General features: G+C 42.6%; 34 protein-coding genes across 67 annotated transcripts; 18 read left to right on the top strand and 16 right to left on the bottom strand.

Moving 5' to 3' along the window:
• Positions 1–1,367: 1,367 nt before the first annotated feature.
• Positions 1,368–2,705, bottom strand: HLH3B (Helix loop helix protein 3B). Its single transcript, XM_002055482.4, has 2 exons — positions 2,366–2,705; positions 1,368–2,299 (listed from the first exon to the last, which is right to left on the bottom strand). The coding sequence occupies exons 1-2, from the start codon at positions 2,703–2,705 to the stop codon at positions 1,467–1,469; spliced, it is 1,173 nt and encodes a 390-aa protein (XP_002055518.1). The 3' UTR covers positions 1,368–1,466.
• A 199-nt stretch (positions 2,706–2,904) lies between these two features.
• LOC6632203 (uncharacterized) lies at positions 2,905–3,856 on the bottom strand. Its single transcript, XM_002055481.4, has one exon. It carries the CDS (start codon positions 3,695–3,697, stop codon positions 2,912–2,914), a length of 786 nt encoding a protein of 261 aa, XP_002055517.1. The 5' UTR covers positions 3,698–3,856; the 3' UTR covers positions 2,905–2,911.
• A 4,994-nt stretch (positions 3,857–8,850) lies between these two features.
• On the top strand, positions 8,851–9,264 carry LOC116652038 (uncharacterized). The gene has a single exon (XM_032439764.1). It carries the CDS (start codon positions 8,851–8,853, stop codon positions 9,262–9,264), a length of 414 nt encoding a protein of 137 aa, XP_032295655.1.
• A 4,246-nt stretch (positions 9,265–13,510) lies between these two features.
• Positions 13,511–21,591, top strand: LOC6632100 (uncharacterized). Of its 5 annotated transcripts, none has more exons than XM_002055479.4 (9): positions 13,511–13,653; positions 16,962–17,233; positions 17,301–17,458; positions 17,644–17,988; positions 18,079–18,992; positions 19,063–19,240; positions 19,313–19,701; positions 20,208–20,364; positions 20,429–21,591. In XM_002055479.4, exons 2-9 carry the CDS (start codon positions 16,984–16,986, stop codon positions 21,572–21,574), a joined length of 3,537 nt encoding a protein of 1,178 aa, XP_002055515.2. In that variant the 5' UTR covers positions 13,511–13,653; positions 16,962–16,983; the 3' UTR covers positions 21,575–21,591. The 5 variants fall into 5 exon arrangements, with proteins under 5 accessions (XP_002055515.2, XP_032295517.1, XP_032295518.1 ...); XM_032439626.2 differs by having other exon boundaries at positions 19,066–19,240; XM_032439627.2 differs by having other exon boundaries at positions 17,647–17,988.
• A 1,319-nt stretch (positions 21,592–22,910) lies between these two features.
• rho-4 (rhomboid-4) lies at positions 22,911–34,965 on the bottom strand. Its single transcript, XM_002055477.4, has 4 exons — positions 34,358–34,965; positions 23,978–24,339; positions 23,566–23,908; positions 22,911–23,492 (listed from the first exon to the last, which is right to left on the bottom strand). Exons 1-4 carry the CDS (start codon positions 34,604–34,606, stop codon positions 23,184–23,186), a joined length of 1,263 nt encoding a protein of 420 aa, XP_002055513.2. The 5' UTR covers positions 34,607–34,965; the 3' UTR covers positions 22,911–23,183.
• LOC6632099 (uncharacterized) lies at positions 31,418–32,240 on the top strand. The gene is made up of 2 exons (XM_002055478.4): positions 31,418–31,573; positions 31,627–32,240. The coding sequence occupies exon 2, from the start codon at positions 31,670–31,672 to the stop codon at positions 32,138–32,140; it is 471 nt and encodes a 156-aa protein (XP_002055514.1). The 5' UTR covers positions 31,418–31,573; positions 31,627–31,669; the 3' UTR covers positions 32,141–32,240.
• Positions 34,966–35,785: 820 nt separating the features above from the next.
• On the bottom strand, positions 35,786–109,883 carry sdt (stardust). Of its 15 annotated transcripts, XM_032439574.2 has the most exons (18): positions 108,937–109,883; positions 106,472–106,840; positions 95,353–95,535; positions 95,229–95,286; positions 75,719–75,849; positions 67,573–68,952; positions 67,004–67,305; positions 55,454–55,680; positions 55,288–55,379; positions 53,681–55,033; positions 51,152–51,373; positions 40,788–41,037; positions 38,755–40,030; positions 38,491–38,687; positions 38,335–38,376; positions 37,947–38,078; positions 37,677–37,858; positions 35,786–37,390 (listed from the first exon to the last, which is right to left on the bottom strand). In XM_032439574.2, the coding sequence occupies exons 2-18, from the start codon at positions 106,556–106,558 to the stop codon at positions 37,196–37,198; spliced, it is 6,309 nt and encodes a 2,102-aa protein (XP_032295465.1). In that variant the 5' UTR covers positions 106,559–106,840; positions 108,937–109,883; the 3' UTR covers positions 35,786–37,195. The 15 variants fall into 15 exon arrangements, with proteins under 15 accessions (XP_032295465.1, XP_032295473.1, XP_032295468.1 ...); XM_032439582.2 differs by lacking the exon at positions 38,335–38,376 and having other exon boundaries at positions 108,937–109,879; XM_032439577.2 differs by lacking the exon at positions 67,573–68,952 and having other exon boundaries at positions 108,937–109,850.
• An 880-nt stretch (positions 109,884–110,763) lies between these two features.
• Positions 110,764–123,149, top strand: LOC6632095 (mitogen-activated protein kinase kinase kinase). 4 transcript variants are annotated; one of them, XM_032439641.2, is made up of 11 exons: positions 110,764–111,349; positions 111,505–111,901; positions 111,965–112,587; positions 112,644–112,810; positions 112,883–113,058; positions 113,305–113,325; positions 113,635–113,826; positions 113,888–113,999; positions 119,123–119,510; positions 119,598–119,971; positions 120,041–123,149. In XM_032439641.2, the coding sequence occupies exons 2-11, from the start codon at positions 111,626–111,628 to the stop codon at positions 121,042–121,044; spliced, it is 3,333 nt and encodes a 1,110-aa protein (XP_032295532.1). In that variant the 5' UTR covers positions 110,764–111,349; positions 111,505–111,625; the 3' UTR covers positions 121,045–123,149. The 4 variants fall into 4 exon arrangements, with proteins under 4 accessions (XP_032295532.1, XP_032295530.1, XP_032295529.1 ...); XM_032439639.2 differs by lacking the exons at positions 119,123–119,510; positions 119,598–119,971; positions 120,041–123,149 and adding an exon at positions 114,588–117,459 and having other exon boundaries at positions 110,771–111,349; positions 111,488–111,901; XM_032439638.2 differs by lacking the exons at positions 119,123–119,510; positions 119,598–119,971; positions 120,041–123,149 and adding an exon at positions 114,588–117,459 and having other exon boundaries at positions 110,771–111,349.
• A 585-nt stretch (positions 123,150–123,734) lies between these two features.
• Positions 123,735–124,405, top strand: LOC6632093 (nuclear cap-binding protein subunit 2-A). The gene has a single exon (XM_002055472.4). The coding sequence runs from the start codon at positions 123,829–123,831 to the stop codon at positions 124,297–124,299; it is 471 nt and encodes a 156-aa protein (XP_002055508.2). The 5' UTR covers positions 123,735–123,828; the 3' UTR covers positions 124,300–124,405.
• Positions 124,406–124,668: 263 nt separating this feature from the next.
• Positions 124,669–168,016, top strand: cyr (cypher). Of its 2 annotated transcripts, none has more exons than XM_070207477.1 (6): positions 124,669–124,943; positions 161,272–162,085; positions 162,155–162,428; positions 166,551–166,727; positions 167,137–167,281; positions 167,338–168,016. In XM_070207477.1, the coding sequence occupies exons 2-6, from the start codon at positions 161,514–161,516 to the stop codon at positions 167,703–167,705; spliced, it is 1,536 nt and encodes a 511-aa protein (XP_070063578.1). In that variant the 5' UTR covers positions 124,669–124,943; positions 161,272–161,513; the 3' UTR covers positions 167,706–168,016. The 2 variants fall into 2 exon arrangements, with proteins under 2 accessions (XP_070063578.1, XP_002055492.1); XM_002055456.4 differs by lacking the exon at positions 124,669–124,943 and adding an exon at positions 160,196–160,638.
• On the top strand, positions 126,062–127,229 carry LOC6632041 (E3 ubiquitin-protein ligase MARCHF5). Its single transcript, XM_002055471.4, has one exon. It carries the CDS (start codon positions 126,232–126,234, stop codon positions 127,153–127,155), a length of 924 nt encoding a protein of 307 aa, XP_002055507.1. The 5' UTR covers positions 126,062–126,231; the 3' UTR covers positions 127,156–127,229.
• GIIIspla2 (Phospholipase A2 group III) lies at positions 128,901–130,521 on the bottom strand. The gene is made up of 2 exons (XM_002055470.4): positions 129,637–130,521; positions 128,901–129,569 (listed from the first exon to the last, which is right to left on the bottom strand). Exon 1 carries the CDS (start codon positions 130,375–130,377, stop codon positions 129,652–129,654), a length of 726 nt encoding a protein of 241 aa, XP_002055506.2. The 5' UTR covers positions 130,378–130,521; the 3' UTR covers positions 128,901–129,569; positions 129,637–129,651.
• On the top strand, positions 130,601–133,171 carry Traf6 (TNF-receptor-associated factor 6). Its single transcript, XM_032440368.2, has one exon. The coding sequence runs from the start codon at positions 130,928–130,930 to the stop codon at positions 132,368–132,370; it is 1,443 nt and encodes a 480-aa protein (XP_032296259.1). The 5' UTR covers positions 130,601–130,927; the 3' UTR covers positions 132,371–133,171.
• LOC6632038 (zinc finger protein 287) lies at positions 133,563–135,329 on the bottom strand. Its single transcript, XM_002055468.4, has one exon. The coding sequence runs from the start codon at positions 135,206–135,208 to the stop codon at positions 133,664–133,666; it is 1,545 nt and encodes a 514-aa protein (XP_002055504.1). The 5' UTR covers positions 135,209–135,329; the 3' UTR covers positions 133,563–133,663.
• On the top strand, positions 135,719–137,090 carry Gbeta5 (guanine nucleotide-binding protein subunit beta-5). The gene has a single exon (XM_002055467.3). It carries the CDS (start codon positions 135,719–135,721, stop codon positions 136,787–136,789), a length of 1,071 nt encoding a protein of 356 aa, XP_002055503.1. The 3' UTR covers positions 136,790–137,090.
• Positions 137,008–138,892, bottom strand: LOC6632036 (zinc finger protein OZF). The gene is made up of 2 exons (XM_002055466.4): positions 138,228–138,892; positions 137,008–138,170 (listed from the first exon to the last, which is right to left on the bottom strand). Exons 1-2 carry the CDS (start codon positions 138,798–138,800, stop codon positions 137,427–137,429), a joined length of 1,317 nt encoding a protein of 438 aa, XP_002055502.1. The 5' UTR covers positions 138,801–138,892; the 3' UTR covers positions 137,008–137,426.
• On the bottom strand, positions 138,944–139,706 carry LOC6632035 (zinc finger protein 32). Its single transcript, XM_070207512.1, has 2 exons — positions 139,538–139,706; positions 138,944–139,479 (listed from the first exon to the last, which is right to left on the bottom strand). The coding sequence occupies exons 1-2, from the start codon at positions 139,613–139,615 to the stop codon at positions 138,958–138,960; spliced, it is 600 nt and encodes a 199-aa protein (XP_070063613.1). The 5' UTR covers positions 139,616–139,706; the 3' UTR covers positions 138,944–138,957.
• On the bottom strand, positions 139,831–141,647 carry LOC6632034 (gastrula zinc finger protein XlCGF46.1). The gene has a single exon (XM_002055464.4). It carries the CDS (start codon positions 141,518–141,520, stop codon positions 140,066–140,068), a length of 1,455 nt encoding a protein of 484 aa, XP_002055500.1. The 5' UTR covers positions 141,521–141,647; the 3' UTR covers positions 139,831–140,065.
• On the bottom strand, positions 141,879–142,868 carry LOC6632033 (zinc finger protein 675). Its single transcript, XM_002055463.1, has one exon. It carries the CDS (start codon positions 142,866–142,868, stop codon positions 141,879–141,881), a length of 990 nt encoding a protein of 329 aa, XP_002055499.1.
• On the top strand, positions 142,948–144,673 carry alpha-PheRS (phenylalanine--tRNA ligase alpha subunit). Its single transcript, XM_002055462.4, has one exon. It carries the CDS (start codon positions 143,075–143,077, stop codon positions 144,566–144,568), a length of 1,494 nt encoding a protein of 497 aa, XP_002055498.1. The 5' UTR covers positions 142,948–143,074; the 3' UTR covers positions 144,569–144,673.
• LOC6632031 (uncharacterized) lies at positions 144,817–145,938 on the top strand. The gene has a single exon (XM_002055461.4). The coding sequence runs from the start codon at positions 144,817–144,819 to the stop codon at positions 145,849–145,851; it is 1,035 nt and encodes a 344-aa protein (XP_002055497.2). The 3' UTR covers positions 145,852–145,938.
• Smox (Smad on X) lies at positions 146,070–150,655 on the top strand. Of its 5 annotated transcripts, none has more exons than XM_015170925.3 (2): positions 146,070–146,774; positions 147,749–150,655. In XM_015170925.3, exon 2 carries the CDS (start codon positions 148,051–148,053, stop codon positions 149,521–149,523), a length of 1,473 nt encoding a protein of 490 aa, XP_015026411.2. In that variant the 5' UTR covers positions 146,070–146,774; positions 147,749–148,050; the 3' UTR covers positions 149,524–150,655. The 5 variants fall into 5 exon arrangements, with proteins under 5 accessions (XP_015026411.2, XP_015026412.2, XP_015026413.2 ...); XM_015170926.3 differs by having other exon boundaries at positions 146,070–146,352; XM_015170927.3 differs by having other exon boundaries at positions 146,070–146,332.
• LOC6632029 (zinc finger protein 782) lies at positions 150,973–153,423 on the bottom strand. Of its 2 annotated transcripts, none has more exons than XM_015171202.3 (2): positions 152,700–153,423; positions 150,973–152,636 (listed from the first exon to the last, which is right to left on the bottom strand). In XM_015171202.3, the coding sequence occupies exons 1-2, from the start codon at positions 152,892–152,894 to the stop codon at positions 151,860–151,862; spliced, it is 972 nt and encodes a 323-aa protein (XP_015026688.1). In that variant the 5' UTR covers positions 152,895–153,423; the 3' UTR covers positions 150,973–151,859. The 2 variants fall into 2 exon arrangements, with proteins under 2 accessions (XP_015026688.1, XP_002055495.2); XM_002055459.4 differs by having other exon boundaries at positions 150,973–152,642; positions 152,700–153,409.
• On the bottom strand, positions 154,611–157,358 carry LOC6631893 (dynein regulatory complex protein 1 homolog). Its single transcript, XM_002055458.4, has 2 exons — positions 157,101–157,358; positions 154,611–156,986 (listed from the first exon to the last, which is right to left on the bottom strand). The coding sequence occupies exon 2, from the start codon at positions 156,975–156,977 to the stop codon at positions 154,695–154,697; it is 2,283 nt and encodes a 760-aa protein (XP_002055494.1). The 5' UTR covers positions 156,978–156,986; positions 157,101–157,358; the 3' UTR covers positions 154,611–154,694.
• On the bottom strand, positions 157,650–159,909 carry LOC6631892 (zinc finger protein 768). The gene has a single exon (XM_002055457.4). It carries the CDS (start codon positions 159,804–159,806, stop codon positions 157,851–157,853), a length of 1,956 nt encoding a protein of 651 aa, XP_002055493.2. The 5' UTR covers positions 159,807–159,909; the 3' UTR covers positions 157,650–157,850.
• A 133-nt stretch (positions 168,017–168,149) lies between the features above and the next one.
• Positions 168,150–170,210, top strand: LOC6631890 (uncharacterized). The gene is made up of 2 exons (XM_015170928.3): positions 168,150–169,904; positions 169,965–170,210. The coding sequence occupies exons 1-2, from the start codon at positions 168,255–168,257 to the stop codon at positions 170,142–170,144; spliced, it is 1,830 nt and encodes a 609-aa protein (XP_015026414.2). The 5' UTR covers positions 168,150–168,254; the 3' UTR covers positions 170,145–170,210.
• Positions 170,211–170,295: 85 nt separating this feature from the next.
• LOC6631888 (testis-expressed protein 10) lies at positions 170,296–172,965 on the bottom strand. Its single transcript, XM_002055453.4, has one exon. The coding sequence runs from the start codon at positions 172,888–172,890 to the stop codon at positions 170,935–170,937; it is 1,956 nt and encodes a 651-aa protein (XP_002055489.3). The 5' UTR covers positions 172,891–172,965; the 3' UTR covers positions 170,296–170,934.
• A 1,297-nt stretch (positions 172,966–174,262) lies between these two features.
• Positions 174,263–230,102, top strand: ATP8B (ATPase phospholipid transporting 8B). Of its 6 annotated transcripts, none has more exons than XM_032439520.2 (20): positions 174,263–174,931; positions 201,400–201,715; positions 218,275–218,333; positions 219,353–219,565; positions 219,629–220,165; positions 220,219–220,440; positions 220,510–220,758; positions 222,243–222,743; positions 224,062–224,352; positions 224,423–224,596; positions 225,285–225,561; positions 225,628–225,780; positions 225,843–226,029; positions 227,348–227,500; positions 228,004–228,155; positions 228,220–228,443; positions 228,785–229,114; positions 229,178–229,426; positions 229,497–229,613; positions 229,680–230,102. In XM_032439520.2, exons 2-20 carry the CDS (start codon positions 201,679–201,681, stop codon positions 230,028–230,030), a joined length of 4,476 nt encoding a protein of 1,491 aa, XP_032295411.1. In that variant the 5' UTR covers positions 174,263–174,931; positions 201,400–201,678; the 3' UTR covers positions 230,031–230,102. The 6 variants fall into 6 exon arrangements, with proteins under 6 accessions (XP_032295411.1, XP_032295407.1, XP_032295406.1 ...); XM_032439516.2 differs by lacking the exons at positions 174,263–174,931; positions 201,400–201,715 and adding exons at positions 213,042–213,381; positions 217,358–218,173; XM_032439515.2 differs by lacking the exons at positions 174,263–174,931; positions 201,400–201,715 and adding exons at positions 213,042–213,381; positions 217,361–218,173.
• Positions 230,103–236,067: 5,965 nt separating this feature from the next.
• Positions 236,068–237,458, top strand: LOC6631886 (uncharacterized). Its single transcript, XM_070209442.1, has 2 exons — positions 236,068–236,183; positions 236,258–237,458. The coding sequence occupies exons 1-2, from the start codon at positions 236,178–236,180 to the stop codon at positions 237,218–237,220; spliced, it is 969 nt and encodes a 322-aa protein (XP_070065543.1). The 5' UTR covers positions 236,068–236,177; the 3' UTR covers positions 237,221–237,458.
• Positions 237,459–243,708: 6,250 nt separating this feature from the next.
• On the top strand, positions 243,709–244,554 carry LOC6631885 (uncharacterized). Its single transcript, XM_015170933.3, has 3 exons — positions 243,709–243,891; positions 244,021–244,123; positions 244,195–244,554. Exons 1-3 carry the CDS (start codon positions 243,845–243,847, stop codon positions 244,480–244,482), a joined length of 438 nt encoding a protein of 145 aa, XP_015026419.1. The 5' UTR covers positions 243,709–243,844; the 3' UTR covers positions 244,483–244,554.
• A 1,172-nt stretch (positions 244,555–245,726) lies between these two features.
• Positions 245,727–248,165, top strand: LOC6631938 (uncharacterized). The gene is made up of 2 exons (XM_032439971.2): positions 245,727–246,761; positions 246,833–248,165. The coding sequence occupies exons 1-2, from the start codon at positions 246,756–246,758 to the stop codon at positions 247,934–247,936; spliced, it is 1,110 nt and encodes a 369-aa protein (XP_032295862.1). The 5' UTR covers positions 245,727–246,755; the 3' UTR covers positions 247,937–248,165.
• A 657-nt stretch (positions 248,166–248,822) lies between these two features.
• On the bottom strand, positions 248,823–250,160 carry ATPsyndelta (ATP synthase, delta subunit). The gene is made up of 4 exons (XM_002055448.4): positions 250,023–250,160; positions 249,580–249,784; positions 249,297–249,508; positions 248,823–249,233 (listed from the first exon to the last, which is right to left on the bottom strand). The coding sequence occupies exons 2-4, from the start codon at positions 249,776–249,778 to the stop codon at positions 249,171–249,173; spliced, it is 474 nt and encodes a 157-aa protein (XP_002055484.1). The 5' UTR covers positions 249,779–249,784; positions 250,023–250,160; the 3' UTR covers positions 248,823–249,170.
• Positions 250,161–250,280: 120 nt separating this feature from the next.
• Nemp (Nuclear envelope integral membrane protein) lies at positions 250,281–252,963 on the top strand. Of its 2 annotated transcripts, XM_070207296.1 has the most exons (2): positions 250,281–251,624; positions 252,717–252,963. In XM_070207296.1, the coding sequence occupies exons 1-2, from the start codon at positions 250,443–250,445 to the stop codon at positions 252,813–252,815; spliced, it is 1,281 nt and encodes a 426-aa protein (XP_070063397.1). In that variant the 5' UTR covers positions 250,281–250,442; the 3' UTR covers positions 252,816–252,963. The 2 variants fall into 2 exon arrangements, with proteins under 2 accessions (XP_070063397.1, XP_002055483.2); XM_002055447.4 differs by lacking the exon at positions 252,717–252,963 and having other exon boundaries at positions 250,282–252,343.
• Positions 252,964–253,001: 38 nt separating this feature from the next.
• Positions 253,002–254,633, bottom strand: LOC6631935 (uncharacterized). Its single transcript, XM_002055446.4, has 2 exons — positions 254,420–254,633; positions 253,002–254,363 (listed from the first exon to the last, which is right to left on the bottom strand). The coding sequence occupies exons 1-2, from the start codon at positions 254,477–254,479 to the stop codon at positions 254,079–254,081; spliced, it is 345 nt and encodes a 114-aa protein (XP_002055482.2). The 5' UTR covers positions 254,480–254,633; the 3' UTR covers positions 253,002–254,078.
• Between the last annotated feature and the right edge of the window lie 30,080 nt (positions 254,634–284,713).

Genomic DNA, 284,713 nt, shown 5'->3' on the forward strand with positions numbered 1-284,713 from the left:
TTTTTTTGCTCACGTTGCTGCGTCATCCGCTCTTGGCGTCATGCCGCCCATGGTGCTGCTCTCCCTACTGAAGGTTTTATATTTAGTCACTTCTAAGAATCGTAGCGCTTGTTCCTTTATGTAATGCTTCTTGGAGGCACCCACTGGGATGGGATGGAGCACGGGCTTAGGGTCCGCAACGTTTGTCATTTGTGGTCTCATGTTTGCACCATGAGCATGACAAGGACCGTCGCTGGGGCTGCTCCTGTGCTCAGCTTGAGACGGTCGCAGATTTAGATGGCTGCTGGAGATTAAGCAAATAACTCTCTTCTTGATGGCAGTTGATGAACGTATAAACAATAATTAATAGTGTAAAGTGTGTGTAAGACGGCGAACGTTGATGGAGCAGCATCTGATTTGAGCTAGTTTGCTAAGTTGGCCAGGCGGTAAAAGCCGCCCACTGGAGAGTAGCTCAAATATTGAAAATTACAGCTCGTGATGGACCTGCTCTATGAGGAATGGATGTCGATGCTAGCCAGACTCTACGTAGACATAGTCGTATATGCCATCGCCTTAGCTGCTATGCTACGCGCGATATGGATGCGCTTTACCAGATGGTATCACAAGGTTTACGTCTATGTGTCAATATTTTCAATTATTTACAGCTTGTTGCTATACAAGTTCCGACAAACCATCTACAGGCTGCAATTGAGCTATGAGAGAATCTGTGAGCTATACGCATGTGCTTTCCTAATGGCACTGATGATTACCCTCGGTTGCTACTATGCCTGCATGTCCTTTAAGCTGATCCTTGCTCAACATCGAGCCCTGGAGCTGGCAAAGCAGCGCGCTCGAGTTCTCTATGATCTGTACCAGCAATTGCAGGAACTGCAGAAGTACGAGGCACTGGAGAATTACCAGGCGAACGAATATTCCCAGGAGAACGAATATTCCTCGTAGAACGATAATGAATGTTTTTTGGTTTTCATGAAATTATCTAAATAAATTATGTAGATTGTAGAACAATGGCGTTGCATGATGAAATATCTTGGTATCTATATGATATGGTAACTCGTGCTGCAGCTCATCACCAGCAAGACGAGGCTATCCACCATTTCTTGGAAGACTCACAAAATAGCAAACTTCTGCAATATTATAGATGATCTGGGGATGACCCACAGAGGTTCTTGGCCGGCTTCAGTACTTGGCCAACCGATGGAACAGCTCAATTCTGGCAACTGTTCCAACGGGCGGTCTTTAACAAGTTTGCAACCTTGGAGTGAAGGATTAAGTTGGAAAACAGACTGATTGCTATTCTGAATCCTTCGGCCAAGTATTGAAGGTTTTAGGAAATGCCGTAGAAGCACATGACGTGCTCATTTGGTTAATTGTTAATTTAGAATTTAAATATATATTTAACTAATTTACACATGATTCGACTTTCTATGCCCAATTCTATTTTGGTGGTGTTGCTGGTGTCATTTGGCTCATGGCTTGCGTCGCTTACTCTGGCTGTGGGTTGGGTTGTGGCTGAGGTTCGGTTCGCTGTTTGCGGACTCTGTTGTTGACTTAAGGCGCCGCTTGCTGCCTGCTCTACTGGCTGTGGCAGGCTTAAAAGATGCCGCCACGGAGACACCAGCGATTCCGGGCAAGGGTACAATCACGGGCGAGGGCGAGACTGGAGGCACAGGTCCAGGTACGTGGAGTATAAGCGCTGGCGGTGCAGGCGTGCCAGTTGCCGTGCAGATTCTAGGCGGTTCTTCGTAGTTGGTCAACTGGCTGTGCTCCGTTTTGATATGGGCGCCTGGGGCAATCATGAGCAAATCATTGGTGCTAGCCCGCTGTGAGGTATCCCTGTCGAAGCGCTCACACTTGATGTGACGCAGTGCGTCGCCCGCATGGCCATTGGTCATCTGCTTGTCGTTGTTGTTGGGCTCGTCGGAATGGGGCGTCTGCAGTTGCTGCCATTCCAGTACGCCCGACAGCAGCTTGATGTACTTGATGGCCGAGCGCAGAATCTCGTTCTTCGACAGCTTCTTGTCCGGCGGATGTGTGGGCACCAGCTTGCGCAGCTCCGAAAAAGCGCCCGACACGTTCTGCTGGCGCCAGCGCTCGCGCGTGTTGGTGAACACCTTCCGCACACCTCCAGTACCAGCATTGCCAGATACCGCATTGAGCAATCCCAATCCAACACCACCAGCTCCAGCGCCTGGTCCACCAGTTTGGCTGCTGCCGCCGTTGGCCGGCGGCGCCAGATTTCCACTGGCAAAGAGATTCTGGCCACTGGCACTGCGTGGCGAGTTGGACAGGGAGCGATTCGCTTAAGAATTAGACAGAGGAACAAGATATTAATGGCAATCGATTCACGTCTCGCCATGCTGCTTACCGTCCGTTTGGCTGCCGTTGAGCACAATATAGTCACGCAGATCGTCGTCTTCCTCCTCGGTGTCGTTTAGCGAGAAATCCGATAGATCACCGTCTCCATCCGAGATGGACTCCGTCTTGGGCTGTACATAGGGTGTGGCATGACGCAACAGCGCTGGTGGCTGTCGCGTGCTGCCATTGATGTTGCTCTCCTCGCGCCTCCCGCCTCCAACACAGGAAACGCCACCGCCACCGCCGCCGCCTGCTGTGCTGTTAGCCGAGGATGAGGAGCTTGAGTGGCTGTTTGTACTGCGCTCGTCCGCATTATCCGCGCCATTCGAACTGCTTGGAAGCCAGGCCATGCTTGAGCACGTCTGAGCTCGGCAAAATGCGACGACAAAATGATAAGCAGCGCTGGCCCGCAACAGCAGAAATTGACGACAAAGCCACAACCCACCCCAAGAGCATAGATGGGCGGCGCTAGAGAGCAGCTGCAACCCTTAGCAAAGACATACACACATGCAACTGGGCAACGCTTTGCGAGTGGGAGTGCGAGCTAATACGAGGACTAGGGCTTGTCTGGGCTCATTTCCATGAGCGCAGGCAGGCGCACATTGAATATGGGTCTGGGTGCATTCGGCGTAGTAAACGGAATCAAATTCTGCTCCGCATTTGGCGTTGGCAATTGGGACTCTTCCGAGTTGGGAGTGGAAGACTTGGCAGGTTTTGGCTTCTTTACAGTCCGCTCCGCTTCTCGTGGCGGAGCCAGCCGCAATTTCAATTTTGTGGGCAGAGTTGGGGTCACCAAGGGCGGCGCAGGTGTCGTTAGGGTTAGCTGCGTAGCAGGCGATGGATTCATAAAGAACATTTTGTCCCGACGCTCGTGACCCTGGAAATTCATTCGCAGATCCACATTGTATTTGCCATCAAAGACATCGTTCGGCTTGTACATATAAGTTGTGGGCGACATGGTTGGGTCCAGGTAGTCCACCTGCAGCTCCAGCGGAAAGTCAGTGCTTAGCACTTCGGTGATTTCGAAAGGCGACGCATCAGCCACATGCAGACGCAGCGGCAGACGCGGCGACATCCGGAATGTCACCCGCTTCACGTAACGGCCCATGTCCACATCGTCCTGCGCCTTGATGTACACGCACCACGTCGGCTCAAAGACAAACGGCCTAAAGTCGTCGGCCTTCTCTGGCTTGCACCCAAGGATCAGATCCTTTGAAATGACAACGCCGTCCCCAGCGGCGTTATCGCCATCGTCCCTGATTCGTCTCATGGAAGCTGTCCGACAGTAGCTGACGCGCTGGTAGCCATCCACCGGGTACGAATGTAGATTCGTGTAGCTCATTTCATAAATGGGAAGTATATGCTTAGCTTTGCAAAAATAAAGTCGTCACTGTTTGACTCTGTAATTTAAAGTCAGAGAATTTCGGTAAACACGCCACAAGAATTATGAAAATTTTTAAAAAGAACATTAACATATAACTATTCTACTTTCTGTCTACTCAGCCAGCCGAAACTCTGAAACAATAATCCAGCCAACTGGATTCGGTATATCTATATTTATTCGTAGGTGAATTTAACTATGCAGGATCCAATTATTCCCATACATGCACACTTCTTCGATTAAGCTTGTGTGACAAGTGCCTGATTAATTGATGAACTTTCGGAATGCCTTTGATTTCTCGACGCCGTTTCACCCATCAACAAGAATTCAAAATTCTTATCCTTCAAATATATCCTTAAGTCGAGGCTTAGAGTGGCAGCAATTGGTATTAAAATGATTTTTATTTCGGAGCTATTGCAACTATATATACTACATCTTCATCTCGGGACTTCCACCCACGTTCTCAGGACTATGAGATATTTGAAAAAAAAGAAAGAAATATCCCTCTTTATCGCGGTGGCAATTATTTCACGTATACCCTAAATTGTTAATTGTCGATCTTATCGAAATATTTGGAACGGCTGCGCCTTACTTAACCCAAGGATTAAGGTGCTAAAAAAGTTTTCAGCGTCGAGCGTGAAAATTTCAACGCTTCGACCTTTTTCAATTGCATGCAGCGATTTGCGTGCGCGAATATTTTCACGCCCTGGCATTCAACTGCCCTCTGCCCCTGCAGGCCCTCACCCCTGCCCTCGGCAGCAGTGCACTTGCAACCCCGGACGCTAGCGAGAGAACTATGCTCCAATGAGGCAATGGCCAGACGCAGGCGCCGACTAAAATGGGCGGAGCTAGCAACCATCCCCTATACGCCAGTTAACTGGCCCAGCGCACTATTTGGCAGCCGGAGCTGATAGATGGAAGCGTGATTTTTAAATCAAATTCTTTATTGTTATGGACGGACGTTCTCCATCGATGGCGATGCGACACCATATCCAGTTTGAATACCAATTCGCCGCCGGTGATTGCAGACATCCAGCACCGACGCATAGCTATATCTATCTAGCATCATAGCTTGGTCTCTATATATATCTTATTTTTTTTTTTTGAGATTGTGAAAGTGAGCTACAAATAAGATTCGTGTTGTACGTAGAAAACAATGCCCATGGCACCTGAAAAATGTTAATGTTAAAGTGTAACAAAAGATGGCAACGGAATAGAATGGCACTCGCAGGACGAAATTATTTGGATGGAACCCATAAACTTTCGAGATCCATAAATAGCGACTAGCTATGAAATCTTTGGAAAGGCGAGATCTGTACAAACCTAATGTTTTCGGCATTGACGCAATCGAATGTTTATTACTGTCCATACAACAGATATCCACCTATGTTCCACTCTTGCGGGTAAAACGTTGAGATCGTAAACCGAAATTATTCTGAATAAACTAGATCGCTTTTGTTGATTTCTGTGCTCTCGGGCAGAAGGAAACATACAAATAAAACCAAAGTTATATGCAACAGCTCCGCGCGGAGATATGACGTTCCAAAACGACATAATATCTCGGGTAATAGATCCGCGGGGAGATATGACGTTCCAAAACGACATAGCTCCGCGCGGAGATATGACGTTCCAAAACGACATAGCTCCGCGCGGAGATATGACGTTCCAAAACGACATAGCTCCGCGCGGAGATATGACGTTCCAAAACGACATAGCTCCGCGCGGAGATATGACGCTCCAAAACGACATAATATCTCAGGTAATAGATCCGCGGGGAGATATGACGTTCCAAAACGACATAATATCTCGGGTAATAGATCCGCGGGGAGATATGACGTTCCAAAACGACATATCTCCACGCGGAGATATGACGTTCCAAAACGACATAACTCCGCGCGGAGATATGTCGTTCCAAAACGACATAATATCTCGGGTAATAGATCCGCGCGGAGATATGACGTTCCAAAACGACATAGCTCCGCGCGGAGATATGACGTTCCAAAACGACATAATATCTCGGGTAATAGATCCGCGGGGAGATATGACGTTCCAAAACGACATAGCTCCGCGCGGAGATATGACGTTCCAAAACGACATAATATCTCGGGTAATAGATCCGCGGGGAGATATGACGTTCCAAAACGACATAGCTCCGCGCGGAGATATGACGTTCCAAAACGACATAGCTCCGCGCGGAGATATGACGTTCCAACACGAAACAATATCTCGGGTAATAGCTTCGCGCGGAGATATGACGTTCCAAAACGACATAATATCTCGGGTAATAGCTTCGCGCGGAGATATGACGTTCCAAAACGACATAGCTCCGCGCGGAGATATGACGTTCCAACACGACATAGCTCCGCGCGGAGATATGACGTTCCAACACGAAACAATATCTCGGGTAATAGCTTCGCGCGGAGATATGACGTTCCAAAACGACATGATATCTCGGGTAATAGCTCCGCGCGGAGATATGACGTTCCAAAACGACATAATATCTCGGGTAATAGATCCGCGCGGAGATATGACGTTCCAAAACGAAACAATATCTCGGGTAAGAGCTCCGCCCGGAGATATGACGTTCCAACACGACATAATATCTCGGGTAATAGATCCGCGCGGAGATATGACGTTCCAAAACGACATAGCTCCGCGCGGAGATATGACGTTCCAACACGACATAGCTCCGCGCGGAGATATGACGTTCCAACACGAAACAATATCTCGGGTAATAGCTTCGCGCGGAGATATGACGTTCCAAAACGACATGATATCTCGGGTAATAGCTCCGCGCGGAGATATGACGTTCCAAAACGACATAATATCTCGGGTAATAGATCCGCGCGGAGATATGACGTTCCAAAACGAAACAATATCTCGGGTAAGAGCTCCGCCCGGAGATATGACGTTCCAACACGACATAATATCTCGGCTAAGAGCTCCGCGCGGAGATATGACGTTCCAAAACGACATAGCTCCGCGCGGAGATATAACGTTCCAACACGACACAATATCTCGGGTAATAGATCCGCGGGGAGATATGACGTTCCAAAACGACATAGCTCCGCGCGGAGATATGACGTTCCAAAACGACATAATATCTCGGGTAATAGATCCGCGGGGAGATATGACGTTCCAAAACGACATAGCTCCGCGCGGAGATATGACGTTCCAAAACGACATAATATCTCGGGTAATAGATCCGCGGGGAGATATGACGTTCCAAAACGACATAGCTCCGCGCGGAGATATGACGTTCCAAAACGACATAGCTCCGCGCGGAGATATGACGTTCCAACACGAAACAATATCTCGGGTAATAGCTTCGCGCGGAGATATGACGTTCCAAAACGACATAATATCTCGGGTAATAGCTTCGCGCGGAGATATGACGTTCCAAAACGACATAGCTCCGCGCGGAGATATGACGTTCCAACACGACATAGCTCCGCGCGGAGATATGACGTTCCAACACGAAACAATATCTCGGGTAATAGCTTCGCGCGGAGATATGACGTTCCAAAACGACATGATATCTCGGGTAATAGCTCCGCGCGGAGATATGACGTTCCAAAACGACATAATATCTCGGGTAATAGATCCGCGCGGAGATATGACGTTCCAAAACGAAACAATATCTCGGGTAAGAGCTCCGCCCGGAGATATGACGTTCCAACACGACATAATATCTCGGGTAATAGATCCGCGCGGAGATATGACGTTCCAAAACGAAACAATATCTCGGGTAATAGATCCGCGCGGAGATATGACGTTCCAAAACGACATAATATCTCGGGTAATAGATCCGCGCGGAGATATGACGTTCCAAAACGACATAGCTCCGCGCGGAGATATGACGTTCCAAAACGACATAATATCTCGGGTAATAGCTTCGCGCGGAGATATGACGTTCCAACACGAAACAATATCTCGGGTAAGAGCTCCGCGCGGAGATATGACGTTCCAAAACGACATAGCTCCGCGCGGAGATATGACGTTCCAAAACGACATAGCTCCGCGCGGAGATATGACGTTCCAAAACGACATAGCTCCGCGCGTAGATATGACGTTCCAAAACGACATAGCTCCGCGCGGAGATATGACGTTCCAAAACGACATAATATCTCGGGTAATAGCTCCGCGCGGAGATATGACGTTCCAAAACGACATAGCTCCACGCGGAGATATGTCGTTCCAAAACGACATAATATCTCGGGTAATAGATCCGCGGGGAGATATGACGTTCCAAAACGACATAATATCTCGGGTAATAGATCCGCGGGGAGATATGACGTTCCAAAACGACATAATATCTCGGGTAATAGATCCGCGGGGAGATATGACGTTCCAAAACGACATAATATCTCGGGTAATAGCTTCGCGCGGAGATATGACGTTCCAAAACGACATAACATTACAAAATGGTAAGGGGTTAGGTTATATCACGTTTTTTATCAAAATCGAGGTCGGTGCGAAAATCAAAACTTTTTCGATGATTTTTTTTAATATCTTAATCTCAAAACGACAGAACTTCGCGCGGATCTGCCAAGGATCTCATAACATATAAGAGCTATAGACTTGAAATTTTAGATGCGCAGATTGAGTTTGTTTTCGATAATCGATAACTTACTCCGTTTCCAAGCAATCGATAAAAATCGATATCGATATCCTGTTTTTTGGCCAATTTTGGTAAATAAAAACTTGACAGATAGCTTCTAAAATAGAATACATATATGCATTTGATATTGGAAGAAGAGGGTTCAGAGTATCCCCTAGTCGGGAGCTCCCGACTAGAACCTCTTATTGTTTGATTTAAATATGTTGTCAATTATTTAATTTTAGCAAGGAGCTGTTGGTATGTTGGCTACATATGCCGTCGGTTGATAAGTGCGCGCGTTCCAACACATCAACAAAGATGTATATAAACTTATTTCAGGTTGACAGTACGCTCCCAATCTCGAATAGGTAGATTGTATAATACATACATTTTCTTGTGAGTTGCTTATTCGGAAAGCTGATTCAAGCTAGTTCTCTAAGTTGGCCAGGTGATAAAACTCGAAGAGTAGGTTGCTACTCTGTCGTATTGACATTTTAAAATACATTCATTCACAATGGATGTCACATACGATGAATGGAAGCAGATCCTGGCCGGACTCCTCGCTTACGTGCTTGCAGCTATTGTCGCAGTGCCCGATTACCTGCTCAAGTTGTGGCAGAGTTTTCGTAGATTCTATAGTAAGATCTATATCTTTCTAAATGTGTTTTCAATTACCTATGGCATTATGCTATGTAATATCAAAATAAGGATCGAGCAGCTGGCCCTGAGCTACGATCAAATCTGTGCATTGAAATTATGCGCTCTTCTATGGTCCCTGATATTGGCCTTCCTGTGCTACTTCGGCTGTCTGGCGTCTAAGCTCATACTCAACCAGTATCGAGTCCAGGCTCTGGCCAGGCAGCGGTCACGTCAACTCTACAACTTTAATCGCCAGCAGCAGCTAAAGATGCAAAACCGCATGCTGTAGATTCGGCCGTATCATAATGTATAGATCGTGCTTTATTTTAATAAATTTCCCAGTTATCTGGTTAGTGAGAATGTTTTGTTAAATTAATCAATAAAGTTTAACTCAAAAGCTGAAATGTGGTCTCTCAAGATTAAATACTCTTACGGGCATATATCAGATTTTGTTCACTTAGAAAAAAGCTTTGCTCTCTTGCCCGCTTCCGGCAAAATGCAGTTACATATGTATTTAAAGAAACAATGTTTTATTTTGTGCATGGGAAATTGAATGAACTGCAATGATATAAACTGCCGAAGTCTGGACGGAGCTACAGATGAACATTTCTTTTGCATTCATAAATGAAATGAAGAAGAAACTAGCAAGAGTTTAGCTCGTTTTTGTTTGTTTATTGTTTATAATTACGCCACAAGCGCGAAACTCTACTCTGACAAGTTTACGAAGGAGCCTAAGCCTAACTGCTCCTGGAACACGTCGAGCTGACGAGGGTAGGAATGGAGGATTATGAAGCGACATGCAAAATCTGGATGTGAGACGGTCAGTTTAATTTAAGTTAATATAATACACATTTCTATATATATAACTCTGATCTGACTGTGATCAGAACACGGCCCAATCTGTAAGAGCTGGGCAGCTAAAATGTTGAAGCTGCACCCACAAATGTGGAAAAATCAGGAAAAACGGTTGCCTAAAGCTAGTTTTTCTGGCATGTCGAAGGGCCTGCAACTTGATTTCAAGAGGTATTACATTTATCACGTATTTTATACTCTTTGTAAAATCCAATAAAAAATACTTAAAGGTTATATAAACTAATTCCCAATTCTGTCATGTAGAATTCACGTCATGGAGCTCAAAATAGTACGGGTAGATTTAAATTATTATGCACTGGCGGAAAATGGGTGGAAATAGTGATTATTTGACTGGCAAAAAACACATTTCCGTCGGAATATGTAACACATTTGGATGCCAAGCTAAATCATTTTAAAAAGACCGAACTGCGAACCCTTAAGTATAAAGTCTCACAGTTAGCATCAATAATTGAACAAGATCTAGAGAGTTGAAGATTTGAATGTGGGTCCGTCTACTGTCGCGTGTTCAGCTTGATAGTCTCATTATATATTCATAGGCATCTGTAAACAACGAAGCGCCGTATCATAGAAATCAATTCAACTGATTTCAACATGCTCATCAGTTTGGGATTAGACCAGTCACTTACCCACTTGGGCCTGAGAACCCGTGCTTAATCCAGCTCACAGACACCACGTCGCGCCCGAGGCACAGCAATAACAACAATAACAACAACAACAATAACAACAACAACAACAGCCGACGGTCACAACCCTCAAATGGCACCCGCTAAGCGGATTTGAGGCAATCAAATTAAAGTCGCCCCAAGGAGTCAACAGTCAACAGCTTCAGAATCAAAATCAAAATCAAATTAGCAGCAGTTTGGTGGCTAATTTTGTTATCATTCGACTGCAGTTGCATGTGCGTTTGTGTGTGTGTGTGTGTGTGTGTGTGTGTCGGTGGGAGGGGTGTGCCCAGCACGTGTCTCTTGCCGATAAGACACGAAACTCAACAAACAGCAGCCACACGACCACACGTGACCCTGTGACCATAAGCTGGAGCTAAGTCCTGCAAATGCAGCTGCAGCTGCGACGCTGGCGAAAAATCAATGACACTTGCAAAATGGTGACCGGGCACGCCCCCAGTTTGCCCACAGTAGCCACGCCCATCTGCACGAAAGTGAGCAAGTGTTGAGTGCTTGAGCAGTGCGCGATTCACACCCACTCGACCGGCTGCATCGTCAAAAGTAAGTAAGTGTCTGCAATTATTTAATCAATTTCAATTTCGTATCCCAGATCCTTGTTGCTGCTCGAGATAAGGACACAATTGCGGGCTGCGGGCTGCGTTTATATCAAAAGGTTTATGACTTTCCAGGGGGTGCAGACATATTTTTTTACCCTGAACCCATTGAAGATAGCTTAAAATAGTCTTCTTCTACGTCTACTACTCATACGGAATATATACATTTTGGCACAGCATCAACAGCCGAGTCCACCCAACCATATCCGTGTGATATATATGTTTCCATCATGCTGCTAGATGTCAACATAAAACCTAAAACAGCAAGTCTTAAGCATTTATAGGTTCTGCGATGAACGTCTTCATACATACGGCCATACAGGCAGAGGGACATAAGTATGTGCCAAGATCGAGTCGACTGATGAATTTGACCTCGAATATATAGACTGCATGAGGTCAGAGATGCTTCCTGCTGCCTGTTATACACTCTTTGTATTAAAATGGGCTTTGGGCTATAAAATATCGAGATGAATCAAAGAAGATTCAAGTTTAAAGCTCGTCTGTCAATGGGGTTGCACGGCAGCAGCAAGCAATTGGCATGCGCTCTCTCACGTTTCAATCGTTCTACAATCCACGTGTGCCAATTCCCGTGTTGATACCAAAGAGTTTGAAGGTAAGAGTATGAACGCAGAAAAATGTGACGTCGCCCAACCAAAGGCTTTTATTTGAATGCGCGCATACATATGTGTATGTGTATGCGTATGTGTATGCACAAATATATGCTCAAGAGGATAGGTATACATGCTTGCATGCATAGGCTGAAAACATGTACACATGCATACATCATGTGCATGTTTGCATGTGCGAAGAAAGCTCCCACAACGGACAGCTTCCATAAGCGGACACTCTATTAAAGGTTAATGTCGAGTTGGCTTATCTGAGAAAAACCTCTTCCTTTTTAGCAGCACGCTTAAGCTCTCCAAATAAAAAAATAGTCCAGGTACTTATAGACTCATAGACACAAGCCCAAACAGCGCTGATCCTTCCCCCTGCGCCTCACTACTAATTATATTATATAATGAATATTTTTCGATGTTTTAAAATGCTTTATTTTAATTGTGCTATCCAAAACATATTCCTTATCGTTACGAAAGCCTGCGTACCAGGTCTGGTGTATCTAGATCTTAAACTTTCTTAGCTAGCTAAAAAACAACATATCCAGAAATCGGTGCCTATCTAAGTATATTCACGAAATAGGACGAGCTATCGACAAAAAATTACAAACTCGTTTTGCTTAAGAGAATATAAATATCAAACTTAAAGTCTCTAAATAAACTCAGCTCGTCATCTTGACTGAGATTGTGAAGATATTGTTCCTATTTTGGTTATGAAAGTTTTTTATTTAAATTGGGATTATTTTAAGAACAGATTTGGCTATGACAAAGTGAGGTTGAGCTTATTTTGTTCTTCATTCAACAGTCATTACAATTTCATTTAACATTAGCTCAAAAAGGCTGAAAATCAAAATTGATTCACTTGATTCAATTTTTTTCATTTCATATTTGAGGCAAGAATTTGCTTACTTCTATGACTGATTCCACTTGATTCAAGTACGAAGTTCCTAACTCAAAGTACATACTTATATATTATTTACATGCATATTAGCACGCGGCACATTGTTTCGCAGATCCCAAGTTTCAAGTTTTAGAAATTGATTTTTTACCCATTATAATGAAGAAGCTCAAAAAAATGTTTCAAATGAAAATTATTTCGCCATATTGAAACTCATTTTTCGATAAGACTTGGCACACTAACATAGGTGAGTATTGATGGGAATAAGAACGGACTATTACGAGGAGCGGATTAAATGGAGCATACATATGTTTTTTATAAAAATAAAAGACAATATATGCGAATCCTAGCCAGATTTCGCCATCATCAAAAAAAAGAAAGCAAAAAAGTGATGTTTTTATAACTTTGATTTTTTTTTTTCAAATATTTTGTTTGGTTTTTTTATATTTATATTAACATCGCAAATCAAGAAATTATTGAAATCACAAAATTAGACATAAAAATGTCGCAAAAAGAAACGCAAACTGATGCTTTCAAATATCATAAGGTCGCCAAATTAATGCGCTGCTGCAAAAACATTAAAAAAATACTCATGCCCAAAATGTTAAAGCATGAAATCAAAACGCCAAAAAACGCCACTTGGTTACAGAATCGCAATCGTAATTTTCGGTCGCAGTATTCAGTTTACATTTGCCGAATATTGGTGTTTTGCTATATTTTCAATCTGGTCTGACTTTGATGATTTTCATATATTATCGTTTTTTCGATTACAATAACAGCGGATTAACAGCTGTCGCAATGTCATTGCACAGTACACATAACAGCGCCTTAACAGATATTTAACAGAAGTGGCCATTTTGAGTTAACCATTCGATACTAAAGAGGTAATTTATCGTTTAGTGTTTAGCACAATTTCTAGCGAATCGCAGCAGGACGAACGTGTTTTTTTATTTGCAAATTAATTTCAAGATTTTAAGTTGACAGTGTAAAGTGTTCAAATTTTGTGTTCCATAGCAGGTAAGTTGATGTTTTTCATCAGCACACCCAAAATAATATTGTCGTAAATGCGGTGCTGGTTCATTTCGAAGCTAGCGTCAGTCGCACACACAATTACACAGCTATGTTTGTGTGCATACACATGCAGTGACCACGCGCGGATTCGCGAGGTGCCGCTGACAAAATCGAAATAGCAGTTGCAAATGAGCTAGCTAAAATATTCGCTTGACACTTAAAGACTGCCGCCTGCTGGGCACGGTGACCAAGTCGCGGGTTTCAACGTATACTATGTGAGGTTGTCATGCAGTTTTGTTTGCCGGCACCGGCACACGGCCATACACAGCCACAATCACACACACACACACACACATACACGCACGCACGCACACACACACACATCAACACGTAAAAGTGCGTGCCAAATTCAAAAATTTCGGAGTTAGCCCCTTGGCTTCAGCGATTATAATTCTAGTCATAGCTCTTGCAGCGTTTCGCATTTACAAACAAAGTTGTATGAATTGAAATTGACATAAATGTATTTGTTTGTAAATATGTAAGTGCACATATTACACATGCATTAGCTGTGCTCAATTTGCATTTGTGTGCGGCACCCTAGTGTATATACATGTATGTGTGTGTGAACGTGTGAACGAACGATTAAAACCAAACAAAAACAAACGATTCGTGACACAAATCGTTTACGGGAGAATAAAATGTAAGTTTATACGGTGCATGGTTTTGAAAGTTTGTGATGATATTACTAGTTCAGTTTTTTTCCGATCTACAGTAAATGTGCAGCATAAAATTCTACACTTGCCCGTACAGAGAAAGGCCATGAAAAGCTGGTTGCCATTTTAGATTTGTCATTCGCACACGTGCATAAATTGTTACGCACACAACTACATTCCCGATTCTGTGCTCGCCGCGTAAGTTTGTGTCGCAAGTCCAACGAGCCGTTAGCCTTCGTGAAATTTGACGAAGAGTTACAAGAAACGCATGCAGCAAAGACAAAACAAACGTCAGGCTTGACCTTGGTTGCATTAAAGAGCTGTTTGAAGCGTATATATGTACATGTTACATGCATGTGTGTGCGTGCGTATGCTCGCGTGCATGATATATGTATTTGCATATGTATGTATGTACATGTGTGCAAGATAGCACCAGTATATGTATCTAGCTGAGTACAATAGAAGATCTCAAAAGGCTTGCTAGCTTCTTTTTGGTTCTGCTTATGTTTTCAATATAATTTCAACCTTTGGGCTTTCCAGCATGCCTTCGGCATTACTCGGCTCGGTTTTCTGTAGACCACCCGACACCTGGGCGTATGTGTATTTGCGTGTTCGGATTAATTGTTAACCAAAAAAAAAAAAAAACAAGTAAGAGGTTCTAGTCGGGAGCCCCCGACTAGGGGATACCCTGAACCCTCTTCTTCCAACATCAAATGCATTCTATTTTAGAAGCAACATATCATGTTTCGTGACTTTAGCTTTTATTATTTACCAAAATTGTCCAAAAAACAGTATATCGATACCGACTTTTATCGATTTCTTGGAAACGGAGTAAGTTATCGATTATCGGAAACAAACGTCATATCTCCCCGCGGAGCTATTCCCATCATACCACGCGGAGTTATGTCGTTTTGGAACGTCATATCTCCCCGCGGAGCTATTTCCATCCGAGCGGAGGGAGTTATGTCGTTTTGGAACGTCGTATCTCCCCGCGGAGCTATTACCCATCATACCGCGCAGAGTTATGTCGTTTTGGAACGTCATATCTCCCCGCGGAGCTATTTCCATCCGAGCGGAGGGAGTTATGTCGTTTTGGAACGTCATATCTCCCCGCGGAGCTACTACCCATCATACCGCCTGGAGTTATGTCGTTTTGGAACGTCATATCTCCCCGCGGAGCTACTACCCATCATACCGCCTGGAGTTATGTCGTTTTGGAACGTCATATCTCCCCGCGGAGCTACTACCCATCATACCGCCTGGAGTTATGTCGTTTTGGAACGTCATATCTCCCCGCGAAGCTACTACCCATCATACCGCCTGGAGTTATGTCGTTTTGGAACGTCATATCTCCCCGCGGAGCTACTACCCATCATACCGCCTGGAGTTATGTCGTTTTGGAACGTCATATCTCCCCGCGGAGCTGTTATCCATCATACCGCGCAGACAGACAGACTAACATGGCTAGATCGACTCGGCTATTGATGCTGATCAAGAATATATATACTTTATGGGGTCGGAGATGCTTCCTTCTGCCTGTAACATACATTTGGATTTCGCACGAATACAATATACCCTTATACCCATTTTGAATGCGTTCAGGGTATAACATCGAAAAAGTTTCGATTTTCGCACCAACCTCTATTTTCAAAAAAACGTGATGTAACCCGTGATGTAACCCCTTACCATTTTGTTATGTTATGTCGTTTTGGAACGTCATATCTCCGCGCGGAGTTATGTCGTTTTGGTACGTCATATCTCCGCGCGGAGTTATGTCGTTTTGGTACGTCATATCTCCGCGCGGAGTTATGTCGTTTTGGTACGTCATATCTCCGCGCGGAGTTATGTCGTTTTGGAACGTCATATCTCCGCGCGGAGTTATGTCGTTTTGGAACGTCATATCTCCGCGCGGAGTTATGTCGTTTTGGAACGTCATATCTCCGCGCGGAGTTATGTCGTTTTGAAACGTCATATCTCCGCCCGAAGTTATGTCGTTTTGGAACGTCATATCTCGGCACGGAGTTATGTCGTTGTGGAACGTCATATCTCCGCGGGGAGCTATTACCCGAGATATTAAAAAAAATCATTGAAACAGTTTCGATTTTCGCACCGACCTCGATTTTGAAAAAAAAGTGGTATAACCCCTTGCCATTTTGTCGATTTGGGTCAAAATTTTGAATTAAGCATTTATGATAAAAAAAAGGAACTTAAATAGCATTACAGAAAAAAGTCGCAATCACTATGCTGTTAAAATGCGAAGCAGACAGAAATTGTATACAGAAATTCTTAAAGACATACATATGTTCTTGTATAGAGCGAAGCACAAAATAAATAAATGCATAAATAAATGCTTAGATTTTATTAAGTTTAGTCAACGGTCTTTGTTAAACATGAAACCCAAGAATAGCCCGCAAATGAATTAATTAGAAACACTTTAGGTTTTAAGTTATTTAACTTTGGAGAGTATCGCTTGCTGGTTTGCTTTGGGCATGGCTCGCTTTGTTGTTCGTTGCGCAACCCGTATGTGCAGCTCTGCTTGGGTCACGACGGGATCTGTTAACTGCATTTACTTCAATGAGAAGATTCTATTTTTATTTTAAGCTTACGTTTTGACAGGCGCACTATGAGTTCGCCAGACGACGCCTTTGACGGAGCCAACAGCCCCCGTTTAAAGAAGCAGCTGAGGGAATCGTCGAGCCTTAGCAGCTCTAGCGATGATTCTGTGCCTGATAACAACGATGGCTCCAACCATTCGGCCGAGGCAGAAGGCAATGAGCTGAAGACAAATACAATCAACAGGCAGAAATCTGTCGAAAATGACTCTGATATGTCACAGCATAAGGAGCAAGAACAGTTCAATGCCGAGCAGAGTGGTAAATTTTATTTATGATAATTTGCTTGCGACTCATAACCATTCTTAATCCTTGCATCATGTACTAGTTGGAACAGCAGGCAGTCGCAAGACCAAAAGGCGCAAGGCTAAAAGAGCCAAGCTACGCCGTGACTCAAAGGAAGTAGCTTTGATGGGTTGGAGCGGACCCTTTCCTAATCTCTCACCCACCCACAGTCTGGAGAGTAGCTCGGACGTGGATCAGCAGGTAAGTAGGCATTGTCAACGGCCCAAGCACGACACGGGCATGAGCAGCGATGTGACTACAGCTGTTCCAGCTCCGGTGTCAAGACTATCATTGACTTGTTTACATCGACGTGTACTTGTCTTGTTCTCTATCTCTCTATGTATTTTTGTTTGTATGTATGTATGTATATTGTATATTGTATGCAGCAGCTGCCCACTGACCTAAAGGCAATCTGTGCCACTGGGCTGAGCATCTTTCCCAGAGAGGACAAGGAGCAGCGGCCGCCGCTGTCAACATCGTCGTCTTCTGATTCTACTTCCTTCTCGCCAGTTTCCCAACTTAAAACGCCTGCAACAACGACAACAACATGTTTTACACTTACAACAAATTCGACTACTTCAAGTCCAAAGTCTACGCAGACAACCAACAACAACGTCAACAACAACGACACCAATTCAGCCTCAATGTCAATTGCAACAAGTTGTCCTCGTTCAGAACCATCATCAGAGCCAGAATCAGAATCAGAACCACAAGCTGATGTAGCAAAGCAGGTGGAATTTTAGGCTTAGTCTTCGAGACTGGCATTGCTGGGCAACTAACCTATTAATTTGCTTTCTCCCGCTCTATTCCTCTCTACGCAGACAGTCAAGCATTCAAATGAACGACCCTCCAGTGCCGCCGCTGGTATTGATACCGTCGCAAATTTAGACGCTGTTGAGGACTCAAATGCCTCTTTTGGCTCATTGAAAAGCAGAAGCTCGCGAAAGCGTGGCACTTCCAATAGAAGCTCAGCCGACGGACAACAGAATGAATCAAAACGAACCAAGCCAACAGAACAGGATAATAATGGCTGCAGCTTGCGCACTCGATCCAAGTCGTTGCATGATCCGAATCCGGATGTGCCGCCGCGCACCCCACGTGCTCGTAGCATCTGCCCCGCCGCCATGCTCAGTCAAAATGAGCCTGCAGAGCAGACTCCACCCAGCAGTGAAACAAAGACTCCCGCTCGCCGTCGCTCAGTCGCTGCATTTAAGCTGCATCCGACTGATGAATTCTATCGCTTGCCCTTTAAGTACGGCTGGAAACGTGAACTGGTTCTGCGTAGCAGTGCATCCTTATCGCGTCAGCGGGGTGACGTTATATTCATATCGCCAGGAGGCAAGAAGCTGCGCTCCCGCGAGGACATCGTTCCGCTACTGAATGGCGAGTTGACCATCGATCATTTCTGCTTTCAGCGCCAAATGCAGCAGGTCGGCGAGGAGTTCGAGACGGTGCGTCAGGCACAGCCTGCTCCGTTGCGTCGGAAATCCTTAGCTGTCGCCAAGCAGCAGCAACAGTTGACCAACGTGAACAACCAACAACTCCCGCCAGTGCCTGCACCCGTGTCTGGCAAGCGTGTGCCCAAGCCTAAGGTTCCCAAGGGCGCTAGCCCTCCGCCTGAGGGTTGGACTTCCACCATGGCCGTTAAGGGAAATGCTCGCGTGTTGGCAGCTAGCAATGGTAACACCAGCGGCGGACCTGGCTCTGGGTCTGGCAACAGCGCTCGTAAAAGAAGGTAAGCTGCTGCTTTAAATGCTTCAAATATATTTTCTTGTCTTATTTTCTCACCGATTCCCCTGCTTCAGCAGCAACCAGACAAAGCAACCAGCTAAGCCAGCACCAGATCCAACTGTGCAGGCAAATATTCAACCGCAGTCAGGTAAAGGCAAGACGATGATCTGTGTGTATTGCCTAAAGCTAATCAATGAGAAACAGCAGGCCTATCCCGTCGGAACCGCCAGTGTCAACAGCTACATCTGTATGGTGAGTACTCGCACGCCAATTCAGTCCTGTCAGCAAAACTGATCTGCTGCATCTTCATTCTTGCCTATCCAGCAATGTGTTAAACCCAGTAGCAAAGCTGCCAATTTGCAGCAGACAGCTAAAGGACTACCAGCGGAACAGGGACCTACCAACGGCACCAAGAAGCAAGACTCGATTGATGAGAACCTGTGCACTGATGCCAAAGCTTCTGCCAGTGTGGATGCTGACAAAAATATGAATGCAGACGTCGACGCCAATGGCAATGGCAATGGCGGCCTGCTGGAAATTGGTGGAGAGATTGAACTGCCGGGCGCGCTGCCGCCGGACCAGTTGCTGAGCGATGAGGTTCCTGCAAGTCGTGCCGGTAACAAGATCACGCCCAAGCCACTGGAAGTCGTTGTCATTAACGGTCGCAAGGCTCTGGCCATTGCTGGCGAGCCGCCGTGTCCGCGTTTACAAGTGTGAGTCCGCAACGAAGGCAAACAACTTGGGCGCGTACTCATCCGACGCTCAGTCCTCCTCACTTCTGCTCTGTTCAGTTCTTTTGAAGTATAGATAAAAATCACTCAATAGCAATGAATCCTACAATCATTTTGGTTCACATGAAAAAACAGTTGTCTATATAGAAACGGAGAACTCGGCAGAATATTTAAGTGTTTATTGAAAAATAATTTAAAAAAAAAAAAAAAATTCTTTATCTCCCACAGTGTTAGAGATAGGTCTGGTTGATTACTGATGACTTTTAAAGAACGAGCATTAACATTTACATTTACATACATTTTTCGTCAATTCAGGGTCAAATATCAGTTAAAATTATCCGTGTAAGGGGAAGAGGCTTTTTAACGTTTCTGAAAATAGATAGAAATTAGGTGTTTAGTTAACCGAATTAAGGGTCTAAACGTTTGGGTTGAATTCTGCATGTCTACAATTATGAAATTAAATATTATATCCGTCGTCTTCTTTTTAGCTTGCCACGCGAACCGGACCTGGAAATTTATGAAAAATATTTTCTTAAGCGCAACTGCACGGCTAAGGAAAAGCGTCAAAATTTCGTTGAATGCATTTCTGCTGGCAACTTAAGCTGCCAGGTGATGTCGGCTGTTATGAAGACACTGGATTTGCACGTAAGTTTACATAATGCAGCATCATTTACGATCTAACGTAAACTGATTCTCTATGCCCTCGCAGGATCGTGTGCGTATGTCAAACGTATGCAAGACATGGTCGATGATTGCCCGCGACCGTAGCGTGTGGCGCACATTAAAGCTGCGTGACACGCTTATAACAAACTGGTTGTTCCTTTTGCGAGATATGGTGCGTTATCGCACCCGCGAACTGGATATGATGGGGGTCAAAATGACTAATCCCAAAATGCGCCTGGAGGGAGATTTGCGTGTGCTTAAAGCATTGCGCGTTCTGCGCACTGACGCTTGCGAGGCGGAATTTATCCAGTCAGTTATTAAATGTATACCACGTCTGCTGGAGCTGCGCACCACATGCACCAGTCGTGCACTCAGCCTGGCTAGTATGAAGAAGATGTTGGAATTGCGCGTGCTGCGCATTCGCATGATAGAGCCCAAGGCTGGCATCTTTTCGTTGCAGCCGCTGCAAAATTTAGAACAATTGAGGGAGCTAAGTCTACGCGGCATTAACAACATGGCGCAGCTGGAGCTGTTGCAGCTCCAGGGATTGAAACTGCTCGAGACGCTTGTGTTAGGCTCCTGTCGTGGTATGAAGGTTACGACGTTTGGGCAGCAAGTGCTGCCGAGACTGAAGCGTCTTCGCCACCTGCGCCTAGAAAACCACCACAGCAATCGCTCATTTAATATCAACGAGATCATGGAAGGCATCGCCGCCGGCGGCAGTGTAAAACGTGTCGAGCTCATCAATGTCAACGTGGATGCAGAACTTAGCCGTCAGTTGGCAGCTTGTAAATCGGTCCAGGAGCTGCTGCTCATGCCAAACTTCCATAATAATACGGCTTATATGATGTGTTACATCATGCAGGCCATCAATGAAAACAGCGAACAGCTCAATGTATTTCGTCTGGGTCTTACCTACGAACTTCTGAGTGTCACTCGTGCGTTAGCCATGAACCAGGAGAAAGACTGTATTCCGGTTGCACTGCCAATACCAGGCGTGCCTGAAAATGATATACTAAATGAGTCCGATGAGCCAATCGCGTATTTGCCGGTCGATCGCTTGGAATCGATTCTACACCACATGATGCCTCAGGCCTGGCTGACAGTCGCCAAGGTTTCCCAGAGCGAGACAACTAATCTTAAATTCCTTCCGGCTTCACCAAATGACACGTCTGGAATTTCTCATGATTAAATTTGTTTCCATCGCTACCTTATATATTTAATCAATATAGATATATATCTATTTATATATATGTATTGTATATTTATATATATATATATATATATATATAAATATATATATATATTCTATACATAGTATATAATCGTCAGGGTGTAAGAATGAGGGCGAGTACCGTCACGTTTATACCGTAATGCCGCCCGGCTGTTCTTCGAGAGAAAAAAGACTGAGTCTTAATTTCAACATCACAAGCTACACAATACCTTGTAGCTGAAGCCCAGAGTATTTTAAGTTATAGGAGCGTGTACATCACACGATGTACACGATCCATTGTTTTCGTAAAAGAAGCGTTATTTTAACACGTTAAATATATGAAAATACAAAGGAAGACAACACGTTTGTTTTTGTAAAAAATCAAAACGTTTTATTTTAATATAGCATTTAGCATTTAAAAACATACGAATATATCTAAATCTAATACATATTTTTATTACTGGAATTGCGTAATTTACGTGTACATATTTTGTTTTTGTACAAATGAAGAATTGTTAAGATTACGCATTGTAAAACTTTTGTGAAATGCACAACTATTTTAAAATACTTGACAAACATTATCTTTTTAGATTATTTAACCGGGCGTATGGGTATTTTGTATATTGTGCGTAAGTATATTAGTTGTGTACATGGAGAGGTCCTGGCAAAGTAGGCTTTCGCAGTGTGCAGTGTAAATGTTACAAAAATAAATATGTGTATAGAGTAATACAATAATGTGTTATAAATATAAAAAATATATACATATACATATGTTTTTAAGTAACTAGTCATCGTGTCAAATAAGTGACAGCATGAACAACATGTGTGTTATCCTGGCCAATGGGAACGGGCAGGCAGATTTCTGAACCGTTCGACTTTTGGGACTAACAAGTATTAATTGATTGAACGGTGTGAGAAAAATCCAATTTGTGATCAATGTATGTTAGCTTTTTTGGGAGCAAGAGAGCCGTGCCCTTTTAAGCCCTTAGACACAGAGTGTGCCATATATATAGAAATATTTGTATCGAAAAATAAATGATACCTTAGAATTCTAGCATATATAAGTATACTTAGTCGCATAAATGTAGGGTAATGTTTTGGCTAAACAAGTCGAGAGCAAATGCAAGGATAATATGATTGAATTAGTTTGGGTAATGAGTAATAAGAAAATGGATAAATAATTTATCGGCCGCTCCTTCCGACAAACCAAATAAAATGTATATTGCTAAGTGCTGAGCCAACGGGGTCATTCTGATCAGCATGACAAGCTGCCCAGGGAAATGGGCTAAATTAGTTCCGATCGAAAGTATGCTCTTTCTGTTAGCGAAGTGTTATCAAAGGTAATTTGTTGCGGTATATAAATCATAAATTAGGGAGAGTAGGGAGGGGCACAGCAAATGATGCTCAATGTGTGCCACACGCTAAAGATGGTAGAAAAATAGCATAGAATAAAGCCTTAAAATGACACGTGCTCTAGCCAATAGATGGCCAACATCAAGTGCACTTTGGACATGTACATGGACAACCTGAGGCTAAGGCTATGCGCGACTTAAAGCTAATTTGTCATTGGTCGGGATCGCAATGGCGATCAGTTGTATTCGGGTTTGGGAAAGTAGTCGGGCACAAAGATGTGCACAATGATGCCGGTGGTCATGAGCGCAAAGTAGACGAGCACAGCCATCCACCAGAGTATGCGCTCCCAGCGACGCACCTCCAGATTGCGCAGCACGCCAATTCCAACAAGTAGGCCAGCAACGGCCCCAGACAAATGCGCTACGTATCCAATTTGGTCATGTTGATCAGTCAGATGACGGTACACGGATGTGCCCAGATCGGTGAAGCAGAACACAAGGAAGGCAAGCAGCTGCACAATCGCGTACTCCATTTCCGAGTAGTTCTGCAAACAAAGATGGGATTCGAAATGTGAGTTGATACTAAACGTGTTATGCCGAGCTATTATAAGGACTTGCCATGATGATCGTCGCAATGTGTGCTGTAATAAGGGCATATACACCGCCGGAGGCGCCTGCCAAAAAAATTCGTGGACTGGTCAGTGAGGTGCCCATTGATCCGGCCAGTACGCCGGCCAAGTAGACGAGCGCCACACGCCACCAGTGATGCACCAGCTCCAGGGCAATGCCAAGGAAAATCTGTATGATCAGATTCATCATGAGGTGCATAATGCCCACGTGCACAAACATATAGCTGAGAAAACGCCACGACTCGTAGCGCTTGTACGGATTGTAAATGAAGAGCGTCGCCGCTGGTCCGTTGGTGCTCTCGCCCAGGCGCTGGTTGTGGTTCGGATCGTCCCTGTTAGCATAAAGATTTGGCACAAATCAATAAATCAATCAAGCAAATTGGTGTCAACAGGGAACTCACTGAAAGTAGATGACGTCCACCAGAAACATAATGATCTCGATGATCGAGAAGATGACCATGGTCAGCGGCGGCGGGCAGATGGACATTTGTTTCTCGTACGCACCGTCCGGCTCATCGCCCTCCAATGGCTTTGGCGGTGGGACCACATACCGGCAATATCTGGTCAGCATATTGCGTATCATCCACTTGTGGTGCAGCGACATGGTATAGAACTCGTCAAAGTCCAGATGCCCATTGTTGTCCATGTCGCTCCTGTGCAGTATTTGCTCGGCTATGTACGCCGGTATGTCCCGGCAGTAGCCATCCGATATGAGACCCTTCAGCTCGTGTGTGTTGATAAGCCCATCTCTGTCCGAGTCGTGCTGCACGAAAAGGCAATAACAAACTTGTCCATTAATCAAAAGTAATTCAAATGAGTTGCACCTAAGCCTGATCTCTTGTATTTGACCTGATTTTCTCTACAAGTTGAGTTGGTTTTGTCGCAACAGCAAGTACATGTATATATTCTTCATCATTATCAAAGGACTTGTCGATATGGAAATGTGCGTCTCAGTCTAAGTCAGGTCCGGCTTTCTGCTGAAGTCAATTCATCTGCATGTCAGAGCCCACCGGATCGAGCCTTGGGCAGTCGAAAAGAGTATGAAAAGAGTTTTGGAACGTCATATCTCCGCGGGGAGTTATGTCGTTTAGGAACGTCATATTTCCGCGCGGAGTTATGTCGTTTTGGAACGTCATATCTCCGCGCGGAGCTATTACCCGAGATATTATGTCGTTTTGGAACGTCATATCTTCGCGCGGAGTTATGTCGTTTTGGAACGTCATATCTCCGCGGGGAGTTATGTCGTTTTGGAACGTCATATCTCCGCAGGGAGTTATGTCGTTTTGGAACGTCATATCTCCGCGGGGAGTTATGTCGTTTTGGAACGTCATATCTCCGCGCGGAGCTATTACCCGAGATATTATGTCGTTTTGGAACGTCATATCTCCGCGGGGAGTTATGTCGTTTTGGAACGTCATATCTCCGCGGGGAGTTATGTCGTTTTGGAACGTCATATCTCCGCGCGGAGCTATTACCCGAGATATTATGTCGTTTTGGAACGTCATATCTCCGCGGGGAGTTATGTCGTTATGGAACGTCATATCTCCGCGCGGAGTTATGTCGTTTTGGAACGTCATATCTCCGCGCGGAGCTATTACCCGAGATATTATGTCGTTTTGGAACGTCATATCTCCGCGCGGAGTTATGTCGTTTTGGAACGTCATATCTCCGCGGGGAGTTATGTCGTTTTGGAACGTCATATCTCCGCGCGGAGTTATGTCGTTTTGGAACGTCATATCTCCGCGCGGAGTTATGTCGTTTTGGAACGTCATATCTCCGCGCGGAGCTATTACCCGAGATATTATGTCGTTTTGGAACGTCATATCTCCGCGCGGAGTTATGTCGTTTTGGAACGTCATATCTCCGCGCGGAGTTATGTCGTTTTGGAACGTCATATCTCCGCGCGGAGTTATGTCGTTTTGGAACGTCATATCTCCGCGCGGAGCTATTACCCGCGATATTATGTCGTTTTGAAACGTCATATCTCCGCGGGGAGTTATGTCGTTTTGGAACGTCATATCTCCGCGCGGAGCTATTAACCGAGATATTATGTCGTTTTGGAACTCCATATCTCCGCGCGGAGTTATGTCGTTTTGGAACGTCATATCTCCGCGGGGAGTTATGTCGTTTTGGAACGTCATATCTCCGCGCGGAGTTATGTCGTTTTGGAACGTCATATCTCCGCGCGGAGCTATTACCCGAGATATTATGTCGTTTTGGAACGTCATATCTCCGCGCGGAGTTATGTCGTTTTGGAACGTCATATCTCCGCGCGGAGCTATTACCCGAGATATTATGTCGTTTTGGAACGTCATATCTCCGCGGGGAGTTATGTCGTTTTGGAACGTCATTCTCCGCGGGGTGTTATGTCGTTTTGGAACGTCATATCTCCGCGCGGAGCTATTACCCGAGATATTATGTCGTTATGGAACGTCATATCTCCGCGCGGAGCTATTACCCGAGATATTATGTCGTCATATCTCCGCGCGGAGTTATGTCGTTTTGGAACGTCATATTTCCGCGCGGAGCTATTACCCGAGATATTATGTCGTTTTGGAACGTCATATCTCCGCGGGGAGTAATGTCGTTTTGGAACGTCATATCTCCGCGCGGAGCTATTACCCGAGATATTATGTCGTTTTGGAACGTCATATCTCCGCGCGGAGCTATTACCCGAGATATTATGTCGTCATATCTCCGCGCAGAGTTATGTCGTTTTGGAACGTCATATCTCCGCGCGGAGCTATTACCCGAGATATTATGTCGTTTTGGAACGTCATATCTCCCCGCGAAGTTATGTAGTTTTGGAACGTCATATCTCCGCGGGGAGTTATGTCGTTTTGGAACGTCATATCTCCGCGGGGAGTTATGTCGTTTTGGAACGTCATATCTCCGCGCGGAGCTATTACCCGAGATATTATGTCGTTTTGGAACGTCATATCTCCGCGGGGAGTTATGTCGTTTTGGAACGTCATATCTCCGCGCGGAGCTATTACCCGAGATATTATGTCGTTTTGGAACGTCATATCTCCGCGGGGAGTTATGTCGTTTTGGAACGTCATATCTCCGCGGGGAGTTATGGCGTTTTGGAACGTCATATCTCCGCGGGGAGTTATGTCGTTTTGGAACGTCATATCTCCGCGCGGAGCTATTACCCGAGATATTATGTCGTTTTGGAACGTCATATCTCCGCGGGGAGTTATGTCGTTTTGGAACGTCATATCTCCGCGGGGAGTTATGTCGTTTTGGAACGTCATATCTCCGCAGGGAGTTATGTCGTTTTGGAACGTCATATCTCCGCGCGGAGCTATTACCCGAGATATTATGTCGTTTTGGAACTCCATATCTCCGCGGGGAGTATGTCGTTTTGGAACGTCATATCTCCGCGCGGAGCTATTACCCGAGATATTATGTCGTTTTGGAACGTCATATCTCCGCGGGGAGTTATGTCGTTTTGGAACGTCATATTTCCGCGGGGAGTTATGTCATTTGGAACGTCATATCTCCGCGCGGAGTTGTGTCGTTTTGGAACGTCATATCTCCGCGGGGAGTATGTCGTTTTGGAACGTCATATCTCCGCGCGGAGCTATTACCCGAGATATTATGTCGTTTTGGAACGTCATATCTCCGCGCGGAGCTATTACCCGAGATATTATGTCGTTTTGGAACTCCATATCTCCGCGGGGAGTATGTCGTTTTGGAACGTCATATCTCCGCGCGGAGCTATTACCCGAGATATTATGTCGTTTTGGAACGTCATATCTCCGCGGGGAGTTATGTCGTTTTGGAACGTCATATCTCCGCGGGGAGTTATGTCGTTTTGGAACGTCATATCTCCGCGGGGAGTTATGTCGTTTTGGAACGTCATATCTCCGCGGGGAGTTATGTCGTTTTGGAACGTCATATCTCCGCGGGGTGTTATGTCGTTTTGGAACGTCATATCTCCGCGCGGAGCTATTACCCGAGATATTATGTCGTTTTGGAACGTCATATCTCCGCGGGGAGTTATGTCGTTTTGGAACGTCATATCTCCGCGGGGAGTTATGTCGTTTTGGAACGTCATATCTCCGCGCGGAGCTATTACCCGAGATATTATGTCGTTTTGGAACGTCATATCTCCGCGGGGAGTTATGTCGTTTTGGAACGTCATATCTCCGCGCGGAGCTATTACCCGAGATATTATGTCGTCATATCTCCGCGCGGAGTTATGTCGTTTTGGAACGTCATATCTCCGCGCGGAGCTATTACCCGAGATATTATGTCGTTTTGGAACGTCATATCTCCCCGCGAAGTTATGTCGTTTTGGAACGTCATATCTCCGCGCGGAGCTATTACCCGAGATATTATGTCGTCATATCTCCGCGCGGAGTTATGTCGTTTTGGAACGTCATATCTCCGCGCGGAGATATTAACCGAGATATTATGTCGTTTTGAAACGTCATATCTCCGCGGGGAGTTATGTCGTTTTGGAACGTCATATCTCCGCGCGGAGCTATTACCCGAGATATTATGTCGTTTTGGAACGTCATATCTTTCAAAACGTCATATCTCCGCGCGGAGCTATTACCCGAGATATTATGTCGTCATACCTCCGCGCGGAGTTATGTCGTTTTGGAACGTTATATCTCCGCGCGGAGCTATTACCCGAGATATTATGTCGTTTTGGAACGTTATATCTCCGCGGGGAGTTATTTCGTTTTGGAACGTCATATCTCCGCGCGGAGCTATTACCCGAGATATTATGTCGTCATATCTCCGCGCGGAGTTATGTCGTTTTGGAACGTCATATCTCCGCGCGGAGCTATTACCCGAGATATTATGTCGTTTTGGAACGTCATATCTCCCCGCGAAGTTATGTCGTTTTGGAACGTCATATCTCCGCGCGGAGCTATTACCCGAGATATTATGTCGTCATATCTCCGCGCGGAGTTATGTCGTTTTGGAACGTCATATCTCCGCGCGGAGATATTAACCGAGATATTATGTCGTTTTGAAACGTCATATCTCCGCGGGGAGTTATGTCGTTTTGGAACGTCATATCTCCGCGCGGAGCTATTACCCGAGATATTATGTCGTTTTGGAACGTCATATCTTTCAAAACGTCATATCTCCGCGCGGAGCTATTACCCGAGATATTATGTCGTCATACCTCCGCGCGGAGTTATGTCGTTTTGGAACGTTATATCTCCGCGCGGAGCTATTACCCGAGATATTATGTCGTTTTGGAACGTTATATCTCCGCGGGGAGTTATTTCGTTTTGGAACGTCATATCTCCGCGCGGAGCTATTACCCGAGATATTATGTCGTCATATCTCCGCGCGGAGTTATGTCGTTTTGGAACGTCATATCTCCGCGCGGAGCTATTACCCGAGATATTATGTCGTTTTGGAACGTCATATCTCCCCGCGAAGTTATGTCGTTTTGGAACGTCATATCTCCGCGCGGAGCTATTACCCGAGATATTATGTCGTCATATCTCCGCGCGGAGTTATGTCGTTTTGGAACGTCATATCTCCGCGCGGAGCTATTAACCGAGATATTATGTCGTTTTGAAACGTCATATCTCCGCGGGGAGTTATGTCGTTTTGGAACGTCATATCTCCGCGGGGAGTTATGTCGTTTTGGAACGTCATATCTCCGCGGGGAGTTATGTCGTTTTGGAACGTCATATCTCCGCGGGGTGTTATGTCGTTTTGGAACGTCATATCTCCGCGCGGAGTTATGTCGTTTTGGAACGTCATATCTCCGCGCGGAGCTATTACCCGAGATATTATGTCGTTATATCTCCGCGCGAAGTTATGTCGTTTTGGAACGTCATATCTCCGCGCGGAGCTATTACCCGAGATATTATGTCGTTTTGGAACGTTATATCTCCGCGCGGAGCTATTACCCGAGATATTATGTCGTTTTGGAACGTTATATCTCCGCGGGGAGTTATTTCGTTTTGGAACGTCATATCTCCGCGCGGAGCTATTACCCGAGATATTATGTCGTCATATCTCCGCGCGGAGTTATGTCGTTTTGGAACGTCATATCTCCGCGCGGAGCTATTACCCGAGATATTATGTCGTTTTGGAACGTCATATCTCCCCGCGAAGTTATGTCGTTTTGGAACGTCATATCTCCGCGCGGAGCTATTACCCGAGATATTATGTCGTCATATCTCCGCGCGGAGTTATGTCGTTTTGGAACGTCATATCTCCGCGCGGAGCTATTAACCGAGATATTATGTCGTTTTGAAACGTCATATCTCCGCGGGGAGTTATGTCGTTTTGGAACGTCATATCTCCGCGGGGAGTTATGTCGTTTTGGAACGTCATATCTCCGCGGGGAGTTATGTCGTTTTGGAACGTCATATCTCCGCGGGGTGTTATGTCGTTTTGGAACGTCATATCTCCGCGCGGAGTTATGTCGTTTTGGAACGTCATATCTCCGCGCGGAGCTATTACCCGAGATATTATGTCGTTATATCTCCGCGCGAAGTTATGTCGTTTTGGAACGTCATATCTCCGCGCGGAGCTATTACCCGAGATATTATGTCGTTTTGGAACGTTATATCTCCGCGGGGAGTTATTTCGTTTTGGAACGTCATATCTCCGCGGGGAGTTATGTCGTTTTGGAACGTCATATCTCCGCGCGGAGCTATTACCCGAGATATTATGTCGTTTTGGAACGTCATATCTCCGCGGGGAGTTATGTCGTTTTGGAACGTCATATCTCCGCGGGGAGTTATGTCGTTTTGGAACGTCATATCTCCGCGGGGAGTTATGTCGTTTTGGAACGTCATATCTCCGCGGGGAGTTATGTCGTTTTGGAACGTCATATCTCCGCGGGGAGTTATGTCGTTTTGGAACGTCATATCTCCGCGGGGAGTTATGTCGTTTTGGAACGTCATATCGGATATCGATATCGATTGCTTGGAAACGGAGTAAGCTATCGATTATCGGAAATAAACTCGATCTGCGCAGGAACTAGGAGCACCGACATCAACATTTCAAGTCTCTAGCTCTTATAGGTTCTGAGATCCTTGGTTCTGAGATACGGACGGACGGACGGACAGACGGACAAGGCTAGATCGACTCGGCTATTGATGCTGATCAAGAATATATATACTTTATGGGGTCGGAGATGCTTCCTTCTGCCTGTTACATACATTTGGATTTCGCACAAATACAATATACCCCTATACCCATTTTTAATGGGTTCAGGGTATACAAATATTCATACACTTTTTACCTCGGGGTGTCGGGGTATTCCATAATACTCTATCCCATAGTACTGGTTCCGTTCGAATCAAACCGGAAGATAACTCAAGGTTCATTTAGTTTTCATTCAGATCATTTAAAAGTTGTGTGTTTTTTTCCCCATTTTCCCCTTTTCTCGCCTGTGGAAAACTAACAGGTTCTTATTTTGTTTTACCTAGATATATATTTGAGAATTAGTATGAAGTCGATTGGAGTTCATAACCAAAATTAGAAATTCTTTAGTCTTGTGATCCCAAATGAAAGGCTTTTTGCAAAATGAGTGCATAGAGTACATATCGGATAAATGTTCACAATTATCCTTGAAAATGAGTTAAAGTCTTGAAAAGAACTTTGTACTCGGCTTCTTCGGCCAGGATTTGTCAGTTATTCGAAGAATGTGAAACAGATCTCAAATAAATGTTTAATAGGGATCCTTGGAAGTGACCCCAAACTAAACACAACAAATTTCTGATTCCCACGTAGGAAGTTTCCGCGGTTTTTCCACACGGATGGAATTTCGATTCGTTATAAGTGTATTTCACCAAATTTGTAAAACGTTTGATGCGTTGGCCCCGACTCGAGTAGGCGACGTTGGGGTGCTTTGAAGGGGCTCTCGGATGTGTCAGTTTCATCCAGTAATAGTCATTTAAGTTGTACGGCAAACATCTCGGAACAAATAGCAAGACATCACTAGAGCTGAGGCGTGAGCTTTGTGCTTCGTAGGGCCAGCAACAGCATACAAATAATTACAGGTGAGTGCGTGGCCAAACCCAATTAGTCTCTTCCCATCTAATAGCTGCCGTAGTTCTCATAGTTCCGGTTGTACTCTGTGAAGTTGCCATTGCAGAATGACGCACTTGTGGCGGACGAGCAAGAATATGGTGGGCTGGTTGCTGGGCCAGCAGCCGGAGCAGTGCAACTGTGATTGGCCGGATGAGGATGAGGTCGAGGTGCAAGAGTCTTCGGGCGTTGGCACTGTCATAGTCATATATACGGCCCTGGCGGGTCTGTTTATTGGGGCGAACCTCTTGCCCAGCCAGGTTACCCAGAGCCCACCGGCGTTGCGGGACCGAGACATACGCAAGGAGCAACAGCGGCGCCGCAGCAAGCAGCCGCCCAACGATGTCAACAGGCGATCGAGAAGGAAGCAGCCGCTGGACAATTTTTATGATGCGCTGCAGCCGAACGCAGAGGAGGAGGCCCAGTGGCTGAAAAAGAGCGACCGGGCCAAAAAGAGCGCCAAGGATGTCTTCTTCGATGTGCCCAATGAAAACAATGAAGAGGAACATTTCATTGACGTCCATGAAGATAAAGAATAACTCGTAGCCAACACATGCGAACAGGAGCTAACTTTTCCGAAATCGTTTCCCATTTGCAATATCCCAAATTTTAAATAAATGTTAGATCAGCCTGTCTAAAGCTTGGACTAGAACATCTGGTTGCCATAAAGTCCGCAATGCCACATCAAATTGTTGCAACAAACCACCCCCAAATGTGGCCAAAACTAGTCGCAACAAATGCCCACAAATGGCCAGCCCCAAATCGGATCGAATGCATTCCAGTATTTGGTAAATCCGTCAAAAAGCTGCATTCGAATCGAGGCTAAAGCAATTGACAGGCCTCTTGCCCAAAAAGTTTCTACTCTGACAACAATTGGCGAAACAAGAAATAAATTAAGCAAGATGTGTGTTAAAAGTCTGGGGCACGCCCACTGGAGGGCGGCCAAATCTAGAAAATGTATATTTTGCCAAGTTTTAAGGCTTGCGTATAAAAATGTTGCAGCTAGATCAATTAGTTGCCGCAGATCTATTTCGTCTCTTATAGCTCTTTTTTGTTCTTATCGCTTAGTGTTTATGTAGAAAATTACTAAATGCACACACACACACACACAGGCAACAGGTGGATGTATCTAGCCACCTGCAACAAAGCAGGCACAAGCCATAAACTGTTGTGATTGGGCAGTCCAGAGAGTGTGAGAGAGAAGAGGGGGTTGGGGTTTGCATTAGAGAAGAGTTAATAACAAAAATAAGTTACTGAGTCACCAATTGCAGTCGGGCAGATGTTGTACAGTCAGTCCTGTATGTGTGCCTATATGTATATGCATGTGTGTGTGTGTGTAAGGCCATGAAATGTTTGGCGTTTGGGGTTATGCGCCACTTGAAAGAAAAAAGCCTCTGGTCGAGCAAAATTGATAAGATTGCGAAGAAATATTTCGATATATGTAGCTTTGGCTTCTTGCCCACTGCTCAAATGCTCAAAGCGAACAACTTTGGCGAAACACGGAATCTAGACCGTGCTGATAATTATCAGCTAACCCCATACCAGATATACCAGATATTAATAAATGGGCGTTAAGCACGAGCTAGAGCTGCCCAGCAAAAGAAATCTTACGCAAAACTACCAGAAGAAGAATCAACGCAAAACGGGTTAGGGCAAAAAATAAAACAACAACAAATATGATGAAGTGCAATTTGTGTTGTTGTCTCAGTTGCCAGGGGCCAATGAACGAAAGGGGCCGGCGAGCGTAAGACAATGAAGGGGGAAAAGAGAGAGAGAGAGAGAGAGAGAGAGAGAGGGTGGGGGAAACGGGGCTATTTGAATAGAATCCAACTAATAGAATGGAATGCTGTTCAGGAGAAACAACACACAAAGCAAAACAAAAAACGAAAGGTAAGATGATAATGAATAGAAAACAATGCTAAATGCTAAAAATTAAAAAAAAAAAAAAAAAACAAATGCCAATAACAATTTCGTGCGAGTGACTAAGACCAAATCAACTTTTTGACAGCCAAGAACAATATAACAGCAGCAACAGCAACAGCAACAACAACAACAACAACAACAACGACGACGACGACAGAAATCCCCACAAATAAATTCATACACACATGTATGTAGTCACGTTTGTGTGTATGTGCATGTGCATGTGTGCATGTGTATGCATGCATGTATGTACGTATATAACCGGTTGTTTCTCTCTTTACTCGATAAGACATTCGTATTCCCCTCAGTCCGTTTGTTGTTATTGTTGCAGTGTTAAGCAAAAACAAACTGAGAAAGGCACACAAAAAATGTTAACGGTGAAATATGCAAAAGTGTGAAATTGAGTGAATGCTGTGTTTGAAGATGTAGACGTGACATTGATAAGCCCGCCCTTGTCTAAAATGGAATCTGCAAATAACGCGCAGCCGCAGCCGCAGCGGCGACGGCGACGGCAGCGACAGCGACAGTTTGGGGAGCATGCATAAAAATAGAGCGTGAGAGAGTGAGCAATGCAAAAGAAAAACCGCAATTTGATGACTAGAGCGAGCCAGCAGTCGGTTGAGGGCAGGGAGGGGTAACAAATGACGGCGTTGATGATTCACAACTGTTTGACACGCGCAACTCAGTAGAACTTTCACCAAGAGCAAGGGGAACGCGCAAAGACGGGCGTTTCGGATAAAACAAGAATATTCATTCATGCATACGCTCGCATATGCAGCGACACCGGCAGAGCCAGAGAGAGCGTAGATATCTTAGAGAGACATTTGGCTTACCTTGTCGAATATTTCGCGCATTTTTCGGCGATCCTCTGGCTCCTGCACTGAATTGGAGTGATTTAGTGGTATCTCCTCCATATCAATGGTGTCCTGACGCAGCGTTGGCGGCCGCACTGGACGCGATGGCGATCGCCGCTCGGGCGGTATATTAGGATAAAGCCCATTTTCAACATCCCGTTGGTGCTGCTGCTGCAGCTGCTGGGCGGGCGTTTGGCTCTGCTGGCGCGTTACCGATTTTACAGGCATTCTCTCTGTCACTTCGCGGGACAGTGGGGCGGGGGGAAAATTCGTTTGTTTTTTTTTTTTTTTGCCTGTGGCTTGGTTTGTTGTTACTTTCGGGGCTTACAGTGCTATTTCAATGTTAAGGCCAATTTTAACGCGACGATGACACTTAGTAATAACTTGTGCTTCGACTCATGCTTGCGATAAGATTATTAGTTGGCCATAAAAACTGGCAGGCACACACAACCACAGGCAAAATGAAATGCAGTTTGAAATCACACAAACAACAAAAATACTAAAAAAAAATAAAACAAATAGGAGTCAAAGGTACCGCACTAAACGAGCTAAACACGTCCGCACAGCTTGCTCATTCGAAATAGAATGAGAGAGAAAAGGAATGAAAGAGAAGAAATTGAATGAAACACTGTGTAGCTAACGCATATGTTAACTCACAATGCGCTGTTGCGCAAGCTGGTCACACTGCTTATGCAATTCTGTTAACTGGTCAGCATTCTGTTAAATGGTATTGCCACCCTGTCGTCTAAGGCAGCTTCTGGCAGCACCGTTGTGTTTTTGAATTTTGTCTAACGGACTGAAATTTAAATATTGTAGACTTCTTTTGTATTTGTATTTGCTTGCCGCTTTTTATTTATTTATTTGTTACATCCTACAATGCTGGGTAAGCCGTGCCTATTTCCTATTGCATTTTTTCCTTCTAATTTCATCGCATTCTGCTGGCTTGTGGTCTTAATCAACCTCTTGCACCGCACACATGCATACATACAATTTACTAAATTTATAGGTTTATAAATTAGTTTTCATATTTATTTGATTTTTGTTTTAATACGTATAAATAAAAACTTAAACAAATTTACTGCACACACATTTTTATATCTTGCTGACTACTCAAAAAAAAAAATTATTTTAAATATATTTTTGTATTTGTTTTTTGTTTTTGTTTTTTTTTTGTTTTTTGTATTTTTTGTCTGTCGTGTTTTAGAATCTTTCAAGTTTTCAACATTGTGTAACATAGTTTGCTAATTTACTTGACGCCGTTCGTAGCATTTCCTTAATAAAATTGTTGCACTCTCAACAAATTTTTATAAATGTTTATATATTAAATATTCTTGTCTAAAATTTGCAACTATTTCGTTTTAGACTTTTAGTTTTCCTCTTGAGTTTTGCTCTCTGTTTTCGTTCTCGTTTTTGCCATTTACTAATCGCGTTTTAAATAATTAATTACAACATTTATATCGTTTTTTTTTTTGCTTTTGTTTTTTGAAACAGCTACGCGTTGTCTGCTTCTTCCATTTTGTGTTTCCCTTAGCCTAATGCCTAGCTTTCAATAGTTTATTGTTTTTTCTTTTTCTTTTCAATTTTTAGTTTTTTGTTTTTTTTTTGTTTTTTTTTTTACAGTGCCTATTTAAGATGGCTACTCTATTTCATATTGTATTGCATACTATTTATTTGCTTGCTGGCGGAATGTTGCTTATTTTTTGTTTTTATTGCATTTTGGGTGTTTTTTTTTGTTGTTGTTTGTTTTGGATACTCGTATTTCGTATTCGTATTTCTTTCTTCTGTTTTATTTGGCAATGACGTACTGATTCTGTTGTTTCTCCTTCATCGTTTTATTCTTGTTTACAACTCTTCCTGCTTTCGCTGCTCTCACGTAGCTTTTTATTAAAAATTAATCGTATTACTGCATATAATTTATGTGTATATTTATATGTATAATTTATGTATATATTTATATAAAGTAAATAGATTACGTAATTGTAACATTCGCTTGCTTCTGCCCTTGCACTTCCATTGGCTGCTCGCCATCTTCTCTCTCTCTCTCCCTTTCTCTCTGTCTCCATCTCTCTTTCTCTCTCTCTCGCTATTTTGCTTCTTCAACTCTTACGCTACTTTGTTTCAACATTTGCTTTCTCTTAACGGATTGTTTTTGTTCTGTTAAAGGATGGGTGTTCCGAGTTGGAGTTCGATTTCGATATTTAGCGATTTAGAGTACAGACTGGCCAGCGTTACAAAAACTGAAACTCTTTTTATTTTTTTTTTTTACAATTTCAATTCGCCCTTGAAATTAAGGAAGTGCTAAACAAATTCTTATCAAATAATCATAAAAATTGGGTGAAAAAAAAATATTTAAAAAAAAATCAATTTAAAAGTTGAATAACAATTTTTGTGAACATACTTAAGTAAAAGGAAGTTTAAAAAAAAAATTGGAATGCTTGAAATATTAGGAAAAGTTTGTCCACAAACAAACAATTTACATAGATACATTCATAAATAACACGAGTATATGGGAACGGGCTAAGTTCGAGTTAAAAAGTAGGTAAATAGGCAAACTACATATGCAAGTACATATATGCTCAATTATACAAATTGCGGAAGGATGCCCTGTCTCCCGATCCGGTGACAGCAGCTGCTCCATCTCCAAATGGTTGAGTTGAAACGTATTTACAAAGCGGGCGCTGGCTCATCGTCGGTAAGTGGTAAATGGCTCGATGCGGGGCTGAGGCAGGGGCAGGGGCTGTGGCTGGGGCTGGGGCTGTGGCTGGGGCAGGAGATGGTGATGGCGATGAAGATGCGCTGCGTCCGGTTCCGAGGCTATTATGATTCGTCACGATTGTTGTGCACCCACTGGGCCGGCACCCATTGCGGTTCGCGCTCCAGCGAATTGATCTCCGCCAGCAGTTGATGGTAGGCGCGCTCCGTATCATTGTTGATGATGATCATGTCGAACAGATGACCCCAGCGCGCCTCCATGTCCCGCGCGGTTGCGATGATGTCCTTAAGTTCCTCTTCCTGTGCGTAAGAAGAAATTAAGAAAAATCGATTTATCGTATAGCTTTTTCAATAGTAGCAATTATTTCAAATAACGATTAACGATAACGATAACGATAACGATAAGCGACTTGACACACTAAGTAGTAGTAAATCTGTCAAATGTTTGCGACACTCAATCGAAATCTTTGGATATATCGAAATTAGCATGACGCACATTTTGTAAAGCGCCAAATGTCAAACGGAGTTGGCGACAAGGATAAGGACTTTAACGATAACGATAACGATGACGATTTCGATAACGTACCTTAAACGGTTCGCCATTGCGCAGCTTCTTCTGCCGCAGCTTATCGAGGCTTGGCGGCGCCACCAGCACCACATAGGGCTTGAGGTCGGAGGCGCGTAACAGTTTCAAGCTCTGCGGATGCAGGTTCAGCACACAAATCTTGCCACTGGCAACGACTGTGCGAATGGCCTCAAGTGAGGTTCCTGCAAAGAAACATACGAGAATATGGGTAAACAATCAATCAATCAATCGTCCCAGAATGGCTGCCCCTTTTGGGCGTGGCAAACTTACCGTAGTACGCCTTCTCATACTCGCCGTGCTCGACAAAGCGACGCGCCAGAATATCCGCCTCGAAGGCCTGGCGCGTTATGAAGTGATAGTCTACGCCGGGCACCTCACCCTCGCGTCTGGCCCGTGATGTATCTGCATAATTGGAAGAGAGGAGAAGCCATGGAGCAATGGATGAGTTGATGCATCTATTGGAGCACAGTGGGATTGAGGGGGGTATGAGGGGGCTGTGAAAGAAGCCAGCACTGAGAAAAGACGCATCATAAGCATTGGATATTTATTGAATTGATCTCTTCCCAACTGGGAATCATCTTTGCATGCAGCTGATGGACTTTACTCAGTGTAAGGGTATTGCTAGCAATGCGCTGGGAATCAGTTGCGACTGCTTTACCCTTGGCTGCTGGTTTGAGCTTCTCCTCAAGCAAGTAGAAAACTGCGAGAGAGAGAAAGTAAGATAGACAGACAGAGAGAGAGAGAGAGAGAGAGAGAGAGAGAGAGAGAGCGAGCAAACGAGAACAGGGACAGACTAACACGGAACTCTACTTACGTGGCACTGCCGCCGAGAAACGCTCGGAGTCGGCCATCAAGCGCTGGCGCAGCTCATGTCGGCCAATGTTGGGCGGGCCGATGAGGACAATGGGGCGCTTGTGGGTGGCGCGGGGATAGTAGAGCGCCACCTCCTCGTAGGTGAGTATCTCCTCGGGATCCGTTTCGTCTGGCGCCGTTGTTGCGTACAGCGGATAGCTGTAAAGGGATTTGAATATAAACTTGGTTGACTGGTTGGTTCGGCTGCCCTGCCATCACAACTTACCCCGCTTCGGAGCTAGCCTTCTTCTTCTTCTTGCGACCCTTGCGGGCACAGAGAAGCGTAGCGCCCTTGCTGCTGGCACCCTCTTTGCCACGGGAGCGAGCCAGACCCGCTTCCTCGGCAATAGCTAGCTTCATGGTCTCGCGCTGATGCTGGAAGGACTGACTAGGAATGAGGCCGGCTAGCGTTTGATCCTCTTCGCCCTCACGATACGCCTGCCACCAGTTGGGGTCCTCGCGGGAGATCACATGCAGCACATCGCCCTTTTGGAAGCTTATACCCAGCTCCCGGCACGGTATGTACAGATCATCCTCCGGATCGTAATCAAAGTGGGCACGCACGTGCAGCACGGCCGTATCCCGATGCGCCATGCCGCCCACCACATGATGCATGCCCAGACCGCTGCAAAGGCCGCCGCCCGGCGGCGGACTGCCGGCAGGCACAATCAAAAACGTGAGGGTGCCCTGCATGGCACCCAGCAGGGCGCACACCTCGTTCACCGTTTTGCCGCGCAGCTCCTGGCCGTTCACCTCCAGAATCTCGTCGCCCTCGTGCAGCAGTCCGGACTTCTCAGCGGCACCGCCACGCACAATGCGCCCGATGACCACGGCCTCACCCTCGTTGCGAACGGTCGCTCCCAGCGGCTCCGTTGACTTTTCGATCTGTATGATCCGTATGTTGTCGTTCTGATCGTTCAGTGTGCCAAAGCATGCGCTCATGCCCGGCGGCGATTCGCCGCGCACCGCCACAGCCACAGGCAGCGGCATTGCGCCACGCTGCGCCACCGATGAGGCTGGCACCACTGGCGGCAGCACCGCCATGCTTCTGCTGCTGGCCGACACCTTGGCCGCCGGCACGGGACTGCTGTGGCCGCTGAGCGTGGTGGTTGTGACCGTTGGCGTATGCGACGGTGTCGGCATTGTGCCCGTCGGCGAGGGCGTGGCATCCGTGTGGCTGGCAATGCGATCGTGCGCCAGCAGCAGGCCCTCCATCTCGTGGCTGGTCAACAGGTTGCCCAGCTCAATGGCCGCCGCTGTGTTCGACTGCGTCAGCAGCTCCACGATCTCCTTCTGCAGGCCCAGCGCGTTAACGTGCAGCGGTCCCGCCACCCGCGGTCGCCTGCGCTGCAGCACGGCGCTCCTGGCGGCAAGCACATGCGCCACACTGGCGCTGGCCAGGACGTTGTGCGCTGCCGAGACACGGCCCGCTAGCGTGCTTAGCCCGCTCTTCGCCAATTGGCCCTGGAGGCGTGTTAGCGCCGCGATCAGCTCACCGTAGCCTGTAAGAAATATTTGCAATTAGCTGCAGGCATATCCTTAGCTGGACTCTTAAAGCTGTGAAGTGGCTGCAATGGATTGAGGCTTTCTTGGGAATGGTGTGATCTGTTCATCTGGGCAGAGAGTTTGTTCGCCCACCGTCGATCAGGGCTACTTTATTCGGGAGCCCTCTAAGCCCTCCGAGCACAATACACTGTCTCGCTAGCAGAGCCATTCCCTCTCTTTCTTTAGCGACCTACTGGAGTATATTTGGTCTCTTTCTCAAGTGGGGAGCAATCAAAAGGGGTTGGCCCAAGCTACTCAACGCAGATCAGCAGGAACTCCATAAGAGTCATCCTAAATCCTGATATTATAATTGGGAAGCTGTGAAAAACTATTCTATATTTCTACTATGTGTCTATCTACTTGTTCCCTAATCGATCAACATTTCATTCCGAAGCAGCTTCTCGGTTCAGGCTGTGCGTTGAGCCCCAATCAGTCGGCTCAGTCCTTCAGGCAATCAACCCAGAAAGTTGTACACATATTGGTTATTTACTCTTGTCAAAATTTAGCGGCGAGTTTAACCATCTGGCTTGGCACTTCCGAATAAAATGTAATTGCACTTGGTATCCTAAGATACAATATCTTCCGCTCGAATCTTTGAATGTGGCTAAGCATTCCATTGACAATAGGATAGCACTTGACAACTGCATGTCAACTTGACTTGAAGTCTGGTTGTATTGTCTCTGATCCCGATTTGTGCCCTGGCCTTGCACTTACCATCAATGTGCTCCGTTGGCGTGACATCCTCATCCGGCAGATAGGCCTCGTTTTCCACGCCGGCAATTGTTGCTGCCGTGGCTGCTGTTGTTGCTTGCTGTTGCTGTGCCAGCGCCTTGCCAGCTGTGGGCGTGGCAGTTGCCGTGTCCTGGAGCGCCTTCAGTTTGCGTGAGCCGCGCAAACTGTTGCGCAGAAACTCATTCTGCTGGGCGATGCGCTCCTCCTCCTCGCGTCGACGTCGCAGTTGCTCCTGCAATTGCAAAAAGACAGACACGCAGAGAGAAAGGGAGAGAGAGAGAGAGAGAGAGCGGTTAGTTGCGGAAGGTGTAAATTTGAGGCTTCGGTGCGCGTACTTAATCCGCGTTCGCGTCCATTCTGCTAATTGAATTAGCAGACTGACAAAGAGCGCAAACAAAGCTGCCACGAATAAATGCATACCCTGCACTCGGAGGCATTCTATGGAAGTATTCAATTATGTGGTAAATGCATTGCAGTCCGGCAATCTGCCACAAGCCAATGCCTTTCCCGGAAGAAAGCTATGCGCGGCATGCAACAAATCCCTGAAGCGGGGCATGCAACAAGCACATTGGCGAAAGACTGCTTTGACCGGCAAACCAATGAGGGGCTGGGGGAAGGCTTAGTGAAACCTCGCAAGTGCTTGGCTCGGCTCGGATTGGGTCAGTGGGTTGACTAACACTTGCCAAACTGCGCCTACCTGCCTAATGTGCACCAAAGTGGCAACAAGACCTAAAATCCATAACCTTTGAACACCGACCGTGCAGTACAGTACGTCATATCTATTACCCGAGATCTTAAAAAAAATCATCGAAAAGTTTCGATTTTCGCACCGACCTCGATTTTAAAAAAACCGTGATGATTTAGAAGGTCATATCTCCGGGGGGAGTTATGTCGTTTTGGAACGGGGGGGGGGGGGGGGGGGGGGGGGGGGGGGGGGGGGGGGTTATGTCGTTTTGGAACGTCATGTCTCCTCGCGGAGCTATTACCCGAGATATTAAAAAAAATCATCGAAAAGTTTCGATTTTCGCACTGACCTCGATTTTAAAAAAACCGTAATGATTTAGAAGGTCATATCTCCGCGCGGAGTTATGTCGTTTTGGAACGTCATATCTCCGCGCGGAGTTATGTCGTTTTGGAACGTCATATCTCCGCGCGGAGTTATGTCGTTTTGGAACGTCATATCTCCGCGGGAAGTTATGTCGTTTTGGAACGTCATATCTCCGCGGGAAGTTATGTCGTTTTGGAACGTCATATCTCCGGGGGGAGTTATGTCGTTTTGGAACGTCATATCTCCGCGGGAAGTTATGTCGTTTTGGAACGTCATATCTCCGGGGGGAGTTATGTCGTTTTGGAACGTCATATCTCCGCGGGGAGTTATGTCGTTTTGGAACGTCATATCTCCGCGCGGAGTTATGTCGTTTTGGAACGTCATATCTCCGCGGGAAGTTATGTCGTTTTGGAACGTCATATCTCCGCGGGAAGTTATGTCGTTTTGGAACGTCATATCTCCGGGGGGAGTTATGTCGTTTTGGAACGTCATATCTCCGCGGGGAGTTATGTCGTTTTGGAACGTCATATCTCCGCGCGGAGTTATGTCGTTTTGGAACGTCATATCTCCGCGGGGAGTTATGTCGTTTTGGAACGTCATATCTCCGCGCGGAGCTATTACCCGAGATATTAAAAAAAAATCATCGAAAAAGTTTCGATTTTCGCACTGACCTCGATTTTAAAAAAACCGTGATGATTTAGAAGGTCATATCTCCGCGCGGAGTTATGTCGTTTTGGAACGTCATATCTCCGCGCGGAGTTATGTCGTTTTGGAACGTCATATCTCCGCGGGGAGTTATGTCGTTTTGGAACGTCATATCTCCTCGCGGAGCTATTACCCGAGATATTTAAAAAAAAATCTTCGAAAAAGTTTCGTTTTTCGCACCGACCTCGATTTTGAAAAAAACCGTGATGCCATTTTGTCAATTTGGGTTAAAATTTTGAATTAAGCACTTATGATAAAAAAAGGAACTTAAATAGCATTACAGAAAAAAGTCGCAATAACCATGCTGTTAAAATGCGAAGCAGACGCGCATGAATGTGTATTTGTACATGTATAGAGAAATGCTTAAAGATGCTGCTCTATTCAATTGCCCAGTTGCATATAACTTTGGTTTTTTTTAACCGATCTTTATGAAATTTTCTACAGTATATCTTATTGTATCATAGAATATTTGTGTATACTGAAAAAGTCAATTGCATTTAAATTTTGGCTTTAATTGGTTGGCAACAAAAGTTGGGTTATCAACTTGATTTATAGCTCTGGGGTGGTAGCGGAGAGGTGGCGATAGGTATAATATGAAAGATACTTGACAAATATATAATATTTTAGAAGCAACATATCATGTTTCGTGACTCTAGCTTTAATGATTTACCAAAATTGCCCAAAAAACAGGATATTGATATCGATCTTTATCGATTTCTTGGAAACGGAGTAAGTTATCGATTATCGGAAATAAACTCGATCTGCGCAGGAACTAGGAGGACCTATATCTACATTTCAAGTCTCTAGCTCTTATAGGTTCTGAGATCCTTGGTTCTGAGATACGGACGGACGGACGGACAGACGGACATGGCTAGATCGACTCGGCTATTGATGCTGATCAAGAATATATATACTATATGGGGTCGGAGATGCTTCCTTCTGCCTGTTACATACATTTGGATTTTGCACAATTACAATATACCCTTTTACCCATTTTTAATGGGTGCAGGGTATAATGAAGAAGACAAATCACAATAACGATAAATCGCTTGATATTCTCATAAGTAAGCACTATCAGTAGTATGTATGTATGTACATATGTATGTACATATGTATGTATGAAAAAGATAAGTCATTTTAAGCAGCGGCGTGTCAAAGTTGCGTTTTGGGTTCCGCTCTAAACTTGACCAAGAAAGATAACAAAGCTGGCCAAGCACAGCTGGGACCTTGCCGCCGCTTTTCCCACACTTTTATTCTCGGGGGTGTTCGTTCGGTGAAACAAAAAGTAAAAAACAAAAATGGAAAAGAAAAACTTAATTGAATAACAACAGAAAGGCGCTGCAAATACAAAATACATAAAGAAAAAAAAAAAAAAACGAAAACGAAAACAAAAGCCACGCAAAACAAGTAAGAAGTTGCAGTCGGGTATAACCGACGGCGAGATACTCAAGGCACAGTCCAATAACAGCCGAAGAGCCAGCGATTGTTATCGATATACCGGGTATCGGGCACTTATCGATCTTTAAAGAAGCTCATCGATAGACTGCAGACGCTATAGACGTTCGGACGGACAGGACATTCCACAAAACCGGCATACTCTCTTTTGCATTGTGAACAGAGACAAAAGAAGAAAATTTGCTGAACTTGCATAATGTGAATGCAGAGGCGAACGAATGGAAAAGAATAAAAGAGACGAGCAAGAAGCGACAAAATAAGCAAAAATATTCAGACAGCATATGTTCACGAACAGCTGGTCGGACGGAGGAGGGAAGGGTGTGGAATGTGTGTGTGAGCCGGGGTGTGTGCGGGTGCTGGGGAATTCAGTCTGCTCGTTGTAGCATGAGTAAAAAACTATGCGAATCAAATGAAACTGGAAAGGCGACAGCTACAACACGAAATAGCGATGCGTTTAGCATAGAAGCAGGAACTCGAATGGCAGCAGATAAATACATAGACAGAAGCTGGTTGCCAGACAACAATTTGCAGAAGAAGAACAAACAACTATAATTGACATTGGCAAGCTAGAAGTTAACTACACACACACACACACACACACACACACACACACACAATTTGTATTCAATTTAAACTGAAACTGGCTTTGGATTTATTTAGTTGTTTCCACTTTTGATCTGCCGCAATACGCTTCGATCAAACGTAAATCCTACTAAACTTGCGACTCATCAATCGACAACAACAACAACTTAACGTTTCATTCTGGTTGTTGCTGTTGTTGCTGTTGCTGCGGACCATGACATCATCGTTAGCAACATCATGGAGCAACCTGCGCGTCGTCGGGCACAAAATAAATATATTGCAAAAGCGCGTTAAACGAAACTTAAAAATTTATTAACATGCCTACTTTTTTTGTGTTTTGCTTTTGTATTAATTGTTACTCTTGCCGAGCCAAACGGCCGTCTCAACTTTGTCGCAGACTTTGCGACACGTTGAAACATTGGAAAACTGGAGAGTAAAAAGTTCAAGGGCCAAGCAATTGTCTATTTGTTTGTTTGGAAATCAAGCCCAAAACTGAAGAGCGCACAAACTGAAACCACAAATTAATCAAAGCGAGTAAACGAGCGTATTTTGTTAAACCTGATATAAAGTTGTTAAAAAGACTTTGCAATTGATACGCATAATCCAATCCAATTGAACATATCGAGAAAAACCTAATAAGTTAGATGCCGATCAATGCAATGGGCAGAGTATCAAAGTGTCGGCGTGCGCTGGCCAAAGAATTTGTCGGCTATCGCTGGGAAAGCTGTTGTTGTTATTGCTGTGGCTCTTACTGTCGTCGACCAACTGCGGCAGCCAGTTAGCCTAGTTTGCTGTTAACTGGTTGCCGTTTGCAGTTAGCATATATACATATGTAGGTATGTATGTTGATAAAGCCAGCTGGCGATAGCAGCTGAAGGTTGCTGCCATTTAAAGGGAAAACCAACAACAGCAACAGCAATAGCCCGAGTTGGGGCTTTCAAATATTATTTTGGTTGCTGCTGTTGCAGTTGCAATTTCTGTTGCTGCTGCTGCTGCTGCTGCTGCTGCTGCTGCTGCCTGCCACACTTGCCTGTTGTTGTCGCAAACGCATCGAAGAGCGCTGAATTTGTGTGCCCCGACGCAAGGCGGAGGCGCTGCGGTACGGCGTGTTGCTGGCGGATGATCCTTGATGTTGTTGTGGTTGTTCGATTGTCCCTGTTGTGTTCGTATTGCCGTTCATATCACAATATTTGTTAATGTTGTTGTTGTTGCTGTTCGAATTGAAGCATTGCTTGTCGTTTTCCTTTTCAACGAGCATTTGCTGCTGCTGCTGCTGTTCTTTGCTGCTGCTGTTGTTGTTGTTGTTGTTGTTCACAATTTGTTTGTTGTTGTTGTTGCACAACACATTCAACCTGGCAGGCGTTGTTGCTGCTGTTGCTCCTGTTGCCTCAGCTGTCACACGCTGTGGCTGCTGCTGCTGCTGTTGCTGTTCGCCACCAACATCGTTGTACATTCTTATGTGCAATGTGGACAAGAGCATGTTATGGGATTTGATTGTGGTCGATAATATTTGCTTTTTCTATTTTTATTCGTTTGTCAATTGAAGTTGAACATTGTTTATTGTTGTTGTTATTGTGGCTGCATCGCAATGCTGAATTTTATTTAATACATTTGTGCACTGCATCGATCGCTGGCCACGCCCCGGCCCACACACAGCCCTCCACGCGCGTTCACGAGAGCAACTATGCAAATGGCCACGCCCCTCATTGACAGCTGCAGCGCATAAATTTGAATATGAACAAACTTTGGCTCCGTTTGGGTCCGCTTGGCTCCGTTTGGCTCCTCGGCGTTTGTTTAGCACGAAAATGCAGCTTAATGCGCATTTAAATTCAGCTTTTGCTGCTGCTGCTGCTGCTGCTGTTGCAATGAAACTACGGCGGACTGTTTTTTCTTCTTTCTTTATGACACTGCGAGTGGCAAGTCGAAATAAAAAAGCGAAAGCTGCTGCTGCTACAACAACAATAATGGCAATAGTTCTGCATTCTGTGGTCCGGCCAACACACACACACACACACACACATAGACACACGCAACAGCAGCCATCCCGGCAGCAGCAGCAGCAAGCGGCAACAATTTCATAGACTTTCCATTCAACAAGCACTCGCAACGCTCGTGCGATTTACAACTAGTACAAAAAGTTTTTACTTTTCTGCATTAATTTATTTATTTACATATTTTTGTTTTGCTTTCATTCAATTGCTGTTGCTGCTGCTGCTGTTGCTGCTGCTGCTGCTGCTGCTGCTGCCCTTTACGTGCGTCGCGTTGCAAATGAGACGCTGACGTCGCCGGCGCTGCTGTTGCTGCATTTTTTTGTCGACGTTCACAAAATAAAACAAAAAACAAAATACACAAAAATAAAAAAGAAAAAATTACGACGCAAACAAAATTGAAACCAAAATAAAATATGACAAAAAAAAAAAAACCGTTTACGTTTTACTGTTTACTTTGATAATTAATATTTTTTCTTTTCCCCCTGCACACTTTCAATGCAAATTGCGCGCCGTGAGTCAGCGACAAAGACGAACGCGACGCATTCTTTACGCAGTGTCTGCCCGTCCCGTATGGAGCACAGAATTAACTATTCAGACAAGCAGCTGGCCACACTGGCGCACAGTGTTGCCGTGTCCGTGTCCTCTTGGGGCAGTAGCCCCTCCCGTTGGCGTACAGTGTTCGCGTTGGCGTGCAGTGTTGCCGTGTTCCTTTAAATGTTGCTGCTACTCGTTCAGACAACACTTCTTGTTGCTGCAGTTGTTTCAATTGTCGAGTTAGCTCATTTAGAGGCAGCTGCTGCTGCTGCTGCTGCTGCTGCATGTAGGCCGTACGCCCATTGCCCATAAATCCATAAATGACATTGTAAATGTTGTTTTTACGTTTTTTGTAATATTATTTCCATCGTTTGTTTCTCTTTTTTTTTTTTGTATTTTTGCGACGTGCTTTCAGCACAGTTGCTGCCTGCCTGCTGGCCGCGCCTTATTTGCCTAAATTGCCAGCACGATAGCGGGCTCTAACATTGCAATGGCTCTCAAACTGCGCTGCACACACAATTCTCGCAAGCGCAGCGTTTGGCTGTGGCTGGAGGGAGTGGGGGCGTACCGCACAACAATTATTATTTAAGACACACACACACACACGCACAACAACAAAAAATCAAATAATTACATAAAAAAAACGTATTAATTATATGACCGTTCATATATGCAAGTATATATCCAATATACTTGTAGTTCAGAGATCTTATCACCCCCCTAACACACACACACACACACACACACACACACACACACACACACACACACTCGTCTATACACACGCACGTTTGCCCGAAGCGTAAAAGCTGAAAATGCGGCCGATCGCAGAACGCGTAGAAAAACAACTAAAAATGCCAACTGAAAAATCATAACAAATGAGCGGTAAAGCGGCCCCAGCCCCCCTCCCCCCTCCTCATAACCCCTTCCGCAACCGCTGCGCCGACCCCTCCCGCTGACCAAGCAGTGCGCGTTGAGCGCGTGAGCGCAGTGAGCGAAGGCCTTCGTCTGTTTGTGTGTGTGAGTTTCGAGTGCGATTTTAAGTCGGTGTGCATGTGTGTGTGTGTATGTGTGTGTGTGAGTGTGAGTGTGAGCCAAGTTTGCAGCCGTTGCTGTTGCTGTTGCGTTGTCGTTGTAGTTGTTGTCGCTGGCCCAACACAAGCAAAAGGCAGCAGCAACAACAAGAGAGCTCGCAATGTGTGAAACAAAATGCGATGACTTTTGCTGCTTATGTGTGCGTGTGTGTGTGCGTTAATGCTGCTACCACCAACACACACCACACACACACACACACACACACATGCTGTCATCGTTGACAAAAGCAAAAAAAAATAAATATAAATAAATTGTTTAACTAATTTGCGTACTTGGGGCGAAAATGCCGCAAAGCACAAGCCAAAGCAAAGTATTTGACAGCAACGAGAACAAAAACAACAACAACAACAACAACAACAACAACAACAAGTAAAGTAAGCAAATGTTAACAATGGGTCAATGCGTACTGACACAAATATACCCTAGAATTAACGAAAAGCCCCATTTCTCGATTATCTCACTTCCGTTAGACGGGGTAAAGCCAAAAAACGTTTGCATCCGGTTAGTGTGTATTTGATGGGGAGTGCGTGACTAAGGGATACCCTTTACCCTCCCAACATCTCTTTTGCAATCACCAGGGTATAAGGAAAACGTGCAACGGCATGTGCAGACAGAAGAAGTTAGCTGGGTATCTGGCAGTCGTGCACTCTCCTGCTAATCTTCCGGGCGCCACGCTCGACTCTATCTGCTGGAAGACTTGTATTCAGCTCTATGGAAATCAGCTCACCTGCTGATTATCTGCTGGTAAAGTTGAAATTTTAGTTTAGCCCAGCCAGTTAGAATTAGTATGCCAAGCGATTTAAGTTCCAGGGAATACTGGACGTAGACGCGTTCAAATTGTATTATTCAAAGTATTTGAGCTTGAGAATTTTCATAATGAACTGCAGCAAATTGAAGCCAATTCTGGCAACATTCAGCGGCTGCGGATCCCTATTGATCGCAGTCCTTGCTGCCATATCTGGCAGGCTGTGGAAGTTGCTTTGCAAGATATACATATTTTTGATTCTATTCTCAATCACCTTGGGCATTCTGATGTACATTGTTCAACAGCATCTCAAGAAGTATCCCCGGAGTCCCGAGATAGTCCGTGAGCTATACACAAACAATGTCGTGATGGCCCTGATGCTGACCCTACTGTACTATTATTTCTATGAGGGTTATATGCTGATCTATTCTCAGAATCCAGTCGAGCATATTGCCAGACGTCGCTCGCTCTTCTTGTTCTTCTTGTAATCCGGGCGTGCTATCTTTTGGCTTCTTACCAGTTCCAATTTAGTTAAATAAATCAATTTAAGAATTGTGCGATTATTTTATTCCATTCAAGCTTATTTGTTCCACTACGAGCTGATTGTGATGAATAGTCTTAGATTACGACTGGAAAGTGGTCTTGTGGGATCAGCTCAAAGCTGTCAAAATAGTTCATTTCGACCATAAATCAGACTCTCTCTCTCTCTCTCTCGCTCTCTCTCTCTCTCTCTCTCTGTCTCTCTCGCGCCCTTAGCAGTACAGTTTGACTGTTCGCTTGAGTGACTCTTCAAATGTTTGCTTAGCATTTTAATTAATTGCACATTAGGCGCCTTTGCTTTTCCGATTTCTTGAACTTGTTGTTTAGCAAGTGGATTGTGGGTCCCCTTTTGCTGTCAACCACAACTCTCCCTCCCACACACACACACACACACGCACACACGCACACACACAAATCGTTTTTAGCTTGATAGTATAATTAATTCCTGCAAATTTGCTTCGCTCAGCGACTCATGCGCAATGTCTCACCCCTCACCTTTGACTAGTTATTATTTTAGTGGTCTCTGCACATCCTGCCTGTTGCCTTCCGCATTCAGTTCAAAGTGCGGCACCCAGAAAAAGTTGTTGAATTGTTAACTTTTATTGACGCTTGCCCCCTCCATTGCATCTGTGTGCCTTTTCAGGGACCAGGCCTCTGTTGCAGTTGCATTGTCTTTGGCCGGTTAAATTTGTAATAGTTTTCCTGGCCAGTTTAGAAGACTTTTACGATTTACGGTTTGAAATGCACTGGGCCGATTGGTCAATGCCCAGCCGGAGAAGCGCAATAAAATCAGCAGCAGAAGCAAAACCTGAAAGCGGGCGCCGAACCGGAAGCGTTGCCATAGCTGCCGTCAACGGCATTGTCGTCCATTGTCGTAGCCCAAACAAAGGTGCTATCAGAATGCGAAGGGGGCGAATGGTGTGGTGGGGGCGGCAAGGGAAGGTCTGGTCGGTTGAGCGGGTGACAAACCAAAAGAGAGTAAAGAGGTAGCTGCAATGTGCGCGGCGCGGTGTGGCATGCGGAACTGCTGCCACTTGCTGTGCATGTCAATGACGCCATGCACTCAACTGTGACGATGTTCAATTTCTGAATTGCAGGTTATGTGCATAGTTTGACAGCAACTGTAGCTAACAGACACACCGACAACGTGTGTGTGTGTGTGTGTGTGTGTGTGTGTGTGTGTGTGCACACAAAGAATCTTTACATTTTGTGAGGATGTCTGCTATCAGAAATACCTAATGCATAAATCGTTAATGGTCAGTTGCATTGAAGTGTGGTCTCAAGCGAGTTCCCCATCTTTAGATACATATTTCAGTCTTATACACATTGAAAATGCACAAAAACGAATTACCAAAACACAGTTCTATACATTGTGAGGGAAATTGGCTTTAAGAATCTTCGACAAATGTTTTGCTTGGCATCACATAAGTATTTAGCGATAGTTTCGGTTGGTCGCAGCCAAAAATCGAGCTTCGACAGCTACGCATTGGGGTTTGAGAGTCACAGGTTGTGACACACACACATTTTCCATAGCCTAACAGGCAGGCGCAAAGCGAAATTCAGCGAAACTGCATGCGGCATACACACATACATATGTGCATACGCATGCATCTGTATATATTTTAATGGTAACTGGAAAATGCTCACTCACCTGATATTTTCTTATGCTGTCCAGCTGCTCTAATGTCGGCGCCACAATTTGCGCTATTTGCTGCTGCTGCTGCTGTTGTTGTTGGGTGGCAGCACCGCTGCCATTGCCGGGCATGCGACGATCTGGCAACTGTGGCGCGGGTGCGCAGTTAATGAGACGTCCATCCTTCTCAGTACGCAGATGATCACGAGGCGGCGGCAAGGGCTTGGCGTTGCCATTAAGCTGCATTCGATTGTATGTGTGTGTGTGGGACAAAGAGTGAGAGTAGAAGAGCGAGAGAAGGAATAGAGCATATATTGAGAGAACGATTAGTTGAGATTTTAACAGTTTTTTGTTTTGTTTCTGTATGACTATATATATATGCATGCATGTATGTGTTGGTGTGCGATTGTGTGTGTGTGTATGTGTGTGTGGGTGTGTGTGTGTTTCAGTTATGCACGTGTCTTGTTGCTGATGTTATTTTTGTTGCTGCTGTTGCTGCTGTCGCTGTTGTTGTTGTTGTTGGTGTTCTTGTTGTTTATTTAATTGCAATTTGCAGCGAGACTAACGCCCCTCCCCTCCCGATCCCTACGACACTCCAGCAAAATAGCCAACAATCCGTTAACAGCAAGCAACTATGAAGCATGTGTTGCGATTCTGAGGAATATGAATTTGAACAATCTTTTACATTTGCGCTTCTTTGCCTTGTTCTTGTGATTTATTGAGTATTTATAAACGAGTATTTGTTTATGTTCATGCAGTTGGCCTTTGATTCATTCGATTCATTTGCATTGTCGAATCGTTTATTCCGGTTGCGCCCATTGCCCCGCCCTCAACTATTTATCAGCCAACTAAGGCAGAGCCCCAACTAGGGAGAAGACCCTTGTGCAACCCCTTGTAAAATTTATCGCCAACGATTTTTATATAAATTACTCAAGGGTTTGTTTTGTTTTTGCTCTTGGTATATTGCAAAAATACACACACACACACACACACACACACACACACGCACACACACACAGACAAATTAAGCTACAAAGGTGGTTGGGTGGCTTATGGGCGTGGTCTTGGCAGAGCTTAGGATTATGTTGCTAACGAGGGCAGCGCTACATCGTGGCAACCGAGGGAATTAGGCCAGCGTCAGCTGAGACGCAACGTGGCAACAACTGCCAACAAGGGGTTGGGGTCACCCAGGAAGGAATTAAATCAAAAAGCCATAAAAGGGGAAAGGCAGACAGCAAGAGTGGGAGCGACTGGAAGACCATAGCACCATAGCACCATAGCACTAGAGCATGGGGCAAGTGAGAAGCGGCCTACAATTAACAATTGCAACTGCTTTGCCCGAGCTAAAGACCGACAAATTGCAAGGAAAAGCAGAGGAAACCTACTTTGAGTCAGAACACCCTACACAATTTAAGCCTTTGTTACTTTCCTATTCTTTAACTTTGCCTGTTTTACAAGAAACGAATATTTGCAATTAGTGTGACTCTCATTTTGGTTTTGCGCACACGTTAAGGGTATTCCCGGTCGGTTCTGATACAGCTGCTTTGTAACATACAGGGCTGATAAACTATTTGTTGAATTTCCTATTGCTGATTCGGCTCAAAAGCTTACGAGAATCAAGAAAAAACTGAGTCAGTCTTTGGATGCAAAGATTTAAACATATATATAAAGTTGGGACCAACTCTATTAAAGGAAATGCAATTCAATGCTAGCGATTATATGATCCGGGAATAAAGGGTAAAAGCTGTGAACAGAGCATAGCGTATTCGGTTACATGCGACTGCAATAATATGGACTTAAATGAATAGTGGCAACCAGGCTGAATACATTTATAAGAACTGTAGAATTAGTAGAAAGCAAAGCCATAGAAATTGCGAAAAATGTAATAAAAATAATGAAAGTTTTTGCCATGGTCCATATATGTATCTATAAATAATTAAACTGATTAACGGCAATTCTTTGTTTTCTGAATATGACAACGCTATGTGGAAATTGTGAATGGGTTAAAGAAAAAATGTGCGGAAATTGCAGCGGTAAACGTAGCGAGTTGTTGCTGCTGCTGCTGCTGCAGCTGCAGCCAGAGCGAATGTTGCTGCGGTGTGTGGGAAATGCGCCCAGTTGGTGGCAGGCAGCGGAAATGCTGATGAAATGCAAATTGCTGTTGATTTATGTCATAAAATGGCAGCGAATGACGCGAAAAAACGCAGAGAGACCGAGCGGCAGAGAGTGCGAGAGAGGGGTAGAGATAGAGAGAGAGAGAGAGAGAGAGAGCAAGGCTAATCGACTGTTCCACGGGGAAATTGAATGTCGGTCATGTGCGAGGTGTGCAAGGTATATTATATTTTCTTGCCAGCAGCGCTGCGATTGACAAAATACGTGGTCAAACTTAAACTAGGACAGAGCACAGAGAAAGGGTTTTAAAGAGAGTCAGAGAGAGAGAGAGAGAGAGAGAGAGGGCAAGCGGGCAGAGAGTGATAAAATTGAAAAACTAAGTATTTACAGGGTAGAAAGTACAAAGTTGAAATACTATTGTGGTTGTTGGTATACCTCATCGGCAATGCGCTGGGCATCGCCAGCAACAGGAACAGCAGCAGACGCACAGCCAGCGGCAGCAGACGCAGTTGCCACGCCCAGCGAGGAGAAGGTCGTTGCGTTTGAGGAGCTGCCATTCGAGAGCAGCGAGCCGCGCGAGGATAGATGTGCGGGCGGCGGATAACGTGGCGGCGCCTTGACCATCTCAATAAAGCTATCGGGCACATCGACGGGCAGCTCGCGATGCTTTGCTGGAGGTGCTGATGCCGTTGCCGTTGCCGGCAGCAGCAGCGACATGCCTGCCGGGGGCAGTTGCTGCTGACTGCTCGGCTCATAGCCGGGCGGCGCCAGGCTAAGATCATCCGGAACTGTTGAGCTGCTCGTTGTCGATGGAGCGCTGGCTATGTGGCTGCTGTGGCTGCTGCTGCTGACGCTGCTGCTGCTGTGACTGTTGCTGCTGGTGTGCATGGAGCTGTTGCTGCTGCTGCGTGTGCTATTCAGGGAGTTGCTGTTGCTGTTGCTACTGCTGCTAATTCCCGTCAATTTGTTGGGCGTTGCAGCTGTGCTGTTGCTGTTGCTGCTGTTGTTGTTGTTGCTGTTGTTGTTGCTGCTGTTGCTGCTATTGCTGTTGCCGTTGCAATTGCTTGCCGTTTGCTGCTGCTGCTGCTGCTGCTGCTGCTGATGTTGTTGCTGGCGATGCTGCAAATGACGATAGGCAATTGTTTCGAACGATTCGAGCGTCTGTTTGCTCAGCATATCGTCAAAAGTGCTCGACGATGGCGAGCTGGCGCCCTTGCAATAAATCCCATCCACCACGCACAGCAACTCGTCGGCCACGCTGTTGCTGTTGCTGTTGGTGTTGCTGTTGCCGTTGCTGGTGTGATTGTTGCTGTTGCTCACGTCCGGATTGTTGCTGCCAAATGCTGCTTGCAACTTGTAGCTGGGCATTTGTTGTTGCGCTGTTTGAACGCCTGTTGCTGTTGTTGCTGCTGCTGCTGTTGCTGCTGTTGCTGCCAGTTGCTGCGATTGTTGTTGCTGATCCGTTTGTAGATCGTTTTCATAGTTTTCGATTTGTTCCAATTTGGTTTGTTGTTTTTGATTGTACAAATTTTGTGTGGCCACATCGAGTGCAATTGTTGTTGTAGTTGTTGTTGTTTTTGATGAGTGTAGTTGTTGTTGTTGTTGTTGTTGTTGTAGTTGATGATGATGTTGTTGTTGTTCATGTTGATGTGAAGAATGATATGCAACAATTAACAATTTGTTAGCATGATCATTTTTAGTTTTAGTTGTGTTCTTGGTGATGGTGTTGTTGATGGTGTTGGTGTTGTTGGTGATGCTGGTGATTGTTGTGTGGTTGGTGTTGTGTTTCTATGTTTGGTGGTGGTTGGATGGTGCGTGGTGCATGGTACATGTGGACAATGTGGTGCGGTGTAAAGAAAATGCATGAAATGAGCGGTTCAGTAAGCAAGCGTGCATTCGTGTGGTTGTTGTTAGCGACTATTGTTAGTTGTTGTTAGCGGTTAGTTAGTTGTTTGGCTGGCAATGCGCATATGATTGCATCAAGCATTTGTGTTTGGTTCTTTGGGGCTTTGGGTATTTTGTTAAACTGAACTTTTGCTTACCTGCGGCGGACGGGGTGGCGGATATCTGGGTGGCGTCTTATTGCGTGCTATAAACGTATCGGGACAGTCGACGGCCATCTCGCGATGTGGACCTGTACGAGGTAACAAGCGTTGCAATTTAACCATCATCTAATTACAGCTATTCGGCTAGATGATTAGCGCTTACCGTTATCTTGATTCATCGACAGCATGGTCAGCATTTCCTGGTCAATCTCCCTAATATCACTTGAGTGCGTGCGATAATGCTGCTGCTGCTGTTGCTGCTGCTGCTGCTGCTGCTGCTGATGATGATGCAAATGATGATGCTGGCCACTTATGTAATCATCCGGCAGACATGGCTTCAGATCATCGCCATCAATGACCACAATGCTGGAGCCAGAACGGCGACGTGGCCTTGAAAAAAAAAAACAAAAACAAAAAAACATAATCGGGCGTGAAATTAAAAAATGTGTACTTTATTAAATGGAGGCGCAACCGAGCAGGGACTAATTCCAATTGAATTCATTCAGTAGCCAAGTTTATTGTGTCATAGTTGTACACCCAGTTCCAAAATGTGGGAGAAGAAATAAATATCGTTGTTTTACCAAGTCTCAGGCTCAACAATCTAAATACCAAGAAGATTCCAATCGAAATTCCAATAACGTTCTGTACAGTCTGTGCAGCATGGGACCTTTTTATCTGGATACTTAAAGAACAACGCGTATTATTCAGAGAATATTATTGTTTGAGACAAACATTGCACATAGCGCCCGGGCGGGGACAACTACAAGGTAAGCAAACCCACAAGGATTTATTCTACAATGATAACAAAATAGAAACAGTTCGTTTCAGGGAAAAAGACCTTAATGTTTTACAAACATTCCAACTGCCTTCTATGCGTTTGTATAGAATATTTTCTAAGACAGACAAGTCAGCCACACTGCTTGGGTCGTTCTGGGATTCGGGATGTGCTCAAGCTCAAATAAGCTTTTTTTTATATTTTCGGAAGGGAACATGGTAAATATATCGAAAGAAACGATAAGCTTATGGTTTTGTTCTAGCTCTAAAAATATTAAAGAGCACAAGTTACTTGGATCCGATTCGGAGTGGGGGATTTTTAGTTCTAAAGTTCACTCGTTTATTTTCTGGACATAAACGATGAATTCTGTTAAGCTATTCAGTCGTTCATGTTCTTAGTTCAGTTATGCAGTTACGTTTGTACTTTCTATTCAGTTATTTTTCATATTGTCAGTTGCAAAACATGTTATACTTTTTGCTTATTCTATTGTTGATAATAGATACTTGCAAGCTGTAAGATACAACTTAACAAATGAAAAGTGAGCTTAAAATCGCGCCATCTTTTTTGTTTATTAAGAACTGAACCTCTGAAAGGAATGTCTCGTTCATGAACGACTGAACTGCTGAGTTGCATACATCGTTCATGAACGACTGAACGAGTATCAAGAGTGTATCGTTCATGACCGACTGAATAGCTAAGCTAGTGAACTAAATGAACGATTTAGTTCACTAATCACTGCGGAAATTGAGTAGTTCATTTCAATGAACCGTTCAATCGAACTTGGTCTGAACTAAACGACACAACTAAGCATATTTGTTGAATGCTAATTTCGGATGGAATCAAATAGAAAAAGCAATTGAAATTTTGAAAATATATGTGAAGCCAGGGCTTCAGGTGTCTTGCATGTGAAGGCATTTCGATTTGTGAACCAAAACACGGGCATTCTCTATTTGTAAATGCATGTGAAAAATGTTGGATGGATCTATGGATGCAATCTTCGATTTCTGTTCAGCATGCAGTCAATTTTCATTTTCATCTTTGCCACAATGTGAAGAACCAATTTCCTGGTTGCGGTTTAAATTCGGCTTGTTCTCCTGCTCTGCTAGTCGCTAGCTGCATCCAATTGCGAGTCAATCGGGCATCTGACGTTAACACGCGTCTCCGGAGGCACGAATCACGCATCTCACATCACGCAACACGAAGCTGTGGTCCGGCTTCGGTTCATACCTCGGCAGACTTTGGTTTCGCTCGAGAATGTGGCAGACTATTGCTATGCTAGTTATTTCACATCTACCTCACATCCCCAACTTCAATTTGGTTTCTCATGCTGTGCAGGCGAGAAAAATGTTTGACCGAAAATTGGCTGAATATTTGACGGAATTCCCATTGCAATGTTTGATAGGGGAGTAGGATTTGCCTGGCTTTAAGAGCCAGGCACATTTCATGAAATGTGACTGGATCTTTAAAATGTGAATAATGTTTGGTATTACTCCGTTTATGTAATGCACGCTTTTTTGTTTATGCAATTATTTTTATATGGACGAGCGCACTTCGTTTACGGCGCAGGCCACGAAATATACGTAATGTCTCTCTCTGTACTGTTTACTCGTCGTGGCTTGCATACAAAATGGGATGTACATATGTACATATATCTAGGAGACAGTGTGACATATGATATGCACACATAGAGACAACAATTGACAGTGGCAGAAGAAGTTTTCATTATACTATGCTACAAAAAAGTAGATTCTACGAGCATCTACCATCAATTGTCAGAATGTGACCATAGTCTGGGCACAAAATGATTTTCCAGTTAGCTCAGGACCATCTACAGTATTTAATTAGAAGTAATCTAAGAGATATTTTGGTTTAAAGCAGAAAGACTGCCTACAAAATATTGAAAGTAACACAATTTTAATTTCAACTGAGGTTTTTCAACACTACAAGTACGTAAATGTTTGGGCAGTGTTGTAAAATGGTCTGGTAACTTGGTTCGTTTATAATTTTAATTATATACGATCCTAAAGATCGCAATCAATGGTTTTATGATTTTAGTTAAATTATATTAATACATTTTATAGAATATATTATATATATATAATTCTGATCCTTATATTATCTCTTTATATATCTACAGGGTATACAAAAAGAGACCGTTCTCTCGATCTGCCACACATGAAAATCGGACAGGTTATGCCGAAAAGCAAATACTGTTGCACAGTGTTTACATTTGTATGTATTTTTAACAAAAACTCAGTTGTAGATCAAACAAAAGAAAACTTAGAATTAACCAGGAAATTTGTTGTTGATGTTGGCTTAAACTAACATTGAGAAATGCAAGTGTTAGTGCTGCATTTACTCAAACAAATCACAGACAAGCCTTCCACTTCCACTCACCATTGCTTCAGGATGCGCATTTTGCTGCTCGTTGTTGTTGTTGTTGCTGTTGTTGTTGCTGTTGTTGTTGTTGTTGTGCGTTTGATATGCTTGATATGCCCTTATCCTGCACTCTGGCATATTTTAGTTATTTGAAGCGCTGCTTATGCAGGCGCACACATAAAAAAATAAAACACGTTAACAAAAAATGTTGCGATAAATCTGCGCATGCGCGCAATACGAAACGGGCAACAGCTAAACAAAAAACACACACACGCACACACACACACACAGACAGAGAGACTAAAGCAATTGCATTTTCGATTGCATTTATTGTGGCTGTTGCTGTTGTTGTTGTTGTTGCTGTTTATTGACCAAGGTATAAATTACGACAGCAGCAGCAACAACAATCAACTGTAAAAAGTTGTTTGACCAATTTCTCAGCACTTTCGAAAGAAATTTTCGCTGTTGTCGTCGTTCATTGCTTTTACGATTGCTGCCGCTGCTGCTGCTGCTGCTACTGCTACTGCAACAGCAGCCATTGACGTTGCATGTTGACCACACAAACACATACATACACATGTATGCATGCACACACATATCGGTATACGCTCTCACAATCTCACACTTGCACGGACGGACATCGCATAGTTTTAGCCACTTTTTTTTCGCTTGTTCAAACATTTCAATTTTAACAGCAACAAAAGCTTTGTAACATGCTCGATCTGGCAACGCTTTAGTTTACAAAACTGCAGCAGTTACGGTAACTAAGCGAACGATGTACTTAGCAGATAGATAAGAAGCAGAAGTAGCAGAGAAAGATGTAGAACGACTGGAAGAATCAAGAGAGACAGCAAGATTCGCTTTGCTCTTGCTTAGGTTTTTGTTGTTGTTGTTGATGCTTTTGAATTTTAATTACAATTTAATGAGTTTGAAGGGCCCACACACACACACACACGCACACACACACACACACATGCACGCGCAATGGCCAATGCTTTTGTTGTCAATCGACCAAAAGATAACTGCAAATTGCAAAACAAAAAACATTGCCATTAGACATTTGTCATTGTGTGTGTGTGTGTTTTGCCGGTCTGCAAACAGTTACATTTGCTGTTATTATTATTTTGCTGTTCTTGATTCTTGATTGTTGCTTGTTGCTTTTACTGCGCGACGCGACAACAAAACGTTTACCTCTCTCTGCGAACAAAGTCAGCCATAGACTGAAAAACTAAAACTGCGACCGCGACCGCGACCGCGACTGCGACTGCGACTGCGACTGCGAGCTGAGCTGACACAAACGAAACGCTGGCTCAAGCGCAAGCGACTGAGCGTCGCAAGAGAGCTGCGAGCTGAGAGCTGAGAGCGCAGAGCGAAGAGCGGCCAAGCATGTTGTACCTGTCGGCAGCCCGGCGCAAGTGCAGCGCACTCAAAACGAGAAAAGTTTCAAGTATTAAAGGACATGGATACACACACTCACACTCACACACACACACACACACACACACACGCGCGTATATAAGAGGTGCACAAACAATGGGGTTTGGCAAATTACGCTAGCTTCAAGAGGGCACAACAAACAGAGAAGCACAAACGCTGCACAGGAATAGGAATTTCAGCAAAAGCAAAAACAACAACAAGAATAAGAAGAAGAGAAGCAACAGCAACAGCAGAACGAAAAGCAGAACGTGAGGTAAAAGCAATCGAGCAAACGTGCGCTCTGAAGTTGACGCCGACGCCGACGCCAACGCCGGCAGCAAAGGCAGGTACACATGCTCTTGTAAATATCCATGCCTATATATGTATGTACATACATACATGCACACATTCACATGCATGTTGCTTAGCCTGTTAATGCCTGGCAGCATACAAAAGAACAAAAGGTGTGCATGTATGTACATGCACACATACATATACATATAAGCCTGTATGTGTGCCTGTGTGTTCGTGACTCAACAGTCAGCTATGTAAATATGTATGTATGCAGCGACTGCGGCCGTTGCCCAAAAGGAAACACAAGCAGGAACAACAACTGGGGCTGATTGGCGCGCGCAGCTCCAAAGGCAGCTTCATTGCCGAAGCTGCAGCCAGCATTCAAGATGCCCAAAACTGAGCACAAGAAAAAAACACACACACACACATACATATATAGGCGCTCAATTGCAATTGTGTTTGTGTCGTTAGCCTGGGCTAACACAGAGAGAGAGAGAGAGAGACTGCGAGAGGCAAAGAGCTAGCGTGCGAGAGCAAGTAGGCAGCGCCAAACGGACGGCGGTGCAGGTAACAAAAATAATTAACGCATTGCTGGACAGAGTGCCTCTATGCTACAAAATCACACACATTAACATTATCATGGGTGTGTGCATTAATATTATATGTGTCTGTATGTATGTATGCGTATATGTGCGTACATACATGTGTCTATGCTGCTAAATGAATGTCTCCTCGCAGTGTTGCAGATCTATCACAAGCCTAAATAGTAATTAACTGTATGTTCATGCTGCGTACATATTTACAACTTGACATGTTGTTGCATATACTACCTTTTCTGCTACATTTCATCCTTTCATTTGCTACTCTCATATATCACGTACGCTAGCTGGCTGGCCCTTTAAGGTATTAAATCTACTGCGTTTTTTCTATTCGAGACAACAACAAACTACAACAGGTAATATCAAGAACGAGGCAGGGCAAGGGCAACAGCGACAGCAATGGCAAAGCTAAACAAAACAAAGCGCAACAGAATAAATAAAACAAAATAAAAGACAAACCTCTGTCGCCATCGCTGTTCCAGGTACCTTTTAAGCAGAGAAGCATCCTCTAAAGATACAATCAACAACAACAAGGCACACACTTAAGGTGTGTATTTGTGTGTGCGTGTGTGTGTTTGTGTGTGTGTGTGTGGGTATCGTATATCACGTATCCATGTGTGTGCCTGTCGGGCATCATTTAGGCCGCTTTAAGTTGGCTCCCTCAGCAACGAGTGGGACTGCGACTGCGACTGCGACTTCGGCCCAGTTGCCCAGAGTTATTATAACGGATTTATCTCAAGTTGCATGCAGCAATGCACACACGCACACACACACACACAGACACACATTTAATTTTATTTTACATACATTCTTGAAACTTTTTGCGCTTTACTTGTTTGTGCTTTTTATTTAGTTTATTCTTCCACAACTCAAAAGTTCACTCGCTGCTGGCAGCTCTGCAACACTCTTTCACTCTCTCGCTTCAACCTCGCCTCGCTCTCTTTCTGCCTGTTGGGCTGCCCGCTCTATTGCCTTTCTGTTTTACGCTGCCTGCATTCGTTTCATTCGCCTCTGTCGCCCTCTGCCGCGACGTGGGCGTTTGTTGTTTTTGTTGTTGGCGTTGCTAGGCATCACAAAATTCGGCTTATAACGACAGGAAATTAATATTTTAATTACAATGTGCGCTTGTATTTACTTTTGCCTTTTCCTTTTTGATGTTTTAGGGTTTTTTAATTTTTTTTTTTTTTTGCCCAGACTAGCTGGCAACGCTGTACAAATGGGATGCTGGCACCACCGGTAACTCTAATTGATTTTGCCTGGGTCCATGGGAAAGTGACCGATACATTGGCAGCAACAGCAACAGCAGCGGCAGCCACCTTAGCGGTCCTACCCCAACGGTCGCCTCAGGCATCGCCTCAGAAATGCTGCGCCTGCGCGTGCCTGGCATGCCAAACGGCGAATGCCAAGCGGGCCTCGAGACTGTCTGGGGCTGGGCACTAACATGGTCGCCACATGGCTGGCATGCCAGCGGGCCATGCCGCGAGCCCCTTTCAAGCCACAGCCATGGGCCACAGTTGGCTCTCAAAGCATGAGCAAAATTCCAAATTACAGTTGGGCAGGCACAGTTTAAGCGGCACATGTTCATTTTATGTCGCAACAACATTTACACTGTGACAAAAAGCTGCTGCTCGCATTTCGTATTTTGTATTTTGTATTAGGCCTTAAGTTACCATTCAGTTTATTTCCAGCTGGTTTTTATGTCTATTTCAGGCTGAAATTCAAACGATTATTGGAAATGTTTTGCAATAAAAAGTTAAACTAGCAGACATCTCTAAGCCCATATAGTATATATATATATATTCTTGATCTGTATCAAGTATCTGTATCTGTACATATATATGTCTGAATCGGCAGGTTCGGACACCCAGCACCTTATGTAGAACATTTTTCAGCTTTTCAAAATATCTCAACCGTTTCACCAAAAGCTGCGCAATTCTTCTAAAAGATCTGCAAAGCTCTATCAAAAGGTTGTAAAGCTAAAGTCGCAAATAAAATCTATTTGTTTAAATAAATAAGAAAAGTCTTATAATAGTTATAGACAATCTCTAGGCATTTGCGGCACTCTTTTGCATTTGCAAATGTATCTCATAAATTTCGAATTTTGGCTGCATTTTTGTGCATTAAAATCGAGTCATCGAACTGGGAAGGGCTGTTCGCTTGGACCATAAAAACATTTACACACACTCGAGCACAGTTGTGAATGCAAATGGTATTGTTAGTTTTGTGCGGATCAAAATCAAGGTGTTTCCTTGTTATCTAATATGCTAGTGCAACGGCAGCTGTGGATAAGGTTAATGCAATTTACTTTTTGCATGCAACCTTTTAATACTGCTGTTGACTCTCTAATTGATATGCTTGACGCGCCTGAGAAGACACAGCCACAGACAACCAAATCCAAATCCCAAGCCCAAAGACAAATGTCATCAGCATGGTTGGTTGTCATCGGATGTCAATGCCAGGACGGCCCATGCCAGGCCAGGCCAAGCTGTCCGGTTCAGTTAGTACCGGGCTGGGCCATTGCAGTACGACAGTTTTGCCTGCCAAATGCACAGCAGCAGCAATTGCAAACAACAACAGCAACAACTTCGCCAGTCAGCAGTGTTCAGCAGTTCAGCCATTTTATGGCTAAATTTGGCTAAACGGGTTGTCAGTCGAAAAAAAAAACTATTGATTTGCATTTTGACTCCAATCATGGCTATTTGAATTTAACAGTTTGTTGCTATTGCGGATACAAAAGGACGTATGTATGTAGCTAATTGTTAGCTACCTTTAGCTATTTCCAACACTGGATTTAGCTACACTTTTTTTTGAGGCAACAGTTGGCAACACTGGCACTCATAGATAATGCACATTGAAGTGCTTTGTTCGCCTTGCATCAAATTACGTTGTCGTTGTTGCAGTTGTTGCAGTCACAGTCGCAGTTGTTGCTGTTGCTGTTGCTGTTGTTGCTGTCATCTTTGTCATTGTCAGTGTCATTATCGTCTGCAACTGATTAGTCAGCAGGTTTTTCAGGCGTTCGCATTGGGGCATTTATCGTATGCTCCAGACATATGAATGAAACAATAGACATGGCCCAAAGGCATAGAGTTATGCTTAAATATAGATAGATAGAAACAAAGCGAGAGAGAGAGAGATAGAGAGAGAAAGGGGGAAAGAGCAAAGTCTACTGATGATAGTTTAAATCGGCAGGAATAGATTTAGACTTGTTTTGTTGTAGCTTGTTGTTTGCTAGTTATTCAAATAATATTCTGGCATGACCTAGGGCCAATCCATCTTTATATTATATTACAATAAAGAGGTCGCTAAGGTGAAAAATCGTTCTCTCTAGTTTCAACTATACCCTGTACCAGTTGCAACTGCTAATGATAGAGAGAGACAGGTTCAGTTTATCTAGCTTTGTCTATTCGAAACTCTGTTCGCGAACGCGTTGACCTCAAATTTCAGATGTACAAACATTCTCGTTTACCAAATGTGGAAGAAGTAGGCATCTGCGACCACATCAAGCACATATATATATATATATTAAAGATTAGCATCGACTATCGAGAGTTAATTCAATAGTGTCCCTCTGTCTGTCTCTCAGGCATGCAAATCAAAAACAGCATCCAGTATTATGGATGCTTAATTAAGATGGCAATTCGATTTATTAAACTATTCTGTAACAGGCTTTTGATGCCCATAGTTCCCATCGAATCAGAAATAAAACCAAGAAAGAGAGTCGACATATTTTGTAGCCAGATCTTAATCCAATAACAAAGATTTCTCTTTATAAAGATGTTTTTTCGTGTCTCAATCACAGTTCTTAGGATTCGCAAATGGGATATTCATGGGGAGCTGAGATGTGCTTTATGGATAGATACAAAGCTTCAGGTGTGATAAATCGGAGTATAGCTGCGATACCTGACTTGGCCAAACTTAAATTTATCCTTTTGAGCAACAAGTGAAAAAGCTTTCAAGGAAAATCGATTTAAAATTTAAAAATATTCAGCACAGGGTGTGGAAAATAACTCGTTAATTAATAACGAGCATAAAATGAGAGCGCGCGTGGCGTTGAGCCTTAGGTAACGGGCAAAGGGTGTGCGGTTAGTGGGGGTGTGTGTGTGTGTGTGTGTGTGTGTGTGTGTGGGCGGCTGATGGTTCTGGTTTGCGGCTTGCACGGTGTTGGGCACTGGGCGATGTTCGCTGATGGGCGGACTGCAGGCGAAATCACAACAGAGCCAAAGGCAGACAACAGAAGCCTGGACAAGGACACACTCACCACACACACACACACACACAAAAACACACATTTATATATGTATGTATATATATATATATAGAGAGAGAGAGAGACAGATACCTGCAGAGAACACTGCGAAAATTGTGTGAAAAATATGTGCGTTAGCCAAAGGCGAAGCGCGATTGCAAAATGAGTTTGAGAATCAGGGCGAGGTTGAGGACGTAGACGTGGGCGAGGCCGAGGACAAGCCAGCCAGCTGGAAAAACCAGAGAGCCAACCAAGTAAATAAATAAGCAGTCATAAAAACAATGTGCACACACACACACACACACACACACACACACAGACGCAGACATAGACACATGTGCTGCGCTGGGGTATTTCCATGGCGCACATGATTTCCATTCAAAGAGGCAGGACGAGGATGCGAATGCGATTGCAGGAAGTTCCGGAGCTGGCGAAACGGTAATAAATGCTTGGCAAATAGAGAAACAAACAAACAAACAAACAAATAAACAAACAAACACACATACACACGCACAACAAATCGCATGCGGTTGGCAAACACTGAGCCGCACAGTTTGCGAGCAACTGGACTCTGACCAATGACCACATTTGGGAATTTGCACATTTTTTGACACTTTTCAATTAATAGTCTCTAGTTGATTGTCTTAAAATAAAATAACTAATACTATAATCACATTCTAGATATTTGTTAGATAAACAGAAAACAGCAGCAAATGCTTGCTATTTTTTCTTTTTTTTATTTGCAAACGTGACGCTATTAGACTGCTTGGCTTAGTGGCCTGAACTGGCAAACAAGCAGTCGGCGGTTCAATTTTCGATATTTGTTATCAGGCACAAAAAGCAATACCAATAATCTGGACATAACAACCGCATGCTGCATGAAATGGATTGATAACTAATAGATTATGTTTGGGACGTGAGCATGATGAATGTCTCCAGTCTGGACGCGTGGTGGCCATTAGCCGGGATCTGTTTTGCCTGATGTTGGCGCGAATCGGACAAACGATGCCATTTGCAATGTTAGTCGGTCTCTCTATACATATATATATGGCGTTGTGCTGTTGTGTTCTATTCTTATTATGTCAAATGAAGAAATTGATTGAAAAGCAAAGCGCACGCAAAGCACGAAGTGCTTGTTTGAAAATAGAATTTAATATAGTTTCTAGCAAACAAACATAGTTGCTGTCTTAAGCGTAAGACATTTCAAATGATGGCATTCGACAAGCTCGTTTTTCCAGCACGCTCCGAACTGTCCATCATGCACCCTGACGCCTGCTGCGTAGGCAACACATTTTGGTTGTTCAGCTCTGGCACAGTGGCTGCTCAACTGTGCCGACTGTGACGGCGATTCTTTAAATATCGCCTAAATTTATGGTAAACCCAAGGGGCTACGCATATCAGAACCGGCAGCATGACTGGTGTATTGTGCAATTGGTTGCATCAGTTCCTACTTGTTTCTTATACCCTGTACTTATTTCAAATGGGTAAAAGGGCATCATCTCCAAAGTGTTTGCAGCATCAATAGCCAACTCGATCGAGCCATGTCCGTCCCTCCGTACGTCCGTCCGTCCGTCCGTCCGTATGTATGAACGCAGCGATCTCAGAGCCGGAGACTTGACCCTAGCGCCCGCGCAGTACAAGTTTTCGATAACCGATAGCTTGCCCCGTTGCCAAGCAGGCGATAAAAATCGATATCGAAATCCTGTTTTGTTAGCAAATCTCTTATGTTTTAAGAGCTAGATTCACCAAATTTGACTGGAACTAAAATTTTGGTTCACGATTGAATAAAACTAGGTTCAGGTTGAATGAAGCCTAAAATGAATCGAGTTTTAATTATGTTCGAAATCCAGTTTCGGATAGTTAAGTCTTAATCCGCTTACAAAAAAACTAAATACGTGCTGCGATTTATATTTTCCATTACGAGTCATAAGTGTGAGCTAGTTGCAAGGATCGTTGGAACCAGTTTCAAAGAGTTTTAGGTTAGTTTTTTTTTTAGGGACTTACCTCGATTCTTGTCGCAGCAATTGATCACCAAGTAAGAGTTCAGTTCTTCCTTTTGATATGCTACTTGTGGGACTGTGTTGCTGTTGCAGCTGTTGTTGTTGTTGTTGTTGTTGTTGTTGTTGTTGCTGTTGTAGTTGTTGCTGCTGCAGGTCAAAGGCGCCAGCAGTGCTGAGCAACTGTTGCTGGCTGCTGTTGCTGCTAGTTCCAGCTATTGGTGGTGCTGTTGCAGTTGTGTTATATGGCAGGCCGAGGCAATCGTCGGACTGATGCACAATGACGTCATCGTTAAGCGTAGTTAGTAACTAAGAGGGAGACAACGAGAGGGAGAGAGAGAAAGAGAGCGAGAGAGAGAAAGAGAGCGAGAGTGAGACAATATTGTTTGCTAACCTACGTGTTTAATAAAATATAAGTCAAGAAGAAATACTGTCGAAATCAGGCCAAACCAAATGGAACGAAACGAAACGAAATGAAACGATACGAAAGAAACACATGCCACACAATGTTGCTTGTCGCATGTTGCCCGTTGCTGGCAACGACAACAACGAGAACAACAGTTGCTGCCCGCTCACCTCTCGTCTCGGTGGATACAAATTATTCGATATTAGTAGATCACAATTTTTCATAGCGGACGTCCCAATGTTGCTGATGATATTGCTGCTGCTGCTGCTGCTGTTGTTGATGTTGATGTTGATGTTGCCTGATGTGATGCAATTATTGCTATTATTGTTGTTGCTTAAAAGTAAATGCTGCTGCTGCTGGTGCTGGTGCTGCTGCAAGTGGCCAGCAATGTTGCTGCCGTGGCCGTGTTGCTGCAGATCCGCAAACGCCTGTTGCAGCTGTCCGCTGGATATGGCCGTCGAATACTCTGTTTTTGGCGTTGTCGTCCCATGCGCATGTCCGTGTCCATGCATTGGCAATGCAATATCTGCCACTGTCACAATCGTTGTTGCCCCGCCGCCTCCCGCTGCTGCTCCTGCTGCTGCTGCTGCTGCTCCTGCTGCTGCTGCTGCTGTTGTTGCTGCTGCTGCTGTTGCTGCCAGCGGCGATGTTGAAGTTTGCGCATCCACAAAGTGGGCACCGCCAACACCAGCACCAGCACCAGCACCAGCACCAGCAACACCAGCACCAGCAACACCAGCAGCAACAGCAGCAGCACCAGTAACAGCATCGCTGCTCAGCTGCAGCGGCAACGGTCTGGACTGTAACTGCGTCAGCGATTGTCGCTGTTGATGGATCGCCGCAGTTGTTGCCAGCGTGGCGGCTGCAGCGGGCAACGTTGTTGTTGCGGGCAGCGTTGTTGTCGGCAGCTGGGCGTGCTTGTTGTTGTAGCTGATATAGGTGATGCCACAGTAGTTGGCACCATCGACATCATCGTCATCGTCCATGTCGTCATCGTCCACCTCCTCGGCCAGATGCTGCAAACTGGTGGCCAGCAGAGATTTCGCCTGCAGCGGCTTCCCAGCGGCAGCAGCCGCCGCCAATTGTTGCTGCAGCTGCTGCAACTGTTGCTGCTGTGCCTGGCTGGTCTGATAGATGTGCCCCGTGGCGCTGCTGGTCTTGTTACCGCCACCGCCGCCGCCCGCTGCTGGCGGCTGCTTGAGCGCTGCCGCCGCTGCTGCTGCTGTTGCGCCGACAATTGCCGCCGTCGTTGAGCTGCTCGCACTGCGCTCCGCACTAGCAGCAGCTGCTGCTGCTGTGGCCGCTGCAACTGCGGCGCTCACCAGTGCCGCCGAAGGCGCTGCAGTCGGCGTCGACATTGTCGCCGTCGCCGTGGTGGGCACCAGCGAGGGGGCGCTAATGGGCCCGCCGGCGGTGGCCGTTGTCATTGTGGCGCTGCTGCAGGTGATTTGATTGCTGCTAAATGACGTCACATAGATTGGCGTCGAGTCGTTCAGGAAACTCAAGTCCTGTTTTTGGCTGGTGACGGTGCCGCTTTTCGTTTGCTGCAGCTGCGTGTGGCAAGTGGAAGCGACGACAGCAATCGGAATGAGGAGGCGATGAATGGCACGCAGAGTTTGAGGAAAGAAAATGCAGCGAATGAGACCAAAATAGTGGGTAAAATGAGAGAAAGAGAGAGAGAGAGAAAGCGAGAGTGAGAGAGAGAGTGCAAAATAGACAAAGTAAGAGAGAGAGAGAGAGTGAGATCAATTATTGGAAAGACTTATGGTTAATCGTTTAAACGTTTTGTAGAGATTTGCATTGTGTTTATCGATGGATCGATAAATATCGATAACAAATCCAAAACCTCCCTAGCATTGTTTAATCAAAGTGTCAAAAGTCCTATTTTGTTCCGTCTATAGTCAAAATAATAGCTCGACAAATAATTGATGGAATATCCAAACCAATAAATAAGTAAATAAATAAACAAAATATCATTTATGTTCTTCAAATAAGTGATACGAAATCTTCGACGCTTGTTTATATATACTTGATCAGTTTAAGCAGCTTACTCGATATATCATTGCTGAACTTAGATTCTACATGCAGAAACTAGTTGCAAATCAAATTTCCATATTATGAGACTGAGAGACGAAGCAGCCGCACATGTGCATGAGAAAGTGCGAAGTCGGATACAAAATATTTGCTTGGCAACTTGGCGCTCTTAATAATTTGCCACAGATGCTGCGATGGGCTCTTAACTATTTATAGGCTTTAAATATGCTGAAAGGCTCCAGTCGCATATGCAAATCAATCAAATTGCATTAATGTGAAGCCAGTCAAAATAAGCCAAGCGCAAAAATGTCTGGGCCCAAAGTTTGGGTTAGCCCGATATAAATTAAAAATGTATTTATACAGTAAACGCCTGCTATAAAGATTGAGCCTTGAAGAAAAAGCTATTCAACAAGTTTGGGTGCATCTATGGCAGAATTCTGTAATATCAACTGGAAGTGAAACTATTTGGGGTATCCTTTTTGTTAAGTAACAAGCTTTGTTCTATATAATACTGATGTTTATTATACTTTAACTTTAAGTATGAAACTTTAGACCTTTCGTACCTTCGTAAAAAGCAAAGTGAAGCAAAAAAAAAGTCTTAACATTTGTATACGTAAAGTCGAACAGTTCCAGGAAATACTTATTTGGAAACGGAACAGAATGTAACTAGCTTAGGCAATTTCACACTTACGTTTGTGTGCTCTACAATGTTTGCCAGTGTCAAATGTTGGCGAGTGTTTACTGTAGCATTTAGACGCCTTTGTTGGCCATGCGTAGGTGCGCCAGCTTCACTGTCTGGCTACGTGGGCTGCTAACAAAAGGCTGGCTCAGTCGCTGAGTTTGCCGCAGCGGCCGCACCCCGACGCGTTTGCAAGCATAACTGAGCAATTAGATTGAGCCGGCACAGTTGCCGTCAAACTGTATGCCAGTGACAAATTCCCAAGCCAAGCTGGCAATCAAACAAATCTCTGACTCAAACATGTTGTTGTTGCTTTCAATTGCCCAAATAGCATTAGAGCAGCGCTCAATGGCGCTCAGCTCGCTAATCTAATGAGCGTCGGCATCGGCATCGGCATCGGCAACGGCATCGGAATCGCTTCCACTCTCATCTCCCCGCAGCAGCTGCCAGCAACAGGTGGCAGTTGCCCAGCCACGCGGATGCAATTACCAGTACATATATGATTACCAGCCACATATATAAGCCACACAGATATATACATATTGTTTATACATATATAAAAGCGCGTATATAGTTTTATTTATATATATATATATATATATATACATGTATATGTGCCCGTTGGCATCAACAAAATGCTTCACGCTTCGTGCACATTCCACTTGTGCGTTCAATTGCTGCGACTCTCAGACCAATCCATTCATGTGCCCAACCCACAATATTCAAGCCACCTCAGTTAACATTAAATCCCCTACCAGCTGCCATCCTGGTGGGCTCCACCCCGCACGACTACTCGTTGTCATCAACGTCGCCGTTTCATTCATTCATTCATTCAGCTTTTCTTATTTTTTTTTTTTTTTTTCTCTCCTCTCATCCACATTTTATCGGATTATTGACAGTGAAGACGAGCTGGTGGTGGCTTCGCATGCGTCGGGCTCCTCTATCAACCGGTGCGTGTGTGAAGTGGCTGGCTCATCATTTGGCATCAGAGCAGGATTCAGCAACCAGGACCCAGCACCCATCGACCGACACACAGCATCCAGGACCAAGTACTCAGGCACTTGTTCTGTCGATCTGCTCAAAGAGCCTGCACTTAAACACTTATCGCACTTAAAATCATTGGTTTGGTTAGGTTGGGTTGGTATGGGTTCGGTTCGGTTCAGTTGGCCTGGCAATAGCCTATTGACTAGACTTCATTTTGATAGCTTTGGCTACAGTAATCTGTCGCAAAAACCACCGAGCATCCAGCCCACAGCACCAAGAGCCCGAACGCCACTCCAGAAATGGAAGGCAATGTCCCTTGAGGCAAAGCCAACACACAAGTTTCTCTAACGAAAACTGTGAACAGGAGAGGGACTAAATAAGAAGGAAGGAGGAGCATTTACTCTTAGTGATTGATGGATGACTCAACTATTTCGAATGACTGGAGGTTATCTGCCGAATGCGTAATTCGATATATAAATCAATTATTATTCCAACAGTTATGAATTTCTTGCACGAGTTTATTTTTATATTCTGAACCCATTGAAAATGGATAAAAAGGGTATAATGTTTTTGTGCATATGTCTGTAACAGGCAAAGGGAAGCAATTCCGATCCCATAAAGTATATTTATTCGTGATCAGCATCAATAGACGAGTTGATCTAGCCAGGTTCGTCTGTCTGTCTGTCTGTCCGATTGAATTTCTGTATTCTTGTAATCATTCTTCGAATTCTATCAGCGGCATTGCAATTGCGATCGTTTTCTGTGCTGCTATTTTAATTCGTTTTTTTTTTGTTTCTCAATAGCACTCAATTATGGGTGTGGCTGTTGAGTAGAGGTAGGTCTGTTCAAACTCTGCTAAGGGAACTTTTATCTTAAGTTTTCTTAATTACTTCAAACGAGAGCGTAGCGAGAGCTTTATTTGGTGTTTGAAGAAGAAGAGGGTTCAGTGTATTCTCTAGTCCGAAGCACCCAACTAGAACCACTTACTTGTTTTTTTTTTATTAAAAACAATTATAAATGTACTTGTCAAACAAATAACTGTGTTGCAAAAGTTGTTTATTACAATAAAAAGTGTTGTGAAAGTTGTCGTTTGTAAAGCAATTAAGTGTTGCAAGAGCTGTTATTTACAAATCTGTGAAGTTTTGTAGAAATTCTCATTTATAAATGGGTTTAAGTGTTGAGTTAGTTTTTTTTTTTTTGAAAAAAAAAAAAAAATGTTGTATAAGATATCAATTATTAACTTTTTAGTATATTGACTAAGTTGTTATAAATAAAATAATTAAATGTTTTTAAAAATGTCATTTATAGTAAAACAGCCAATTAAAAGCGTTGTAAACGTTTTAATTTTTAAAGCGGTGAAGTTCTGTTAAAGTTTCATTTATAAATCAAATTAAGTGTTGTAAAAGAGGTTATTTGTCAAAACAAGTTGGTATTGTATTAGTTGTTATTTGACAAACAATAAAAGGTATTGCATCGGATGTCATTTTTAAGACAGTTTAGAGTGTTGAATAAGTTGTTATTTATAAAATATTTCACTGTGCTAAAAATTGCCAATTATGTAACATATTCAAATTAAAGTAAAACAACTCTCCTCTTTAAAGCAATCTAATATACAATTACAATTAGTAATAAAGTAATATAGAAATTAAGTAATATAAAAGTTGTCATTAATAAAAAATAATAAGATGTTATTTAAAAAAAGAATTAGATGTTTTACAAGTTGTTATTAAACCAACATTTAACAGTGTTGTGAAAGTTGTGATATATAAGAAACTTGAGTGTTGAAAGATTGAGTGCTGTACAAGCTGTTATTTTACGAAATTAAAAAAGTGCTGTAAAGGTTTTTATTGGAGCTAATAGTGTTGAATAAGTTGTTATTTGTCATGGGATTAAATTTGGCATTTATAACAGAAATGAAAGTGTTGCATTAGTAGTTATTTAATTGAATTTTATTTTTGCATTTTATACGCTCAATATTCCAAAATATATCTGCTTGAAAATATTTGTTAAGCCTTAAATTTTCATTAAGATAAAAAAAATATTCAAATATATAATCATTTATGAAATACTCTTAAGTTTTTACAAATGATTTTGGAACTCTTTGCAAAGTTACGCAATGTGTTATGTATTACTTTAATCTATTGTATATGCTATATATTATATATGCATGTGTTATTAGATGCGAAAGGCATTTGAATGGAAACTGGCAATTAAAAAACAAATCATAGCATTGCAATCGTATGTAACCGACTGCGCCATACTCTGTATAATAATTGCCTCTAAAACTGTAGCCGCAAGTCTAGAAAATATCGATTTGCACAACTTTTTAACACCTTTTGAAAATGAAGTTAATAAGTGCGTTCATGCCAGCAGATGGACGGACTTTGCACAAAATCAATATGCTCGTTTTCACTTTGTAAGATGAGTAAAAAAAAAAACACTTTTCATGCGCAAATTCGCACACAAGCTTCATTTGAGCATTTATTCGCAGCTGTCAGGCGCATGCACACACACAAACAAGCACACCCCCCTAAACACACACACACACACACACACACACACACTAGCTGTGGAACTGAGCTCATTTTCAATTACCCACACAACTCGAGCTTGAGTTGCCGTCATAGTTTTTAAAAATGGTTTAAATAAAGGGTACACCGAGGTCGTGCAAGTGTATGCGACAGGCTTTTAAAGCCATTTCTGAATCCGCCAATCAACCATCAAGAGTTGATCACACTAGAGACAGGAGATCCAGAATATTTCACATTAGAAATGAAAACCCAGCCCGAGCATTACGCTTTGGTATCTGCATACATTTGGGTGTCATGTTCAGATCCCAGAGCAAAATTCCACAAGGATCTGACTATGCATTCCTCGCAGTGTGCGGCTAAAGGAAGTGCGCCTTTGTCTGTGCTACTGCTGCTGTTTTTGTGGATGTCGGCATGAGAGAAAGTTTGAATATTTGCATCGACAGCTGGGCACAGGTTACAGGGTACAGGGTATCTTCAATGCGACTGGCTTGATATTTATGCACATTTTGCAACATTGTTAGTTCTCAGTTCTCAGAGAAATCTATTTGCAACCCAGAAGGTATATCGTCTGAGCAGAGCGTTGGAGCTCAATAAGTATTTGCCAGAAAATACTCTACTATAAAACTCTATATTTTTTTGTTATAATTGATTTCGCTGAAACGGAACTTTCAAAGGCGCAGCGCTGGTTCAAACCGTGAATCGAACCAGCGACAATCACAGACATCATTATGAAGTCTAAGCCAGGTACAGGGTATCTAAGTGGCGGGCACTTGCAACCGGAATATTTGCAGTTATTTTTTTCAGTTACTTTGTGTTTTCCGCCTTCTATTTTTAGTACTTCCTTTTGTTTCACTTTTAGCTTTTATTTTGCTTTTCGTATGACTTTTGCATTTGTATTTGTATTTGTATTTGTTGTTGTTTTGTTTTGTTTTGTGCTCTGTTTGTTGAATTTTTAATTGAATTGGCGACTTTTCCCATCCTTTGCCAGTGCTCCGGACTGCTACAATGGTCAGTCGGAATGCCGCCGGGGCCAAAAGGAGCTGCTCTGCTCGAGCAGGCAGGGTTTCCACCTGGTTTCTTCGATTATACCAAATGCCATTTGTGCGTGCACAAGTGTCTGTGTGTGTGTGTGTGTGTGTGTGTGTGTGTGTGTGTGTGTGTGTGTGTGTGTGTGTGTGCGCTCGTGTGCTATAAAACTGCAGCACAAAATTCAATTCAATTTCAATTTTTTTCGTTAAATCTGTGAGAAAATGTTTGCCCTTTAATGTTGTGGCTCAGCAAAAGCAACTCGATTGCTTTCAATTTCGAATTGGCTATAGAAAATCGTTTTAGATAAGTTGGGGCACGTTCTGGCTAGAGTTGGGTGTCTGTGGGTTACGAGTGGTAATTAGTTGGCTAAGAAGATTGATTGAACAAATCGCAGATTGAATTCCCGGATTGCCCCCGTTAGAGCTATATGGCATTGTAGTTCGATGTCAATAAGTTTGGTTAAAGTACCAAAAGAAGCGAAAAGTTGTCTATAGAAAAACTTAATTTTTGACTAATCAACCCTGTGGCCACTATCTGATATAGTGATTCGATCCGATACTGCCTTTATAGGAAATACGAACATTCGAAGAGTCCAAGGCAGCTGGAAACCGACAAACAAAGTTGGGCATATTATCGCGACTGATCAAGAATCTATATAATTTTCAGGGCCAGATATGTCTGTTTCTATGCAAACAATGCGGTATACAAGTAATATTATAATAATATTGTCGGCAATGATAATTGCTTGAAGATGAAATAGAAATCAAATTAAAACTTTCAACTAGTTATGCAAAATAAAGAAATCACTTAGAGCTTTCAATACAACTCATATTCGAGTTAATAATATATGCTGTATAAACTGTACAAAATTGTAAATTGATAGGAATAGCTTAGAGTAGATAAGTTTAAGAATCGGTATACCATAATGAAGTTCTTAAGACTGTCCGCATACGATTTATTATGTAGTCAAAACATGATAGTCAGTTGCAAATAACCCACAGAACGGTCGGCAATTACCAATATGAGTGTATGCCAGGAAATACTTTGGCTGGAACTTACCTTTTTGGAAAGCTGTGTTATATCCACGGGCGTAACGCGATTCAGGGCCGCCAAGCGCTGCAGACGTTCCCGCGCGTGCTCCTCCACGGCGATGACAAACGCGTCCTGCACGGAGTTGCCAATATCCCACGCTGCTGGAAATAAGTAGACACAGTGAGAGAGAAAGAGAGAGAGAGAGAGTGGGAGAGAGAGAGAGAGAGAGGAAGAAAGAGCATGAGTAAGTGAATAAGAACACGTCGCAAATGATTTATGAGCTAAAAGCTTTGGTGATGCTGCCACTGTCAGGCAACCAAGCCGCCAACCACAAGAGCAGCAGCGGCAACAACATGGTGCGTGCCACAAACAGCGAAAAAGCTCACAAAAAAAAAAAAACAAACATTAAAAACACCCACCCACACACACACACACACACACACACACACACAAGTGCAGTAAAGCCCCAAAATGTGCGACACAATGTCCGCAATTGTAAAGCTTTGTAAAAGAGGATTGCATCCTTTCATTATAATGTAGTATAAATTTAACTGAATGTTTCGCACAATTGTTGGGCTTTCTGAATTCAATTTGCAAAAATGAAAATCGAACTTTTTCGGTTAGACTGAGTTCTGTTTAAATATGCAAAGCCTTGCATTGAACATGTGTAAGCAGGGTATATGGGTTCTGGCATAAATCAGACATATTCTCGATCAGGACGTCCAGCCGAGTGAATCTAGTCATCCGTTCGTCCATTCATCCGGCTGTCTGTGCAGAGAGTACAAAAGCTGGAGACACAAAATGTGAAACATTTCAGCAGGGTGTCTGTTGGTCGGATATGCCCATTGGCGAGTTCTTACTTGTAATTTTTAATTTTGCGAATTTCAGACACAAACGAACTGTCATTAAAGCGGCAAACGATTGTGTTGCAATCACATCAAATTTCAAAGTGTAATTTCGACTTTTATATGCATGTACCTACACCCATGGCCATATTGATAGAAGTGCATATAAATTTGTATGCGAATTCCTGAAATACATATTATTGTCGTGCCTAAATTCAAACATAGTCTTTTTGTACACATGCATATTCATTCATATGTACACGCATGTACATTATCCAGCACATACATGCTCACATCTACGAACATACATACATCGCAAAGATGAGTGTGAATTCGTTTCAGTACAACAATTTTATAGCTAGCTTTTAGTTTTCAGAAATCATTTAATCTGTTGGATTTCAGAGTATAATAAATTGAACTGGTGTACTTATTATTCTGTTCATAGGTGTATGTGATGCACACTTAAACAGAGTCCACTGTGGGCAGAACACCGTGTGAGTGTACGTGTGTGTGTGTGTGTGTGTGTGTAAGTGAGTCAGTGGGTGAGTAGGTGGAGAAACATGTTCATTAATATGGCATTTCCGTCTGACGTTCGCCATAGGCAATATACAATTCGAGCCGAACAAATCGAACAATACAAATTGCTAGACGATAATCTGTAGGTAAATATATATGTATAACATACAGTACATATACTGTCCCCGCACGGAAATACTCGCAAGTCAGCTCAATATTTGTTATATGGCAATCTCATGGGTATGCAAAAGTGGGTGTAAACTGCAATTTCTGGCTGAGCCGGGGAGGGGCCACTGTGAGTGTACTCGCATGATTATCCATTTAATTCACATGCCAGCTGATTGAGTGGAAATGGATATGCATGGCAAAACTGTGGGTGTTACCGCCCTTGGGGAAATCTCTGACGTTTGCGTACTTGAATGCGTAACTCTCGATTTAACCAGCTGGAAAATTAAATATCGCACAAATTTATATACATATATATATGAAACAAGTAAGACTGACCAATTGGGAGATATCCTTTACCAAGACATACCCTCTAACCCACTCTGAGCTGCTTTCACAAACAATCCAGCTTCCCATCAAATGTACTTCTGATTTGCCTTATGCGTCATTTCGTGTAATTGGAATTCCAATCTGAAAACCTTACAACGACAGCCGAGTCGATAAAGACATGTTTGCCTAAATGTCCGTCCGTCCGTATTCACATTTGAATTCGTCGATCTTTTTTCAAGATATCGATAACATGCAAACGATAAGAATCGATAACAATCGAAGCTTGGCAAAATATGTGTTTCTCTTTTTGAACACCTTTTCCCTTCCCTGCAAACTTGTTACCTTTTTCGTCTTTGCTATTTGCTTGTAGGTTTTGTCGGTTGTCCTAATCACAGTTTGATTGATTTGATTTGAGCTTGAAATGTACTCATTTGTGAACGAGTGCTATGCACACATACATGCACATACATATGCACATATGAATGTAACTAGAACACGAATGAAATTAATGAATTTAGAGCAATACCGAGAAGGTTTATCATACTAGATGCACATGTACATAAATATGTACAATTTTATGACAAAGCAATGAAACTCGATAATGTATGTATGCACATGCATTCATGCACATACATATTTACATGCATGTGTATGTACATGTTTGGATGACAATGCTGCTGCAGATATTTAAAGAATAGTTGAGATATTTTAAGGTTAAGTTCATAGCAGCAAAATGAACGAATTTCGAGACTAGAAACAGCTCGGTTCAAACCCAGTTTACAGCCTGGATTTACATACATTCAAAAGCCATGAAAACTTGAGGGGCATAGTATGGGGCTAAGGATACGAGAAGCACAGTCGGAGCTGGAAAATTAAATTTATGCTAAAAAGAAAAGTCGCTGTTTGTCTATTGAAAATCACAATTCGAACCGACACCTGAGTACAAAGGTGGGCTCATGAACCGCACATTAAGGTGTGGCGAGTTGTTTCTTTGAAATCGCGAGTTATAATTATGGATGGATGGATTGGATTGACTTCTTTGTAGACAAACACATGCACATGCACATATGCATGTGCGAGTAAGTAAGGCAAATTGCGAATATGTTGAAATTAGCTGAGATTCTGGCGACAAGCCGCACACAAATTGAACTCCATTAGTTAGGCTGATGATGATGATGATGATGATGATGATGATGATGATGATGATGATGATGATGATGATGATGATGATGATGATAATGATGGCGTTGAGGACGACGCTGATGACATTGGTGATGATAATAAATCAGGAATGCACAGAAACATGGAGCTTTAGCTGTCACTTTTATTGCTTTTCAGCTGCAGCTTGGCACGCCCGAGTGCTCGTATTAGCCCCCGCAGGTCCTCTCAGCTTTCAGCGTATACTCAGCGCAGCCTCGGCTTTAATTTCATTTCGACGCCCTTGCATTTGCCATACCCTGCATGCCAGCAAAATTGAAGCGCCGGCAGTCAAGACTTGTGTCAAAGGACATGACCTACAAACGCTGGAAAGCGCATTCGTGGGCGAGACCCTAGAGTTGGGAATCCAACACGGTCTTTAACTGGAGTCTCAAATACCCAAAGCTAAGTCAAAGAGAGCCTAGAGTTGGGCATAAAGCACGTATTTTAACTGAACTCCTTAATACGCAAAATTAAGTCAGGCAGAGCGAAGAGTTGGGAATCAAACACGGTCTTTGATGAATTAAAGAGAGTATAACCAGGAACGAGCCTTATCGTTTGCCTGGTAACTAGAGACGATCGAGACAGTTTGATTTCTGTGTCCCAAGCAAGACCTTAAAGACATTTGTTTACATCAAAATTAATTTTTAATTATTTTCCATCCATTGAGCTGCTTGCAAATACATAGACTTGACAGTTAGTAAAAACCACGAGCGAAAAATTAACCCCTGATAGGCATAGGGATAGCAAGGACAGACAGGGTATCTAGCTGTTGGCCAGATGTAAGGCAGGCAAGCAAGTGTACGTGTGCTTGTTAGTTTTTTGGGCTGTTGATTGCGCCCAAAAGTGGCTGTCAATGAAGAAGCAGGCGGAAGGCAGGCGTCGACGTCTGCCAGGGAAGGGCCAGAGTCGAGGGCAGTCGCTCAATCTTGAGTCTAGGCTGCGCCCTGTAACTGGGCCGCATATGTATGTATGTATGTATGTATGTATGTGTGTATATTCAACGCGCCACGCCCAACAGCCACCGCCCCACGCCCTACGGGAGCCTCGCCCACGCCGCGGCCACTCGCAATTGCAAATCCAATTAGGCGCCGCTGCGTTGTCAGCGTCGTCGTCATATGTCATTGAACCTCCACAGACGCAGCAGGCGCTGGCAGCCATGCTTTGACTTTTAATCTCATTTGTGTGTGTGTGCGTGTGTGGCATGCCTCTCCGCATGACACGCCTTGTCAGTTGCAAGGCGATTGAGTTCATGTCCATGTCCACGTCGAGTGCGTCGAGGGAGGCGCCGCCTCTGCGTTGCACATGCAACTGTTTAACTTGCCCAGTTAAAACAGTAAACTCTCTGCTCTGTGTCCAGCGTGCCCCATTGGTGCCACGTTATTAACCTTAATTAGCAATTAATGGCGCTGAGGGCCAAATAGATGTTGCGCACATAAATTGGATAGCCCATCGTCATTGTCATCATCATTATCGACTTCAGTATATCGAAGCCAATTGCCAGACAAGTTCTCTCTCCGTGTGTGTGTGTGTGTGTGTGTGTGTGTGTGTGTGTGTGTGTGTGTGTGTGTGCATGCTGGATTTCACACACTTGCCACTGGGGCATCTAATGGGCCAAGCGGAAATCAAAGCGCTGACAGATGCAGCGCTTTAATTGACGCAACGAATCGATAAACAATAAACCAAAGTGCTCTCTAATTGCAAACACAATGAATGAGAAGCAGCAGCAACAACAACAACAACAACAACAACTCGTCCTAACTAGCAACAACAACAGCGCAAATTGTATGCACAACGCTGCTCAAACTGTGCGCATAGGTTGAACAGCCACTGTGAGCAAACATGCTTAAGTATTCAACTTGACGCCTTGTTTAACAAATTTATCCGATATTAATCGAACAAACACGATATGCACGATATATATCCATCTCGATCCTGTCACGTCCGTTCGTTCGGTTTACCATAATCAAGGCAAGTCTGATTCTTTTAAAACTGTTCCAAGTAAATGCTGCAAAACAAATCGAATGATTTCAATTGATAGCTTTAACTTCAAATGAAATTCTGCAAATGTTTAGCCTCATCCTTGAGACACAAATTTCACCCTCTTATCGCGCCTCCATGTCCCAAGATCTTGCGTAGATCGTCTTAACATCTATGTAAAATAAAACTCAGAATAGTTCGGGCAAATCAAAAAAATCGTCTCAAATTTGAAGCGCTGGCCAAAAACTTGACGATTTGTCTTGGAATATAGAATAAGTAGCTAAGTTCTTCAACTGAAGCTAAGCATGCTTTGTGCTTAGTTTTGATAACTTTATCTAGATGAGATTAGATAAGACTGAATTCACAAGATACGAGTTTGAAGATGTCAAAAGATAACTTTGTATTAACATTAGATATAACTGCTTTGCGCGAATCAAGAGTATGTCTAAAATTTTAGCTGAAAGATTCATCTTTTGTATACTCATAAATAACTGTTGAAATAACTTTGGAGCATATCTTGCAGCTCAAAAGAGCCACAAAATGTAGAGCAGCATGAATAAATGTAGAACCTTGCCTCTTGTTGGAAAAACACCTGTTGTAATAGCATGTGCTGCCAGGTACGAGAGCTGCCTCTTGCCAGCTGCATTTAGTTGACTGGGAACTGAGACGCTTATGGGTAATAAGTTATTTGTTTATCTGTTTGTTGAATTTACAATATTTCAATTGAAAATTATTGCTGTATTCGCTGTTGCATGTTGAATTATTTATTTATTTTACTTAATAATGTGTTGGCCTTTAATCAGCTACGGCTTCGATTGTCGCATGCAATTAAAATTTAATTGTAATTAAATAATGATGTGTCGTGTGCTCATTGTAAACACAAGTGGCTCTGTGTGTGTCTGTTGTGTGTGTCTGTTGTGTGTGTGTGTGTGTGTGTACTCTGTATATAATTACTTGTGTTTATTTAACTATATGCCCCACCTGGACAGCACTGGCCAGACATACTCAACGCTTCCCAGTTCCCAGTTCCCAGTTCTAAGTTCTCAGTTTGCCTGCACCTGCTTGGCCCGCATGTCGTATACGTGACATTTGAGCCATGTGTCTGCGCGTCTCAGCCCCATTTGACTGCAGCAGCCCGTTTGGCTGGCGCTTACTCACTAATTGGCCATTAAATAATTAACATCACCGTGCCAACGAATATTATTCTCATACCAACTTTTAAAATGTGATTCGATATCGAATCGTACTCGCATTCCTACAACTTTAATTCAGTTTTATCTCCGAGAGCCCGTTCGTGTTCGTTCATTTTAAAGTCTCAGCCCATATCAAATTTGGTTAAACTAGGCATAATGCCTTTCATAAGCCACATTGTGGCAGAACGCATCTCCGAACCTAGAAAGTATTTATATTCTTGGTCGGAACGACGACTGATGCGATACGAAGGCTTGGGAATCCGCAAAGAAATTTATTATTTGTTATCGATACCATTTTATTATTTCGATTATATCGATGAGCATCGATTTTGACACTTGAGATTTTGGACATAACTCAAAAACTGTTCTATAAAATTGAGGAAAAAAAAAACGAAGCGCTGCTCAATTTCATTGAGATCGGACAATAAACACCGAAGTTAATCACAAACGCACAAATCTCACAGTATGGGACTGTGTATATATGTATATATAGTATATAGATGGAAGCTAGAATGTTGGTAAAGCTAGATCGGCACGTGGTGTAGGGTATCTCCTAGTCTATGGCGATCGGTCCACAAAACGTGTGTGCATGTGTGAAAAGAATTCTGTTTGTTTGCATCAGTTAAGATGCATAAATACTTATAGAGTTTCTCTGACAGGGCAGGGTATTCAGTCTTCGTTTTGGCTTTGATGTGTAAGTTAACTCACTCTCACACTTAACCTTTAAGCGACTCTCTTGCCAGCTCGCAACTAGCATATGCTTGCGTATACTATAATATATACTCTATTACATAATGTGTACATGCATATGTACATACATATGTACATGCATGTATGTGTACTATAGCTAGCTGTGTATGTATGCGAGTATCATTATTTTAACATTCTTTTCTCAGCTTTATAGCCGCGTTGCTGTTCTGTTTCTGATGTTGTTGTTGCTGTTGTTGTTTGTTAGCCATTTTTCAGCATCGCTTTTGTTGCTATTTGTGAAACTCGTTTGGTGCACAAGATTTCGTTTTTATACTCGTACTTTGCTTTATCTGCGGCTCTTCTTATTTCGCTTTGTTTTTTCTCTTGTTTTGCTGTTTCTTCTATATTTTATCTACGTAGCATGTGCGCGGGTTATGTAACCGCAAAATGATGTATCGCATTTCCGAGGCTGCCGTTAGCTGCTGGCTGGCATCTGGAGGGACGGTCTAAGGGTAAAGGTGTGGAGTGGGGGGGAGGGGGGGGGGGCCTGCCCATGACCGGGCCATGAACTTTTGCAGCCGTCTGTTCCTGGGCACCTGCTGCACTCGGAACTCGGACTGGGAACAGTTTGTTTTTTGTTTCAAACTGTTCACGTTTTGCTTTTGTGAACAGCTAATTAAAATATTTGCATATGGATTTGAAGTCATTTTGCGCTGTGCACAAAATATTTGTGAAAGTAACATGGTAATTTGTTATGTTATGCATTGACTTTCGTTTACCATAAGAAAGTCGAAAAATTAGTTTCGTTTTATGTCTCACGTAATCCACATTAAATGCTTGTGTTTTTTTTTTTTTTTTTGTTTTTTTGTCTCTTTCATTTTTTGACAGATTTATTTGTTTTTACTGTGTACGCGTAGATAAGAAATGGCAAACATATAAATCTGGCCTTCCCTCTCTCTCTCTCTTTCGCTCTCTCTCTCTCTCTCTCTCTCTCTCTCTCTCTTTCGCTCTCTCTCTAGAAGTCGCTCCCTCTAGCCCTCTCTACATATGCAGGAATGAAAAGGGGTAGGAAACTAAGCTGCTTTGTCCCTTTAAGGTATGTACATACACATGTACATACACATGTACATATACATGTACATACACATGTACACACATATGTACATATGTTCATACATATTAGAAGGACAGCTTGATCGAACTTTGTGCAGAGTTTAAATTTTGCTCACGTGAAAACTAAAACTTGAACATTTTGGCTATGTCATTTACATTTCTTATAGTTGTGCATCATCAAAAATTTTACTCATTTTATTTCTTCATGTTTACAGCTTACTTCAATGAAGTCTTACTTCATTCATTTTTGGCATCGGATGACAAAATCGATGTGAAAACAATCGATGACTCGATTAATCGAAATCTAGAAACATCGGTAAATCGATTAATGCTGTAAATTTGCTAATTGCTCAAAAATATAAAGACGGCATAACTTCGATACTTCGTATATTGAACACCCTTCCACAATTGTTGTAGCTTATCATTTTGCAGATATGCGGAAATTAACGAAAATGTCTTTTAGAGCAGAACATTATTTTTTTGACGAAACCTCCTTGGCCGACCGATTTTTCCTATATGTACAGATGATGAAAAGATATTGCACATATTTTGGGAGCATGGTAAAATTAACAAATCCCAAGTTTGGTGAACTTCTTCATGGAAGAAATTATATTTCATGGCATATACGATATGCTGGTCCGATTCGGCTGACTCCGATATATGTTAACGCTAGCTGCAATATAAAGACGGAATCATGCACAGCTTCATGACGAGAGCTTTAGACTGAGACGGAAGGATGGACAGACACACATGCGTGACTGAAAAATTAAAATGTACCCATCTTGAGCTAAGCTTCCATTTAAAAATATGTTCAAGGAACCGAATAACGAACCGAGTGTTGGAGTCTGTCTTAAAGCTGAAGAATAAACTTTCGTTTATTAAACCTTTGACCCGAATTTCTTATCCAAGAAATAAGTTCTGACAAAGATCTTTCAGATCTTCTATCTGAAAGCCTGGCCTTTTGGTCACCCTGAACATGTTTTGCTTTTGATAATGTTTTTCGATGAATCTGCTTTCGATACTTTTCAGAATTTGAATAGTTTCAGCCAAAAGCAAACAGAATCAATGAAGCCTTTTTTTTTTGTCTACCTCGCCTTCAATATAACTTTGATCTAAAATCGTAAAATCGTTGTCAGCAAAAAGCAGAGTTGATAAAATTGGCGGCAAAGTGCCAAAAGATTGTGATTTTAAATCTATAAATAATTTAAGTGCCTGATGGGTTAATTAATTGACATTTGAGCACGATGTCAATCTTAATGAAGACCAAAAAAAAATTAATATAAATATAAGTCCTATTTTTACAGCCAAATTGCTTAGCCAAGCGGCGACTGGAAGCCGGCAAAAGTCAAATTTAAATACCTGCGATATATGTCGAAGTACTTGATTTTCGACCGAGACATAGCATTTGCTATGATGTGGCAGATATGTTGGACGAACAGCAAATCCTGGAGCTCTGAATGGAACTGCCATTAATTTATTATTATGAACCGGATTTTAAACCAAACTAACTGCTTCAAAGTCAAGCGGAACCGGAACCGGAACCAACCCAAATTAAAGTCAATCGGGCAATTATAAATAACAAATATGATTTGTATGTTGAAACCAAGACTTAAACGAGAACCTAGGCTCATGAATGTAGGAAACCAGGTGGATAAACTGAGCCTCAGGCCAAACTAGAGATGAGCTCTTGCGGCACGGCCCAACACGAAACACGAAACTGACTTTATTAAGCATCTGAAGACGATCGATAATGTAGAGGTTTGTTACCATAATTATATAATGGGAATCGCATCAGGATCTGCCTTTATCTGCCTTTATAACATATGGATGGAGAGATCGTGCTCATCGTGTTGCTGAGGCTAGCACGAGCTAGCACTAGCTTGGACCTAATCTCATTATTAATTATATTATTATTGATATTGTCATTGTCATTGTGTGTTTATTGTGAATGCAACAATTAATATTATAACGCTTGTTAGTAATATTATTGGATTATATGATTATGAAACTGAATACAATGGATTATGATTATTAAGATTATTATTATTGTCATTGTTATGAATATGATTATTGCTATGAATTTTCATTGGCTGCCTCGGGGGATTTCCTTAACCTACTTTCGTATTGGCCTTAATTTATTCATTTGTCAAAAGCGCATCCTAGCGGCAATCATTTGCATTGTTGTTTTGTTTATTCAACTTGACTAATTGACAGACCTTTGATCAGAAAAACATGTTGACTTCCCCCGATGCTGCCCCAGCTCCTTAACTTTAAACCATATCAATAGCAGTGTGTGTTAACAGATTTGATTGGATGATTTCCCCTCTGCCAGCCAACCCGCCCCATCACACATACACGCACACACACACGCACACTCAAACGTGTGCACACATTTATTACTCATACGCTGGCCAGACTGCCGTGGCGAGTGTCTCTTATCAGTCGCTTATCAGGCAGCAGCACAACGTAAACAAGAAATTGTTTAATTGTTAGCATTGCCATTCGGTCTGCGCCATCACAATAGGGTGCGGGGCACAGGTAATGGGTGTGTGGGAAGGGAATGCGGGAAATGGATAACATGGCAGCTGTTAGCTGATGGACGGTCGCAGTTTTAAATGCCTTCAATATGGCAGCAGAGCAGCCAGAGAAGCCACAGCAGCCAGCGGGAATGTCAGTAGGGAGAGCGAGTGACATAGATGTGGGCAAAGAGGGCGGTAGAGCGGAAAAGGGCAGCCTGTTGTCAGTCAGTCTTTCTGTGTGTCTGTGTGTCTGTGTGTCTGTGTCTGTGTGTGTGTGTTTACCTTTTAAGCACTTTCAACTTTAAATTGAATTCATTTCGAGTTGATGATGACGCCGACCCTGATGATTGTCAGCGTTGTTGGCATTTTCAGTTTCAGCTTGCTTCTACCCGGCCCCCTCCCTCCCCCCATCGCCCACAACCCCTCCTTTCGCCCACCCCATCGCACGTTCTCGTATTCTTTTCTACTTCATTCTCATTTTTTTTTTTCTTTTTTTTTTTTTTACTTGTCATTGTCGTCGTTGTTCTCATTGCTGGTATAGCTGCTGTTATTGCTCAGGTGTGCATTGTCTCACGTTTGTTTATTTATTTGCTCGCTTGATTGCCCCACACTTGGTTTGCTTACTGCTCTTTAGTTATTACTATTATGTCTTTCAATTGCAGTCGCGTCTTGCCAACTCGCTAACCCATCTGCCCCTGGCACCTGGCACCTGGCACCTGGCCTATGCCCACGCATCGTGCCTGTTCCAATTTCAATATCAGCTTCAGGTTGCCGCTCATTTTTCCGTTCGTTCCGTTTTCCAGAATCTGGCTCTGGACACGTCGCCACTTGTGCTGGGCTGGCAACAAGTGGCCGCAACAACAACAAAAGCTAATAAATTGGCTTTTAAAATGATCTGCCCAATATCCAATTATACGAGCAGCGGATTTGTAGCGGTAAAATAAAAAAAAAAAACCAAAAAAAAAAAAAAGGGACTAGCAAAAAAATAATAATAGCCATAAAAAACAAATTAATGGATTGAAGAGAATAGACAATTAAATGTGAACAAAAAACAACTCTAGTCGTAAATGCCAGACTAGGAAATACCCTCAGCACAGCGCCGAGCTGCCATTACAAAAATTCTAGTCTCCCACACACACACACACACACACACACTCATTCACTCGGTGCTTATTGTCCGATCCCCATGAAAAATGTGTTAATTGAAATTCATTTTTTTCGTGCACAAGCAGAACTTTTGCTTAAATTGCAAAGACCTTAGACCTCTGGAGTCGCAGAAGCGTTCTTCTGCCTGTTACATATATTAAAAAAAAATAATAATAATAAAATACTCCTTATTGCACGTTTTCAATGGGCACAGTATAAAAATAGAAACAGCTACAATAACAGTTGGCAAATTAAAACTTAGCTCAACGAATTTCATCAATTTCCCACCAAATATACTCTGTACATCTCGTGCCGATTGTCTTAGAGATAATATAAGTAATTGAAAAGCTTTAAATCTTGTTTGATTTGTGCGCCGAACTATTCCAATTATGCATGCAATTCAAACACGTATATTTCTCATCAAGAAAAATACAATCAAATGCATAATGTGGGCGCATTGATTTTATTATCAATGTAGCTTTTAAATGTAATTTATTAACTTACAAGTTTGGTCATATTTCTAGCTAATACAGCTCTTAAAATATTGCTAGTTAAATAATTTCTTTTTTTTAAATATTTGCAAGAAAATGCAAATAAAGCAAAGCTGTTTGATGCCCTTCAAGGGTTTCTCCTATTTACAGGGTGTTGCAAATGGCGCCAAAACGAGAGAGATAGAGAGAGAGAGAGAAGGCATATAGAGAGTGAGCAGAGAGATAATGCGAGAGAGCCGAGAATGCAACAGCAACTGTTCGAATAAGGCAACTCTGGCAGCAAAGCGTGCAGGTAGAACGGCAACAACAGAGACAACAACAACAACAACAACAGAGACATAAAGTAAAACAAAGAACAAAACAATTTACAAAAGAAAACTAAATAATATAAATAAAAACAGAAAAAAAAAATAAAAACAGAGCCAACATCAAGCCGAAGCAGTTGCGGAAGCACCAAAAGCAACCGCATTGTGCTCGTGTTGTTGAGGGGAGTGCAGGGCAGCAGCAGGTGCCCGAGCCAATCCGAAAAATTCGAATAGATAACGAAGCTATTTAGCCCAAAAGAAACGCACACAAACAATTTATAAACCAATTTATTTATCAAACTCCAGCAGAAGGCACAATTAGATGAAAACTTCGAACTTGGCAAGAAAAAAGCATACATATTTTAAAATCCAACTCATTTTTCCTGTAACCATTTCGAGTACGCTCTAGAAAACTGTTTCCAAAGGAAATTCGTTGCTTTTGTAGGAATATATTCAGTCAGCTTTACAAGTGACTTTGTTCCAAATGTCTCTAACTGAATAACACGTCAAATCGAGCGCTGAGAAGCTTTATCAAATTTCCCCCTACACGTGTGGAATATTGGTGGAATTTGTTTACCATCCGAACAGCTTTAAAGATTTTTTCTATCTCCACGCCAATTAACTTACTAAACTTCATAGACTGACAGAATTTTAGCAATTGTAAGGGCTTGGTTCAAAAGTCCTACACTGTAAAGCTCAAACAAAGCTGATTTACAGGTGACAATCGCTCTGTGTGGCTCAAGTACCCTGATAGACACATTTCTAATACGTTTCCCATATGGCTAGGAGTGTGGGATTCATAACTTTCACCAGTTCAATTATCCCAAGTGAACAACTTAACAAGAAGAGCAAGAAAAGTAAGTCTCTCTCGAGAGTTAACCCTCTCTTAACCCCCTGTAATCCTTAACGAAACACCTTTCGAGACGTACATTCTCATTAATTTAAGATTTTACTGTATCGAAACACACCCGAAACTTTGAAGAGCTTTAAATATATATATAAAAACTACAAATTGTATTTAACAGTATTTCCGCCCATTTTCCACTCTTCCGTGAAATGAAATCAAAGTTCACTTCCGAGTTTGTAAAGATGCGCACATATTGGCAAAACTTTAACTGAGTATCTGAGACGACTTCCTTAAGAATATTGTATTTTACAGAGTTTCGGAAACAATTGACGCAATTGCGACCATTTCGTAAGATAATATCAGTGATATTAATTCGGCTTGACCATATACTTGCAAGCCACATTTGGCCGTATGACACAATAGATCAGCCTTTCTGGAGAAAATCGCACATTTGAAGCTATAAAAATTAAAAGCAGAAAGCAAATCGAAATGAAAGTCGAGTCGAAATGTGAATAGATGATGCAACATACACATGAATTGCACCTGAACGTGTGATTCGCGGAATCAAACACGGTTTCAAGGAATGTGGGCAAACCTGGCCAGAGGCGTGGCCAGCTGGGTGAGTGCCCGGTCAGGAGATTGCGGTATAATAATAAAAGTCCGTTGATGGGTAAGTCAATTGTTGTTGTTGCCGTTGTTACTTTTTGTCGAACAGACTTAGGGTATTATTTAAGCTGAAATGCGCTAACATTAATGCTGAAAAGTCAACGTTGGGGAAAGCAAAAGATAGTGACAGTAGAAAGTCAAAATTGTATTGCTTAAACAACATATCAATCACTTCTTAATAGCTTGAAAAGCTTCAATTAATGTTTTCTCGAATTGTTTAAGACATCAGTTTATTATTTACATTATTCATACGTACCCCAACAACGCCGGGTAATATCAGCCAAACTATTTGTAATACATAAAACACGTAAGCTTGCCAACACGTTTTCCTAAATAACTTCCGTGTTTCTCAGCCCATCTTTAAATGTTCTGCGCAAGACCGTATGTGCCATAGATTAGAACAAAATTGGAATCCGAATTGGCATGGAATCCATATGTATGACAACTTTCGACAGATATATGTACGTGCATACATATACCCTATAAGGCGGGCAATTCTCGTTTTCTGCCTGTTACACAACCAATATACCCCTGTTTAGCTATTTTCTATAGGCACAGGGTATAAGAATTGCAACGTCGAAAATGTGCTAAATATATGATCGAAGTTTAAAATGTGTTTTTTATAAAACGAAAGTATTTATGTGTTTGCTGGATAAATCGACTTACCAAAGGCGCCAGAAAAAGAGAACAAAAATAAAAGTCGGGAGCTCCCGACTAGGGGATACCCTGAACCCCCTGCTTCCAACATCAAATGCATATATATTCTATTTTAGAAGCAACATATCATGTTTCGTGACTCTAGCTTTTATTATTTACCAAAATTGCCCAAAAAACAGGATATCGATATCGATTCTTATCGATTGCTTGGAAACGGAGCAAGTTATCGATTATCGGAAACAAACTCGATATGCGCAGGCACTAGGAGCACCTACATCTAAAATTTCAAGTCTATAGCTCTTACATGTTCTGAGATCCTTGCGTTCTACATACGAACAGACAGAGAGACGAACATGGCTAGATCGACTCGACTATTGATGCTGATCAAGAATATATATACTTTATGGGGTCGGAGATGCTTCCTTCTGCGTGTTACATACATTTGGAAATCCTCTGCTCAAGTTTTGTTTCCTTAGAATTTTTTTTTTTTTTTTTGATAGGAATCGATAATTTCGCTGCAAAGTCAATTTGTGGTAAGGCCGCGCGTACCAGTTCGTTTTTCATTTGTCAAACGTCAAGCGTTTGTCACTTTGAGCTAGTTACTTTGTGCAAATTGCGCTGGTTTTTATAAGTTGCAACATTTTGTTGCACGCATTCGCATTGAGAGCTTATCAGCTGCTGCTGCAGCTGCTGCAGCTGCTGCGACTTTGTGCCAGGACGTTGAGGTCAAGCTTGTGTCTTAGCCAGCTTCTAAGCTGCTTCCCCTGATGCCCCTCTCCTCCCTCCCTCTGATAGACACTCTGCAGCGTATCTGTTGGTGTGTGCCATGCAATTTTATGGCCAACTGAGGCAATGACTTTTACACATCGCAGCACACGGCTGCCCAGCTACACCACCCGTGTGTGTGTGTGTGTGTGTGTGTGTGTGTGTGTGTGTGTGTGTAAGCGCTCAATTGTATCCGACATCAGCGAGCGCGTGTAAATTTCGTAAAGCAACTCACACAATTGACTCGCTGCCAGCAGAGAGCAGAGACGCCAAGAAACTTGCCTTACCGGATTTTGGATGCTGACCCAGCTAGCAGCAAGCCACTCCCCCCCCCCCTCCGCTCCACGCCCCTCACACGCCTACGCTCACACCTGCACGGACCGTGGGCAATAGACAAGAAGTGCTGCTCGCTCTCTCTCTCTCTCTCTCTCGTTCTCTCTCTCTCTCTGTCTGTCTCTCTTCTCCTCGCGCTCTGCTCTTCCCTTGTGCTCTCATCGTCTTCGTCTTTATATTGATTTCGCTTTATACAACAAATTCATGACTTTGGAATGTTAGCGTTTGTCTGTGTGCATGTGTGTGTGTGTGTGTGTGTGTGTGTGTGTGTGTGTGTGTGTGTGTGTGTGTGTGTGTGTGTTAGCAAACAAGTAAGTAATAAGTAACTTCTTTTTCGGCTTAAAGAAGAAAACTGGAAATTCTGGCGCCCATTTTGCTGGATTCTGTGACCCAAAAAAAACAAAATCAAAGGGGACTGAGGAGAATATATCAATATGTGGCTTACACACACACACACACACACACACACACACACACACGCACACACACACATAGAAACATACGGATATGGAGATAAAAATAAGATGAACATAATGTGTCAATGTCGATGTGGCATTATGTTTTCAAGAAGAAGACAAACAAATCAAGAGAAACATTAGAAACGACTGTATCCAAGCGAACAAGTTGCAGGCAAAGCAAAGAAAAGTGCACCTAAAAATAAGTTATAGACTTGTTAAGCCCCATTTACTCTTGATATTCACACATACATGCACACATACATACATATGTATACTGTATGGACTGTTTGTTTTTCTGAGTAAATGGCACAAAAGGAAGTTAGATTTCCTCTTAAACGTAGCGTTTGGAAATTGCAATCAACTTTAGGCATACTCTTAAAGATCTCAATAGTTAAACGATAGCTGGGTTATCTTATGCATAACAGGCTCAACGCACGAATTATATTTAGTTAGATTTCCACGAGCGGAAAATGCGTGGAATTCGGAATAACTCGACAAGGCTGAGCATGGCCAGCTGGCATAATTACTAAACGGCAGCTTTAAAGTCGCATTTAAGCTGTTAAGAAAAAAAAAACTAAATGTAGAACAGCGAGCCAATGCCCGCTGCCATAATTATGGGCATGTCTCGCCAAGGCGTAGAGCCATTGCATAATCGACACCCTCCGGCTTTCACTCGACGGAAAAGCGTTTCAATCAATTAAGCAAAATGGTCGAGTTCGTGGAATCTCGAGACCTGTACGCCACGAGAAGTGCTGTATTAGAAAAAAAGAGATATTTGTGCTGGTCTGGTCGGACTCGGTTCGAGCTTCGCTTTCAAACTGTGGCGGATAGCGGGGAGCGAGGCTGGGACTGGCAACCCGCTGGCGCATTTCACAGAAAGTCTAATAATAGCTGCATTCATAGTTGGTAAACATGGTTTACGGGGAAAAGCAGCTTTGTGCTGCTAAATTAAATGGAAACGAATCGCATATTGCGTGTACGCCAGTTATAATGACTTGAAGACAATTAATATTGAGTCCATAGTGTATCTAAAATGTAAATTTATTTGCTCGATTCACGTATGAACAATGCGTGTGCCAATTCCATTTTGTTGCATGCCAGTTGTGCATTTAAATCGAATGTCAAATATATTTATGTTTCTATTAAATCAATCACAATTCCAATTATCTCTACTTTTTGGACTTACGCCCCATATTTGGAGCAGGGGAAGGGGGTGTGACGCCCCCTAAAATTCTAACATATTTCAGTCGAAAAAGTAAAATGGCATTTAAAACTATGCCCAATTCATGTTTTTGTCGTATTTTATGAATTGTGCATTTTTGTAGTGTTTGATTTTTTTTTTTCATAGTTTCCACACACTTCACACAATAAAACTCGTTTCGTTTTCAGGTTAGTTTCCGAGTTGCCGTTACAAGCAAAGCGCTGGCAGCGCAGCTCAAACTGTAAGCAGCTTTTCTTGCTATATTTTCATTTTAATTGCAGTATTAAATGCTGCTAGTTAAATGCGGCTATCGTTTAGAGTATTATTATTATTACGTTTTTCTTAAATCTTCTATTTTTGTACAGCAACAACAACAACAACAATTTCCAGTCGGATGACTCTGCACTGGACGCCCACCGCCCACCGCCCACTGGCCACTGGCCACTTCCCATTTTCCATTCCATTCCATTCCATACACATTTGCATTTGTTGTTGTTGCCGCCGTTTTCTTTATGCATGGCATTGCTTTGGTTTTCCTTTTTTTAACAGCTGCCTGTGACTTTTTTGCACTCTCGCACAGTTCATGAATAATAAAAATGAAAAAAAAAAATAATATATATATAGATATATATAAAAAATAGATGCATAAAAATTGACAGCTGTGTTAACGGCTTATAACCGACGTCTAAAGTCTGAATCAACATACACACACGCACACACACACACGCGCGCACACGCAGCCACAATTGCCGTTTTGCAGGTAAAACTTTTTGAGTTTCCGAGTGAAGAAATGTCAACAATGCCGGCAAAAAGAAGAGGCAAACAAAAAAAAAAAAAGAAATACAGCTAAAAATGAAAATGTTGCTGTTCTACAAATGTATCTCAGCGCTGCGTGTACTGCATGAATGTTGCCGCCTGCCCTTCGCACCGCACAACAAAAACACAAAAGCACCAAAAAGAGCACGAAAACGCAACGTTGACGTTGACGTCGCTGTCGCCGTCGCCGTCTCTGCTGCTGATTCATGGATCGCGTTTAGCTCAGCTGGCAGCTGTGGCCGACTGACGGCTGACAGGCAAGCGTGCGGGCAGGGGACAGCAAGCTTATGCAGTTTGGCAAGCATTGGTTAACACTTACTTTAGTTAAGCGGCGTCGCTGTAGGCGTCAACTGAGCATAGATACGTTTGAATGTGTGCATAAACAAATCAAATTTGTTACACAAAAAAAAAAAAAAAATTAACAAAAATGAAGAAGCACAAGCACTGAACAGCACAAGCAAAGAAAAAACAAAATGCGCGTTAGAACGAAACGAAATGGCAATGAAACGCTGGCGCTGACGCTGGCGCAGACGCAGCAGCCAAGCAAACGCCCTAAGACCGCAACGCGCGCGCACAGACGTAGACACTAAATATAATATGGGGCGATGGATGGGGAACGTACATGAAAGCCGGCACGACGCAAACTAAACGAAACAAAGTGCAGCACAACGAAAAGAGCAACGCTGTGAACGGTACGACAAACGGCGACTGTTGCCACACAACTGATGCGATTAGTTGGCGCTGCGCAGCGCCAAAGCCGCAGTTGGGCACACAACAGAGCATCGAGCAGCGAGAGCGACAGCCGGAGCGTGAGCGTAAAACGTTTGAAGCTGACCACAAAACGATTGCAAAAACAAAAGCGTCAAAAAGCTGCGCGCGATGCCCGAACTAGCGCTAAGCGCAAGAGAGCATGAGCCGGAGAGAGCGAGATATGGAGTAAGAGCGAACGAACGGAATAAGTTCGACTGGCTGGCCAGAGTACAGTTGAGTGGCCACTGAAGCTTGTATATGAAATCAGCTGACTGCGCGCTTTGAAAGCCATTGCGCTAACAGAATGTCAACGAAATGTTATCAACATTTCAATTGTTCACATTTAACAGAATTTCAAGAACCCCCACTCTTTATGCAGCATTTTTTAAATTTGATCAACAAAATATGTGTCTTCTTCTTGTTACACGAAGCAAAGTATGCTACACAAAAGTTCCCGGAGATTGACTTATCGGATCAGATGCAGTACGTATAACTAATTGCTAAATAAAAAAAATACTTAAATCTAATTCAAAAGAATATTAAATGGAACTTACCCAATCTCGAATCATTTTTCTTGCGCACACGCAAACAAATTGTGCAGGATTTAATGCACTGCAAAAAATAATGTGAAATTAAAGACATTTTTTTTTTTTGAAATCGCAATCATTGGCAACTTACATCGTGTATGTGTCGTATGGCCTCAGTGCGCGATATATTGTCCAGGGTGAGTCCATTGACCTCGAGTATCTCATCGCCCACTTCCAGATTATCGCGATCGGACGGTGAGCCGTATAATTTAATTTTACCCTCCGCATTCTCAACGAGAATGATAACATAACCAGATAGTTCGACAACTTGTTGCTGCAAAGAGAGGGGGAAAGATAGAGAGAGAGAGAGAGAGAAAATGTTGTGAATATCTGTTATTCTAAGAGCATAATTGTATTACGCTTGTTATTGTACGTCTAGAAAATTGTGCTCAAGTTTTCAATGTTGTCGCATAAAGTAATTTGCATAAATGCGGCGGGGACCAGGTGCGGCAGGTGCGCTGTCCAAAACCAAATTAATTATACACAAATGCGGGCAACATTGACTAAACCAACTCAACGCAACTCAACTCAACCCAAGCCAACCCAACCCAACCCAAACCACCCACACCCATCCTTGGGCCTCGCCAGCCGCAGCAGGAGTCGCAATTTCTGCTTACATTTTCCTCGTGTAGGCGTTCAATTTGTCCGTGTGTGGATGCGAGCGGGTGACTTGGCCCATTATTGCTTGGGCTGGCTCGTTATGTTAATTACAACAAATTATGCTTGTGTGGCAACGCGTGCGACTACACAGAGCGAAATAATCAAGTATTATGCGGCCCCGCCCACACAAAACAGAATTTCTCACTAACGTTCAATTTACCAAAGTCAAGGAGTACCTTTTTATTTAAAGTGCGATTTGCTACGAAGTATTTGCTTAATTGAAATGGGTCCTAAAATGTTCTTGGAATAATCCGATTGTTATTGATTTAACTACAATTTCAGCTTGAATCAAAATTTCTTAAAATCTGTAACTAAAATTAAGTACGAAGGCAAACTGCAGAAATTGCAATTGAAATAATGACAAAATAATCTGAACATAAGTATTTCCGAATTTGAGTCAAGTTTTGTCTCAAAAAGTAAGCACAAAGTGCACTCAAAATAGGTATATTCATGCTTAATTCAAGTGTCCTCGTCTTGAATAAAGGAAGACTAATTTAAGTAATTATCAATATCGACAAAATTCGCTGCTCGATTCTAAACTAAGCGAAATGAAACTTTTTGTAAAACATAAATATAGGCAAAAGTAACAAAAGTAAGAAACTTTTGCTCGCTATACGGTTTCGTCTAAGTCCGCTTTTGGCACAAAGTTCTAAGCTCTGGCAGAAAACTTTCGCTGATATTTTCTTTTTAAATATTTTATATTTCTTTCTCTCGTGCTCTCAACTCGAAACTGCGAATAAACGAATATTGTTCAACGAGGCGATTAAATTCATGTTGGCGAGCGAATTTTACTTTTCGCGGAAAAGATTCTAAAACAGGAACAATTACTTCTCTAACTTTTCTACTTTCCTACATTTCGGCTTTCCGTGTAGGATCAACGAAGGAATTTATCCATGCTGGCGCCAGACCCAACCGAAATCACAAATTATTCCAGCATGCGCATTCCAAACATGTATTGATGCATGTATGTACGCATGTATGTATGTACGCATGTATGTATGCATGCATGTGTGCATGTTTGTATGTATGTATGTATGCATGCATGTACGCATGTATGTATGCACGCATGTATGCATGTGTCTGTGTGCGTCTATGTAAGCATGTACAAGCTGTACATACATACGCATGTATGCATGCATGTATGTAGGTGTTTATAGGCTTTTACTGGCGACTTCTGTACATAGATTAATGTATGTGCAAAATCAGTGAACGAGCCGTTTCATATTTGAATATTTTGATTTAGGCCTTGCATATAAAGATTTTACAAATCTTCATTTAAGATTTTGCATGTCTTTGTTTGAGCTAGCACGACTCTGCTCTAAAAGGCTTGCTTGTAAAAGTCAGAACAACTTGAACTTCAAAATTTAGTTTCAAAAGCAAAACAAAAAATATTAAAATAAGAAATTATTCTTTGTTTTTTAATATATATTAGACCAAATTAATTTTTTGCAATTCTTTGCAGACATTTTCGTACTAATTTAACGTATTTACCGAGTTGAATTAGTTTCATGATTCTTTTCCTTTCTTGTATTCAGATTTCTTAGATTTAGCTTAAACATTTTCTTTTTCTCAATTTCATTAATTCAATGTAAGAAGACACGGAAAGTATGGGAAATCGATTAGTTTTACATTGTTTCTCATCATATATAAAAAACCCTATAACAATTACCTGAAATAGAAACGATCGGTCGAAAATAAAGTTGTTGCATGAAATACTTTTTTGTTCATCAAGATATCTTTGCCCAACCAGGCATCTACTAAGTACTAGACCAACTATGCTGTTTATATATGAGCAAGTCCTTTAGAGATGGCACTATTTCATTTCTATCAAATGACAACAGAAGCGGCATGCCAAAGATATCCTTTGAAACTAAGTTCCGAGCTAGTCGGACAAATCCTTTGCAACCTTTCGAAACCAATCGAATGACTCGCTTGACTTGTTCTTGGAAAATCGTTAATTGTAAACTTTTCTTTTTTCATTTGTTCGATTTGAAAAATGTTCCTTTTGATGGCTGCATGGCTGTTAGAGCATGCCCAGCCTTGAGATACCACTTACCTAGCTCTAAGCAGACGTAACTTAATTTGAACTTCTTTCAATGCAGCCACAAGCTGCACATATATTTATGATATTGTTACATTTAACATACAACATTTGTGAGTTGAGAGATTCCACTCAGATTTGATGTTGCCAAATGAACAGATACTTTTATCAAACAAAATATCTGCCCGTTTGCTCAGCGATATAAACATGGTCGATATCAAATGTCTAGAATCTAGAAATCGCAGGTTTCTTTGGTTTTTTATATTTTGTTAAATTACAGCCCGAAATTGGGGCAACTGTGGCGGCAGCGAGAGTGGGTGCAAGAGATGTGGGCAAGTCAAATGGCAAATGATCTGGCACAGGTCAGCGGACAGGGGGCACGAGGCAGAGGTCGTGCTCAAAGCAAATTCTGTGGCAAGTGCGGCCAAACGCACACAATGCACAAAGGAACAGGGCGGCGATTGGGCGTGGTGAAAGTGCGATTGTTGCGAACGCTGCGGCATGCGACAGCAACAACAAATGCTGCCACAACAAAGCAACAAACAAACGAAACACTCAACAACGCAAAACCCAAGCGAACTGAACTCGAGTCGAGTCGAGTCGAGTCGAGTCGAGTTGGCAAACGGCCAACCAAAAGCCAGAGGAGACGCTGGACGCAGGACGCAGGACAATGCCACAAACAAATGGCCGCCAAAGGTGCAGGTGCAACAACAACAACAACAACAACAACAACTACGATGATGATGATAGCCTGACATTTGATAGTCTCCGCGAAAAAGTTTTATTTTAGCATTTTTTCTCTCTTTTTTTTCCGGCGCTTAATGTGATTAGGCAGGGCGCAATAACCAACAACAAGAACAACAGAAGCTGCAACAAAAGTCGGCCAATTGCTGCAAAGGCTGGTCACCAGGGGGCGCCACAGTCAACGACTGCAAGAAGAAGAAAAAACAGCAGAACAGCGACAAAAAAAAAAAAAACGGTGGCATAATTATTGGCGTTTCAGCGCCGGATGCGGGCACTCAACACACACACACACACACACACACAAGTGTGTGGAAGGGGGGGCGTAAATATGCACACATGTAAGGCGGGGGGGGGCGTGCGGAGGACGAGCCGGCGACACGGACACAAAACTGGAGCAGCCTCGGTCGCAGTCTCATCCGCAATTGCCAGTCGCAATCGCAATCGCAGTCGCAGTCGCAGTCGTCCCAGCAGGACTCCATCAACAGCATCCCCAAACCGCTAGCCTCAACACACACACACACACACACACACACACCCCCCCCCCCCCCCCCCCTCCACTACCACCACCAGCCTCACCCACTGTCGCACTTGAATGAAAAATGACAGCAATTACGCTTAAATTATGCGTTTGTTTTCATATGAGCGTCCTTGTCAGTTGTTTTTTGTTTGTTTTTTTTTTTTTGTTGCTGTACTTGAAGCTCATTTCACACATTGACACATAGACAGACATAGGATAGACATAGCGCCATGGGGCAAAGGCGAGATGGAGAGCAGGCGAGGAAGGAGCTAAGCAAATGCCAACATTCAAAATTTCCCTAGCCCTGAAAATGAATGGGCATGCTATGCGTGCGTGCACGTGTGTGTGTGTGTGTGTGCCCAGGAGGAGAAAAAAAAAAATACAAAGGCACTTAATTTGACATGGAGCTGCAAATCAAAAAGCAAATTGAATCTAGCCTTTGACTAAGTTAAAACGTTTAGTAATACATGTACATCAAATTGAATTAAAATTCAGATACACAAACAAAAATACACACACACACACACACACACAAATGCAATCATTTGGCAAAGCAAATGAAATTATGAAGCATATTAAAGAAACGTAAATTTGTCATTATTGTGTGCGCTAATGCATTGCCCAATGAATAGAAGCCACATCATGTGCATTGCCTTGAATTGAATACATTGGCGACATAAATATGCAGAGCATCTGTTGTTCGAGCAAGCGAAATGTTGCTGTAACTCAGCTGCTAATCAAACAGGCAACAACAACAACAACAACTCGAACAAGTACAAAGCGAACAACAACGACTTGACTTGTCATATTTAACATATAAATGGCAAAACAAATCTCTGGATATTGTTTTAAATTATGCGCGCACACACATGCACACAAAACAGCGACAGCGACAGCGACAGCGGCAGCGGCAGCGGCAGCGACTGCGACAGCGACGCTGGCTAATCAGTCAAACGGCAAAAGAGTGCGTGAGAGGGAGGGAGAGGGGGGGGGGGGCAGCAAGAGAGCAAGGCAAAGCGCTTAGCCGGTTTACGGCTGATGTTTGTAGACTTGCTGCGTGCTGCCTTATGCTGTGTAGACTTTTACGCATGTATTCGCATAAACAGGCGCAAAACTGCCAAAATATGGCTGCAAATTGTTGTTATTGCTGCAAACACCCAGCCAGCTGCTTGCACATAATTTGTTGCTGCGTTTTTTTTTTTTTTTTTTTTTGTTTCTTCTTCTTTTTTGTTGTAGACTTTCTGCCAGTTCAGTTTGGTACGATTCACTCGCGATGTCTGGCGGCTGGCCATGGCGCATGCGCCTGGCGTATGCCTGACATGCACACACACACACACACACACATGTGCGTCGCTGCCAGCGTCGACGTCATCGCTTCCGTCGTGATGCGGCTGTCTTTTGTGAATTAAACGCACACATACACGCACACACATATGCACGCTTACACAGTTACACTTAATGAAGCAAATGTTCCGTTACTCGCCTCTTTTTTTGTTGTTGTTGTTGTTGCTGTTGTTGTTGTAGCTTGCAGCACGCAGTGAACAGCAACAACAACAACATTAGCAGCAAAAACTTTTCGTATTTCATGGCAATAGTTGCAAAGTTTTGACAACTTGGTGAGCGAAGTGTGAGCGAGGGGTGCGGGGATGCTTGCGAAAAGTGCGCGCGGTGTCAAAGGGCGCCTCAAGCGTAATTTACAGTTTGACACCCGCGCGTACACACACACACACACACACACACACACAGACACGCAGTGGAACACACACACGCCGACAAGAGACACGTTAACTCGCACAACTGCTGCAGCAGAAATTTGCCTGCATACTTTTCAGCGCAGCTGGAAATAATTTGATCCAAAAATAGCTCAAAAACCTCGAACAACATTCGCAACTTGAATGGCAATAAAACATTCATTTAGCACAGCGCTTGCGGTTAGCAAATGCTTAAAAGCAACAATATTTTCATCATTTCAATTAAATATTCATATTGACCATCGAATTACAGCTTTACAGTCTCTGCTCTTTCGTCAAATGTAATCTAACAGAAATTCGTTGCGTTTGGACATTTTTTTTTGTTGGGAAATCTAGGCAATTTTAATTATTTTAGTGCTTTAATGCGGGCTCAAACCATATGGCAATTAATAAACAAGTAAAAGGCTTTAGGCGAGAGCTTTCGTCTGGGGGATACCGTAAATCATCTTCTTCTCAAATTGTAATACAAATTGTAATACAAATAAATTTAACAAAATATAGTTTCCTCGGTAGGGGGTTCGAACTCGCCGCCTCTACTCAACAAGCACAACAAAAATAGAGTCTTAATTAGAGAAAAATGAATTCAAAACAATTCAATTGCAATTGCAATGCTTTTTATAGAATTCCAAGAAGGCGCACATGAATGTGTGCGTGTGTGTACGTGTGTGTGCGTGTGTGTACATGTATACAGAAATTCTTGGAATTTGCGCTTGCTGCCAAAACACATTTTCTTGAATAGCTTTTGTATTTCTTAACCGATCTTAATAATACATCATATTGTGCTATAGAATATTTGTGTGTTCAAAAAAAGGCAATTGCCTGCAAATTGTGGTTTATATTGATGGGCAAACTAAATTTGTTCATTTACTTGATTTATAACTATGAGGTAGTAGCGGGTGGGTGGTGATAGCTATAAATGAAAGATATTTAATATTTATATACTCTAGGAGCTACATGTCATGTTTGGTGACTAGCTAGGTGCCAAACTATATTACGGGGCTTGGAAATCATCTAAATCATCTAGCTAGGCGCCTTCTAAAAAGACGTAGAATTGGAGGAGTCCGAATGCGGAGGAGATTGCGAAGGTCTCATCCAATCGATCTCTCAAATCGACTTATATAATCATTGTAAATTTATATGACTCAACATTAGAACAAATTGCTAAACTTTAAAAACCGTTGAAAGAAAGGGAAAATCTTACAGAATTGGTTATTTTTATACCCTGAACCCATTAAAAATGGGTATAAGGGTATATTGTAGTTGTGCGAAATGCAAATGTATGTAACAGGCAGAAGGAAGCATCTCCGACCCCATAAAGTATATATATTCTTGATCAGCATCTATAGCCGAGTCAGTATTCGGGAGACCCGACTAGGAACTCTTACTTGTTATTATATGAGTTCGGGTATAACTTATTGAATATTCCTGTAGGAAATATGTAAATGAACACAATAAGCTGAGACTTAAGTGGAATTTATGTGGTTGCCAAAGGCTTGGGCACAAGTCAGTTGCCTTTTTTGCACGTTTTCTTTTTCGAGAATTGTGAAAGTTTAAGTTAAATGTTGAACTTTTGTGAAAGTCTACTAATTCTTGAAGTATTTGAAAATAATATATTTCATTCGGAAATAGACAGAAATTACATTTCAGTTCAATAGAATTTATTCCATCTGCTGACAAATTACACTATTTGCTTGAATGTGCATCGGTATGTGTGGTATGACAACATTTGTATGTACATTTTTGCAAATGATTTTGTAACGAAAAAATCGTTTAAGGTTTGAACACTTGATACATTTGGAGTCGAGTCGAAATGAAGTAAACATAGCAAATGTAAGTCAAACAAATTTGAGGAAGAATGTCAATATATGTATATGGGGGAAAATTGTGAGCTGGTTCGATCGAAAACCGATGAAAATTCTATGTCTGCTCGTTGTGTAAAGTAAGCAGTTTTATTTTTGCTGCTGCTGTTGCACATTTCTTCGCATAATTATGAAGGTCTCTGCCAGGAAACGAACGAGAAAACAAAACGAAAAAAAAAAAAAAAATAAGGACAAACGCAGCATTTGCCATCGGAATGCAATTTGCATTTAAGTAGCAAACAATAACAACTAAGCGCATTTGCATACGCCTGGCAAGAACGCTCACAGTACAGCTATAAGCCGAACTGTTACCCCTGCCCCACTCCCCACTCCCCACTCCCCGCACCCCCCTACCTGCCAGGACTCTAGCCAGCCAACACACTCTCTTTGCTGCTGGCTGTTGCTCTTGTCTCTCTCCGACAGCTGAAAAACGCATTGCAGCTGGCAAGCAAAAGAAACAAAAAAGTGTTGCCTACTTTTTTGATGCTGCAGCGTCAAGTGATGCGGACGTGTGTGTGTGTGTGTGTGTGTGTGTGTGTGTCTCTGTGTTTGTAGGCGCTGCTGATGATGACAATATGTAATGACAAACGGAGATTTTTACTGGCTTTTTATGACTTATTCACACGCTCGCTCACGCACACCCAACACCCATCACCCAACACCCAACACACATAAAGCCTGCCAGCACACACACGCACGCACACGCAGACGAGCAGCGACAACGACGTCGTCAACTCGACTTCAAATTGTGACGGGCAAGGCCAAAAGCAGCAGCTGCCAACGAAAGCTTACCAAAGCAACCACCCATTGCCCGCCCGCGCCCTCTTACCCAAAATATGCCTGCTTAGCACTTGGCAGTGCCCTTCAGTTCTCCATGCCACTCCCACGCTCTCACTCTCACTCTCCTCTCACTCTCACTCTCACTCTCACTCTCAATCTCATTGTCGCTCTCCTCTACTCTCCTCTCGCCTGCGCCAGCAGGCTCTATACACAGGCATTGTAGGCAGCTGACTGTGTTGAAATGTTCTTGTTGTTGTTCAGCTTACAGCCAAAAGGGAACAGCTCTGTGTGTGTCTGTGTGTGTGCGGGTTTATGTGCTCGCTGGCGTGTGTGTGTGTGTGCGTGTATATTAAGTGCATGTCTCACAAAAACGGCAATGTTTAATTAAAAGCGATAGCAACAGAACGCAACGCGTAAAAATCGCTGCGTTGCAAGCGACAGAAAATCGAGAGATTTTTGTAACAACGCATAAGACGCCAACACCACAAACTCTCCACCCTCCATCCTCCATCCTCCATCCCCTTTAACCAAGCAGAGCCGCTCACAAGCCCGAACCCCTGCCCCGCCCCAAACCATGCACAACTGCTGCATTAGGGCTTAGAACTATGCCATTTCATGAAATTGAAAACAATGCGCTGTTCATTAACCGAATTTCGTCTGTTTGGCTGTTTGGCTGTTTGGCTGGAGGGGGTGAGGGAGGGTAAATTATTATCATAGCATAACCGAAGGCGGTTGCACAACTAACAAAATATTCCAATTAGCAAAAGCTGAACTGCAGCACTGAATCTGATCAGATTTCGATTGCATTTTGTGTTCTTAAATGCGACAACACAAAGAAAACTAAGCATGTGTGTGTGTGTGTGTGTGTGTGTGTGTGTGCTCGCAGACAAACTTTGAAATAGTTTTAACAGCCGACAGGCAAATAATTAAAGCGCATTGTAAACTCAAATAATAGCAACATCATCTAATTAATACACTGAGCTGACAAACCCATCAGCCGTTGGCTTCATAGCCAAATACACAATTTATTGGCCAATTCGGATATTTGAGTATAAAAGATTCTTTGGAGCTGGCCGAGTGTGTGTGCATGTGTGCATGTCTGGCTATCGATATGTGGCAGAGGGAGCTAGTCTTTTAATTTGGCATCGGGTTTTTGGCGCACGTGTACGAGTCATTTAATTACCAACCCCTTTTCAGGTAATTTGAGCCAGCTAAGCCAAACACAAACATTGAATTCTCAGTATTTAATCATATTATGAAACTTGTACGTTTCATTGGAATATCAAAGTATGCATATTAAAGTCAAATGGATATGTGAAACTCAGACACAGGAGAAAAGAGCTCGAAATAAGCATTCAAAACTTTTGTTGGCCACATCCAATCAGAATGTGACACTGTTAAATGGCGCCCTTTCAACCGTACAATAGTCCAATTGTGTGTTATTTCCAGCATATATTTAAGTAAATAAAACAATGCCAAAAATAGTAACTATTCTATTTGCAGCTGTAACAGCTAGTAATAATCAAGGCCGTGTGCTCGACTGGAAGACAACCTGAACTGAGCCAACTTGAAGAGCAATCTAGTCGCTTGCCAGAGCAAAAACCACCAGCAAATCATTTGCAAACACATTTCCCTGTTATGCTTGTGAACAGCTCTTATCATTTTTAGAATATCAAGTCGTTGGATCCAGGCTCAAGGAGAGATCGTTTCGATGCAGCTAATTGTACCCATTGGAAGGCTTCCTTCTGCCTTGTAAACACATTTGGACAACAACATTATAGCTTTATGCTCATTTGCAATGGGTTCGGCGTATGAATAGAGTCTATTATTGCCACAAAACAAAATAAAGGACAAACAAAAAAGTCAAAGTGCGGCATGTGTAACCCAAGCTCGGCCTTTTACAATACAAACGTATAGACAACAGAATATGGCTAGATTGGGTCGATAAACAAGACCGTCTAGACGGTATTGAAATTAAACAAATAAAACAAGCAGAAACGAATATTTTCGGCGCACCGAAGCTGCAAGACCCTACATCGACTTCGATCAATTCTTCAAATAGCAGCGCAGTAAAGCTAATCAGGGCTTAATTTGAGAAGAAAAAAAACGCTCTCGATTAGCTAGAGGCTAGGATGGCCGATAAAATCATGCTACAAGAAATTTGAGAACTTGTTAGAGGACATTTACGTCCCGCATGACCCAAACACATGTCGTTTTTTTCGAGATATCCAAAAGAATTGCTGCTCGTAAGCACAAAAACTTCTTCAATTGAAGGAAGCATCAGAAATATTTTGTAACAAGCATGTGGCATAGTTTTTGCATGGATAATTAATTTGGCCAGTTTTGGCGAGTTCTTGGCCATTTGATAAACGACAATATGCGTGAAGTGCTTGGCCGTCGAAGGTGCTTTTGGGACTGTTGCCAACGCTTGCATACTTGAGGGCCCCCACGCAGCGTACGCACACAACACAAAGGACACTTGAATCGGCCTGGCAACCCGTACGGAGTAGGCACTTAGGGCCCCGAAGCCAAATACCAAAACCAAAATCAAATCTCGCCTTGCCTTGCCTTGCCGCGCCTTGAAGCGCACCTCCTCGATTTGATTTGGCCAGCTCCTTGGAGAGCGCGTGTGTGTGTGTGTGTGTGTGTGTGTGTGAGGGAGGGAGGGGGCGCCATTGTTGTTGCCTTGCCATTTGCCGGTCTGCCAATATGGCGCACATAATGAGGCGCCCAGTTGCCGTTTATTTGTGTGAATGTGTGCGTGTTCTTTGTGTGCAACTGTGCAAGAGATCCGCACCAGGAGTGTCTGTTAAGCAGCCCAACATGCTATTCAGTCAGTATCAATGTGTCTTACTTACCTTGCCCTGCGACGAGGATATGGTGGAGGCCGACGGAGTGCCCGAGGATTGTGCGCTTAACGTGGATCGGCTGCTGTTCGCTTGCATTGCGACGCAGCGCGACGACGTTCCTCGAATCCTTTGCTGACCACCAACAGGCGCAATCAACTGGTTTTAGCTCCGATTGTTGCTATTGTTGTAAACATTTTTCCACTCCAAATGCTGCTCAGCTATATCATTATTCGGCTAATTTTGCCTATTTTGTATGTGCTTGCATTATTGTTATTTTTTTTTTTTTTTTTATATAAATTCTACGTTTTCGCTTATGTGAATTAGTTGTAGCGGCTCCTGGCGCTTTTATTCTTTTCTTTGTTTCGGGGCGGAGCGTTGCTGAAAGTTTAAAGCAAATGTTGAGCAACTTTGAGTAACTTTGAGCGAAAAACATACTTGAGAAGCGTTGAAAAATGCCAAGAGCTTAAAATACAAATATTTACGAAAATGGAAACAAATAAAGATGGACACGCAAAAGATATCCTGCAGGCAACTTTCATTTCTTCAATAAATGAAAGATATTCAAGAACTAATATACCCTGCCTACGCGAGTTAAGGGCTTCAGGCATTGTTCACAAGACAAATCTTCGATGTGAGCTCTTGCAGTCTCTCAGATCTGCGCATTCATACATGCGGACAAGGACGCAGACAGACTCGACTGTTGATGCTGAACAAGGTCGGAGATGCCTCCCTTGCGGCTGTAACAAACATTTGCACAAAAACCGTATACCCCTTTAACACCATTCGGCCAAGGGTATATTGGTTTTGTGCAAATGTATGCAACAGTCGAATCCGTCTGTCTGTCTGTCTATCTATCTGTCCGCCTGTGCGTTTCTACAAAATAAGTCAAATGCTGTGAGATAATTGAAGCAAATTTTGTAAATAATATTTCACTTTTCGGAAGCCAAACAAACACTCAAACACTCTGTTTTATTGGTTTTTCCTGGAATGGCCAAAGAATCTATTCCTAGAAAATTGTAGCTTACAAATTAAATGTCGAGCAATTTGTAGTTTCTAAGTAATATTTAAATGCTTTTCATGTGAATGTTAATGAATCTCAATGAATGTATGCAAGTGCTTTGCCTATTTATTCATTTGGATGGAATCTCTCAAGCGTTGCAAGTGAAAACAAAGTGTTAAATCATAAATGACGTTAAGCCAAAAGATAACAAATTAATTATTTTTCATAACAAAATTCCAATTCTCCAATATTAACTTCATCGTAACTGCATTTTGTGCGTTTAGCATTCGGTTTTTTTTTTTAAGATAAAATCTAAATTCGGGGCTGTCTAAGCGCTAAGAAGAGAAAAAAAGTGTGCCCCATAATTGTCTCGATTGTCTAGTGTTCCGCTTGTCCGGGTCTCGAGTGCCTGTCAACCTGTCAGCCTGCAGGGTATGCAACACTTTTTTTTTCGGCAATGCGGTGGCAAACGAAAAACGTTCGTGAAATGTGCAGTGGAAGCAATAAAAAAAACACACACAAACACACACACACACACACACACAGGGACAAAAATTGGTCTAGAAACGTTCAGCGACCGCATCTTTGGAGCAGAAATCAAAAGAAAATGTCACAGTCGCTGCCGTCGCTAGCGCAGCTGCTGCGCAGCAACTGAGGGCCAAGCAGTTGACTCTCAGCGGAAACGGCCTCAAGCCCAGAAATAGGGCTAGGTCATTTACGGAGCCCAAAACTGTGCAAGTGTGTGCCTGCTAACAAGGACATGCCACCCAAAGCACACACACACACACAGAAAGAGAGAGAGAGAGAGAGAGAGAGAGAAACAGGCAGAGGCAACCTCATGGAGACAGCAGCGCCGTTATGTTAAAGGATGCTGCTGCAGCGACGGCGTTGGCAGCGCATTTTGCTTACTTTCATTACTGTCATCTGCTGGCACGCCCGACTAAGAAGGGCTAAGCAGCCGCAGCCTCAGTCGCAGTCGCAGTCGCAACAGCAGCAGCAGCAGCAGAATTTTATGCCAAGGGCAGCGGCAAGCCCAAGCACGTTTTGTGGCGCAGACATAACCTCAACTTCTTGCGCGCTGCTTACCACGCTGCCAGCGTCGACGTCGCTGCTATTACGGCAGCCATTTTATAGGCCAGGCAACAGCTATTTGTGTGGATTTATGTGTGTGCACACGCACGTACACACACACACACACACACACACACACACACACATGGACGCTGCTGCTGTATTTTATTTTGCAAATTTATTAAGCGCAGAAAAACACACACACTAAAATATAAAACATTATAAAAAAAAAAATAAAACAAGATTAAAACATGCAGCACGATCGCCAAAACTAAAATCATATGCAAAACAAAAATAGATAGAAAATGCATAAGTTAAAACAAAAATGTTGCATGCTAAACATAAAGTAAACCACAATTAACAAATATATTAATATACATGTGAATAAATTTGTTTACGCTACAATTTTGTGCTGCTTTCGCTAGGCAAGTTGGTTGCTTTGTTTTTGGTTTTGTTTTGTTTTGTTTTTGTTTTTTTTTTTTTTTTCAAATTAAACGTTACGTTTCGTTTGGTTTCGTTAGATTTGTGCGTTTCGTTTTGATATTTGGCTTCTTCGTCTTCGTCTTCGTCTTCTCCATCGACTTAGACTAAGGCTGGCTGGCTGCAGATTTAGCTTTAAGCGCTATTCGTATTCTCTTGCGAGTTGTGCGTTTTATTTCATCTTAATTTGTATTATTCAAAATTTATCTGTGGCGATTTTTGTGCTTATTTAACTTTACATTTGAATGGGCATGGCTTTTGTTTGGCATACGACGATTGTTTGGCATACCATGAGCCAAAAAAAAAAAAAAATATTCTAACACGTTCTCGTATACGCGTACACACACACACACACACGGACACGGACACACACACGCACGCACGCACGCAGTGAGAAAAAATTCGAGTGGCGGCGGCTGCGACGGCAACGCGTTTAACACAAAACAAAAAACCAAAAAAAAATATATTGGAAAAAAGCGTGGCAAATTTAGCAAAATTTTGTGCAATTTATTGTGGTATGCCCTGGCAAAGTGTGCGAACTAAAACGGCCGGAGAAAATGTGCAAAGACGCATAAATTGATTTGAGCAGCTGCGGCAGTAAAAAGAATTTAAGCGGCTGACAATTATTTAAATAGCAGAGCCAACTCAGACAAGAAGTTTCCGTTTCCGTTTCTGTTACTGATTGGGATTTTTGCCGTGCAGTTTTTGCTGCGCACGCCCGCTTTTACCGCCGTCCGTGGCTCTAAAGTATGCTACAGTTTATGTTGAAATCTTGCGCGTAACTGAACTGAGCGTTGCGAATTATGTGTACAGCAGCCGTTGCCGTGGCCCGTGCACTGGCGCTGGCTCCGATTCTGTTTCTGTTTCTGTTTTCTGGTTAACGGACTTTGGCTCAGCTGCCAATGCGGCAGCAGCAGTCGAGGATGCTAATGCTAATGCCGACGCAGCGGGCTGCTGGACCAGCCGAGCCGTTGGCAAGTCAACTACAGCAATGATGCGCGAGAGAGAGAGCGAGAGGCAAGAGAGAACGAGCGCGCGTGCGGTATTGCCGAGATTGCCGAGCAAATAGCAGCTGCTCGACTACACCTGGCTTAGTACCAATCCTTTAGCCAATGAGTTACATTTTTAATTTCCTTTTTGCTATTAATTTTAAACAAAATTCGTAATGCCGCATTTTTATTGAACGCGACTGTTGAGCAATGTTGCGTTTTTCGTGGTGTTGCCAGACAATCTGTTAAGTGAAGAGTTGCCAGACCTTAACAATTGCGGCAGGCAACTGAATAAGGGAAGAAGCTCGACCCAATAATTTAAAAGTTTATTTGCAGAAAATATTGAACTATCAAAATGTTACAAAATTCGTTTTCTTTACTTTTCATCGAATCTAGAAATATATAATATAATTTACAAATCGAAATATAGTCTTACAATAAATTTGATTAGCATATAAATATATTATTGTGACCAGCTATTACCTAAAATCGAAGGGTTTTCATACTGATTAACAAATGGTTAATGAGTTTGATGCGAATCGAAAATCTATATAACAACATGCGTTGATTTACTTCTATAAGGCTGTGAACCCAAGCTACCACATATGTTACATATGTTATTGTTCCAAAAATGTACGGTAGCACTGTATTCTCATTTTATTTTTATGCGTTAACAGTAAACGCAAAAATGACCTAAAAGTCTGTTAATTCAAAACAGCGCTAGTATTTTTAGTATGCCAATATATCGGCCAACCACCATAATTGCTCGTTGTGTGTCGGCCTTCTATCGCCCGTCGATATATTTCTATCTGCAAGTTTTTCTCAACATAAGTTTTTTTTTATGTTTAAGAAACATATACGAAAGCAGAAATCAATACATTGCTAAAGTGCTAAAGCTAACCAGAAGAAATTGAGACAAGAGCCTTGCAACTCCAGAACGATATAACTTAACGAAACAGCTAACGAGCAACAAACTGCAGACATAAAGACTCACATACACTCACGCACGCAAACGATAAAAACGAAAGAAAAAAAAAAAAAACAAAAAAAAAAAAATAGACGCAAATTATTTGAAATAAGTTTGAAGTTATCCAAATATTTTGATGTCATCAGAGAGCTGATTCCAGCTCGAATAAAGCCCCAATACATTAAGCTGCGCCATTGCCCCTTCCAGTTCAGTAGCATCCCGTGTACTTCTGTGCGTGTATGTGTGTTGTCTCTGATTGTTTTCTATTGTGTGCGCAGTGCGTGCGTGCTTTTGGCTGAGGGGGCGGGTGGGACAAGTGCAACACCAGCAGCAGCTAAAGGAGTGAAATCTGTGCAGCCAAATCGGCAAAACAGACCTGTGTAAGTAACAAAACGCGCGCATGCTGCCAAGTGGGTGTGGTGATGGTCGTTTGCGACGGGGGATGGGGGGAAAGTGCAGCGCGACATTGCCTGCCTTCGTGTTATTGTATTTTTTTTTCTTTTCTTCTGCTTATCAAGATTTTGCGTCATTGCAGTTGAACGGGCTCGAGTTTCTTTAAAGAAACGCGCGTCCATGTTTAAGCTTTTGATGCTGGCCGAGATCAGGCGACGGCAAATCGTTTAGCAGCAGCACAAAAAGGAGCAGCAGCACTGGCCATGCTCCCTATTAGCGAGGAGCAGCACGTTGATAACAGCAGCAATCAGCCACATGCCGAGACCTCAGATGAAGCTGCCGCAGCGGCAGCGAACGGTCTTGGTGTTGAGGAGTCGGCACTGGGCGCTGATGCTAGCTTGTGGACGGCACTGTACGACTACGATGCACAGGGCGAGGATGAGCTGACACTGCGACGGGGACAAATCGTTGTAGTCCTCTCCACGGACAGTGAAGTGTCTGGCGATGTGGGCTGGTGGACGGGCAAGATCGGTGATAAGGTAAAGTTATTATTGATCGGTAAAGGAACATAAGTCAGTCTCTAAGTCTTTAAACATTGCCAGGTGGGTGTTTTTCCCCGCAACTTTGTAACAGACGCGGATCCGTTGGAGTTGCCGCATGAAATCGACTACTCAGAGCTGGATATTAAGGAGGTGATTGGATCTGGTGGCTTTTGCAAAGTGCATCGCGGCTTTTATGATAACGAGGAGGTTGCCATTAAGATAGCCCATCAAACTGGCGAAGATGATATGCAGCGCATGCGTGACAATGTCCTGCAGGAGGCCAAACTATTCTGGCCACTTAAACATCGTAATATCGCGGCACTGCGCGGTGTCTGTTTGAAGACCAAACTGTGTCTTGTCATGGAGTATGCACGAGGCGGCAGCCTGAATCGCATACTCGCTGGCAAAATACCGCCTGATGTTCTCGTCGATTGGGCCATACAAATTGCTCGCGGCATGAACTATTTACACAGCGAGGCGCCCATGTCTATTATACATCGCGACCTTAAGTCCTCCAATGTGCTCATCTATGAGGCCATCGAGGGAAGCCAGTTGCATCATAAAACGCTCAAAATAACCGACTTTGGCCTCGCCCGCGAAATGTACAACACACAGTGCATGAGCGCTGCTGGCACCTATGCCTGGATGCCGCCCGAGGTCATTAGTCGAAGCATGTACTCCAAGTATGTGGGCACAATATTAACAAAATTAAGTTGTATGCAAATAATTGTATCCACAGATCATCGGATGTGTGGAGCTATGGCGTGCTCCTCTGGGAGCTGATCACAGGCGAGACACCCTACAAAGGTTTCGACCCGCTCTCCGTTGCGTATGGCGTCGCTGTGAATACACTAACGCTGCCGATACCAAAAACCTGCCCCGAAACCTGGGGTGCTTTAATGAAAAGTTAGTGAAATATTAGTGTCTACGTATACGAAATATGTAAATCAAAATATTAACGTTTACTACCCATTGCAGGCTGCTGGGAAAGCGATCCGCATAGACGGCCCGACTTTAAGAAGATTATTGAACAGCTGGAGAGTAGCGCGTGCTCCAAGTTTACGCTAACGCCGCAGGAATCCTTTCACCATCTGCAGGAACTGTGGAAAAAAGAGATCGCCGAGGTGCTGCACGATCTGCGCGAAAAAGAGAAGGTATCCGTTCACAATGCAATCCCAATTTTAAATATTGCCTATGCAAAAATGTCGTCGTCTATTCTCTGTTAGCGCCTCAATAGGAAACTTTCGCTCTCTCCCTTTATCTTTAGTTTTGTATCTCTACATTTAAATATCTATTTAGCTCTCACAAAAAAAACAAAATTGTCTAATCATTTGATTTACCGCTTCTTTTCTATCAACTTTTCCGTCAATATTTGTTACCCAACTTCAAACCATGTTAAGCGTTTTCAAACCATCGAAGAGGTAAGCGCGCCATGTTCCAAAAAAGGGAAAAACATTTTTATCGCTCGATTTTGTTCCATTTTAATTCAATTTGCTTCGTTTCTGTTAATGTTATTTTGGTCATTGCTATTCGAGTTTTGTGTGCTTTGAGTTTTTTTTTTCCCCCCCTACCCCCGGACCAACCGCACCCGGCACCCCTCTCCGTATGCCAACAACCGGCACAATAATTGCATGACTTGCCATTTGCCAGACAATCAGTTGGATACACTGAGCTACCCTGCACTAAAAATTCCCAATGTCAGTCAGTTTTTCCGTTTTCTCGTCCAATAGGAACTGCGCAACAAGGAGGAGCAGCTGGTACTCATGCAAAAGAAGCAGCTGGAGAAGGCCAATAAGCTACATGAGCTCGAGGAGCAGTTGCGTCAGCGCGAAATCAATATACTCGGACGCGAGCTAATGATGCAGCCAGTCTCAGTACCTGTGCCGGTGCCATCAAAGCGGAAGCCCAAAAAGAGTAAAAAGGTAAACCAAATAAATAACAACTGACGTTTTCTATTCATTATAATTCGTCCATCTATCACAGAAAGCACTGCAGATATCACTGCCAACGGAGTTCCGGCACACAATTACGGCCGTCTGCGACAAAGTCGAGCCGCCAGGTTCGCCCTCCCTATCCAGATTGCGTATTGTGACACGTGAGTAGAACAAAACTTTGTCCAAAATAGTCGTTGAGTACACAGTTTTGAGCACAATTGATTCAATTCCGCGTCAGGCTTCAGTATGTTTGCAATTCCAGTTTCAGCTAAAAGAATGTTGTTTTTGGAAGTCTGATAATTCAACTGAATCACTCGATCTGCTAGTCTTTTAACAATATTAGGGAAGATTACTGAAACGAACTGGAATGAAACAACAAATGAGCATTTTAATCAGTTTTTATAATCGCAATGGCGGGAAATTGACCATAGATTTTATTACTAAGCATCTAAATCTCTTTTCGGTTAGCGAAAAGGTCGGAATAACAACAACACAGAGTATTTAAACTCTGCTAACTAATACGAAAGGAACATGGAACATGTTCGATGTTTCAATTCCGCACGTTCCACATGAAAATTGAAAATTTGTAGAGTTTTTTTTAATTAATCGCAGCTTTGATTATTTTATTATTTATTGATTTGTATATTTTTTTTTGTTCTTCTTTTCTTTCTATTCTTTGATCTGCCCGCTTTGGTTTACTTTGTTTTTGTTTTTTATTCTATTTTTTTTTGTTTGGGCGCGCGGGACAGTCACCGATGGGCACAAAAACAAAACCTGGGGACCATCGACAATGCACCAGCGCGAGCGCTCGCTGCTGCCACCGCAGCTGGGCGGCCAGCCGGAGTGGCCGGCACAAAGCTCCACGCACTCATCATTCAGCAAGAGCGCACCGAATCTGGACAAGAAGCAGCTAAATGCGGCTGCCGCTGGGACAGCTGGAACTGCTGCGACAGCGTTAGCTGCAACAACAAAATCTTCTCAGCTGCTGGGCAGCTCCAACGTGGGCAGCATTGCTGGTGGCTCAACGCCCACATCGCCCATGTATTTGGGCGGCAGTGTGGCGGCCATGGGTGCGGTGGGCGCTGGTGTGGCCACAGGTATGCCATATTTAATACTGCATACCAACAACAACAACAACAACAACAACCACAACAACAACATCAACAACAACAACAACAACAATAGTAATCACATTTTTAATAACAACAACAACAACAACCACAAAACTAATACCAACAGCATAATTTCATCCAACGCCTCGCCACGATTGAACGGCAATCACAGCAACAACAACCACAACGTAGCAAACCGAAAGCCTGCCAATAGCATTTATGGTCGCGCCCGCAGCCAGGATTATGGTCTGGATATGCCGTATAGTGCTAACAATGTTGTGCATCTGCTCTCGGACGATAGCTCCGAGACGGACACCCTAACGCCGACAACAGGCTGTTTTCATTTCTTAAAATCAAGCGCATCCGCTGTTGCAATGGCGCCCGTTGTAGGAGGCTCCTCCTATGGCGGCAGCCTGGGCAACAGTCCGGCTGTAGGCCGCAAGAAACTCTCGCTGGATAGTCAATTTGTGCAGCCCGTTGCACAGATGACGGGCGCAACGCCAGCGATGATAATGTCGCCGTTGGTGCCCGTCTCGCATGAGAGAGGCGATAATAATACGTACGATCGTGCCTTCTATCGGGATGTGACCAAGAAGATATTGGCCAGCACCGATCGTGTGAATTCCAAATCGAGTGGTGACCTCACCATGTACAGCTCCGCCACGCGCCTAACCGAGCCAAGGGCTGACTACAACTATGATGATTCGGAGGATGGGCTGGAGAGTCGCTTTCAGCGGAATGCGTCCGGTTCGCAATTTCCGCGTCACTGTTTTTTTCGGCAACAACCAAATAGCTTTGACCGTGACAGGGATGAGGACGAGCAGGAGCAAGAACGTGAAATGGAAGATGAGCAGCGCAATATTAACTCACATTGCTCCTCGGAGCATTCGTCCTCAACAGTAGACACCTCAGCATCAGTTAGCCAGACGCGCCCCAATTGCTCGACGTCGCGCAAATGTTCGGTTACCTTTCAAATGAACTCGCCCACATTTGAGTCGCCGCCGCCGCATACCATACCTACAGCGACAGGTGATGCGCAAAGCCAGCATCAGGCGTCCATTGCATCCATTAGCTTTGGCACCAACTACAGCTCCAGCGACAACGATAACGATGACGACTGGAACGATCATTTGAATGGCAGCGATAACGAAAACGATAACGACGTTCACAATGCGGACAAAGATGTTGCTGCAGCGACAACTGCACAGAATGGCGGCCACATCCATGAGAACTGTATACTGCACACACGACGCATGCTCGATGTCCAGCCGCATCCGGATGTGATCAAGATGAAGAAGCATCTGCTGGCCGAGCAGCAGCGACAGGACAGTAAGCATACGAAGAAAAAGCAAAAACTCAGGTACATGCCCAAATCCAAGTCGGTGGAGGCGCCAGCCACAGCGCTGTCGAGCAGCCAACTGTTGTTGCAACAGCCGCCGCCGCAGCAGCACTCGACGAGTGGCATCAAAATCAGATCCCTAATGAATCTGTTTACGCGCGGATCCAAAAAGAAATACACAAAACTGTCCGATAATCAAATGGCCCCAACTGGCAGCGGAAGCGGAAGCGGCAGCACTGCCGAATTTTGTGCCATTGATCCATATGAAACGGAACTGGCAACGGGCAAGTCCACAACGGGACGATCCACGAAGCGCAAAAGCAAAAAGCCCCAAACGCAATCCTGTGAGCAATTGGAGCGTGTCTGAATGTGCGTCTGTCATGTGGTCACGACTGTGTCTCTGTCTCTGTCTCTGTGTGTGTGTGTGTGTGTGTGTGTGTGTGTGTGTGTGTGTGTGTGTGTATCGGCTCTATCTGACAGTTCTACTTGTTGTGGTGGTTGTTGTGGTCAACGCCGTGCATCGTCGCAGTCCTGCATCAATAATAATACAAATACACGTGCATATGTATGCATACATATATATATATGTATGTATGTATGTATGTATGTATGTATGCTGCTAGCAACAAGCCCATTGTTTTATATTAAAACCATAGATTAAGGCATATCATGCACACACCCACACACACACACACACCCACACACACACACACACACACACACACACACACATACAAGCACTAGCTGCTAACTACTTGCATACATATAACAATAACAAATAACAAGGAACTATCGTTTGTTCATTTGATCTTTTTACTGCTCCATGTGTAAGCAAAGATTTCGGCCAGGGCTCAAAGCAACTCCGAAAATTAGCTATTCGACTCGGTCAGAGAGTATACGATGCGAATACCTTGAAAAAGTTGCGTCACGACTTTATTTTACATTTAGCGAAACGGTTGACTTCATCTCGAATCAGCTAGAAAAACGAACTTGATGGAAAAGTCGTTGGAAATCGTTTTTCTTACAATCACGCTAAAAATATATGTATATTGATTCCAGATAAATGAGTTCCAGAGGTTATGGGCTAAAGAGTTGGTTTTGATGCGAATAACTAAAAATTGATATCGAAAAAATTTCGCGTAACAAGCCAAAGAAGAGATCTGAAGCGAACAGTTCAAAAAAATGTACATACCAGAGGACAGAGATATGATGAGCTAGAGAACTTGCCAGACTGGCAATAGATTAGATCTAGTCTGGAATATAATACGACTTCTGGGAAACTAAATATGTGCTGTCTTTAAAAGAGTGCAGCGAATTGAAAGCGAAATATTTTGAAAGCCTTAACTCAGCTCAGTTTGAATAGACGTCAAACCTTAAGCGTAAATGGATAATTCTGAGATATGGGACAGACCGGTGAAAGGTAGAATCGAAACGGGATCTGTATAATTGTTGAATGAAAACAAAATAGCCAGTCAAGTTATTTAATGTGTATACGTATATGCTCAGGTCCATTTAAATAATATATATATATATATATATATATATATTTTGATATATATAAACGGATTGCTTGTGTGTTCTCTGCTTACACGTTGGAGTTAAGATTCGAAGAATTGTTAGCAATACTACAAAATGATGATGTATTCATGAAACACTTTTCACATTTAAGCGAACAATTTCTATTGTCTATTCTAAACATATCTAAAATATACAATATAAATATATATATATAAACTATTTATATACATACGCGAAACATTACAAACATCTTAGTTCAGCTTAGCCTTAGTCGTATGGCATTTTTTTGTTTTTTTTTTTTTTGAGTTCGTCAAGAAATTAGCCAGTTTTAGTCGATTTCAGCTTCTTTTCGCTGTTCATTTCCCATCCTTAAGGTTTGTAGATTTTCGTTTTGTGTGTTTGTGCAGTTTTATTAACATGCATTGATTTGCAATTGGCCTTTGTCTACTTTTAGTATTTGATTTGAGAGAAAACAAAACGAAAACAGCAAAAAAAAAAAAAAAAAGGAAAAAAAAAAAACTGTGATGAAAATGATGAGAAACGAAACATCAAGAATGTAAACATCTTATGTATTATTGTATGCAAGCTTTTAATTATAGAGTTCAGTTTGGATTAATACCCTGTATCCATTCCAAAAACAAAACAAGTAGCACGTCTGTCTGCATCTCCTGCCCATCTCCTGCCCAATCTCAGATTGCATTCACATATATGAAAGGCGAGTTCGACAAAATTGTTTGCCTGATGAGGCAGCGTTGTGACTCTTTTTGTCTTGAATACAGGGTATCTGCTAGTCGAGCTTGTGCGGCTAGAGTATTCTTGTTTTTTTTTTTTTTTTTTTTGTGTTTGTCTTAGTTTATTTGTTTGTTTTCTTACGTTTTACTTTAATGTAATTTGTATACTTGTGTATTTTCACAAACCAAACAAAAAAGAAAGATATAATAATAATAATAATATTAAAAAAAAAAGAAAAATAAAAAAATCAAGAACAACTCGAACAATACACTGAAACCGAAACTGACAATAAAACAATTAAAATGATAAAATATACTACTTTTTATATTGCTGAAAATGCCTGATCCCAGTCCCTAGCTCTTCTATTCTAAATGCGGTGTAGGTTGGTTTTTGCCTGCGGTGCCCCACCCCCAACCACTCGTACCCATCCAACAACACATTCTCCCCAACCCGTTGACCAAAGCTAGTCGGCTACTTACCAACACCAAACTCCAAGTAACAGTTTAGCCACACGTTTCTCAACACTGTTTCGTCAACTGTTCACGCCGCTGCCCGCACTCGGATACCCGCCGCCACAACACAGGCTATCAGGGCAACAGCAGGGAGGACTGGCGCCCAGGACCAGCCAATATGCCCATCATGTCGCCATCGCCGTATCTGCTCAGCCGCTTTACCAGCAATGTGCCGCTGCCGACACTCTACGCCGGCGACTCGGCCCGCAAGCCAAAGCTCTCCGTGATCGAGCTGCTTCTGTACAATATGGGATCGGTACTGGCAGGCGTTGCCGCCGGCTATGATGTTCGCATGTCGAATGTCTCGCCGGTGCATCCTACGCTGCTCAGTGAACTGCCCGCTCTGAAGGCAGCACCCAAGGCCATCGTCGAGGAGCAGCAGCCGGACCGCCAGACCGACCAAAGCGAACAGCAGCTGGAGGCGGCCCATCAGCTGGCCAACAAGCATAATGCTGTGCGGTAAGTCAAATATATGCGTATATAAAATATGCTTTCCTATCATGCTTTTTATTTTCGTCTCTCTAATGCAACTCCTTGTCACTGCAGCTATTCGCCGCTGGACACGTCCGTGGCCACGCCCAAGCCGCAGTCAGTGGCACAGCGTCGCGTGGGTGGCAGTCAAACTTACTATACGCCCGTGCAGCGCACGCCACAGCATCAGCTGCACCAGGCGTCGGCTGCACCAGGCGTCGGTGCACCTCAGCCACAGGCCGTGGCAATGCTTTATGCAGGCTCACAGCCGCCGACGCCGTCGCCGCGCCGCAAGCTCAGCAGCAGCAGCTGCAACAATGCCGACGTCTTTGAGGAGTTTCGCGTGGGCGGAGGTATTGGACCACCGCCGCTATATGCTCCGGCCGATTATCTGCGCAACGGGCCCAGCTACTCCAATGATGGCGGCGCCTATCGTAATGGCTATTTTGGTAGGCGGCACACTTTCAATCTTGAGCACACCACACACAAGCTGATGCGTTTGCTCGTTTTGTTTGCAGGTTCCAATTATTTTCCGTATCGACCAGAGCTGAATTTCGCATATGAGCGCGATTGCAAATCGTATCCGGACTATTCGTACGACTACAATCATCGGCTGCCCGATTACTATGACTATCAATATGAGGCGCCAGTGGTGCCGGTGCCGGTGCCAGTGCCGGTTCCGTTGCCGATGCCAGTGCAGGTGCCGGCGGTGGCAGCATTGCCGCCGCTTCAAACGCGCACGCCGCCGCCGCGCGTACCCCAAATGGGCGTCAGTGCTGGGGGCCATCGGCGAACGCCCTCAACTGTGTCAAACAACTCGAGCGTGCTGCTGGAGCACGAGGAGCTGCTCTACGATTACAACAATCTCAATTTAAATGTTAATCTCAATATGGAATATGATTGCGAACCGCCGGTGCCAGCGACACAAATCGCAACGGTGACGCCCACCAAACAGGAGTTCTACGCCGGCTCGCCCAAGCTAATCAATCGTATGCTGCACAGCCCGCTGGCCACCAGCAAATATGCACCTGTTACACGTCCCGCCAGCTTGCCCTTCGAGCAGCACACGCTTACCTATCAGTTGCAGCAGCAGCAGCAACAACAACAACAACAGCACCCGACGCTGGCGCCGCAGCCAGTGGCGATTAGCCAGGGCAAGCTGCGCAGCTCGCTCAAGAAGTACAACAGCAGCACGCTTAATGGCAGCATCTCGTCACAGCAGGGCACGCCCACAAATCCAACGCCGCCCGATTCGCTGACCAGCGACGACAGCTCGTATTTGAGTGCCAAGGAGGGGTCCATAGGGTCACAGCACAGTCGCGTGCGATTCAGCCCGGAGGCTTATTTGGATGCCAATACACTGCCCGTTGGCATGTTGGCCAGGCGCATGACATCGCCGGGGGTGACACAGTTGCCCCAACAGCAGCAGCAGCAGCAGCAGCAGCAGCAGCAGCATCAACGACGGCATCGACACACATCTAGCGCCAGCACACCATCGCCATCCGCCTCATCATCCTCCTAGCAGGCGCGTCTGGCGCTGACGCTGCAGTTGGCGCGCAGTCCCGGGGCGGATATCGGCAGCGCCGGTGGCGCCACCGGTCTGGCTCTGGGCCTGGCGTTGCATCAGCAGCGGGTGCCATATCGCTGGTACTCGGGTGCGCGGCGTTCACGTTCCGCGCACTACGAGTACCGTCTCTGAAAGAAACGAGACGGCAATAGCGGATGCGAGTGGGATGGCAGACAGTTTTTAAGTACATTGATACCTCAAGCATGCGTGGATTAGAGCAAGACCCACACGCAGACCCAAACACACACACACACACACACACACGCACGATAGAGGCGGGTTAATGGATTAACACACACTTGACACATCTGCTTTATGCTGATCTGATCCCAGGCTGGGACTCTATGTCCCTCTGCATCAAATGTGGATAAGTTCTTAAATGTCAACCGATATGCCCGTCTGTGTCGATGTGTTGTTGTACTCACCAAATCCAAACAATATGTAAATCTGCAATATCAGCTTTAAATATAACCCGACTGAATTCCATATTGTCATGGAATAAGCGCGCCACAGAGATTTGCAATTAACTTAAAGGCACATATGTATGATATGTATGATTTCTACATGTAACTCAAATATATATATATATATATATTTGTGCATATATAATATATGGTATTTAGTCATCAAATTATATTATACATATATAAATGTGTATTTGTAAGAACATTATATATACCAGAGTTAGATGCAACCCCTGACTTGTGCGACTTGCCTTAAATATAGCGTGAATAGAAGAAGTTCAAACTGCGTGAAAAGTTAACCTTATTCATACTTGTACGATTGGCCCAATGTTAAAGCTAATGAATAACGCGATATATATATATATATATATATGTAAAATTATGTATACATTTATAAATATTAATCTATGTATGCGAGTATATAGTCGACTGTCCCCAATTGCGTTCTTTGATTAGATGCCAGCCTTATGCCACGCCCAAAACAAAAGCAACACAAACGCCATCAACAATAATACAACATTTAATTCTAAACTAATTACACCAATAACAACTCCATTTTTAAGTCTGAAGATAGTGTTTACACGTACATATAGTTATATATATACACACATATATAAATAATATAAATATATATATATACATATATGTAAATGATATGTAGCCCGATATAAAAACGTTGCTAAATCATTAGCCCTAGTTTCAAAATACTTTATCGATTTATAATCTCAAATGATATATGCATAATGTATATGTATAAGCGTAATATAGAATAAGATAAACTAACGAGTTATATATGTATGCATGTAACATAACAAATTGCAGTTCAGCGCTATTTGCCATACATATATAATCACATGAAATTTGATTGATATGCAATATATCTACAGATATGTAAACTACCTATATATGCGTATATATATATATATATAGACACTCTTATATGCTAATTGAATGTGTAACGCTTATTATGTGCAATCGATTCGATTAGCAAGCGGCGTTAGCGCCATCTGGCGACAGAAAGCAGCCTGTTGCAAACGCGCGTCACTAGATGGCGCTGTCATGCTAATCGAATATGTGAATTTCTTTCAAATGCCTGTGCTAATTTAGTTACTTAATTGAATTGTTTGCATCCATAGCCAGTAGCTTGCGTTAAAAGCTTAGGACCTTATGACAATTGACACTATTATTTAGACAAATTGTTGTTCATGCTCACTCACAAAGAGTAGGGTATTCGAAAACCAAAACAATATACTTATGTTAAGCAAAACTTGAACTCTTTAATCAATTTGCCTAAAAACAATATGTGTGAAACAAGCACAAAATCAAGATAACAGAAACCAGTTAACCAATATTAAACTTGTAGCGTAATTGCCTTTTGTTGCACGATTCATTGATTATTGCAAGTTTTTGGCAGGGCAGCAAAACGGGCGAGCGGCGCCTTTAAATATGCAATAATAAATGCTACTTGCGACTTATTTTTTAATGTACAAATTAGCAATTAATAATTAACAATTTATTTCGATTATTCAGAGACCAAAACAAAAACAAAACACAAACCGAAACATTATGAATAAACAAAACTATTTTTATACAAAACTTTATCCATTTACTTTGAATTTATGTCAGGATTGAATACAGTTCTCCTGCCAAACAAAAAACCTAACAAAATTTCTTAAATAGAGAAAGTTCTGATTAACCATAAGCCAAACCTTGATTAACAGACTTTCAACCTGAACCATTAGAAAAACTCTACTGGAATACAAACTGGCAAAAAAAAACTGGCGCTTCGTTAGATTGTTTTATATTTATTATATTTTATTAATTAATTATTTAAATGGGCGAACACTGATTTAAACCTCGTAGAGGGTATTAGCATATTGTCATAAGTTCTCATCGATCCCACAAGATATATATGTATATATATGTATGAAAACTCATTTGATTTTCAGGATATCTAGACCTAAACCGACATTTATAAGTTGCCCGACCTATCGACATCGGATCGTTCTATCAAAATGTAGGTTCTAGGATGCTTTTTAAAGATATCTAGACTAAACTCGGAATTAATATGTTTCACTCATGCCAGAAATGAACACGAAAAGAACACGGCCCGGCCTTGCACGGCCCGGCAATTCTCTAGTTCATATCGTATATCGAGCTTCAGAGCTCGCAGCCTTCGAACTAGTATGCACATCGACAAATGTCAGATATTGACATAACAACTGAGCCGAAATAGAGAAAATTAGATTGTTTGCGTGGACTGGAATTGTAGCTGATGAAGATGACGACGTCTATTGAATTGAGCTCGTATCGCGACCAGCACTACAAGGGCTCACGCTTCGAGCAGGAACGCTCCTTGCGAGACTCGAGCACACTGTATGTTGGGAATTTATCATTTTATACAGCCGAGGAGCAAATACATGAATTATTCTCACGCTGCGGCGATGTACGCATGATTGTGATGGGCCTGGATAAGTACAAGAAGACGCCCTGCGGCTTTTGCTTTGTGGAATATTACAAACGATCCGAGGCTGAGGCGGCCATGAGATTTGTGAATGGTACACGACTGGACGATCGATTGATTCGTGTCGATTGGGATGCCGGCTTCATTGAGGGACGGCAATACGGACGCGGCAAGACCGGCGGACAGGTGCGCGACGAATATAGAACTGACTACGATGCAGCCCGAGGCGGTTACGGCAAGCTACTCACACAAAAGATTGCGCCCAATCCGGACAACCGCTAAAGAAAAGATGAGCCGAGATCAGGGAAAGCCATACTAATATACATTTGAAGCAATAACAAATAAAAACATTGGGGCGTCCATTTATCCCATGTTGCTGAGATTTATATATGCCTGGCTTTTGTGTACTCTAAGACTTGCCACCAGAATCCATTGGCATTCCCTTTCGCCGACAGCTGGTGCTTGCGCATCTCCATTTCTATTTAGCTAGCGCCCAATTGATACTGGCCAGGTGCCCCAATTGATACTGGCTTTGGTTTTACCGTTGCCTTTTAGCAAGTTGCCAAAGTGGAAAAAGTGGAATGGAAAGGCATCTGGTCGCCTGGTGATCGGCAGCGCTCGGCCTGCTCGATGCTGTGTTCTTGTCTTCGGCTCACCTGGCGGCCCAGGCCTGGCTTGAATCTTTCGCATTTCGTTCTGCCAAATGTTCGTCTGCTCTTGAGCTGACAAGTTCAGTGCCGGCCTTTAGTTCAGTTGCAAAATCGAGTCACTAACGTGAATTCTAATAAGTGCATAAATCCTATGCTGCATCTGCTTAAGACTGTGCAACATTGTGTATGTGTGTGTGTTTGTGTGTTTGTGTGTGTCGCGTTACGGGAATACTTAAACTACATAAAGCTCAAAGTTCGACATGGTAACTGCAACTGGTAAGTCAAGGTCTTTTCATACAAAATAAAACCTAGAAGGCGCTTGGGGCACATTTGCATTTTGTGCGACCAACAGATCCAGTTTCTGTTTGGATTTCCGCCTCACTTGAAATTGGCCTTCGCCTAGTTTCCAGCTGCAGTTGCCGCCAAAAACCTGTTAACGTGTGCCACATAGCCAGTGCAAAAAGTAAGCCACGAAAATCAGAACACAAGTCTCTCGGGAATCTAGGCTGAAGAGAGAAGAGATCGTGACTGCAAGACAGACAGAGACAGAGAGGCAGATAGAGAGAGAGAGAGAGAGGGTAGAATTGATGCAGAAGATCTGTAGGATCAATGGAACCTATGTCCACATTTGGTAGGCACCCAACACATTTATTTATAAGATCAACTTTGAAGTTTTTTCGATTTTCCGATCGAGATTATTTTAGTCAAGTGGAAAGGGAGACATTTGTTGACACCCGAAGATTTCACAAAGATCGAGGGATCTTAAATCTATCCGAGCCATGTTAAGTTCCTGGTCTTCAGTAATTTTAAGACGGATATTTGCAAGTGAGTTGGAAATCCAACGAATTAAGAACCAAAAGCCGGAAACAAAGTTGTCACATGGTTAAATAAACTTTCGGCTCAAAGGGGTGAATAATGCGAAAAGTGTGAAAAACGTATCAATAAATTTTCACAAACAAAATAAATTGGTGTCAGTCCCATTTGTCCAACGAGTCCTTTGCTGGAGTTTTCGAAAAGCGTGAAACAAGTCGAAAATAAGTTGTCCACATCTTGGAAGCCCATCAAAGATGGAGATCAAACAAATTGTGTTCAAACGTTTCCACTTATATTCCGCAATTGCGAGTGGAAGGAAGCCGTAAAGCGTGTATATCTTATGTGTTTATGTGAAGCTCAGACAAACTTCCAAAAACATTCAATCTTTGACCTCTCAGCAGGGCCAGATCATTAAGTTTGAGTTCGATCGGATAGTGTCTCGAGTGAGCCGAAGAGCTGGTTAAATACTTTGCCAGGAAGTTGAACGTGCCTGTTTTGTGTTGCTTGTATTGGTTAAAGAGACTAGGTCCTGGAAGAGCTCTAGTTGCTTTGCCATGACCCTAACTTCGAACGTAATTTGAAGTCTAGTAAATACAATTACTTGTATACTTTGTAGAAATTAAAGGCAATCCCTCCAGAAAAAACTCTCGACTTTTCAGCGCTCCTCAGAGTGACAACCAAATTTAGTTTGTGTTGCGTTTCAAAATTATTGGTAAGCCTCCAAAACAAATCGCAATCACCCAGCCAAGTCATGTTGCGGGCGCGCCGTGCGATCGGCGACCAGGACAGTGCCCATGATGAGCGCATGTGTTGGATCTGCTTGAACACAGATGAGGAAAGCCTGCGGCACGACTGGCTGCAACCGTGCCGCTGTCGTGGCACCAACAAGTGGGTGCATGAGGCTTGCCTGAGTCGCTGGATTGACGAAAAACAGCAGATCAATCCGGATGTACCGGTCACGTGTCCCCAGTGCCACACCGAATACATAATCGTAATGCCACCGGTCTGCCGTTTTGATGCACTGCTGGAACGGGTGGAGAAGACCTATGGACTCCTTTGTCCAAGCATATTGATGGGCATGCTGGCGACCGTTGTGTACATAGCGACACTCTCCTACGGAGCGCTCACACTGCACCAAATAGCTGGCTACGAGACAAGCATTCAACTGATGAAAGAAGATCCCACATTGCTGATGATTGTGCTGCCGTCGGTTCCAGCCGCACTGCTGCTGCTGCGCCGCTTCGATTGGGATAATTGGATGGTGCGCTGGCTGCGGCGTCGTCAACGGCAATCACTGCCGCCGGAACACTTTGACGAGCACGGCGAACCACTGCCCGGTGCCCCGCTAAGTGATGAATATTTCGATAGGCAGGAACCGCTAGATGCCGACGATATGCTGCAGGGTGGTGCACTTAATGCCGAGAATATTGAACGGGCCACCTGCCGCTTCTGCACGGCCCTCAGTCTGCCCACCTTTGCCGTGCTCATCGGACAGACCCTATATGGCAATATAAACAGCAAATTGCTGGGCATTGTGATGGGCGCCGTCACCTTTGAGGCCATCAAGGGTCTGATCTGTGTCTATTTACGACAATGCCAGTACTACCGGCGACGTTACCGCAGTGTGCTAGACTATACGCCGGAGAATGTGGATCGCAGCGCCAGAAACATCTAGTTGTGCCGGGAAACTTTCGCATTTGATATGTTCAGTTTGGTAGGTTTGAAATAAAATTTGTAATTTCAACGGAACCGAATTGTCTGTCCTGTTCTTGTATCCTCTCCAATCCAATAAATCGCCAATTTTGCCAAGACGAGCGTGAATGTTTTCAAATGTTCAAATCACAAAACTAAAGTTGTCTGTGCATTCACATTTCACTTTCCTCTCGGCCGGCGTCTGCTCCTGCAAATTGTGTCTGCCCATGCTGCAATTACTCACGGATTATGAGAGCGCGCTGTGCTCGGCCAAGGCGTGAATGTGTCCAGCCGTTGCACGGCATGACTGTGCAAGTTTCGCATTACTGACAGCTTCACATAGCTCGGCTCGTCCTTATAGCTAACCCTCGGCACATGTGAGGGAAAACGCAAAGCTCGAAACCGCCACAGAGCTGGATATGCCTGCCAAGCGAGAACCCAGTGCAGCAGGTGTATTAAGCCGGCGCCTGTTTTGGCCAGGAGTTTGAACCGTTCGCTGCATCTTAATCTTTCCAGCATTTGCCTGCAGCTGGACCAGGTGGAAGTGAGGCGATGCAAACGTTCTATGTCGTAGAACGCGTCACCCTGGAAGATTGACGGGACAAGCACCAAAAGTGCTCATCCATGAGCCTCAGCGTGGCCAAGCCCCGAATGCCAAAGGATTGGCCTATGTGCACAAGCTCATTGTCCGTGCGCAGCTTTCAATTTTGCTCGTGGCAATCCTAATTGGGTCAACGGTTAGGTTAGGTTAGGTAGCAACTTAAATTTGGCAAATATTACCCTAGATCCATCTCTGATTGCGCTACTCGGAGTACCTTGGCTAACGAGAACCTCTTGCTGCAGTTCCATAATCTATCACAATTGCAATTTTGTTCCTCAAGGGCTCTGTTCGAATAATTCACATACATACATACATACATACATACGTACATACGTACATGTGTGTACATAGATAAAAGACTAATCCAAATTAGCATTCCAACAGTCTGTTTTGTTTACTTTTTTTTACAACCAAAATGTAATTGGCCTTTAGACAACGCAAGCATGATTATTAATAGAAATAAAAAGTAGCAATAACAAAATTAAACGTCACCAATCTATCAGATTACAACAAGTGTTGGTTATCATCAAAACGTGTATTTACAATTAGACACAATCGTTTAGTGCGGGTCGCTGCAATAACAGGAACTGACTGGAATGTAAGCAACAACAGATACGCCCACTTTTGCACACACACACACTCACGCACACCACTTAAATTTGAATTTGTAACTGTGCAAATATCTGTGGCGCAGGACCGAATGAGTTATCGATTAGTCGATAGGCGGTTAACAAGTGGCCAGGCTCAAAGGTCGCCATGACAGTTGAGGATGCTTTGCAAAACTGGAAAGTTTTTCCCGTGACGCATCGTCGTCTAAGCAATAACATAAAAACGGATTTAACAAAACAAACAGAGAAATGCGTTGTGTCATTACGGGTCGCTGTCAAAGGGTCATCAGCAATAACTACGTCAATGTGACGGAACACAGAGACAAGACACATCAATTAATATGTCATCCTCGCCTATATGCTCACACATACATACACACATATGCATGTGTACATACATTCGCATGCACATACATATAGTACCTTCGAGACCTGATAACATGGTCGAGAGTAAAGTACAAAATTCCAAAGCTTTACTTTTTTTTTTTTTTGATTAAAGAAGCATATTTTTGGTTGAATTTGATAATCACTTTCGCTTTTATTGTTTTTGTAAAATTTTAAACACTAAAAAATACTAGACTAAACGTAAAGCATAATTAAAATCAAGGCAACTCAGTTGTTGTATGTTGTACATACATACATATATTGTATGCCACAACACTTAATAACTTAGGGACGTTTGGGTAAATAATTTTGTTATATTTTTGAACTAACTGCTAGATCAACTATGTTAGCTACAAACTATTTAAAACTTTGTTTCACAGGCAGCCTATGTTCGTATGCTTAAACTACGAATACGTAAAAGTTATATGTGTATTGGCTATTACGTTACGCACTATAACAGCACTCGTAATATATATATATATATATGTATGTGTGTATATGTGTATGTATCCAAGAAGTTGACGGCTTAATACGTAAAACTGTGTATTGGTATGGTAGAGTATAGTTTAGTAATAAGCTGTTCGTAAGTACGAGATTAAAGTTAAGCAATGCTTAAGTTGTTTCGCCCATCTGTGCTGTGAGATTAGTTTACCAATAGGTTTCAAACTTAATGGCGAATTAGATGTATTTTGCGAACAGAGGTGCATTTGGCAGGTAATTCGAAATGCAACGCAAACAAAAAAACAGGCTTTCGGTTTTTGGCTGCGTTTTACATACACACATGCTTATTTAGTTTCGGCTTCGCTGCAAGGAAATAGCAAAGATTGTTGTTGTGATTTCAATAGACGCCAAACAATATTTGAGAATTTACCTGATGCGACGGCGTTTAGAACTTCTTATTATTTTTGAGGTAGGCCTTGTGGCTGACCACCTCCCTCAGGCATTTGTCAGAGTCGATGCCTGTGCCACGCTGCTGGCACACCTTTTCCGTTTTAAGGACAAAGCACTGCGTTTGCACCATATTGAAGAAAAGCTTGCCAATCGTATTGGCGTCCTCGTCACTGGCCATTTTGAGGCAGGTGCGGAAACGCCGATCGCAGCTGCAATGCGACAGCGTATAGGGGCGATAATTGAAGAGCTCGTAACGATTCGACATGGCCGGTATGTAAATCTTGCAGTGGTCATGCTTTCGACAGCATTTGTCAGCCAGCGATGCACCTCCCAAATGATTGTATGTGCCATTGGCCAAGTTGCCGCGCCCGCACCAGCGCGTATTTGGCGCTATGAACCAATCGGACACCTGGCGACGTCTGCGCGAGGGGGCCATGTGTGCGTCTGCAATATTATCGTCATCAATATCGTACGATTCGTGACGTAGTTGCTGGGCGCTGATGCTGCCGCTGCTGCTTGTTCGTGTTGGTGTAGTTTTTGCTGTTGTTGTTGTTGTTGCTGCGCTTGCAGCGGCAGCGACATTGGCAGGCAAAGGCAGCTGCTTAGCCGCGCACAGCTGCCAGGCGAACACAATTAGAAACAACAAATAAATGTAATTGCATTTCAGTGCGAATTTTGGTGCCATTCTGTCAAATTGTCTGTCAGTCAAACAGTTTTTCATTCAATGCTATAACGTATTCTCTTTTAAGGTTTCGCGCTGCGGCACGCTTCCTACTCAAATGTCGTTTCGACTGCGAGACGCTGGCGTTTTATGTGCTCGCACGTTGCAGCTCGACTGGCGATTACGATTCGTGTTTAGGGTACGCGCAGGTGAATTAGCTTATCTTTCTCCGAACAGTGCTGTGCAATGGAACAGGTGTTTAGCATCCAGTGTGGCAAAACTTGCGCAAAAGCTCGCTGCTAGTTCTACGAGGCAAAAGTCTCGCATCTTCCAGAATGCGTAATTGAGTTTTTATTGTGCACAGCTCGCTGAACTTGCATTCAGTGTATATTAAATAAACAAAATGCGCTGATAAATTGCCGTTGAAGTGAAACATTTTGCTTTTTGCTTTTTACCAAATGGAAACAACTCATTAGTCAGCTGTTAAAGTGTTTAGCAGTTTACAACACTGGCCAGCAGCATCAATATTTTTGTGGTAGTCAACTAGATTCAATTTTAAAACAATTTGGGGCCAGCTTGAGTACGGCGCATTCATGTACGTTTTAATGAAATGCAGCGAACTCAACAAGATCAAAAACAATTGAAGCTGCACCAGCAGCAACAGCACACAGAACAGGACCAGCAGCAACAACAACAACAACAACAACAGCCGAAGCACTATCATCATCATCACCATCAACATAACAGCAACAGTAACAGTAACAGCAATGGGACGCGCATTGCTGGGAGCAGCAATACCACGCCCACAACGGCAACGAATACAGCTGGCGGGGCAACAGCAATGACACCGCCACGGACCTTGGCGCTTAATCGGAACTATGCTGCTTCTGACACATCGGGGGAACACGATGGCGACACAGAATATCCGGATTCGCGGTATGAGTGCGCCATTTGCATAGACTGGCTGAATGAGCCCGTGTTGACGTCATGCGGCCATCGCTTTTGCAAGAGCTGCCTCAGCGATTGGCTGGAGAATCACAACCAGTGCTGCCCACTTGACAATAAGCAGCTCTCCACGGAGCAGGATATCTTTCCCGACAACTATACGCGTCGTGAAATTGAGCAAATCAAGCATAAGTGCCCTAACTCGCCGCACGGCTGCGCCGTTGTGGCCTCGCCTATTGAGCTGCATCGACATTTGCCCAGCTGCCCGTATCGCCGGCAACTGCAGCAGCAGCAGCTCGAGGAGAAGTGTCCTTTTGCTAGCATTAAGTGCGATTTTGTTGGTCGCCCGGAGACAAATCAACTGGAGGAGCATATCAAAACAGATATGCCGCATCACATGCAGCTCATGTTGCAGGCATTTCAACAAACTGCCATTGCCACTTGGCAGCCGCACAAGCCCAGCACTAGCTCCCTAGAGAACGGCCACAAGGCTGGCCAGCTGGCACCGCCACCTCAGTATGCGAATGGAGTTGACGAGCAAATCGTTCAGTCCATGTACCAGCGCATCGTTGTGCTTGAGCAACGTACACGCGAGCAGGAGACACGCATCGAGAATCTCAACAAACAGTTGCGGCGCCAGCAGCCTATCGATGCACGGTATAGCAACGGCACCATCGTCTGGCGCATCGAGCAGCTGAGCGCACTGGTCGAGCGTCTGCGTTCCAATGCAAATAACCAAGTTTATTCACACGAATGCTATACATCACCGTATGGATACAAGTTCTGCGCCCGTCTCAATATACAGCCGCGAAAGCCGCATGTGCTTAGTCTGCACGTGCATCTGATGCAGTCGGAGAACGATTTCCATTTGGATTGGCCATTCAAGGGTCGCATCAAGCTGTGCATGGTGCATCCGGGCGATGCGAGCCTCTCCCAGCATGACACCATCATGACAAAGCCAGAGATTCTCGCCTTTCATCAGCCGCGCGAGGCCATCAGCACTCGCGGTTTTGGATTTCTCGAGTATGCCAACATATCCAATATTATGCAATTGGGCTTTTGTGCCGACAATCGGCTGCTAATCAAGATTGAGATCAACATTGTCTGAATCTCAACCTGAACTCAAGTAACCACATCCCGTGTGCTCAATATACAAACATACGCACACACATTTTATAAAGACCTTATACCCTGTACGAATATTAGTCACACGGAAGGCAAAACATCACAGCAAAGCAATTTTTATACCGTAGTTTAGAGGCGACTTTATCCTAACTGATATATGTACAATGCATATATGCATATATGATAGCAATTTGAGCAAGCCAATTTTTGTATACATTTACACACATTTTATTGTTAAACAATTGAGAGCAACTGTTGCATTCCATGCAACTCGCGAATACCCTGCCCAAGTTGCATATTTTCTAACCGCATTCCAGTTAACACCAACGAAATGTCAAAGACGTTGGCAGAAGACCTCAGATGGTAATCAATTAGAGTATCCAGTCATGCTATACCTGTCCTTATATCCGTCTATATATTATTATATTATTATTATTATTATTTTGAATGAGGTTTATACTTTTAATTAACTAGTTTTATGTATTTTTTTTTTTTTTTAATTTGTTATTTTTATATGCTGTTTATAAAACACTTCCAGTCATTCTTTTTCATTGATTTTATCAATTGCAAACACAAAAACGTCCATTATATTATAAGTTGTTCGATTATTTATATTTCTGCCTAGGTGACTATTTTACTCTTGGCAATATTCATGGCAGCATAGATACTACAAATATAAATATTTATATACATAATATAGACACTTAGGCAATATATTGCATACACCTAGGTAAGCAAAAAAAAATAATTATGTAGTAAAAAATAAAGGAATCTTTTGTATCGATATGGAGTGATTATTTATATAAAGAACTACGCCCATTTTGATAATATGTTCCCATTCAAAATACAAATCGGTTGACCTCTTACTCAAAGACTTTACGAAGTAGAGACTTTAAATTTGGTATCCTGGCTCATATATGAGATTTTTCAAAAATATAAACCTGAAATTTAAAATATACATTCTTTTATACTATACGCAGCGACATGCGTACGAGAAGGCTAGAATGTTTGGCAGAGTAGCTCGGCGAGGGATACAGGGTGTCTCCCAGGCGGGCACAGCCGCGAGCTTTCTCTTTAGCAATCGCTGTCATGATTATTTGGGTATAATACAACCTGGATCTCTCTATCTTCTCCCTCTTTTTATATAGACAATTATGTTAGGAAAAATATTTAAGTTAGTTTTTTATGATACATTTCCATTTGCGATATCCAATTTAATATTTACATTGCAAGCCCCACTTGAGGCTAATGGGATTATGCTAGACAGAGCGAAAAACTATGCTACATGCCAGCTGCCCGCAGCCGCAACGGCAACAACTTTCACATGCTGCTCCTGGATCAGCTCAATTGTGACAGACTCCTCCAGCAGTTTCTTCGTATTTACGCCTTCGACTTCAATTGGCGTTGCTGGCTCCACGGTTGATTTCGAAGCTCCTTTGGCATTTGCTCTCGCCCTGGCCCGGGCCGACTCGTGGGTACGTATGTGAGCATTAAGACCGCCCGATTGAGCGAACGTTTTGTCGCATAGCTGACATGAATATTTTCGCTGGTCGGAGTGCAGCATCTTGTGAACGCGAAGCGCTTTTTTACGCTGAAACGTGGAGCCGCAGACATCACAAACGAAAGGTCGCAGATTTGTGTGCGAGACCGCGTGCACGTTGAGGTCGTGGAAGCTATAGAAGGCCTTGCCACATACCTCACACTTAGCGGGTCGTTCGCCAGTATGACGCCGCATATGGGCGGTGAGTACGCCGCGATCCCGACAGGGACGGCCGCACACCTCACATATGCAGGGCATGCGACCGGTATGGCAAATGTTGTGCGACGTCAGCTCCTTTTGCGTATAGAAGGTGGCCTCGCAGTCTGGCTCCTGACACTTGTACGGTTTGATGCCGCTGTGTCGCTGGCGATGGCGCATCATGTTGCCGGACTGAGTGAAGGGCTTGCCACAGATGTCGCAAAATATGCCCGTGTGCTTCCATCGATGACCACGCAAATCGCGCTCCGTTCGAAATGTCTGATTGCACTCATTTTCATCGCATTTATAGATCTTGGCGGGACCCTTGCGCTGTCCCCGGCGAACGTTGCTCGCCGTAGCTGGTGCTATCTTTGTTGGCTCTCCTGCAATCCTATGAAGCTTTGCTGGTTTGCGAACATTGTGTTTGCCGCGCTTGTGGCTCTGGAGACTTCGCTTGGTATTGTAGGCGCGGTCACATTGATCGCACTGAAAGAGCATGTCTCTTGTGTTGTCCTTCTCATCATTGTTATCAGAAGCCGACTCCTCACTGACTACAAGGCGGGCGTCTAGATGTCCGTCCACAACTGTTTCATTTTCTGAGGTCTGCGTTTGCAGCTCTACAATATTGTTTAGTGCTGCTTCCCGTCGCCAGCGCCGGGCATCAATTGTGCTAGTGTCATCCAAATCTTCAAATGCAGCAGTAACATCTGCATCTTTGTCAGTCTCGTGCTCCCGGTCAAGTAGCGCTATCTGTGCTAAATCAACATGTATATGCTCATTGGATTCGTGAAGGACGTCATGTGCAATTGGATCATCCTCGGACTTAATGATTAACGGTTCGAACTCCACCGGCGCATCCAGATGCTGTTCTTCTACCTGTTCAGTAAACAACTTGCAGTCTTCAGTCTCCTTTTCTGTCTCCGTCAGATGAATCCGGCGAAAGTGCTGAGGAAATCCTGCGTATGGCACCCGCTGGCCACACAGCGCACAGCACACATCGTAGTTTGTGGGGCTAACGCAAAGCACCTCACCGCAACGAAAATTAAAATACGGCCGAGGAAATTCAGGCTGCAATTTAATCATCCTGTGACACACTGATTACAGTACAGTTGCTTTAAAATTGGGCCCATTTAACTTTGGAGTCGCATAAAAGCTCCAAATTGAAGCCGCCGTCGCACTAAACACCTCACAGCTGTAAACCGATAACACTTTTGATTATTATATTTTGCTAAGCTATCGATGTGTGTTTTTTTGTACTTTGAAAACGTTGAAGCTAATATGAATGCACAAGTCATGCCTTCATTAATGTCTCACATATCAAATCATTTTTAATCAACAATATTAACATCTATTAGCTTAATACACTAGTTGGCTTATTCCATTTTAATCGATAGTATACGTTTTTCATAACGTTCAGTGTTGTGTACAACATTCAAAACATTTTGCATTTCACACACTGGCAGCAGCCGCCCGTTGTGTATTCGGGTATACACTTTTTTTCTAACTGCAGCCACTGTATTGATTTTTCGCCCCCGCTTTTACATTGAACTTTACGGCACAAGCAGGATATAAACATTAAAATCAATTGTCAAAATGTCGGAGAGCGCCGCTTCAGCCAGCAATGCCAATGCAAATGACAAGATGGCAAGCTTGCTGAAGGAGGCGGAAAGTTTGAAAGCAAAGTTGGAGGAGGAGCGCCAAAAGCTGAACGATGTCAATCTCTCGACCATTGCGGAAAGGCTGGAGCAGATTGCTTTCGTGAACATAAAGCCGCGCAAGGTGCTGAAAGGTCATCAGGCCAAGGTGCTTTGCACCGACTGGAGTCCTGATAAGCGACATATTATTTCATCATCCCAGGATGGACGCCTTATCATTTGGGATGCGTTTACCACAAACAAGGAGCACGCTGTTACAATGCCCACAACTTGGATAATGGCATGTGCCTATGCACCATCTGGTAATTATGTAGCCTGCGGTGGACTGGACAATAAAGTAACCGTATATCCGATTACCTCGGATGAGGAAATGGCCGCTAAGAAGCGAACCGTTGGCACACATACCAGCTACATGTCATGCTGCATCTATCCCAACTCTGATCAGCAAATACTCACCGGTAGCGGGGATTCAACATGCGCGCTATGGGATGTCGAATCTGGGCAATTGCTGCAAAGTTTTCATGGTCACTCCGGCGATGTTATGGCTATCGATTTGGCGCCAAATGAGACGGGCAATACATTTGTCTCTGGTAGCTGCGATCGCATGGCGTTCATTTGGGACATGCGCTCCGGTCATGTGGTGCAGTCCTTTGAGGGCCACCAATCGGATGTGAATAGTGTTAAATTCCATCCATGCGGCGATGCCATCGCAACTGGCTCCGATGACAGCAGCTGCCGGCTGTACGATATGCGTGCGGATCGCGAGGTGGCCGTCTTTGCCAAGGAGAGCATTATTTTTGGCGTCAACTCTGTGGACTTTTCGGTCAGCGGGCGTCTGCTCTTTGCCGGCTACAATGACTATACTGTCAACCTGTGGGACACGCTGAAATCGGAGCGCGTCTGCCTGCTGTATGGCCATGAGAACAAGGTCTCCTGCGTTCAAGTCTCGCCCGATGGCACTGCGCTATCGACAGGCAGCTGGGACTACACTATACGTGTGTGGGCCTAAATTCTCCGACATGCATAGTATATTATATATGTATGTACATATGTATATGTAAATTGAATCTGTTGAGCACGCTCCTAGGACTGCTCCCGCTGCTTTCAAAATGTATGTAGAACAATTTGTTGTTGTTGTTCAATTTTTTTTTTTGTGTAATATTAGAAGTGTTACGCTAAATACTATATACTTTAAGTATTATGAAAGGCAAATGCACGCAACCAAACCAAAGAGAAAGCTCGTGTATTTCTGTGTAAACATATTATGCGCCTAGTTCTAAGTTCCTGTTCGAAATAAATGTTAAAACGAATCCAAATTTGTTTACCAACTAGTACGTTTAACTAAACAACTTCAGTTTCACAGAATATGATTGAATGCTTAACGTGGGCGACGGCCTTTAAGCTTCAAATCAATTGTTACTTATAAAAAAAATAATACTTTATAAGGTCAAAGACACCTTTTTCAAATGTGTTGCACATTTTATACAATAATTGTAATACCCTGCAGGGTCTCGATACGTAATCGACAGATTTTGCCAGACTTGATTTTGTTTTAATTATCGCACAATTGCTTATTGTTCGACTAAATCTAATGAAAATTAATATGATAACTAAGCTTTATGCTCTAAGCCAGGCCGCTTCGTATACTAATAGGGCGGACACAGCATCGCTGATCCAGCATCGACAATGCCACTGACGGCCTGAGCTTTGTGGCCGCGCATATGCGCCGAGAGACCAGCTGCCTGGGCATAAGCATTGCCGCAGATTTTGCATTTAAACTTTTTAATGCCCAAATGCAGATGTTTGTGGTGGTAGAGCGCTTTGGGGCGCGAAAATGCAGCCTCGCATTTATCGCACTTGTATGGCCGATCCGTTGAGTGCATGGCTTGGTGCTCATTGAGCAGCGACTTGGAAGCAAAGCACCGCTCGCATGTCTGGCACTTGAATGGCTTCTCGCCGGTGTGCGTGCGTCGATGAACAATTAGTGCATCGCGGTAGCGCGAACGATAGCCGCACAGCTCGCAGATGTAATTCCGTTCCGTGCTGTGCACACGCCGATGCGAGGTGAGATTGTGCTGGCTGACAAAGGATTTGCCGCAGCTCTCGTGCTCGCATTTGTACTTTCGCAGACCAGAGTGACCTTGGACATGGCGTAAAAGCGTGCGCGAACTTTTGTAAACCTTGTTGCACAGGTTGCATGTAAACTCTGTATGCACCTTGCGACGATGCGTTTCCAGGGCTCGATCCACATCGAAGGCGGCATCACAATCATTGCACTTAAAGCCCTTCGGATGCGGATGACTCATTTTAAGGTGTATGTTTAGGTATTTTAGCGTCGTGTATTTGCCAGCACAGTATTTGCAGTTGTACTCCTTGGGTTGCCGTTCTTTCTGCGACATAAAAGCCAAATAGTACAAGCAAGACTAAACAATTTGAACAGAGCTCACCCTAAAAACAGACTGCATTTCCATTTCGCTATCAGCATCGTCATCGGCATCGCTAAAGCCATGAACATCTTCTGTGTCCAGTTCGTCTGCACTATGGGAACTGTCTTCGCATTCAGCATTTTCGTTGGCTTCCATCGACGCTTGCTCCAATTTGACCTCATTGAAGGCGCAGACACGCAATGGCTTAATGGTCACTGCTTTAGCGACGTCGTCACCATCATCCGATCCATTATCTGATACAGCTTCGCTGCATTCACTGGCCCCTAATTCTGGCATTGGCCTTGGTGTTGAATTAATCAGATGGAACTGCTCCTGTACCTCAATGGTGTCTGCATGCGCCATGGCGGTGGCCGCATGTGTACGCGGCTTTCCATGGCTGTCGAAATGCACATTGCGTATGTGCATTGAGAAATCGTCAAAGGCAAAGTGCTTCATTTCGCAGAGGCAGCAAACCAACTGGAAGCTGCAGTACTCGTTGTCGCTTTCGTAAAATATCTCACCGCATTTTGGGCGCAGCTGCTGATTTGCATGCAGTCGCGAGAAGTCCACATTGATAAGACACTGCTTTAACATGCTGCGGATGGTTTTATTTCAATAATTGCCATGCAAATAAATATAAACAAGAAGTTAACTGGCAGGCGAATACCAAAACAATGTCTCGATAGCACAATTTCGATAACAATAACAATATTATCGAAACAACGTCAGTGTTGGCAAACATGTTAGCGCGCTAATTTGAATTATTTGCATCGATTGCCTCGGGCACTTTTAAGCTGGTTGTGGCAGTTGCTCGCCCGTAACGCTGGCGATGCCAACGTTTGTGCTGCGCATAGCCAGCTGCCTGTGCAAAGGACTTGTCACACAATGCACACTTATACTGCTTACTTTCGGCATGGAGCGGCTTGTGATGATAAAGAGCGCGCGCACTGAGAAATCCCACATTGCAATCCTTGCACATGTAGCGACTGCGCCGCTGATGTGCGTCCATATGGCGTTCGTTGTGTGTGGTCAATTGATATCGCGCCGCGAAGGAAGCATCGCATACGTTACAGCGAAAGGGTTTCTCCCCAGTATGACGGCGTTTGTGCACTTTCAAATTTCCGCGTATGCGAGTTCTATAACCGCAATGCTCACACATATGACGCAGTACGTCCTTTTCGGTGGCAATGTTTTTGGTCTGATGGCGCTGTTGCTCTAGTGGCTTTGCAGTCATTGAGCTATGCTTCTGGTTTGAACTTGACTTGAAAATTTCCTTTAAGATAAATGCGAAACAGTGAAGTAACCAAATTGCGTACACACGTTGCACTTACCAAAGCCTCGTCGGACATTTTCACGCAGTGTATGCTAAATTTAATCGTTGGCATTAGGTTAAACGCGCGATTTGGCATTTGTGGCTCGATTAATTGTTGTCAAAAGCAGCTAAAATTAAATAACAAGACATCTAACCGCTCCCTCTCCCCCATCGCTTAGCACAATTGAAATATTTCGATGCTCTGCAACAGAAGCTCGATCGATTGTAAAACCGATATACAAAGTCTTATCGATTGGTAAATTTGAATTTCGCTCATCAAAAACTGAGAACGGAATTTATGAAAAACGAGCTGATAAGAATTTAATAGCTTAGACTATTTATGTATACTGCATGTGATGCATACATACATACATACATATGTACATACATACATATAGAAAATGATGTTTCCGCCTAACCTATGCCTGAGTTCTTAAATATAAAAACAACAACAAATTACAAATTACAAATTACACATAAAATAGAACAATAGTGGAAGATATGATTTAGCACATAATTGCAGCATAGATAAGAGATATTAGCGATATTAACCATTGAGCTCATCATTGCGATGCTTGCGCATGTGCCCGGCCAGACCCGCTGCCTGTGCATAGGCATTGCCGCACAGCTTGCACACAAACTGCTTTGTCGCCGTGTGCAGGAACTTGTGATGATAGAGGCCTTTCTGTCGGGAAAACGTGGCGCCGCACACTTTGCAGACATGTGGCCGTTCCGTCGAGTGCATGGCCATGTGCTCGCGCAGTCCCGAATGGGATGGGAAACGCTTGTCGCACACCTTACAGCCAAACGGACGCTCACCCGTGTGACTGCGCAAATGGACGCGCAGCGTCTCCTTGTTGCGGCAGCTGTAGCCACAGCTCTCGCAGACAAAGTTCTTCTGCTCCGAATGCACCTTGCTGTGGTTGCGCATGTGGCGCGTGGTGAAAAAGCGTTTATCACAGCCCGGATGACTGCATGGCACATTGCGCTCATTCGTATGCTTCAGCTGATGGCGTTTTAGCTCGTGGCGTGTCTTGTAGCGTCGACTGCATATCACACACGGCGCTCCGCCGTGCACCTTTACCACATGCTCGTCCAGCAGACGTAGTCGCGGCAGCTGTGCATTGCACTCCAGGCAGACAAACGTCTCGGTTAGGTTAATATCATGATCTCGCTTCACGTGCTGGCGCAATGTATATTTGCCATGGTAGACTTTGTCGCAGTGCTCGCATTTGTATTTGGTGGACGGCTTGGATGCATGCACCTTTGGCGGCGCATAATCCACGTCGACGTCATCATCATCATCATCATCATCGACATCATCGACATCGACATCTGAGTTAACAAAATCGGAATCCGCATAGTTGTGCTGTCGCTCAATGTGGCGCTCCAGCGACTTTTTGTTTTGATACGTCTTATTGCAATGTTTGCAGGCCAGCTGCTCTTTTTTGGCTTTGAGTGTGCCATCCGGACGAATGGCATCCGCGCTTTCCACCTCCGACACAATGTCCTCATCGTAGTCCGCATTGTGGTCACGTAGTTGCCGCAATTGCTCTGTCCCGCTGATGGGGTTACTGTCCCACTTTATGATGCTGCTGGTTAAGCCAACGGGATCTTCCACGTCATCATCATCCTCGTCGTCGTCCAGCAATTGTTTAGTTTCGTCTAGAAAATCTTTGCCACTGTTGCCGTTCAAATCATCATCATTGGCTAGTTCATACCAGGTAAACGGATTTACTTGGATTGTCGCCTGCGAGTCCAAGTGCAAGTGCGGAGGGCAACCATCCATTTCCTCCTGTTTCGGCAGTAGTGTCTCCGTTTTGAGCAGACCGTTCTCGAAGTGCTCGTTCTGTATGTGCAGCAGAAAGTCGGCAAACACAAAGCTCTTCATGTCACAAAACGCACAGTCAATGCGATAGCTATGCAAACTTTGGAAGTATATCTCGCCGCACTTGGCATTGGCAATTCCCGCAAATGTGTCCGGCTTAAGTGCCTTCAGCATTTTAATTAAGTTATTTATATTTTCGCTAACTACTACACATTTGTATGTTTTCAAATCGTTTGTGGCCGCAACAAGCTGCCGCAAAGCAACGCAAACAAATCGTGTTTGATATTCAATTCTCACTGACTGGCCAAACAGATGATTAGTTTTGGCATTTTGCAGCACTGTATTCTTATCGGACGCAGCAGGTCACACTAAAAGAAAACCAATTGACTGGCGCCAATTGGAATTCAGCCCAGTGTCAATTATCTGGATATATCTACAAAACTGATCGACCAAGTTGAAAATAACATCTCTCTCAGCTCGGTTTGTCTTGACAAACAAAAACTACATAGACATGTATATATACATATGGACATTAGTTTATTAGAGCGTCGGGCTTAACATGTATTTGCTGGTGCTGCCGCAAATGATTAGCATTTATGAACTTTTTATCACACTGCTCACAGCTGTATTTGGCCAAGCGGTAGTGTTTCTTCAACTTGTGGGTGCTCAGCGTGGAGGCACTGCGGTAAGTGTTGCTACACAGCTCGCAGGCAAAAGGCAAATGCTCCGAGCTGTTGTCAGCATTATCCGTCGAATCGGCCTTCTCTACACTGAGATTCGCATGTAGCTTGCGTCTGTGGGTATCCATTTGGTTGCGGGTGTAGAAGCACTTGTCGCAGACGGTGCAGGCCCAGCGACGCACTTGTGTGTGCCGCAACTCGTGGCTAAGTAGTGCACTGCGGTGGGTGAATAGCTTCTCGCAATGCTGGCATTGCAGCGCCTGGCGCTGCTCATGGGTGCGCAAATGGCGCGTCAGCGTGGAGATCGCGCGAAACTGTTTGCCACACCTCTCGCACTGATGGGGCTTGCTGCCGGTGTGTATATTTAAATGCGTGTCAAGCAGATAGCGCCGTCGAAATGTGCGTCCACAATATGTGCATATGTTTGACTTATTGCGCGGCTTATATGGACGCTGCTCCGGCTGCTTCCCCAGATGTGGGCCATCACAAGCAGCGCTACAGTTGGAGTCGACATTGTCAGTGGTAATGGAAAGTGCATCTGATCGACATTCTGTTATTGTTGCCACTGACACTGAGATCGATGGCATCAGCAGCACGGGCTCATCTAGGCAATCGGAGGCACTCGTGGAGTCGCTAGATTCATGAGTGAGTTCATCCTTTGGCAAATCATCTTTTTCGACGCGGATCTCTGCCTGCAAATGCTCATTGCAGAAGTGCCGCCGGAACGCATCGTAGTCCACGATGGACAGGCCACAAATGCATATTATTAGGAATTTTGACTCTAATGATTCGTCGCAATGTATTTCGGCACATTTCCTGTTAATGTTGATTTCTTCGACCATCACCAAATTGCACTTACCAACACTAATCTCTCTCGTGCAATATATCGAATCGAAATTTCCACCGGCCTTCCGATACTTGTTTTTATCGACAATGGCAACACGCGATTTGTAATTGTGAGACTGCATTTGCAAATTCGTGTACGTTTTTTATCAACGTTATACCAAATACAATTGAGTGAACAGCTAACGCTGAAACGGCACAGAACATGCATCCCGATCTTACCGAGCGCATCCTACAGCACTTGGACGCCGTCGACAAAGTTGATACATTAGAACTTGCCACGCAATTCAATGTTGACCACCAAAAAGTTGTCGGTGCTTTAAAAAGCATACAGGCACATGGCGATTTGGTCAACGCAGAGACAGCCACGCAGAAGACTCTGGGACTAACCGACGAGGGTCAATCCGTGGTCGAGAATGGCAGCCACGAGGCTATCGTCTATGGTTTGGTGCCGGCGGAGGGCATTCCTCAAGCAGCGCTGATGGCTGCCGGCGGAGCCAATGCCAAAGTGGGCTTTAGCAAGGCTATGTCGCAGGGCTGGATACTGTTGGACAAGAGTGTGAATCCGCCGCTGATTCGGCGCAAAGTCGACCACATTGTCGACAATGTAAAAGAGCAGCTGTTGCTTGTTGTCAGTGGCAGGGCGCAGCTATCTGCCAGGGACGTGACTGATTACAAGAAACGCAAGCTATTGCAGGAGACAACCACAAAGAGCTTCGTACTGAGCAAGGGACCAGAGTTCTCCACAACGCTCACTAAACTGGAAACGGACCTGACCATGGATATGCTGACCAGCGGCTTGTGGCAGCAGCTAAAATTCAAGGCATACAATTTTGATGCGCTGGGCGCGACACCGACGCGGGGTCATTTGCATCCGCTGCTCAAGGTGCGCACTGAGTTTCGCCAGATCTTTCTTGAGATGGGCTTCTCAGAAATGCCTACCAACAACTACGTGGAATCATCGTTCTGGAACTTCGATGCACTGTTTCAGCCACAACAGCATCCAGCACGTGATGCGCACGATACATTCTTCATCAATCATCCGGCGCAGAGCCACAAGTTTCCCCAGGAGTACTTGCAGCGGGTGAAGGCCGTACACTCAAAAGGTGGCTACGGCTCGTTGGGCTACGGCTATGATTGGAAGCTCTCCGAAGCTCAAAAGAATCTGCTGCGCACCCACACAACTGCTGTGAGCGCGCGCATGCTCTTCAAACTGGCAAACCAGGAGGGTGGTTTCAAGCCAGCAAAGTACTTTAGCATAGACAAGGTGTTCCGCAACGAGACGCTGGATGCGACCCATTTGGCCGAATTCCATCAAGTTGAGGGCGTCATTGCCGATGTTGGCTTAACACTTGGTGATCTGATTGGCACACTATATGAGTTCTTCCGAAAATTGGGCATTACTCAGCTGGAGTTCAAGCCGGCATACAATCCGTACACGGAGCCCAGCATGGAGATATTCTGCTATCATCCTGGTCTGGCCAAGTGGATTGAAGTGGGCAACTCTGGCGTCTTCCGGCCGGAAATGCTGCTGCCAATGGGACTACCAGAAAATGTAAATGTTATCGCATGGGGTTTGTCGCTGGAACGACCGACGATGATTAAGTATGGCATTAACAATATTCGGGATCTGGTTGGACCTAAGGTCGATCTCAAAATGGTTGAAGAAGGGCCCATTTGCCGATTGGATCACGTGTAGTGTTGCATTTGCTATTTAAATCATAATTTTTGAAATTCATATTTGAACAGTAACAAGTTCGCGCGTTCGTAAACAATAAACCAACACTGTTTTGCAACACCGATATTCAGAGAAGTAACATTACTGGCTACCTATCGAACAAGTCATCACAATAAAAACGCAAACAAAAGAAATATCGAAACTAAGGCTTTTAGTTTTGTTTTTGTTCTTAAAATATATATTTTTTTTCTGTAACGTTGCCACTATAGATGATGGCTAATGCTGACCTAGAACTGGACAAGGAGAATACACAAACACTGCAGCAGGCCATTCATCTGAGCTTCGGCACCCAAAATGCCAGTGAACCAACAAAATCTCACATTTCGATTGGGCCAAAACTTGTTATACCACAGCTAAAGATACCGCAGATAAACGCCAGCACGCCAACCAGCGCCGAGTTACTTTCTGCAGAAGAACATCGTCGCGCCGCGGTTGCCCATAATGAGCTGTTGCTCAATGCAATCAAACGCCGTCGAGAGCAAAGTGAAGCGAGTCATTCAGCCAGAGATTCATCAGCATCCGCCAAAGAATCCACCGATAGCCCATTGGCCAAACTGCCCTTGCTAAATGGTATCAGTTGCCGATTAACCATACCCAAGCTGCGAACGGCATCAGGTGAACCACTCGATGAGCCCCAATTTAACATACCTTTGCTCAACAAGTTGCGCAGCCAGAACAATTCGTTGGAGCTGACCCACCTGGAGAAGGGCGTGAGCAAACTGAAACTTACTGCTGACGATGGCGGCGACAGTACCAAGCTAAAAAGTATTCAGGAAACGCAACAAGCACCGACCCCACTGATCGATCTGACCTCAACAGTAATTGCTATCCAAAAAGATGCACCACCACGCGAGGCGGCGAGTAAGCTGCGACACAAGCAGGCAGCAGTTATGGAGCACTTTGATATTCCATTTATTGGCTGCGATAGCCTTAATAGTGTCTCTGTTGGTATGCTCTTCAAAAAACGTCAGAGCAGTACATCAAGCGACGTTGAGGCGACAGTTACGAGAATTATAGAGAAATCCAGTGATGTTGGCAGTATGCTGGATGCGACAGTTGGGTATCCAAGACCACGGCAGCCACAGCTTAGGTACGCTGCCTCGCCTCTGGAACTGCAGAATCTGAAGATGTATAAACGGCAGGATTACGGTACAAATATTAAACGGTTTCGCTTCGATACTGCATCGCCCGATGAGATTGTTAAAGAGGCGCTGCAGAAATCCTGGCGCATATCGCGCACATAGTCTAAGTATTAGCTATGCTTTATGCCTAAGTGTACAAGTTGACATTAAAAATTATTTAATATATTTTTAGCGATGAATTCACACCGATATCGATTCATCAATTTATTTGCCAGGCATTTTCTTTATCGATATTAAGTTAATATCGATAATCAGAAATACATCGCTCTCGCTGAATACATAATTTCAGACAAAAGAACATACACATTCGCGCACACACATATGTACACAGCAGTAGCCATAGACACAGACGAAGGAAGAACAAGCAGCAGAGGAGAATGCGAATAAGAACTGCGTATATGTATGTGGAAATACAAAACAGCAGACACAACGAACAGTGTGCTTTTTCGGCATAGATCTCAAGCCTCAGACGAATTAAATCGACGCAATTAAAACGCACAATCTAATCAAAAATCATCGACAAACAAGCCGCTGGCATAAATTGTGATCAAACAGCTGTGGAAGTGGAAAGGGCACCAAAAAAGTAATCATAAAGTGCGAAAGGTCAGCAGCAGGAACATTTCGCTGTATATCAAACTGTGTGCTTGTGTGTGTATGTGTATGTGTGTCTAGCTGTCACTTTCTTGCGCGCGCACAAGACATACACAAATTAAAATCAGCGACAACCCCTCCCCCACAACCCATCAAAGACAAAACTTGACATACGCGCCCGGTTCCGGTGCTATCGAGCCACCGCCGTTGGTCAGTTACCCGTCTCTAGGCCCATCAACAGCGCAACACTCGGTTGCAATCGCATACATATAAAAAAAAAAAGTGGAAGTGCGCGTTGCTGTGGTTGCATTTCCTTTTTGGTTCTGTTGCTATCTATGAGATTATAATCCACATTCAGCTCCAGGCATTAAGCGCAGGTGCCGGTGCCAACGTTGCCGTCGTCCTGCTGTTTACATGTGGAAGTTGTTGTACAGGTAAAGTTCGTGTATATATGCATAGTTACACTTTTGCTGTATGTGTGTGCGTTTTTTTTTTTCTTTTTTTTGCAACTTCGTTCCATGTTTGCCATTAGCAGCTAATGGGCTGCTACCAATATGTTCCAGATGCCAGTGGCTGGGCACACCTAAATAATGAGCTTTGCTTCTCGATTGCCATAGAATTTGTGTAATGTGTGACCAGGGTGCAGTTAATTTATCGCCCTAACTAATCGTTTTTGCGTTCGCACTTTTCTGTTCAGAACAAGTCTGTTTAATACGACGAAATTCGTTTAACCTTCCAATACTAATTAAATCAACACAAATACCACGCCAGCTTGGAGGGATTTGCAATACAAAACGAGGAAAGGCCTCCAATACCTACATGTACATACATACATATGTGTATATGAGAAAAAGCTGTATAATTTACGCCTGTTATAATTTTCCGATATTTAACATCTCGCTTATCACAAGGATATTTTGCGTTTGCTAGTTCCAGTTGTTTCATAGATGGCCTCCGGCTTGGTGCGCATACGTGTGTTTGTCTTTGCAGACAAGTGACCTTGGCATAAAACGCACCCACACACCTTCACACCTAACTCGCACAGCTACATCGTCAGCTGCTGCAGTTGTTATTGTCGAAGAGCAAACAGAAATCGTTGGATTGATAATACACGACTCTACACTTCCTGGCCTGTACTGTGCTACTGCTTGTGCACAAACACACGCACACATACACACACGGACAGACTCGTAATTATCACAAACATCGCCATAATATGGTCTCATGCTTTTTTATCAAGCAGACAGACTAGGGGGAAATCATCGTAGCCACACACATACACTTGCATGCAAATTATCAAGTTTTAATTATTTTAGCAGCACGCATACACACACACACACACACACAGACCATTCGCAGAGTTAAAGAGTGAAAAAAAAAAAAACTAACTGTTATACAAATTTTGTAGAAACGCTGACAACAACAAAGGACGCTGCAGAGGATCCAGAGGAGCCAAACAAAACATAAGACCTCAGCAGAACCAGAGTATTGAGCAGCTTTAATTGCTGTAGACCGATCTTTATCAATTGCAAACTGTAAACACTGCGGCGAAAATTAACAAAGCAGATCATCAAGACTGGAATATAAGAGCTAAAGGAGTTGCTGGAGCAGAGGTGGTGGCAGGCACGCGTGTTAAGCGTTAAGCCGGCTTTGTGTGTTGTACGCGTGTGCGGGGGAGGGGGGCGCGGTTGAGTGTCCACTATTCGTGAGATGTTGCCATTCACTCCGCAAGTGGTTAAACGTTTGTTAGCACTCAAAAAGGGCAACGAGGACAACAGTGTCGAGGGCAAGTGGTCCGAGAAGGCCGTCAGGAATCTGGTGAAGAAGATCAAAAAGAATTCACAGATTGAGGAACTAGAGCGCGCCATCTCCACACAGAACTGCAATACTCGGTGTGTGACTGTGCCGCGCAGCAAGCCCGCTGCCACCGGCGAAAGCCTACGCAAGGGCTTACCGCACGTCATATATTGCCGTTTGTGGCGCTGGCCCGATCTGCAGTCACAGAATGAATTGAAACCGCTCGAGCATTGCGAGTACGCGTTCCATTTGCGCAAGGACGATATCTGCATTAATCCGTATCACTATAAAAAGATTGAGCTATCAATATTGGTTCCCAAGTCGCTACCAACGCCTCCTGACTCCATTGTCGATTATCCATTGGACAATCATACGCATCAGATACCAAATAATACGGAATACAATGCTGCAATAATACGCAGCGCCTCGCTCAGTCCGCCACAGTATATGGAATTGGGTGGCAGCAGCAGCAACAGCAGCAGCAACAACACAACAGCAACTGGAGCCGGCGGCTATCAGCAGCAGCAGCAGCAGCAGCAGCAACAACAACAACAACAACACTCGCCGCTATCCTTTGGCAGCGTGGTAGGCGTGGGCCAGAACTTGCCGCCAGGCAGCTGCAACATGGACTCGCAATCCAGCGTGCTCAGCGTGGGCAGCAGCATACCCAACACGGGCACACCGCCGCCAGGCTATATGAGCGAGGATGGCGATCCAATTGATCCAAATGATAATATGAATATGTCGCGGCTAACACCGCCCGCCGATGCTGCACCAGTGATGTACCATGAGCCGGCCTTCTGGTGCTCCATATCCTACTATGAGCTAAATACACGAGTGGGCGAAACCTTTCACGCCTCACAGCCATCGATAACGGTGGACGGCTTTACCGATCCATCCAATTCGGAGCGCTTCTGTCTGGGCCTCCTCTCCAACGTGAATCGCAACGAGGTTGTTGAGCAAACCCGTCGCCATATTGGCAAAGGCGTTCGCCTCTACTATATTGGCGGCGAGGTCTTTGCCGAATGCCTAAGTGATTCGTCAATCTTCGTGCAGAGTCCCAATTGTAATCAGCGCTATGGCTGGCATCCGGCAACCGTTTGTAAAATACCGCCTGGATGCAATTTGAAGATCTTCAATAATCAGGAGTTTGCCGCCTTGCTCTCCCAATCGGTATCCCAGGGATTCGAGGCTGTTTATCAGCTAACGCGCATGTGCACCATTCGCATGTCCTTCGTTAAGGGCTGGGGCGCCGAATATCGCCGACAGACGGTTACCTCAACCCCCTGCTGGATCGAACTCCATTTGAATGGACCACTCCAGTGGCTCGATCGTGTACTCACCCAGATGGGCTCGCCTCGTTTGCCCTGCAGCTCCATGTCCTAAGTGTGGCAGCAAAACAAAACTCTACGACATATGTACATGTACACACACACATATATATATATATATATATATATATATATGTATATATGGAATATATATATTTATTTTTTTTTATCTATTCCACAAAGCGGAGCAATTAAAACACAAGAAGTGAGAACAAAAAAACAAACAAAAAGTGAAAAGAAAGGTAAACAAGAAGTTGCAGTCGGAAGATACCGACTGCCGGATACTCTGTTCCCAGTGTGTTTATACGACGAGTAGCAAAGGGATATGGCAAAAATATATAAACGTATGTATCTCGTCTTATATGGAGATCAGCAATAGTCCTTAAATGAAATTTCACTGTGACTAGCTTTCAAACAGTTTGGCTATAAAGCGTAATTTTTTTTTTTTTTTCGTTTCCTGAATGTGTCGTAAAAATCGAAATACTTGTACCTAAACCAAACATATAAGAGTGTCAGCAGACGTCACGGGCATTGTACGAAATCATTATTGAAATTTTTGTTTTTTCCTTTGGGAGCAGAGTACAAAATCAAAATTACAATTTTGAGAGCACATTAAATTAGATGTAGCCCATGCAGTTTGCACAGCGCTACAAAAAAAAAAAAAAAAAAAAAAAAAAAACAAAAAACAAAAAAAATAAGAGAACTACTATATTCTATCTATCTACATACATACATATACACAAATACGAGATCATGTATTTTGCGTTACATGCTTAGGGTTTTAGTGCGTAGGAATAGGCCAGATGGGTTGGGAGGATGGGACGTTGGGACGTTTGATTTTTTTTTGATAAGAATGGGCGGCTCCAAATTTTAAAACAAAAAAAAAAACATTTAACATTTTATACACAGTTTGTAGACATAGGAGAAGGTATAAATACGAAGGCAACTAAAAATGAATTAGATCCTGTTTAACAGTGTTTGCAATCGCGCACCGCCAAAAGAGCGACAGATTCAAAATTCTTTGTGAAAGAAACAAAACAAACGGTGATTTGGGAAATGTTTTTCTAAGCTTGATCAAAGCAAAGAAACAAAAAGCATGAAATGATACAAAAAAAAAAACAAAACAAAACAAAAAAACAGCAGTAACTGGGATTTTTCAAGCTTGAAGCTTACTACACACGTAAATACATATGAGCTAACTTACCACATTTAAATATAAATGTTAACAAATTAAAATATGTCATATGAATGTTGTTCGAACGTTTCAATTTATTGCTTCATGTGTTGTGTGTGTGTGTGTGTTTAAATCTTTAAATAACATTAATCAAGCAAATCGCAAAGTGAAGGCGTTTGTTGTCGTTTTAATAGTAAAAACAAAACAAGCAAAAAACCAAACAACACTTGCCGAGCAAAGTCTACATTTGTTGTTTTCTTACAAAAAAAAAAAAACAAAAACAAAAACATAAAAAAAGAATGTTATTTGCATTAAAAATTGTATCTTGACTTGTTTTTTTTTTTTTTTTTTTCATTTTAAGTGTTTAGCTTTCCCACGCTTTGTGTGCATGTTGCAAATGTCATAGAAGGCGAAATATTTTTTAAGTTAACGTTTAACTATCTTTTGCAAATCTGTTTTGTTTAGCTGTAAAATGCAATTTGTGACAACTAAAAATACAAATCAGTGTGGCCCTGCAGGCTGCAGTACAGCGTGTGATGCTGATTTATATGCTGTTTTGTTGCCGGTAAGCTGGTTACATTTGTATTTTTACTTGTTTAAACTGCACTTTGACAGTTCGGCTGCCGTATGTGTAAGAGAGAGAGAGAGAGAGAGAGCGAGAGAGGGCGAGGAGTCGAGTGTGGCCAGACAAGAATTCGGCAGTTGAGCTAGCCACACAAGTCCCAAATTTCGCTTGCATAAATACATATGTATGTATGTATGTACGTACAGGCATATGTACATATGTATATGCATATTTTTGCTAAAACAAATGTTATATTTAAAAATAACTGGAACAAACATATGTATGGAAACTAAAAGAAAATCAGAACCAAACTTAAAACACATTCAACGTATCTGCGAACGAAATTAAACTGACGCTGAAATTGTAACTGTAAAACTGAGAAAACCGATATGCGCAAATGCAAAAAGGCAAGCAAACCAATTACCAATACATATTAATATAATATACATACATATATCTTATATACATACATACATGCATGCAACAGGCGATCAGGCCTAAAGATAAAAATATACATACATAAATGAAAAAGAAAGTAAAAGCAAAAAAGCAAACAAAAAGGAAAACCATTCAAAACAAAAACCAAGAAACAATTCTATATGTATAAATCGTATATTTAAATAAACCTTATATTTTAGAACAAACGCCTAATTCAATCGCAACCTTTGGCCTTGTGCACCTTCAAATGTTGTTTATAATTCGATTTGCGCAAAAAACACGATCCGCACAGCGCACAGCGAAAGGGACGCAATCGCGTATGCGCTATCTGATGATGGTTCAGCTCCGAGGAGCTGAAAAAGCGCTTGCCGCAGCCCGGTTGCGGACAGGCGAAGTCTCGCTGATTATAGTGTCGCTTCAAATGCGTATTTAGATAGCACTGATCCGTTAGAATACGTCCGCAGATGGGGCAGGTATAGCTCAGCGAGGATGTGTGTGTGTCCGTGTAGCCCGTTCGCATTTCTTGCTGCTCATCCAGTTCCTTCTGATCCTGCTCCACTTCTGCTTCAATATCGACGCCGCTGACGCTGGCGTGCAGCAGCTTCACGTGCATTCGCCGCGCGTGTATGGAATGGAAGGACATGCTGCAGCTGGCCAGCGTGCATGCATAGGGTTTCTCGCCGGTGTGCAGGCGCCGGTGCACCGCCAAATAGTTGGCAAATCGAAATCCCTTGCCGCAGATGTCGCACTCGTATGGCCGCTGGTCGGTGTGCGTGACCGAGTGGATGCGTAGCTTGTTCAGCTGGCGGAATCCCTTGCCGCATACATCGCACACATGGGGCCGCTCGTTCGTGTGCGTCATCTTGTGTATGCGCAGGCCGTAGGCATCGCTGAAGCTGCGTCCGCACAGATCGCAAATGTTGGCCGCCTGTCGTCTTGTGTGCGTTGCTCGCTTCACCTTGGGCTTGCCCATTGACAGATGTGTCGGTTTCTGCGCCTGCCAAGCACTGCGCTATGAGAGTATGGGCCACAACAAAAGTGTCTTACCACTCACCTGCTGCACAAGATCCAAGCCAGCTGCTGCTGCCGGCACAAGCAGCACATCGTTGTCGAGCTCCAAATCGCCCAACTGCTCAAATAGCTGCACATCCTCTGTCAGGCAAAAGGCATAGCTGTCATCCGGCTCCAGCTGATCCAGCTGCTTCTGCTCCGTCACGAATTGCTGCTTCGGCTGACACGGCTGGTGCATGTTTATCAAGTGGTCGCCCAGCGATCCGCCGATCCAGCGTCACTCCGTATATATTATGTTATTTCTTCAGCACCGATAAGATTACGCCGTTTAACTGTTTCGGCCGCTTGTACTTGGGCATAAGCGGTGTGTCGGCTCCGGTCGCCGCTTCTTTTAATTTATTATTTTATCGTATTGCCCGCTAATAAAATGTGTCGGTAAATGCAATTGTTGTTGCTGCTGCTGCTGCTGCTGTTGTAATTCCACTTGCTATTTGCACTTTAAACATTTATTCGATTCCAATTCGAATTCCCCATTCGTTTGCAACGCGCGCACTTTGAACCACTCCGGACTTGGGCTAACCAACAGCCAGAACAGTCGAGCATGCCCACTTATATACACATACGCATACAAAATATCTGTACATATGTACATACTACATGCATGCATATGTATGTATATTGGTAATACAGGTCTTCAGTTTACGGTCCCAACCAAACAGTACTTTATCGACATGTGCACAGCGCACGGTCGTAGATAACACTGTGCAACAGAACTTTGAACATGGATTATATCGACACACATGTACATATGTTTCTAATAGCATGCATACACATGTAGTAGGTAAATTAGTCATGCTCTAACGGTATCATATCAATTATCTAACCTTCGCCCGACCCGCTCTATACACGATCTTAACTTAGACAGTCGAAGTTGATAAATTTATTTATTTCTTAAAACAATCATTTAATATTATAGCGTACCTTGGTATTTAAGTTTAAGTGCAACTAAATATTTCGAAAGACTCGTATAATTGAGAGAGAAACAGAAACATGTGTGCCTGAGGGAGCCCCTTATCGATTTAACATAATCAATTGAAGACTAAAAATTGATCATCTAATTGAGCTTTGAGCTCAACTTGCAAATCGTCTTGCAGAGAATAAGGTTTGATCGAATATCGTAGTTTTAATACCCTTCTTCCACAACATCATAACTCAAGAAAGTATGTCTGTTACCTTTAATGTCGACAATTAATTAACTAAGTGGTAAGAAAGTCCGTGTCAATTTCTCTTCACTAACGTCTTGCCAAGCATTCGAGTTTCATTATTCAGATGCCTGTATAAATGATTCTTGGCTTGTGTTCTGATCAAGAATATATTGCTGGATTGCAATTTAAGTGATCAAAAAAGCTGATTTTGGAATATTGATTATTTATTAAATTGTTGCAATCAATTTAGTTTCCTCTCGTATAAAACTTAATTTATTACTTATACGATTTTACTCTTCGAAAATTTATTTAAGATATATCTTGTTTAAAGAGAGGGTTACGAAGTCAAGTGATCTGTCCGTAGAATTTGGAAAAAAAAAAATTGTATAGAGGAAACTATATAGCGTACATTTTTGTATATTGACAAATTGTAAAGCTATAAAAAATTGTACGAATCTCCATCTCGAAATGGCCAATTGGAGCCGATAATGCAGAAATCAGAATTAGGCGAACAAATGCATGTTGTCCAGTGTAATTATCAGAGTAAAGGTGACATTGAAGGGGCTCGCTCAAGCATTCAATTAGGCCTGCAAGCTGTGCAACTGGCTAATGCCAACTCCAGCACGGTCTAAAGCGAGCTAGCAATAGGTCATATAACATTTACGAATCATGCATATATACATCATGTACATGTACATATATAATTAAGGAACAGCTTTGCGGAAAGAATGCAAACGACTATAACGCAATTTCATACAACTGAATTTTATGGCCGCTATGGCAAAAGGTAAACTGATAAAATATGATATTAATTTGATATCGAGTGATTGTGGCTACACTTTGAACTTTTGCAGGAGATGGCGAAGCTCCCTGTTCTGGCGACGCAGAAAAACGACCTCGGCATCGTATTGCACACGCATCTTAAGAACCTCGACATAGTGGTTAAGACCATGCTCCAGCGTCTTCCACAGATGGGTCTTTGAGTCTGGAAAGATGTTGGTGAATTGGCGCCAGAACGCTTGGATTTCCTTATCATTGAATTGAATCAGTTCGGCCTCTAAGCTGCTCTCTGAGGAGCTGCCATAGATTTGCTTGTGCTTTTGGTTTGTAAAGAGATTCATGGCGTGCAGCACGAGTGCCGGCTCCATCACCAGATAGTGATTAGGGCAGGCATCTTTAGTTGCATAGCTCTTCACCAGAAATGTCTTGCCATCGGTTTTGCCCTTCAATAAAGCCTGATCCAGGTTATTGACATCGCCCAGCTTGAGTGAGCGCATCTCCTTTTGGTCCTTGAGAAACACCTCTGCACACTTCAATGGGCTAAGCCCAGCTGGCTGGCAGGTGGGACAGTATGTATATGGTTCAAAGACCTTGGTCAGCTCCATAACATGGTCCAAATTGCGTATGCGCAACGCCGCAAATATGTTATCGATGCGCACCATTGTTTGCTCCTTTTCTGAGTACGGCTTGAGGATCTTCAGCAATCGCTCCTCGATCAGAAAGCCACCGCGATCAGCCAGCTTGCGCAATATGTTGCGCATAAGGCGTGCAGATTCTAGCGGCAGTTCCTGCATGGGTCCGCGTGGTTTCTCCTCGTCTTCGGTAGCCGTGTATCCAGAGCCGCCGTATTGCTTAGGCAATTTGCCAAAGCGACGCTCGATGCGATCCATGGCGTTGTTGGGTCGCTTCTCCACCGGCTTGTTGATGTTCTCGATGTTTATGTTGGGCTTCTTCCACGGCATCACCAGCTGCTGCTCGTGTAGTATACGGTCGATCTCGAAGATGCGTGTGAGCAAGTCTGTAATCTCCTCGTAGTTGATGTTCCATACGCGATTAAACTTTTCCCGATTAATATTACGCGTGTGCATGGCTTTGGCCTCCATTTCGCTGATGCTTCCGTGCAGTTGCTGAATCTCATTGGTCAGCTTAAGTATGGTGCGACGGCCACTGTGGAAAACTTGCTTGTAGTTGCGCCTGGTGCGCGCAACAATTTCATGAAGGCGTGCAACACGACGCTTTTGCTGATTTGTTATAATTGTGTTCTCATCGTTGCGCCGCTGCAGCACCTGGTAGTTGTAGTCAAGCTTCTCGGAGTTCATCAGCACGTTGTCGCGTGTTCGTCGCAACTCCAGCTCTAGGCGCTCGCACTCCTTCTCCAGGCGCACACGCGTCTGCTTCGTCAGCTCATCCTGTGAGTCTTTCAGCAGTTGCAGCTGCAGCGAATAGAACTGTTCGCGCACGCGCACAAGCTTGGACTTCTCCTCGAAGTTGGTATTGAGTGCGTTAAAGAAACTGCGCCACTTTTCGTCAGCTGTCAACGAGAACGTCTGGCGTTCGTCCTCAACGGTGTTGCGCAACAATTCAAGATGGTGCTTGTAAGATTCCTTTAGGGTCTCCACTTGATTGTCGATGCGCTCGACCAGACAGCATAGATCGGCTGCCTGGTGCTGGCGATCAAATTCGTATTTGGCATTCATGCGATCGATTTCCTGTTGGCAGGCAGCTATCATCTCATCCTTGCGTGCCATTATCTCGGCGATGCGTTTCTTTTGCTCTTCGATCTGATCCCAGAGCAGCATCGGTTCATTGATCTCATTCAGCTCTGTCCATCGCGCTTTAATGTCATCGAACTTGGCCATTGCTTCAATGTTCTCGCCCTCCAGAATCTTTTTCATATCTTTTTGTTGTGCGGCCTCAAAGACACGACGGTTCAGCTCGCGCCGCTCATTTGCCACGCGTATATTGGTAACCAGCTCGTTGCCGAAGCGCACTAGCTGACCCAGCCGGGTGCTGGATAGCTCAAGCTGCTGATCAATTTTACTCATTTGAGCCATTGAACGTTCCGCAAATCCCTTGGGTGTATCTCGCTGTATCTGGCGCATTCGCTGCACAATGGTTTGCCGGCGCTCATCCAGTAAGCGGACAGGCTTGTCGCATTTTTCGTTGACCAAAAGCGAATCAATGTGCGCCTGAAAGGACTCCCAGCTATCTGCATCTGCGGCCTCAGCCTCATCGTGCTCCGATTCAGTTTCGTCCTCCACATCCGCATCGGACTCAATCTCCGTGTTGACGTTTTCTGCCTCAACGTCATCGTCGTCCTTGTTATCGTTATCCATATTGTATATCTGTTAAATTCAACACCAATATATTATATACATAAATCTATACGTGTACTTGGAATAAGATTTTCAGCAGCCAGCTGCTTCTAGATTTCAATTGAATTTCATGTATATAATTACTCAGATTGTCGCTCGAGTTTGGCCGGCTACTTGGATTGGAGTTAGATCGATATCGTTGCCATGCTACGCCAGTGCTGGTTTTCTTCCCATGGGGATGTTTTGTAGAACTGGGCATTTTATTATATGCCCGCATTGTATTGGAGATACTTTATCGAAAAAGTATTGCACGTACATTTTTGTTTACGTCGTCGCCAGCCGCTGTGCGCTCGATGCCAGCTGATTTTAGGGTGACCGTTCATTCGATACCAATTAGAATGGGAACAGTTCACACGAGTGCCATCCTGCTCACACGAACACGCCCAAAACACATTTCTATGAATGTTGATGTCATCTCTATGTATTACATATGTATTTAATTTCATTTAAACTTAAATTAGAATTACATTAATAATTTAAGTACTTAATGCGTGACTGCGTTGCGCACTGCAAATTGCTTTACAGCGTTCAGCCCGATTGAGTTGCATTTGACTCTGATGTCAGAGCCAAATACAGCTCTGCGCTCCTGGGTTGCATTCGTATTTTATTTTTCCATAGGCCATTGCAAATCTGTTTTAAAATTTTGAAAACCAGCAAGCAAATGCGTTTTATTGAACCGTAATACACAATTTTGTGGAATTGCTTAAAGTGCACATACATATACCTATGTATGCGCATACATATATATATCTATTTCCTCATTTCTATTTACAAAATGTTTGCCACGGGTTGATGGGGAGGGGGGATGGCTGGCTGGCTGGCTAGCTCAATTGCTCAGTTATCCTCAGTCTCCAATGTGATTTCATAAATCAATTCGTCGTCATTATACTCCTGGCCAACCGGTTGGTACTGCTGCCTCTGTTGTGTTTGTTGGTCAAGTGCAGGCTCCAGATACTGTTCATCATCGTCCAGTACCTCTTCGTGGTGATCATCTTCGGCTACCTGCTCGACGAGCAAGCCCTCATCCTCGTAATTGCTTTGATCGAACTGCTGCACATATGGCTGCTCATCTTCTACCTCCTCGTGCAAAAAGTTGCCATTGACTGTTTCGTAGATGGCATCGTTGCGGGCTTGCTCTTCATCAGCATCGACGCCAACGCCATCGATGCCGTCAACGCCATTGGTGTCCGCTGATTCAACAAGCAAACCGGCATCCTCATCATAGTCTTCTTCTAGCATGCCCGGCAGCTCATTGCATTCGCCCATGATGTCACCATCCTCGTTGGGTGTACGGCTTTCATCTTCATTGACCAGGCGTCGTGTATTACTTCGGCATTGGATTGAGCGCTTGTGCGCATCGAAGTAGTTGATGTCTGTGAATTCCTCCTGGCAGAGATGGCACACATACGTATCCTGATTCAGGTGCATCTCTTTCCGGTGTCGTGCCATTTTGTGTGCATCCCGGCATTGCATACCACAGAACGGGCACTTTAGCATCCGCCGCTTGCCCATGTGTACGTTGCGTATGTGCTCCTGCAGTGAGAAGTTCTTATAATAGGCTTTCTGGCAGTATTGGCATTGGAATCGGCGCTTCTTCTCGTGAGTCGCTTCGCGGTGCCGCTTCAGTTGTGTGTTCTGTGCAAAGGTTTTGCCGCACATCTCGCATATGTGCTCTTTCTCCAAATGCCGACGCTGGTTGTGTACGCGCAAATCCTGCTTGGTGGAGAAGTACAGCTTGCAGGGCTCGCACACATATGGCCGGATGCCCATGTGACGTCGGGCATGCCCGGCCAAGTATTTACAATCCCGATACGTTTCGGTACAGTAGATACACGCGTAACGGTTTGTGCCAGGTACCATGTGCGTCTTTTGATGCTTGGACAGTTTGGATTTGTGCATGACATCGGGGCAGATGCCGCACTCAACCGGCAGCTTTTCATCATGTACACTGCCAATCATAGAGAACTCTACAATAGGCGTACCATCTTCATCAAAGTCCACAATGGTGGCAATCAGCTCGTCGAATAACAAGTATCGACGGGGTCCCTTGAATAGGTCCAACATCTTTTCACTGGGTTTAGTCAATTGTGCCGGCTCCTCGCTTTCCTGCACGTCTGACGCATCCATTTCCTCATAGGCATCGCTGTCATCTATTAGCGAATGCGTTACATAGTTCCGCACCAGACTTTGTGGATTGGGCTTTGACTTATTGCGGGTGACCTGTACTGAAGTCCTGGGGGCTGTTGACAGCGTCGTCGTAGTTGCCGTCGACTCAAGCTCGACTGCCACAGATTCTGACTGTGGTGAGGGTGTCTGTACGTAGTTCCATTCAAAATTCTGCTGATCTTGTTCCACACCTTCTTCATATTGTTCATATTGCTCGTACTGTTCTTCGACCTGCGTACCATCTTCTTCCTCCTCTTCCTCCTCCTCGACTAGATCATCTAGATCATCTGGAAACTGCTCCGCCTCCATATACTGCACATTCTCGAATGGCTCGTCTTTTGGGACGCGCATCATGGCCTGCTGAAGCTCGGGATAATTGACCAGTTGTTGTTGCAACTGAGCGTTGTCGATGAGCAACTGCCCTTCGGTCCCATCATCGTTTATTAACAGGAACTCCTCATTTTTAAAATCTCGCCCCACATCCACAGCATCTAGGACCACATAGTGATTGTTGCCATCCGCATCGTCGTCGTCGCCGCCACCATCGTTGTTCTGCTCGGAGAATTCTGATTTCGTGGGCAATACGAATTCAATAATTTCTGACATGTCGATGTTTAGGCTCATCGGACTGTGTTTGCAATTGTTACTGCCTGTATTAATTTATTTAGCCGCTTCGCTTGTATTTATCGTGTGGCATTAGTGATTAGTGATGAAAAAATGCTGGTGTGACATCTGTCGATAGGTTGTGGAGGCCAGTCGATCGATTTTAGAACCTGTCATGCGATATATTAACGCTCCTATCGCATAACAGCAATCACTGATATATTCCCAGTTAAAATTTTTTAAAATTTATTTGGCTAGAATATAGCTTTACTTAGATTTGAGTGAAAATGCCGAAAAAGTTATTGCTAAAATATTAAGCACTCTCTTTTCACTGTTTTTTTAAGTGCTTATATATTTTGGTTAATTGCGATTAACGATTCATCGATTCATTTGCAACTGTTATCGGAAATCATAGATCTCAAACTGTCCCAAGTTGGCAGCTCCGTTAGCTTTCAATCCAAATTCGCTTTGGCGCCCAAATCACAGAGCATGCGTACCAACAACGGTCGCGTCTTCTACTCACTTCGTTTTATCATCATTGTTGGGGCTTGCGGTTAGCCAACTTCTTGGCCATCCGATTCGCCACACAGTGCATTTCGTTGGCGCTTGCGGCTTATTTGATTTGCACACTTGGTAGCGTGCGTTTGTGCCGGAGCATTGTCGCCGCCCGTGTTGGATACGTTAGCTGTTTTTTTTTCTCGTCTTCTTCTTCTGCGTCTTCTGATTGTTATTGTGTGTTTCTCTTGCATTTTCGTGTGAAGTGCGCGCATGCGTAGCTACCGTTAGTTAAATATTTTAAATTTGCGGTCTTCTGCAGCACTAATAGAAAATTTTGTAATTGACGCGATATTGTGTAAGCATTTAAACTCACATTAATTTTACAATTTTTGTTTCTGTGTTTCTGTGCGGTTAAGTTAAAACTAGCAAAGTGATATTCTTAATAAAAGAATGAAATTATTGAATAGTAAAAGGATGTGCTTAGAGCCTTCGGTTTTTTTTTTGTTTTTTTTTTTCCCTTGTTTTCGTCAAGGTGAAACGAATGTGTCTGCGGGTTTTTGGCTGTGCCCTTTTCAATAAAATGTTTTTACTTTCGAACTTGAACGGCTAATTGTGGCGATTACAATAACAGCAACAACAAAATATGGCTAATAAAGTGACCGTCTTCACCTGACAACAGCAGCTAATAAATAAATAAACAAACAAACAAACAAACAGAAATCAAATAGTATTACGCAAAGTTGCAAACGCATTATGTTGATGTTGATTTAAGCTTAAGTTTGCTTTTATTTGCCTTTATTTGATGGCTGCTGCAATATCTGGCTTATTTGATTTGACTGACAAATGCAAACTTGACCCGCTTTTGCCCAGTCCAATATTAGATTTAAGCACAAATGTGTGGCAGCCGGTGGCCAGTTGCACGTTGACCAGCGGCAAATTGGCCTTAATTTGCTTTGCTGTGTTTGTAACATATAAATTTTCATTTCAGTTGCTTAGGCCTGGGCGGCTGGCCAAAGACGTTGCTCATTTTGCAGACGCGACCAGATTCTCAAGACCAGGCCAATTAAGAGCAACGTTGACGTCGCCGAAGAGCTTGGCAGCAAAAAGCGACCACAAGAAGTGGCAGCAACAGGTGTTGGCAACGGCAACGCGACCAAGTGGCATCATTTGCGGTTGCACTGTTGCCAGTTGCCCGCGTCGGGCGCAACGGGAAATTGGAAAATCGGAAACATGTTCTTGCGGCGTCGCGGCAAGTCGCATAGTCGCCTGCCACTTTCCGCTCTTATCGGCCTGATGCATCGGCAAGTGGAGCCGCAACAGCAGCAGCAGCAGCAATTTGTGTGTCATGCTGGTTGGGCAACCAGAACGGCAATCGCGCTGGGCGTGTTTCTAGCAGCCGCATCTGCAACAGCTTTGGGCACACCTGCTGTCGCCGCTGCCGCCGCTCCAGCTGCCGGCTCAATGCAAATCCAGATGTTGCAGGTGAACTGCACGCGTGAGCTGCTGGACATGCAGCTCACATTGAGTCGCACATTTCGCGGCCTGCTTTATGCCAAGGACTTTCCATTGGAGTGCCGGTCACGCGGCCAGGATGCCACGCAGATAGCGCTGCGAGTGCCCACCTCTGGCTGTGGTGTTCGCGCCGAGCCGCTGCCAGATGGCAGCATGGAGTACACAGTCCGCATCATGCTGCAAATGGAACAGAAACTGCGCCAAAGTACCGACATTCTGCGCACTGTGCGCTGCCAGCTGCCTGCCAAGGCCATGGGCATGCCCTTGCCGCCGCTGCACGGACGAGATCGGTATGTGGAAATGCGGCCATTGAAAGTTAAACAAATTCAATTTTAAATTGTCCTCAAAATCTCTTGCAGCAATGCACGAATGCGTGCTTTGGCCGTTGTCGCGTCCTCTGCAGCTGCGCATGCTTCGCATCATATGGATACGCCGCGTGTACGCATTTGGCTTGAGCTGGGCGGCCCCAATGGTTCCGGTTCTGTCGAAGTGGGCGTGGCAACCACTCTAACTGTGCGCGCCATAGTGCCCGGCACAATTGGTGTGCGCGTCGTGGACTGTGCCGCACTCGACGGCTTGGGTGAGTCGACACAGCAGCTGCTCGACGCCCGCGGCTGTCCCATAGACGAGCAGGTGAGTCAATCAAATTGAACAAATCGCATAATTTGCATAACTTGCGAACGATTCTGCGATACGACGCTGGCCAGACAAATAATTAATTAAACATAATTTGAATGTGCTTTAGAGATGAATCTTTGTTGCTTATCGATTGATTGGCAAAACTTTCAATTTTACCAACACTGCAAAAGTGAGTGCAATTTGTGATTCGGCTGGCAACGCCAGTCCTGTGTGCAGCAGCAACTGTTGTTATTGTTGTTGTCGTCGCAGTGTTGTGCAATTGGTGCGCATCATTAAATATAACGGTTATTACAACACTCAACCAGCACTGACGTCAGCAGCGAGTCAAAACCGAAAACGGTTAGACGTAATTACGCGCGCATCGTTAGAACAGTTTGCGTTTGCGTTTGCGTTTTGCGCCTGCCCAGCCAAGCAGCTTAGTGGCCATTAAAAGCAACTGCCTCTGCCTCTGCCTCTGCCTCTGCCTCTGCCACTGGCACTGGCTCTGCCAAGCGTTCTTCAGTTCTTCTTGAGTAAATTAGGAGGTCACAACAATTAGCCAACAGTGGAACACATAGATATGTATATTTGGCGTTTAACATTTTGACATGGCTGCCCGCAAAGGCAAAGGCAAAGGCAATAGCATTAGCATTAGCATTAGCAATAGCAATAGCAATGCCAAGCTAAAAGCATTTGCATTTGGTCGTCGGCGCCGTCGCAGCTTTGTGCACATGTCATGACAGAAAATGGGTCAAACAAATCTTCTGCTGCTGTTTGGCCATTGTGAGGTGGCTGGCTGGCAAGAAAAATCACACGGCTTAATTTGTATTTTTATTTTAACGGACACCGACACGGACACGGACACGGGCAAAGCCAAGAAAACATTTGCATTTTATGTTTGTTTTATTGTTCGTCACAATGCTAACCCATCAGCCCATCAGTGCCCCAACTCCGTCTCCGTCTCCGTCTCCGATCCCGTCACCATCCATCGTCCCCCGCCAAACGCGCTGCGACGCTGTCTTCCGTTTGAGCACATTTTCGTTTTCTTTCACGTTTAGTTTTATTGTGTTTGCAAATAATTTATGCACCCGTTGCCAGCTTGGATTATTTATTTGGCTCAGAGATGGCTTCTAGGTCAGTGAGCTTTGCTTTGAAAAGTGAAACATTCTGCGGCTGCAGAACAGTTTCTGATCAGAATGTGACCTACAAAAATCTACACGTTACGAATGCACCTGACCTAAAACCCACCCTCGAAACGGTGCAGGCCTGGCCAATGGCAAATGACAATACACAAATAAGCCGAGCTGGTCTTAACTCCAGGCCCCAATTTGGGCGTAGGCTCAATGCCTTGTCCGATCTATCTATATGGCACACATGCTACTAGACAGAAGGAAGCATCTACTCCTAGACTACAAAGTATATATGTTCTTGATCAGCTAGAGCCATATAATGTGTCTGGCTTATATTCGTGTCCTGTTACTCTCATAAAAAAAGAAAACTGAAATCATTTTTGAGATGTGTTTTTCTAAAATCGCAAGCTATAAGAACCAGATGCCTAGATTAGCTTACTTTTAATTGCTTATTATAGTTTTTAGCGGTAGATGTGTAAACCGTACTATATATATATATATTCTTGATCAGCATCAACAGCCGAGTTGATATAAACACGTCTGTCTGTCTCAGCTTTAAATCTATTGTCCTAAAGCCTCGCCTAAGTCCGTCTTTCAAAGCATATATCTGTCGAAAAGTCTTATAAGAATACCTTTCTGATTTGTCAAGACATCTTGACCCAAACTGGGAATCTATTCGTTAACTATGCTAATCTAGAATAGACTAGTATAGCAATAATTTCTAATGAAATCAGCTGAAAGGCAGCCAGATTTAGCTGTGTTTCAAGATACACACACACACACACACACACACACACACATATATATATATATATATATATATATATAGTCTTACTATTCTCCATATATACCCTGTAAGCCTTAGTTCTACAAGAGTATTTAAGAAATTGGTTTATTTATCAGGCGGTTTGTTTCGCTTCTGATGACAGTTTTCTGATTTGGTTTCAATTCGAAAAAGCTTCAGTAGGGTTGATAGAGTTATTATTATGTTTCTTTTATTGAGTTTATTTAATTAATTTAATTTAATTAAATTGGTTAAAGTTAACCATGCGCCAGCCTGGCTTTTATGGCTGTTTGAAGAAAAACCTAGGTCAGTTTTCGATTTAGTGAAATCAGTCAGCTGTGCCCTAGAGCCAAATGGATGTGTCTTTGAACTGATTTGAACTTCCGTTGCAAATTGTGTATTGCTAGTGTTTATAGTTGTAATTGTTTTAAGTTTCTCACAAAAACACACACGTGCTCTTGAGGTATGTAAATTGAAACCAGGTAGCGGCTGCTGCAACTTGTGGCATGCAGCAAGTACAAGTGGCAGACAGCAACAATGGCAAGACGTAAATCACATGAGGCTCTTATTTCATACTCAACCATCTACATACATATATGGCTAATGTACGCTTATATGTCTATGCACCAGTGTTGTCAACATGAAAAAGTAGCTATTATTCAGTGTTTGAAATAGCTAAAAACTGCTGAATCAAGCTGAGAGAGACAAAAGGTTGCCACTTTTTGCGCTGTTTCCCTTGAAGCAGGTTAAGTGCTTCGCTTAAATTGCTTGGCCATGTTTTATGTAAATCATTTTGCTATTGAGATGCTCTATGAACTAATAAAATGGATTCTTCTTATCAGAATAGCTAAATTCGTTTGAAAATAGCCAGAATTTCAGCATTTTTACTGCTAGCCAAATGTAGCTAAAAAGAAATAGCTCAATTGGCAACTCTGCCTGGCACACACAGAGTTCAAAGCTGAGCAGCATTGTTGTTGTTGTTGTTGTTGTTGTTACTGTCCGTGAACTTGGCTTATGGCTTTTGTTACCGTTGCTCGCAACGGAAGTGGCCAAATAATGCACGTGTGTGAGTTGAGTGCGGGGTGGCACTGCCACTGCAACTGAAGTGTTTTCTGTCGTCAGCCACAATTGTATAAGCGGCCATAAACAGTGCCCACATTCGACAAGGGTCAACAGAAACTGGTTCACTTAGCGAACAGTTATACTCTGGACTCAGTTAGGCCAAGTGCTTAGCTAATGCTGGGAGGAACTTTCAATTTCGGGTTCGCTTTAAATATACGTACATATATAAACATTCTTAAAACCCTAAGGCATAGTTGAAACATTTGAATAATTTATGCAAACTGTGTTCGATTATTGAAATGATTTTCACCAGCAAGAAGAGTAGCCCCACACATTGGTGTGTAGCCGACTGTGTAATACTCTGTTCACAGTACAATTACCGATTAAATCAGTCGAACAGAGTTTTCTTGCTGGTCGCTCAAAAATTCTAAACCACAGTGCAGGCTTTCAACTGTGACCTTAGAAGCGGTGAGGGTGGATGTGACCGCAATATTTACGGCTCGATATTTAGAGAAGGTCATTAGTCATTAGTCATTAGTCATTAGACGTCGAGCTGCCAACTCTGTTAATTATGGCTCTAAGCGAAAACTCGACCGATTTTCCATTGGGGATATATTATATAGTAGCTCGATGTTGATATAAGCCACATGATTCCTTTGCAACAAAAAGACGGACCTATGCAAAGCTTAATGACGATAGCTTTGACAATGAGAAAATAGGTTGCATAGAAAATGACAGTCAGATATGGCTATATTGACTTGACGGTTGATTAGGATCGAGGTCTAATATGATGTCGATTATGATTCTGTCAATGTCATCTGCACTTGGTCAACTTGTAAAAATCCAAGGAAAACAGTAATGCATTGCCGAGAAGCTAATAATAGGCTAATTTCATTGAAAATGGGAAACAGAATTTCCAGCATATAGATAAATTGCAAGAATGCACATCTGACAGAAAATGTAAATTGAATGTGAGTTTACTTTTGCTTATTTAAATAAAATTTAATTTCATAATTGTTTTTTTTTTTTTTAATGTACTTAATTTGCTTGCCAGCAATAATAAAGCTCGAAGAGTTTCTCTCTCGCAGTGCGATCAAAATTTTGTCGATGTCATCCGAAGATAACAATTAAATACGAATACTTAAACACAAACATTTGCAGGTAATGCCGGCGCTGCACACAAGGTTCAAGCCCGCCGAGGAGGGCTGGTCCAAGCAGCACGAGGAAGATCTGGTCGAGCGGACGTTCATGGCAACATTTCCCGCCTTCAAGTTTCCTGATCGCGAGCGCCTGCACGTCAGCTGCGGCGTGCAGCTCTGCAAAGGGAAGTGTCCGAATGTGAGTAGTGTATATATATATATATATATGTATCTATATAATACTTATATGTGTGTGTGCAAAATTAGCTAAGTAACAGACAAGGCCTGGAATGCATATTAATTAATTGCATTGAAAACGAAAGTGTTTTTGCTGTTGCTTGCGTTTTGTTTGTTTTTTCTGCGTGCAACGGAGCGTATACAATTTTACGTGTGTGTGTGTGTGTGTGTGTGTGTGTGTGTGTGAGTGGAAGGCGCCGCTAATTAATGTGGTTATTGCACCAAAATGCACTGAACTGCAGCCCGCACTTGCCAGGCAGCAGGAACAGCAGCACAAGTTGCCCAATATATATATATATATAATAGTAGTTAAATTGCGCTCGGCTTGTGGCTGTGTCAACTAACCAAATCTTTAACTTGGTCGCATGCAGCTCAATTGTCGCCTCGCCGAGCAGCAACTGCAGCTGAACGCCGACCAGCACCTGGCGCGCATCGAAGTGTTTAACTCATTGGCCGTGACCGCGCCACAGATCGAAGTGGATCGTCTGCGCTACGATCGGCGCTATAATATGAGTGGTATGTAGGATTTGGATAGGGCTGTGCATTGATTTAACATATTTGCTTGCTTGCAGTGGAGGATTATGTGCCGAATGTGCGTCCGCTGGTGGGCGAGGGCACGCTGTGTTTGTCCATATCGAAGCTGGCAATATCATTCTGTATACTGGGCTCAATCTTTTTGGTGGCCGTGATTGTGGCCATCTTTTCGCTGATTCGGACACGTCGACGCCAGCAGGGGCGTTGCGCTGGCTTGGGCTTGGCTGGTGCTGGCACCACTGCCAGCACGTCGAATAGCAGCAGTCGCCTGCACCGAGCCGAAATCTGTACATCAATGTTCTCGTCCAGCAGCGAGTCGGCGCAATCTGCGCCACGTTTTGGCGGCAAATTTTTGATGCCCTTGCCTTACTATCCAACTACTTTGCCCTATGGCCGTGTCTATTAAGTTTGGAGTTTGCAATTCATTTGTAACTATTGTTTCCATTTTGGGCATGTTTTGATACAACAATTCTATAGACTGATGTGGCTTCAATCTCAAACATGAAATTCGTTTAACGAATACTCAACGAAAATACCAAAATAAGTTATAACTGCACCATATGATTAGTTGAAAGCGTCTTGAAAGCATTTTACTTTTTGTCGCTAAAATGCGTTTTGATGCGCTTTCATTGTATTAATTGTAGCATTAATTTCAAGCACATTCAATTTTTTTTTTTGGCTTAGTATACTTAACAGTGCAATTGTAATAAAATTTAAATTTAAAAACTATCGAGTCTTTTCGCGGCTCTTTTCCATTTCGATTGTTTGATATGGTTTTTGACAGGTTGGCAGCCCCATGAGCCAATTAGTGCCAGTCCGATATACCGATAACGAAAACGATAACAAAAACGATAGCTCGCATCGGCCAGCTGAAGACGAGCACGTTGTGTTGTGCGGTTCTGTGCACTTTGAAAGATTGTGTTTTGTTTAAAGGCCATTCGACGCATAAATCAAGATGACGAAGACACCGCCAAAGGGGCGCAAAAAGCCGACAACTCGTTACTTTGATGCCGCGGCAGTAAAATCCGAAGACGGCGAAGCGAAACCAGCCAAACTAAAACGCAAACATCAACAGAAGTTCACAGGTGATTTTCTTAAGATGCAGTCGCATGACAAAAACAAAAAGCTACACAACAAAAAGCGGCCGGCGGCTACTGAACACCCCAAAAAGCAAAAGATTCCGCAGGAAGTGTTAGACAAGTATTCACGTGGCGATGCCGTAGACTCGCGGGGTGTCAAAACGCGCCACTTCAAAGAGAAGCAGCAGCGCAAGGAGATCTATTTGGAGTATGCCACAGAACAGGCAGCGCGCACAGAGCTGCTGCTACAGGAGACGGCCGGCCAGCTGGAAGCTGATGAGGAGGAGATTACTGCCAGCTATCGTCAAGAGGAGATTGCGGCCAATGTTGATCTGCAATCGGCGGCCAAACACTTTAGGCTCAAGCTCGACTTTGGGCCGTACACCATGCGCTATACAAAGAATGGAAGGCACTTGCTGCTGGGCGGGCGACGCGGTCATGTGGCTGCCTTTGACTGGGTGACCAAGAAGCTGCACTGCGAATTCAATGTGATGGAGAGCGTATCGGATGTGCAGTGGCTGCACGTGCCCACCATGTACGCGGTAGCCCAAAAGGAATGGGTCTATTTCTATGACAAAAAGGGCACTGAACTGCACTGCGTTAAGCGGCTGTCGCGCGTCAATCGCTTGGACTTTCTGCCCTATCATTTTTTGCTAGCCGCTGGCAACAGTGTAGGATACGCATCTTGGCTCGATGTCTCAATTGGTGAGCTAGTCGGCAATTTCAATACGGGCCTTGGCGACATACGCCACATGCGTCACAATCCAAGCAACGGTGTGCTCTGCATCGGTGGCGGCAAGGGTGTTGTCTCCATGTGGTCGCCCAAAGTTCGAGAACCGTTGGCCAAGCTGCTCTGCCATTCGACTGCGATGACAGCGCTCACAGTTGATCCCAAGGGTGTGCATCTGGTCACCGCTGGCTTAGACCGAATGGTGAAAGTGTGGGATCTACGCAATCTTAACGAAACGCCGCTGGCGATCTTTCGTCTCCGTCTGCCTGCCAACGAGGTGGAAGTATCGCAGCGCGGCATGTTGGCGCTCTCGCAGGGCACCTACTTGGAGACCTACACGGATGTGCTTCATGGCGGTGGCACTGCAAATAGCAATAAGCTGCCCTATCTGCGCCAGCGTTGTGATGCCTTTGTGCATGGCATGCGCTTCTGTCCATATGAGGATGTGCTGGGGGTTTCCACGGCAAATGGCTTTCAGTCGCTGTTGGTGCCGGGCTCCGGTGAGCCCAACTACGATGCGCTCGAGGATAATCCATACGAGACGAGTAAACAGCGTCGCGAGCACGAGGTGCACGCACTGCTGGAGAAGATACCACCCGAGCTGATCACACTGGATCCGAATGAAATAACTGGAGTGGATGCGCCCACCCTACAGGAGAAGGTCGATGCCAAGCGGCAGCTCTTCCACCTGAAACCGCCGCGTATCAACATGAAAATGCGCCACAAAATGAAGGGACGTGGCGGCAGCGCTAAGGCGGCACGCAACAAGCAAATAGTCAAGGATCTGCAGCGCAAGGTGCGTAGAATTAAGACGTTCCCTTTCCACATTATAAATCAAAAATATTTTCCTCTACAGGAGTTTATTTCGGAGGTGCGCAAGGCCAAGCAGGGCCTCATCGCCTCCCACAAGCATGGCGATGACGGCGACAATGTGCAGCAGGCGTCAAGTGGGAAGGCCAAAACGCCAAAACCCGTACGCTCCGTCTTGGATCGCTTTAAGCCCAAGCCCCAGAAAAAACAGAAGCCCACTAATTGAATATCTGATAGTAGTTTCTTTTATATAATAAATTGTTAAGTTATAATTTCTAAATAACAAAATTCACATACTAGGACACTTTTAACTACATTAAGGAAATTACTTAGCTGTCGGCAGATTTAATTAAGTGCAGCTTATTTTTAATGCTCAGAGAATCCTCTCTGAATCTCGCGGAGCGGAGCTACCTTTGCAAACATTCTAGCTATCTTCTATACATACAACCGTTTAACTATGGGAAATGTATTCTTGAACAGAGTCGGTGCTTATAGTCCGATCTTTATGAAATGTTTAAAAGGCTCTGCCCTTGTTACTCGAGTAATGTATGAATATTTGGCTCGACTTGGGCGCCATTTCATATATAAACAAATGAATGATTTGTGAATTGAATGAATTTCATCAATACCGATTTTAATTTTGTATGTTTATATTTTTAATGCTTTGGCAACATTCTATGGACAGACATCAGAATTATATCGTAATTCTACATAAGGTTATTTGATCAGATAACTTTTCTGTTAAAATTTATGTACTTATATATTTAAGCTAAATATCAGCATTGATTATGCGTCATAAATACGCTAGGTTGTAGATATTGTTTTAATTTTTAAGGCCCATCTATAATTAGGAAAACAGCCTGACTGTATACATTGTCTAGAAAAGGCAGTTGAACTACATAGAATAGAACGTTAGAATATTTTACAAGCATGGACTGCGAGTAGGCTGGTTGGCTCCAGCCTATTACAATTTAAAAGTTTAGTAAGAGTTGGCATTCAGCAGCATCTGACATGCTTCAATCGTAGCTGAGAATGCACTTGAGGTAGTTGGCCACGCGGTCGGATGCGTTATTTTCCATTTCCTGGAGAGTTGCCTGCAATTTGGCAAGATCGCCAAAATGGCGGGCATAGTAGAATAAGTTTAATATGCGCCTTTGGTTCTCGAAACGGCTTTCCTCCGTGCTGAAGTCGCCTGTGACCAGCAGCTGCTCAATGTTCGCAAGCACCTCGGACGCACTATCCATGAGCGCCGTCATAAAGACAACGTTCTGCTGGCGGCAGAGCGTTGACATGGCCGTCAAAGTAACATCGGCGACACTGGGCTTGAGCAGCAGCTGGGGCAGATAGCCGAGAAACTTCGTAAACTGATACTTGCCGCCGTAGCCCTTGTAAAGTTCATTGCGCTGCACAATCAGGCACAGCAGATTGAGCACCTTTGTGGCAACGCCCTCGCGTGTCGTAAACTGCTGCCCCACGTAGGCGTCAATGCAGTTCTGCATCACAGTGCCCATATGATGGGCCTGAAGCTGCAGCAGTGCCGCACCATTATCCAGCAAGAGGGCGCGCAATGCGGCCACCAGACGCAGCTGCTCATCTGTGGTCAATGTGTGCAACTGGCGCAAGCATTGACTTACATAGTGCAGCAGGGGACCGTAGTCGTCGCCCTGTTCGCTATCAGGATGCGGCCAGAAGTAGCAAACGAGCTGCACCAGGCTCAGGTTCTGTGCAATGCACAGTTGCCCGCCAGCAGCTGGTGCCTTCATCTTTTTTCCTTTTTTCTGTTTCAGACTGTCAGCCATGGGCGTTTGCTGGTACGGATAATTGCCTTCCTTGAGGAATATGCGTGCAAATTTGCCTGCATATGTCCGCCGCATCCAGTCGCTCAGCTCGTGCGTGCTTTCCTGCTGCGTGCTCTCGTACTGGCGCACAAGTTGCCACAGCTGTGTCATGATGTTCAGCAGCACGTGCAAACTGGCCGCGGCATCAGCATTGAGCAGCTGGGTCTGCTGCAGCTGTTGTGGGCGCACCTCCATCCAGTTGTCGTGCAATAGCGGCATAAGCTGCTCCACATAGCTCAACAGCTGCTCGTCCTCGGCTTTGCGTGCTTTTTCTCCTAGAATGGTGTGCAAATCCCGCCTGTCGATTAACGGCGGACGCACCACATTGTAATACTGGGGCGTCGCGGCATTATAGTGGACGACACGTGCTGCTGGCCGGGCATTTTTGTCGCTCTTGCCTTGCTGCAGCAGCGTGCTGAGAATTTGCTGAAGGCGCAGCAGCACCTTGGTCCGCCACTTGATGGTCGTCAGCTGTCCCTGTCCCTGACCCTGGCCTATGCGCACAGTTAGCAAGCGATTGGTGTGCTGGGTATCGTGGCGCTGCCGTGATATCATGTCAATAAAGTTACTGATAATGGTGCTGGCACTGCGTTCGGCCAGCAGGCGGGATGGCACGCGCTGCAGCAGCACGTCCAACAAGAGCAGCGAGTCCTCCTGTATAGCTGGCTGCACATGCGTCATGGCACAGCGCAAATAGGCGGCAATAATGTGAAAGAATGGCGCAACGGCGTCAACTGGCAACGCCTCGAGTAGCACATCTAGTGTCTTATACGATTCGCTTCGTACATCGCGCTCCATGTCCAATGCGCCGGCGGCAATTCCCTGCAGCAGCTCATTGAGATGGCCGATGAGATGACTGGCTTGGCCGGCCTTGACGGCGTCGCGTACATTGCGCAGTGCATCCGTGCGAAACTTGAGGTTGTGATGCTTTAGTCGGGATAGAGCCTCTTTTAAATTCAATTGGCGTTGGCCGTTATTTGTTGGCAGGTAGGATTCCTTCAGCTGTTCGCGTATTTCAATTTTGCGCACCTTAAAGTCTGTCTTGGTCACATTAAGGCCCTTAGGTAGCTTGGCACCTTTCAATTTCACTTTTGCCTTTTCGGCACGTATATTCTTCTTGTGATGTCCACCCATTTTATGAGAAGATTAAATTTACAATTTGAATCAAAACATGTGCTGCAGCCGGCACGGTTGTACGTATACAAGATAAGAATCGCCAATCGACTTATCGATATTTTCCAGAGCTACTGTAATCAGCAGTGCTGCCAACTTATTGCAATTTTGACCAGCTCTGCATGATGCAGGCGCGTAATTTGAATGGCTGCATTCGAATTTTGAATAGCTCAGTAAACTGGCGAACTGGTCCCTGGCGCCGTAGCGCTTGCACAGTTTATGGCGAAGAGTAATTAGGCACATTGCGGCCATTTGATGTGCCAGCATCTGCAGCACTTTGCGCGCGTAATTAAAATGGATGTACACTCACGCGTATTAGCAAAGTTGGACTTAATCTGATTTATGTTGTACCGTTAATTGAAAGGCGTGTCCTTTACGTATCTGAAAGGTGATGCCAATTATTTAATGTATTGTTGTCCAGCACATCCTGTGAGCTCGCTAATTGTTTGCGCTTTACGACCTTTTTGTCAATCAATTAATCAGGGTGTGTTTTATAGTCTGTTTTTTTTTTCGCAATTAGCTTAAAACGCTACCAAATATAAGTCGCTTGATTTTATTACCGCTGACGACCGTTTCAAGGTCAACTGGTCGGTCCGGACGCTTGGTTATCTTCTCAGAATGCTGAGCGCGGGTTCAAAGTGTGTGCATTAGCAATTGCATGGCATGTGCTAGCATGTATATCTATCGCCCACAGCTTGGCAGCAAATCGCATTCCGGGCATAAATTAATATCAGTTGGTTGTGCAATTAGCTTGCATATCTTGTTGGCGTTAAGTTAAGCACATTAAATGTGCAAAAAGGTAACGTGAAGAGACAGCTGCTCTCGCTAACCGCAGGTGATGACACATTAGGCATTTGGCGAATTTAGAACGATGCATATTTCATAAAAACACAACCGATTTTCAATATTTAAGCAGCATATAATTGAGCCTGCCAACTTAGTGTTAAATAATGAACCCCCTTGGTCAGGGCTGCCAGGCAGCTGGACGCGTTCACACAGGCGCAACGCAACCTTAATAGCCTACTTGGGACTGTACCAAGGGCGTTACAATGAAAGTTGAAATTTTTAGAAGGTTCCACACGCGCCTGTTTTTGCGACAATGAAAGTGATAACGCCAACCGACACGTCAGACAGCAGAGTTGCACAGATTCACGCTCCCGACTGTAACAACAATGTTTAAACCAAAACAACGGCCAGCCGCATAAAAAAAACACAAAAACAAATTACACAGTTGCTTCACAATTGATGGCAACTCTGTGCAGCTCGTTTTGGCGCGCTCTCCAGTCGGCTTGCTCGTCGCCGTCCGACCGAACGCCTGCCAGCGTCAATTCGCCGCTTCAGTTGTAATCGAAGTTTGAACCTGCGCGGTCGTGCCTTCTTTTTTTCACGCCTGGCTGCGCCGTTTGCCGCTGCCAAAAGCGTTCAGTTCGTAAAGTTTGTTGTAACTGGCAAAGCCAAATATTTAAAAGACGTTTTTTTTTGGTTTTTGTTTTTGGAACGTTATTGTTGCGTGTGTTGAATACTTTTTTTTGTCCGTTTGTTTCATACATTTTTTTTTTGCGTGAGATTTATTTGTTTCGCTTAATGATTGTTTATACTGTTGATACCTAAACATAAATGTGCCTGCAAAGTTTGCTCTTGTTGTTGAAGCCAACAACAATGTAGCAGCCCAACAATAACAAATTGCCAAATTATTTAGCAATTCATAAGCAACAACAACAACAACAACAACAACAACAACAACAGCGACGAGTGCGCCGAGCAGCAAACGTCGGAGAGCAACAAGCAACCAGAAGCTGCGGCACATGCATGCAACAGCTGCATGCAACAGCCATAACAACAACAACAACAACAACAACAACGAGAACAGAAGCTTTTGAGCCGGCGCCGTCTGCGTCGGCGTTCCGAGCTTTTGCCTAAACATCAAGAGGCCGCCGCTGCTCACACTTACATATACATACATAAATTATCTCAGCGCAATTGGCTTTTACCGTGCTAGCAGGTAAGCTGTGAGCTTTGCTTTGCTTTGATTTGCTTTATTGCTACGAATATGCAGCATTGATTCATTATCATCATCATTATCACAATCGTTATTATGCTCATGATGATTGCAGTTGGCGCTACATCCATTTGGCCAGTGTGCAAAAATGAAATAATCCACATATGCATACATATAGTTGCACACATACATACGTGCGCATGTATATATATGTATGTACGTAATGCTTATTGCATTTCCCGCTGGGATTTTTCGCTGGAAAACGCTGCTGTTGCATTCAATCTCATAAAATCTGTTGCAATGCGGGCAAAAGCTTAGGCCAGGGGAGGGTCTGTGCAGGGGCATATATTGTTGACACCCAGTGTTTGGCCAAGTCATGCTCTTGTGGCTTTTTATCTTGAATAATCGGTGTCGTTAAGATTGCAAACAGGATTATCTATAATAGTGCCCGGTTATTTTGTATAAGATTTGAGCCGCGACCAGAAAAAGATTTGCTTCGGTTTCTGATTCATACTCGATTCGCGTGATTGACATCTCGAGCCTGCTCTTCGATCTTTAAACAATTTACATGTTTCGGGAAATAACAATCGAGCTACCAGATTTGCATATCTTTCAACTCACAGCTGAAGGCTACAAATGAGTCAGCTTCGATTTGTGGACACAGCTGCGACTCGATTACGCTGTCCTCTTCAACTCGGTGAATAATAAGTTTGTCAAGAAATGTGTTCGACCCCATGAGCTATATATATATTTATGTATATATTCTTGATCAGTATCAATAGCCCAATGTCCATTATGGATATATCCATCTGACAGTCTTCCTGTTTCTATGCAAACTGTTCTCTCAATTTGATAGCTTCATTTGCTGCACAGAGCATTTGGCCCGACTCTTATAGCATATAGCTGCCATAGGAACGATCGGTTCTCAAATGAATAACTCAAGATGTCTTAGTCAGATCAACAGCAAACAGCTATATCATATAGCTCTAGTTTGTCAGCGAAGCACCAAATTCGGCTTCATATCTGTAAAGCATGTCAAGTACCACAATATCATATGATTCCAATTGGAAAAATCGCTTAGAAACAATATTGTCGTATAAAATCACCTCCAAACCATTTGTCGATAATGGCTATTTCAATATACTGTTCATATTTGATATGCTCTGAACGCATTGAAAACAAGTAAACGGGTAAAAGGTAAAGAAATCTCGATCCCATAAAGTGCACATATATGTTCTTGTTGATGAGGTAGAGAGTTGAAGTTGAAATTATATATTTTCCTATACCATAAAGCTAATCTTTTTTTTTATTAGTTAATATTCCATCCAAAATATAAATCACTAAGTTCATTAAGCATAGCTCGAATCTTTGAGGAGTTGAACACAATAGAAATAGATCGGACTATAAGCACCGACACTATTCAGGGATATATTCAACTTGGCTAACTTGGCGCAGGGTCGAGGGAATCTCCTAGTCTGGCAGTCTCGACTACGGCAATCTGTACTTTTCTTTATTTTATTTTTCCCTGGTATTGAAGCTTTAAATGTGAATAATAATAATAATAATAATTTTGATGTCTTGCCTCACATTCTGCTCGCTCATTTGTGTGAAGCTGCGACAGTCGAAGAAGCCACGTGTTTGATGCCTCTTTCGCTATCTTTTTGCCTTGCGACGGTTTTCGTTTCATTTTTATTCACTGTTTCGGTTTTGGGTTTTATCAGCGCTTTTGGCACATAGAGAGACGGAAGAGGCCAATGCTGAGAGCCAGAGCCAGAGCCAAAGTCATGTTCCAGTTTCCGCCTGACTCCAAATGATGTCATGTGTCTTGGGGCGCTGCAGACGAATTTCGCTCGCGCCGAAGAAAATCTGACGACAGAAACAACAATTAATAATATCAAGTATGAGTGTAAGAGTCTAATCGGGCATGCCTGACTACAAGATACCCTATGGGAAATGTATTAAAGCTCTTGCTATTATGACAGTAAGAAAAGTTATCGATCAAAACGATAAATTCGTACTTGAAGTCTGTCAACAAGATGTACATATATGGACATAAGTATAGACAGATGGGCTTGGCTAGTTTATTTAGTCCGGATCAAGAAATTATATACTTTATATTGTCTGGGATATTTTCTTCTGCCTGTAAGCTACATTTTCCTACCTTTCCAACGCTCTCAATGCTTAACTAAAAATATAAAATAAAAATATGGCACTTCCTGTGCTATTTCATTAGTTTGACTTTATTTGGGCAAAATATATTTTTATCAGCTAACCTCTGACTTTAAATAACAATTACTGCTCCCCAAAGACTTAGCTAATTAAAGTTTACTAATTATTTTATGCGGTACATATACAAATGTGTATATGCCTGTAAACATATTAACAAACTGTTTATTGTCGACACAAGATAAAAACGCGATAGCCAACCAGACAATCCATTCTACATTGTGTTCATCTATCTAGTATCTATATGCACATACATATACACATGTACACATACACATATAATCTGTATCTCGGCCAGTTAGTCAGATAAGTATATGCTCAATTATAGATGCTTAATAGAGATTTAATGCTTACCAAATGTTGTTTAAATCCATTCAGTCTACATTTTATTGCTGACAGTCACAATATTATGCCATACTCCCATTAAAATCGATAATTATCGATATCCGAGCGCTTCTGATCGGGTATCATCGACTAGTGACCTCTTGCTTTAATGGGCTTGGGTTGCCCCGCTTTGAACTGCTTGCATTTGCCGGAAGGGTCGTTAGTTTTCCACACATTCTTGGGCTGGACTCTAGTCGAGACGACAATTGATTATTTGTGTATGTAGAGCATTTGAAGTCAGTTATTCCCAAGTTATTTTGGGATAAGTTAGTTATTATGCCGTCAGAATAGCCTGAGTACTTCTGTTACCAATAGAACAGCAAGTATATCTGATCTTTGAAGCAGATTCCAAAAAGTCAGGTTTATACAAGTTCGACACACTTTCATAGATATAACTAGCTTAAAGAAATAACTATGAGAATAGAGTACATTTTGCTATGGCTTCTATGGCATTTAATTATGGATAGATTATGCAAAGTTAAGTTTTCCGTTTTTAAAAGTTTCTCTGCAAATTTATTTGATATGAGTTGCAGCAAAAAGAATTGGGCCGAGCAAAGCCGGGTAATACCTACGATTTCTAAGTAAATGAGAAATAACAATAACACGTTGATAAACCGCCAGATAAATAACCGGAACCTAGCCCACAGCCTAAAATAACTTCCTATCCATCAGTGGAGCATACGAGAAGTGCGTGATCCGAGAAATAATAAGAAATTGCCATGCAGTTTTCTTTATTTTGAAAATGCAAGCAACATATAAATGTGATTTCTTACGACCTAATCTCAACTATTTCTAGCACCAAAAGGCAAACCACAATTGTTCATCAGCTGAGCCCTAATGAGAACTGGTTTTAACTAATGCACAATGTGTATGACTCAGCACAGCTCTATACTTGATTCGGTATTACAAGTTCTAGAAGTCTACGCAATATTGGCCGAGATCCGATCTGATGCTCGCTCCCCTAGTTGCAGCTTTTGGCATAACTTTGGGGCTTATTGCTCGATTATCCGGGTTTTATTAATGTGTTCCAATTGTGCCTCTTCAAGGAATTGTTTTTAGATTTCGGAAGCAATAGCGGGAGGTAGAGAACAAATCTTACTCTGTGTATGTCTATATCTACATGGGTCAGACGCATAATTCACAGAGTTTAATTTGAAGTTTTCTAACTTGTATTTTCTTAGCACTCTTTTTGATTGCCATCGTGAAAGACTCGCATCTCGAGCTGAAATGCATATCGCTTATATAGACCATATATCCAACCGAACATCATTATGGCATACGTGTATGTAGATGTATGACTAATGCTCTGAACGTAATTAGGTTCGTTCTGCTTGTACTTTGGGTTCTGTTTGCCATCTTAGTTAACGGGGAGTCGGGAGTCGGGCATGAGCCAGCGCATAAAACAAAGATAGCGCATTCAGTAGATAGCCCAGAGATACAATTTCTTGTTCTGCAACCAAACAATAAGTGCCATACACACACACACACACGCACACACACACACACACGCACACGCACACACACAAGCTCACATGTTTAAGCACAACTCACGCAAAGTGCAAACACGGCATGTCAAACAAATTACAAAACGCAGTTTTTACAGTCAACCAAATTACCCAATAAACAGAAAACCTAACAAAAGGTCACGACTGTAGAGATTTCTAAAGAATTGGAAACGCGTGAAAGCAGATGCATCCCATGGCTGGCCGACAACACCTTTAACATGGCGTCAACTTTGACAGCACTTTTAACATGCGCTCATAGTAGACTACGTTTCTAATGTTCTACGAGACAAAAGCTAAGAAAATAATGTGTTCTAGTCAGACATAAATCGATATTTATCGATATTTATCAGACATAAATCGATATTTATCGATAGATAAGCGATAAACTCCATACCAGAAAAATGCATATGCATAAAACTATTCAAGCTAAAGCTTAAAGTTTAGTTATTTTGTGAAATGTGGGTAAAGATTCATTTGTAAATTAATTTGAGACCTGCTCGCTGGTCACGAACTTTTTAAGTCAAGCTGATTTACAAAGTTCTATGCAGCAGAATTTATGGAATATATGTTTCTGCTGAATGGATATTGCGTGTTAAAGGTTGAACTGTCCAAGTTTCGGGCTCAAGAATCCACTCTAATTTCAAATCTCTACATATTACGGGTAGGCTTTACACTTTTCACGGGCGGGAAATGGTTGAAAATGTAAGTCCAGAACAAACACATATAGAAATGATGCATAGTGTCGGTTAGACGGACTTGCCTAGATAGACTCAGCCAATTCAACAAAATATCGTTAAATAATCATAAGCAACAAAAAATGAACTGAAAACGTGAAATATCTGAAATGATACTGAATCATTCCTTGACGAGGAACGCAGAAGATTCTAGTAATAGATGGCATTTGTCATACGTAGTAAAAAACTATTATTGCGGAAAAATGTGTTAATTTTATAACAAATTTCACAACAAATATTAGCACTGGAAAATTCTCGTATGCAGAAAAGTCTCCATTTCGGTTGTTGAAACTAGGGGCTTGACTTGGATGCGATGTTGCTCAAAGTATTTTTAGAGTGCAATTTATATTTCTGGATAATTTTGAAAAACTTTGCATTTTATTTTTCTATTTCTTTTGTGTTCATAAAGTGTATCAAATGTTGATCAGAATGACGTGCTGAGTCCATACAGAAAGGTAGAAAAGCTCACCCAAACCATCAGCAAAAAAATTTCATAAATAACGATTATGTGACATGACCTTTGAAGTATAGTTAAAAAAAAAAATATTAGAGCTGGTTCCACAACATTTCTTATGTAGCCTCTTGTGTAGTGCACAAGTTTAGGAGTAGTTCACTTTTTGGATACCCTGTTTCTCGCAATATTTGCAGAACCCAATTTCAAAGCTAGATCCAATCGATTTGTTGTACTCACACGTATCGTTAAGATCGAACAATAAAAACCGAATGCCAACTCGAAGGCAGATCTGCGACATAAGCGACGCAACAAGCGGCATGCTTGTGTTTTTGTTAGGGTATGAAGGATGCTGGCATGTTTATGTATATTGGGTATCTGCTAGTCGGGTACGCCCAACCAGGGCATTCCTACTTGCTTTCAAATCTCTATTGTTGGAAAAGTATTGTCTGAAATTTAAAGAAATTAAATTGGCCTGGGCAAAGCTGGGCTATAGCAGTAAGTTAATATGTATAATTATTAATACTTTTCATTTTCCATATGCAATTGTATTGGGTTGGTGCAGGAGGAGGGTGGGGGGGGGGGGGGTCTGTTAAAGTATTACATGCTGTTTGTAAATGTTAAATAGATTCCAGAGACGCATTTCAGAGTGGGACACACCTTTTTATGTCTTTTCTTGGTTTATGTTGTAAATTAAAAAAAAAAAACAAGCTCCCGACTAGGGGATACCCTGAACCCTCTTCTTCCAACATCAAATGCAGATATATATTCTATTTTAGAACCTACATATATGTCAAATTTGGTGACTGTAGCTTTTATTATTTATCAAAATTGCCCAAAATTCACGATATCGATATCGATTTGTATCGATTGCTTGGAAACGGAGTAAGTTATCGATTATGGAAAACAAACTCGATCTGCTCAGGCACTAGCAGCACCTACATTTAAAATGCAGGGAATAAAAACAATGTGTTCATTTAATGCTACATTTTATTTAGCAATTGTCGCATCACAACTTAGCATATAGATACCTCAGCGAAAATAAACTTTTAAAATTAAGAGACGAATACAAACATGTGTGACAATTAAAAATTTCTTAGTGTAGCACATGTTTTCTTCTTTTTTGTATACCCTGAGCCCATTAAAAATGGGAATAAGGGTATATTGTATTTGTGCAAAATGTATGTAACAGGCAGAAGGATCAGCATCAATAGCCGAGTCGATCTAGCCATGTCCGTCTTTCTATCCGTATGTATGAGTGCAAGGATCTCAGAACCTATAAGAGCTAGATTTTAGGGCCTGCGCAGATCGTGTTTGTTTCCGATAATCGATAACCTACTCCGTTTCCAAGCAATCGATAAAAAGCAATATCGATATTCTGTTTTTCGGGAAATTTTGGTAAATAATAAGAGCTAGAGTCACGAAACATGATATGATGCTTCTAAAATTGAATATGTATATGCATTTGATGTTGGAAGAAGAGGGTTCAGGGTATCCCCTAGTCGGGAGCTCCCGACTAGAACCTCTTACTTGTTTTAAGTGCTTTAACAAATTTACAATTCGCAATTTAAGGTGACTTTTAAGAGGCAAGAACAAGCCGTGTGCGTCATTGTTCTACGAAATGTTCAATGAAATGCCTAGTTCTGGCAATTAGAATATTTCCAGATTAAATCAAAATGTCTAGAAACGAAATCGAAGTTTCTTGCTAGCCAATGCAAATGTATCCAAAAACGCAAAGTTCAATATTTTACTTAGGGCAAAAGAATTGCTCGCAGACAACGTTTTAACACAATTGGCGTTTAATCGAATTGTTGAAAAAGAATGCATTATTTAAAAGATAGAATTTTATACTATTTAAGGACAGCTCGGAATATGTATGTGCTGGCAAATTTGCATTAATTTTAGCTTTGCGTAGTGGAACTATCTTGGACTGGTCGCCATGAAACAGCTCCATTCGATATGCCATCTAATTGTTTACAGTTCTGTATGCAACTGATAGAAAGACAATGGAGGCATTGATTGACAGCAGCCAGGACAGTGGGGCCAGTCAGGAATCGGAGCTAAGCTGCCCACATGTTGGCGCTTAAATTGTTCAGCCCGCCCTCAAAGTGAAAGTAGGAGAACTGACTCGGACAACGAACTGACAATCAGACATTCGGACAATTGAACAATCGGACTGTGCAGACAGGACACAGGACGCAGAGCTAAGTGCACGCGACGCCACGCAACCACACACCACCACCAGGACAATGACGATGTGGATGTGGACGAGGCTCGCCCTTGTCGCGTTTTGGTCAGTGTCAAAGGCACCGATGCAGGCTCGGGTGCGGTTAGCTGCTGTTCAACCGGACGGGGGCCAATGTCGTGGTCAGCGAGCAAAAAGGAAAACATAGAACGCGCCTGTTTTCATGTTGCCGATGGTTTAATACCCTGGCAGATCGAAGGCAATGTTCGCTAGATAATAGACCCTGCAATTGTTTAAGCTGAGGTTAGCCTAAAACATAGCCCCGATATCGATCTTTCTATGCTGCGCTAGCTTTAAAGATCTTAAGATAATGGCATAAAGATCTTCTATATTCCAATGTTACCCAAATGCTATTGCTGACGTCTGCTATCCTTACCAGACGTCTCTGAGATAGTCATTTATATTTAATCGACTCACCTGTTGTTGGCAACTGGGGCATATACAGGTAAATATAATGGCAACGGCGATACCTCTTTTAATATGCATCACACCTCGCAACAATATAATAATCTCACTTGCAACAAGGGTATACAAAATCGAACAACTGTCGAGAGGTCTCCCAGAGCTGGTGGCCAATGGGCCAGTGGGCCCTGGGGCGTGAGTCTCTCGGCTCCGCGTTGAGCAGTTGACGAGTGGTCAGTTATTATTACAGGTTGTGCTGGCGTGTCCCGGCTAGCATAGCATGTCGTCGTAGGGCTAGTCGGCTGGCGTTCTGAATATGTGTTTTCCTAATGGCTCATGCGCGACTAAATGCTTTGCTGTTTGGCCAACTGACCAAATGGCCAATTGATTGAATGACCAACAGCCGCTGGCCGTTAGCCGGTGGTCCGGTGGTCCGGTGGTCAGGTGGGCCAGAGACCAGCCATAAACGCCTGCCTGTTTTAAATCGCATTAGTTGACATTTCTGGACGAATAAGCACTACGAATCTGACGCCCGACACTGCCTCCTGACCCTGACCTTGGCCCCGATCCGGGGCTAATCAAAGGAGGCGCCAGGCTCTGACGTGCGGCACGAACTGCCTAATTGCAATTTGCAATGAATGCATTGGCGAAATGGCGAAATGGCCGTCCGCCATGCAAAAACATTGTTCAAACAACTCAAGAAATGCTCAACACACACACACACAGCCATTTGGAATGTTGCGGTCGGGTACAACCGACTGCGTCATACTCGTTCGCAGACCCAAAATAGTTGAAAGGTTTTGCCACGAGTCGATTCACGAATTTAAAGATAATCGTAAAGTACCACGCCCATAATGGGCGTTGTCATGCAATATTCAAATTGTATCTAAGGGAAACTGCACAAAACCAATATACTCTCTTCACATTGTGAACAGGTATGCAAATTAGACTCCGACGAGGCGCAGGCCATAGTTAGAAATAATAATTCCTATATTAATGTAAATATTAAAAATGACAACAATTATAAGCATGAATTTTAAAATAACAAGATTTGCTGGCAATGCCAGACTAGGAGATATCCTATGTCCGGCGTTTTGTATTGGCATCGAAATGTAAGTAAATAGCAAAAAGTTACGACTCTTAGTTCCATATTTGGTGTCTTCTGCTCTGAAAGGAGTTTCAGAAGGAACGATACGGGAACCGTTAGATGGGCGGACACACAGATCAATTAGGCAGGCCTAAGCAGGCATATATATACACTTTATAGGGTCGGAGATATATCCTCCTTCCTGTTACGCACATGTAGACTAAGCCTCTATACCCATTTTGACGGGTGGGTTTACGGTATAAAAACCACAAGCAAAACAAGACAATGTTCTCGATATGTGTATGCATGCGAATGTCAATGAGCATGTGAGTGTGAATGAGATGGAGAGTGGCACGTTCGAATTGATTTACCGCAATTCCAATTGCACTGACGTTGCTCAACACACACACACACACACACACACACACACACACACACACACACACACACACACACACACACACACACACACACACACACACACACACACACACACACACACACACACACACACACACACACACAGACACAGCTGCTATGAATACGCCCACACAGCTATACATGCATGCATACGCACACACATACACACACCCATACACATATGTATGCATGTCCCATATTTAACAACACACATACTACATACAAACATTTGCGGTATCCATTAATATGATGGTGGTCAACTAGTGGCTGGCACAGGCAAAGTACAGTATTTTATGTGGAGTGCTGGGCGCACAGCACAACAGTCGGATGGATGGATGCCCGCCATTCTCAATAAACATTACCCAAGTTGACATTGTCAATGTCGCAAATGGATTGGCGTGACAGCGCACAGTGGTGTGAATCATATTATTCCTAGATTATTTAATTATTACTCGAATTTCCTTTAATTGGGTTTTCCATCTGAATTCTTGTCAGGCGTGTAATTTGCTACAACAAAATATATTTTGTCTATTACTTAAAATAGTCGAAATATATTTGCTAAAAAAGGAACAACTTGTTTGTTTCTAATTCCAAATCTGCACCTCGAACCGGCTAGACCCCATACCAAATGTCACGTACGTCGCCAAATAGCCAATATTCTATAAATTACTGTAATTATTGATGGCACATCAAAGCATAGACCTGAACATTTGTCATAGGCCAAAAAAGTCATATACTAGACATTTGAATATGTCGAGGCGCAAACGAAACAAAATTTTTTCTCGTTTTCGATTAGTATCATAGCTAATGTTAGGCAATATCCAAAATAAGAGGGCTGTCAGATCACATCACTTATGCCTTCAATATATTATAAAGCACATTAATCTGCAAATATGTTCAAGTAAGCCAGTCAGTGAATTCCCCTTGTACTCTATAACCCATAATCATTGTAACAACAAATATTAAAAAATATTGATTCTTTCTGTTTATTTTCTCCTTAATTTGTTCATTTAATTTTCCATCTTACATTTCAAATTCATACCACTGTGCTGTTTTTTGGGTACCTTATGGTTGGGTGTTGGTTGCGTGCGTGGGTGTTCGTATACCCTGTACTCAGTGAAATTGGCCAATAGGGTATACTGTGTTTTGCGCAAGCATCTCCGACTCTATATTCTTGATGAAGGTGAGTCGAACTAGTTATTTTCGGCTGTCTCTCCGCCTGTGTCAAAAACTGCCAGATAATACTTTTTTTGTTTTAAAGCAAAGATGTTTTAAAGTGAATGAAAACAAGTAAGAGGTTCTAGTCGGGAGCTACCGACTAGGGGATACCCTGAACCCTCTTCTTCCAACATCAAATGCATATACATATTCTATTTTAGAAGCAACATATCATGTTTCGTGACTCTAGCTCTTATTATTTACCAAAAATTCCCAAAAAACAGGATATCGATATCGATTTGTATCAATTGCTTCGAAACGGAGTAAGTTATCGATTATCGGAAACAAACTCGATCCGCGCAGGCACTAGGAGCACCAACATCTATAATTTCAAGTCTATAGCTCTTATATGTTCCGCGCGGAGTTATGTCGTTTTGGAACGTCATATCTCCGCGCGGAGTTAAGTCGTTTTGGAACGTCATATCTCCGCGCGGAGTTATGTCGTTTTGGAACGTCATATCTTCGCGCGGAGTTATGTCGTTTTGGAACGTCATATCTTCGCGCGGAGTTATGTCGTTTTGGAACGTCATATCTCCCCGCGGAGTTATGTCGTTTTGGAACGTCATATCTTCGCGCGGAGTTATGTCGTTTTGGAACGTCATATCTCCCCGCGGAGTTATGTCGTTTTGGAACGTCATATCTTCGCGCGGAGTTATGTCGTTTTGGAACGTCATATCTCCCCGCGGAGTTATGTCGTTTTGGAACGTCATATCTCCCCGCGGAGTTATGTCGTTTTGGAACGTCATATCTCCCCGCGGAGCTATGTCGTTTTGGAACGTCATATCTCCCCGCGGAGCTATTACCCGAGATATTAAAAAAAATCATCGAAAAAGTTTCGATTTTCGCACCGACTTCGATTTTAAAAATATCGTGATGATTTGGAAGGTCATATCTCCGCGGGGAGTTATGTCGTTTTGGAACGTCAGATCTCCATGCGGAGCTATTACCCGAGATATTAAAAAAATCATCGAAAAAGTTTCGATTTTCGCACCGATTTCGATTTTAAAAATATCGTGATGATTTGGAAGGTCATATCTCCGCGGGGAGTTATGTCGTTTTGGAACGTCATATCTCCCCGCGAATTATGTCGTTTTGGAACGTCATATCTCCCCGCGGAGTTATGTCGTTTTGGAACGTCATATCTCCGCGCTGAGTTATGTCGTTTTGGAACGTCATATCTCCGCGCGGAGCTATGTCGTTTTGGAACGTCATATCTTCGCGCGGAGTTATGTCGTTTTGGAACGTCATATCTTCGCGCGGAGTTATGTCGTTTTGGAACGTCATATCTTCGCGCGGAGTTATGTCGTTTTGGAACGTCATATCTTCGCGCGGAGTTATGTCGTTTTGGAACGTCATATCTCCCCGCGGAGTTATGTCGTTTTGGAACGTCATATCTTCGCGCGGAGTTATGTCGTTTTGGAACGTCATATCTCCCCGCGGAGTTATGTCGTTTTGGAACGTCATATCTTCGCGCGGAGTTATGTCGTTTTGGAACGTCATATCTCCCCGCGGAGTTATGTCGTTTTGGAACGTCATATCTCCCCGCGGAGTTATGTCGTTTTGGAACGTCATATCTCCGCGGGGAGTTATGTCGTTTTGGAACGTCATATCTCCATGCGGAGCTATTACCCGAGATATTAAAAAAAATCATCGAACAAATTTCGATTTTCGCACCGACTTCGATTTTAAAAATATCGTGATGATTTGGAAGGTCATATCTCCGCGGGAAGTTATGTCGTTTTGGAACGTCAGATCTCCATGCGGAGCTATTACCCGAGATATTAAAAAAATCATCGAAAAAGTTTCGATTTTCGCACCGATTTCGATTTTAAAAATATCGTGATGATTTGGAAGGTCATATCTCCGCGGGGAGTTATGTCGTTTTGGAACGTCATATCTCCCCGCGAATTATGTCGTTTTGGAACGTCATATCTCCCCGCGGAGTTATGTCGTTTTGGAACGTCATATCTCCGCGGGGAGCTATGTCGTTTTGGAACGTCATATCTCCGCGAGGAGTTATGTCGTTTTGGAACGGCATATCTTCCCGCGGAGTTATGTCGTTTTGGAACGTCATATTTCCCCGCAGAGCTATGTCGTTTTGGAACGTCATATCTCCGCGCGGAGTTATGTCGTTTTGGAACGTAATATCTCCGCGGGGAGTTATGTCGTTTTGGAACGTCATATCTCCGCGGGGAGTTATGTCGTTTTGGAACGTCATATCTCCTCGCGGAGCTATGTCGTTTTGGAACGTCATATCTCCTCGCGGAGTTATGACGTTTTGGAACGTCATATCTCCTCGCGGAGTTATGTCGTTTTGGAACGTAATATCTCCATGCGGAGCTATTACCCGAGAGATTAAAAAAAAATCATCGAAAAAGTTTCGATTTTCGCACCGACTTCGATTTTAAAAATATCTTGATGATTTGGAAGGTCATATCTCCGCGGGGAGTAATGTTGTTTTGGAACGTCATATCTCCATGCGGAGCTATTACCCGAGATATTAAAAAAAATCATCGAAAAAATTTCGATTTTCGCATCGACTTCGATTTTAAAAATATCGTGATGATTTGGAAGGTCATATCTCCGCGGGGAGTTATGTCGTTTTGGAACGTCATATCTCCCCGCGGAGTTATGTCGTTTTGGAACGTCATATCTCCATGCAGAGCTATTACCCGAGATATTAAAAAAATCATCGAAAAAGTTTCGATTTTCGCACCGACTTCGATTTTAAAAATATCGTGATGATTTCGAAGGTCATATCTCCGACGGGAGCTATGTCGTTTTGGAACGTCATATCTCCCCGCGGAGTTATGTCGTTTTGGAACGTAATATCTCCGCGGGGAGTTATGTCGTTTTGGAACGTAATATCTCCGCGGGGAGTTATGTCGTTTTGGAATGTCACATCTCCCCGCGGAGCTATGTCGTTTTGGAACGTCATATCTTCGCGCGGAGTTATGTCGTTTTGGAACGTCATATCTCCGCGGGGAGATATGTCGTTTTGGAACGTCATATCTCCTCGCGGAGCTATTATAAAAGATATTTTAAAAAAAATCAATGAAAAAGTTTCGATTTTCGCACCGACCTCGATTTTGAAAAAAAAAACGTGATGTAACCCCTTGCGATTTTGTCGATTTGGGTCAAAATTTTGGTTTCCCTTCTTTTATGGGGTCGGAGATGCTTCCTTCTGCCTGTTGGATTTTGCACAAATACAATATACCCTTATACCCATTTTTAATGTATAAAATATTTAAAATAAAAAGATATATATTATATATTTATAATTTAGTGATGTTCGTTATTTCCCTTTTTGGATGTCTCAACCATTTCCCTAAAATTGGAAAAGAAAATTGATGCCCTGAAAATTTCATATAGATCGGACTATAAACACCGATGCTAAATACAATTCCCACAGTGTTTGAAAAGTCGATATGATATGAGGCGAATGTATGTAGCTGGCAAAAATATTATATAAATAGAGCAGAACAGCAAAAAATAGATTCTAATAAAAAATATTTGGTTTTCCCTTGTGCGCACAGGATATCTACGAGTCGAGCATGCTTAACTGGCACTCCTTTGTTTTTTGTTTGTGACTTTGTTGGTTTTATACATTTCGGTTTATTGCTTTTGTTTGGCTTCTTTTTTATTTGGCGTTTTTGTATGTTGCCGGCCTTTTCCCGTGGAAACATCCTTCTGTTATCAGCTGCTCGTTTGGATCGTTTGGCCGTGCCGTCCTTGGGGAAATGGAGGAGATTGCGGACAGCGGGCTGCACGCAATCGTTGACACGCATCACGCAGCTGGGCAACCCAATTCGGAAGCATCAGACAATCACTTGACTGACTGCCATGCCATTACTCATTTTGGGACTCGATTGGGCGATTGGCCCACTTTTCACAGCGGCTGCTCAATTTCCATTGGCCAGCGCCAGGCCAGCCGTCGCTGCCGCAGCCTGGCGAGGGAGGACTCAACAAGTTGTCGGCTTCTTGGGAGACCAGTCGTAGGCTAAGTGGTGGACGCACCTGTGCGTGATGCACGGTCAACTCGGGCCGTTTGCCATACACCATTTATCCACGCGCCGCAGTGCTTTATTTTTTCAATACTTATCAATTTTTAATGCGCCAAACACATGAAAACCCACAAATCAGGCATATAAAATGCATATATATATCTATATGTATGGCAGAATGTTTTTATATTTTAATTACCTGGCCGCATGTGGGTGGTTCTCCATGTGGCCAGGGCGCTGTATATTTCAGTAAATATTAATTGCCATGTAATTGACTGAAATGGAAAGTAATACCCGTTCCTATCCAAAGTATTTCGAACAGCCTGCCCTTTAGTGAGAGTGCTTAGCTGAACAGGCTTCGCTTAATCATAGAATTTATGCACAATATGTCGAATGCTAGTTGACATAATTGCATTAACTAAAGCGCTTCAAATAATAATTTCAAATATTGCCTAGCTTTTATAAGATTACGAAAAGATTGAACTAAGTTTTTGACTTGCATATAATATCGGCTTTCCAGCTAATGATATGATAGTGCGACGTTGGTAGGGTCAAGTAAATGCAAAATTTGGTCAAGATGTAAATATATCTCTTTTGATTTTTGAGATTTGATTGATTGAGATTTTTGAGAGATATGGCGAAGTGTTGAAAAATAGGGAACCTTGCGTGCAAGGCGACTTTTAACATTAATTTTGTTATTATCTATTTGATTTTTTTGTGGGAGAAACATCTTCCCAAGATATTGATGGACCGGCTCAAGTGTATATGCGATTCTTTTAGGCACTCTATTCGCATATTCTCATATATATGTCTGGATGTTCAATATATCGTAAGTCTTTCTGCATAAACGGAGCCAGGCCCCAATTACTTTGCATTATTCAGCATCTCTTTATGCCGAGCATTGGTGCATCTTCGTTATGGTTTCTCTCTTGTCTGTTCTCGTCCTTGAACCCATTTACCAAGAAAGGGAATTCATTAATTAGGACAGCACCAAGCATATACATATCCGTCCGTATGTCTACTATGGCTGCGTCATCTGAGACTCGTCAGGAACTTGGCTATTGTAAGCCATTGCCATGGATTAGTCCAGAGGCGCAAAATGGATGAAATCCGATGCCAAGCCTGTTGTGCTGCTGATGGCTGCTTTTGACTCAACAATAATGATGAACTGAACTGATGATGAGCTTCATTGTCTCGCAATTTGTGATACGAACTGCCTCCACCAGCTGATGTCGCTTTTTATGTCTGCTTTCTGTGAAGCCTTTACTTTCCTTTTATCCTTGGGCCAATTGCAGTTTGAGTAACTAATTGAACAATATGCTCGAGTGAAGTGCGTTCATTGATGATGCGTAACAGAAAACTGATGGACAAGAAGTCTAATGAGGATTATAATCAAGATACATGTCCCACAATGGAAACCGAATTAGCAGTTGCAATGCAAATGTGAAGGTTACGCATGCGATACATGCGCCAGCTTGCCCAAGTCGTGCTCCGGCTGCACACGCGGCAAAGGAGCGCCGTGGGTGTAGTGGGATACTGGTCCTCCATAAGACCGCAAAGGATGTTGTCGAGAAGTTTGTGCACGGGTAAGGGGCTACCCTTGATGTTTGTGCTAATGAGGCGGTCGTCTCTTCCACTTCATCAGAGGCTAAGCGAACGAGGATTGTGAAGGACTTAGAGTGGGACTCGCAGATTCATCCGGACGAGCTCATGTGTGAATTGCGTCATTTTAGTTGAGAAAGCGTAAAGATATTAATGTTAAGAAATCTGTTGAGAGTTAAAAGAAGTTGACGGAACGCTTTCGAGCTCTTCCTCATGGTTGATTGCAGAGAAATAGATTCCCTGGTGTTACAGCTGGCACGGGGTTGGAGGTGCTGTGCTTATGCGGATGACCTGATCATCTTGAGTTTATTTGGTTCGACAAGTGCTTGACATTTTGAGAAGCAATTCTCTTGTCAGAATGCATACTTGTGACTGTTGCAAAAAGAAAGAAGTTGCAATGCAATCAATACATGTTTGCTTTCAAGCAAGATTTCCAATCTTGAGTGACAGCGTCTTTACGCTCCGTGTGGGGACATAAGACCCTTGGAGCTATTAGCACCATCAAAAGATGCCATGCAGGTAGGGTTAGGGTTTCAGCGTTGATTTTTGCCGTGAATTGTGAGATTTCATTTCGTGAAACCGTTTTCTAAATATTGCTATAATTATGAGCCCTGACTTGAGGCTTATTTTGGCTTGGTGACATTGTCCACAGTCCAGAAGGAGTTTTGCTGCAACCAAGGTGGATCTCTTGGCCAGAAAGTTATATCTACAGCTTGGCTACTGCGGAATTGATGTCTAAGTTAATGCTATAAGCATGAGATTGAGTCAACGTAACAGATGGTTGTGGACCTCCATTTCTGAGGCCCCTAAGTATTAGGGTCTGGCCGAACAGTTTATCTCGATTTTTATAGACCATCATTTTGGAACTTTTCGCGCTTTGGCCCAGCCCAGCCCAAAGGGCGCCAGTTATCGCCAGCTTGAATATGAACTTAGAAGTGGAGCTAGGTGGCGCATCAAGGTTTAATTAATGCTGATTGACTTAAGCAAGATTGCAAGTCAATTGTGTTTTATTTAACGCTTAATTCATTCCGAGGGCAATTAAATCCCGCAATTGGAACTACAAGCGATATTGCCCGTGTGGGAAACAATGACCTTTGTTGCACATTTCCATTTCATTCGACAACATTCTTGGCCTGGCATTTGAGGCGAAAATTATTTATGCGGGCTTAATGGGGCGTTGGGCGCCAAATGCCTCAATAGCTGATACTCTCAGTCTGCGATTAATTTACACGTGAGCGTTGGATTAGTCGATGGGCGGAGGGTTTTTGGCTTGGAGGGGTATCGGGAGTGCTAATTGCCTCAAATCAATTGAAATTGAAAACGAAAAAAAAAAAAAAAAACAATTCAAATCGCATTCAATTTGATTCGTTTTAAGTGTAACTATACAAAAGACACCACTATGAGAATGAACAGAAGGTTTTCCTGTTCCTGTCACCTCTGTGGTAGAGCCCAATCATTTGGATACATGAATGCCAGCTCTTTGAGACGCCCATCTGCTATATGTGTTGGAACTTACGTAATTGCTTTTCATTCTGGCTTTTCCCAGGGCCATTCACGCCAGTTGCATGCAAATTGAGTCGCAAGGCGCGACAAAACTGTACCTCTCACTGTTGACCCCACTTGTCCAGCTGTCAGTACCCTATCGTGGGGTATAGGGATGGTGACCCAGCTAATTAGCCCCTTTGCCATCTCACGCGGAATGCCGAAGTATGCATTCCTGAGCCCATTGGCTGGGTGGGACAATTTTCACGGACCAATTAAATGTTATAATTTCTAATATTGGTCTTTGTGACAATGCCCTACACTTGGGCTCCGTATACTTCAGCTTGGATCAATTATTTCTTGATACACGGCCACTTAGAAGCTGAGGCATTTTAATTGGCTTCGATAGATTGGCTGCCGGCGGCATAGACAATGTGTTCTTTGATAGTTCGTTTTTATAAATACCGAAAATTGTTTTGATTTGTTGGCATTTCGAGCCATTCTTCGAGGGCTCACATGGATACTTTAAATTCACGGAATCTTCCAACTTGGATTGGCGACAGGCCTGTCTAAAATCTCTGCCGGTTTTGTAGTGCCCTGATTACCATGCTACCTGATTCCATTGTTAATGTAAATCACTATACGTCAGGTTCATGAACATGGAGGAGTGAGGTCCATACTGACTAGCTATTGATAGATCCACAAACTTTTGCCTGTGTGTCAGCTAACGCCCATGGTATTCTGTATTCTGGTCAGATGTCGGACTCTAGAAGGATACTTTCAGTATAGATCGATGAAGCTGGAGACCTGCATGCCAACTCACGTCTGTATCTTCTAGAACAAGGCTCGAGGCCTGAACTTCTAAAGTCCTTAGTCGCTCCTCAATATTCGATACACTTGCCAACCATCAGTCGATCCTTCAGACTATCGATATGAGGAGCAAGAGGTATTTCAACTCAGTCGCATACTTTTCGCAAGATCCAACATACCTCTAGACAACCTCCACACATCTGTTCTGTGTAATACCAATTGTCTGTTAGCCTTTCTTACATACTCAAGTACAGAACTTTTTCGAGCATTGGAAGCAGATCGAGATCGATTGCTCTTGATCCTCACTCTCGCACTCACCTACAATCCAATTTCAGACACCAGCACATACTTCCCAATTGAATACATCTAAAGCATGGAACTTAGTCGAACACTCCACTTCCGTGTCCAAGAGAGGATCAACAGGATATCCCACACTAAGGTGGCGAGCCCTGATGAACTGCCCTGGGGAATGAGTCATCAAAAAAAACATTCATACAAGTGTTGCCTCAAAGGAGGCTACTCATGTCTGTTTCCCATCCTTCAGCGCTAATTGTTTTATAAGTTGGCAATTAGTTCGTACTTAGTGCGCTCCACGAAAGTGGGCCACTCATCTTTCACGTTTGCAGGGATTTACATCTTTAGCAACTCTGGTCCTTCGCGCCAGGCGCTTATTGCACAACTCTTGCATCCATCACTTCACATGTTGGAGGTCGACCTTGCCGTGCCTCTCAAACATGCGCTGCCCATCTATTCACACACGCCATCTGCTCGTCAGCATTTAATGCGTTAAGTGGAGCTTGCGTTGCCACTTCTTGCACCATGAAGGGGCAAATTTACAGTACAAGTGCGCCTCCAATTGGTTCCAACACCCTCATTCAAGTTGGGCGCGTGTGTGATAAGAATCTCAACCGGATTGTTGTCACTCGCACCCAGCCAAGCCAGTCTGCACCAATTGGATCCGGCAACGTGTAGCATGCACTGGACTCGAACATCCTGTCCCACTCAGCTAGCAACAGCGACAGCTGCTCCTTAAGCTGCTAGTGATCACCCTTCAGCTTCGCAACGGATGAAGTTTGACTAATCACATCTCGTAGAGGCTTCTCCTCATGGAGGATTGGCAGGCGCACGCGTAGCATTTAAAGTGCTCTCATTACTGTAAAGTGAAGTGTGAAAAGTAGCTGCTGTCGAGTTTGCCGACGGGGCAACAGGCTTCTCCAACGGACTCATGTACACAGCCGAGCGTCTGGGGCACATCCGCAAATGCTGTTCTACGCTGTGGCGGCAGCATTCCCCACCCTCAACTGGATGAGGTAAACGGCAACCCCCGTGCTTCACGCGCTGTTTGCTCCTCTGATTTGCCTGGCCTCGACAGCGGACGACATCCCACGAATCTCGTCAGGGCCAGCAGGCGTCTGCTATCTGCATATTTAAAATAGTCTAGCACGCACACACACGCACGCATAGAACACTTGCCAGGTTCACACACACACACACACACACACACACACACACACACACACACGAACGTCTGATGCTCACTCAGCTCAGCAAGGCCAATCAGAAAGCAGAACGCAGTAAAGCAATAAGGCAGCAAGGCAATAAAGCGCTCAAAGACGAAGACAAGATACCGTTGCTAGAAGTGCCGTTATCTTTTGTTAGTTGCGCGCAGCGAACAGCGAAAGCACGTCTGATCGTCAACAGCTCTGTCAACGAATCATAATTGAATTTCAAATTTCATTTAAAGCCTTAAGCAAACGGTTATTTGCACACCCTGAAATCATGGCAGATGCGTAAGAAGGGTATATTGGTTATGTCCAAGTGTTTGTGACAGTTAAAAGGAAGTAGCATCTCCGCCTACTAAAGTATGTATATGTATTCATGTTCAGGATAATTTAAAGATTTATTTCGTTGGGTTTATGCGTGGGGTCAATCCTGAGAAGTTTTCTGTTTTTTACACAGCTACAAACGTGGCAAGTTGTTTCTTGGCTTAAAGGACATCTAATTGCCACAGGTTAATGAGTGCCAGTAAGGGTATTATTCAGCGAAATCTAGCTCAAGAAGAAAGCTGGCTGATATACCCTTGTTTTTAGATAATTTCATGGAAGTCTGCGCTCAAAATTGACTCAAACCGAATGAATGTTGAGCATGTTGACTTGTGCCTGTTGCTGGGATGTTCCTTCGCCTTGACTGACAGCCTGTGTATGGAAATCGGCTGGAGAGAGAAGTAGTTTAAATGATTTAAATTCGGCTCATAGCGGCTCTGCCACCTGCGCACTTAAATATGTATGCATGTACATACATACATATGTGCGTGCCTATGCTTTAAAGTTTATATTTTCTGATGATGGTCATTACGTTCCCCGACAGAAACTTTCTACTCTAATCCTAACTAGCAACACCTACTGTGGCCTTCGACGCGGACTAATGCTTAAAACTATTATCGACAAACTTGTAACGAACTATGTATATATATATATCAAGTTTAACTTCCATCTCAGTCTCAAATTACGCATACGACGCGTGTGACATGACACAGACACAGAAATTATACGAAATTGGGAAACCGAAGCGTTGCTGCTAGTCATATCGAAGGTAACTGGGCCATAAATAAAGGTTTAATAATAGATTTTTTAGCTTCCAGTAAGTATCTCAGATCGAGAGTCATAATTATAATTCCAAACACTCGGCGTGGGCCTAGGCAAAAGCTAATTAGTTCAGGCGTTGTTTGAGCATGTATAAAGGTAGGCTAATCATATTTTTTTTGTAAGTAGTTTTACCTTTGATTTGTGTTAGTGTGTGTGTTAATAGCGACTGCAAATAGCAGCCACAAATAGTCGCCGATTATTTGGAATGGATTACGTATTTGTTTTAATCGCATAATGCTCCCAAGCACTGAGCGCTCAAGGTGAAAGGTATACAACTATACCCAAGTGCAACGGAACTGACATCATTCGAAATTGCTCCGTAATAAATTGCACGAATATAACTATCGAGGGCGAATTGACGTCTAAATATCCTTCCATGCGTACCTTGTGTCCAGGCCAAAAAGCTTTTTAGAGGAGACCTTAAATTATGATTATTAATTGAAATACCTTTGTGATGAAATATTCACTAACAATAGAAATGCTAAAGAGATCAAATATGGTGTAATTAGCTAATAGAATAGAAAATATATTCGTAAAATAAATACCTTACAATATAATAAAGATCTTCGAATCCAAGTATTGTCCAGACCATACAGATATCATATAATATGCCTGATAAAAGAGCTCATTTGTCACAAAATCGAAACAATTAACAACACACTATGTAAATACCTAATCAAAATGGAGACAAACAACCCAACACCAATATAAACAAGGGTGCTCTAGTCGGGAGTCCCCGACTAGGGGATACCCTGAACCCCTTTTCTTCCAACCTCAAATGCATATACATATTCTATTTTAGAAGCAACATATCATGTTTCGTGACTCTAGCTCTTATTATTTACCAAAATTGCCCCATCTAAAATTTCAAGTATATAGCTTTTATATGTTCTGAGATCCTTGCGTTCATACATACGGACGGACGGACGGACGGACGGACGGAGATGGCTAGATCGACTCGGCTATTGAAGCTGATCAAGAATATATATACTTTATGTGGTCGGAGATACTTCGTTTTGCCTGTTACATACATTTGGATTTTGCACAAATACAATATACCCTTATACCCTTTTTATTGGGTTCAGGGCATAACAAGGGTGGTCTAGGCGGGAGTGCCCGACTAGGGTATACCCTGAGCCAGTTTCAAAAAAATATTGCAAGAATCGAAGTAAAAACAATAGAAAGATACTTGATCGATTCCAAAAGTTACTAAAACAGGATGTCGACTTTTTGATTTCTTATCGATTGCTTTGAAACGGGATTTTTTATCGGTTATCGGAAACAACCTTGTACTACGCTGGCACGACGCGGTCATACATACGTCCGTATGTACTACTTTATAGAGTTGAAATACCCTAGTCAAGTTATCAAGCAACAACAATATTCTATCTTTTTATTTAAAAATTGGTCTTTCTTTGACATTTTGGACTATTCTAGGCAACAGTATTATATAGAATCAAATTGTGGTTTACATTGTCATAGAAAATATGTCGTGTGATAACCAAAGAAAACATGTAATATTTGTATAATTGAAAAAGTAATGTAGAGAGTTTTTAATTTTAAACAGTTATATGACGATCTACGCTAGTAAATATGCCCGAATATGGGGTTCGAACCCAGGTTCTCAGTTAAATTGCCTTAAAGTCTCGCTAAGGGCGGCTGCCGAAAAAGATACAAAATATGAATGAGAAAAATGAACAAGAAATGAGTTTATTTCAGAGAACTGATCCAATAGTATCCCTTTTTGGGACCTAAATCTTAAGCATAAATATATGAAGGTGCTTATTTAAAATATTATATTTCTATTGCAATTTGGCATCTATCTATTAAATTAAATTCTGAACAAAAATCTGGCTGAATAGATGTCTAAATCCAGGCTTACGAACCGAATCTGAAAGTTTGGTCTCGGTTCAAACCAACGAAAATAATTCTCGAAAATGAGTAATTATTTTTAGGATAGATCTCATTTTTCCATCTGTGATGGAGATTCTCAATACTAGCGTGTCAAGGCATATGTAGCACCGCCTGCTCTTCAATCCTGCCTGTCCGTAGCTTAAACCAAAGAACCCTTAATCCTAAAGGAAGCATCTCTTCTGCCCGTCCCGTCCTCTACTCAGTGAACTTAGTGGACGCAATATGTCTTACACAGTTTTTCTAAACCGTTTTTAGTGCAATTGTGCTGGTTAATAAAAGAAGTAGACTTTGAGTCTTTTGACTATAGTATTATCTATGATTTGAGACGTCTTTAATATATGTACACTAAAAATTCGTTATATCTAGGGTATTTCAGCTTCGTCAATCGCCAGCATTACATTACCTGATCCACAATGGAGCATGACTCTCAGTCGGTCTGCTTGTACTCGGCGCACACACAGCCCGCCGACATACATACACACATGCATACATGTGTATATATATTTGCATAGTGTTTCATTTGTATGCCCGTTTGCGGCTTTTGTTTTGTTTCCAGTTTGCATGGGTTTTTCACGTCGCGCTTACTCACCCTACATTTACATGCATATATGTATGTATGTATGTATGTGTGTATGTATGTATTACGCCGCTTGAAGGTAAAAATTCCAAGATGTATTGGAACAAATAAACTTAGCCCTAATAAGAATCTGTTTTAATATGTCGTACATAACATTACTGTACAATTTGTTAGAGTATTATGTTTAGGTCGTCGTATTCTAGTATTCCCTTGAATTCGTTTTATATCTAAAGAAAGCTGTTCATTATTTTTCACACTTTATTATTTCCGCTTAAGATAAGAATTTTAACAACGTCGCACTGTAAACATGCATAAATTAAATCTTAGGGTATACCTTTTATTTAGTTGTTGTTTTTATTTGTAATCTCTAACGATCATAGTCTTAGTTTAAAGTGGAACCAATACGAATTGTGTTTGCTTCTTGCCTTAATATTTCATGCTCAAAAAGTGCATTTGCAGTTCGACGTTGTTAGTTTCTGCACACGTCATTCGCTCTCTCTCTCTCTTTCTCTTGCTCTCTTACGTAGTCGGATTTTCAGGTACGCCTGCACTCGCTAAGATCTACAATCCGCAATAATTAGCTTGTACTTTTGTCTTGCTTAGCCATTGTTTTATCGTTTGTTTTGATTTACTTTGTGTGTGGCGCTCCTCCCCCCCCTCGCTCTATCTCTCTCTTTCTCTCTGGGCTCGTAATTCATTTGCCTTGCTGCTGGCTCTCTCATCCATAGACACATTGCGTGTCACAGAGAGCTTCCGCTAATCGGTTAATCGTTTCAATCGGGTTTACGTACAATACGCACAAAATTTGAATTGTTGCCGTTGTTTTATATTTACTGTTATTGTTGTTACTGTTGTTGCCATTATTAATTCTCCATCAGTTATTGTGTACGCTGTGCAAATAAATTATGATATATTACGCGAGCATTTAGAGAAAACGCTTTCCCCAAACCCGAGCCCAAGCCCGAACCCCTCGTCAACGCCTACGCACTCGTTACCATATCCGGCTCACACACACACACACACACAAGCACACCCATTCGTCAAGTTTGAATGCCTTCGATTAACGTTACAGTAATTACGCTTGGGCGTCGGCACTTCAATCGTTGTTTAGTTGCGACTCGCTTGGACCTTGTAGTCAGCGTTGACTGTGGTCGTGCGAAAGACACGCTCTTGTGTACTCTTATTATACAATTGTTGCAATGTTCACTGTTAATTACCGACTATAACCGACATGATATATCTAAGCCTCTAGCGATAATCAATGGGTTAATATCGTAATGCGTTGGATATGATATGATATCTGTCCAGATTTCGTCTGTCGAACAAAGTAGAAAAAGTTAAAAGGAATATGTATATATATGCTTGCAGCTGAAACATAAAGTTTTGAACCGATTTTCTAACCAAGAGAGTCATATTTTGCAAATGTTATGGAAAACCACAAATAAAATTTTAATTTTAAATACAACCGTTATTCGTAAAATTTGCACACTTACGGATGTAATTTCCCAAACCCCGTGCTCCTTCATCAGATAGGGTTAGGTAAGCACAGGTTCAGCTCCTAGCTCCTACAGCTTGGGGTGTGGCTCAGTCAGTCAGTCAGGGCAAATATAGATCTATATACATAAAGTCATGTTGGCTTGTCCGTTTATATATCTTCTTAGTCTGTCAGGTCGTCGGGGTTTTGCCGGATCGAATTATCAATAAATAGTTTAGATGAATTTATGCTTAAGGTTAAGATTGTGTAAATGAATACCTTTAAGTGTATCGGGAGCAATCTACGTGCTAAACTATGTCCAAGATACTAGTTATCAAGAGATATGTACGCCGGAACCGTCCGGTTCATTATATTACTATATAATTTAGCTTGTATTCCCAAGAAGGTATCCGGAATAATCAACGAGATTAATTATGCCCAAAGGAAACCGTTTTTTGTTTTCATTTCATTTGCGATTCTTTTATACCCATGAACCATAAACAGTTATTAAATAAATATGTATGACGTTGCCAGACTCTTTGCGGCACTGAGTTAAGTGGGGTGCGCCTCGGCAATTTGTGAATACGTGAATAGGTGAATAGGTGAATAGGTGAATGTGTGAGTGTTTGTGCCTGCAATTTTGCAATTTTACGCTGCGTGGGGCCGGTGGCAAGTTTGCTTATCAAACAGAAACGGTTTTTGCGTAGTTAAGTGGAATGTCTTGCGAAACAGTTCGCAGAAGTGCATTAGCAAATTGAAAAGGAAGAGGGACAGCTGCTGGGGTCCCACGCAGTCTTCGAAAGATTTGTTATTCAGTTGGACAAGTGCGTTTGTGAATAGTAAAGGTAAATGGTAAATGGTAAACGGTAAACGGTAAAGGTAAAGGGCTAGCCACTATTGACCTATTGCACTGATTCCCAACCATGAATTGAAATGGAAATGAAGCTACAATCAAAGTTGTGTGACAATTGTCGTGTGGAGGCATAAAACATTTAACAGTTTATTCGGTCAAGTACATTTTTGAAAATCAACGGTCACCGAATGTTTTTCGTTTGTGGAAATTTGTTCACATGTCAAGTTCATGTCAATGCGACCACATCCACATCATTTGGCCATATCATTTACATAGTGCATAGCGTGTGACAACAGCTGCTCCCTTAACCCGAACGACTAACTAACACCGCAAATCAATTATTTATTGAGTTAAAAAAGTCAACTCATCATAAATAAATACACTGGATTTTATGGCATGACCATGATTCATCTGGGTAACCTTTGACTCTTTTCACAGCTGACGGCGGCACGGCAAGGCCAACACATGGAGTTTAACGCCTGTCTAATAACAACAGCGAGTACAAAACCAGCGAGTACCAGACCAGCGAGTACCAGACCAGCGAGTACCAGACCAGCGAGTACCGCAACAACAGCGAGAAACACAAACAGTCGCAGCAGCCTAGAAGGAGCGACAGAGAACGGAAGAGGAAAGAGACGAAAATAGATTCTATATAGCCAATATCACTTGATCAACAACGGATTCAACATATCCTTGTGCATCCTGTGCATCTGTCTCATGATGGGCACAAAAACGCAACCTCAATTGGCCAAAGGTAAGTTTATTCTCATATACAAAAGACTATTTGGGGCCAAAACGTGCCAGGTCCATTCGTATTAAACTATGTAATGGGTATTTCCCGGCATTGCTAGAAATATATAGCTTAATAGCTTCATCCTGGAAAGGTCCTTCGTACATGGATCCAAAATATGGAATCAACTATTCCTCCTATATCGACATACATAGTTGTATATATCTGCAGATTTTGACTAATAAATAGTGAGCTTGTTGCTTAAATGGTAAAAACCGATTGTTCATATTTTAGCTATTATGTTCTGGCAGGTCTGTAGTACGGACTGATGGAGCCATATTGATATACTTAGCCATATCAACGTTTGATTGTGATCAAGATTAAACATACTTTATGTATGTTTCCCTTTTTGATTCCAAATTATAATACCATGCATCTATGTCACGCTTCATATTGAGACTTCTGTCTGAAAGAATTCTTGAATTTGAGTTGGGGCTAAGTGGGATTTTGATCCAAAATCTCGCTCATTCGGAAAGTGAATCAATCACAAGACGCTCCCAAACCTAAGCTATTATTGGATGCATGGTGCTTCCTACCTCAATATCCTAGCCAAATTCCATTTAGTCGAAAAGTTGCAAAATAAGAGGAAAGCAGTTTTCAAAAGCAGAAGCTTCTAGCTTCCATAATATCCGAGATAGCCTCAAAAAGCTTAAGGTTGGCTTCAACCAACTTTTATGGCTTCGAGATTCTCAAGACAAGACTAACATGGGCAGAAGCTGTTGATTCCAAGTTTGATTCGTTTTTCGATGGACTTTCAACATATTTTCAAACAGAAGTGAAGCCGAATAGATTTTAACTGCGGCAACTGGCTAAAAAAGTCATATGGAATTCGAATAAGCAGAAAACTTGCCACGGGCGAAGCCGGACTATATCCGCTAGTCTCCATGCATAAAACTGATTTTCCTGACTGACTGAAGCTGAACTTTTTCCGCTTGAAAATAATTTTCAAAGAAAATTCATCTGACACGTATCGAACACATTTCGCAAAATTATTCTGTTAGCCGCGGTCGAAGTTTCGAGCTGATTTGCAAGGATCTTTAGGAAAATGCACTTAAAATGTATTTCGCCTACGCGATGGATAATGGCCAAAATGTTGGAAAAGCGAGTTTTAAGTTTCATTCACATAAAAACTAAATGCATATGAGTTTCCGCTCTTGGCAGCAACAGGCGAGCTAAGCCCTTAATGAATGAAAGTTTATTTTTCGCTTTTTGGTTGAAATCTATTCCACGAGAATTATAATTATAATTACGGGCCAAGGGTAAAAAAAAAAACAGCAAGCTAGTATTTTACATTTTGTTTGAAAATGAGTTTGAAGTGCATCGAATTAAGAACGAGAGTATGGAAGCCGAACAAGTAAATAAAAACTTTTATATAAACGCTTTTCGCAAATCCGCAGATACACGCATTTATTGAGTTCCTTTGAAGGGCTTTGAAATAAGCTTTGAAGGAAACCGGATAAAACTTGCACAAATACAATATCCAATCTATATATATTTTTAATGGGTTCAGGGTATAATCATCGAAAAAATTTCGATTTTCGCACCGACCTCGATTTTGAAAAACAAACGTGATGATTTGGAAGGTCATATCCGCGTGGAGTTATGTCGTTTTGGAACGTCATATCGTCATTGAAAAAGTTTCGATTTTCGCACCGACCTCGATTTTGAAAAAAAACGTGATGTAACCCCTTGCCATTTTGTCGATTTGGGTCAAAATTTTGGATTTCCTTTTTTTGATGCCAATCGATAGAACTGATTCTTACGAGACAAAAATTGTATGAAATTGCAAAATCGGACATTATTTGCCGGAAATATTCCAAAATATCTTCAAAAAGGTTGTTTTTACGAACTAATTGTTTTTTGTTGTCTTTAACATTTTTGAACCCATCGATGTTTGGGATCCGTACGCATTCAAAAAGGTCTACCATTTTAAAATCAGACATTATTTACCCGAGATATTAAAATAAAATCATCGAAAAAGTTTCGATTTTCGCACCGACCTAGATTTTGAAAAAAATCGTGATGATTTGGAAGGTCATATCTCCACGCGGAGTTATGTCGTTTTGGAACGTCATATCTCCGCGCGGAGTTATGTCGTTTTTGTCCGCGTGGAGTTATGTCGTTTTGGAACGTCATATCTCGTCGCGGAGTTATGTCGTTTTGGAACGTCATATCTCCTCGCGGAGCTATGTCGTTTTGGAACGTCATATCTCCGCGCGGAGCTATGTCGTTTTTGTCCGCGTGGAGTTATGTCTTTTTGGAACGTCTTATCTCCGCGCGGAGCTATGTCATTTTTGTCCGCGCGGAGTTATGTCGTTTTGGAACGTCATATCTCCGCGCGGAGTTATGTCGTTTTGGAACGTCTTTTGTCCGCGCGGAGCTATGTCGTTTTGGAACGTCATTACTCCGCGCGGAGTTGGAACGTCTTTTGTCCGCGTGGAGTTATGTCGTTTTGGAACGTCATATCTCCGCGCGGAGTTATTTCGTTTTTGTCCGAGTGGAGTTATGTCGTTTTGGAACGTCATATCTTCTCGCGGAGCTATGTCGTTTTTGTGCGCGTGGAGTTATGTCGTTTTGGAACGTCATATCTCCACACGGAGTTATGTCGTTTTGGAACGTCTTTTGTCCGCGCGGAGCTATGTCGTTTTGGAACGTCATATCTCCTCGCGGAGTTATGTCGTTTTTGTCCGCGCGGAGCTATGTCGTTTTGGAACGTCATATCTCCGCGCGGAGTTATTTCGTTTTTGTCCGCGTGGAGTTATGTCGTTTTGGAACGTCTTATCTTCGCGCGGAGCTATGTCGTTTTTGTCCGCGCGGAGTTATGTCGTTTGGAACGTCATATCTCCGCGCGGAGTTATATCGTTTTTGTCCGCGTGGAGTTATGTCGTTTTGGAACGTCATATCTCCTCGCGGAGTTATGTCGTTTTTGTCCGCGCGGAGCTATGTCGTTTTGGAACGTCTTATCTTCGCGCGGAGCTATGTCGTTTTTGTCCGCGCGGAGTTATGTCGTTTGGAACGTCATATCTCCGCGCGGAGTTATTTCGTTTTTGTCCGCGTGGAGTTATGTCGTTTTGGAACGTTATATCTCCTCGCGGAGTTATGCCGTTTTGGAACGTCATATCTCCGCGCGGAGCTATGTCGTTTTTGTCCGCGTGGAGTTATGTCTTTTTGGAACGTCATATCTCCTCGCGGAGTTATGTCGTTTTGGAACGTCATATCTCCGCGCGGAGTTATGTCGTTTTGGAACGTCATATCTCCGCGCGGAGCTATGTCGTTTTTTTCCGCGTGGAGTTATGTCGTTTTGGAACGTCATATCCCCTCGCGGAGTTATGTCGTTTTGGAACGTCATATCTCCTCGCGGAGTTATGTCGTTTTGGAACGTTATATCTCCTCGCGGAGTTATGCCGTTTTGGAACGTCATCTCTCCGCGCGGAGCTATGTCGTTTTTGTCCGCGTGGAGTTATGTCGTTTTGGAACGTCATATCTCCGCGCGGAGTTATTTCGTTTTTGTCCGCGTGGAGTTATGTCGTTTTGGAACGTCATATCTTCTCGCGGAGCTATGTCGTTTTTGTGCGCGTGGAGTTATGTCGTTTTGGAACGTCTTTTGTCCGCGCGGAGCTATGTCGTTTTGGAACGTCACTACTCCGCGCGGAGTTATGTCGTTTTTGTCCGCGTGGAGTTATGTCGTTTTGGAACGTCATATCTCCTCGCGGAGTTATGTCGTTATTGTCCGCGCGGAGTTATGTCGTTTTGGAACGTCATATCTCCGCGCGGAGTTATGTCGTTTTTGTCCGCGCGGAGTTATGTCGTTTTGGAACGTCATATCTCCGCGCGGAGTTATTTCGTTTTTGTCCGCGTGGAGTTATGTCGTTTTGGAACGTCTTATCTCCGCGCGGAGCTATGTCGTTCTTGTCCGCGCGGAGTTATGTCGTTTTGGAACGTCATATCTCCGCGCGGAGTTATGTCGTTTTTGTCCGCGCGGAGTTATGTCGTTTTGGAACGTCATATCTCCGCGCGGAGTTATTTCGTTTTTGTCCGCGTGGAGTTATGTCGTTTTGGAACGTCATATCTCCGCGCGGAGTTATTTCGTTTTTGTCCGCGTGGAGTTATGTCGTTTTGGAACGTCTTATCTTCGCGCGGAGCTATGTCGTTTTTGTCCGCGCGGAGTTATGTCGTTTGGAACGTCATATCTCTGCGCGGAGTTATGTCGTTTTGGAACGTCTTATCTCCGCGCGGAGCTATGTCGTTTTTGTCCGCGTACAGTTATGTCGTTTTGGAACGTCATATCTCCACGCGGAGCTATGTCGTTTTGGAACGTCATATCTCCGCGCGGAGTTATGTCGTTTTGGAACGTCATATCTCCGCGCGGAGTTATGTCGTTTTGGAACTTCATATCTCCTCGCGGAGTTATGTCGTTTTGGAACGTCATATCTCCGCGCGGAGTTATGTCGTTTTTGTGCACGCGGAGTTATGTCGTTTTGAAACGTCTTATCTCCGCGCGGAGCAATAGCTCCCGAGATATTAAAAAAAAAATCATCGCAAAAATTTTGATTTTCGGACCGACCTCGATTTTGAAAAAAAAGTGACGTAACCACTTGTCGATTTGGGTCAAAATTTTGGATTTCCTTTTTTTGATGCCAATCGAAAGAACTGAGATCCTTACGGGTCAAAAATTGTATGAAATTGCAAAATCGGACATTATTTGACGGAAATATTCCAAAAAATCAACAATAAGGTTGAATTTACGAACGAATCGGTTTTTTGTCAACAACAATTTTCAACCCATCGATTATTAATTTGTTTGAATGCCAATTGATGGTAGGGATCCGTACGCATTCAAAAAGGTATAACATTTTAAAGACCGGCAAGATCGACGGCGAAGTTATGTCGCTTTGAAACGTCATATCTCCATGATTTTTTTTAGATCGGCGGAGTTATGTCGCTTCAAAACGACATAACTACCCCGAAAACTTTAAATGGCTATATCTCGGCCAAATAAAGCCCGATAGGGGCCAAAAAGGGAGGGGCTACTCGGGGAAGTCCGTAGAATCCGGCAAGATCGACGGCGAAGTTATGTCGCTTTGAAACGTCATATCTCCATGATTTTTTTAGATCGGCGGAGTTATGTCGCTTCAAAACGACATAACTACCCCGAAAACTTTAAATGGCTATATCTCGGCCAAATAAAGCCCGATAGGGGCCAAAAAGGGACGGGCTACTCGGGGAGGTCCGTAGAATCCGCCAAGATCGACGGCGAAGTTATGTCGCTTTGAAACGTCATATCTCCATGATTTTTTTAGATCGGCGGAGTTATGTCGCTTCAAAACGACATTACTACCCCGAAAACTTTAAATGGCTATATCTCGGCCAAATAAAGCCCGATAGGGGCCAAAAAGGGAGGGGCTACTCGGGGAAGTCCGTAGAATCCGGCAAGATCGACGGCGAAGTTATGTCGCTTTGAAACGTCATATCTCCGCGCGGAGTTATTTTTTTTTTTGTCCGCGTGGAGCTATGTCGTTTTGGAACGTCATATCTCCACGCGGAGTTATGTCGTTTTGGAACTTCATATCTCCGCGCGGAGTTATGTCGTTTTGGAACGTCATATCTCCGCGCGGAGTTATTTTTTTTTTGTCCGCGTGGAGCTATGTCGTTTTGGAACGTCATATGTCCACGCGGAGTTATGTCGTTTTGGAACTTCATATCTCCGCGCGGAGTTATGTCGTTTTTGTCCGCGTGGAGCTATGTCGTTTTGGAACGTCATATCTTCTCGCGGAGCTATGTCGTTTTGGAACGTCATATCTCCTCGCGGAGTTATGTCGTTTTGGAACGTCATATCTCCGCGCGGAGTTATGTCGTTTTGGAACGTCATATATCCGCGTGGAGCTATGTCGTTTTGGAACGTCATATCTTCTCGCGGAGTTATGTCGTTTGGAAACGTCATATCTCCGCGCGGAGTTATGTCGTTTTTGTCCGCGTGGAGCTATGTCGTTTTGGAACGTCATATCTTCTCGCGGAGCTATGTCGTTTTGGAACGTCATATCTCCTCGCGGAGTTATGTCGTTTTGGAACGTCATATCTCCGCGCGGAGTTATGTCGTTTTGGAACGTCATATATCCGCGGGGAGCTATGTCGTTTTTTTCCGCGTGGAGTTATGTCGTTTTGGAACGTCATATCTCCGCGCGGAGTTATGTCGTTTTTGTCCGCGTGGAGCTATGTCGTTTTGGAACGTCATATCTCCTCGCGGAGTTATGTCGTTTTGGAACATCATATCTCCGCGCGGAGTTATGTCGTTTTGGAACGTCATATCTCCGCGCGGAGTTATGTCGTTTTTGTCCGCGTGGAGCTATGTCGTTTTGGAACGTCATATCTTCTCGCGGAGTTATGTCGTTTATGTCCGCATGGAGTTATGTCGTTTTGGAACGTCATATCTCCTCGCGGAGTTATGTCGTTTTGGAACGTCATATCTCCGCGCGGAGCTATTAAAAAAAAATCATCGAAAAACTTTCGATTTTCGCACCGACCTCGATTTAAAAACAAAACCGTGATGCCATTTTGTCGATTTGGGTCAAAATGTTGAATTAAGCACTTATGATAAAAAAGGAACTTAAATAGCATTACAGAAAAAAGTCTCAATAACCATGCTGTTTAAATGCGAAGCAGACCCACATAAATGTGTGTTTGTACATGTATAGAGAAATGCTTAAAGATGCTGCTCTATTCAATTGCGCAGTTGCATATAACTTTGGTTATTTTTTAACCGATCATTTCGAAATTTTCTAAAGTATATCTAATGGTTTCAGAATATTTGTGCATGCTGAAAAAGTCAATTGCATTTAAATTTTGGCTTCAATTGGTTGGCAATAAAAGTTGGGTTATTAACTTGATTTTTAGCTCTGGGGTGATAGCGGAGAGGTGGCGAGAGGTATAATATGAAAGATACTTGACAAATATATAATATTTTAGAAGCAACATATCATGTTTCGAGACTCTAGCTCTTATTATTTATCATAATTGCCCAAAAAACAGGATGTCGATATCGATTTTGATCGATATTCGGAAACAAACTCGATCTGCGCAGACACTATGAGCACCTACATCTAAAATTTCAAGTCGATAGCTCTTATATGTTCTGAGATCCTTGCGTTCATACATACAGTCGGACGGACGGACGGATGGATAGACAGACGGACAAGGCTAGATCGACTCGGCTATTGATGCTGATCAAGAATATATATACTTTATGGGGTCGGAGTTGCTTCCTTCTGCCTGTTACATACATTTGGATTTTGCACAAATACAATATACCCTTATACCCATTTTTAATGGGTTCAGGGTATAAAAAGAAGTAAAATACGTCTCAAATGAGTTTGAACAAAGATCTTTGAAAATGTGTTTAAGGTCAATCGAATGGTAAACAAAAGAGTTTCATATAAACGTTATTCACGCTTATTCCACCCGTGCGAGTAAAATTTATCGAATTTGTCGCATTAAACACAAAGTTAGCTTGGATTCTGCGAAAAGTGTGAAACACATCGCAAATGAATTGTAATAAAGATCTTTGGAAATGAATTTGTGCCCGAAACTTGACCCACCAAATCGTTCATACCCATTTCCAATAAGAGGAATGGATTTTACGAAAAGTGTGGAACAGCCCTTAAAATTTTATTGCTACCGATGAAGCTCGGATATTGCAAAAAGTTAGAAACACGCTTCAAATGAATATTCATATAGATTCTTAGAAATGCATTGGGGCCCGAAACGTGCGATCCATCAAATCTTTGGCTCCTAATTCCATTAAGGAGCAATGGATTTTACGAAAAGTGTGAAACGCCCCTCACATGAATTCGAACAAAAAACTTGGAAAATGACTTTGACGCTGATCGAACGATTAACAAAATAACCTCATACGCGATTTTTTCAAACTTGCCAAGCGGGCACCTCCAGCACATAAGATACCAACATTTTTAAAGTGCATACAAGTTATTTTTTTTATCAATATCTTTGATTTGGTTAAGGTGCGACCTTTGGCAAAAAAAAAAAAAAAGAAAAAAAGCCAATCAATTTGAATGTCAAGTCAAAACTGAATATTTTCCTGACGTCTTTTGGCTTTCAGCTGATTTGAACAGTTTGATTAAATTATGCCAACATATCCAAAGTGTGGCCAATGGCTATTAGATGTGTCCTGATTCGTGGACTGGGACAACAACAAAATTGTGTACAGGTGCCCATTATTATTAGTTATGTTTGTTGCCTGGCATTGGCCCAGTTCTTGGCGTATGGGAGCCCTGAGTTAAGCCTCAGCGTTGAGTTAACCCTGACATGATTTTTTGCCCGGTAGCTTCAATTGTCCCAGGTGTGTCTGTCCGTTTATGTCAGGTACTTGTGTGGTAGCTTGACTCTCAACAGAAGAGACCGCAAAACAAAAATAAAAACATATAAATGTAGCTTCACAATTTGTCAATATATAATATATTACGCGCTTCATTTGTTGTCTCTTTGAATGAATGAATGAAAATGTGCGCGCCTCAATGGAATGTTAGCAATAGTAACAACAACAACAACAACAACAGCAACAACAACAGAGTGTTTCAATCTAATGGAATCATTTCCGTTTATTGTACTTTATTGGGCCATGATTTGCAGTTGCTGTTGTTATTGTTTTGTTGTATACCCTGGACTCAGTTTAAATTAGTCGAAAAAGGGTATATAATTTAGCATAACAAAAGTTAAGGCATAAATATCTATAAATTCAAGTAAGAGACTTGGACTATTTAATATATGCACATATATATCAGACAATATCTGCCATCGATAAATATCGATCTTGACACAAGGTACGGAGATTTTGAGAACTAGAAGAAAGAGAAGCCTTATACTATGATATGTGAACCAATTTGAGTGACATAAACACCGAAGTTATTTGAGAATGCAATCCGCAGTGCTTTTATTTAAATTAACCGTATCGGTAGTTGCTTACTGAGCAGCATTGAGGGTATTTACCAGTCGGTCAGTTTACTTTATCGTGCAAAGCTCTTACAATAATTGATATTTTTGGCGGAAGCCATGTGCGCAATTTGTTAGTCATTTACCTGAGTTTATTGCTGCACAGCTGATGTACAAGACTTTTACATCATTACGAGCCGCAAAGATGCGTATCTATGGCCTAATGTGGCTGGTAATTTTGTTGGCGGCCACCGCGGCGTATACGCAATATGCGCACCTGTTGGCCCCGCACTGCCCTCTCCGCTTGCCACAAGCAGCAGCAGCAGCAGCAGCTTAAGTGGAATGCAGTTCGATACCACAAATTTCAATTAAATCGAGTCACAGCAAATTGATTCAACATAAGCATTCGCATTCATTTGCGCTTCAATAAACGTTGATTGTATTCAAATCAAAACTGAAAGAGAGACAATGTTTGTTGGTGTACGAGTGTGTGTGTGTGTGTGTGTTTGCTTGCAAATTGCTGAAATGATTGATGGATAAACAGAGAAAGTGTGCATTCAGACCAAAATGTGTAGTTATTTATTTATTTGAATTCGAAATTTTGTTGCTACCCCCAGGGGAGCTATAATTACAAAAACAATGGATAAGAAAGAAGGCGATTCCCGTTTGAAATTGTATCGCAAGCATGCATACATACATACATATGTATGTATGTGTGTGTGTACATGCATGTACTCGCTACATACACGCATACAAACAGACACATTTGTTACATGCATAGGAAATGTGGGCTGGGCATTTCAGCCCGCCCCTCACCATTCCACAATTTGCTTAAGAGTCGCGTACTTAATTTTGTTTTGACCTTTCGCTTTTAAATGTTTTCTTTTCACGTGCACACTCTCTTGCCGCAATTTTCTCTTTCTGTCTGCCTCTCTGTCTCACTTTTACTGCCTATTTCTCTTTCCTACTCTCTCCAATTCACAGCGTGGCGTTCGCTCAACATTTTGCTCATTTTGCGCTTGACAAGCTCGACAAATATCATTAGAACAAATACAAATTTTGAATACCCTTCCCAAGAGCCAGTGGCAGTAAACTTTCAAGTTAACACATCCAATTTATGTACTTCCTACCCTTTTTAGCTCATTTTCAGTTGCAATCAATTTTAAAGAAGTTAATATTTGGAGTACATATATATCTATAAGATCCACAAGGGAATAACATTTAAAATATTTCATAGTTAAGCCTGGATACGGCTTAAAGAAGCTTACAAGCAAGAAGCTTACCAATTAAATAAAAACAGAAGATATATTCTTACTTTAAAATAGTTAAATGTTAGCTGTACTCAGTTCAGAAAGAAATCTATTTTGTTTGCGACAATAATAAGAAAAACATGAGATTCGCAGATTTTGATAAGATTGATTTGATTGATTTATAAATGAAAAACTTAAAATATATTTTCCTTAATTGAAGCTGAAAGCCTTCAAAAAGTAATATAATATTTAAGCATTCCAAATTGGGTTAAACTGAATCCTTTTTTTAATTTCGTTCTTTAAAGTGAAAAGATTATTCCAACTTTCTATATTCTATATTTCTAATATAGCATTGGAAGTCTCAAGCTTCAGCACATAGTTGAGGTAACTATCCTACTATAAGTGCTGCGCCTTGCCCTAGTCTTCGCTCTGATGATGTTGCTTAAGAGCAACCTTTCTCTCTAGCCGTCATTTACTATGCCCTTATATATAGATGGTTGTATGAATTTGTCAAAAAGGCATGTAGAGAATATGGAATATACATATGTAATTATTATTATTGTGTGTTTGCTAGAAGAATAAATGTTATATTTATCAATATGTAAAGGAATGTTTGTTTTAAGAGTCAACCAACCCATTTTGTTTTCAGAGTTTTCGGATCAAATTCCTTGAGGGGGTTTCGTATGTGCGTTAAATTTAACCAAAAATATAAATATGTAGCTACCATTTAATTGGCCACACAATTAAAGAGTCCGAGAACTAAGCTAAAGAGCATGCATCGAACATCTTCTACACGTCTGTAAGGGCACTTAAACTTCGGCAACGTCTTGTTTTTGGTTTTTCGTTAGTTATTTTCTCACCGTCCGTTGACGCCGTTGTCCTGGCAATGGCGTCGATGTCAGCGTCGACGTCGACGTCGTCGTTGTGTGTTGGCTCTCGCGACTCTGGCGACGTTGCTAGGCTGTGGCTGTGGCTGTAGGTGTGTGTAAGTTCGGTTGCTTGGTAGCCATTGCGTCAGCTGCGTCGCCGCTGCTGCTACTGCTGCTGCTGCTGGCGCTGGCGCTGGCGCTGGCGCGTCGTCGTTTCATTTTTGCAGTTTGCTGTTTGGCAGTTGCCCGTTTGCTGTTTACCGTTTGTTTGGTCAGCGCTCGATTCACGCGTTTTTCGCGTTTCAATTCTCGCGATTCTCGATATTCTTGTTGTTGCTGTTATTTGCCAATAATGTTTTTAATTGCACCAAACGCTGTTCAATTTATGATATAAGTGCGAATGAAACCCGATAGCCAAAGGCCAAAGAACGGAAAGAAAAAGAAAACGTATAACAACAGCAACAGCACAACAACAAATAAATAAAAGTCTTGTCAAACACGCAGCAACAACAACAACAACAACGAAAACAAGTGCAAGTGCAAGTGCAATAAGAAATGTGCTAAAAATGTACGCAAATAGCAAACATCGAAATTAAAACAACAACAACAAATATGTTTGTTGTTTTCTCTTGTTATATTCTACCCATTCCTACGTCGCCGTCGTTGTCGCTCTTGCTCTTGCTCTTGCTGCTGAGGATGATGCACGGACATCTGCCATTTGGCACCTGGCACACCCAACCGCCCTCCCCAAACCGCCCCGGCTCGTCACTGACCCACCCATCGATGCTCACTCAACGCGCGCCGCAATTTTGTGCTGAGCGTTTGCTAATTTTATTTTATTTAACAGCTGCCTCAGCATAATTGTTATTGAGTCCTCCTCATCGATACACCTGCTTTTGCATTGGCCCGTTGGGCTAGTTTTTGTTTTTTTTTCTCACATGTTTTCACGCTTTTTCTGGCCACCTCACAGCGACTAATGCTTCGCCATGGTGACGCATGCGACAACGTAAAAGGTGTAATGTAAAAGAAAACAAAAACCACGCTTACCCCCTGACCCAACTGTAAGCAAGGCAGCGAAGCAAAGCAGCAAGGAGCACCATTCACATGCGTGACTCATGTCATGCGAACAGGGAAAGAGGGGCGATGCGGCCAGACATACTACATAGTAGGTGAATTGTTATGTGACGTGACAGCCTTGCCGGCTGTTCATTTTTCGCTCTCGTCTCTCTCAATGCGGCTCTTACGCACCAGACTTCAAACTAGAGATGGGCGTAGGCAAGCTTGTTACGGTACGGTAACTTTTTCGAATACGCATAAACACTCACGCGAATAATATGCGAGGGCAATGCTAAGCCCAGCCCGATCTGATAAAATTAACTATTATACATCATTTGGCTTTTTCACCATTTTCTAGTTCATTTAACCTTTTTTTGATATTCGTAGAACTTGGCTTTGAGACAGGATATACCGATTTTAAATAATTTGCTTTTTAAATACCTTTCCCACTGGGTTATGTATATCCCATAGTGTTGAGCAAAGGGAGGAGTGCAGCGCTCAAGATATCTCTTATTCGGCCACTCCCGACACGAGCACTCTTACTATCTACTCGTTTTGAGATCGAGCTCTTCGTGCCGGACGAACGCTCTTTGTCGCGTCGTGCCACGGCGAGAAACACGGTCCATGCTCATCTCTACGTTAAGCTATTATCAATTAAATGAATGTTAAGAGAGAGAGACAACGTATCTATATGTATGTGTCCTGGGGCCGGCATGCCCGGCTCTCTTTACTGCCCAAGTCAGACTTGTGAGAGAGCAAACAGTTAGAATTCAAAACATAAGCAACAACGATGCTGTTAACAATTATTATCTCTCCAAAGCCAACAACCCTGGCGCCTACGTTTATTATTCTCTTAAGAGAAGCACTTGTTTACATTTGAAGCGCATTTACAGTTCTCCTCAATGCATTCGCATTAACTTAATCACAAGTGGACGCGCACACACACACATTAATAGTCAGGTGCTAAAGCATTTTTGCATTGCTTGCGTTACCTGTTGCTCTGTTACATTGTTTGTCAGTTGCTGCCAGTTGCAGAAGTAGCTCCCACCTGCTCACCTTCTCCAGCAAGCGGAGCAGATTCTGCTTTGGTTTTGCGGAAAGAGTTTTGCCATGTCATGCGATAATTTTGTACACTTTTACCTGGTACAAGCCATCAAAAGGGTGTAATAATGTTGTAAAGTTTACGAACTAAGTATATTCGACTATATCAGGATTATTTCGTATTGCCTCTCAGTTTGCGTATGGTCAATTTGCGCTGTTCAGCTGCTTCTCATTTGCGAAATCAATGCAGCCTTATTAACACATTGTAATAATTAAAGGCAATTGAAATCGGAGAACATTATGGTCTATTCGCAAACTAAACAAATAATTAAACCAAAGTTGAATTTTACGTTTGCTTTGCTTTTGTTTGCCAAGCACGAATATTGTTGTAACAACAAGAATTTTAAATATTTTGAACAGATTTCCGCTTTCTTCTTGTTAGCAGTCATAATAGTGCTCGCAACTAAACAACAAGCAGGCATTCAAATGGGCAGCTACAGTGTTCACCCATTATGCGGGCTTAGCCCATGATTAATCTGAAAACTCATGCTGTTGGAATGTTTTGAACAAGCTGCCACATTTTTCATTCCTGGTCAGGTGGCATTGCCACAGATCTGCTTAACAGTCTGAAGTGCCTGCTAAGTTTACCAGTTGGATAAATTAAAAGATGGCTAAATGTTGCGAGAACTGTTTGGTGCTCTCTGTTGATTTTGACTAGATGTAAGTGCAACTGTTAATTTTGACGGATGAATCTATGACATGGATGTAAAAATCTCTTCAAAAATATATAAATAATAATTAACAGTTTTTCATTGAACATTTTTAAAACTGGATTATATGCTATGCTATTGGATTCCTGTTTTAGCCGGTGCTCATAGTACTTATGGGCGGGCAGAGAAATTGTCGAGTTGCTCAAATTGGCAAAGCCAAATCCGAATCAAAGGCGAAATGTGTGTATTTATATATTACTCATACGCCGCGTGCGACCAACCGGCCAACAAATTGATGAGAACCATTTGTGGCGCCGCACAGCTGTTGTGTTGCATTGTTGTTGCTATTGTTGGTATTGGTATATAATATATTGTTAGGCCAGAAGGTGTTGTGTGTTGTCTCTGGCACGCGATGGCATCAAATGCCCTGCGATTATATGTAGGTGTATGGCCCGGCGCATGATAATGGCCTGCATTCAAAAAAGGGCAAAGGAATTTCGTGCTTACCTTTTCTTAGCGCTGTCAATATTTGGGCAGCACAAAGCTCTTTACTCATCTTAGTATATTTTCCTTTTCGAAATTCTTGTTTGAATCTGGATTTCCTTAATTTACTTATCTTAACATAGGTTTCATTAGTGCGGTGTCCACTGGCTGGTTTAACCCTCGACTCACACAGACTTGGCTCGGTCTGGCCTGAGCCCGTTTAAGATGAATATCCAACTGCTTAGCCATCTCCGGGACAATATTAGGTCCATCTATAAGAATCCTATAAAAGTTTTTTGCCCCAAGGCGATTCTATTTAGGAGAGTCGATAGTATGGGCATAAGATGGACTTAAGGGGACCACAACTGATTGATTGTATGCCTCATGCTCTGAAGGGGTAGCCAAGGGAGGACATGGAGGATAGCTGCACGTTGTTATTAATAAAATAAGTCTTTTGTATTGCCCAGTGAAGAGGAATAACACGCTCGCTGTCCATTTGGATACTCTGTATAGAGCATTAGTCATGCGATTGAACAGAAATTGTCAGTATATTCCCGTGTATGCGACAGGTCCAGAAGGACCTCGAGAGAAGGCCTCTTCGTCTCCTCTGGTGGTGGTTTTCCTCTTTTCATAGCTGCGAGGCAGCTGCTGTTATTTTCCATTCATATCTACTTGTTCCGGGAATGTGGCTGGCAACTTGGCAACTTGCGTCTTATCCCTTGTCACCCCCAGCAAATGGGGGGGTTAGACGCTGCGGACGTGATCGCTGGATTTGGGCCTGGGCTGCGATTTTGTCGCAGCTGATGGCCTTAACTCGGGCGAAATTGCACCTCGGGAGAAGCTTTGTTTCCCAGTCGGATATTCACGGCTTTCGTTTTCTGTATTTGTTCTCCAGACTCTCACGAATAATCGGGTAAATGGGTAAAAAAGCGGAAACATTGTTTTGGTTTGGCATGTCCCCACATTTGGGTAACATTTCCGTTCTGAAAATTTCATAGGGATCGGATAGTTACCATCGAAATGATGCAGAATGGGTCCAAGGAAATGTGTGCTTTTGGACGTTGCAATGGTTGTGAAGGCAGCTCGACGTGGGGATCAGGACAACTCCTAGTCGGGCGCTCTTAACTAGAATCTGATTTTCTCTCGTCTGTGTGAGGAATACTCGTTGAAACTAAACAGCTCATTGAGTAAAGATAACGACGACGACGACGACTGGGCTGGTCCTTGCCATTTGATATATATAAATATATCCAGCAGAAAGATGACGGTTGGGCAATGCCCGCTTATCGCAGCAGGGCGGCAGTAAAAGCGAGGCACGGAGAGGCACGCACTAATTTAGAGGCGTAGTCATGCCCGGTGCTAGGAAATGCAGTGAGACTGGGAAAGGTATGCGGCAGCGGCCGGATACACTGGAGCTGGATGTACTAAGCGGGGACCAAGATGGCGCAAAATACGATATAAGGGATGAGGAGCAGGGTCAGGTGCAGGAGCAGACGGCAGCAGTGACGCGTCGCACCCGTTGGTTTCATTTTGCAAGTAAATCGCGACGCCGTCGACGACAGCGATGCGAGGAGGAGCAGATGCAGCTGGCGCTGGAACAGGAGCAAGAGGAGCAGCTGCAACAGCAACAGTCGCAGCAACAGCTGCAGGTGCGGCTGGCCCAGCCGGAGACCATGAACATTGGCAATTCGATGCTGACAATGACCTCGCCCTTGACCGCAAACTTAAAACCAACGGTGACAACGACAACAACAACCACGTCGAGCGATTTGGCCGAAAGCTTCTATAGCCTGGCCAATGCGGACATAACGGAACCGCCTATAACCGCCGTCGATGTGGAACTGCAGTACAAGGAACAGCCACTGGCCAAGCCGCGTTTGTCCATGCTGCAGCGCTTCGCTAGCTGGCGGCGCAGTGCGCCCGATAGCCTGCCCAGCCGTCGTTGCAGTCATAGTCCAGTGTCCGACGAGCTGGACTCGCAGCAGCCCCAGCTCCTGGCATCGGCATCGGCGCGTAATTTGCGGCGCTTATCGCAACTGCGACGCCGACGCAGCTCGTACTATTTCTCGGGTAATTGGGCGGAACATTTCCCTGTAGTATCTATAATGGCTTAGGCTTAATTCAGGACTCGTATTTTATAGCCAACTAATTTGCGCCTTCTTCTATTACAGATAACGAACGCAGGATTCGCGCCAACGACAAGGAATTCAATTCTCAGTTTAAATATCACGTAAGTTGGACGGATTGTCTCTCAATGCAGTAACTATTGCCAAAGCTAGATTTCCACGTTTTCATTTATTTTTTGAGCGTTACGCAAAAAATATTCAAAATTATAAATGATCGAAATCTGTTTGATCCACTTTAGAGCTCGCATACCAATTTTGTTGCTTCCAGCTGTTTTAAGCTCTCCGAGTTAGACTCCAAAACTGTCTAGATAGACTCGACTCTTGATATTGATCAAGAATATTTATACTCTATTGGGTTGGAGATTCCACTTCCTATATTAATGGCATACATTGGCATATGTTACGAATGGGACATACTTGGCTTGCATTCGGTGATGTCTCCTTAAATACACATGGCATATGCCAATTAAATCTGTTCAAATAAAGCTCTTTGTTACGACAGATTTACAGACTGACTTTTATGGGAAAACTCGTTTAAAACTGTTAGCCTTCTTCCAAACATCCTTATGAAAATTCATTTAAGACGTGTTGCACGCTCTTGGAAAAGCTTATTGCCATGGGTGAAAACTCTGAGGAGTAAGTTCTCTATCTCTATATTTAAAACTTTTTGTCCTGACAGACTGACCGGTGATCAGACCAAGCCAGAGCTAGGATATGAAGCAGGTGAACTCTAAGACGGGCTTTTATGAAATTCCATCGGCAAGCGTGAAAAAATCGAACGATGTTTTAGGTTTTGTCCGAACTGCCTTAAGCATACTTTCAAAACACGGACGTATGATTCGATTGGCACCAAAAACATGTTCAAAGAACTTTGCAAAAAATCCAATTGAGATGCATTCATTTTGGTTGCCTTTTCGAGTTACTCAAAACTTATTTGCAAATATCTAAGGAGAATATCTAGGATATAGCTTCAGGCGTGCACAGTTCGGTTAGATTTAAATTATCTGCGGGCGGAAAGTGGTGGGAAGTGTCTCCGGCCAAGGCCAGAAATTACCCGCATGTCAGATAATAATTACTTATATTTTAACAAAGATTTTGGTTTCGTTTCTCTTCGCCCATATAGAACAACTATATTAAGACGTCGAAGTATACGCTGTTAACTTTCCTGCCGTTCAATCTGCTCGAGCAGTTTCAGCGTTTGGCGAACTTCTATTTTCTGTGCCTGCTGGTGCTCCAGCTCATCCCGGCGATATCCTCGCTGACCCCGGTAACGACGGCGATACCCTTGATTGGAGTGCTGACGCTGACCGCCGTCAAGGATGCCTACGATGATATCGTAAGCGAAAAGCTTTAGCTCCAACGTGAAACGAAACTGAATAGCCCGTTTTTTTTATGACAGCAACGACATCTGTCCGACTCGCAGGTGAACAACCGCAAGTCGAAGACACTGCGCAATGGGAAACTGGTGGAGGCGAAATGGTCGGATGTGCAGGTGGGCGATGTGATACGTTTGGATAACAATCAGTTTGTGGCCGCCGATATAATGCTGTTGACCACGTCGGAACCAAGTGGTTTGTGCTTTATTGAGACAGCGGAGCTGGACGGGGAGACGAATCTGAAGGCCAAACAGTGTCTAATGGAGACCACAGAGCTGGGCGAGCAGCACGATCTGCTGTGGAGCTTTAATGGCGAGATCATTTGCGAGCGACCCAACAATCTGTTGAACAAATTCGAGGGCACACTCATATGGAGGAATCAGCGATTCGCACTCGACAATGACAAGATCCTGCTCCGTGGCTGTGTCCTGCGCAATACACAATGGTGCTACGGCGTCGTCGTGTTTGCCGGCGTCGACACCAAGCTCATGCAGAACTCGGGCAAAACGCAGTTCAAGAGCACCGGCGTGGATCGCTTGCTCAACTTCATTATTATTGGGGTGGGTCTAAGTTGGTTTCAATCAAAACATTCGCTCATGCGTCTTCCTTACAGATTGTGCTCTTTCTGATCTCCATATGCGCATTCTTTGCGCTCGCCTGCGCCATCTGGGAGGGTCTGATTGGCCAGCATTTTCAGCTGTATTTGCCGTGGGAGCACATCATACCGCAAGAGATGGTCGCATCCGGTGCAACGGTCATTGGCCTGCTCGTATTCTTCTCGTACGCCATAGTCTTAAACACTGTTGTGCCAATTTCCCTCTATGTTTCAGTAGAGGTCAGTTGTAAAGACCTGTTGCATCTGTTGTATATGTGTGTCTAATATATGTGTGTGTTTATGCTGCAGGTCATACGCTTTGCTCAGTCGTTTCTTATCAATTGGGACGAGGAGATGTATTATGCACGCACCCAAACATATGCCAAAGCACGCACCACCACGCTCAACGAGGAGCTGGGCCAGATACAGTATATCTTCTCGGACAAGACGGGCACCCTCACCCAGAACATCATGACCTTTAACAAGTGCAGCATTAATGGTCGCACTTATGGCGATGTCTATGACCTGCGCACCGGCGAGCTCATCGAAATAACTGAGGTAAGTATTTGCCCTCTATACTAAGTCTCTATAACCTATACTCTAACAATACGGTATACATTATATGTGCGTATGTTCTGTGTCCGGATATTTCGGTGCTTTTAGCTAAACGCCCATTCGCAGGCATCCGGTTATTCTGTAAAGGTGGGGGAGGGATCTAATTAACTCTAACTGGGTGTTCATTCTAGCTGTGTGTGTGCCTCTTTTTGTGTGTGTGCACTGTGCGCCTGTTGGGTATGCAACAGAAACTTGTACCAGCGTCCAAGCCATAAGTCAGTGCACAGTTTTTGGCTTTCAGCTTTCTATATAATAAACACTTTTATCATATACTATTATTATCATTAATTTAATAAAATATATATAATAATTATTATTTGTATTATCATTATAGCTATCATGATCTCTTTAATTATCAATATAATCATAATTATCCGTACCATTGTAATACATTATCATTATGATTACCAGTATCATTATTATTATCATTATCTATCACAGTATCATTATTATTATTATTATTATTATTATTATTATTATTATTATTATTATTATTATCATCATCATCATCATCATTTTCATTATCATTATCATTATCATTATCATTATCAATATAATTATCATTATTATTATCATTATCATTATCATTATTATTATGAAAATAACTTGATTTTAAACAGAACTGACTACCATCGGACCAGCTAATTTTAGATTCATAGATTAGATACGACCCCGAATCCTCCATGCTAAGTAGTTTCTTTTTAATTTAAACGTAACCCAAGAAAGTCTTATCCCTTATTATATCTGCCATCAGATTAAAAATGTGTTATTACAATGACTTGAGATTCTAACCCATTTGGTTCTAGAATGAAGTTTTTGCAACAAGAATTTCAAATTATTGGGTGCGGATATTTCAACTTAAAATTGTCCTTTTTTAAAAACACATTCAAGCAGCTCAAGTTGTCCGGACTGGATCACTGTTTTTTATAGTTTCGGTAGTAATGATACGATTTTTCAGTTTTGTAGATATATACATAAACATCTTTGTTTTTTTGGGAAAATTCTCTTAAGTACAACTAAGGCTAATATTTTTATTTTAAGAAAAAAACCTGTAGGGGATAAGATTAAATTGTCCAATTGCTCATCTTAGCTTAGCCCAAAGCCAATTTCGTTGCTTAGAAACAAACATTTTATTAGTTAATTTTATGTTAATTTTATTATTTATTATTTATTTGTTTGAAGTGTAAGCAATTACTTGAAATCAAACATATTTTAGCCATTTTTGTTAAGAACGTACAAAATTAAGTAAAGCACTTGCCAAAAACTGCTGCATTGGCGATGGCAGCAGCAACTGCAACTGCAACAGCAACTGCACCAGACAACAAATTGCAATGGGAAGAACCCAAGTGCCGTATACCATAATACTACATATTGTATGTCTTTGTTTAATTGTGCGCCCAGCAAACAACTCACATTACTCGTTATAGCAGCAAACACTTTTCCAAACTAGCAACAGCAACAGCAACAGCAACAGCAACTGCAGCAGCGGCGGCGGCGGCGGCGGCGGCGGCAACAAACGCAGCGGCAGCTCATCGACGGCAGCTGCCCCGCCCACAATACTGGTGCACAAGGCGGAGGTGCATGAGAAGAAGAGCGCAGTGCTGGTAACCACCGACGGTGGCACCCAACTGGCCCACAGTCCGGAGCAGCTGCACGGCCGCATTGCCAGCGAACGCTTGTCGCCAACGGTGAGCACAGTGGAAAATCCGTTGGCCCGGAAGCAGGTGCATTACCTGTCGCCTAGCAAAAGTGTCAGCAACGAGGATGATGTGGATGATCCTGGCGGGCGCACCTGCACGCGCTCTGCCAGTGGCAGTGCCAGTGCCAGTGGCAGCAGCGGTTTGGGCGCTTGTTTTACGCGCAGCGGCCAGCGCATGCGCCGCCAGCTGTCCGGCGGGCTGTCGACGAGCAGCGGCAGCAGCGACAAAGTAATAATCTTGCATGACCATCAAACAGAACACGAGCACCAACAACCAGAACAACACCAGCAACAACAACAACAACAACAACAACAACATCACGAACAACAGCAACAAACTAACCGCAAGCTGGTCACATTCAAGTCAAAGCCATCTTCTTCAACTTCTTGCTCTACTTGTTCACCCGCAACCACACGCGACAGCGGTTGCTGTGCTCCATTTCGACAGCACCACCAACACCACTGCAGCAGCAGCAGCAGTAAAGACAGAAGCAGCAGCACCAACACCGCTACCACCACCGCACACCACCGTTATTTAAGCACACACCGCTTTGCCACAAATTGGAGTTCGTCCCACCAAAAAGTGCACGTATGCATGTTGTCCTCATGTTCTCGCAACCCGAATATCGTATAGAGTACAATATTTTTGATGTGTTCGCTTTCGATGTGTCCCCAATTAGCCTCGCCGAGTGTATCTCTGTGTGTGTGTGTGTGTGTGTGTGATTTAAAGCACTCTGGCCAGCTAGATCCAAGTTTATTGATTGCTTTTTGAGCTATTAATTGGTATATTTATATGCTTTGCCGGCTTAATCATATTTTAAAAAGAACCTAATACCAATACATGCCACATACATACGCATATACATATATTCAAATACATGCACATAAGCTTTAGATGGAGTGTTTAATGTGTAAAGTAAAATAAAAACAGGCTAATTCGTTTAATATATTTTTTTGTTTACCTGTTTACCGATTGATCGATTCGTAATTAGCATTAACGATCCCGCTACCCATAGCTCGAATATCGTATTATAATATCGTATTGCCAATTGTGCTTGTCGCATGTCGTATTTTAAATTTCGTTTAGGGCATTTTACATCGTAATTAAAATACCATATAGCCGTGTCTCGTATAACGATAACGCATATCGTAAATTATATATTATAAGTGCTATTATCGTATATATTTAAAGCCGCGAGTTTAGTGTGTGATGCTAATAGTTCTAATAGTGTACTTTCTGAATAGTTGTCAGATATGCCATAGCTTTCCTATAGCGTACATAAACCAATATCGTATTGCGAGTTGAGTACATCATAATTAAAGAAATATCGTATTTACCCCCTGTATTTACTAACCACACATTATGATAACATACCGTAAACTCTTATCGTATCCAAATTTGGCGCCTGCCTCTGCTTTAAACTAGCATACATATACAAATATTAACAGCTTAAAGTACAAAATTCAAAATGATTTAACTAAAATATAACCCAAGCCCATGCAATCTCGAATCCAATCTAATAAGCCCGTTTGATGAACTCTTTCAGGCACTCGAACCGGTAGACTTCTCGGCCAATCCGCACCACGAGAGCGACTTTCGCTGGTACGATCGCACATTATTGGATGCGGTTCGCTCGGATGAGCCGCACGCACATAACTTTTTCCGACTGCTCGCCCTCTGCCATACGGTCATGGCGGAGACCGTAGATGGGCGGCTCGAGTACCAGGCGCAGAGTCCAGACGAAGCTGCGCTCGTCTCAGCGGCTCGCAACTTTGGCTTTGTGTTCCGCACACGCACACCAAACAGTATTACCATCGAAGTGATGGGTCGCCTGGAGGTGAGCCTTGGACAATTATCACCTCAAATACTTAGTATAGATATTATCCAAGTCTTTTGATTGTTTTCAGGAATACGAGCTGCTGCACATACTCGACTTTAACAATGTGCGCAAACGCATGTCCGTCATCCTGCGGCGCGGCAATTCCGTGGTTCTCTACTGCAAGGGGGCAGATAACGTAATATACGATCGTTTGCACGGCGGACAGGAGGATCTAAAGGCACGTACACAGGATCACCTGAATGTAAGTGCCACATAACATATTTTACAATTATTTCTTAGCTCTTTTAAAATCATTTATACTCATCCTCCATAATGAAAATAATCATCAAAAAATTATATATATATAAATATATAATAGTCCGGTTACTAAAATGTATTTTATTAATAATTTGCTTGTTTGTTTGACCAAAGCACAACCCAAGATGTAAAATCTGAAATCCTATAAAGCTTAGGTGTCTGAGCGAAGCAAACAAATAGTCGCTGGTTCAACTTCGTTTGCTAAATATTTAATTTAAAAAAAGGCATGGAAAGTATATGAGAATTACGAGGTTGAAATAGAGTAGAACATTTATTCCTTATTCAAATAAGAAAATATGTTTGTTAATTCGAGACATTTTAAGCAGAGTAGCAGCAAATGCTATAATGGGGTTCTATTCGAGCTTAGTGGGTGGTATAATGTTTAAGGACCTCACGTTGTGAGGAAGCGGAGTATCATATCAGTGGACATGACAGCTTTGATGTTGATGTTGTTGAAATTGCGTGGAAGACGGAAGTATGACGGAACGCTTTACCAAATCGCGAAAAATGCTAGCATACAATGTGACATATATAAATTTGCCGTGCGCAAATACTTTTCCAATTTAGAATTCACAACCTGTTAGGGACAGACACATTCAAACAGACATAATAAGATATTTTCAACATTATAGAAATTCGCCGGCGAGGGTTTGCGTACTCTGGTGCTAGCGGAGCGTCGCCTGACGGAACAGTACTACAGCGACTGGCGATTGCGACAGCAGGAGGCGGCTCTGTCCATGGATTCGCGCGAACAGAAGCTGAACGCAATGTACGAGGAGGTTGAGAGTGATATGCAGCTGCTGGGCGTGACAGCCATCGAGGATAAGCTGCAGGACGGGGTGCCCAAGTCGATAGCGAATCTGCAGAGCGCGGGCATCAAGATCTGGGTTCTTACAGGCGACAAGCAAGGTAATCATCTAGTGGCATCTTATCATTGCATCCAATGCATACAATATTTCGATTTGTTTTTACTAGAAACGGCCATCAACATTGGCTACTCGTGCCAGCTGCTGACAGATGAGCTCGTGGATGTCTTCATTGTGGATGGCAGCTCTGTGGAGGAGGTGGAGAAGCAGTTGCGTCAGTTCAAGGAGTCCATCAAGATATTCGATCGCTTTCGGCCGGGCGGTAAATACTTTCTATTACATTAAATCGAATCGAGCAACGAATTAAAATTGGCCCTCTTGCAGGCTCCGAGGCGCTTAATCATTATAACAGTGACAGCAGTATGGATCCCATGGGCGTTGCAATGACGCAGACATCCGCATTTATGCAGGATCCAAACGGTTCGACCATACCACAGCCGCCGCCAGCCATATCAGTGGTTACCTTTAGGTGGGATGCGAAAATTAAGGATAATAAGGGCGGACCGGACAGGTAGAGGGCACTCCAAAAGAGAATTTCCAAAATCTACCCAAGCAAAAAAAAAAAAAAAATAGAATTAAACGAAATAATTAAGATTCTAGACGCAGTGAAGCTAAAACAGATACGACACCAAAGCGCAGCTAGAAAGTCACCCTGTATTTTCTGCTAACTCTATCAATCTGTGTATCTCTCTATATTTATCTCTTTCTCTCTTTTCGGTTTGTTAACCATATTTGTTTGTAATCTACAATTATTTTTTTGTCTTTTCTGTTTTTTGACTTACCAACTTACCAACTTCCATGATCTCTATTAGATCTCTTCTCTTAGCAGATCAATTGACTCACTCCTCAAAGCATTATATATAGTATTAGCTAAATTTATATTTTTCTCTTATTCAGTTATAATTTCTATATGTGTGTTTAGAAGTGGCATACTGCTTTATTAGTTGATCGTAGGAAACAACCAAAAAAAAAAGAAACAAAACAATTTTAGATCAAAACAATTATAACTTAATGAATCTTTTAGTAATCCCAAGGATGTTACCCTCTATTGGTACTTGTTCCGCCCGTCAAGTAATAAAAAAAAAAAAAAAAAAAACACACAATTTTAAAAACTAAAACTTAATACAATTTGTTTTTCGTTATCGTCATGGATATAATCAATTAATGTGCATTGTTTAAGTTTCGTCAGTTTTGTCATCACAGTCATTATAATTTCTGTACAAGAAAATACGATACGATCAAAACCTAAACTCGAGTACAAAACAAATTCAACGCTTAAGCCAAAGAAAAACATACATTTCTCATGTAAAAATCCTTAGTTCTTCTTGCTATTGTTGTTGTTGTTGTTGTTGTGGCCTCTTCATAGCTTGTTTAATTTAATTTTATTTCATTCGTAGCAATATCTATGTAAGACATCGTACACCCGTAGTTCATCCTAGTACCGTACACCCCCCTATATATTCATGTTCATTCTGAGTAATGCTTGTGTTAAGGGTCCTCCCACATACTCTCTCTCTCTCTCACTCTGAAGATCGTACGGGAGAGCTGTATCCTCTTTCCCTCTCTCTCTTTCTCCCTGGCTAACATAACCCAAGAATATATGTCGCTTTTTTGTCTAACTCTCTTTCTGTAACTGCTTTTCGCTCTCACTGTTGACTGTTTTATCTCATAGCCATCAATTAAAAATGTCATTTGATGTCATTTTGTGTTTCTCATACACACACACACACACACACACACACACACACACACAATTTACTAACCTATAATCGATTGGAAACATTTCAATAATGCATACCGTCTCTCTCACAAACCACATGCCGATACAGTGCCGAGTGCACAGATCTCTTTGGCGATGCCGAGAAAAGCGAGGACGGAAGACGTACTGCTCCCTCCGTTGTGGTGGATGAGTCAACAGGCTTTGCCTTGGTTGTCAATGGCCACTCACTGGTTCATTGTCTGTCACCGGAGCTGGAGACCAAGTGAGTAAATGGCACCTGATATTTTTAAGTTGAAGCAACTGAGCTTTAAGAAACAATTTTATTGTTAGCTCTACTCTACTTTTTTTTTTTTAAATAATTTCCTTTTGTATCAGTTTCTATAACTTCTGTTAGAGGTATATGCTTGCACACAGGCCGACCTCTTCTCTTAGAATTCAGCAGGTTCCACTTCCGGCAATGCCTACTCTATTTTTTCCTGTGCTTCTTCCGAGTTGAAGAGTCCTGAGCTGAGATGGAGGAGCCCTTTACTTGGGCAGGCATTCTCCGAAGTCCTGAACATTCTTGCTAATTTGCTCGAGCGCGCCCTGTTATTTTTTAAATCCATATTGAATACCAATCGGTATTCAATTCTATCCCGAGCGATTTTGCGATTTCCCAAGCGTTCTCAAGAGTCAGACGAGGTCTATTAAAAAGCTCATATTGCACTATCAAGAACCTTGCCTTTTTAATTAGTCATTCTCACATCCTCTCGTTGCCTTCTCTAGATTCTTGGACATTGCCTCACAGTGCAAGGCGGTGATATGTTGCCGTGTGACGCCACTGCAAAAGGCGCTGGTCGTCGAACTAATCAAGCGTGCCAAAAATGCCGTCACACTGGCCATTGGGGATGGCGCCAACGATGTTTCCATGATCAAGGGTGAGTCCTACACACTTCAAACGAAAGATCACAATTGTTTCATCCTTGTCAATTTGCCCAACAGCTGCGCACATTGGCGTTGGCATCTCGGGCCAGGAGGGCCTCCAAGCGGTGCTATCCAGCGACTATGCGATTGCCCAGTTCTGCTATCTGGAGCGTCTGTTGCTGGTGCACGGACGCTGGTCCTATTATCGCATGTGCAAGTTTCTGCGCTACTTTTTTTACAAGAACTTTGCATTTACGCTGTGCCACTGCTGGTATTCCCTCTTCTGTGGCTTCAGTGCACAGGTAAGAACAGTTTGAATCGAGTAAGCACCTGGCCGTCGAATATAACCGACTCTGTTGCCAGCTAACGAAAGTTGAGAAGATTCTAGATAGTCTAGATAGTCTAACGCGGTTGCCGAGGGCAGTTAATCCGTGACTCACTTTGTAAACTGATCCACCTTTCGATTTCCCCTGAGCTCAAGCTTAATCCGGTGGTATTGATAAAAGTTAAAATGCATTTGGGTCCTTGCTTAGAGAGACAAAAGCTAGAGCTGCACGTCGAATGCCGAAGACGCCTTCTCCTTCTCCTTCCCTCTGCAGCGGTAGCATACATTTATCGACTAATCCTTATTTCGCATCTCTAGACCGTGTTCGATCCCATGTTCATATCGGTATACAATCTATTCTACACATCACTGCCGGTGCTGGCACTGGGCGTCTTTGAGCAGGACGTTTCGGACAAGCATAGCTTGGAGTATCCGCGTCTTTATGCGCCGGGTCTAAAGAGTGAACTCTTCAACATACGCGAGTTCATCTACAGCGTTCTGCATGGCGCCTTCACCTCGCTCATCCTGTTCCTAATACCGTATGGCGTCTACAAGGATGGCGTCTCGCACAATGGCTATATATTGAGCGATCACATGACTCTGGGCGCTGTCGTGGCCACCATACTGATCGTGGACAACACAGCCCAGGTGAGTAGCCAGGACGAGAGTGCGGAATTGATGAATTTGTTTGAATTTGACGTTAACTTGCAGATTGCACTCTACACCTCCTACTGGACCATAGTCAATCACATAACCATCTGGGGCAGCCTCATTTGGTACTTTGTGCTGGACTATTTCTACAACTATGTAATTGGCGGACCCTATGTGGGCTCCCTGACCCAGGCCATGAAGGATTTAACCTTTTGGGTGACCATGCTAATAACTGTCGTCACGCTGATGGCACCAGTGCTGGCCTATAAGTTCTATCTGCTGGATGTGCATCCCAGCTTGTCCGACAAGGTGACCAACTGCTGCAATGCGTTTCTTATCGGATTCTGCTCTAAACTGTTTATTTGCAATGTCTTCATAGATTCGTCAAAGGTCGCTTAAGAAAGATCACTCGCGCGTCTCGAGCGATGTGCGACGTACACCGTCCTCGCGCCGTGGACGCCGCTCTGTGCGTTCAGGCTACGCCTTTGCCCATCAGGTGAGTGCAGCTGGAGCCTTAACAATTTTATGTGCCTCACGCTCATGTCGCATATTTATTACACAGGAGGGCTTTGGCCGGCTGATCACGTCGGGCAAGATTATGCACAAGATGCCACAGGACTTTGCCTTTCCGCTGGGCTTGGGCACCAAGAAGACGCAGGCGCTGCACAATAACCTGGGCGATGGCATACCACACAAGCAGACGCCCTCAACTGGCCACAACCACAACAACATCAGCAGCAAAAACAATAACAACACCAATCTGCGAAACAATCACAACAATCAAATACATTCATCAATGGCGGATATTAGGCGCGATGGGCAAAGCAGCAGTGATATGAATCATGGCAGCGCCAGCACGGACGAGCTCAGCCCGCGTGCGCCCTGTCAGGATCTGGATACAATTAATCTCTAGTATCAGAACAACATTAACAACAAAAACAACAAAAAAAAACACCAAAAATAATCGCGACTTCAACGATTTTAAACGGAGGCAAACAGAAAACAAAAACTAAACAAACAAAATCAACAAATCTATAAGCTTTAGCAACTATATAGTTTACAAATGAGTGTGCGTGTGTGTATATATGTCTGTCTCACTGTCTATCTGTCTGTCTGTCCGTTTTGTACTTGCTACATACTTGTTTTTAATTAGATTTACTTGTCTTTGTTAGCACTTTATTTATTTAAACCAACAAAAACTTACCCAAAATAGTTCCAATACCTCATATCTCCGATCAGTCAAGCTAAGCGCTATCTAGGTGATTTCTCTTAAATGATATATTATGCGCATTGCTTGAGTATTTAGTATATAGCATTGTGATTTATTATATAAGTTTTTCCTTACCCACTTTTTTTTTTTTTTTTTTTGTAATAGCTTTTAAAGAATCTGTATTCTCAAATTCATTGAAAGTATTTTGTATGTTTTATGAGTACTCAACTTTAGCTCAGTTCCAAAGAGCATTAAATGCTTAAAATAAGCACATTTTCTTTTTATTTATTATTATTTTAGTTTATTGAATTAGTTGGCTAGTTTTTAAAGTTTAGCTGCAGTCTCAAATATACCAAAAATATGAATCAAGTATGTATTTAGGTATTGCATCCATTTCCATTAGCATGCAGTTCTGATCTGGGGGATTTCTATCCCACTTTATAGAACAAATATCTTTCATGTTAGCCTGCATTTAGAAGAATGAATGAATGAATGAATAACGTGCATGTAGGACCCTAGAAATAGCTCTCTCTATCCCTCTCTCTCTCTCTCTCTCTCTCTTCACACCTTCTGGCACACTTCCATTCGTTCTTACTTTCGACGAGTGATTCATTTAAGTCTGTATGTAAATGGGTGTGCGTGAGTGTTTATCTTAGGATAACAACTAAACAGAACCATTGAGAAACTGAAAGTGTACTTATATAATTGTTAAATGTTGTGCTGTGTCTTAAAGTAGAGAAAAAACTTCAATTAAAATTAAAACTAATCTTTAACCAAACCAGGCCAATTCAACTTACCAATTAGGGTACTTGCGGTACTTTCGAAACAAGCTGTAATTTCTAGTTAATTATGATATATATATATATATATACGCATAGGTATATTGTTAGATGGTAATCATGTTATGTCCAAACACACACACACACACACACACACACACACACACACACACGCACGCACACGCACACATAGACAGTCATACACAAAGATACACTTCTGTGTTCCTAACTACTTGAATATACAATATGTAACTACAGTTCGATCTAGATCTACGTACTAATATTTTTAGCAGTGCAGTCCCTAGTTATAAGCATTATTGTTATTAGTAACCTCTGCGTGTGTGTATGTGTGTGTGTGTGTGTGAGTGTGTGAGTGTGTGAGTGTGTGTGTACCTTAACTGCTTTTGCATACAAAACAAAAAACATACATTTTGTTCATCGAACACGATGGATTTGGGCACGGTATTCGAATTATGTATGGCATAGAATATTATTAAGTACCAAGCGGGCTGTGGGTTAGCAACGGGAACGAATACAAAAATGGAAGCGATTATAAACAACACAACCAGGTGTACATTATTTTTTATGCGAGGTATACGGATCGAGGAATTAATTGTAAAGAACTTGGTTAAGTCATATCGAACCCTTTTGTAGGCGCTGACAACATTTGGAGCATATTTTTGCATGTTATTGAATTACTATTATTATTATTATAATTATTATTATTATTATTCTTATACAATGTATGAATGAAAATAAGGAAAATGTGTGTGTATTTTTTTTTTAATCTACAAATTTAGACGATTACGAAATAATGCTAAGCCAATTTTAAATGATTAATAAATGCGAAATATTTTCAAAAAATAAAAAATAAAAATAAAAAACAGATATATATGTATAAATATATGTATGCAAATTATTTTTGCATTTGAAATCAATGTTAATGTTATTTATTATAATTGGTCTGGATCTGGAATCCTTTATCGGGGAGCCACTATATACAAAGCAGAAGCTATCTGTAGATGCATCTAAACAATAAATATCTAAAAATATCGTTTTCTCGGCTAGGGCTCGCCTTGCTGATTCACATATAACTAACCTGGCGAAGCGCCAATGGTCAAGCTCTCAATGAGTTAATCATTTTGTAATCACACCTGAAACCGGCTTAATTGCTGCCTCAGCCACACGTGGAGATGATCAAAAGACGACCAAAATTAATATCAATTTGACAGTTTCCCAACTGATGTGATATGCTAGCAAATACCCTCTTGTTAGCCATACATCGAGGATTTGAAACCTGATAGTAAATGCATTAAAGGGCACATTTCAATTAAAAGCTGTGTTGTGCACGTAATGCAGCAGAGTTGACAAAACAACCAAGGCAATAGAAGAGAAGACAAATATACATGGTATATACTTTGGACAACATGTCTTGTTGTCATGGTTGTCAACAGGAGCATGCGAAAGCGGGCTTAAGATTTAATCATCTGTTATTAATAAAGCTGCTTACTTAATATTTTGGATGCAATACTTCAAATATCGTGTAAATCTGAAATGCCTGAGAGCGGCGCATCGCAAAGCCTCACATTGCTGAATGATTGGCCAACATTATGAATGAAACTTAGTAAATCGACAAAAATGTGTATATTTTAAGTCTATTTAACGTATACAACATTGTGATATAACCATTTTTGGATATCTACTTAATTATGCGTGTGGCGATGATATACGAGTATGTTAAACACGAAAACTGTCGAAATGCGGAAATCTGGCGCGCGAACCAACTCCCCATATTTAGGAATGGGCGTATCAAAGCGGGCTCGTTGGAGCAGTGCGGCGCAATGCACAGAGGGGAGCCGGTATACATACATATGTATGTGCATTTTATAAGCTAATTCCCATAACAAATTGTTTAAGTATTCATTAATAACTTGGGCTCAACGCAACGCTTTAAATTCTACACTGTGGATGACCCATTTCAGAGTTGTAATACTCGAAGTAGATGGGCATTCAGACGTTGCTTAATTCTCTTGCTGCTGAGCTGCTTTCAGTTCTTGACCTGACCCAACCAGAGTGTATAATAATCTTCGAAGCGAACTAAATTTTGGAACAAGGGAGGGATTTTTAAGACCTGTTTTTAAGCGAGAACACGACTCTTCCATAACGTTAGCGCAGATTTGCGAGCGATCGACCTTATATATAAATATATGGATTCCCCACATCATACTGTCGACTGTGGAATATTAAGAGGACAGTCAGGCAACCAGAGCAAACATCTCTGGATCAGCTTAGGCCTAGTGCTCAAACGCCAATCCTTCAGGAAAGAGACGCAGTGCCCTGAGAAACGGTTGACACCAAATCCCAATTATGCAATCACTATAAGGGCCTAAGTCAGGCCTTCTTGGATATAACAATCACCTACAGACGCAATCCGACTCCATAAGTTGCGAATTCGCAAGCCAAATGAGGCTAAATTCCGTTTCTTAGACTTCCTTGAGGGGGAAAAGGAATATTTATCATCAATTACGGAAGATTGAAGATGGGTTGGCGTAAAAAAAAAAAAGAAAAAAGAATCCCAAATGTAAGTTAAATGGAAAATGTTCATGATGCGGAAGAAAGAAGATTGTGATCAATGATTCATATATACATATGTACCTCGGATCAGGCAGAACTTTCTAAAAATTTTAAGGATGAATATTTAAAATGTCAACGTACCTGTGAAATAATCATAATAATAGCTTAAATAATATTCAAAACTATAATAATATGAATAGCAATATCAAAAACAATAATTGTAATTGCATAACTAATCGCACGTTAAATAAAGTGATGAATCAATTAAGTCGCAATGAGTCAACAATTTGGCTTTTTGCCCACGCATCCAGCCGGCCACAGCGGGAAAGTGGCCAATGAGAGCGGCCGAATGGAATGCTGGTCATTGATGAAGCATATAATGGAAGCGACAAAACTATTTGCACACTCGGCACTTGGCACTCAACTTCATCAGCATGGACATCCACATGCATAATCAGCTGTGCTTCCATGAATAGCTCGGTGGATGCTTTGACACTGTGCACAAAGCCAAGTGATAAAATGCCAATCGCTTTTAATTTGACTAAAACTGAAGTCTAAGGGAACTGAACGAACGGAACGATGAACGGGGCAAGGGGGCGGCTGTAGGTTGTAGGTTGGATTTGAAAATGCGCAACGATGCGCATTAAATAATTTATATAAAAATGCACACAAAACTAAACAAATTTGAAATCTCTTGCATGATATAAGCGAACTGTGACGCCAGCTGCGACGGCGACGGCGGCAGCGGCAGCGACAGCGACTGCGTCCATGGCTTGGACTCAAACAAAGATTGGCTCAATCGACAAGCGTCCGAGTTGTTTTCTGTTGCAACAACAGCAACAACAACCGAAGCAACAATTCCCAGCGCCAGCCCCGGGGCAGGCCAAGAGCATCGCTTAGATCGATAATCATATGCAAAAAGCCGGTCAATTTTGAATACACGTGGAATTTGGGCAGGTGCTGAGTTGAGGCGTGGGGAGGGGAATATGGGCCGTTTGGCTGGAAGATGCGCTAATGTTCGTGTTATTGGTGCATATTTTGTGAATTCAAATAAACAAACAAACAACAACATTAAAAAAACAAATACAGGGTGTCTATGCCTATTACGTATTATAATGATCAAACAAAATTATCAAATAATTTTCAAATGATTTTTGATTGCCGTAAAACTCTCACAATTGTCGCTTAATTGTATTCAAAAGCCTGTTTGAGCATTTTGTTCAAGTATTACACTGGAAACAAAGGTGCCCTACACCAACTATATAATCTAGTCAGGGACTCGCACCAGATAGCTGAAGTAACTAAACGATGCTTTCTATGTTCTGGTACGTCCGAGTCAATTTTTGATGTGGTGTTATGGTGAAATATAATAATGATATAGTGGCTCAGTTCGGCTGAATTCCATATATGTATTTACTTCCTGTCTGCAACAGAAAGACTAAAAGAATCAAATACCTGTCTGATGATGCCTATGTCGACTGGACTGTTGGAACTAATCAAAAATATATTTGTAAGTATATATATATTCTTCATGAGGACGGAGAAGTCTCCTTCTACGCGTTACATATTTCATGATAACATTGTAATACCCTATACAAGTATACAAGGCAATTATACACTTGGCTAATACTGTGTGTGCTATGGCTCAGAGTACATACTCAAATAGGCACCCTGTATGATGAAAGTTGTAGGAGGGGGAAGGTCAAAAATCAAATATTGTTCGCTTTTTTGTTGTTGTATACCCTGTAATAGAGTCACAAAAATCAGAAAAGAGAGAAACTTGAAAGTAAAGAATTCTTTAAAGCCAAACTGAGTATAAAATGTCAAGTCTTTAGCTGCGAAACGAAAAGAAAAGAAAGGGCATAGCCTTATTTTGGAGTGTTCGCGAATTTGACTGAAACTTGGATACCATTTTCATTTCCATTTCCATTGTGTGGGGCTGGGCGTAGAGATTGAGCGCTACTCGGAGCTGGCTGCAGGGCATCTATTAGTCGGGCATATTCGACTAGATATCTGTTTTCTTTGTGCATGTTGAAGCTTTTCAAATATCTTAAGTGAATTACGAGAGTTGGGATGAGCAGAAAGCTAGCCCACGAAAGCAAAATGATTTGACTTCGGCTTGGACCAGCGCCGCATTACGCGTCTCTTCCAATTACCATACGCATTCCCCTTCGCATGCGCATCGCCTTCATCGCTCTTCATCTTCGGCCTCAGCTCCAGCTTACATAGTATGTCACGAGCTGGCAGCGAGCAGCGCGTTGTTGCAACCGATTCCGGACGCCCGACGGCCCTTTAACGGGAATTGTGGAGCTGTCGAGCTGCCGAGCCGCGCAGCAGCGCAGCCGTGAAGCCCGTGCGTCTCTGTATAAAAGCTCATCGGCAACGGGAAAGTGGCATCATTCGCTGACCGGGAACAGCTCGACGCGCACAGGTGCTCGAGCATAAACTAACTAAAGAGAGAGAGAGAGAGAGGGAGAGAGATTAAGAGAAAGCCGAAATGAAGGTGAGTTACCAGCTGCTCCTTTGGATAAGCAACGCGAATGCAAGACTGATGCACTTCTCTGCACCTCGAATCAGATCTACGTTTGTTGTCTACTGGCCACGTTGGGCGTCTGTAATGCCACCTTTCTGTCGCTTCTGGGTGGAGGAGGAGGAGGAGGAGCTGGAGGCGGCGGCAGTGCTGGCGGCACCACCTATAATGTGATAGCGACACCAACTAGTATTGGCGGAGGCGGAGGTGCTCACGGAAATGGACATGCCTATGCACATGGAGGAGGCGGCGGCGGCGGCGGCGGTGGATCTTATAGCCATGGACATGCTTATGGACATGGTGGCGGCGGCGGCGGCGGCGGCGGCTCAGCGCAGCTTATCAAGGTCATTCTGGAAGATGGACACGGATACGGCCATGGCGGCGGCGTTGCAGGCGGACACAGTTATGAACATGGCTATGCCAGCGGTCACAGTCACGGCTCCTATGGCGAGCAGGTGTACAAGGTGATCGAGCACTCAGCACCCGCTGCGCCGGTGGCTTATCATGCAAACAGCGGCGGCTCTGACTACGCCTACGGCCAATCCTATGCCGCTGGTCATGGCTATGGCGGAGGTGACGCCTCCTACCATAACCAGCAGCTGAAGGCAATTCTGCCCCAGATCATACAGCTGGTGCTGCAGGAGGATGCACTGTACGGTGGTGGCGGCGGCGGCGGCGGCGGCTATGGCAATGTGGATGCCATTAATAGCCAACTGATTGACACCTTTGGCCACCGGGGCAAAGCCATTATAATGCGCGCGGATAAAGCGCAGGGTGCCTTCTTCAAGAGCGGCCACGTCGTACAGCGCGGCACGCTCAAAGTGATGCGCGTCGAAGAGAATCAGGCTGGTGGCGTCTCAAACGCTGGCTGGAGCAAAGGCGGAGCCTCAGGCGGCGGCGGTGGCGGCGGCGGCGGTGGCTGGAGCAGCGGTGGTTCCGCAGGTGGCGGCTGGAGCAGCGGCGGTGCCTCAAGCGGCGGTTGGAGCAACGCTCAACCCGCCGGCTGGTAGAGACCCCGTCGGCCCAGTTAGTTAGACCAAATGAATTGTTTTTTTTTTTGTTTTTTTTTTCCGCTAGGTTAACTCATCGCAGTCATTAGACAGTCCATTAGTTGCATATATCTATTGGGCATGCGGGGGCAACAGGTGAGCGAGCGAGTGGCCCCCCAGCATCGCCCGCTTCGTCATTGTTAAATTATTTGTTAATAAATACATATATATAAATACATAAAACATAAAAGCATAAAGAAACAAACAACAACAGCAGCGACAAAAAGAGAGCCAATTTGGTAACTTGTTGTGGGCCAAAAGTTATATCATAATGAGCGACGCGACTTTCATTGAATGCCCTTGGCAGTGGACAGTGGGCAGTGGTCAGTGGGCAGAGGCGTCTGCAGCCACTTGAATTCATTTCGAGTTAAGCTGCTGTTGCCAAATGCGTAGATCCGAGTCGAGCCGAGTCGAGTCGATCCGGGTCGATTCGAGCCAAAGCCAAAGGTGAAACTCGGCGTAACTCCAAATCGATTTCGGATAGCATCGCTTTGTCGAGCTGTGTGGCATACACAAATCTTATACAAATCTTAAACGCTCTCCAACTTAATTATGTAACCGGCCGAACGGTACAAAATTAAGACAGCAGATGATATCTGCGCTTTGCTTTGTTCGTTGCTCGGCGCTTGAAATTCTCAACAAGTTATAGCTTCGAAATGGGGACAAGTCATTTGCAATCCTAACGGCGTTGGCAGAGTCGGATCATGATATTACCGGGCACCTCTTCAGAATGGCTATCCATCTAATCATTTTTCGGTATTTGTTAGTTATTAAAAGTTATTAAAAGACCAACAATGTTGACCTCGAACCGATTAGCTTGATATTAGTATAATATAAAATATACTTTATTCCATGCCATACTTTAAAGATATCATCTTAGTTGTCAAAACTTATTTTCATAGGTAGCTAATACATATGCATTCAAACATGTTTATACCCTAAACCCATTAAAAATGGGTATTTGTGCAAAATCCAAATGTATGTAACAGGCAGAAGGAAGCATCTCCGAACCCATAAAGTATATATATTCTTGATCAGCATCAATAGCCGAGTCGATCTAGCCATGTCCGTCTGTCTATCCATCCGTCCGTCCGTCCGTCCGTATGTATCAACGCAAGGATTTCAGAACATATAAGAGCTATAGACTTGAAATTTAGATGTAGGTGCTCCTTGTGCCTGAGCAAATCGAGTTGGTTTCCGATAATCGATAGCTTACTCCGTTTCCAAGCAATCGATAAAAATCGATATCGATATCCTGTTTTTTGGGCAATTTTGGTAAATAATAAAAGCTAGAGTCACGAAACATGATATGTTGCTTCTAAAATATTATATATTTGTCAAGTATCTTTCATATTATACCTCTCGCCACCTCTCCGCTACCACCCCAGTGCTATAAATCAAGTTGATAACCCAAATTTTATTGAATTTAAGAATTTCTGTATACATCTACAAACATACATTCATGCGCGTCTGCTTCGCATTTTAACAGCATGGTGCTTGCGACTCTTTTCTGTAATGCTATTTAAGTCCCTTTTTTTATCATAAGTGTCTAATTCAACATTTTGACCCAAATCGACAAAATGGCATCACGGTTTTTTTCAAAATCGAGGTCGGTGCGAAAATCGTACCTTTTTCGATGATTTTTTTTTTAATATCTCGGGTAATAGCTCCGCGCGGAGATATGACGTTCCAAAACGACATAACTCCGCGCGGAGATATGACCTTCTAAATCATTACGGTTTTTTTAAAATCGAGGTCAGTGCGAAAATCGAAACTTTTCGATGATTTGTTTTAATATCTCGGGTAATAGCTCCGCGCGGAGATATGACGTTCCAAAACGACATAACTCCGCGGGGAGATATGACGTTCCAAAACAACATAACTCCGCGGGGAGATATGGCGTTCCAAAACGACATAACTCCCCGCGGAGATATGACGTTCCAAAACGACATAACTCCCCGCGGAGATATGACGTTCCAAAACGACATAACTCCTCGCGGAGATATGACGTTCCAAAACGACATAGCTCCGCGCGGATATGACCTTCCAAATTATCACGTTTGTTTTTCAAAATCGAGGTCGGTGCGAAAATCGAAACTTTTTCGATGATTTTTTTTTAATATCTCGGGTAATAGCTCCGCGCGGAGATATGACGTTCCAAAACGACATAACTCCGCGGGGAGATACGACGTTCCAAAATGACATAACTCCCCGCGGAGATATGACGTTCCGAAACGACAAAACTCCCCGCGGAGATATGACGTTCCAAAACGAAATAACTCCCCGCGGAGATATGACGTTCCAAAACGACATAACTCCGCGGAGAGATATGACGTTCCAAAACGACATAACTCCCCGCGGAGATATGACGTTCCAAAACGACATAACTCCTCGCGGAGATATGACGTTCCAAAACGACATAACTCCCCGCGGAGATATGACGTTCCAAAACGACATAACTCCGCAGGGAGATACGACGTTCCAAAATGACATAACTCCCCGCGGAGATATGACGTTCCGAAACGACAAAACTCCCCGCGGAGATATGACGTTCCAAAACGACATAACTCCCCGCGGAGATATGACGTTCCAAAACGACATAACTCCGCGGGGAGATACGACGTTCCAAAACGACATAACTCCGCGGTAAGATATGACGTTCCAAAATGACATAACTCCCCGCGGAGATATGACGTTCCAAAACGACATAACTCCCCGCGGAGATATGACGTTCCAAAACGACATAACTCCGCGGGGAGATATGACGTTCCAAAACGACATAACTCCGCGGAGAGATATGACGTTCCAAAACGACATAACTCCCCGCGGAGATATGACGTTCCAAAACGACATAACTCCCCGCGGAGATATGACGTTCCAAAACGACATAACTCCCCGCGGAGATATGACGTTCCAAAACGACATAACTCCCCGCGGAGATATGACGTTCCAAAACGACATAACTCCGCGGGGAGATACGACGTTCCAAAATGACATAACTCCCCGCGGAGATATGACGTTCCGAAACGACAAAACTCCCCGCGGAGATATGACGTTCCAAAACGACATAACTCCCCGCGGAGATATGACGTTCCAAAACGACATAACTCCGCGGGGAGATACGACGTTCCAAAACGACATAACTCCTCGGTAAGATATGACGTTCCAAAACGACATAACTCCCCGCGGAGATATGACGTTCCAAAACGACATAGCTCCGCGGGGAGATATGACGTTCCAAAACGACATAACTCCGCGGGGAGATACGACGTTCCAAAATGACATAACTCCCCGCGGAGATATGACGTTCCAAAACGACATAGCTCCGCGCGGAGATATGACGTTCCAAAACGACATAACTCCGCGCGGACAAAAACGAAATAACTCCCCGCGGAGATATGCCGTTCCAAAACGACATAACTCCACGCGGATATGACCTTCCAAATCATCACGATTTTTTTCAAAATCGAGGTCAGTCCGAAAATCGAAACTTTTTCGATGACTTTTTTTTAATATCTCGGGTAAATAACGTCTGATTTTAAAATGTTATACCTTTTTGAATGCGTACGGATCCCAACCATCAATTGGCATTCAAACAAATTAAACATCGATGGGTTCAAAAATGTTAAAGACAAAAAAAAACAATTAGTTCGTAAAGACAACCTTTTTAATGATATATTGGAATATTTCCGTCAAATAATGTCCGATTTTTCAATTTCATACCATTTTTGTCTCGTAAGGATCAGTTCTATCGATTGGCATCAAAAAAAGGAAATCCAAAATTTTGACCCAAATCGACAAAATGGCAGGGGTTTAAATGACAATTGCAGTTTAATTGAGGCTTATATTGATGGGCAGCATAAATTGCTATATATACTTCATTTATAGCTATGAGGTCAGGATAGCTATAAAATGGAAGATACTTGACATATATATCGTTTTCTAGAAGCCACATTTCATATTTGGTGACTCTAGCTCTTATTATTTAACAAAATTGCTCAAAAAATTGGAATTTTATGTCGATTTTTATCGATTACTTGGAAACGGGGCAAGTTATCGAGTGTCGGAAAGAAAATCGACCAGCGAGGGAACTAGAAGGACCTCTAGCTAAAATGTAAAGTCTCAAGCTGTGTTCTGATATCCTTCCGTTCATACATACGGGCACACGGACGGACGGAGAGACAGACGGACATGGCCATATCGACTCGGCTATTGATGCTGATCAAGAATATATATACTTTATGTGGTCGTAGATGGTTCCTTCTGCCTGTTATATACATGTGCACAAATGCATTTTACTCTTTTTAGCCATTTTCAATGGGTGGGTTCAGGGTATAAAAAGGCTTGTATACCGTGTGGAAATGTGTGTAGCCAAGTCAGACTTACCCCAATGTATAAGGTATCATAATCTTGATCAGGTTCTCACTTATGGAAATTATCTTAATGAAACATTGCAAAGATATGTATTTTAACTGTATCACCAGACCTCTATATTTTTCAATTGGTTATTTATTATGGGCATTTCAAAGATAATACTTCCTTTGTTTCTTTGAATATTTAACAAAATGCAAACAAAATTTATAAAATCAATTTTATGAAATGCATGCAAACTTGCTCACAAATGTTTACTTTGCCAGCTGTTCAAGCTTGTCAAATTAATCCATTCAGGAATTTTTTACGAAATATTCGTGTAGAGCACATAAAACAAACTTGTTTCTGTTTTTACATTTATTTCGCATTCGGAAATTTGAGCTATATAATAATTTAAAATAAGAGCGGCAAGTGGAGCTCGCCTCAGATACAATCTCACATTAGAGCCCAAAGAAAGAACGATTTTAACAATTATATTTAAAACAAAAACGTACGAGTTCTCTAGTCGGGAGTACCAGACCATGAGGTTTGCTGAATGCTGCGCAAAGAATGCATTACACACATTTTATCTTCCTTCTATACATAAATAGACTTAAATACAATTAACTTATGAAATTTGTTTCTTCATCCGGCACTTTGCATGGGAAATGCACTCCTGATTAACTTCGGTGTTTGTAGTCCGATCTTTATGAAATTTCCAAGGCGTGTATATATGCTTATATAGTACTTATAACAACGAAATGCCATACTCTGTCGAGATATGATTCAAAAAATCATGTTCCCAAATCGTTATTCCTCGATATTATATAAACGGGATGAAATAGTTAAGAAAAGTTTTTAGGCGTTACACAAACGATCAGACAGAAACAGAGGGACATAGCTAGAGCAGGGGGATGGTTGTAGTAATTAATAATATATATCTATATAATTTACGTGTTTGAAGCTGCACAAATACATAATACACTAGAAAATCGATTTCCTTTACTCCATGCATTACCATATAACATAACCGAACAGGAGTAACCAGTCTTAGGTTTCGGAATGGACATTATTGGAAAGTGAATGTCATTGGTCGTTGTAAATATACAGCATATGATAAATGTCTACAATGTTTCTGCTATATAGCATTTATAACTTATAAGGTAATGTTAAGTATAATCTGTTCAACCCATTTAAATGACATGCTTGAATTTTGAGAGATCAGATTGACACCCATTTAATATTAAGCTTTATCCATCGTATCTTGAATTCCTCGTCATAAGCTATATTTTCCATTGATAAGTGAAAACCAGTTTTGAAGTCCATTGAATTTCACGCCATTTCAGTCCCGACCTGCGAAGCTTGACGCCCAACAATAGGCCCGAAACTATACACAGCAAATCTTTGACCCCCGTTTCCACCATCAGCCCGTCAAAACATATAAAGGAATGCATTTTATTGCTTAGCTGAAGCATACTAAATAAAAAACAAATAAAAATAGTCGGTACTTGAGTGCTAGACTAAGTTATACCCTAAATAACAGCTTCTAAAGTCTTTATTTAATAAGAAATTATTATTATTATTTTAACTTGACCTGTTATTTATTGTAAATAGAAATCGGATATGCAGAAGAGCGCACCTCAAACTCCATTCAAAATATATGTTCTTGATCAACGAGATCCTATCGTATGGATTCTCACTCCCTTATTCATAAAGAGGTGCACAATGCGGACGGAGACAGTTCAATAGCTAATGGACAATAGCTAATAAACAGAGTAAATATATGTTATAGATAAAGGGTATCTTACAGCCGGATATCTTCACTATTGAATACAGGGCACACAAACAAAAAATACAAAACAAAGGCACGAGAAACAAAAATAAATGACAAACAAACAATTTTTGTTTTTAAACTAATTTTGTTTTTTATTTGCAAGCTTTTGAGCTTGTATTTTGGAAACACGGCATAAAGTCATATTGGGAAGCTTAACTAAAGTTGGGGGCATTGATTTGCATTTGAGTAGTCCGGCAAACAATATACCATAAATATAACCAAATAAACCACGATCGATAAATTTATACAATGAAAAGAATCAATCAAGGCGCCAAGCGGAAAGACCCTGGCCGGACGCAGACTCAGACGCAGACTCAGACTCAGACTCAGACACGGAGCAGCCGGATCGCTGCTTCAGCGATTGTAGTAAGGAACAAGTTCTCATTGTTCTGCACGATTGAATGGGCATTCGTCGAGAAGATGAGGCAGACGAGCGTCATTCAGATACGTAAGTATAAATATTTCAATAATAATGCCAAACATTCAAATCCCTCCCTTTGTACAAGCAAAATTTACATAACGCCATTTTATTTCGATTGGGTTTTTCAAATTCTGTTCTATTTGTGTCTCCGGCCAGTTTTGCTGATCTACTTCTGACAAGGTTCTCCGACAGCTATATAAACGCGCCAACCGACCGAGTAATTCAACACAAATCATTCAGTAATCAACTCAACTTGAAGGTAAGTCCTCCATCGATCCGCACTGGAGCTGCTGTCCGCACCATTTACTTACCTATTGACACCGTTTGCAGTTCTTCCTTGCTTGCCTCCTGTTCGCCGCCTGCTTGGCCCTCGGCCAGAGCAGCGCCATCTATGGCAGCAGCTACGCAACAGTGCCCATTGTGCGCAGTGTGCCGGTCGTCCGCCATGTGCCCGTTGTGCGCCATGTGCCCGTCGTGGACTCCGTTGCCGTTCCCGTCGTCCACTCCGTCGTGCCAGTGCACCGTGCCGCCTACATTTCATCCCCATCTGTGCTGCGTGTTGGACATGCCTACGATGCGCCCCTCGCCTACGGCGGCTGGCTGAAGGAGAAGAAGTAAGCATTGCCAATCTGCAGTCCTCCTGGAACGCTGGAACCGCTGATACGCTTCAATACTCTTTTTTTTCACTTTTTTTTTTTTATTTTAAAAACTTATTCTTATTAATAAATTCAAAATCTGTACATGCTTAAACAAATGCTTTTTACTTTAAAAGGCGTTCTGAAGGCTCTCTGAGAGCGTAAATGTGTATCCTTAACATTCGCACTCGCATTCTGACAAATATGCTAATCAATGACTGGCATATTTACTCTAGTTCAAGATTAATCTGTTAAGTTTTTCCTGATTCAGTCAGTCGGGACAAACTCATTGATATATTTGGTTAACTGGATTTGGGTTTTAGCTTGAAAGTCCGAGAATTACCTGTCCTGACCTTGTAAGTCAGCTGCAAGTCTGTTAGCCGGATTTGGTTGGCAATTGGCGAAACATTTCCTACATTTTCTATTACCATCGAAACGGCTTCAAACTTATTCGAAGATATCTTTGTGGGAATGTGTTAAATACGCTTTTCGCTAAATTGTGAAATGGGTGTTAAGGCTATATCTATTGAAAGCACCAAAATTCTTGCCGAGAGTGTTATTAAAAACGGAAACAAAAACAGCCGTTTCTTGGATTTGTTGAGGTGTGGGGCAGGTGGACAGGTAGTATTTGCTGTATGCTCTCCATGTCTTGCAACCTGGCAATCAGCTTTGTACTTGTATTCGTTTCTTACTTGATTCCTAGCGGTACATATAGTTCCTTAAGTTCCTAAGTAGCAATAGTCATTGTTGTTTCATTAGCGTTAAAATTTATTGGTAATGATCATCATGATTATTGCATTGCTTAGAGAAATCATAATGAAAATAATGATCCATCATGTCAATAATTAAGGATATTCTTCCTTAAGGAGAATAATTGCTTTTCAGCTTTTGTTGAAAAATAAAAAAAAAACAACAATGAAACAAAAAATCGCGAGCTGACCTAAGCGAAAGATGCCAATTGGCAGGTAGATGTTCGTTGGCATAGCTCAAGTATTTTGATGGAATCTGTGTTTCCCACACTAATTGGGACACATTTACCACGCGCGCGCACACACACACACACACACACATACACACACACATGCACACACATACTAATGCATTAGCGATTACTGATGTTGATGCTAGTCGGTTTATGACCATTAGACAATAGTTGTGTGTATTAGATGGCAGTTGGTTTTGAATTTTACATAACCAGACGCTGGCTGGCCGAGCCGAGATGTTGGCTTAGTTGACAAAACACACATATTTTTCGGAACACAGACAATTCCGATTCACCTTGAAATTATTGCCCGAAATTGAGATGAAGTTTAAGAGAGTTTTCGTCTTTGGGCCTGGTTTGGCGCTGGCTCACGTGGGCAGCATTAGACAGCAGGCCGCCGGGTGAGCCAACCCAAGCCATATGCAAATGACACCACGCACAGAGGGAAAGGGAAGGGGAGAGTGGGAGCCACCTGCCAGAGGGGCAGCATCAATGTTGTCTTATCAGCAAAAGCAACGTTAGCGTCAGCGTCAACGTGAACGTCAACGGCCACGGTCATTTCATTTTCATGCTAATTAGGAATTTCGGAATTTCGGAAATGCAGATGACACCAAAAGACGTTGCAACGTTACGTTAAAGGGCCTTTACGAAATGTAGCATAACTGGAAACTGGAAATTGAACAACGTTATGAAAATGGAAATTGAAATTTTAACTGGAAATGGAAATGAAGAACCATGTATGTAACTGGGTGCGGTGTACGATCCAATGAAAATGAAAATGAATATGAAAATGAAAGCGACGGCGACGGCGACGGCGACAGCGGCAACTTCTATACGAGCCGACTTTGCATCATCTTCGATGATCATTATCATGATCTTCACATTGATGATGATTACGAACTGGCCCTGGCCATTGCAAATGTTAATGAAATGCTTTTGTTTGGCTACATCATCTCAGTCTCAGCCCTAACGACAGCCTCTGCGTCTGCGTCTGCGTCTGCGTCTGCCTCTGTCTCCACGTTGGGGCTTGGGCAGGGCTAGTTGAAAAATTTGGGATGCGTTGCGTTGTTTTGGAATTGCGTTGCTAATTTCGTATCATGAAGCCCATCATGAGCATTATTGGTTACAGCAGCTGCTGCGACTTACAACGCATTGGGATGGTATAAAAGCGCGCGGCAGCCGGTGGATTGACATCAGTCGTGTTTGAAGAGCACACAATACGTAGAATTTGGCATTAGAGTCGTCGTCAAGCCCAAGCTGGAATAGTAGTCAACATGAAGGTAAGCATTCGCCGTCTACGACCAAATACACTGCGCATGCATTCAATTTGATAAACTCCTCTTGCGATTAGGTCTTTGTGTGTCTGTGTGCGCTCTTTGCTGTGGCCAACGCTGGTTTTCTGGGACTGCTCGGCGGCAGCGGGGGTGGTGGCGGTGGCGGTGGTAGCGGCAAGTCAGGCCTCAGTCTGGGCGGTGGTGGCGGCGGTTATGGCGGCGGTTATGGCGGCGGATATGGCGGCGGCTATGGTGGTTCGCATGGACATGGATCCGTGCAAGTGGTCAAAGTTATCCACCAACAGGGCGGCATATCTGGCGGTGGCCACTCTGGCGGCGGTGGCTATGCCGGCGGCTACAGCTACGGACCCGCACCACAGGTCTACAAGGTGAAGGTCATCTCTGGTCGATCCGCTGCTCCAGCGCCCATCTACCATAGCAGTGGACCCGCCTCTGTCAAAGTAATCAAGGTAGTGCACCAAGAGTCAGCAAATCTAGGAGGTGGCCATGCCGTTGAAAGCGGCCCACAGGTTATTAAGGTCTTACACGAAAACCATGATCACCATAATCACCATGTTGCCGGTCCCTCTGTGCATGCGCCCACCAAGGTGGTGCGCGTCATTCACGAGCATGCTTCAGTTGCTGCCCCAGCTCCAGTCTATGGTGCACCAGCACCAGCTCCTATCTACAGTGCACCCGCCCCGGCTCCAATCTACAGTGCACCAGCTCCGGCTCCAATCTACAGTGCACCAGCCCCGGCACCGATCTACAGTGCACCAGCCCCGGCTCCAGTTTATAGCGCACCCGCACCGATCTACAATGCACCCATTGCAGCTCCGGCACCAGCGCCCGTTTACAACGCACCCATTGCCAGTGCACCTGTCTACAGTGCACCCCTTCCAGCGCCTGCACCACAACCCATCTACAGTGCCCCAGCACCTGCCCCGATTCAGTATACCGCCCATGCTCAATCGTCCGCTCAGGCTCAATATAGCGGCCCAGCTCCGATTCAGTACAGCGCTCCGCTGCAAGCACCATCGCCCGTGCTGAGTGTTCCCGAATCTGCATCTGCACCAGCGTTCAGCCAAAGCCCAGTTTTAAGCTTGCCCGCGCCCGTCGAGGAGCAGGCTCTGCCCATCGGTCATGCACCTGCCCAGACCTATGGCCCGCCTCACTTTTAAGTAGAAATCCACAACAGCAGCAGCACCTGCACCAACCGCACCCACACCACAAAACACCACAGCACCACGGCACCACTGGAGGCGTCCACAATTACCAACCCAGCACATGCGCATGTACATGTGGTTGTACATACGAAGACCTCCAAACCTATGACTTCTACCTCTATCGATCTTTTGGCCTATTCTTCTGTGCACCAAACTCTACGACTCCATAAGTTATTTTAATTTTTTTTTTTTTAAATTAGATTATTTTTTTTTTGTTTGTTTGAAAAAAAAAAATATAAATAAACCGACTGTTTAACGAACACCGATTTTTTAACAATCCAGATATCATTAGTTAAATTTGGCTATTTTCAAAGGTCATCGGGTAAAAATACAAAATTTAAACTGATTTTTTGCCTTCTTCAAGACAACACAGTGCTAGAAATCGAAATATCTTTTGCAACATTTAGTATTGGATTCCGAACCTTTTTAAAGCAGCAATTGACAACACTGGCCACAGAACTCTGATTTTTTCTAAACGGCGAATATCGTAATACGAGCACTCGCTCCTTGAAATTTCATAGAGCTTGGATACCCTTAAGAAATGCCCTATATAAATATATAAAACGTACGGAAAATCTACCTTTTTATTAGAATAGGACTCTATCGACCAAGATCCAAATATCACAGACTTCAGACTGAAGATATTTGGAGATTTACGGGAAAACTGCTTCGCGTCGATTCACGCCGACTCCTACGGGAAGGGAGGGCAGACAAAATGCTATATCACTGGCGCCTCCATAAACTTGACCTTCGCGTTGGCGCCGATGCACCGCCAGCTGCTGCGCTTGCGCGAACGCCAACGCTGTAACACATTTGCATAAATAATTCGTTACATTTCACATTTTCTTTCAATGTTTTGTTTTATCTTTCGGCCGCTTTACAAATGTTTAAAACACGCGATATAAACTCAAAACAAAAACAAAAAAAAAACAAAAAAAAAAAAGTTGATCATAGTTTGGCCGTGCTGTTGTTGTTGTTGGTGCTGCTGTTGGGCCTCGGTAATATTACGATATATTATATATATTCGCCTATTTTATTGTTTCATAACAAATTTATGTCTGCATACGCAAACGGATTCAAATTTGTTTTGTTTTAATTATTTTAAACACAATTGTAAGCTGTTTGTTGTTGTTGTTGTTGTTGTTGTGGTTTCGGTTGTTAAATATTTGTTGTTTACAAGTTTTGCAATTTATTCGGCTGCTTTGACAAGCGCTTCAGCAACTTCGACGGCAATGGCAGCTTCTGCCTTGGCCTGCAACAAGAGACGAAAGGTACATCATTTTCTTCATTTTAAGTGCACCAAATGCGAACTTACCTTGTCGCTTCCAGCGGAGCTCAGCGCCGACTGGTATTTGGAAAGCAGCTGTCTGGCCTCGCTTACGTCGATGTCCTCGATGTTGTGAGCCTCCTCAGCGAGCACCTGCACGGAGGAGTCCTCGTTGACAGTCACCGAGCCGCTAGAGACAAAGTACTTTGTGAGTTTGCCATCATTATCGGTGACTTGCACAACACCTGGCTTCAGCACAGCTGTAGAAAGGAAAGGTTAATTGTTTAGCGCTTCTGAATTTGTTGCAAAGATTCAACGACGATACACTTACCCAGAGTGGGCACATGCTTGGCTAAGATGCCGAAAGAGCCGCTGAAAGAGGGCACATCGATTTGGCGCACCACTGCGGCATCGTAGAAGGTCTTGTTGGCAGCAGCGAAGGTCAGCTTCATGTCGTCCGAGTAGGAGCGTTTCTGGCTCAGGCGAGCGCCACGCAGGGCCACCAGGCGAGCATTTTTCACGAACGACATTTTGTTCTGCAACATGATAAATGGGTGCAAGTGGTAAATTTTAATGTTATTTTTGTTTGCTGCACCTTTTATAATATTAAGCTGCTTTTAAATTTACAGATATACAAATTATGTAACTTTATAGGTTATGCTACAGGAGGCAATAGTCAAACACTGAGCTTGGTAAGAACTGTAATACCGACACAAAGCGCAGCTATTGTGCTGTTTAACAATCGAAAACGTATCCTGACAATTATTGAATTACCTTTAATTAAGTTGGAGTGTGGCGAAAACAAAAATACTATGGAATCTGTCGTTCAGCTCGTAACCAATGCCGCTTTTTAGAGATGTCAGGCAATCTACAATAATATCGATTAACCAAAATCTTCAAATCGATATATATATTTATTTCAACAGTCAATCGACTGGCCGCCATAAGCTATCGACCATAACCATCGAGGCTGGTATACAGCTACGATAAAATAAGGGTATCGAAATATCGTGTATCGAGTAGAAAAAATGTACAGCCAGATACAAACAATACTCATTCGTAGCTTTGCAAAAACTGTCTGTATAAATTTGTTTACTTGTTTGTTTTAGTGTATAAAAATTGACTTATAAACTCAGAACAATTGAAAAGCGTTAAAAAATAGTAAAGTCACAACTGCCCAGTGAGAAAAGAGAAATGTACTTACAATTACTATTAGGTCTGCTTGCGGTATCTTCGATGCCGGCAATTGGCGGTCGACCACTGTCTGACACCGTATACCTTGCGGTAGGCACATCAATTGATATAACCGCAAACAGCTATGGCAAAAATGTGCTGCGTACGTTCTGCTATCCGGGAAAATCACGCTCACTATTCAGCCTATTTGAGACGGTGGAGCTAATACTCTCCATAGATAGTGATGACTACTCTGAATATGGCGGGCGTTCGCCCGACGAAGTACTTGACCACTACAATGAAAAGCGTTCGCTATTTAGCCTCACGCTCTTCTCACAAAAGCGCCAAAACATTCAGATGTCCCCGTTTGAGCAGCAGTGCATCGGCGTTTCCTCTAATCAGCCATACAACATCAGCCTAAGGCACGTAAATGTAGATATGTGGCGCGTGGTACAGCTGGCCCTTGGCATGGCGCTCTTCTGGAGCGCCAGTCGTTTGGCCAAGAACAACGTCTTCTACTATTTGGCCGGTATGGTGCTAGGCATTTGTGCCTCGTTACTAGTAATCATTGCTATCACAGCCAAGCTTTTTCCGCGACGACCCATGATGTACGGCGTACTAATCGGTGGATGGACTATCGGACTTTACATACTCAAACAGCTATCGGATAACATTCGGGTTATATTGGTCACCTATCGCGAATATGTGCTCTGGTATTTGGCGATAACTGGGCTGGTGTCGTTTCTGGTATGCTATCGCATCGGACCGCCCAAGAATCCGCGCTCGCAGAACATTATCATGTGGGTGCTACAGGCAGTTGGCGCTGCAATCGTTTATTTCAGCAGCTGGCATACTAGTGCCTGCGTGGTGCTGCTGGTGCTCACCTTTATAGCCCATTATTGTCCGGAGTCGGTGCAGAAATACGCACACAGCATTTATAGACGCCGCTTTCCACCCAAACGACGCCTGCTTACACAGGAGGAATACTATGAACAGGCTGTCAATGAGACGGCACGGTCTCTGGCTGAACTGCGTGACCATGTCAATAGTCCGCACTGTCGTCAATGGAGTATTATAAGCTCGTTACGCGATCCGATGCGCTTTGCATCCTTTGCAAATGGTGCACCTCATTTGTATGATGAAGAGATCGAGGATTACTCGCGGACCATTGAGGACTCCCTGGAAGGCGCTGACGAGGATGAGGTTGGTGACTATCTACACTCCAACATGTACTACCGACCCACAGGAAGGCGCCCCAATCAACAGCTCTCTGCACCCATGCCGCCCTCATACCCAGTACATCCCTTGCCACAGGGCAGACAGCTTAACAACAACCATGACGACGACGACGAGGACAATGATGAAGATGATAATGACGATGACGAGTTTATGGATCAGGAGTAAATCAAGCCAGACTTAAATACACAAGACTCAATAGTTTATAAAATTCAGGAAGTTTAGTTACCTAGTCGAGGCCAAAAAATATGTTTCCTTAGAATCCTTTTTTTTTTTAGCTTGATATTTAAATTACTGGTAGTGGACCATGGACCAACAACCATAACGACAACGACGGCGACAAAGACGAGGACAATGATGAGGAGTATATGGATCAGGAGTAAATCAAGCCAGACTTAAATAAACAAGACTCAATAGTTTTTAAAATTCAGAATGTTTAGTTACCTTGTCGAGGCCAAAAAATATGCTTGCTTAGAGCACTTTCTTAAATTCTTGCTGGTGTATGAAGAGATATATATACATATTTATTATTTATAATCCGTATATACGTCAATACATAAATCCACCTTTCACTGCACAGTCAAACATCAGTACGACAACAGACGAGGAATAGGAGTAAATTATGGGAGACTTAAATAAACAAAAAACGAGTTAATAAAATTCAGAGAGTTCAGTTAACTAACCGATGCCAAAAGAAAGTTTCCTTTAAAATCGATTTCTTAACTTAAATAATAGTTATATAAATTAATTGCCTCGCAAAATCCTTTACATTAGTTTATAACCTCAGGTCTGACAGTAAAATTACAACAACAGCGACTACAGAAAATGACGAAGAACAGGAGTAAATTTAGGCAAACTTAAATATAGAAGACCTTATAGTTTATGAAATTCAGAAAGTTTGGTTACTTTGTCGAAGACGAGATATATTTTTTCCTTAAAACGTGTTTTGTAGTTTGATGCGACTTGAATGGGGTGGAGTGTACATAGATATTTTTAATTATATTAATTATACATTTTGGAAGCATCAAGTCCTATAAATCAACTTTTCACTGCCCTCAGCCCAAACAGTCAATACGTTACTTGCCTCAGCACAGACTGCAACACAACAAGCTCGAAAACAGACGATGGCGAAGTAATGAATACCATACGACTCCCTAATTAATAACATTCTTATTTCAGTCGCAAGCTTAACATTAGTTTCCCCAAAAACCAGTTCGTTAATATTGTTCATTTGTAAAAACTTGTCATTCATATTATATATTTTAACTTTTACTCATAATAAATAATAAGAGGCAAACATTTAAACATAAGCAAATCTTTTAATTAAACGAAGGTATCGTTATTATTCAGATTTGTAACCGAAAAAAATTCAGACTTGTTTTCTTCTGTTTCATCCAAGTCTCTTTGTAAGCGACATACTTACTCGTAAAATTAAAGGACGTCGTCTAGATATCCGGTAAAGACAATCCCATGGGATCAAATTATACTTTTGATTATACATTCATTGGTCTTAAATGAACTTTAACAAATATCTTTAAAGGTAAGTAACAGGCCGGTCGAATGATCGCTCTTATAAGTCAGCCAGTTTCGTTTTATTGAATATACATTTTACTCGTTGCGTGACTTATTTTCCATTATGATTCAATTAAAAACTGATTCATATATTTTCAATTTAACCCTCGTTTTAAAACGAAGAAATAGTACTTTGCCGAATTGTTGATTGTTATCGGTATCAACAATTTTAAGAATGAAACAGAATTCAGCCACGCTCACATTACTGTTGATTTTTATCATTTTATCTCAGTTGCTAGATTGTTGATTTCTGCTATTTGTTGTTCCAAGCATCGAGAATTTTCTTCAATTTTTCGCTCGACTGTTTCTCTTTACTACGTGTAATCACATCATTCTTATTTATAACGAAAGTTCATTATATTTGACGGGTCTCTTTTTGCCGAATCCGAGGACAAAAGATTTGTGGAATGACTGTCTTCATATAGCATCTCGTAATAAACGAAGACAATTACTAGCTTGGAAATACCTATATTATTAAAGGTATTTCAAATGCTAATTGTTCAAATAAATGAGATGTAAATGCGTTTCTTAAATATCTGATATAAACGTTTGTCAACCTTTCCGTGGAAGTGGCCATATAAAATTATCATTCTGTCTCGCTCATTATTGTGTGTCCGTGTGTAATGCCATCTCACTCCTTTTGGATGGCACACTGGACAGCAATAAGCTACGTCCGGGACCAACTAGGTTTAATTGATGTTCCGCTGGGGCCAAATTCATCAGCTATTTTGGGGCTGTTGTCAACCTAGCGAGCAACTTATGTCTCCAGCAGTAAGAAAATTCGGCAGAATATTACTGACCATAACTGCAGGTTGCATAGGCAATCCATGACTTGATTCCGCAGAAAGATCATCGATGCAGGTCGATTTTGATGCGTTTTGGAGAGATGGTTAGCAACGACTGCGGCTCAATCTGGATGGGACGCTTTTCACCGGCCATGCAGACCACTTTAATGCGTTTCGTTAGCTGTTCCATGTCCATGGGAATTTCATTGGCGCATTTTAGTGCCATTTCGGTAAACGTGCGCTGTCGCTCGCGTCGCTCCCGGCGCGGATGCGGCACAATGAATCCGTTATAGATTTGCTGCAGCTGATCAATTGGTAAGCTTTCGACATTCGGCACATACAATTCACGCTGCAGAATACAGAATAGCTGCTTGATAAATAACAATAACCTCGACATTCGCATACCTTTCTTAGCTGCTCCAACATTTCTGCGCGTGTTGGTTCCACATACTGCATGTATTCCATTAAATCTATCGAAAGCGAAATCTGTGTAGGTCAAGAACATAAATATTCCCCTACTTAAAAGGCAGGGATCATAATAATTTCTGTACGGTTTCTAGTGGAACAGCTGACTTTCAATCTCAGGGTTGCCACATGTTACGAACTTCATTTATGGATGCCACCGTACTTTTTATATATTATAAAAATTTAATAACACTTTATTTGCTATATTTTCGTTGCCATCAGGTAAAAAATATTATTATTATATAATTCAAATATTGAGTCCAATTTCAGTTAGAACACTCTCGAAAAACGCCAGCGTTTCGAAAAGATCGCAGCTTAAAATAGTGCTGCACGAATATCGATTACACTATCGATAGATACTATCGCCAAGGAAATCGCGATGGCCACTATTGGACTTGGCTAAATTCGACGGTTTTTTTCATATTGCACATCTCAATCACTTGATTTCAAAATCGTTGCAATAAAATTATGTAATAAGTTCGACTAAATGTTTATGCAAATATTTGCATATACTTAACACATATAGGTCAGGGACCATGTTGAAAACGCCTAAGATTGCCAAATGTTTTGATTGTGAAATAATAGAAAAATCTAAAAATGTTCTTCAAATCATTAATATATATAATACTTATATCGAATTGCCACCTTTTAATAGATGAAAAAAACCATTTATGTTTTAAGTTTCATCCGATAGGCATTATACTTTGTTCTCTATACTTTGTTCTCTATAAATGTAATGAATAAATAATAATAATATAATAATTTCGATAATTCTTGAAAATGTCATTTATTCTAATAGAATAAAAACGTATTACATACTTTTGAGAGCAGCGAAAGTATTTAATAATGCAGCATACTGTTTGGCTGGAGATGGATGTTGCGTGAATTGACCACTTTTAATGAAGATGAATGGGCAAATAAACACAATATTTTGGTTCTTGGTAAAAACAAGCAAATAGTTTGCATGATCAAAAGACTTGAACCGAACTCAACGCGAGATTCTAGCACGTTTAGCTCGTGAACCTAATGAATTATTATATGTAGATATCCTCATGTCTGATATGTATGTGATTAGTGCAGCCAAAGAACTACATTTTGAAGAGCCTCATCCTCGGATGTGTGTATACAAATATCTTGTAGTACTCGTATGCAGGGAGCGTAGCCCCGTTGCCTGTCTCGCTTCTTCCCGTCTCGCTTCTTTTCTTCTCATCTCATTGACATTGACGCTGACAGCGCTGTTGACGTCGCGTCGCGTCGCGTCGCGTCGGCGGGTTCCAATTTCCTTTTGCCATAATTTTTGGCACTTTATGTGCCAGTAGATAAGAATAATATGCCTGACTTTTGGGTATTTGTGTTTTCAGTTTTAGTTTTTTACTTTTTTTTTCTTTTTTTTTAATTGAATGCCTTAAACCCATTGAATATGTTTGAATAGGGTATATTGGTTTTCTGTAAATGTATGTAACAGACAGACGGAGATATCTTCATATTTTTCTGCATACCCTACTAGTATATACAGATTGAAAATAATTAGATCTTTTGAAACATTTCTCCCATCTCTTTGAAATTTAAATAAACTTATTATTGAGCCATATTTTTTAGAGCTGATTTCATAAAGAGCGAACTAAGTATAAACACCGAGGTTAATCCGAAGAATGCGTTTTACATTGTGTGGGGCAAGTGGAAGAAGAGGAAAATGAGAAAATTTGTGTGTATGTTTAAATGGGAAACTGGCATGTTTGTAACGCGCTTAGGGTATCTGGTAGTCGGCAATGCACGACTCTTACTTGTTTTATTTTGTTTCGCTCTGTTGGGAAGGCGTTTAAGTGTTTAGTGCTAAACGTTTCCTTCTCACAGCAATTGATATGCGATTGAGGAACTCCTGCAGTTCTGGTTGCGTTATCCTTTGTCGCAGATACACATACATACATATATACATATTTGAGAAAACGCTTCACGTGCGTCCAGGCAACCAAAGTGCTTGTCTGTCGAATTTGTCACTTCACTTGGCTGCAGTGTCTACCAATTTTACTCAAATATCATTTGGTGATCGTCTGAGTGTGTGCGTGTGTGTGCGCGTGTGTGCCCGCGTATACTTAGGCTCACATGCTGCTCAGACGAACAGAGCGCTCTTATCGGTAGGGGGTCAGACAGGCAATTGCCTAACTGTTGCTTTGGCTGCTGATTGAAAATTTTCCGTAAGTGCATTCAAGAATTAACTATGCCCATTTTTGTGTGTTGCCCCTGCTCTTGGCCCAGGAAGATAGTAGCTGAGCCCCTTAAGAACGAACGGCACCAACCAACTTGGTCACACACGCGCACACACACACGCACACACATGGAAAAGTTTGAATAGTTCATTGATTATGTTAATATGGAAATGCCGTCGGAGTTGTCGCTCCCCTTGATTAACCTTATCACTGGCTCGTCTCTTGTGTTTTTTAGTCTTTAGGTCTGTTTGTTCTCTTCCAACTAACAGCAGAAACTCCAATCGAAACCGAAACCGAAATCGAACCGAAGCCAAATAGAAAATCTGTTTCATAATCTTTATGTTGTTGCATTTTATGTATTGACAATTTTCCATATTCCCCCGCTATCGCTCCGTCTCCATCTACCTCTCTCTCTCTCTCTCTCTTTCTATCTTGCTATTTGTTACCCTGTATTGGCTTACTGGAGCTAGTGTTGTTTTCCTTTTTTTTAATCTGTATTTGTTTTTGTTACTTTACCTTTGTGGGTTTTCCCGTTCACACGTTCCTCATGGAAAATTCTATCCCATGTAATATGTAATAATATATGTATGTATACATGTATATTGATCAGTTTTTGGTCGTTTACATGTAAATTTGGTCGGTTTTGGCTTAAACTTTGTTTTTCTTGGCGAGTAAGTCGAAATGAAGGCTATTATTATATTAAAATTACGATTACACGAGTGTTAACGATCTTGTCTATACGGCTTTGAACATGTTTTTCTAAATCACATTAACATTGCTTTTTGAACTTAATGTGCCTAGATATATAATCCAAAGTATAACTACTTTGTCTATCTCAGAACAGTAGTTAGCTAAGTATATACTAGCATATGTAAATCGGTACTAATGCTATTATATATTCCATTCAAGTCCTGTCGTTTTTGTAATGTCTATAGTATAGATATAGATAGGATATAGATATAGATATAGACTCTATAGTCTTTTAATGAGATGAAAAGAAATTTTATACCCTCAACAAATAGATGATGAATATTAGTTTTCGAGCTGGACTTATGCTGGACAAGGAAAATGCCAGCTGGTATATAATTGTAGATCTATGATAACAATAAAATCACAGAGGTTGCAGCCAAGAACAGAATAAGTCTTATAATGAATAATATTATCAATCATACCTCATAGTTTACCTGGGTGCCAAATGATTAGGATATCCCTTAAAAAAGTTGTGTATACAAGAACTTTATATTCCGATCATGAAAATGGCAGCTATAAAATGTTGTGATCCGACATACGTGCAACCTGCAAGACGAAACTATGGAGCTTTGCTGTTGATACCAATCAGGGAGACATACACTTCAGGGGTTCGGAGATGCCTTCCACAAAGCTTCAATGCTAGACCGCAGTCCACGGTTCATACTTGGCAACATATTATAATAGATGCTTTCATTAAGTGATGACCCATGTTAACTGGTAGCTTCTAATAGATGCTCACGAACACACATACACCTATACCTATATGCCCACACACGCACACACGCACACACACGAGCGCGTAGAACAGAGGCCAAATGATCTGTGACTGGGTGAATTTCAAGTGTTTTTGTCAAGGCAAGAACTGTAAGTGGATACTTGGACAGGCACTTTTAGCTGTCATTTGTTCGTAATAAATATCGAAAAAAGAGAATGAAAAAAATAAAAATAAAGGATCGTTCCGCTCACGATATTGAACATGTGTGTGCCGTGCCGAAATGAAGCAATTACATTGTAAAATTAACAATGAAGGAGAGAGTATCCACTGGAATAGTGTGTAGGCGTGCCTGCCCAATGTACTCCCAAGGTAGCCGAAAAGGCAAAAAAAAAAAAAAAATAAAATAAATAATAATATAAGAACTAACAAAGGCAAAATTATTGTCAACACATGGAAAACGTCGCCGCGTTGGCATTTCTCTTGACTTAGGAATCTGGAATACGAGAGGATGCTCAGTGCTGCAGCAAAATTATGAGTATGCCTACTCAGAGGAATCTTCTTGCGCTTGGTCGTCGGCTTTGTTTCGGGCGCTGCCGTTGGCAGAGGTCAATAACATTTTGGAAACAATTTGCATGCTTTGACTCTATACTTAGAGGGGCATGCCTTTTGTCTGATGCATTGAAATTGAAGACGCTATGCCTAAAAGAGACGCAACTTCCTTCCTTCCTTCCGCAGTAGCTGACTGTGGCCGCAGCCTGTGCCACGGCCCAGACATGACCAGGACCACTTCCTCCATAAAGCAAAAGCAAACAAAGGCAGCGACGCGCTCGAAATCTGCTTTCATACGCAGATGAGATCGTCTACAAAGCTTTGCCCAAACGAAGCGGCCTCAACCTCATCTTCCTCATCTTCCTCATCATCATCATCATCAACATCAACATCCTCATCAGCATCACCAACATCATTAACATGTTTAGTGGAGCGACGGCAACCGCCACCATCGCTCTTCCCTCGACTTGCTTCGACTTCGGCTCAAATAAAACATGTTAATGTTGCAAGCTGCAATTTTTGCGACGCCGCCGTCGTCAGAGTTGTCGTCTTCCTTTCGTTGTGCTCCGTCTTGTTATTATACCCTTACCAAAGCCGGCCAGTCAAGTTTCCTATAACGCTTTTCAACCACAGCTCTGCAAACTAGTTTAGTCGAGTGATCTGCTGGCACTTTTTTTTTTTTTAATATAATATTTTCTATTTAGTAAGTATATACTCTGTTTAAGAAATGCGAAAAAATGTAGTTCTTAAAAAAATAAAAACATTTTTTATGCTAATGTTGAAGACCTTTCTTTTTTTTTTTTTTAAATATCAACTGTATTTTTTTGAAATTATTGCTTGCAAAAAATTAATTTATCAATTAATCCGGAAAATTACCGGTTGTTTGGATTTGGGATTCGGATGTAAGTCTTTTTTTGCAAGTAAATTTATTCAAATCCCTTCAAAATCGATCAGACAAAATAACTGCATGTGCGCTTTAATCTCACGAAAATAGTGTTTCTTTTAATGGAATATTTATTTATTTGGTGAATTGATCATGAATTGCATTTGAAAACAAAGGGCATTCAGGCTTCGTCAGGTTGGGTTTAAGTTTTTCAGCTTGTTTTGGTTTTCACAGCGAACCGGACCACAGCTTGCAGCTTCGATAGCGTCGGCGTCTGTTTTGTGTGTGTGAGTGTGTGCTTAAGTGTGGTGTGCACAAGTATATGTGCTTACAACATAATTTTAACCTATAGCGGCTGTGGCAAGTACAGTTGAGGTTGCGCAGAGCCAAGCAACAGGCAGCATGCAACAGGCAACAGGCAACAGGCAACAGGCGTCTGTTTCGATTTCGTTTAGGTCTTCGGTCTGGCCCTGCCGGTTGCCAATTGCCGGTTGCCGGGATGACTCAGGCGGGTTTTGCTATGCGCAAAAAAGTAATAATAAATAAAATGAAATAAAAACGATCTCGTATAGAAAAGAGAACCAAAACAAAAGCACAAAAATACCCAACCCCGTGGCAATGCCCCCTTATCCCTGTTGTTGCCATTTACTTGCCCCAGACAGCAAAAAAAAAGACGCCGCGTCTGCTTTGCTGCCGTCGAAAGATGTTTTTGTTGTTCAGTTGTCTCTGCTCTATTGATGGTTCTATGGATTGCCAAGACAGACCCGAAAGCCCAACGCTTACGGCTGCAATTGGTCCGCCAAGGTGGGCAAAGTAGATCAACAGCTGTCACCTGGAGAGCCGTCGAGCCGAGCTGCTGGCAAGCAGAGCAGAAACAAGTTTCTTAATGTTGCACCATGGAGCAGATCCTTTGGCCCGACTGCGTAATACTACAGAGCCCAGTTAGTTGTTACCCAGTTCGTATGGATACATCGATTGTCGCTTATTAGTTTCGTGCATCGTCGTTGCATCCACAAAATTATGATGGTTGGCAAATTGCTTTGGACTCGGACAATGCACTTGCGTGTCCTCTGGCCATGCACCATATGGCTGCCGATGCCACTGCCGCTGCTGCTGATGCTGCCGCTTAATGTGGCAGCGATAATGCGGTACACCCGCCTGTCGCCCCTCTGCGCGATCCGTGTCATTCACTCAAGTGGCGCGCCCTACTTCAAAAGCCAGCGCCAAACTAGAGCTTCGAATCCAATCATAATAAGTTGAAACCGTTAATGAAGTTGTGCCCGACCTGGGGCGGGGGGGGGGGGTTGGTAGTTGGTGAGCGGGGCATCTGCACTTAGTATCTTAAGTGGGCTCAAGTGAGGCTCGAGCGCCAGCACGCGATGAGAGGCTAATACACTTGATCCAGCCGATGATCCAACTTATTCTATAACCAAACTGAACTCTGATCCGACTAAACTATCTGCTTGTTCTTTCTCTCATAGACTATATAATATAATCGGTAAAAATGGTATAATATATGAAAAGCAGACAAAAGGAACCAAAGGTATTTTCGGAAAATAGAAAATATTTTTAACTAAACTATAAATGCCGAGTTTGGTCCAGATATCTTAATAAATGCCGAGTTTATTCTAGATATCTTGATAAACTTTAAAAACCCAACTTTTCGATCTATCGTGCCTATGACAGATGTATGATATAGTGCTCCGATCTGGTCGGTTATGCAAGGTTTCATAGCTTCAAAACTGAAAGACTCGTTGGGACAGAAACGGGCAGACAGACTCATATGTTGGTGCTTATTTAATATATATGTATATGTTAGGATTTGAGTTGAAATTCCCAATAAAGGATTGTAAAGTAAATTCAGCTTAGGATATTCAAAAAGTTTCCATAATGGATGGCCAAGGACAGAGACTTTGACAGCTTACTTAGCTCGAATATAACATAGATATTGCGCCAGTTGGCTGAACTGAACGTCCGTTAATCCCCAATGGGAGCATTATCTATGTGTTGATGAGTGCCAACACTTGAGCCTAATCCATGGGTTTGTCCTGCTGCTAATCCAATGCTGACTTTGCCAGCTGTTGCCAATGTTGGATACATGCGTTAAAGGCCATGCGGCACTGGGCAAATGATTCTCGAAATACCCAGCGGGTAGGTAGCAGGAGGAGCTGAAGGTAAACAGCAAACACTTCAAGCAACAGCAACAACAGCCATCAATCAAACCGCAAAGCCGCAAAAACAACATGCTGTGCAGGCTGACTGATCAATCATGCAACACATACGAAAGTAAACCACTTTTGCATACGACAGACAATCAATGGCATCGACATAGAATAGCTCACTCTGTACACACACACACACACACACAGACATTGCACTAACAAGGACAACCTTTACCTGGACCTGGTCTAACCTCTTGGCTTAATACTTAAGTTGTCAACGGCAAGAGGCCAGCACGGAAAGGTGTTACCCAAAATGATGACAAGCAACTGCGGTCAGCGATGGCATGTAATTAGCCCAGGTCCCAAGACAATGTGACTGGCCCTAAGCTGGCAGGGGGCCCGCATTACTTCTGCTTACCTAGACTGAACCGATACACAACATCCATAAGTACATCCATGTGGTTACACACAATTTACAGATTTACATGTGGCTAAAGTCTTGGCGGTGGCAGCTGCAGCAAAATGTTGCAATAGTTGCTCATTAACACAGATCTACGAGTCCAAAACATGATCTAACGACCCAGCCCACCCTTTGGCAAGAAAAAAGCACCGAACTTAAATGAATCTTCTTCTTCTTCTTCTTCTTCTTGTTATTGTTGCTGTTTTTGTTGCTGCTGGTTGACTAAAGTTCAACAATGGTTCAGACTTTCTTTTTGGGGTCGCGCGTCGCGTTGGTATATTCTTTTCACTTAATTGTTATATTATATTGTATCTGCATCTGTATCTGTATTTGTATCTGTATCTGTGTATGTATTTGTATTTGTATCTATGTATCTGCGAGTCTGCGGTTGGCAATAACACCGGGCCAAACACATGAACAAGCCTATCCAAATATCTTGTGATAATTTTATTTATACCCTAAACCAATTGAAAATCAATTAATATGGGTATAATGTTTTTGTGAAAAGCTTAAAATTTCAAATATCCTATATTCTCATACACCAGAAGCAGGCAGAGCTCTTGATTTGTTTCGTTAACGCCTACCACATCATAACATAGTACCTTAATATCGGTTTTCAGACATGGTTTTTTAAGCATGACTTGAACATTTCGAGAACTAGATACAACTAGCTTCGTAGGCAGGCTCTCGGTTAATATAAACCGATTCAAAATAGTTCCCCCTTCTACAGGTTACTTTAGATGCACACTTTGGGAATCCATATTGAATTCCGGAGGATCGGACTATAAGCACCGAAGTTAAAAAAGAATGCATTTCCCATACATAGTGTGGCGAGTATAGAAGAATCACAGCTGCTACTGGGTCCAGGGTGTCCTCTAGTCGGGCACTCTCGACTAGAGCACTAGAGCTTGTTGCTGTCGCATTTGTTATGCCACACGTAGCAGCAAGTGATAATGATGATTAAATTTAGTGTAGAGTGGCGACAAGTGTATGTGTCGTGTGTCGTCCACAAAATGTCATTGAACCCCTTGTCACAAAAATACTAACCGAAATTATTGAAAGCTAACAACATATTCGTAAATGTCTTTTATCACAAGAAGCGCGCCTTCTTTTATGCTGCTTTGACTTTTCCTGTCACTCTCTCACTCGCTCGCTCTCAGTCTGTTTACCTTTGGCTCTCTCTCACTCACGCACGTGCTGTGTTGTGCACATACTCTTTCGATTTTCTTGACACAAATGAAATTGATTGCCATTTGACGTTTTTCAGACAAAGCCAACGCGTATGGCAAAATAAAATGTGTCCATCAGCCAACAGCTGCCTCAGATACCCTACACCACGCCGAGTTGTAGACAATCAAAGTATTTAATTGTAACTTAAGCGTTATTTTAACTTTACAATATTTGCTGCTAGCGGGTATTACCAGCTATATTAGTTACATTTTGGAAATTTCGTTTCGGTCGAATAATAAAACTTACAATAGGGCTCTAGTTTACAGCCATAACTAGGACATACCTAAAATACATCAATGGGCACGCACGAGACAGTCGACAGTGGGCATATAGATTCATAGATTGCTAACATGTTTGGATGTATTTTCAATTATGTGGAACTGCTGTGCATAAAGCAAAAAGATTTGTTCGGTTATTTGCATAGCTATTGTCAATTGGCGCCTCTCTTTGCACTTCTCAGCGTCAACCTTTCACACCTTAACGTACATGTATCCGTGAAAATGTGTATTTCAAATAACACCACTAACATCATTTACCATTGTACTTTCGCTAAACATTAATTAAGGGCGCCTTCATGAACATAACTTATACAACCTCCAAAATGGGCTCGCATTCGCTGCTCAAGCTCGTACTCGCACAATAGAGTGTAGTCGATGTGGTAGAGCTCTTACAGCTCATAAGTAATTAGGTAGTCAATAGTTGCGCTATCGTACTAGACTTCAAGAATGCCGGCCCATTTCATTTTAAGTTTATGTCTTATCTTTTTTTTTCAGTTTTCAGCTGTTGTATTTTTTGTGCTTTTTTCATTAGTTTCGCCAATATACGAGACGATAGTCTTGCACTTGAGGCTTTCCTATGATAAATTACTTAATGAGCAGAGCTTTGCAGGGGTGCGAGTGGGGCATGTGCCCCTCTGTAGACATCGAGGTACAGATATATGCATATTATATAGCTATATATATATATGTATCTGTATATAGTATTTAAAAGTCTTTGGCCTGTGGGCATGTAAGCACGCTTGTGTGTGTGTTAGTGTGTGTGTCAGTCAACTTGGCCGGACTATTTCTGTTAGTTGTTTCGGTTGTCGCGACAAATGTTTTTTTGCCTTTGGCTTGTCAATCTATTTAGTGTCAGGCGCGCATTTTCCAATGGAAAATTTGACTAATTTTCTGCCCTGGGGGTCGAAGACCTCTTGACGAGCGCCTGAATACAAATATGAATACTATATGAGTGTTTGCCACAAATGCGCACAAAAAATATCATTCTAAATGATATACTTGAAGGGTGAATGACTAAAAAAATACCCTGCACACGGCGCACAAACATGCTGGCACCCTATAATAGTCTTGGCTGTTTTTGATAAAATATCATGGCTTAAAACGGCAAATGGGAAAGCAATGATGGATTTTTGTTCACAACTATCCTTAAAAGATCAAAACGCTACCGATCAAGACTTCAAACTGGAAGCGAATATATATCGGGTTTCAAGCCGAAACCAATGCGTATTCAGCTCTGCGAGCAATACGCCACATCTACTGAAGGAATTGGGATCAGTAGAGCTCCTGTCTGTCCTTGGTTCCGATCGCAAATCAATTGTGTTTCAATGAGCCGGTCAGAGAGGTTGACAGACTGGTCGGCGGCTAAACGGTTGCTGTCACATACTTTTCCACAACTCCATAATACCTCATTAATGCCGTTTTATGTATACAGCGTATAACTATGAAAAACACTAAAAACAATCAACGGGCCTGCAATATTCATAATTGTGAGCGCATAATTAGCCAAAAAAAAAAAAAAATGTGTCTGGACTCTGGCGATGTTACATATTCGCCAATTAAGCGGCAATCAACATGCCCATATTTTGGCTAGAAGTGCGGTCCGGGGCGGGGAGGAGGGCTGGTGGTTGGGTGGTTGCTAGGGCTCATCATTAATATATATTTTGTGGTGTGTGCGTGCTGAAATTAAAAACTCGTAAAATAGCAACAAACGTAAATTGAAGCGTAACAAGCATTTAATGGCTCATAAAAAGGAAGGCAACTACAAGCCCTACAAATGCACACACACACACACACACACACACACACGCCCTTAAATAAGAGACCTTTTTGCCAAAGGGCACAGCTATGGAATTACTGACAACATAAAATCAGCCCAAAAGTGTGCTAGCCATTTGTTAAAGTAAATAAACATTTTAAATTGGCAACTATCGGAGTCAAATGGAAATAGATATGAATATATATATATAAATTTATATATATAAGACTGTTCTGACTGACTGACTGATTGATTATAAATGCACAGCCCAAGCCGCAAGAGCTCTGTAGTTGAAATTTTAACTGTAGTTAAGTTATGAGTTCAAAGGGCACGCTAATATTACTAATCCCACCCGCCAGCGGAAAACGCTTGCATAAAACTTTTCTGCTAACCAGAGAATGAATTTTGTTCAAATTTATTTGAAAATAAGGTTCTAAACATATATTACATGTTAGAAGCTGCAGAAACCTTAAAAGGCTTCCGAAAAGTCTCACACTTCTCGGTGGAAATGTGGGTCAGTTGGGTTCAAGTTGCATGGTTAAAGATTTCACATGAATGTTTTAAATGTTCATTAAAAACTATTCTAACTTTGTTAGAATCACTTTCGGAATACAATCAAAACACATTTTGCAATAGATATATCAACTGATCAGATACAGGAGATCTGTAAGGGCTTGATTAGTGCTGATCAGGGATATACATCCTATATATCACGGTTATGGGATCTCAGTTTGATGATGTTGGTCCATTCAACGATCGATCGATCGATTGGCTGGCCAACAGAGCAGATTGCAAATTCGTTTAGAATTTTCACAGCCAAGCAACGAAAAGATGCAACACGCCGTGTTATGCGGGCTGTGAATGGACAGTTGAGGGGATGTGGCTGTGACTGTGGGAGAGAGCATGTTAGTATTATATATATATATTTTTTTTGTTTACTTTCTCTGGCTACACACTCCTGCTGGGTATAGGGGCAAATCCTGGATGCTCCATATGATGGGTGCCCTTTCCCTAAGGCATATAGGATATGCGCATCTGTGTGTGTGCGTGTTTGTATACATTTTTCTTTTTGCAAGGTATTGGCAATTTTTGCCATTTGCTTGACTTTCTTTTCGAGTCTGTCGCGCTGCCTGCATGTTTGTGGTTGATGTTATTGTTGTTGTTGCTGTTGTTGGCTTTCAGCCTCTGTTTTGCTTTCGGGTTAAACATTTCGTGACCTGCATTTTGTTTAAAATAAATTGGTCTCCGAGCCGGGCCAGACATATGGCATGCATGTGGCGCACGTACAAACCACTTCACTCCTTTCAATTATGTGCGAACCCAAAAATACCAATACACATGCAGTACACATACATACCGCATACACTGTCATATGCACTGTGAGGCACTGCGGCACTCCAGACCCCAACTCCAAATCGCACGCCTTCTGGTTCTCCTTCTCCTGCAGCGACTTTGCGCTTGTTTTTAATTACAGCTGCAAATTTGCGCGAATTCACAAAAAAAAAAGAAAAAGAAACAAGAACATGTTACCTGCCCCAAGATACCCTGTACTCAGCTCTGCAGTGCCGTAACACTCACTCGTTTTTGGGAAAAGAACGCATACGTTAATCCATTTTAAGCACGAAAAAACAAAACTAATTATTTAGTTATTTAATTGATTTAGATAATAATTAATTGATTCCTGTTGCAAATTATATATGAACACATATTGCATTGAGAAACTCGTGCGTTTTTTTAAACCTAAACAAAATGTTGGATCGTTCAATTTAAGAAATTATATTTGCTTTCTAGCCTTCACTTATATTAATTTTACTTATATATTTATCAAAAATAGGTTGGCTTGAATCAATATTCGGTTCGGTTCAGGCTAATGTGCGACTCTTTGTTCTTCAAGTCGCAGTTTGGCGACTCGTTGAGATACTCATTCGCAATGGATACAGGGTATGCAAATGAAACCGCTACAGAAAATGCTTATGACACGATCGGGGGATCGTGAGTGTCACTTGCCATTCGTGGGATCCGAATCCGCAAGCAAATCGAAGCCCAGTTAGAGCTCCAGTTGGAGCTGAAGTCGGAATCGGAGCTGCAGTTCGTTGTGCATACAACATATCAACACCCAGTCGAATGAGATGTCGCGATCTGTGCATCTGTCTGACCGTCCCGTCTCAATGTTCTCTACAGCAAGCTGAGTAGGTCGGCCGACCTTGTACAGAGGTTAGTTGATAAAGCAACTGAACATAAAATACTTATAAAATCACTCGCACACTTACTCCCCCATCCCAGGGCCCCACTCGATGCGAGATAAAATGCGCTGTTAAATGCGTCAGTGATAGTGACAGATGATGATAATGGATAGCGGAAGAGCGTAACCGAGCATGACGACATCTTGCTCAGTTCCCATGGTTCTTGTGTACGAATACGAGCAGTACAGCGTAAAGGATCTTTGGCTGAACACGATCAACAAGTGTGATCTCTTAATTACTTCCTCGGCGCAAAACTGAATTGTTTGAATAAGCTGACTAAGCAGAAAGAAACTTAACTATTACAGAAGTCGTACGCTAACTTCACTTGGTTCACTTCACTTTGAGTAGGAGCCACTAAATGTAATTGCCAAATGGAGGCATCCTCATAGAAGGGGACATCTGTCAGTCCATTGAGTAGACATATTCTAGATCAGCATCAAACTAGTTTCTCGGTTTTTGCATAGGTGCGTCTGTTTGTTGCAAGCATTATCGGATCGGACTAGTCAATCATATATCGGCCATATCATTCGATCATTCGAAAAGTAGGTTCTTGTATGAACAACTTTTTTGCTTATCAAGTTCCAGTTTAGTTCTTAATGCACTCTATACAATACCATGGACTGCGATAGTTCTGTAGAATCGATGTGGCCCACATATGTGCACACTGAGAGAAATGAGGAGAAATTGATTGATAAAGAGAGAGGCACACCCAATGACAAATACTAATGATACCCACGTCTGGGTGGCTTGACTGCGATGATACGTGTATTTATATATATTCAACTGCGTCAGTTCTATAACATTCCAAGAAAGAAATTTCGTTTGCCAATGACAATAAGCTCAGGCTGGGCGGCGCGCGGCGGGTGGAGGGATGGGGTTATTCTGGTCTCTGATCTACAAGCGCTCTTTGTGTTCGCGATTAATTTATGCTGCTTTTTTGATTGATGATTAATCCAGACTTTGACTTTTGGCATTAACAGCCCAGCCCAAGCGAACAACGACAACAGCAATTCAAGGCACCAGCGAATGTAGTTCTCAAGCGGACTTGCTTAACGAATGGAACAGATCGCTAGCCAAGCCATAAACGTTCTATCTTTAGTATAGGGTATACATATATATGTATAGAATCTATGTGGTAGATACGTAAGAAAATGCTTCATTTATGTAAGAAACAATTGCAGACAATGGTAGATGCAACAAAATAGAGTGTGGCCGCTCACCTCAACAGAACGCTTCAGAGAGATCAATTGCTTGCGGTTAGGGCATTTGAGGTTCGTTGTAAGACTCGAAAGACTTAGCTTTTTAATTGTAATTGCAAATATGGGCGGAAGCAAGCGCTTTTGAATGGATAGCAGCGAGCGCGATGTAGGAAATCGGGGTTACGCATAAGGGCAGGCCAGCTCAAGATCGTGCCTGCTTGTGCCTGGGTAGCAGGGGAAGTATCCAAGTTGTAACCGCAGACCCCACATAAATTCGTACACTCACACAATGGCGTTTTTATGTCGCTGTGAGAAATACTTAAATTGCGCACTTTAAGAAATACGTAACAAATAATGTTGGACTTAAGCTGAAGCTTAAGAAATTTGCTTAGCTTTGATAAGCACTTGCACTTGCCTCTTTCTAAGTGTTACCCTCCAACATTCCGCCGAGATCAAATTGATTTTGATTACTCAGAAACGGTTTATCGCGCCCCAGGGTACGACCAAATATTGGCCATCAAATTATTGTTATTTGCAGTATATAAATAAAATTAAATAAATACCTCTCTTTAGCTATTTCAGCTTGCCGAATAATAAATACCCTTATGTACATATAATGCTTGCTATCTTACAGCTGAAAAAAATTCATTGAATTTTTTATAATATTTACTGTAAATATTTATATTATTATAATTTATATTATTGTTAGTATTTTTACAGTAGAGTATATAAATATAAACTTTCAACTAAACATTTATCGAACAACTCTAGCTTGCATATAACTGCCAGGTAGTAGAAACTCATGTGCATGGGCACGAGTGTACAAATATACAACAAAAAAAAAAATGCATCTCTATATGTAAAACTGTTTGTCCCGACTGACTGACTGATTGTTGATCAACTCACAGCCCAAAACGTAGGAACTGGGAAGCACACATGTTGATTGTAGTTACCTTATGTGATGAAGGTGCACGTTAAGACGGGCTTTCGGGAAGTTCCAGCCGCAAAAATTCACGAATAAACATTTATATGAAATCCGATTGGTCCCAAACTCATTTCAACTCAATCAAACTCATCAAAGAAATTTGTTGAAATTCATTTGAGAGGTGTTTCGCACATTGTGGAAAATCCATCCCATCTTGGTGGAAATGGGGGTGGGCAACGTTTCGCGCTCAAATTCATTTCCAAGTCATTTGTGACGTGTTTCATATTTTTCTCAAAATCTAGACTCCTTCGGTGGAAAGTGAATTTTAAAGATTTTCTTAGTGAATTTTAAGTTCTATCCTATTATAATAAATAGGTGTTTTAGCGATTTGGGAAATTTCACTCGCAACAGTGCTGGTTTACCGTCCGCCCAGTTTCAAAATCATTTTCAAAGCTTTTCGAGAACATTGATTTTAAAACATACACATGCCACAGGCAAGACCGGGCTGTACCCGCTTGTATGTACATACACAAAATGTGCGTGCTTGTTGTATTTCTGCGAAATTGGGTGAACAAGCGTTCTTCACTGTTCGACAACCCTCTCGGGCAATTGGCATATCAAAGGTTATACCCAGTAACATTGACGTCGACCCGCATGGTCCGGTATCGTATGCATAATCAGTTAGAGTCGCGTTGTGCCTGGGCACATTTTATTGCACTCCTAATTCCCATTATGTGCCAATTATCAAACGAATAATACTATGGGGAATTTTTAGAAAATTTTACAGAAATAGATTTTCCATATAGGCTTCATTTTAACTTCTTAGTACAAGTTAGCAAACAATTCTCCGCTTCAACTGGAAATAAATTAAGAAGCTGTGCTTGAGTCCAGAATGTGGGTTACCCAAACAGATCCAGATACGTGCTGCAAATATAATGCAAGCCTCCTCCTCAGTCGCCCTCAGTCGACGCACTATGGAAAATGATTTCCTTTATAAAGTCAAAGTTTACAAACAACTCTCATAAGGTCTTACAACAAGCTTTGTTCTGTAAAAGCTAAACGAGAACTTACAAAAAATAAGGAAAATAGAAACTGTTAACAATTAATTGTAATGTGTGTTATGAGCTTGGTAGAAATGAGTTTTGTTTTCTTGCGTTACAAAATTATATTATTTTAGATCTAATAGATTACATAGAGCAGTTGTTGCCAAGGGTCATTATGTGCCAGGTTTGAAGTTCGTTTGTTTGTTTAACGTTTTTAATGTTTAAGAAAAAAAAAAAGAAACGCTAAAAATGCTGTGAGGAAACAACATGAAAAAAGCCTTCAAAATCAAGCACAAAAGCTCTATGTATGCGTAGTTTTGAAGCATTTTGCATACATTTTGTTTGAGGGCAAACATTTGCTCAATAAACTTGAAATGGTTTATAATTAGTTGGTGTTAAATGGCCTGGTCTTGAGCTTGGGCTGCCGCGTGGGCAACTTCGGTTCGTCAATGACTTGTCAAATATTGGCTGCCATTGGGCCTAAGATCAATATTACCCACACATAGGCAACGTTTTGGGAGCATTGACATAACACATTTTTGTTGCCATTTTTTTTTTTTACGCAATTGATAAGAGCGTCGCTTGGCAATAGGAACTAGCCGAGCCAAAAAAAAACTCGATTAACTCGACAAGCAAACAAATATTGTTGCATAAATTGACGAACTGGCAAACGAACAGACAATATACAGTGGTCCGAGATCCGTAATACAATGGTCGATTGTTGGACTTGTTTGTACAAATACCGAATACCAATGGAAAATACCAACGATTCAAACTTATCGTAACTATCATTTGTTTTTTTTTTTTTTCAGCTAACTCAATCATCAAGTCAACATTCACAGTGCTCAGAAATCGAATCTTAACGATCTTAACGAAGGCAATTACAAGTGGTATCGAAATGCTAGGAATGGGAAAAGTGAGAGAGAGATGCGAATCAAATCCCTAATGAGCTCGCAATAAATCTAGGTAAATCCCTGTTAGTACTTCGAAAGAAATTTGCATATAGGGCAGGCCAAAGAACAAACTAATATCAAAAGCAAAGTGAAGCTGTCTTTTTTGACTGGCGCTGCCATGCAGGCCGAATCAAGCGCGAGTGCTAATTGATAGCCAAAAACTACTGGAAAATCTTGGTAGCTTAAATCTTGAGTGCTCAGAGCATGCGTAAGCCGTTTGCCAATACATAAGTGTAAACGTATCTGTATCCCTGCAAATGTATCTACGTATGTGTGTGAAAACAGCAAGCATTATTATGGGTATTTGAACGAATATTAATATAGTAGAATCAACACGCTCACTAAATTAATATATGCCTAGTTTGCTGCAAAACTACTAACAGAGCACACACACACACACACACACACACACACGTAGAACCACGATGAATAGTCACGCAAGCGCAGCTCAGTTATTGTATCTTTGTATCTTTTAGTATGCGCAAACTCTGCGCTGTGCTTACAGGCATAACGCCCATAAGAAAACCTGCGCCAGGTTCGAGCACCAAATAGACACCGAAACCAAATCCCAAGCTCAGCGCCGTATTAATTGTCGGCTAAATTCTGTTTGAACACCGAAAACCTGCAAAGGGACGGCTGGGATAAGGGACGGGAGGACGGGAGGAATGGCTAGAACAGGTACCAAGAAGCGGCAATTAAATAGGTTGACCAATAAAACACACTCACACACACAGACGCACACATACATCCAGACATACACATATACACACTAAAGGAGCTGGCAAGAGCTGGAAGAGGCGAGGAGAGTCAAAACCACTAAGCCATCGCTAGAGGAAGCATTTCTATAAGATACAGATACATATGTAAATAACATTGAACTATGCCCGGACTTTGTTCAGGTTTCGGGCTCTGCCTAAACTGGCTAACAGGTACATTTTGGACCTAATGCCGCTGCTGTTGTTCTTGCCGTTGTTGTTGTTGCCGTTGAACCCTATTTAAATAAATCGTAGATTAGTGTCGTTTAGCAATTTGAAATTTTCAATGCGATAAATTTCGGACTATTATTTGTGGAATGTGTGCTGGTGGTGAAGGCGGCGCGGCAAGGCGGCACTGAAGATCGTGTTGATTAAGACCTTCAAAAGAATCAAAGTAAGAGTGCTCCGGTTGATAGTGACCGACTCAGTGGCACCCTGTACCCAGCTCTAAGTTCAAACCAGCTTCTTATACCTTCCATTCCAAATTGTACCACATTTTTTTCATATCTTCAGATGCCCATAATCAAAAGTTTGCTGCATACTAATGACTTTTTCCCATTTATATAGCTATACATATGTATTTCCAAGATATGCTAATAGTATAGATACGTGTCTATTTTGTGGAAATAGGTGAAGCCATGAGAGAAATATTGAAGAATTCTTAAATCCGAATCTTATAATCTTTGTGATCAACGCGACAGATGGACAGATAACCCGCCTTAAGTAGTCGATGTGTCTTCTTCTGCCAATTACATACAGCTTTATTATACCCACGTTAATCATTATATGCTTACAGGGTATAAAAAGCGCGTGCTGAATGATTTTAATTGGCCAGCTATAGCTAGGGCCGCAGCAAACTTTCAGAATGAAATACATAGTACGCGCGGCTTTCATTGGTTTATGACTCATGCGATCGGCAAGTGTTATCTAGTTAAGTGCTAAAATAATTTTTGTAGCTGAGAATTCCTTGAATCGCACGGCACATAATGGCTTTCTTTGAGAACTACATTTATTTAAGATTTATATATATTATTTACTTGTAGTTTTTTTTAACTTATTTCGATTCACTGAAGGAATTTATGAGTTATAAGTAAATGTTGTCGAATATGTATTGCTGATCAGCTGTGTCGACCTAAGCATATCTGACCGCACGCCGGCCAATCTTAGAGACTTTTTAGCAAGACAGGCTTTATTTTATAATTTTCTTCTGAAAACTTCCCCGTTTTCCAACATCGATAAGCATCTATCTACACGTTCAATTGTTTTTGTTGGAATCCTCGACATTTGACAGCCAGACCATAAAATTAATCAAGCAATAATTTCTAGCTTAACATTTAAAGAAAAACTGTGTATTAAAACTTCTAACCGAGCAAGGGCTTGAAATTGCCTTCTACTATGCTAACATCAATGCGAAAAGCAATTCCAAGAAATATCGCACTAATTTATACTCGATATTTACCACATTGTACAGAGCCAGTTTTAAACAATTCGAATGCCCATTTGAATAGTTGTTCAATAAGCAACCCTTCATTTTCTCAGTGTATGCATGACCATAAATATTGATAAGTAAAGGCGTGTGTGTATAAGATTGCGTCTAATTTTTATGATTTTCATTACATTGTCAGCAGAGATACGAGGGCTACGGCTATAGTTTCAACTGGCGAGGTCAAGCGCGATCATTAAAATGAAAACTCTTAATGTGTCGTTAGCATTGCGATTAGATTCGTGAGGACCGGAGAGCCCCATGCCACAATTAGGAGCCAACATCGCCCAACTAAAACCAGAGCTAGTTCCTGGATCTGCCAGATCTGCCACACTTGCAACACGAACAGCGAACAGACAGGCCGTCCAAAATCGAGCAGCGTTACATTGATAACCGAGTAAGAGTGCTCTGGCCGGGAGTGCCCAACTAGGAGATACCCTAAACTCAGCAACAAGTTGCCGTTCCAAACATTTCCAGCTACCTTTTATACATGCACACACAAATACACACGAACCCACCTACGCAAACTGCTTAGTGCGTACTTCACGCAGCGGCTGTGCTTCTACTTCCATCAGCTACACACTATCGGATTCGGTGCTTAAAGTCCGATCTAAATATAATTTTCATGGCAACATTTTGCCATACAAAAGTTTGTATATGACAAATCGAAAGGCTCTTAAAAAGTAATTATATATAATTTTTGTATGCTAAATGGTATCATCTAGCTGCTAAAGCTTTCAAATTAAGGTTTAGAAACTAAGCCTCAAAAAAGTTGTTTAACGACAATATGAAAATGAGAGGAGCTATCGAAACTATAGGGTACTGGCAAGATGGAACCTGATCATGAATATTTATACTTTCTGGTTTCGAAGATGCTTTCTGCCGCCTGTTACATACATTTGCACAATGCCATTATACCCTAGTTACACATTTTGAATTGGTTCAGGGCTTAAAAACGCATTTATCAAACATAGTGCTGGTACGCAAGCTAGGTGAGTGTGCGTAGGTAAACTATTTGATAGGCCTAGCGACACTCGTACACCTGCACTTCAGATAGTTTATGGCGTGGCTTTCCCTTTAAAGACGTTGCCACGCCGTCGTTGCCACCCCGATATGCAATCTTAATAGCGCGCACAAATCAATCATAAAAAAGTAAACCTTAATTTCTACTCGCCTAGGCCCATGTGCGATATGGGTATCGGCTGCCCGGCAACACAGTCGACTACCAACCCCTCCAACTGGCCGCATCGACAATGCTGTTCCACTTTATAGGCAACGATCCGATCGAGCTAATATATAGCTGTGCCTATGTTGGATTGTAAGATATCAAACTCGCATATCGATTTTAATACCCTTTATGCCAGAATGAGCATAGAATGGTATCGCAAAGTTGTCCACTTTCAGCTGCCGAAAATATACCCCACATAATATCATGATGCTTACTTACGCTGATCAAGTTTGTTGCATTTAATGAGATAATATCTTCTTTTAACATATATTGCTCTATTGTTTGACTAGGAATTAAAATTAGAACCTTGACATTCGGGGAAATTCCTCCTATCGAAAGATCGAGATCATTTGAAATCATCGGATCATAGATGAAAGCGGGAATAACAGCAGCTCTGCGCTGAGTGTAGGGTATTGATCACGTCGTCAATGTGAATCGGTCTTTTAGGGAACTGGCCAACAAAGATCTAGGCTTGAATATCCGACTCGTGTGTGTAGATAGTATTGTCTGAGCCAAGCTATATCCTATACTATATTCGATACTACTGATTATATCATTAATCATATTTATCATAATGCCTAATGTTATTATTTAACGTTCGCTTTCCCTGTTATGTAGGAAAAGTTTGTAGATAGTACTTTCTGCTTCCTTGTTCTTTATTAGCTTTGGTTTGCCTAACGTGCTTCTGGTTTGTTATACCCTGTTGCACCACATGCGATTTGCTGCACACACACATAAATACATGTGCTATGTGTGTGTGTGTATAGAGCTAATATTTATTGTATTTAACTACAATTTAGTTTTTATTTTATACCTTTACCCCTGGCCGGTTTTGTGTATGTTTCCACTCCACGCAGCACTTCAGCACTCACTACTAATATTTTCCAATTTTTTCTTCATTTTTTTTTTCTTTACTTTTTTTTTATCAATTTTTGTTTACACACTTTGCGTTGTTTGCATTTTCTTCAAATTTTTGATATGCTGCCATCGCATGGCACTTGTGTAATCATCATTCCAAGCATACTGTGTGTGCATATGTAGATACATACATACATAGACCTGTATCTGTATCTGTATCTGTATCTGTATCTGTATCTGTATCTGTATCTGTATCTGTATCTGTATCTGTATCTGTATCTGTATCTGTATCTGTATCTGTATCTGTATCTGTATCTGTATCTGTATCTGTATCTGTATCTGTATCTGTATCTGTATCTGTATCTGTATCTGTATCTGTATCTGTATCTGTATCTGTATCTGTATCTGTATCTGTATCTGTATCTGTATCTGTATCTGTATCTGTATCTGTATCTGTATCTGTATCTGTATCTGTATCTGTATCTGTATCTGTATCTGTATCTATCTGTATCTGTATCTGTATCTGTATCTGTATCTGTATCTGTATCTGTATCTGTATCTGTATCTGTATCTGTATCTGTATCTGTATCTGTATCTGTATCTGTATCTGTATCTGTATCTGTATCTGTATCTGTATCTGTATCTGTATCTGTATCTGTATCTGTATCTGTATCTGTATCTGTATCTGTATCTGTATCTGTATCTGTATCTGTATCTGTATCTGTATCTGTATCTGTATCTGTATCTGTATCTGTATCTGTATCTGTATCTGTATCTGTATCTGTATCTGTATCTGTATCTGTATCTGTATCTGTATCTGTATCTGTATCTGTATCTGTATCTGTATCTGTATCTGTATCTGTATCTGTATCTGTATCTGTATCTGTATCTGTATCTGTATCTGTATCTGTATCTGTATCTGTATCTGTATCTGTATCTGTATCTGTATCTGTATCTGTATCTGTATCTGTATCTGTATCTGTATCTGTATCTGTATCTGTATCTGTATCTGTATCTGTATCTGTATCTGTATCTGTATCTGTATCTGTATCTGTATCTGTATCTGTATCTGTATCTGTATCTGTATCTGTATCTGTATCTGTATCTGTATCTGTATCTGTATCTGTATCTGTATCTGTATCTGTATCTGTATCTGTATCTGTATCTGTATCTGTATCTGTATCTGTATCTGTATCTGTATCTGTATCTGTATCTGTATCTGTATCTGTATCTGTATCTGTATCTGTATCTGTATCTGTATCTGTATCTGTATCTGTATCTGTATCTGTATCTGTATCTGTATCTGTATCTGTATCTGTATCTGTATCTGTATCTGTATCTGTATCTGTATCTGTATCTGTATCTGTATCTGTATCTGTATCTGTATCTGTATCTGTATCTGTATCTGTATCTGTATCTGTATCTGTATCTGTATCTGTATCTGTATCTGTATCTGTATCTGTATCTGTATCTGTATCTGTATCTGTATCTGTATCTGTATCTGTATCTGTATCTGTATCTGATATCTGTATCTGTATCTGTATCTGTATCTGTATCTGTATCTGTATCTGTATCTGTATCTGTATCTGTATCTGTATCTGTATCTGTATCTGTATCTGTATCTGTATCTGTATCTGTATCTGTATCTGTATCTGTATCTGTATCTGTATCTGTATCTGTATCTGTATCTGTATCTGTATCTGTATCTGTATCTGTATCTGTATCTGTATCTGTATCTGTATCTGTATCTGTATCTGTATCTGTATCTGTATCTGTATCTGTATCTGTATCTGTATCTGTATCTGTATCTGTATCTGTATCTGTATCTGTATCTGTATCTGTATCTATATCTATATCTGTATATGTATCAAAAAGTAGCAATTGGCAATGCGTTTAGTAGCTCAGCTAGCTGGCCTGGAAATGCATTGGGTTGCATTTGTCGGACTGTTCCAATAAAAGCCAATGCTAATCTCTTGGGTAAACGACAGTTCGAGTTCCAGTTGTGATGTGTAGCAGGTTTTTAACTTATGACCAGGGTGCACAGTGTAATCAAGAAATTAGAGCGTGCGCACACACGCACACACACACACATACATGTGATCGTCAAGTGTTTCATATGGTGTGGGGTGCGGGGAGGAGGCATATTATGTATGTATCTCTCCGTCTGTCAGTGATAAGGCCCAGCCATTTGTTTTATTTCTTGGCCGACTTCTTTTAACTTATTCTCCAACTTCGACTCTTTTTTATCTTCTTTTCCATTTCTTTCTTCTGTTTTATGTTCCTTTCCAGCATAGAACAAATCAAATAAGTATTCCCACAAAAGTGTATGTGATATCAGCTGTTAAAAAAAAAAACGAAACATTTTTCCACAACTCTGGTTGCGTGCGTATAGATATGCTCTGTTATCAAGTGCATGTAAGTGTATCTGTATATTTGTCTATTTGACTTTCTTGTTTGCGCTCAAAACTCTCACGTCCGTCAAATAAAACCCGGCGCAAGACGTGTAAAGAAGCAGCACAAGCAGCAGAAGGAGGAATTATCATCCAAAACCCAACGTGTGGCTTTCTATAGATTACGAAGTGGTGCAAAGATTGCAACGCTGCAACCCTGAAACTGATCATTCACGTTGCCTCACCGTTTCAAATGTGACCAAATCGGATACGGCCTATTTGACAAATATATTTAAGGCTGAACTGAATTATCAAAATATCTTCTAATCACTGAATTAAATATGTCCCTGTCCCGAAAATATAGCCGAACCTGATTCAAAACCAAGTCGAAATAGTTTCGGTTGAACTATATGTATGCATATACATATTCATGATCTGTATAAATTCTTTTTTGAATCTAATGACATTTTAAGAGAACAGCCAGTTCCAAAGCATTAAAAGTTTTGCGTCAGACTTTATTTAGCTCTCTGTAGAACGGGAAATGTTGACCTTTAGGATCTGAGCGGCAGCATTGTTAAGAATATGCTTATGGATATTCTACCTTTGTTCTTAAATGAACAAAAAGATTTTGTTTTAAAAAAGATATATCAGCTTGTTCTAATAATAATAATAAAAACATTTGAATATAATAAACTGCATTTATTCACTTAAAATCATTTCCTCAAAAAATACTCCACATGATATTTATAAGAGAGTTGAAGCACCGAGGCACAAACAACTTGGTCCCCAATCATTGCATTTATCTAACCATATTTAGTAAATGCCAATTTTTGACAAAGATTTGATAAAGGGCGCATCTTGTCTAAGAAGTAAAATGGTAAAATATAAATTCAAATGTTCCTTAAACCATTTGGAAATATACGCCAAGCCAAGTCACGAGCTTAAGCACTTTGTCAATGGATATGGAAAACCGGGTTCATTTTGGATTTGTTACACCAATAAAACGGTTTAGCTCAAATAAGACTATGCATAGAGTCTAGGCTTCAATACGAATATTTTTTGTTCCATGTTGAAACTTTCTTTAAATATTTCGTGGCTCTTTTAAAGTAAGTTCGTGTATCTCAACATAGCTTAAGAAATCGATTTAAATAAGCTAAGGCAAAGCTTAGCAGAAATAAACATAACATAAAACAAGCTGAACATTACTATATTTATTTAATTGCAATTTTTAGCTTGAAATAATTGTTGCTCAAGTGAATGATCGCTGCGCAATGGCTCGTCCAATACAGTTACCAAAACGAAAGTGATATGCAAATGTTGACAGCAAAACACATTTAAACAGCACGAGACCAAGCATATCATAGTGTGCGTGTGTGCGTATGTGTGTGTGTGTGTGTGTATGTGTGTGTGTGCGTGTGTACTTAGGTGTAGAATTGGTTTTCGTATGGAGTTGACGCTCATGTTTGCACTTCAAACTGATGCTCAATATTTGCAGAGCGATTGTGATTGGTTAGGTGATTGAACACACACTCTCCGGCCAAATCGGACGAGCCGAGGATCAGTTTTGGATCAGCCGAACTACGTAAAATTAGAATTGACAAATTTGGGACACATGCCTTTGAGCAGTGCAACAGCTGCGAATGGGCAATTTATCTATTGTCTTAATAGATATGAGAGTATATATTAAAAGTGTAGCCAAGTGCCATTTAGCATGAGTATTGTTGTCTGTTTTCAGTTTTAGTTGTAGCCTTTATACCCAGAACCCATTGGCCGCAAAGGGTATAATGCTTTTGTCCAACTGTATGTAACAGGCGGACGAAAGCATTTCCGTGCCCATTAAATGTATATATAATTATGATCGGGACCATGAGCTGGTCGATCTGGATCTCAAAATTGAAAAATTATATTCTCCTACACACATTTCTTTCGATGCCACTTACGTAATGTCAATAAAATTCGATTTCGAAGCAAACTTCCAATTTATAATATAATTGGTTAAGAATATTTTACTTATTGAATTCCTGCAAAGTTTTTAACTTTTGGTTGCCATTTTCGAGCCCTGATCGGACTGTGAGCACCGAAGCTTCACATTCAAGACCATATTTCTCATAGTAGCCGGCATATAACGGCGCCAAGAACAGGGTATCTGCTGGTCGAGCACTTCCGACTAGAGCACTTCTACTCGTTGTCTGTTTTTGGTGGCATCGTTTGCTTCCTGGTTGCTAGTTGCTGGCTGCTGGCTGCTGGCTGCTGTTTGCTTATTTTTGGATGGCGGCGCCGTTGCCGTCGACTGATTCCATCAAAATCGCATAAATCCAGAACAAACGTTTTAGTCGCCAGCCGCTGACTCTAACCGATCCGGCCTCTCCACTCGGCCTGACCGCTTTGCGCCTGGGCCGGTTCTCTTCAAAAATAGTTTATGTACAAATTTTTGATTTGATGCCAAATTGTCGCAAAAAATAAATAACTTTTAAACGGCAAACGGCTGTGCACGATTTCTGTGCCCGAGCATAGCAATGGAAATGCTACATGCCACATTGGACTCGCCGCAGTTCCATGCGGCCAGGCCAAACAGAGTTGTCAACTGGGGGCGTGGCACCGCCTGGCCAGGCAGATACATATATAGATACAGAAGACACCAGCCTCCACATAAAGATACTTTTACAAATGCAGATACAATTCGCCTTCAAGCTTTAAGATGCTTTCTTTAAACAATCAAGTGTGTTGTCTTAGACCTGTTAGTAAGGAATCAAAACTAAAGCAACAATTTTAATGTAATCGAAGTAAATAAATAAAAAATGAGAATTTTCTTCAAAGCGCCATAGATATAATAATAACCAAATCTATGATTTAATATATCATTAAAGCGAGTCCAGATCTGTCTTGGCACCAAACTGCATAGCGCCATTGAGAAAATTAAAGACTCAAAATATAAATCATGCCATATGCCCATCATTTGTTTCACAACGGGTTTAATACCTTTGTGCAATAGCACGTAACCGACTGTATAGCTATTTGAACCGGAGTGGAAAAGGAAACTGGAGACGGGAAATCCCCTGTAATCTCACAAAAACTGCAACATGGCCGATTAGAAGAGCTAATATAAGAAAAAAGTATATTGTTTAATTGAAAGCAAACCAAAATATGTGAATACAAATGCGGGCACGGATATGCATTAGGATGCACTAAGACTAGGTGCAGGGTATCTTCTAGTCGAGTCCTGCCAGCTGGAGCACTCTTGTCTTATTCCACTGATTTATTTTATTTAAGATGCGTGTTCAGTTTTCACACGACTTGAATTTATTATTTTATGCTAATTTTGATTTTTGATTTTTGACTTTTTGTGCGTTATTTCGCTCGCGTTCAGTTGGAAAATCCGAAGCACACCCACACGCCCATTATTCTAATTGTTGTCTTTATTAATAGAATTTGGCATTTGTGTCGGTTCCTAATGCGAAACGTGCCGCCTTTGCTGAATTTAAATATGTTTTTTTTTTTTTAATTTTCCAAAATATAAATGTGAAATAGCTCGTTGCAAATTGTTAAGCCACAAGCTGAGAAATCAGCCAAGTAAAGAATATATATAAAGTTAATAATTTTGAAATATTCCGTATTTCAATACGTAGCACTGCATAAGCGACAACATGATATCGAATTGGAAAAAATTTCCCACTCAACTGCAAAACAAGTTCGTATCGAGATTTAGTCTCTGAATTATGTATAAGCAAGCGCCCAGAGATAGAGACTAGAGAATAGTTTTTGAGTGGTTGTAATTATGTTTTAGTGCCCGGTCATAAAAAGAATCAAATGATGGGCCCCATACAAACATAACCAACTGCGCAAAAGAAATCGAAATATAAAAAAAAAAAAAAAAACAAAAAAAAAAAAAAGAAATATAAAAAATGAAAATCGACAAAACGACAAAACGAAAAACGCTTCCAAGTTGGTTTTTTTCACGTTTTTATTTTTTGTTTTTTAAATGTTTTGTATCTGTTCTTTGTTGGTTTTCTTTTATTGTTTTGATATTTTTTGTGGGCCGTGCAACGTCAACGTTTCGACTCTGGCCACAGGGTATAGGGTGACATTTCCTGCGGCCCAAGCAAAATGGCCTTCAAAGCACTTTTGCCAGCCATTGACTGCCAAAGAGCCCGCTGTTAATGCGCGTCGCAATTCGCAGTTGGTTTCACTGCCATTGCCATTGGCTCTTACCAATTTCACCTGTCCGAACGAATTTGTTGCAATTTGCTGACACTTGCTTCTCGCGCCAATAATAATCGCCAATCCACGCAGTATTTTTTGTTGTTTTTTTTTTAAGTCTTCTTTTGATTAAATATTTAATGCGATTTCAGCATAGCTGTACAAAATATTTGCGCTGGAAATATGTGTAATTGAAGCTTCCATCGACAAAAGCAAAAAGAACTAAATATATATATATTAAATATAATAATATGTAAATAAACAAAATGTCTTTAACTTTGTTTTGCAAACTCGTTCATTTTTATGAGCTACAGTAAAATTAATCAGGCATTTCAACCCAAAGCATGCTCTGGTCGAACGTTTAAGGATGTTGCAGAAAAGAGAATGAGAAGATCACGAAACATCGTGGAAAAATATGCATGCAGCTTAAAACTGTACTCGAGAAAGTCTTCGGTCCGCGAATGAAGCAGCTAGCCAGACTTGAAACTGAAAAATTCCTGATATTCGTAATATTTCAGTTGCAGAATCCAATACAAATAACGTCAGCAAGAAGATCCAATAGAGCAGTTGTTAGAGACTTCAAATGCTTTTCTCTCTGGAACTTGTCATCAAGTTTGCGATGAAGCTCATGCTATTGTTATACACAAAGATCAGATGACCAATCACCATTTAAGATAGATTGCTTGACTGTAGAGTGCCTGCTTAGTCTTAATGATCTGCCTAAGGTACTTGGATGCTTACAGTGCTGAAATAGTATGCTTTGTTTTGGTGCATATCATGAATCGGTTTCGAATTAACTAAGCTAATCAAAACACCCAGTTACAATCGATGCAACCAATTTGTTGAATTAAAATGATGTCTTGTGCGAATGACCTTATAAATAATTATGTACCCTTTACGTAGTCAACTTCCAGGTCTTTAAGTCTTTAACGCCATCAGCACATAATTTGTAACATTTTATGCGTTATACACATCAAAATTTTTGCAGTTTAAAATTACACAAAACTTAGGTTCATACTTTGGGCGAGCAAAATGTACAACAACAAATTCCCAAGAACTGAACATGAGAATCAAGGAATTTCGCGAAATCAAGAAAAAAGTCAATCTTTCAATTTCCACGTGCCAATAATATTTCTGTCTAGTGAGCTAAACTTAAAGCTCTTTATGCTTAAGCTTCAACACATAGAGAAGTAGATATAGATATAGATATAGATATAGATATATATAGATATAGATATAGATATAGATATAGATATAGATATAGATATAGATATAGATATAGATATAGATATAGATATAGATATAGATATAGATATAGATATAGATATAGATATAGATATAGATTAGATATAGATATAGATATAGATATAGATATAGATATAGATATAGATAGATATAGATAGATATAGATATAGATATAGATATATAGATATAGATATAGATATAGATATAGATATAGATATAGATATAGATAGATAGATATAGATATAGATATAGATATAGATATAGATATAGATATAGATATCGATATATAGATATAGATAGATATAGATATAGATATATAGATATAGATATAGATATAGATATAGATATAGATATATATAGATATAGAGATATATATATAGATATAGATATAGATATAGATATAGATATAGATATAGATATAGATATAGATATAGATATAGATATAGATATAGATATAGATATAGATATAGATATAGATATAGATATAGATATAGATATAGATATAGATATAGATATAGATATAGATATAGATATAGATATAGATATAGATATAGATATAGATATAGATATAGATATAGATATAGATATAGATATAGATATAGATATAGATATAGATATAGATATAGATATAGATATAGATATAGATATAGATATAGATATAGATATAGATATAGATATAGATATAGATATAGATATAGATATAGATATAGATATAGATATAGATA

The sequence above is a fragment of the Drosophila virilis genome, chromosome X (genome assembly GCF_030788295.1).
Source record: "Drosophila virilis strain 15010-1051.87 chromosome X, Dvir_AGI_RSII-ME, whole genome shotgun sequence".
NCBI classification, from domain to species: Eukaryota; Metazoa; Arthropoda; class Insecta; order Diptera; family Drosophilidae; genus Drosophila; species Drosophila virilis.

Coding starts and splice junctions, on each gene's coding strand:
- HLH3B (XM_002055482.4), bottom strand. CDS start 2,705: ATGGCCTGGCTTCCAAGCAGTTCGAATGGCGCGGATAATGCGGACGAG. Junction 2,300..2,365: donor CAACGGCAGCCAAACGGACG/GTAAGCAGCATG, acceptor CTAATTCTTAAG/CGAATCGCTCCCTGTCCAAC.
- LOC6632203 (XM_002055481.4), bottom strand. CDS start 3,697: ATGAGCTACACGAATCTACATTCGTACCCGGTGGATGGCTACCAGCGC.
- LOC116652038 (XM_032439764.1), top strand. CDS start 8,851: ATGGATGTCACATACGATGAATGGAAGCAGATCCTGGCCGGACTCCTC.
- LOC6632100 (XM_002055479.4), top strand. CDS start 16,984: ATGAGTTCGCCAGACGACGCCTTTGACGGAGCCAACAGCCCCCGTTTA. Junction 17,989..18,078: donor AAGCTGATGTAGCAAAGCAG/GTGGAATTTTAG, acceptor CTCTCTACGCAG/ACAGTCAAGCATTCAAATGA. Junction 18,993..19,062: donor AACAGCGCTCGTAAAAGAAG/GTAAGCTGCTGC, acceptor CCCCTGCTTCAG/CAGCAACCAGACAAAGCAAC.
- LOC6632099 (XM_002055478.4), top strand. CDS start 31,670: ATGACGCACTTGTGGCGGACGAGCAAGAATATGGTGGGCTGGTTGCTG.
- rho-4 (XM_002055477.4), bottom strand. CDS start 34,606: ATGCCTGTAAAATCGGTAACGCGCCAGCAGAGCCAAACGCCCGCCCAG. Junction 23,909..23,977: donor GTGGACGTCATCTACTTTCA/GTGAGTTCCCTG, acceptor TTATGCTAACAG/GGACGATCCGAACCACAACC. Junction 23,493..23,565: donor ACATTGCGACGATCATCATG/GCAAGTCCTTAT, acceptor CTTTGTTTGCAG/AACTACTCGGAAATGGAGTA.
- sdt (XM_032439574.2), bottom strand. CDS start 106,558: ATGCAAGCGAACAGCAGCCGATCCACGTTAAGCGCACAATCCTCGGGC. Junction 75,850..95,228: donor GAAAAATGATTCGAGATTGG/GTAAGTTCCATT, acceptor TATTTCCAGCAG/CGTGGGATATTGGCAACTCC. Junction 38,688..38,754: donor AAGGCTAGCTCCGAAGCGGG/GTAAGTTGTGAT, acceptor ATCCCTTTACAG/CTATCCGCTGTACGCAACAA.
- LOC6632095 (XM_032439639.2), top strand. CDS start 111,626: ATGCTCCCTATTAGCGAGGAGCAGCACGTTGATAACAGCAGCAATCAG. Junction 112,588..112,643: donor AGTCGAAGCATGTACTCCAA/GTATGTGGGCAC, acceptor TTGTATCCACAG/ATCATCGGATGTGTGGAGCT. Junction 113,059..113,304: donor ATCTGCGCGAAAAAGAGAAG/GTATCCGTTCAC, acceptor AACCATGTTAAG/CGTTTTCAAACCATCGAAGA.
- LOC6632093 (XM_002055472.4), top strand. CDS start 123,829: ATGAAGATGACGACGTCTATTGAATTGAGCTCGTATCGCGACCAGCAC.
- LOC6632041 (XM_002055471.4), top strand. CDS start 126,232: ATGTTGCGGGCGCGCCGTGCGATCGGCGACCAGGACAGTGCCCATGAT.
- GIIIspla2 (XM_002055470.4), bottom strand. CDS start 130,377: ATGAAAAACTGTTTGACTGACAGACAATTTGACAGAATGGCACCAAAA.
- Traf6 (XM_032440368.2), top strand. CDS start 130,928: ATGCAGCGAACTCAACAAGATCAAAAACAATTGAAGCTGCACCAGCAG.
- LOC6632038 (XM_002055468.4), bottom strand. CDS start 135,208: ATGATTAAATTGCAGCCTGAATTTCCTCGGCCGTATTTTAATTTTCGT.
- Gbeta5 (XM_002055467.3), top strand. CDS start 135,719: ATGTCGGAGAGCGCCGCTTCAGCCAGCAATGCCAATGCAAATGACAAG.
- LOC6632036 (XM_002055466.4), bottom strand. CDS start 138,800: ATGTTAAAGCAGTGTCTTATCAATGTGGACTTCTCGCGACTGCATGCA. Junction 138,171..138,227: donor AAATGCAGTCTGTTTTTAGG/GTGAGCTCTGTT, acceptor TTTATGTCGCAG/AAAGAACGGCAACCCAAGGA.
- LOC6632035 (XM_070207512.1), bottom strand. CDS start 139,615: ATGCCAAATCGCGCGTTTAACCTAATGCCAACGATTAAATTTAGCATA. Junction 139,480..139,537: donor AAATGTCCGACGAGGCTTTG/GTAAGTGCAACG, acceptor TTTATCTTAAAG/GAAATTTTCAAGTCAAGTTC.
- LOC6632034 (XM_002055464.4), bottom strand. CDS start 141,520: ATGCTGAAGGCACTTAAGCCGGACACATTTGCGGGAATTGCCAATGCC.
- LOC6632033 (XM_002055463.1), bottom strand. CDS start 142,868: ATGGTCGAAGAAATCAACATTAACAGGAAATGTGCCGAAATACATTGC.
- alpha-PheRS (XM_002055462.4), top strand. CDS start 143,075: ATGCATCCCGATCTTACCGAGCGCATCCTACAGCACTTGGACGCCGTC.
- LOC6632031 (XM_002055461.4), top strand. CDS start 144,817: ATGATGGCTAATGCTGACCTAGAACTGGACAAGGAGAATACACAAACA.
- Smox (XM_015170925.3), top strand. CDS start 148,051: ATGTTGCCATTCACTCCGCAAGTGGTTAAACGTTTGTTAGCACTCAAA.
- LOC6632029 (XM_002055459.4), bottom strand. CDS start 152,894: ATGCACCAGCCGTGTCAGCCGAAGCAGCAATTCGTGACGGAGCAGAAG. Junction 152,643..152,699: donor GCTTGGATCTTGTGCAGCAG/GTGAGTGGTAAG, acceptor AGTGCTTGGCAG/GCGCAGAAACCGACACATCT.
- LOC6631893 (XM_002055458.4), bottom strand. CDS start 156,977: ATGGATAACGATAACAAGGACGACGATGACGTTGAGGCAGAAAACGTC.
- LOC6631892 (XM_002055457.4), bottom strand. CDS start 159,806: ATGAGCCTAAACATCGACATGTCAGAAATTATTGAATTCGTATTGCCC.
- cyr (XM_070207477.1), top strand. CDS start 161,514: ATGTTCTTGCGGCGTCGCGGCAAGTCGCATAGTCGCCTGCCACTTTCC. Junction 166,728..167,136: donor GCAAAGGGAAGTGTCCGAAT/GTGAGTAGTGTA, acceptor GGTCGCATGCAG/CTCAATTGTCGCCTCGCCGA. Junction 167,282..167,337: donor TCGGCGCTATAATATGAGTG/GTATGTAGGATT, acceptor GCTTGCTTGCAG/TGGAGGATTATGTGCCGAAT.
- LOC6631890 (XM_015170928.3), top strand. CDS start 168,255: ATGACGAAGACACCGCCAAAGGGGCGCAAAAAGCCGACAACTCGTTAC. Junction 169,905..169,964: donor TCAAGGATCTGCAGCGCAAG/GTGCGTAGAATT, acceptor TTTCCTCTACAG/GAGTTTATTTCGGAGGTGCG.
- LOC6631888 (XM_002055453.4), bottom strand. CDS start 172,890: ATGGGTGGACATCACAAGAAGAATATACGTGCCGAAAAGGCAAAAGTG.
- ATP8B (XM_032439516.2), top strand. CDS start 217,453: ATGCCCGGTGCTAGGAAATGCAGTGAGACTGGGAAAGGTATGCGGCAG. Junction 218,174..218,274: donor CAGCTCGTACTATTTCTCGG/GTAATTGGGCGG, acceptor CTTCTATTACAG/ATAACGAACGCAGGATTCGC. Junction 222,744..224,061: donor GCAGCGGCAGCAGCGACAAA/GTAATAATCTTG, acceptor GAACTCTTTCAG/GCACTCGAACCGGTAGACTT.
- LOC6631885 (XM_015170933.3), top strand. CDS start 243,845: ATGGGCATTCGTCGAGAAGATGAGGCAGACGAGCGTCATTCAGATAC. Junction 243,892..244,020: donor GACGAGCGTCATTCAGATAC/GTAAGTATAAAT, acceptor GTCTCCGGCCAG/TTTTGCTGATCTACTTCTGA. Junction 244,124..244,194: donor GTAATCAACTCAACTTGAAG/GTAAGTCCTCCA, acceptor CACCGTTTGCAG/TTCTTCCTTGCTTGCCTCCT.
- ATPsyndelta (XM_002055448.4), bottom strand. CDS start 249,778: ATGTCGTTCGTGAAAAATGCTCGCCTGGTGGCCCTGCGTGGCGCTCGC. Junction 249,509..249,579: donor CAAGCATGTGCCCACTCTGG/GTAAGTGTATCG, acceptor TCCTTTCTACAG/CTGTGCTGAAGCCAGGTGTT. Junction 249,234..249,296: donor GCTCCGCTGGAAGCGACAAG/GTAAGTTCGCAT, acceptor CTCTTGTTGCAG/GCCAAGGCAGAAGCTGCCAT.
- Nemp (XM_002055447.4), top strand. CDS start 250,443: ATGTACTTACAATTACTATTAGGTCTGCTTGCGGTATCTTCGATGCCG.
- LOC6631935 (XM_002055446.4), bottom strand. CDS start 254,479: ATGGAATACATGCAGTATGTGGAACCAACACGCGCAGAAATGTTGGAG. Junction 254,364..254,419: donor TGTTGGAGCAGCTAAGAAAG/GTATGCGAATGT, acceptor TGTATTCTGCAG/CGTGAATTGTATGTGCCGAA.